Raw genomic sequence first — 288,358 nt, forward strand, 5'->3', positions numbered from 1 at the left:
GGGAGGGAGGGGGATGGCCAGCACTGGGGGCTATAGGGGAGGGAGGGGGGGGGGCGGATGGCCAGCACTGGGGGCTATAGGGGAGGGAGGGGGATGGCCAGCACTGGGGGCTATAGGGGAGGGAGGGGGATGGCCAGCACTGGGGGCTATAGGGGGGATGGCCAGCACTGGGGGCTATAGGGGAGGGAGAGGGGGTGGATGGCCAGCACTAGGGGCTATAGGGGAGGGAGGGGGATGGCCAGCACTGGGGGCTATAGGGGAGGGAGGGGGATGGCCAGCACTGGGGGCTATAGGGGAGGGAGGGGGGGGGGGGCGGATGGCCAGCACTGGGGGCTATAGGGGAGGGAGGGGGGGTGGATGGCCAGCACTGGGGGCTATAGGGGAGGGAGGGGGGGGTGGATGGCCAGCACTGGGGGCTATAGGGGAGGGAGGGGGGGTGGATGGCCAGCACTGGGGGCTATAGGGGGATGGCCAGCACTGGGGGCTATAGGGGAGGGAGGGGGGGTGGATGGCCAGAACTGGGGGCTATAGGGGAGGGAGGGGGATGGCCAGCACTGGGGACTATAGGGGAGGGAGGGGAGGGGGATGGCCAGCACTGGGGGCTATAGGGGAGGGAGGGGGGGTGGCCAGCACTGGGGGCTATAGGGGAGGGAGGGGGATGGCCAGCACTGGGGGCTATAGGGGGGATGGCCAGCACTGGGGGCTATAGGGGAGGGAGGGGGATGGCCAGCACTGGGGGCTATAGGGGGGATGGCCAGCACTGGGGGCTATAGGGGCGGGAGAGGGGGTGGATGGCCAGCACTAGGGGCTATAGGGGAGGGAGGGGGATGGCCAGCACTGGGGGCTATAGGGGAGGGAGGGGGATGGCCAGCACTGGGGGCTATAGGGGAGGGAGGGGGGGTGGATGGCCAGCACTGGGGGCTATAGGGGGGATGGCCAGCACTGGGGGCTATAGGGGAGGGAGGGGGGGTGGATGGCCAGAACTGGGGGCTATAGGGGAGGGAGGGGGATGGCCAGCACTGGGGACTATAGGGGAGGGAGGGGAGGGGGATGGCCAGCACTGGGGGCTATAGGGGAGGGAGGGGAGGTGGATGGCCAGCACTGGGGGCTATAGGGGAGGGAGGGGAGGTGGATGGCCAGCACTGGGAGCTATAGGGGAGGGAGGAGGGGTGGATGGCCAGCACTGGGGGCTATAGGGGAGGGAGGGGGATGGCCAGCACTGGGGTCTATAGGGGGGATGGCCTGCACTGGGGGCTATAGGGGGGAAGGACAACATAAGGGGGGCTATAGGGGGGGATGGACAACATAAGGGGGGCTATAGGGGGGGATGGACAACATAAGGGGGGCTATAGGGGGGGGATGGAAAACATAAGGGGGGCTATGGGGGGGATGGGCAACATAAGGGGGCTATGGGGGGATGGAAAACATAAGGGGGGCTATGGGGGGGATGGGCAACATAAGGGGGCTATGGGGGGGATAGACAACATAAGGGGGGGCTATAGGGGGGATGGACAACATAAGGGGGGGCTATAGGGGGGATGGACAACATAAGGGGGCTATGGGGGGGATAGACAACATAAGGGGGGCTTTAGGGGGGATGGACAACATGAGGGGGGCTATATGGGGGAATGGACAACATGAGGGGGCTATATGGGGGAATGGACTACATAAGGGGGGTATCTATATTGAAGAAGGACAACATGGAGGGGCTATATATATGGGGATGGACAACATAAGGGGTCTACCTATATGGGGCATGGACAACACTGTAAGTTGTCTATATGGGGGACTGAACAAAGGACCATCTATAAGGTGCCTACACAGAGGGGACCATATACTATAAGGGAGATATATACACATAGTGTCAGGGCTACCCACTAAATGAGGGCATAAAGGGGCCAATACAGATGTGCAGTGTGTATAGAGATGAGGATGGTGACAGAGTGAGGAACCTAATATATTTCTCTGGCAGATTCTGTGGATTCGTGGCTCATAGAAGTTCTCATAACGGCCCAGGACAGATGGAGAAGAAGAAGAAGAGGGAAGAACTCTGATTAGAGAAGACGTCCCCTGTGAGTCACCTGCTATAACTGCACTGTAATGTATATGGTGTGCAGAACCTGTGTAGAGCTGCGTCTACCTCTATATGACTGGATGAGGTGATGGTGATCTGTGTACAGAGGATTATTCAGTAGCAGCGGTGGTGTTAGTCAGTAGCAGTGGTGTTAGTCAGTAGCAGTGGTGATGTGAGTCAGTATGTGGTGGTGTTAGTCAGTAGCAGCGGTGGGGTTAGTCAGTATGTGGTGGTGTTAGTCAGTATGTGATGGTATTAGTCAGTATGTGATGGTATTAGTCAGTACGTGGTGGTGTTAGTCAGTATGTGGTGGTGTTAGTCAGTATGTGATGGTATTAGTCAGTATGTGGTGGTGTTAGTCAGTATGTGGTGGTGTTAGTCAGTATGTGGTGGTGTTAGTCAGTATGTGGTGGTATTTGTTACTTGTAATCTGGTGCAGTGTTCATTGGTCTTAGTATACTGGTTCTGGTCAGTAACAATATGGTGGAGATGGTATTGGTTGTGGTGTGACGGTAATATTTCCCCCTTGTATACTGTTATTATTGGTAATATTGGTATACAGGATCTGGTCAGTAATAGTATGGCAGTAATATGTATGGTGATAATATTTCCCTCCTATATACTGGTGGTATTGGTAATATTGGTATACAGGATCTGGTCAGTAATAGTATGGCAGTAATATGTGTGGGGATGTTTGCTCTTTATATACTGGTGTTATTGGTAGCATACAGTAGTATACAGTGTTATCATGCAAAGAAAATTGTCTTATAGCCCAATTACATCGGCCAATTATCGGTAACAAGCGCTCCTAGGAAGCCCCATGTAACAGTGCCAGAGATCAGCTGACAAATGCCCCATAGTCGGCTGATTAGATCTTTTGTGCGGGTGTAATAATCATTGCTGTCGGCCGCACATCTCTATATACTGCCCCCTATCACGCCGTGTAACTGGACCCTTATTAATGTTACCATAGATAAGTATAGTGGTTGAAGGGTGGGCCCCAAGAAGGATTTCCCCTGGTGGGCCCAAGGACTCCAGTCCGACACTGGCTGTATCCATGTTTTCCAGACAACCTTAGAGCTTTATCCAAGTTCAGCAGCCCCAGCTAATCAAATGCCGATCGTTCGGGTTCGGATCAACTCGAACCCAGTTCACTCATCTCTATTTACTATGGGTTTTATCAGCTCTGAATGATCAAGTGCCGGATGCATAGATCAATGCAGTACATGTGTGCTGCACTGATCTTTATGAGCAATCAGTGTGCTTTTCATAGGACTAAAAAAAGGTTTTTATTTAAATTTCACTGCACAAATAATATTTTCCGTTTTTCATCATATGTTATAGAAAAAGTCTGCAAAGTCTAATTGGTGTTGCAAAAAAAAAAGGGCTCATGTGGGTCCGTAGGTGAAAAAAATGCTATGACCTTTTAACCCCCTCCCCCAATATGACGTCTAGGGACATCATGAAAAGCAATGCCTAACTGCATCATGACGTCCCTGGAGGTCATGCTTTCCCTGCCTCCCCCCGCTGTCCCTAGCTGAGATCGGGCGGCAGGCGGAGGCTGTGACACACAGCCTCCTACCGCCGCCACTGCACAGAGGTGAGCCGTGCTCCTCTCTGGGCAGTGAACCCCATAGACGCCGCAGTCATTGCGACCGCAGCGTCTATAGGGAGATTCGCTGCGTCTGGCGATCGGGCGGCGGGAGAAGGCAGAGGCACATTGCCTCCTCCCGCCGCCACTGCCTGATGCTCCCACAGGCCCCCCTTTCGGCTCCTCCACGGCCCGTTCCCCCCCAATGGCTCCGGCCCCGACTCCCTCCCTCCCTGTCCTCCCCATCCCGTGCTCCCCCCCCCCCCGGAGCCGCACAAGCGATCGTGCGATTCCGGGGGTTTACCATAGTAACACAGACACTTCCCGGTGCGTCTGTGTTACTACGATATATAACGATCATGTCCCTGCAGGGACCTGATCGTTAGAATGAGCTGTCAGCTCTATTGCTGACAGCTCATTCGCTATACAATGCATTACAGCACACATCATGTGCTGTAATGCATTATATATATACCTGAAAAATTTAAATAAAAAAAACACACAAATATATAAATTATTAATTAAAACAAATAAATTAAATAAACAAATAATTAAAATAAATACATAAATATACACATTCCCTATCCCCCTTTATAAATGATCCCCTATAAATAAAGTACACATATTTGGTATTGCTGCCTCCGTAATGACCCTGTCTATTAACCCTTTACATTAATTATACCGCCCGATTAAACGAACCAAAATGACAATTTTTTTTTGTTAATCCTGCCCCTTAAAAAATATAGAAAAAGCTATCAAAATGTCACATGTACCTAAAAGTTGTACCACAGAAAACCCCAGTGTATGCTGCAAAGAAAAGCCCTCACATATCTCCATTGGCAAAAAAATTTAAATATTGCTGCTCTTACAACATGCAAGACACAAACAGTTTTTATAGTATAAATGCCATAAACTATAAGAAAAGCTATATAAAATGGATATCGCTGTAATCGTACCGACCTGACGAATAATGATAACATGTCATATGTAACGTATAGTAAACAGCGTACAAAAAAAACAATGAAAAACAGATGCTAAATTGTATTTTTTATTCGTACCACCTCATAAAAAATTAGATATATATTGATCAGGGTGTCACATGTCCCTCAGAGTGGTATCGGGAATGTCAACGCGTCTTACACAAATATTTTGGCACCTCAAGCCCTCTGTTACATGATATATCGGTTATAAAAAACCTTAAATAAAAAATACCCCAAAAATACACAGGGATTCTGTCATGTCTGCGGCCTATGGTTGCGTCAGGTGACGCCCTGCGGCCGCATGTGGGGGATTTCTAAAAACATTGAAATAAGGGGAATAAACAGTGAGTTTCACTTCTCAGTTAATATTTGCTGTGTTAGAGGAAAAAAATGGATTAAAATGGAATATCTCCAAAAAAAAGTATAGTGAGTGAGTATAGAAGTGAAAAAAACAAAAGCGCAAAAAACAAAAATTGGAAGTTCAGGTTTGGGGCTATGAACATGCCATGAGACTCCAATGCATGTGATTCTGTTCCAATGGGGGGCATTCCTATTATGGTCTCAGTTTGGTGATGTTACCTCTCTGACTGTGATGGGTATAGAAAAGGTTCACTTACCAAAGCAAGGGGGTTGCTGCAAGAGACTACTTATAAATAGAGAATCCCTATGGATATTCAGACTAGCCACCAGACAACCAGCGGGGTTAAATTCCCGACATGATTTAATTCTTACATGCTGAATTAATTCAGATTTAAGCATTTGATGAATATACGTAATACGTCTTGTACATTTGTATTTTTGTATTTTTTTACTTTGCGCTTTTTTTACCCTTGGTTTACCCCATGGATCAATCACATTGTGTTGTTTTAAATTGTGGATCACATGACAAATTGTACCACCCTATAAATTGTATAGAGGCCCCTATTGTAAGGCTATATTCAGTTGTGAACAAGGTGTGTGGCATGCTGAAATGCGTCAACTGCTTTACCTGTTCCCGTTTTTATGCTGGTTTTGCAACATAGCATGGTTGGTCTAATGGTGTGTTTGTAGTCTTAGATGCCCAAACCTCAGGATTAAGATAGAAAACCCCAGCTAATCTGGCAGCGGGCTGTCATTACAGGTACATTTTCAAAGTTTTATATATAGCAATAGAAAGACATTTTTCTTCTGGAGGAGAGCTAGTTAGCACATAGATGTGTATCATGTGCAAATGTGTGTAATGGACCTGATGATATGGGAAGTGCATGTGTGTTCTGCAGCACTTATGGCTGATGCATATTTTTGATTCCGATGTAAGCTTTATGATCTATGTTGGTGCTGGCAAAGGTTACCTCCTTAGTTGCTGTGGTGCTTTGCATGCAGTGAGTGCATTTACAGCTGGCAGGCTGGCTGGCAGGGACCGGGTGCTCACTTGCATTTTTATGAAGTATTATTTTTTTTTTTTTTTGTTCTGCAACTGATCTAAACCGATTATTGATTGATGACAAATTGACCTTCGTTTCAATCAGTTTTTCAATCTGTCAACCAGTGACCTAAATGCGAAAAAACAGATCACAGTCAAAGGCTCTGCTCACACTCAATTCTTTTTATATTGGAGCCTTCACATCTATGCTGGATCAACTTTTTTTTATTCTTTTTATATATTATACCTTATTGACGTTAATGGGGCCAGTGAGAATTCTTTGTATTTTTGTCCAATCTATCATAAGGCTATAGCAAATCAGAATAGAAACATAACAATTCCTATTAATGCCTAATGGTGTCCATCGGATTTCTGTATTTTCTTCCTCAATAGAAAAGCATAGCAATGTACACTATTCTATCCATCATATAAAGGAAAACTTGACATTAGAGAATCTAACTGATGTAAACTAAAGAACCAAATGTGTGATTTTTATCATTTGTAAAGGCTAAAGATAATTATTAAATTATATTGGCTTCCAAATAGGTGCTATTTTAAGCCAAAATATTAGACTTGGAGGTTTATTTTTTGAGGGAAATGATCCAATATCACATATCTGTGAGTGGCATAATGAACATTTTTACCACTTGCTGAAAATTTGAAGATTAAATCAAGTGTTTTTAAGTTTTTTTTTTTAATCAACAGGATGACAATTGGAGTAAAGATGAGCGAACCGGGTTCGGGTTCGAGTCCATCCGAACCCGAACGATTGGCATTTGATTAGTGGCGGCTGCTGAACTTGGATAAAGCTCTAAGGTTGTCTGGAAAACATGGATACAGCCAATGACTATATCCATGATTTTCACATAGCCTTAGGGCTTTATCCAATTTCAGCAGCCACCGCTAATCAAATGCCGAAAGTTCGGGTTCAAATGGACTCCAGCATGCTCGAGGTTCGCTCATCTCTAAATTGGAGCGTCGGACTCACTATTCATTCTCTATGGGCATCGGACTCATCTCAGGAGTGCACGCGCCAGGCTTCAGGTGCTGAAATCTCTGTCACTGGACCGGATCAAGAAGCGGGACCCGGCGCGATCAGGTAAGGGGGGCTCTAGCGAGGGGTCGGGAGCCTGTCACCCCCCGCACGAGGGGTGACAGGTTCTCTTTAAACATGTTTAAAGGGGGTTTCAGATTTAACCTTACTTGCCCCCTATCCACAGGATCTTTAGATCAGAGCCCCGGCTCCTTTGTTATGAATGTAGCTGTGGGTTGTTGTGGGACCTGCAGCTCTATTAATTTGCTGTGGATCTGCTAGAAAGAGCCGAGAGCTGAGCTTGGCTCTCTCCTGCTGCCTCACAGAGAATGATTGGAACTGCAAGTCACAAGCCGACCTGCAGCTCCATTCATAACAAAGGAGTCGGGGCACCAATCCAGAGATCCCCGGAGGGCACGGAGGTCGGAATCTCATACTTGTCCCCTATACTGTGGATAGAGGACAAGTGAGTTTAAACAGGAAGACCCCTTTAGGGTGTGTTCACACTTCAAGTTTTGGTGCTGCGAGTTTCATCAGTAGCACTGTGGTATAATGAAAATCTGCTGCGAGAATGTACTAACAAATATGTTTAACTATGTAGCTGCTGTGCCGGTACAAATAATAAACAGCCAATGCTTACCCCTGGCACGCTCCTGCTTAAGTCTCTTGGTCCCCACTTGCTGACGGGCCGCTCAACCAATCAGAGGCTGCTGCGGGACAGTGCACAGTCGCAGGTAAGCATTGGCTGTTTATTATTGTTACAGGCAAGTAAGCTAAATGTATTACATGGCAGCTAAATGTTGCTGCATATTTTCATTCTGTTGTGAGATTGTAGTAAGAATGTAGAGCCATAGACTATAATGATACTGAGTATTGCATTGGATTTCACAGTGAAATTCACTACGTGTGAATTTTTTTACAAGTTTTTTTTTGTGTTTTACACAATTTTTAATGGGGTGTTTCTGTCAAAATAGACTGATAAGCAATCCACAGGATGAGTCATCAATCACTGATCAGCTCCTGTTCACTTAAATGGGACATGAGCTGAGGTTACAGGTCACTACTAGAGATCAATCCCCTGTGTAGAGGCAATCGCTTGGCATTTGAATACTGGTGAATGACAAAGTTGGATGCAGCCCTACCTACGGTGTCCTGGAAAACATGGATACAATCTATGGCCTACTCTACCGATCAGGCACTGATGGGACTATACTGTGGACGGCTCATCAGTCCATAGGCCTAAAAATAGTAAATGAACACTATTAATATATCTTATACCTACAACATGTTGCATTGTGAAAAATCTAAAAAAATCCATTGCAAAATGTGATAGCATATCGCTGGGAAATATATATATATTATATATATATGCCTTTATACAGGGCCAAGACACAGGGACCTCCTTACCCTGATGTTACTAGGCTGCTGCTGATTTTTTTTGTCATGGTGACATAGCTTTCTCTCACACAATAAATCACACCCCTCATAGGAAGAAAGAGGATGACCTTTGAAGGGCGCCAGGAGGGTCGCATTAGGGGGCTGGGGTAGGCCTGGAAAGAAGAGGAGAAGAAGAGGAGAAGTAGAAGAGGAGGAAGAGGAAGAAGAAGAAGAAAGAAGAAGACTGGGCAGGCTGGGGCTGGGAAGGGCGCCAGGAGGGTCCATATTAAGGTGCTGGGACGTTCCTAGGCTGGGAAAGGCGCCGGGATGGTCCGTGTTAGCAAAGGACAGGTAAATTAAGGGTTGGAATGGGTAATCGGTCTAGGGTGGAGGGGCTCTCTCATGGTGCCTTCACTTTGAATTGGTGAGGGAGCTTGCGTCCAATGAACTAAGCTGGCGGGAGTAATGCTCCTGGTGGGGTCACCCATGCCAGACAGGTTAATGGGGATAGGCCGGACTAAGCAAGGCACCAGGAAGAAAGGCTGGTATTCTAGAAATTGTAAAACCTTTTAAATACAATGGACATATACTATTGACAATACATCTAGCACTTTCATTACACATATCAGTCGGCAGGACACACCACACACATTGCTATTTTCATTTGCTTTTGTTGTTGTTGACTGATGAACCTTGTAATAGGCAAGCAGGAGATGGCAAGACCCCTGCACCTAAGATTCCTGTCCATCAATAAGCCAGATACAGGACTCCAATCTGAATGATTCCTTACTATATCAGAAGTGCAGGGAGGGTGCAGTGCTGGGGAAAACCAAGCATCAATCTGTTCATAGACTGCCCCACTTAGCACATCGGCTCATATGGCATTTGCGTGACTTGCCAGATGGGCAGTTAGACCCTTCTGTAGTGTCATGCAGTGCACAAACTACAACAACATAAAGTGCCATAGCAGGGCCAGACTGGGACCAAAAAGCAGCCCTGGCAAACAAATCTGGCAAACAAATCCCACCAGCCCACAAACTCCAGTAATCCAGGGGTTGGTTTATACATGGTCAATAGTCTAAGACCTTATTCTCCTGCTTCGGGATCTATGGACCCTACAGAGCATGTAGCTTCACAGTGGACTCATAGCTCTCCCGACATCTCCAGCCTGCTACTGCACTATATATTATATATATATGCAAAAAAACAAAAGAATGGATGGCACTGTGCTGGCTTTAAGTCAAGATAGCTTCAAGCTAGTGGGTGCATGTCCCAACAGAAGTCGATCCCCAGCTTCACTGGGTATAGACAGGGCCGTCTTCTGTTTAGTTAGTGCTGGACAAGCAGAGTTTATTTTGTGTTATGCCTAAAGCCAAGGCTGTTTATTTGTTTTCTTGTATTGGATAATAAACGCAGGCAAAGCCTGTACTTGGACTTCATTAGTTTGAGCCTGTTGACTGTAGCACACCTTACTGTATAGGGAAGGTGTGGGCTGACTGCATGCGGCACTCTCCCTCCCCTCCCCTCCTGAGAAGCACTGGGGGCCGCCTGCGAGGGGTTAATAGAGATATCCTCCTCCTTACTCTCCCTCTCCTCCCCCTGCTACCACGCAGCCTATGGCAAGATTTCCCGGGCTTTACAGCCTATGCAGGAGCCGGGGAGGCGTAACCAGCCTTACCTTTACTGAGCGGGCTTCCTGGTTCCCGGTCAGTCCACACAAGCCCTTGGTGCAGTTTTGTGGTCCCCATGGCTTCCGCCGATGAGAATTTGCGGGCCGCGCTCCGGGCGCGCGCCCAGTCGGTGGGTGAGGGTTGGCTCCGCGACTTCTTGGCGGAGTTCGGCCCCCCTCCGGTTGCTGGTACCTCCCGGCCTCAGCGTTCTGAGGGTCGCAGACCCGTGCGCGTCACCCGCCCCCCCAAGCGGCTTAGTCCCAGCCCGGCACTTCCGGCTTCCGGTCGGGCGCGCGGCAGATCGAGGAGGCTCCCTCACCAGGCGGCTGCCGTATCTCTGCCTCAGGTAACCTACCCAACCAGCGGGAGCTGCCGACCGTCGGTAAACCGGCCCTCCAGTACAGTGACTGCCTCCCAAGTGCCCATAGACTCTGCCCCTGCGGTAGCTCCATTAGGCCCCTCGTCGGTCCCAGCAGGTGCCGCAGTAGTTATAGGAACCCCTGCCCAGCTAGTCAGGGCCACCCCTTGGACCATCATGGGAGGGACTGGTAGTGTGTCCTCAGGGTCTGGGGGCTCCCCAATACCGACACGGCAGCCGGAGGCGGCACAGGACACTGCAATCCCCGCTCCGCTGGAGGTTCCCCCTAGTGGGTTGGACGCCTCACAGGAGCTTTTTGATACAGACCCTGGCAGGCCCTCCGCCCCCCCACAGAGCGTGGATGCGGCCCACACGGCTGTGATAGCTTCAGCTCCCCCAGTGGAGGTTGGAGGGGTACCATCGGTATCAGGTGCCCTGTCTGTAGATAGTTGTTCCCGGGGAAGCAGATCTAGGTCTCGTAGACACCGCAGTCGGGCTGGCAGCAGGTCCCGATCTTCTGATTCTTCCCAGGGCCCACGGCGCCGCCGCCGTGGTGCTGCGTCTGATTACCATTACCGGCGCTCCGGACATCGTTCCAGGGAATCTCGGAGCTGCCGGCGTTCCAGGTCATCCCGGTGGCGCTCTCCCTCTTCCTCCGAGGGGTTCACGAGCGCTTCTGAGGTGGCCGGACGGCCGTCTGAAGATCGTGGCAGAAGAGGTGCCTCCTTGCGTTACTCCAGGAGGGGGAGCCTGGTTCCAGATGCGCCGAGTCCCCCAGCGGTGGTTCCTGCGGCGACATCAGTGCAACATTCTGTTCCACAGGTCGTTCCTCTGGCGTCTTCGTCTCCATCTCCGGCTGGTGAGTTTGGTTTTACTGAGGCATGGGGGTCGGGGGGTTCGAGCCAGGCAGACGTAGTATCCGCGCTGAAGTCTATATTGGGTAAGCTTGATGCGTCTGTTTCAGGGTCCCCCTCCCCCTCCAAAAAACCTCCCACGCCTACACTTGCGGGCATACATAAGGATGCCTTGTTCTGTGGCATCAGCCCCTTAGGGGCGCATTTGGACAACGACACGAGGGAGAAAATCTGGTCAAATCAGTATATTGACATCTGGTCCCTGGTGTCCGTTGATCAGCACACGGTCGACAGGGAGAGGCGTCAGATTACAGAAGCTAACAGGGTTCTGGGCAAGCCGAAGGTAGCCAGGACCATGAATAATTGGTTACAGGCATTCGCAGTTCTTGGTTTCGTGATGGGTCAGAAGCACCCGGAACGGTGCTCAGAACTGTTTGGTTATATGGACAGCATTTACGGAGCCTACAAATCGCATGGCGGCACCGCTTGGTGGCGCTATGATGAGGATTTCCGCCGGAGCTTGGCCCTTCAGCCGGAGATTGGCTGGGCAGTCAAGGCCACGGACGTGTGGCTACGGTTAATGCTCGCCCCGAAGGCGCCCTTTCCCAGCGGGGCCACTGGTCCAGGGCAGGTTGCAGCCTCAGGGTCAGTGGCCGTGCGGCGTCCAGGAACTTGCTGGCTCTTTAACGAGGGCCACTGCAGGTTCGCCGGACTCTGTAAGTTTAAACACGAATGCTCCTCCTGTGGAGGGGCTCACGCGGCAGCGAGATGTTCCAGACCCTCTGTCAAGCAAGTGCCAAAAGCCGCTTCTTCCGAGATCAAGGACGCCGGTGAGCGTAGCCGCGATGGCCCCTTGGCTCGATCAGTACCCCAATAAGCCGGAGGCAGAAGTACTGCGCTCTGGTTTTCAAGTCGGGTTTTTCATCCAGTTCAATTACTCTAGTTCCCCCACGTTTGCGGATAATTTGAAGTCGGCACGGGACCACCCCGAGGTGTTGCTCGAGAAGGTGTGGCGGGAGGTTGAGCTGGGTAGGATGGCGGGTCCGTTTAGTCCCCCCCCTTCCGTAACCTGCGAGTGTCACCCCTGGGGGTGGTCCCCAAAAAAGAACCGGGCAAGTTTAGGCTCATACATCACCTGTCCTACCCCCGGGGCTCCTCCGTTAATGATGGAATAACGTCTGATGACGCATCTGTGTCTTATGTTTCTTTTGACAGGGCTGTCATGCTGGTGAGACGTGCAGGTAGGGGAGCACTGCTGGCTAAGTCGGACATAGAATCCGCCTTTCGTTTGCTGCCGGTGCATCCGGAATGTTACCACTTGCTCGGTTGTGTTCTGGAAGGTGAATTCTTTTACGACATGTGTCTGCCGATGGGCTGCTCTATTTCGTGCCATTACTTTGAGGTTTTCAGCTCCTTTTTGGAGTGGGTGGTACGTTATGAGACCGGCCACAGTTCGGCCATTCACTACCTCGACGACTTCCTATTCGTGGGTCCAGCGGGGGAGGGTGTGTGTAATTTTTTACTGTCCACTTTCCAATTTTTCATGTCCAGGTTCGGGGTCCCCTTGTCGGTGGAAAAGACGGAGGGCCCTACTACGAGGCTCTCGTTTTTAGGTATAGAGATCGATACTGAGGAAATGGTTTTCCGTCTTCCCATCGACAAGTTATCCCGAGTGTTGGACTTGATCGAAGGGTTTTTGAGCGTGGACAAGGTCACCCTGCGGCAATTGCAATCGCTATTAGTTGAAAATTTGGTCGCTGACGCATTGTCTCGATTCCGTTGGCAGGAATTTCGATCCCTACTGCCTGGGGCCGTGGAAGTGGGCAGGCGGTGCCCAGCTCACCTATGGGGCCTGGTCAGCAACAACTGATGTCGTTGGTATCGTCCTCAGTTACGCCAGCCACATGGCGACATCACGGTAAGGCCTGGGCCGAATGGTGCGCGTTGGTAGGTACGCGCAATGTAGGAGGGAACTCATCCGAGAGGTTGGAAGTGACAACGGAGTATTTTCTGGGTTTAAGGTCTCAAGGGGCCTCGGGCTCACTTGCGCAGTGCAGATTGTCGGGGGTGGCTTTCTTTTTTTTTTCAACTCATGGGCTGGGAGGACGTGACGAAGGCGTTCATTTTAAGGCAGGCGCTCAAGGGGTGGCTGAAGGAGAAGAAGCGAGTCGACTTGCGCCGTCCGGTATCATTCCAGCTGCTGGCGCGAGTAATAGAGTACTGCCCCACGGCTTGCGGGTCCTCCTATGAGGCGAAGCTGTTTGCTGCTGCTTTTTGCATTGCGTTCTTCGGTGCGCTAAGGATCAGCGAGCTGCTTCCCTCGTCTAAATTGAAGCCCGGGGGGGTTGCAATTGTCGGATGTGGTGCGAGGCGACGGGGCTGTGCGGATACGCATACGACGGTCGAAGACGGATTGTTATGGGCGGGGGGCTTGGTTGCCGCTGCGCGCCATCACGGGCTCCGCGTGCCCGGTGGCCCTGCTTGACGACTACCTGGGCTGTAGGGCCCAAGGCGTGCAATTTTTTGTGCACGAGGACGGGTCCCCCTTGACGGTTTTTCAGTTCCGGTCTCTTTTTCGGAAAATTATAACCGCCCTGGGTTACTCCCCCCGGGAGTTTGGTACCCACTCTTTTAGAATTGGAGCTGCCACCGAGGCGGCTAGGGTGGGCCTACCAGAGGCGGATGTGATGAGAATTGGCCGGTGGCGGTCTGCTTGCTTCGCGCGCTATGTCCGTCCAGACTTGTTGTTTTCTTTCAGATCCGGTTCTCCCGTCAGTTTTTATTGTTGGGCACTCCTACATCTTTCGTGCTGGTCAGAGGGATGACATCCGTCCTGGAGGGAAAAGGTTGGGTTTCCGTAACATCGAGGTGTCGTGGAGGGGGATACGAGGCCTGCGGTGGCCTCAGATTCTATCCGAGGTGATGTCGTATGCGGGCCTGGTGTCGGGCCCGGTGATTCTGGTGGTCCACGCAGGGGGCAATGACCTGTGTCATATGAAGATCGGAGAGTTGATGACCCTTATGAGAGCGGATGTGGAGAGATTTGGGTTGCTTTTCTCCGAAATGGTACTGGTATGGTCGGAGATAGTACCCCGAGTTTTGTGGCAGCATGCCAGGGACCCGGATGCGGTAGAGCGGGCGAGAAGGTCGCTTAACGCCAGGATGTCTCGTTTTGTTCGATCTCGCTCCGGGGAGGTGGTTCGTCATAGATTGTTAGAGGGTGATAATAGGAGCCTGATGTCCTCGGATGGTGTTCACTTGAACGACATCGGGACGGACATTTTCTTGTCGGGGTTGCAGGACGGGATCGAACAAGCCCTCTATTTGCTGGGTGGAGGTCGGAGCCCCGTGTAGGGGTACACGGGCTCCTGTATGGCGGAAAGTTACCCGGTGGTGATAGCTGAACGGACGCGCACGGTGGGAGTCCGCCGTCGGTGCACCGTATGCTACGGTTATGGTTCGGCACATAGTGCCCGTTGGTTGGAAAGTTTGAAGAATGTTATTTAATAAACAAATGCTGTGGCCGATCTCCACCCAGCAAAAGTGTTGGAAATACAGTATCCCGTGTTTTTTATTCCAGGCGGCGGTTTTAGTTATGTTTGATGTGTGTTGTGTGTCTGTATGCAGTCTGTAGCACACCTTACTGTATAGGGAAGGTGTGGGCTGACTGCATGCGACACTCTCTCCCCTCCCCTCCTGAGAAGCACTGGGGGCCACCTGCGAGGGGTTAATAGAGATATCCTCCTCCTTACTCTCCCTCTCCTCCCCCTGCTACCACGCAGCCTATGGCAAGATTTCCCGGGCTTTACAGCCTATGCAGGAGCCGGGGAGGCGTAACCAGCCTTACCTTTACTGAGCGGGCTTCCTGGTTCCCGGTCAGTCCACACAAGCCCTTGGTGCAGTTTTCCCTCCCTCCCTCCCTTAAAAAAAATAAAATAAATAATAATAATAAAAATATATATATGATACATGGTACAAATAAGGAAAGATATAAAATATGGCAGGTTAAGCACTACTGTGGAAAGTGGGTAATTGCTGACTGTTTGAGAAGAGACACTGAAGTGTTGTGTTTTTCAGATATGGGTTGATGGTGAAGTCACAGCAGCGGAAAGTTACCCGGTGGTGATAGCTGAACGGACGCGCACGGTGGGAGTCCGCCGTTGGTGCACCGTATGCTACGGTTATGGTTCGGCACATAGTGCCCGTTGGTTGGAAAGTTTGAAGAATGTTATTTAATAAACAAATGCTGTGGCCGATCTCCACCCAGCAAAAGTGTTGGAAATACAGTATCCCGTGTTTTTTATTCCAGGCAGCGGTTTTAGTTATGTTTGATGTGTGTTGTGTGTCTGTATGCAGTCTGCTGTTCACACTGCAATCCTGCACTCTACTGAGCAAATCCTCCCAATATATATATATATATATATATATATATATATATATATATATATATATTATACACACACACAGTTGTACCTTGGTTTAAGAGCGTTTTGGTTTAAGAGCTCACAGTTTTTCAAAATTGTGACTTTGTTTAAGAGCTCCCTGTACTGGATGGAAGGTGGGAGTGGGGGAGGGGCATGGTCTGCATAGCAGGGTCTACAGCCCTGTACTCTGACCCAGGAAGTCTCCCTCACCTTCCAAATCATAGCAGATCCACTTCAGGCTGGGGTTGCATCAGGAGACAGGACTGTGGAGGTAATCTCTCCAATGCTGTAACCCCTCTCTCCCCAGACAGAGAGTGCTGCATGTCTGTGCCCACATCTGCCCTGCTCATTCCTTCATGCTCCCTGCAGTCTCTGTCAGTCCTAATTGGTCCATGCTGAACACACACCCCTTCCCCATTGCTGTCATATGACAACACAGACCTCTGACAGCAGCCCTGCTTTTCTATCCTAGCCTGTTGTACTACGCTACTGCATTATGGGGATCTGCAGTTCCATCCTGTATCTACAAACTGCTGCTGTGTTTTCAGGTTTATGCACTTACTGTACATTATACACCACATGCTGATTACTACACTGTACAGTAAGTTATTCAGCTGTTTATAAATTTGTTTTATTTGTCTTACATGCTATTCAGAACATAAAATCGATATTAAGGTGTGGAACCAATTGTCTGCATATCAATGATTTCTTGTGGAAAAATTTGCTTTGGTTTGAGAGTGGATTTGGATTACAAGCCCAGTCCCAGAACAAATTATGCTCGTAATCCAAGGCACCACTGTATGTGTGTGTGTGTGTGTGTGTGTGTGTGTGTATATATATATATATATATACACACACACACACACATATATATATATATATATATATATACATTCATACAGTCGGGGGCTCGATTCACACGTTGTAAGAGTGCGGCTGTATTTGCGGCTGTAATTGTGCGGCGGTATTTTTGGTGGTTCGTGTGTATGCTTGGAAGTATAGGATATGCGGCTGCACAGTGCACACTATGTATGAATCTACGGCCCTATCGTAAACGGACCCGTAAAAAATGAACAAGACCATTGTTTGCGGCTGAATATGCGGCCGTGGATTGACAGGCGGTCCGTACGGAGTACTTCAAAAATAGCCGGCAATGATGCCGAATGCCGATGCCTCTAATAGTTAATATATTAAATTAATCAAACACATTTTCTTTGTAATCAAGACACTTTCGTTGATCAATAATTTATTTCTAACGAATCCATCATTTTGCAATTAAATATACTGTCAAAAAATAAATATATATATAAATATACATTTATTTATATATCTATTTATTTTAACAGTATATTTAATTGCAAAATGATGGAATCGTTTACATTTAATTATTGAACAATAAAAGGGACTTTATTAGACAGAAAATGTGTTTTATTAATTCAATATATTAACCATGAGAGACATCGGCTATAGTGCAGAGGATCGCAAACCCCGGTAATAGCGATTCATGTAAACTGTTTCCCTGCTTTCCCAGATGCATCCAGAGGTGTTTGCATCACTTTCTTAACATTTTATTTGTTATTTTTAGTTGAACCAGATTTCCAAGTAAATGACCGTATGTTTTGAGCCGCATGTCTATTTTTTCCCACGGCCGGAGTTTCACCCGCACATTTACAGCCGCATAAAAAATATAGCCGCACAGTTACATAGTGTGAATCCAGCCTGACACTGCATATATGTATATTTATATATTCAAGTCTGGCACTGCAAAGTAAAATGGGACAAATGGTAATAATTCTATGACTGTATGAAGGGTGACTATTTTGCATAAGGAGAAGTTTTTTCAGTCCTACAGGAGCTGCAGTCACAGGGTACCTTTACTACATAGACAGTGTGGGACTACAACTCCCAGTGTGATCTGCCTGTGTCTTTGGGGGGGGGGGGGGCACAGGCTGCAGACAGACCACATTGGGAGTTGTAGTCCTATAATGTCACAGCTCCTGCAGGAATAAAACTCCACACTTATGCTTCCCCTAAGCTAGCAGCCAGCAACTCCCCCCCCCCCACACACACACACACCTTATCAGTGCCACTCAAGGCCCTATTACACCAAAAGATATCTGACATTATTGTACAGATTTTTGCAGCCAAAGCCAGGAACGGATTTGAAAAGAGGAGAAATCTTAGTCTTATTTTTATGATCTGTTCTCTGTTTGTAGTCCGTTCCTGATTTTGGCTGAAAAAATCTGTCGGATATCTTTTGGTGTAATAGGGCCCTTACAGAAGGAGGAAGTAGCTGTTGCTGTCTCCGTGCAAGGTCCCAGCAGGAGAGGGCTAGGGATCAGAGGTCATCCAACCTCACAGGATGCTCCTCCGTGCAGGCAGCCTCTAACTGCTGCACGAGGAGAGGAGTCTCCAGTCAGGACGGAGGGGAAGGCTGCAGCCATGCTCTATCTCCCTATCTATCTCTGTGATGTCGGGCCCCCTGCTGGTGGGTGTTGCCGGCATTTCTACAATCACCTTTCTCTCCTTGTTAGCTAGTGTCAGGACAAAGGTCCTGAACGGCTAACCGGAGCACATCACGCATGCAGTCCCCTCTGCCGGGCTCCTTGATGAGGTGGGCCCCATAGCAGCGGCTACTGCTGCTACCGTGGTAGTTCCGCCACTGAAATCCACTATATAAATACAAATATTACCAATATAACCAGTATATATAGGACAAATAATCCTGTCGTACCATGAACACTACCATTATCACATACAGTGACTGGATAATACAGCTGTGCTACCCAGAGGCGTAGCTAGACTTTCCTGCACCCGGGGCAAAGATTCAGTTTGGCGCCCCCCCACCCCCCAGCTATGGAGTGTGAAGCTGCCGGGTGGAATAACAGACTTCCCAGTATCATGATGCTAAAAGTGTTTATTTCTTTGTGGGATGCTGCCCTAGGAATACCAGGAAACATGGATACAATCCCCCATAGTTCTCTGAATCAACAGATAATACTTATGTCACCATGCAGGTATGGTGATGTCACTTAAAGGGGTTATTCCCATTGGATAGCCATATGTACTGGGCTCTGGATTTATACATTAGCCTGAGGGGAAAGTTCCTCCAAAATATCAGCTGGAAACAAAGTGATCCATTGCTGAACCCAGTAATGTCAGCTATATATAGGGGTCCCTGTAGTGGATTCTCAGGTGATTATCATGTTGAAAAAGCATTGTCTAAACTTGGACCACCTAAATGGTCCACTACTTAACCTTAAAGGGGTACTCCAGCAAAAAAATCAAATCAAATCAACTGCTGTCAGAAAGTTTCATGAATTACTTCTATTTAAAAAGATTACAAATTACTTAAATGATTATAAATTACTTCTATTTACTAATCTCCAGTTTTAGCATACTTATGAGCTGCTGTATGTCCTGCAGGAAGTGGTGTATGTGAGTATGTCCTCTCATTCAAACGAATGACAAGGGATCCATTGCGGATTTCACGGCGAATTTGCAGAGTAAAATCTGTTGCGGATCAGTTGTCTGTGAAGCTACCCTAAATGTTGTTGTGGCAGGACTCTGCAGTTCCAAACATGAGCATTGGTGGCAGCAGGGGGCACATGTCATGTCGTCCCTTACTGCTGGTATTTAAAAAGTATACATACATTGCTTTTTTTGAAGTTATATTACAAAGTAATATAACTTCATAAAAATAAATGTATTGACAACATAAATCTCTAGAGTGTCCGATTTCCCTCTAGTTTACAGTTACAAAGTAGGGTTTATGGAGACCAGGGATGGGCCAGGAACAAGAGACTGCAGACTGTACAGCAGTGGGAAGTGAGCTGGCAGGACCTCATGACCTCCTCACCTCAGGCTAGCACCACCTATCTGGGACTTGGGGGAGGACTAGAGGGGAGAGACCCGAAGTGCCTAGAAGGCGGAGCCGGACTATTACTGGATGGACTGAAACCTAACATTCATGTCACCTCACTAGCAGTGACTGACAATGTGTGCTCTCTGTACTCCCACTGTATCCCCCCCCCCCCCAAGAGATGAATGCTGCTCCTGACTTATTCCCCTGGCATTCTCTCTCACTGGCAGCTGCTGCTGTGAAAAAGCAAAGGGTTCTACTCTGCAGCAGCCATCAGTGAGGAGAACAGCTGAGCAATGTGGCTGGCTGCTGTGTATAACCACCAGGCACTGGTCACAGCCCCAGTGATCAGCAGGAAATCCTCTCACTGTTAGAGAGGTTCGGACAGTTTCTAAGCCACCTCCTGACAGTTTCCAGGCTGCCCCCCAGCCCCTGCGATCCTGCTCTGTCTGTGCTGAGTCCGGCAGGGGCGGCAACTGCTGGGAGCAGCCTGATGGCGGATTGTACTTCAGACAGCTCAGCAGCCGCCCAATCTCTCTCCCTCCAACATCAAGCCTGTCAGCAGCAGCGATGGACAGTGCGTGCTGCTTGATTTCCAGAGCAGTCACTGTGACAAGGTGAGAAGATGATTGCCCTGTGTAACTGCAGCACTGACTGCTCTGCTCTCTGGCGGCCCCCTGGTCCCTGCGCTCGGGGCAGCTGCCCCCCTTGCCCCCCCCCCCCCCCCCCCCCCCTAGTTACGGCCCTGGTGCTACCACTGAATAAAATGCTATATAAGGCCCCCTTCACACGTCCGGAAAATCTGTCCGGATTTCCTATCAGGAACTCACCACCGGGCCGCCCGCCGGATGCTCCACACCTCCGACCGCCGCCGCTGCCCGGACCTCAGCACTGCACTCTGACCCGGACCCCAACCTCGCGGCCCCGACAGAGCAGGATCCGGGACAGGTGAGATTACCCCTTAGGACTACTACTCCCACCATGCTCTGCTGGCAGGCCATGATGGGAGTTGTAGTTCTGCAGCCTGTGGCCATCCAGGTTGCAGAAGTACAACTCCCATCATGGCTCTGCTGGCAGGCCATGATGTGAGTTGTAGTTCTGCAGCCTGTGGCCATCCAGGTTGCAGAAGTACAACTCCCATCATGGCTCTGCTGGCAGGCCATGATGGGAGTTGTAGTTCTGCAGTCTGTGGCCATCCAGGTTGCAGACGTACAACTCCCATCATGCCTTGCTGACAGGCCATGATGGGAATTGTAGTTCTGCAGTCTGTGGCCATCCAGGTTGCAGACGTACAACTCCCATCATGCCTTGCTGACAGGCCATGATGGGAGTTGTAGTTCTGCAGTCTGTGGCCATCCAGGTTGCAGACGTACAACTCCCATCATGCCTTGCTGACAGGCCATGATGGGAATTGTAGTTCTGCAGTCTGTGGCCATCCAGGTTGCAGACGTACAACTCCCATCATGCCTTGCTGACAGGCCATGATGGGAGTTGTAGTTCTGCAGCCTGTGGCCATCCAGGTACACGGGTACCTGTGATTTATGTTGGCATACTAGACAATATTATCTCATCAGGAAATCCTGAAGGTTTTTCCTGATGGTTTCCTGATGGTAAAAACGGATTACTGTCAGGAAATCCTGATACTATCCTGATGACATTTGAGGTCTCCTGATCAGGATTTCCTGACAGTAAAAACTGACACGGACGTGTGAATGGGGCCTAAAGACTAGAAGTCAGCAAAGTTACAGTAAGGTCACTCATCTTTAATAAAGACAATATTCTCCCTAAAAAGCGACCATATAGAGGTAAAGTATATCCAGCTGTATACTGGTACAGAGGTTCTGCAGGTTTATAAGTGACTATAGTGCAGTCTTTTCTGCATGAATCACAAGTGAGCTTTTGCTAGTTGAAGTTGCTTTTTCTTTTCTTCTCCATCTGGCTGTGGCAATCATAAGATTTCCCTGGCCTGACTTGCTGTATCAGTCAGGGACGCAAATCAAGTTAAAGCACCGGACGCAGCAGCAGGCGGCCCAGTGAGCCCACCTGCATATTGTTGATGCCGGCCCTAGCCCTGAAGTCGGGCCTTTTTTGTGAAAAACATCAAAATATCATGAAAAAGTTCACTTTATGAACTTTGAAATTCTCTGCTTCTAAAAAAAAGTCATCACATAAATTAGTTACTAAGTCACATGACCAATATGTCTTTATTCTGGCTTCATTTCATAAACATATTTTACTTTTTTAGGGTGTTACAGGACTTAGAAATTTATCAGCAAATTACCACATTTTAGTGAAAGTTTCCAAAACTGATTTTTTTTTTTTTTTTTTAGGGATCAGTATTTTTTTTAAGTTGATTTAGGAGGCTTATGTACTGGAAACCCCCATAAGTGACCCCATTTTGGAAACTACACACCTTAAAGAATTAATCTAGGGGTACAATGAGCATTTTAACCCTACAGGGGCTGGAGCAAAGTATTTACCATTAGGCCGTAAAAAAAATGGAAAATTTAAATTTTCCAATGATATATACATTTAGATTAAAGTTTCTTATTTTCAAAAGGAACATGAGAGAAAAAGCACCCCAAAATTTGTAATGCAGGTTCTCATGTGTACAATGGTACTCCACATGTGGGTGTAAACCACTGCATGGGCACACAGCGGGGCTCAGAAGGTAAGGAGCGCCAATTAGCTTTTCCAATGCAGATTTTGCTGAAGAAGTTTCTGAGCGCCAGGTGCGTTTGCAGAGCCCCTGTAGTGTCAGCAGAATAGAACCCCCCCAAAAGTCACACTATTTTGGAAAGTACACCCCTCAAAGAATTCATCTTGGGGTAGGATGAGCATTTTGACCCCACAGGTATTAGAGGAAAGTATTCAAAATTAGACAGTAAAATGAAAAACTTGAATTTTTCCAATAATATGTTCATTTAGTTTGAAATTTCTCAAATTCACGAGGAACAAGAGAAAAAAAGTACCCCAAAATTTGTAACACAGGTTCTCCTGAGTAAAAAAGTACCCCATATGTGGGCATAAACCACTGTATGGGCACACAGCAGGGCTCAGAACGGAAGGAGCTACAATTAGCTTTTTCAATGCAGATTTTGCTGAAGTTTCTTTCTTGTGCAGCTGAAAACTTTTTTTTTTTTTTTTTTTTTTTTTACATTTTGACCCCACAGGTATTAGAGGAAAGTATTCAAAATTGGCCAGTAAAAATGAAAAACTCGAATTTTTCCAATAATATGTTGGTTTAGTTTGAAATTTCAAAAGGAACAGGAGAAAAAATGTACAACGGTACCCCATATGTGGGCATTAACCACTGTATGGGCACACAGCAGGGCTCAGAAGAAAAGGAGTGCCAATTTGCTGGAGCTAAACCGCAGCTAGTAATAGTTATTAGAATAGCGTAGTTACTAAAACAAAATAAAAAAAATGAGATTACAGGTAATGCGGGGTGGTTACAGGTAATCTGGGGTGGATACGGACAACCTTGGGTGATTACAGGCAAACTGCTGTGGTTACAGACAACCTGGGGTGGTTACGGGCAACGTGGGGTGGATATGGACAACCTGCTGTGGTTACAGACAACCTGGGGTGGTTACAGGCAATCTAAGGTGGTTACAGGCAACCTGCTGTGGTTACGGACAATCTGGGGTGGTTACGGATAAACTGAAGTGCTTATAGGTAATCTGAGGTGGGTACCTGTAATCTGGCGTGGTTGCGTGCAATCTGGGGGGTTAAATGTAATCTGGGGGAGGGAGCGGGTTAGTTACCAGCCCACTAGGGGGGCTGATCTGGGGTCTGATGGACACATTTCATCTCCCCCCGCCGTGGATTCACGGTGGGGAGAGATGAAAGGCACTGCGGCGCTGGCCCATTAGTGACAGCTGTATCGGCGGAAACTAAGGGGTTAACTGCCGAGATCTGGGCACGGTCTGGATCTCGGCAAGTGCCCGGCTATCACTGACAGCCGGGCCCTGCCGGGGATGACAGGAGCGCAGCTCCTGCGCCCCTGTCATCCCGAGGACGTACCAACACGTCCATCTGCAAGAACTGCATGCAGATTTGGACGTGTCGGTACGTCCTAATGCGGGAAGGGGTTAAAGGGCCAAGGCCCTCTCTGACCCACATTTAGGCAAAATCTGCGCACGGCCATGTAAATCCAAGTACTTTTATTAATCATAAAGCTCAACCACAACACTTTTCAAGAAGTTGTACAAAAGTGTCCATATATAAAGACAAAGGGGGAGATTTATCAAACATGGTGTAAAGTGAAGCTGGCTCAGTTGCCCCTAGCAACCTATCAGATTCCACCTTTCAGTTTCCAAAGAGTCTGTGAGGAATGAAAATCTCCCCCCAAACTGTCCAGAAATACTATATACTATTGACACACATGCAAGTGTAAGTGTATGAGGAAAAACATAACCCACCAAGCATTACATTCATAAGTATGATGCATTCATATGATTCCGAATCAGATGTATCATAAACTGTGAACAAAAAGAACAAACAGAATAGTCCAACTTAAAGTGTGTGCAAGGTAGTTGGCACGTCTCCAAATCAGAGTGGGTGTAGGACCTTTGTGCATGCACGTCATGGTAAAAACCTGATGCTGCAGGTCCTTCCCCACTTGTTCACTGGAGAAGATTGACAAAAACAAAAAAAAGATTGTAATTATGCTATAACATTACCGAATCTTAAGATTCAGATGAATTATGCTGTTGAGCTTCAAAGTAGCGAATATGTAGATTAGCATGAATAGGCATAAGTGACATGTATAGTGATATGGATATGCATCGGCCGACAGGGAAGCACACGACTCAGTTAGTGACCAGGCATAAACGGCAAGTGTGAACATGCTGTTGTGGCTGTTTTTCTCTAATACACTTACTATACACTCACAAGTGTATTTCCGGGCAGTTTGTCTTTATATATGGACATGTTTGTACAACTTTATTTATGTCCCGGCAATTTGATTAAGAGCCTAGGGACTTGAAACGTGTTATAGTTGGACTTTACGATTAATAAAAGTCCTTGAATTTATATGACCTGCACAGAGAGTTACTTGCTTATTGGATTTTGAATTCCACTGGTTCCTATGGATATGGATCTGTAACTGTGGAGTATCTCAGAATTTACAACTTTATATTTCATGTTACCTGTTTGGTTTCAATAAAAGCCAAATAATTTTAAGCTGCAGAAAGCCAAATTCATCCTTTAAATTATCCTCAACAGGCACATCACAGGAGGAGGAGGGCAGACTTTGCCAAATTTACTTTAGCCTACTTTTTTTTTTTTTTTAATATTATTAATAGTTCATTTGAAATATGGTTATGCCTCAGCCATTATTTACAAATAAACAAAGCAGTGTAAGGGCCAGTTCACACTGAGTAAAAACGGCGTAATTCCATGGCGGAGCTTTCCGCCGCGCTCAGTGTGCTGCTTTGAGTGAATGAGAGGGCGCACGCTTGTCCGCTGCGGCCGCTCTCCGCTCAAAGAACTAACATGCTAGTTCTTTGAGTGGAGAGAAAGTTGACAGCTGCATCTGATTACTTGTATTCAGCCATCCCTGGTGTCTAGTGGGGTGGATCGCCCCCCGGGACGTTGTGATCCACACATCCTCTACCGGCCGGGGTCAGCGCCGTAATGGCGCTGATCCCAGCTTGGCACTTGATTGGCAATCCAGTGCCTCTCTCATTGATCTATGCTGTATAACTATACAGCATAGATCCAGTGAGAGATCAGTGTGCTTATACTAGAAGTCACCAGGGAGGAACCCTAACCTCAGAGGGAACAACCCTAACCCCAGGGGGGCTTCTAGTATGTGTAAGAAACAACAACCAAGTGGTGGTGTTAATAAAAAAAAAAAAAAACCTCCCCTAATAAAAGTTTGAATCACCCCCCTTTCCCCATGTGATAAATAAAAATAAATAAATAAACATGTTTGTTATCGCCGCGTGCGTAATCGCCCACACTATTAATTTATCATATTTCTGATCTCGCACGGTAAATGGCATAAGGGCAAAAAAATCCCAGAGTGCAAAATTGCGCATTTTTGGTCCCATCAAATCGAGAAAAATTGTAATGAAAAGCGATCAAAAAGTCACATATGCGCAATCATGGTACCGATAGAAAGAACACATCATGGCGCAAAAAATTACACGTCACACAGCCCCATAGACCAAAGGATAAAAGCGCTATAAGCCTGGGAATGGAGCGATTTTAAGGAACGTATATTTGTTAACAATGGGTTGAATTTTTTACAAGCCATCAAAAAAAATACAATTACAACGATATGTAACATGTAGAATTTTTAACGACTTGAGGAACATTTATAACTAGTCAGTTTTACCCCAGGGCGAGCGGCGTAAAAATGAAAAAAACCCAAATAAAAGAAATGCTTTTTTTTCAATTTTACCACACATTGAATTTTTTTCTGGTTTCGCAGTGTAGTTTATGAAAAAAATCAGCCTGTCATTGCAAAGTACAATTAGTGGCGCAAAAAATAAGGGCTCATGTGGGTTTCTAGGTGAAAAATGCAACTGCTATGGCCTTTTAAGCACAAGGAGAAAAAAACGAAAATGCAAAAATTTAAATTGGCGCGGTCCTCTAAGGGTTAAAAAAGTGTTTTTAGTGCACACTGAAAACATATGTTGGGAGTTAGAGGGCTAAAAAATGTTTATATTGTATATTGTTGGGAATTGTATGAAAATAAAAAAAGGCATATTTATCTGTTTTGGTTCCCTACGGCTACTAGTATGATGTCATCCATTTCCCCACTCTGCTTCCTACCTTGTAAATGAACTCATGACGTGAAAGATGCTCATCCAGTCATCAACGAAGATGGGATGCATGCCAATCTTAGCCATATATAAACTTTTTTTTTTAGCTGAATTACCCCTTAATGGTGCGTTCACACCTACAGGATCTGCAGCTGATTTTCTGCAGCAGATTTCATTTAAATAACTGAACACAGCATCAAATCTGCTGCAGATCTGCTGCAGATCCTGTAGGTGTGAACGCACCCTATAGAGGTATTTCTATCTTAACTAATATAGTAAACGTTAAGTTGTAAGGCCCCGTTCCCACTGAGCAAAGGTAGCGGAATTCCGCAACGGAATCGTCCGTCACGGAATGCCTTTAGCCTCCCGCTCATAATGGGAGTCTATGGGAGGCGCGCGCTCCTGCTCTGTACGCGCTGAAGAATGAACATGTTCATTCTTCAGCGTGTACAGAGCAAAATGTCACATATACACAATCAAGGTACCGATCAAGGTACCGATAGAAAGTAAATATCATGGCGTAAAAAATGATACCTCACACAGCTCCATAGACCAAAGGATAAAAGCGCTATAAGCCTGGGAATAGAGCGATTTTAAGGAACATATATTTGTTAACAATGGTTTGAATTTTTTAAAAGCCATAAAGTAAAAGTTATACATGTTACATTTAGTTGTAATTGTAACGACTTGAGGAACATATATAACAAGTCAGTTTTACCCCAGGGTGAACGGCGTAAACACAAAACTCCCTGAAATGAAAACAAATTCTTTTTTTTTTTTCAATTTGACAGCGCAAATGATTTTTTTCCGGTTTCGCAGCATATTTTTTAGGAAAATAAAGTCTGTCATTGCAAAGTACAATTGGTGTCACAAAAAATAAGGGCTCACATGGGTCTCTAGGTGAAAAAATGCAAACGCTATGGCCTTTTAAACATAAAGTGGAAAAACAAAAAGCACAAAAATGAAAATATCTTTGACCTTAAAGGGGTAGTGCGGCGCTAAGAAATTATTTACAAAATAACACACAAAATAACACACATTACAAAGTTATACAACTTTGTAATGTATGTTATGTATGTGAATGGCCCCCTTCCCTGTGTTTCCCGACCCCCGTCCGCCGTCTTCGGACAGTGATGTAATCTTCGGGAGGCCGTCCGACCCGCTCCTGCCGTCCCTCCTCTGCCACTTCATAACTATGCTCAGCCGCGATTGGCTGAGCACAGTTTTATGCTTAGCAAATCGCGGCTGAGCAGCTGATGACGCGGCACACGTCATCAGCTGCTCAGCTGCGATTGGCTGAGCAGAGGGGGGGGGGGCGGCATGAGCGACAGCAGGAGCGGATCGGCCGGCCTCCCGAGGATGACATCACTGTCAGAAGACGGCGGACGGGGGTCGACACGTATCAGGTATGTATAAAGCACTACGGGCGGGGGTCAGGGAACACGGGGAAGGGGGCCATTCACATACATAACATACATTACAAAGTTGTATAACTTTGTAATGTGTGTTATTTTGTGAATAATTATTTAACGCCGCACTACCCCTTTAAGTAATGTAGACAACTCTACTTATTTAGAAGGTCAGTACCATATTGTAATGGCTTCACTAAATATACAAAATATGACATCCTTAACTCCATGTTCTGGTTGGAAATGACCCCTGTTGTAAAGGTTTAAGCTTCCATTGTAATTGAAGGACCTTTTTTTTTCTCTATCCCTACAAAGCATGACAGTACACGCCTGCTGCCCCTAGATAGACCATTGGTGAGATTTATCAAAGGGTGTAAAATATACACTGGGGTAAACAGTAGCGTTCTTTGGCACCAAGCACCCCAAGCAATCGCTCCCATTCCTGTCAGTCACTCTTGTCACTCAAGTGGCCGCTCTGTCCTTGTGGTGTCGATGCTCCAGTGACATCACTGGAGCATCGGCACCAGGACAAGGGGAGCGTGGCCTCTTGTGACCGCAGGGAAAACCCTTGTGGCCACAAGAGTGAAGAGGAGACGCCCGGACCCAGGTGAGTATAAGTGTTTGTTTTATTGTGTTATATACTATATGGGAGGGGGGAGCACACAGGGGCCTGTGTAACTGGGGGAGCACAAAGCAGGGGTCTATATAAATGGGGGGAGCACACAGTGAGGCTATATAACAGGGAAGACACAGGGGGGCTATATATAACTGGGGGAACACACAGGGGGGCTATAGACTACTGGGGCTTCACAGAGGGGTCTATATACTACTTGGGTCAGCACACAGGGGGCCTATATACTACTTGGGGCAGCAGAATGGGGTCTATATACAACTGGGGGAGCACACAGGAGGTCTATATCCAAGTGGTAGAGCACACAGGGGGGCTATATACTACTGGGGGAGCACACATGGGGTCTATATACTACTGGGGTAGCACACAGGGGTCTATATACTACTGGTGGGGCACACAGGGGGTCTATATACTACTGGGGGAACACACAGGGGTCTATATACTACTGGTGGGGCACACAAGGGGTCTATATACTACTGAAGGAACACACAGAGGGTCTATATACTACTGGTGGGGCACACAGGGGGTCGATATACTACTGGGGGCAGCACACAGGGGGTCTATATATAATGGGGAGCAAACAGTGGGTCTATATATAACTGGGGGAGCACACAGGGGGTCTATATATAACTAGGGGCAGCACACAAGGGGTCTATATACTGCTGGAGGAGCACACAGTGGTCTATATACTACTTGGGGAGCACACAGGGGTCTATATAATACTGGTGGAGCACACAGGGGGTCTATATACTACTGGGGGAACCACACAGGGGGTTTATTTACTACTGGAGGAGCACACAGGAGTTCCATATCAAAGTGGGGGAGCACACAGGGGGGGCTATATACCGCTGAGGGATCATACAGGGGAGCTATATACAAGTGGGGGAGCACACAGGGGGTCTATATACTAGTGGGGGAGCACACAGGGGTATATGTAACTGGGGGCAGCACACGGGGTATATATACTTTTGTGGGAGCACACGGGGGCTATATATAACTAGGGGAACACACAGGCGTCTATACACTACTGGGGGAAGCACACAAGGGGTATATACTACTGAGGGGAAGCACACAAGGGGTATATACTACTGGCGGCTGCGCACAAGGGGTATATACTACTGGGGGCAGCACACAGCAGTCTATTGTTGTACAGTGCGTGTCAAGGGGGGGGGGGGCAGACATAATTTCGCTTGGGGCCCCAGAAATGCCAAGACCGCCCCTGGGTGTAAACTGCCCACAGCAGCCAATCACCGCTTAGCTTTCAGCTCTGGTAAAATTAGATCTCTATATTTTACACACTTTGATAAATCTGGGCCATGGCATATGTATTATGTGCTGCAGTTAATTGCAGCATCTGCCGTCCCAGACAGAAATTAAGCCGACTACCATTGGTTTTCTTAAAGAATTCTACCCTAACCCCCATCAGTTCCCTTCTGCAGCATATATCAGATCCCAGAAGAGGCAGCACTCCAATATTCAGTGAAGAAAAAAATGATTTATTCACCCATCAATGCACAACGATTCTATCTCCCAATGAGATCTTTTTCAAGCAGCACCTTGAATAAGATCTTATTGCAAGATCGAAACGTTGCACATTGATGGGTGAATAAATCATCTTTTTCTTCACTGAATATTGGAGTGCTGCCTCTTCCTGGATCTGTTGTACTACTTCGGTGGTCAGGAGTCCAACTGCCATAGGTTGTAGCACCCATCTGAGCCACAGTGCCACACAGTGCCGTCCAGCCCACTATTGCTATAACTATATTATACCCAACCAGCTCCATCAACTCTGTAGTGCCATTGCTTGAGCGCTGGGGAAAAGAATGGCCTCTTGTGACCGCAGACATGTTGCTTTCTGTCAACCTTCTCACTCTGTCAATTAGGGCAAAGCATAATATAACTGTAAACACTCAATACAAATGCTTACCGGGCTAGACACAGCACATTGTGGCCAACTGGGCCCCCCAGGAACAGGAAGCCCAGCACTTGCCTGGGTTTGCTAAGCACTGACTTTATCTTGCCTCTTCCTCTGCATGACCTGTGTGCTGTGTGGGATCAATCTAGCTCAGGGCCCATTGGTGGGCCAGACCAAGCCTGGTTGCTATGTATTCCATAATCAAACACCGAATTGAAATAATATTTGTTGTTATATTTATTATTACAACCTACAATCAGTTAGTTTCCAGTCTTCCTCCATATTTAAGTCAAATGGTACTATTAGCCCAGGCCCTCCTAGGGCAGCATATGGCATAAATATGTTTTGGGAAGTAGTCTTTGATTCTCATATTCAGGTTAGGACACAGGAAGACTATTAATGAGACTATTTTGTAATAATGGAATAAAATACTTCCATTTGCCGTACATAATCTCATGTTGTTTAAATGGAGCTGCATGCCGCATGCAGTATTATGCACAAGCTCATCTACATATTCTTGCTGTGTATGTAGTTTTACACCGCAGAGATGTGTCTTCGGGAAGAATTAAATACACATAATGCCTTGCTGTCTAGGCTGACTTGTGATGCCCTGTTGTGCTACCATATGCTCCGATTTCAAGTCTTATGCCACATTATACTACTTTGATACTGTGTGCTGCCCCTATGCAGTCAAAATATGTCTTTAGAGCAGTAATGTTATGTACTTGTTTTATTTATTTTCATGCCATTGTAGCAATTCATTTTAGTCTCTTCTCTTAAAATCATCATCTAGCACTATTCATCCTTGTTTGGTTCTCCTGTAGCCCCACCTAGTCCAACTAATTTTAAATTTCTTGCACTCCATGGAGCCCAATCCAGTAGCCTCATTATCTCATAATCCTTTTTCTGGGATTATCACAAATGACAGTCACTTTCCAAAGTATTATGGTCCAGCTTTTAATTGTTCTACAAAATATTTAAAAGTTTACATTCTTTGAGGAACCTTGCATTTTTGTCTCCATGGTATAGCTCTCTAAGTCAAATTCGCTTTCTATTGTACTAATATTGGTACCCTATTATACTGAACAATTATCCTCCTTACTTGGCCGATTAGCGACTATTCAGGCCAATAATCATTTAGTATAATGGGTGTGGCTTCAGTAAAATAGAGGCATGGCCAACATTTTGTTGTATAACTATAGAGTAACATTAATAGACTAGACCAAGGGTGTGAAACTCCAGCCCGCGGGCCCCATTTGGTAGCTGTGATCTTCTGATGTGGTCGATCTTCTAATGTGGGTGTGTACAGAATAGCATATAATGCAGCGGTCCCTAGAAGGAAGAGGGTGGCCTCAGTGCTGGAGTGAGGAAAGGTGAGTGGGATTTTTCTTTTTCAGTTTGGTATGGAATAGGACAGGGGCGTAGCTAAAGGCTGATGCCCCCCCCCCCCCAATTCCACCCGATCAGGCACAGTCAGAGGCCAAAAAAATGTTATATCCAATTACTCTAAGGCGAGACCCCCTAATGTGCCACGGTCTCCTAATGGACTGTCACTATTTCCTCATGTACTGTGCCACTGCCTCTGCCTCTTGTTTTGTGCCACCGTGTCTCCTAATGTACCGTGCAACTGCCTCCCACTCATGTATTGTGCCACTGTCCCCTATAAATAAGGTACTGTACTGTTACATTCTGTAATCATTGTTTCACAATCTTTGACAGCTAAAAAACTATAACTCCCATCATGAACTGCTGACAGGACATGATGGATGTTGTAGTGCTGCATCAAGGTGAGACAGGCTGAAAACTACAACTTCCATCATGACCTGTCAGCAGGGCATGATGGGTGGTGTAGTTCTACAACTTAGAGAGCCACATGCTGCAAACCTACAACTCCTATCATGACTGTAAGCAGGGCATGATGGGGGTTGTAGTTCTAGGGAAAATCTCACCTGTCCAGGTTCCTGCTCTTCTCCGGGTGTTCTGGGCACCTCTGCATAGGTCTTACTGCTGTGTATTGGGGCAGAGCTAATCACTCTGCTCCTCATTACACAGAGAAGTAGTGCAGAGAGGTAGGAGAGGAAGCACAGGGCTATTGCCAGCAGTATATTCAGCTGTTTCAGCAATTGCTGATACAAATGAATAAGGAGGGAGACAGGGCCGGACTGGGATTAAAAAGCAGCCCTGGCAAACAAAGCACCCTTCCAGCCCCCACAAAATATCAAAATTCTCCCCCACCACGTAAATGTGCACTGCAGTGAATTTTGTTGTTTTGGCTCACATTGCTCAACATTCTCTTATTAAATAGTAACATAAGGCTTGATGATCAGCAATGTGGCTGGATATGTATGTATGTATGTATCTATCTATCTATCTATCTATTGCCTGTTCACACAGAGAAAAAGATGCAGAATTTCAAGCGGAGCCCGAGCCATGGATGCCTCTTGAAATTTTGCCTGTCCCATTGATTCAATGGGATTTCTCATGCGGCACTCCACTCAAAGAATTGACATTCAGGCACATACTTATACACATATGCTAAACATACAAGCACATACATACATACATACATACAGTCACATATACACATACAGTCAGACACATACAAACATAGAGACATACAGTTACATGTACACACATGGTCAAGCACATATATACCCATACAGAGAAACACCCACATGCTGTACACGCAAGCACATACATACAGTCATATGCACACATACAGACAAGCACAAACATACCCTTACACACATGCTGTACACAAAGGTACATACACACAGTCCCATATACACATACGGACAAGAACATACATACAGAAAGACACATACAATTACATGTACACAAGCACATATAGTCAAGCACATATATAAGCATACTGAGACACACACATGGTGTACACAGAAGCACATGCATACAGTCTCATGTACAAATACATTCAGGCACATATATACTCATACAGGGACACACACACATGCATGCTGTACACAGAGATGCAAACATACAGTCAGCCACATATATACTCAGACAAAATGACACACAGACATACAAACACACAGTTCTGTACACTGAGACAGTGTCGGACTGGGGTACCTGGGGCCCACCAGAGAAAATGATCCTTGGGGCCCACCAATATAGAACCAGTAAGACACAACATGCTGACCTGCTCCTTTCCTGGATTCATCTGTATCTGTGACAAATCCCTTGTAAATAACATTTTCAGTTGAACTAAAACTCCCTACATTTATACAGCTCTCAAGCTATGCTGAGAGTTGTAGTCTCTCAGAGGACAACCCTTTAATAAATCACTGTGTGCAGAGGCTCCTGGTGGCTGCAATCTGTGGGTCACAACCATCAGCCCTGAAGGTCCAGCAATACATCTGTCTACAGCGGCAGTTATCAGAGGATTGTACTACTGTACTACAACTCCCAGCATATCCTGAGGGCTGCAGACTGTCAGCACATGCTGGGAGTTGTAGTACCTGCAGCTGTTGTAGTTGGGTCCTAGGGGCATTATACACTGGATGCTTTATGGCATATAAGAATACATAGATCTGTGGGGGCTCAGTGCAGGAAAGTGACCCCAAAACATCACTAATAGGGGATAGGGGTAGATGTTTTTGTTCTATCCCCTATTAGTGATGTTTTGGGGTCACTTCCCTACACTAAGCCCCCACAGATCTATGTATTCTGATCTCCCACAAAGCATCCAGTGTATAATGCACCTAGGACCAAACTACAACAGCTGCAGGTACTACAACTCCCAGCATGTGCTGACAGTCTGCAGCCCTCAGGATATGCTGGGAGTTGTAGTATAGTAGTACAATCATCTGATAACTGACGAGAAGCTGGGGGTGACTGGGGAAGGGTTGCAGCTAGGGGTGCCAGGTGGAGCAGCTGGGGGTGACTGGGGAAAGGAAGCATCTGGGGCGCAGGGGGAGCAGCTGGGGGTGACTGTGATAGGGAGGCAGCTACGGGTGACAGTGGGAACAGCTGGGGTGACGGGAGCAGCTGAAGTGACAGGGAGAGAAGATGGGGGCAGGGAAGCAGCTGGGGGCAGCTTGGGTGACAGGGTCAGCGAGAGTAGCTGGGGTAAAGGGGTCAGGGAGAGATGATGGGGCAGGGGGAACAGCTGGTGGGGCAGGGACAGCAGCTGGGGTGACAAGGGGAGCAGCTAGGGGGCAGGGGGAGCAGCTGTGGGGGGCAGGGGGAGCAGCTGGGGGGGCAGGGGAGAAGCTGGGGGCAGTGGCAGCAGCTAGGGGGAAGTTGGAGCAGCTGCGAGGGGCAGGGGAGAAGCTGAGGGGCAGGGGCAGGGGTAGCACCTGGGTGGCAGGGGCAGCAGCTGGGGGCAGGTGGAGCAACTGGGGTTGCGGGGCAGGTGGAGCAGCTGGGGTTGCAGTGGCAGGGGGAGCAACTGGGGGGGCAGGGGAGAAGCTAGGGGGCAGGGGGAGCAGCTGTGGGGGGCAGGGGGAGCAGCTGTGGGGGGCAGGGGGAGCAGCTGGGGGCAGGAGGAGCAGCTGTGGGGGGCAGGGGGAGCAGCTGGGGGCAGGAGGAGCAGCTGGGGGCAGGGGGAGCAGCTGGGGGGGCAGGGGAGAAGCTGGGGGCAGTGGCAGCAGCTAGGGGGAAGGGGGAAGGTGGAGCAGCTGCGAGGGGCAGGGGAGAAGCTGAGGGGCAGGGGCAGGGGTAGCACCTGGGTGGCAGGGGCAGCAGCTGGGGGCAGGTGGAGCAACTGGGGTTGCGGGGCAGGTGGAGCAGCTGGGGTTGCAGTGGCAGGGGGAGCAACTGGGGGGGCAGGGGAGAAGCTAGGGGGCAGGGGGAGCAGCTGTGGGGGGCAGGGGGAGCAGCTGGGGGCAGGAGGAGCAGCTGTGGGGGGCAGGGGGAGCAGCTGGGGGCAGGGGGAGCAGCTGTGGGGGGCAGGAGGAGCAGCTGTGGGGGGCAGGGGGAGCAGCTGGGGGCAGGAGGAGCAGCTGGGGGGGGCAAATGAAAAGCTGGGGGCAGGGGGAGCAGCTGGGGGGGCAGGGGAGAAGCTGGGGGCAGTGGCAGCAGCTAGGGGGAAGGTGGAGCAGCTGCGGGGGGCAGGGGAGAAGCTGGTGGGCAGGGGCAGCAGCTGGGGGCAGGTGGAGCAGCTGGGGGCAAGGGAGAAGCTGGGGGACAGGGGCAGCAGCTCGGGGCAGGTGGAGCAGCTGGGGTTGCAGTGGCAGGGGGAACAGCTGAGGGGGGCAGGGGGAGAAACTGGGGGCAGGGAGAGCAGCAGGGGGAGAATAAAGGGGGCAGGGGAAGATGGCAGGGGAGCAGTGGGAGAAGCCTGGGGGGCAGGGGGAGCAGACAGGGGGCAGATGGAGAAGACGAGGGGCAGAAGGAGCAGACGGCTGCCCGAGGGGGCAGACGGGCGCCCGAGGGGGCAGATGGAGAGACAGGGGTAGAGGCAGGCTTGGCATTGCAGTTACAGGGCCGGGGTGAGCTTCCGACACAGGCCAGAAGCTCACAGCTGCACCCCCGCGGTGCCCGAACTTCTCTCATGCTCTGCCGCGCACAAGATCTGACGTTACCGGCGCCGCCGAGCATGAGAGAAGTTCGGGCACCGCGGGGCTGCAGCTGTGAGCTTCCGGCCTGGCCTGCCGCTGCATCCGACGCTGGGGCCCATCACTGTCTGGGGGCCCAAGCTGCTGGACGGTAAGTATGTGGGGGTGGGCCCCACAGAGGATCCTTTGGTGGCCCAGTCCCACACTGCACTGAGACACTTACCTAGTCCTCATCTCCTGTATTATCCTGATAGTTTGTGGACAAAGCTTCCTCTGCAGTAGGATAGGACTGCCCCGTAACCTCCTTTATGCTGTCTTCTTTCCTTTCCCCACAGCATCAGGCCTTGTGCAGCAGATCTTGTTGTTCCTCCTCCTCCTAGAGCAGGGGTGTCAAACTCAAATACACAATGGGTCAAAATTGAAAAATTGGATAAAGTCGCGGGCCAACCTTGATAATTATTTAAGCGCAAATTTGACGGTCCTGGCACTGTCAGAGTAGCGTGCGTTGTTCCTGGCACTGTCAGTGGTGTGCGTCTCCCAGCGCTGTGCATGATAAATAACATGATAAATTGCTATGATATTATAAACCCAAACCCAAGTAATAGCCAACCCCCCCAATATTGCCCCATGTTGTAGCCAACCCAACCAAAATTGCGCCACATATTAGCCAGCCCTCCCAATAGTGCCTTAATAGTAGCCAGCCATTCCCATAGTCTCTTTTATAGTAGCCAGCCCTCCCCCATAGTGTCTTTATAGTAGCCAGTCCTCCCCCATAGTCTCTTTTATTTCAGCCAGCCCACCCTGTAGTCTCATATAGTAGCCAGCCCACCCCCATAGTTTCTTATATAGTAGGCAGCCCTTCCAACAGTGCCCAAATAGTAACCAGCTCCCCAAATGTTCCATATAGTAGCCAGCCCTCCCCTGTAGTCTCACATAGTAGCCATCCCCCCTAGCATAGTCTCTTATATAGTAGGCAGCCCTCCTCTGTAGTCTCATATAGTAGCCAGCACTCCCCCATAGTCTCATATAGTAGCCAGCCCTCCCCTGTAGTCTCATATAGTAGCCATCCTTCCCCCCTATAGTCTCTTATATAGTAGGCAGCGCTCCCAAATAGTCTCATATAGTAGCCATCCCTCCCTAGTAGTCTTATATAGTAGCCAGCCCTCCCCATATTGTCTTATATAGTAGCCAGCCCTCCCCCCATAGTCTCTTATATAGTAGCCAGCCCTCCCCCATAGTCTCTTATATAGTAGCCAGCCCTCCCCCATAGTCTCTTATATAGTTACCAGCCCTCCCCAGTAGTCTCATATAGTAGCCATCCTTCCCCCCCTATAGTCTCTTATATAGTAGGCAGCCCTCCCCAATAGTCTCATATAGTAGCCATCCCTCCCTAGTAGTCTCATATAGTAGCCAGCCCTCCCCATATTGTCTTATATAGTAGCCAGCCCTCCCCCCATAGTCTCTTATATAGTAGCTAGCTCTCCCCCATAGTCTCTTATATAGTTACCAGCCCTCCCCAGTAGTCTCATATAATAGCAGTGTTGGACTGGAATACTTGGGGCCCACCAAAGAAGAATCGGTAAAAAGCGACATACTAACCTGGCCCTATCCTGGATTCATCTGGATCTGCGACAACTCCCTTGTGAATGACATGTTTTCAGTCGAACTATAACTCTCAGAATACCCTACACTTATGAAGCTTTAATGAAGGGTATGTTGGGAGTTGTAGCTTCAGACAGAACAAACCTTTAATAATTGTTGTGCAGAAGCTTCTGGTGGCTGTAATCTGTTACAAGCATCAGCCCTCAAGGTCCAGCACTATATGTCTCTACAGTGGCAGCTCATATATACTACAACTCCTAACATATCCTGAGGGATGCAGACTATCAGTAAATGCTGGGAGTTGTAGTGCTTGCAGCTGTTGTACCTGGAGGATTCTTGGTGTATTGTACACTGAATGCTTTGTGGGAGATCAAAATACATAGTTATATGGGGCTCAGTGTGTGGAAGTGACCCCAGAACAGCACTAATATATATATCTATATCATAAAAATCAAAGTCTGTCTGTCTGTCTGTCTGTCCTTCTGTCTGTCTGTCTGTCCTCTATAGACTTCCAAACGCCTGAACCGTTTGACCCCAAATTTGGCACACAGATACATTGGGTGCCCGGGAAGGTTATTGCGAAGGTCCCGTCCCCGCCAGATGTACAGGAGGGGAGGGGGAGGGGAAAGAGCGCTCCATAGAGATGAATGGGAAAATCTCACTGCAAACACAGGTGATATAATTAGCTGCAGCAGACACGGCAGTTGGAGCCTTAGCAACCAATAGGATTACTGCTTTCATTTTCACAGGGAGCAATGGTTGCTAGGGAAGCTGCCTCACAACATCCACAGTAATAACTGGTAGACCCCCTACTCCATCTATACAGTACATGTATATACAGGACCCCCTACTCCATCTATACAGTACATGTATATACAGGACCCCCTACTCCATCTATACAGTACATGTATATATAGGGCCCCCTACTCCATCTATACAGTACAGGTATATACAGGGCCCCCTACTCCATCTATACAGTACAGGTATATACAGGGCCCCCTACTCCATCTATACAGTACATGTATATACAGGGCCCCCTACTCCATCTATACAGTACAGGTATATACAGGGCCCCCTACTCCATCTATACAGTACATGTATATACAGGGCCCCCTACTCCATCTATACAGTACATGTATATACAGGACCCCCTACTCCATCTATACAGTACATGTATATACAGGACCCCCTACTCCATCTATACAGTACATGTATATACAGGGCAACCTACTCCATCTATACAGTACATGTATATACAGGGCTCCCTACTCCATCTATACAGTACATGTATATACAGGACCCCCTACTTCATCTATACAGTACATGTATATACAGGACCCCCTACTCCATCTATACAGTACATGTATATACAGGACCCCCTACTCCATCTATACAGAACATGTATACAGGACCCCCTACTCCATCTATACATTACATGTATATACAGGACCCCCTACTCCATCTATACAGGGCCCCCTACTCCATCTATACATTACATGTATATACAGGACCCCCTACTCCAACTAAACATTACATGTATATACAGGGCCCCCTACTCCATCTATACAGTACATGTATATACAGGGCCCCCTACTCCATCTATACAGTACATGTATACACAGGGCCCCCTACTCCATCTATACAGTACATTTTATACAGGACCCCCTACTTCATCTATACAGTATATGTATATACAGGACCCCCTACTCCATCTATACAGTACAGGTATATACAGGGCCCCCTACTCCATCCATACAGTACAGGTATATACAGGGCCCCCTACTCCATCCATACAGTACAGGTATATACAGGGCCTCTTACTCCATCCATACAGTACATGTATATACAGGGCCCCCTACTCCATCCATACAGTACATGTATATACAGGGCCCCCTACTCCATCCATAAAGTAAATGTATACACACAACAGGTATACCAAACTGTGACTGGATTACACTGCCACACCAGACCTGACCAACACCGCCATACTGTGACTGGATAACACCTCCAGACCTGACCAATACCGCCATACTGTGACTGGATAACACTGCCACACCAGACCTGACCAATACCGCCATACTGTGACTGGATAACACTGTCATACCAGACCTGACCAATACCGCCATACTGTGACTGGATAACACTGTCATATAAGACCTGACCAATACCGCCATACTGTGAATGGATAACACCGCCACACCAGACCTGACCAATACCGCTATACTGTGCTGGATAACACTGTCATACCAGACCTGACCAATACCGCCATACTGTGACTGGATAACACTGTCATACCAGACCTGACCAATACCGCCATACTGTGACTGGATAACACTGCCATAACAGACCTGACCAATACCGGCAAACTGACTGGGTAACACCGCCACACCAGACCTGACCAATACTGCCATACTGTGACTGGATAACACCGCTATACCAGACCTGACCAATACCACCATACCGTGACTGAATAACACCGCCACACCAGACCTGACCAATACCACCATACTGTGACTGGATAACACCGCCATATTAGACATGACCAATACCGACACACTGTGACTGAATAACACTGCCATACGGGCAAATACAACCCTGCAGGTATACAGGACACTACAGGTATACAGGACCCCAAAACTATACACTACAGGTGCACGGGACCTCCACAAAACTATATACTACAGGTATACAGGACCCCAAACTTTACACTACAGGTATACAGGACCCCAAAACTATATACTACAGGTATACAGAACCTCCACCAACTATATACTTCAGGTATACAGAACCTCCACCAACTATATACTACAAGTATACAGGACCTCAAACTATACACTACAGGTATACAGGACCCCAAAACTATACACTACAGGTATACAAGAACTCCACCAACTATATACTACAGGTATATAGGACCCCAAGCTATACACTACAGGTATACAGGACCTCAAAACTATACACTACAGGTATACAGGACCTACACCAACTCTATAATACAGGTATACAGCACCCTCACCAACTCTTTACTACAAGTATACAGGACCCCAAATAAACTACAGGTATACAGGAACTCCACCAGCTATATACTAAAGGTATATAGGACCCCAAACCATACACTACAGGTATACAGGACCTCCACCAACTCTATACTATAGTTATACAGGACCCTCAAACTATTTACTACAGGTATACAGGACCCCCGAACTATATACTACAGGTATACAAGACCTCCACCAATTATACACTACAGGTATCCAGGACCCTCAAACTATAAACTACAGGTATACAAGACCTCCACCAACTATACATCACAGGTATACAGCACCAACTATATACTACAGGTATACAGGACCCCCGAACTATACAGTACAGGTATACAGGACCTTCACCAACTGTACACTGCAGGTATACAGGACCTCCCTCAACTATACACTACAGGTATACAGCCCCCCCAAATACACACTACAGGTATACAGGACCCCCCCCAACTATACACTATAGGTATACAGCCCCACCAACTATGCACTACAGATATGCGAGACCCCTAAAAACTATACATTGTGGGTATACAGAACCCCTCCAACTATGCACTACAGGTATACACTAATTCCACTGATTAACTCAGATGAAACAATACCTTTAGCTTGGCCTCCTGGGCACCTTAGAACAAATCTAATTAACACACTGACACTTTATACCCGGGCAGCGCCGGGTACATTTTCTAGTTATATATATATATATTATCACCATACTGTACCTCTCAACATACCATCACACAGTTACTGACCATATCATCCATCATCATACTACTACTACTCCTTCATCCTCCTGCACCTCCATCATCATACTACTACTACCTCCTTCATCCTCCTGCTCCTCCATCATCATACTACTACCCCTCTCATCCTCCTGCTCCTCCATCATCATACTACTACCCCTTCATCCTGCTGCACCTCCATCATCATACTACTACCCCTCTCATCCTCCTGCTCCTCCATCATCATACTACTACCTCCTTCAGCATCCTCCTGCACCTCCATCATCATACTACTACCCCTTCATCCTCCTGCTCCTCCATCATCATACTACTACCCCTCATCCTCCTGCTCCTCCATCATATTACTACCCATCCATCATCCTCCTACCCCATCATACTACTACCCCCTTCATCCTCCTGCCCCTCCATCATATTACTACCCATCCGTCATCCTCCTACCCCATCATACTACTACCCCCTTCATCCTCCTGCCCCTCCATCATATTACTACCCGATCCATCATCCTCCATCCCCCTTTATCCTCCTGCCTTTCCATCATCATATTAGTACCCCTCTCGTCCTTTTGCCCCTCATCAGCATACCAGTACCTCCCTTATCATTTTCCTGCCCCTCCATCTGTATTTAAAACTAAAAACAGCTATACTTACCTCACCTGTAAGATTCCCCTAGTGCCCCAGCGACTCCTCTCCCTGCTTTGCTTGAGTGAGATCGCAAGCGGCGGAAGGGACGGGGCTTAACTCGGAGGGGGCGGAGCTTCCCAGGGCATACCCAGGACATGGTTTTGCCGGGGCTGGCTTTTCAGAGTCGGTCCTCCGGTGGCCCAGTCCGACACTGTATAGTAGCTAGGCCTCCACAGAGTCTCATATAGTAGCCAGCCCTCCCCTATAGTCTCTCATATAGTAGCCCCCCCTAGTAGTCTCATAAAGTAGCTAGGCCCCCCATAGTCTCATATAGTAGGCAGCCCTCCCCCATAGTATCTCATATAGTAGACAGCCCTCTCCAATAGTCTTTTATATAGTAGACAGCCCTCCCCCATAGTTTCTTATATAGTAGCTATGGCGGGCCAGATATAATTAAAACTCTGAATTGTCTGGTGCGCCAAAAATAAATGGCACCACGGGCCAGAGTTTGACATGACTGTCCTAGAGTGATGTAATAAGGTCAGGCCGTCAGCACTCAGTGAGGCCTGCTGCTGCTGCACACGCTCAGTGCAAGTGTCTGGCAGGGCCCTCAAATCTGCTTAGGAAGAGCGAAGGCCTGGGAGGGAGGGTATCTGCTGCGCTGCCTGTGACTTTTTTAATATGCAACATTTACTTTTACAACCCTGGCGGCCCCCCATGGACTGGCAATTGTCAGTCTGGGCATGGAGGGAGAGCAGGCAATTGGGGAGAACTGCGAAGTGAAAGAAAGTGTATGTATGTGTGTGGGGGGGCAGTGGTCCCCTATAGCATCGGGCCCAGTCACCATGGTGACCACTGTGACCCCTATAGCTACACTACAGGACAAGGCCATCATTTGGGGATTTGTAATTGTGTAGTCTAAGGTTCATATTAGACAAAGTGATCTACAGGAGAAAGTAAGTGAGTGCTGACCTATCAGGTCAGTGCTCACTTTCTCCTTGATCCTCACTCGCTGTCTGTGCGATTACACGTACAGACATCAAGTGGAGAGGAGCAGGGGGCCATGGGAGGGGCTGCCCAAACAATCTTTAGATCGTTCAGGTGCCCCATAGAAGAGAGCAATGGTCTTCTGCTGCCACATTACATAGGCGGTGGGCAGTAGACTGTGGCTATCGTTGTTGGAATTATAGAACATGCTAAAACACAACGATCAGCCAACATTATGCATGTCGGCTGATCATTGCATTTCAGCATTAGCTATTACATGAAATAATTATCAGCCAAGTACTAGCGATATCTGTTTCTTGTAATAGGACCCTAAGCTTAAAAGGAGAACTACAGTACATGGTGTGGTACTAATAAAACAGAGTATGAGAGCTTAAATCTTAAGCAAAAAATGATGGCCCACACTGTGGATTGTACTGTAACGATGAAGACAGGAATCAATAAATAAAGCCTAATGATCGATCAATGAGTCTTAATAAAGTTAAGCTCTGTTAAAATTGATTTATAATTTAAATAAAATGTTAAGTGAGAGTTTAAGGAAAAGGAATGAAAAAGAGACTAATGAAAGAATTTTCTTTAATAGTTCTGTAAGATTTACTCCAACTCTCTATATTCACTAACCAATGTTGTATCATTACTACACTATGGGGGACATGTATGAAAATGCGTAAATGCCTTTTATAGGCGCAGATGGGGCAAATCGGCATAAAAATATTCGCAAACGGTATTTTTGCGTATACTTTTTTTCTTCGCCAGTGGGGCGGAGAGGGGGCGTTAAGGGGGGGGGGGGTATGGCTGCATGCAGAGGGGGCACGGCCTCTGCGTGCGCCTCTTTTTTTTTTTCGTGAAAAATCTACACTGAAACCTACGCCAGCTCTGAGCCGGCGTAGGTCTCAAAATTTTCGCACGGACTGGCTCCGTGCAATCGGGATTTATGTAGAGGCAATGCGCCTCTACATAAATCTCCTGAGCTCCAGAGCTGCGGGGACATTTGTAAGCCCGGCGTAAAAATTGCCAGACTTCATAAATTTCCCCCTATATGGTCAAAAAGAGGACAAACCGTGCACTGCAATAAATTAGGATGCCACCATTCCGTTTCTAAAATTTGTTCCATCTGTCCTGCCCAAGTGCTATTCTTATACAAGGAGTCTGTGGGTTGTGGGCTGAGGGCCCACTGGAGGCTCCTCCAGTTCTCTGAATCCCAGCACTGGATCCCAGCACAATTCTGTCCATAACACAAATAAAAAAAATTACCAAGTAAAAAGACTGCATACCACTTTCATAGATAAATAATATCACACAAGGGTGTAGATAAAATGTAGCTTACTATCTAAAAAGCTCTTTGATCACAATAGTGAAGAAACCAGTAAGATAACAACGCAAAGCATCTTCTTTGAGTATACTTTGTGAAGGTGTTAGAATGATTTGAACCTGTTTATTAGCTTTTGAACTAGGGCCTTATATTCAAGTGAAATGTTAATGTTACAGACAGGGCCGTTTCTACAACCGGGCCCCCGCGCATTCATGGAATCCCTCCGGTTAGTCGCCGGAGGGATCCCCCAGCAGTTGCAGCGATGTCATCACTGCCCCTGCCGGAGGATCCCTCAGAGTTCATTTCCAGATTACATCCGGGGGGTTGGTGGTCCATGTGACACCGAGGAGGCAGGTGGCAGGGTCAACATCTCACACTGCTCCGGAGTCTGCGGTCCATTAAACCCTCCCCGCAGGGGGTGTGTGTGCAACGGACCGCAAACCCCAGAGCAGTGTGAGATGTCGGCCCTGCCACCTGCCTCCTCGGCGCCACACTATAACTATATTACTATATGCGGGACATTGCAGGGGGACAATATAACTATATGGGGGACATTGCAGGGGGACAATATAACTATATGGGGGACATTGCAGGGGGACATTACTATTAGTATATGGGGGACAATGCATGGGGACAATATTACTATATGGGGGACATTGCAGGGGGGATATTACTATTAGTATATGGGACATTGCAGGGGAACATTAGTATTATATGGTAGACATTGCCGGGGAACATTATTACTATATGGGGACAATGCAGGGGGACATTACTATTATTATATGGGGGACAATATTACTATGTGGGGACAATTCAGGGGAACATTAATATTAGTATATAGGACATTGCAGGGGGACATTATTACTATATGGGGGCATTGCAAGGGACATTACTGTATGGGGGCACAGCAGGGGACATTATTACTATATGGGGACTATGCAGGGGGACATTATTACTATATGGCGACACATACCTACTTAGTTTACTGGCCTTTTACATGGGCCAATTATTGGCGAGTAGAATTGCAAAAAACGCTCTTGCAGCCGATAATCATTCTGTGTAACAGTGACAGTGATCAGCTGAGAATGGGCAAAATGCCTGATCCTTGACTTATTATGTGTAAAAAGGGTTATGTGTGGCCAATAACCATAAAGGGAAACTGACAGCACAGATATCTATCTATCGGTACTGTCAGTTTCCAGATCACAGCAGCAGCACACTAGATAAGTATGAACTGCTTGTATCCTGTTCTTCACCTTTCCCATCCAGCCACTGTGTCTTCCGGCCCAGCTTCTCCAGAATGATTGACAGCCAGAGGAGGCGGTTCCCGAGGACACAGCCGTTGGACGGGAGAGCAGGAAAACAGGATTCCGGATTACAACAGCAGCACACCTAGTATGTAGGCACTGTGTACTGGTATGTACTGCTGTGTAATCTGGAAACTCACAGCACGGCATTATAGATCGTTGTTGCAGCCTGGCCACTCAATTTCTCGTGCTATGTAAAGACACTGCAAACGTGCAAAAAGCAAAAAGGTGTACTAGGTCCCTAAAACTCTTGCAATATAAAACAATTTGATAAATGCTAAGTCAGTATCCATATCACTTAATATTGGACAGCTGCAGGGCCCTTTCAGTAAGCTTAAGGGTGCATTCACACATACAGGATCCGCAGCTGATCTGCAGCAGATTTGATGGTGCAGATTTGATGCTGTGTTCAGTTATTTAGATGAAATCTGCTGCAGATCTGCTGCGGATCTGGTACGTATGAACATACCCTAATAGTATCAAAATAAAGTTTAAAGCAAGAATGTTTGTATATAATCAATAAAACACACACTGTAGTGCATGAGCGTCCGTGAATAGACCACTTGATAAAATCTCACTGCATAGTCAGTCCACTTACTGATAGTAATCTGTTTACTGTGTTATGTGAGATCTTGTCACGCTGTTAAAAATTTCCACAAAGATTCGCAAGGGAGTAGCAATAGTGCTGGAAAGTGTTAGTAGATGATAGTAACATATATAGCAAGTTTAACTCCTTCACGTCCACAATACATATATATACGTTCCTGCTGCAGATGCCTCATGCAGCAGGAGCGTATATATACGTTCCTGACTTCAGAGGCTTTTGATGTGTGCGGGACATCAGTGTGTCCGAGGCCGACGATAATGACAGTGCACCTGTCACTGACTGATCGGGACCCCCGTAGCCATGCTGCGGGGGTCCCGATCACTTGTACCGAGGGGGGTACCGAGGCGGGGGTAAGCCACTTACCTCCGTTCTGTCGGATCGGCCATCTATGTGTAGAGTCTGCTCTGCTTTGCTCTGCTCTGTGCAGGCTCTATGCACAGATCGCCAATAACAATTGTCTATGCTATGCTATGCTATGGCATAGCATAGATCAGTATATGCAATCTAATGATTGCATGTTTTACAGTAAAATAGAAGTTTAAAAAAAAAAAGTTTTTAAAAGTAATAAAAAAAACCTTATAACCCCCAATAAAAGTTTAAAATACCTCTGTGCCCATTATAAAAATAAAAATATGTAAAACACAAAACAATACAAAAAAGAAAATTAAACATGTTACATATTGTAGTGTGCGGAAGTGTCCGATCTAACATTATTGTTCCCGCACAGTGATTGACGCAATTAAAAAAAAAAAAAAAAAACAAAACACCAGTATTGCTGATTTTTTAAAATTATATATCAGAAAAAAAATAATAAAAAGCTATCAACATTTTTCTCTTACACCAATATGATACTAATAAATAAAGAACTAATAAAGATAATGCCGCAATAAATGACACCCCAACCAGCCATGTAGGTGGAAAAATAAAAGTGCTATGGCTCTTGAAAGGCGGGGAAGAACATTTCATTAATTTGGCCCGGACATCCTGGCACCAATGACCTTATCATGAAGGGGTTAAAATAGATAAAATGATGATGATGATGATGATGATGATTTTTAGCATAGTGTGGATTGCACTGATGATCCAACTTTTTGCTAGGGAACACAGATAGATAGGTGCTCCAAGCACCTCACACCCTTCTAGGAGTCTCGGTAAGGCATGGAGTCTTGTGGTCAATATCTTCTCCCGTGCACGTTGATCTAGAGAAGTCCGCCATGAGAGCCCACTGGGTACCAAGAAGGCCCGGGTATAGCACATCAGGGAGCGAGAACCCTCTCCCTACAGAAGTGATAGATATCACAGCCAGGAAGCTTTTTCAACTTACATTGTATATAAAACACTTCTCTTCCTTGTTTTTATGCTGTGCTCTGAATGTCTGATAAGTATTGTTTGACTTCTCCAAGGTATTTTCAGCACTTTGTCCAAAGTTTGGCATCTGGGCTATTAAGCAATTGTATACAAAAGAGATGAACTTTCTCTCCCCGATTATTATGTGAATGCCACTGGCAGGAAGTCTTATCGAAGTAATTAGAACACCTCTCTTGGGTTGAATGGCCTTTATGAATGTCTTATGATTTCTGTAGTCTAAAATGTCAAACATATGTTCTATCCTACTTATTACTGGCCATGGTATGAGAACAGTACATCATGTCCATATGGCAGGAGATATGTGGAAGACACAAGTGGTAAACTGATCAGTTTATAGATCCCTGTGTAATTTCCCAGACTTCTAAAATACTTAAAATGTTTTAATTTTTTTTCTTCTCTATTGATCAACAAAAGCAATATCAAATGCTCTCCTACTCTTCTAGTTACATTGTGCATTCCTTGTGCACATTCCTGCTCCAGAACAGTGATTATAGTATCCAACACCCAGACAAGACTGCAGCATTGTGTTCATCGTTGCTCCTCAGTCCCCTTTACCAGTTCTAAACTAGATTAAAGAGCTGAGCTAATAAATGGTCCCAGGGATGCAGCTCTGTGGATGCAATAAACTAAAGGCCAAATTACACAAAGCGATTATCGCCCGACGCCCGTTACGGCCGATAATCGTCTCATGTAACATGCTTGATATTGACTGATCGTTGTCTTTCAGTGTCTTTCAACATGTTGAAAGACCAACGACCTAAATAGCAGTGATATGCTGCCGCCACTCTGTGTAATAGGAGCAGTGGCAGCAGACCGCCGCCAACTTCTATGGACTGCCCGGACAAACCAGAAATCACTCGTGCAGTCCCCCAAAGCTCCCCCCCCCCCGCCCTGCACTTACCCACTCGCTGTCAGCGCATGTAATAGCGATGGCAGCAAGCGGGGACTGAGGAGCAAGCAAGCGCTGACCCGACAGGTCGGCACTGGCTTGCTCCCCTGTATTGGCCCGTGTAATGGGGGCTTAATTCCCACTGGGACCCCTCTCTCAGAGTAATTATTGGGACCAGTGTTGCATTAAGTGTACCATAGGCTGTTTGAAAAATGTAGGCATTTATGTACCTGTAAAATTTTATGAACTACTGAGCTGCATTGTACACAATGGTCATGTTTTTAATCTACTTCAATTTAAAAATTTTATTTAGACGCCAATTGTGCATAGTACTGCCCCATTGTCATTGTTTATGAAACTATACAGCTACACTTTCATTTTTTTTTTCAGGGGATGGAGTTATCACAGGGTTAAGTATAAAATAATGTCCCCCCCCCTCCCCTAAATCAAACCGCAACATCACTACCAGATCCCTAAATGCAGACACTGGACCCCAAAGTTTATTCAGATCCCAAATTAGGCTAAAAGATAACCACACACACACTGACATACTTCTCCCCCGGTCTTCTTTCTCATTGATCGCTCTTTTGGGTCTCTCCGTGTACCTCACACTGGTCATCTTGTCCCTGACCCCAGACTAGTCACACTGTACTCCCCCAGATTGGTCATTTTGTGCCCAACTGACTGGGCACCCTGCCCCCCTTGATTGGCCTGCCTGCTCTCTTCTCTACATACCTACAGCTCTTCTCCTCTATAGTGCTCTGCATACTTTGTATGACCTGCATGACATCATAGTCACATAGTAAATGTTGCATTGCTTCATTATCAAGACAGTTATGCAGCAAGAAGGCCATACAGCACAGAAAGCATGTACTTTTTGGGCGACCGTGGGCCGCAGGAGTCCTTAACCCCAGGCAGCCACCCAAAATAGACATATTATTAATCTGCCACTGGTGGGACACTTTATATCACCCTAGAGCAACTGCGCCCCCCCCCTCCGCCTTATAACAAGCCAATTACCCATTATTTGTGCTCGTTCTTAGGTGGTAAACTTGGTTGTTTAGTTTTATGTATGATCCATTCTCTTACACCACATAAATGTTGGTTTAGGCTATGTTCAATCAACATAAGTATCATATTAATCACAGCTGTTGTTGCCGATTTGCAACAAAGGTTGTGATTAATATGACACTTACTATGTGTTGCCCTCTATGGTATCTTGGCTGGAGTGTATACACATAGGGGGAAAGTAATCAAGCAAAAAAGTTGTATTTGTTGGCGTAAAACAGCCAGATGCGACTTAATTTATTTGCAAATGGCCGTTTTGAGAATAAAATATTTGCATCTGGCCATTTTACGCCACCTTCGCCAGTGGGGTGGGGAGGGGGCGGGACGGAGGCGCGGACTCTTGGTCCACTGCATTTATCACTTTTCGCAATGAAAAATGATACTGATACCTACGCCAGCTCTGAGTAGGTTTCAAAATTTTCGCATGGAGAGGCTCTGTGAAATCGGGATTTATGTAGAGGCAATGCGCCTCTACATAAATCCCCTGAGCTCCGGAGCTGCGGGCACATTTTTACGCCTGGCATAAAAAACGCTGAACTTAATAAATGTCCCCCACTGTATACACTCTGGGCAGGATCATTAGCGGCGCCGCAAAAAAATGACCTGTCAGTTCACACAATGGAGCGTGCGACTCTGGTCGCACGCTCCATTGTGTGCAACGGTGAATTGGGATGCAGGAATGCACGGATTAGCCCGCATCTGGCCAGTACTGCAGTACCGGGATGTACTGGGATGATCTTCTTTGATACTGGCCGTCACAGAACGGCCGATGTCTTACGCAGTAGAAATAATGAAATGATGTCTCATGAATCACATGCAATAAAACTTCAGGATGAGGACAATACATGTTTCATTTATACAAAATAGAGAAAAAGTTAAGTACAAAGTCAGTATTACATAAAATAAATGACAGTAAATATGAAAATGGATTTCACAGTAGTGCAGAGAGAATCATCTCTCTTGTGCTCTCTATCTATGCCATGTGTCATCAGTTCTGAGTCATGACCGCTGACCAGATGCTACAGAGGTAACTTCTTCTACTTAGACATAATCTGGCAACCCCCCAAAAAAGTCCTGCCAATAGTATCCTAAAGTGCATTAATATCCAGAACAACCAAAGAAATTGCACAAATAGATAGAGAATATATAATAATAATCTTAATTTCAGTAATCAATTCATAAAAGCACATAAAATAAGATATGGGATAAAACAGGTCAAAACCAGAGGGGGAGGAAGATATCAGTGTGGTATATTAAGAAACACAATTAACATGGAATGACATGCTATGGTGGTATATAATCCGATATCACAGTGGGACAGCTAAATCATATTAGCTTTAAGAGTAATGACTGAACCTGACATTGGGCATTTACGCCTGACATGAGTCAACTTACATTTCCTTATGTCAAATGACACCTGACTAGATGTAACCTAATACTGCCACTTGCCCAGGTCATCACATACAGAATTTTAAAATCCAAATGATATCAGACACAGATGTCTGGTGATCCTGGTATTTTGTCAAAGTTATTAATGTTTTCTATTGTTTTACAAAAATATTTAAAATTGAGTTTTTGGTAAATTAAATATACAGCTTGGCAGCAGGGAAAAACAAATACAAAAACACACTGTGCATTATATGGATAGAGTGCTTTATATTTTCTCCTTCTATACAATTGAATTTACAATTGCATGCTGATTGTCTGACATGCTGACTATATTGTGAAAAATTAATTTTTGTATCATTTACTTTTCTGGTGCCTGATGGTAAAACTCTGTCCAGATGTGAAATGCTACTATTTTATACCTGTAACTTGCACCACAAATCGCACCAGAAATTTGTCTCTCCCATTAGTAGACATATGTTTTCTGGAGCCCCTAAACACATGTGCAGTTTTGCTGCTATTCTGGGGTTATTTTTGTAGATTTTTTTTTAAACTACAGAAAACTATTGCTGTCACTGTTAAGCCATGTTCACACACTGTCTTTTTTTTAGTAAAATAATGGGCTTTATTTACAGACTTCAGTGATTTCCAGTCTATGCAAACAATGTCCATTAATGTACACAATGCATAGAATAACGGCCGCTGTTTGCAAATGCCGTCAAAAAAATGTTCAAGATATTTATAGACAGACGTTATTTAGCGAACAATGGACGTTACATTGTTGGCACACATTTTCTTTTTTGACTGTCCTTTCACCGTATTTAGGTTTTACATGGGGAGACAAGCCAATATTATCCTATTTAATAGACCCAGAAATCCGCTCATAAAAAAGTGAACATTCATTTGTCAGCTCATCATATCTTTTAGGCTGGTTAAAAACCATCATTTATCCATCGGTCATCTTCTTGCTTATTTGTAAAACAAAGTAAAGGGCAGCATGATCCAGATATTGTTCATGCAACCCTGCTCATGTGATAATGAAGAGGCAACAGGAAAGCCAGCTAATAGAGGGCTTAAACTTTGACTAAGCAGTGCAAAGATAGATTACACATTGCATAGATACATAAGATTTATCAAACAGCACGTGCCACTGGGATAAATGAAGTACATTTGTAGATTCTCCATCTAAGTTTGCATTGACAAGATTCATTTTCCCATTTCCATCTTTTAGTAGAAATAGAAATTTGAGAAAAATTCATAGAAAGTTGGCAAAATCAAGTATACCATTTCGTGGCAAAGTACTTTTTATAATTAAGTAATAGACATAACATTATCCCTTTTACCATAGTTTATTTTGGTAGGTGGACCCCAGTAATAAGCTGATTACAAGTGTCCCACTGATAGGACTCCCAGGAGTTAGCAATCCTCACACCCAAGTGAAAAATGAACAAAGAATATACTAATTGGTTACAGTACAAGCAAGTACGAAGCTATCTGTTTAACTGAAATCTTTACCTAGCCAAATTATTTAAAACATACAATCATCACAGTTTAAAAATACAAGAGAATTTCACATGAATGACAGTAGGAATAATTACACAAAACACAGACTGGCAGGAACAGATGTTAAAAACATTATGTTCTTGCAAGAGGTTTATTATACCACGCTATGCAAATATGCATCTGCGCTCCATGGGAATATGGTCACCTGAATGAACAGGAATGAAATGTTTAGAAATAGACTCATATTCTCTACAAGGCATGAATAAAAACACTTATGCCATTTCAATTGGTCTAGTTAATGATGATATTGATATGAAATCCACAATATTTTTAGTCACACTACACAAATAGCTAAATCACTTAATATATTATAAATCAAATGGCTTCTAACAGAAGCATAGTCAATGTCTGGTGTTTTCTTTTGTTTTTTTTTACATTTTTTACAAGGACTTTAATAAGAGAAAAATGCATACGACATTACAAAGTACAGTTGGTACTGCTAAAAAACTTTTGTGTTATAGGTGTGTGTGTGTGTGTGTGTGTGTAGGGGACGGGCAGTGCCTATGGTATATTTAATCCACCATTGCATCTTTTTACTGAAAATTTAAAGAAAATTTTGTGTAGTGGTACACTGCTCGACTACTTTAATCATCTAATATTCTATTAAAAAGGAGGAAGGAATGTTTACGACTGCAGAATTATAAGTAATACATGTTGATTACTATGTGATTAAATATTTACCTGTTAACTATACCAATATTTTTCATAGTAAATGGCACAGCATGAGTAGAGTTAGCATTGCCTTAAAGGGATTTTGTTAGGTGATGGGAAATGCCAAAGAAAGCAATTTTGCAAGTGCATTGCATTAGCAAAATTGCTTTCTTTTTAGAGGGGTACTCCGGCCTATTTTTAAGCTATGGCCGGAAGCTGGTGGTTATAGATGGCAGCAGTCACTTTCCTCCCCGGTTCCAGCGCCGGGCCCCGGATCGCGCAGCCCATACACCTCTCAAGGCAGCTCAGCCATTCAGCGCCCGTAGCGGAGTCCTGCCTCGGCTGCTGAATGGCTGAGCTGCTTTGAGACGTCGCGTCTCATGCCACAGCTCACACCAGGAAGCGGCCGCGGGACAGGTGTACGGGGCGGCGTGATCCGGGACCTGCCACTGGAATCGGGGAGGTAAGTTACCGCCACCGTCTATAACCACTCCCTCCCCGGCCATAGCTTAAAAATACCCCCGGGCCGGAGTACCCCTTTAAGCTTAGCCCCTTTCTCTTACTGTCATATTGTCAGCAGTTGCCATGGATCCCGACCACTGCTATCAACTATGAGAGCGGAGGCTGGGCAGTGACAGGACCGGTGGTTGGAAGCTGGTATGTTTTACCTTTGTTTTGTCTCCCTCCCTCCCGTAAGTTTTACCTTTGTTATTTCTCCCTCCGACATCCCACGTCTTCATTGTCCCTGGAGGCATGTGTAATACCAAGAGAATTTTTACAGCAGCAATCTGCTGGGATTTAGGTGGTGCACGTGGAAAAACGCAAAAACACAATGCAATAGTAAATCCCGGCACTCACCGATAGCTTGTTCTTCAAAGCCGAAACACCTCCTGCTATATGTTCACACCTGTACGTTTACGTTTAAAAAAACAAGCTAATGGTGAGTAACAGGATTTACTATTGCATAATACCAAGAGAAGACACACCTCTGCATCTTGTTATCACTACCACCCCCCCCACCCCCAAACCTGGAAGTGAGAGTGGGATGAGGTAAGAAGGGGTAGATGAAACAACCTCTTTAAAATATGGGTTTTACCAAAATTATAATGTACAGTAGATGATTGTGTCACTTAGGTCAAATTCTTCTGTAAAAATTGTCATTGTGTTCTGCCAAGGGGTAAGAAGTATAATACCATAATAAATGTAGTAACAATACTAGCGTCCTATGCAAAGGATATTTTTTTCCCTATAAACAAGCTAACGCTCTGTAAATTAAACAGCCTGGACTCAAAATGATATACTGAAGCAAGATGTCCGAAACATAGCTTACACAGAGCATTGCCTCGACTAGATACAGCTGAGAGCAGAACTTTCTTTTTACTAGGGATGGTCCGAAACTGCCAAGGTTCGGGTTCGTATGAACCCAAACGCTCGGCATCAGATTCCCGCTGTCTGCCCGCTACGTGCAGCGGGTGGATACAGCGGGAGGACCGCCTGGAAAACTGGGATACAGCCTATGGCTGTGGCTGTATCTTAGTTTTCCAGGCGGTCCTCCCGCTGTATCCACCCTCTCCATGGAGGCTGCAGACAGCGAGAATCATTGCTGAGCGTTCGGGTTCGTACGAACCCGAACCGAACTCTGTTCGGACCATCCCTACTTTTTACTGTTTGCTGCTCTCCAGTGTAAGCAAAGTATAGTTAAAAGTTATAGAATTTATTATATATATATATATATATATATATATATATATAATTTGTATACTGATTATTGGTGTTAAGCCAACCTTTTAATGTTTGCCAGAACGCTAACACACAGCTTTTGACTCCCGGCATCTAGGGCTGCAGCTTATGCAGCCTAGTGCTGCCAGGAAAACATAAGCTGTATCCATGTTTTCTAGGAGTTCCTAGGGCTGCATCTACCATCAAACTTCCAACACTTTCATCAAGTTCTCTCAACACTACTAATATGGTTTTATAATCATAAAAAACAACATCACTTTCATCTCTGATTTTTAAAAGCATTGTCAATCTTCAATTGCACATGTTGGGGAGATGTTTGGGAGAGTCAGAATACAAGGAAATGGTCAAATAGGTATTGGTGAATTTGAATGCATTGTTTAGGGAACATGGAAGAGAAGAGAGAGTGACTTTTTTGAATTTTGACTTCATGATACCCTTATATTAAGAATATTGGAAGATTGGAAAAGTCAGTTCGCTGTTGAAGCTTCTTCTCATCATCATATTACTGATGTACATGGCTCATGTAAGGTGTAGGATATTGTACAAAGAGACATGGGTAGCACATAGGTGAAGACATTAAATATTTAGGGTTGAGGATATGAAGCCAGGAGGAAAATAATTGTTTAGAAGTTGTTAGGTTATCTATGAAGCCATGCACACAGTCTAATGGGATGGACTTACTAAAAGTGGCAATTCTTCATGTTGTATAAATTGTAGTAAACTGTTTTATTTTAAACAAATAAGCATTTCTGAAACATGGTGGTTATTAAATCGCTTGTATTTAATGAATTTGTCCCTTTATAATAATATAACAAGTAAGGTGTAAAGCATTGTTGGTTTATAATGTACTGGGTCTGGTACAGAGGATGGGGCAAAGATTTCCTGGGTCTTATACAAAAAGTCTGGCCTAGGAAATTCAAAGGTATCCCTGCATCTCTATCCACAGCTCCCTGGCTCCCATAGAGTGTCATAGAATAAGGTTAGGTTCACACTTCATTTTTAGAACCAGTTTTTTTCATCAGTTTTTATGAAAAAACTGATGCATTTGTGTGCATCCATTCGTTCCCTTTCGCCATTGACTTCCATTATAAAAAGAGGATCAAAACCAAACAGTTTTTTTAATGTACACAAAAATATGTTAGACAACGCATTTTGATCCTTTTTTTTTTTTTTTTTTATAATAGAAGTCGACGGGAAAACGGATCAAAATAAATGCACACAAATGCATCAGTTTTTCCATTTGTTTTTCCTCCGTTTTTTGTTAAAAAAAAAAGTACTGTAAACCCAGCTTTAGTCAAATGATTTTAAACTGTGTAAAGTGGTTGATACAATAGAGGACAGTGCACTGTTACCAATTGATCTGGTTAGGTTGGAGACTGGGGCTGAGACATGGCAGATGAGGTTCAATGATGATATATGTAATATCTTATAAGGAGAAAAAATGTTTAACTCCTATTATGGGATGGATTTATGTACTAAAAAACATTTATTTTTTAACACACTTTTGTGTACACTCCACTCTCCTGTGTGCTCTGCAGGTCCTAGCACCAGGAAGCCGACCCATCAGGATGAGCCTGCCCACCATGTATGTGCGTCGGCCTCCAGCAATCCTGTCCCTGCGCAGCACTCAGCAGATGAGACTGCCCAAAAGGTAGATTACTACAGCCTGATATAGATTACAACCGCCACTATGCAAAATGTATGCAGCATTGAGGGGGTTGTTATCCGTGTGACACTGTCCAATCAGCTGACAATGTGATCGCTGGTCCATTACACAGGGTGATATTTGCCAGATATGACAGTTAATTGGCCTAGGTAATGGTGCGTTTACACAGGCAGATTTATCTGACAGATTTTCGAAGCCAAAGCCAGGAATGGATTTGAAAAGAGGAGAAATCTCACTCTTTCCTTTATGACCTGTTCCCTGTTTGTGGTCTGTTCCTGGCTTTGGCTTCAAAAATCTGTCAGATAAATCTGCCTTTGTAAACGCACCATAATAGGGTCTTATTTAATGCAAAGAAATACTAAATTTGTCTTAAAGTTAATGGCAAGACACGGTAAGAAAGGATTGAGAAGAGACAATTTGCTGTGATTAACTGTGGCATCATGAAGGCGTCATTCTTATTAGCATGTATGATCCATAGGATGATTCTAGCCAGAGCAATGTTAACGTTTTATCCATGTATAATGTGGTAAACCTATTTAGTTTCTATTTAATAAAAAGGAATACTTTTTATAAGTGAAAACAAACATATAGACATTGTGCTTGCACATTAAGCCCTGCACACAGTTTCCCTTTAAGCATTTATTATTTCCGCACAGTCTGCTTGTCATTTAATCTTATGTTCTAATGAAAATTTCAAATTAGTTTCATTTGTGGTGCATGGTTTCCAGTGCAACACGACGAAGGTTATATGCAGTAAATAAAATATGACTGCCAGACAGCTCTGGTGCTGAACTACCATAGCAAAATATATCACATTTTCTAATTTATAACATGCTAAACTGTAAAACTTATTAGAAGTACAGTAAAAATGTAAATGTGTAATAGCAAAATGATAAAAAAGACAGACTTAAATTTTCTATTAGCACATTTAAGCACAGGCAGTAGGCTTAAGGAGGAAATATTGATGGTCTTATTTGCATAGAGGCAATGGATTTCTTAGAACTGCAATATACTACGAACTTTGGTAGTGATTAACTAGCTATAGGATTCTCAACCGATGTCCAAGTGGTATATTTTTATTTTAATATTAGCCTTATTTTCACATTTTTGTTAGCCTTTAATAGCTTAAAGGACCCTGTACCCACAATCTGACCTTCAGATAGCTGCTTTTAATCCAAGATCTGTTCTGGGGTCCGTTCAGCAGGTGATGCAGTTATTGTCCTAAGAAAAAACTTTTAAACTTGCAGCCCCGTGCCAAACTGGTGTGGCCTAGAAAGTCTGTGTATTAGACTGGCACAACCTCTCTGTCTCTCCTCCCCACCCTCCTCATCATTAGGAATGCCCCAGGCAGGTATTCTCCTATTTGAAGAAGAGACAAAACTGGACTCCTTCAGGCACTACCAGCGTCTCTCCTGCTGTTATGGGTCTGTAGAGTTTTCCTGCTCTCCAGTGACCTTTGTTATGGGAGGAATTATCTCTTTCCCCATTGATTGCACACACCTAAGATGCCATGATTAAGAGCCAAGTTGGCTCGAAACGCGTCAGCTGTTTTTTAATGAATTGCAGAAATAAAGTTTTATGATTTTATGAGAGCTGAAGGAGTCCAGTTTTCTCTCTTTTTCGTACACACCCCGGGATCCAGGGGTTACACCTTCGTGCTCCGAAATCCATATTTGATGCAAGGAAGTATCATTCATTCTACTGGGCGCTGACCACCCTTACTACGTTTATTCTCCTATTCATCTGCTGTGTGAATACTGCACATGGGCTGGATGGTTAAGGCACCTGTGCAGTTTTCACTGCAGAGGAATAGGAAAAATCCTGCCAATGGCGTTCTTAATGATGAAGAGGGTGGGGAGGAGGGATGGTGCAAAGTTAGGGCACAGACACTCTAGGCCACGCCAGTTTGGCCCAGGGCTGCAAGTTTAAAAGTTGTTTTTTAGGACAACAACTGCATCACCTGCCGAACGGACCCCAGGACAGATCTTGGATTAAAATCAGCTATCCAAAAGGTACAAGTGGTTGGGGGGGGGGCAGATTGTGGGTACAGAGTCGCTTTAAAGGGATTCTTAGGGTTCTTCAAATCCTCGAGATATGCCAACAATGTTAAGCCCCTATTACACAGGGCGATCTCAGGCCAATAATCGATTTGTGTAATAGGGCCTGTAGATTAGTGGGGTCTGACTCTTTACACCCGTGCTCAGCTGTTTGAAATGTCCTTAGCTCTAAAGCTGAGCACTGCAGCATCTTTGTGTTCCAAACCTTACCTAGTGGCTGTGTACGGTACTGAAGCTGTGTCCTTTTCAATGTGCAAAATGTATATTAAAAAGGAATAAAAACAGTAAACATTGTGTGACTGTTTGTAATAATAATAATAATAATAATAATAATACTACGGTTGAATGGGCTAAAATTGGAAATAGAACATTAAGTTCTGAAAACCTGCATTAGGTTCACATTCTGGTAATGTTTCAGAAATTTCATATTTCAGCAGTCCTATTCATTTCTGTTTCAGATTATTTTATTATTGTCTTTGTGTAAGAATTGTCAGATGAACTCTAACTGAAGGCATCAGGCTGGGGCCCAGTATGAAAATACATCACAATCTGTGCCACCTGCTCGCAGACCTGTCACTGCAACAAGGTTAAATGATATTGACATTTAGTTAAAGCTGTCAGAACATTGAAAATATTGCGCTCAGAGTAGATTGCATGGTAATAGTTTTTTCTTTTATCTTTGAAATGAAAGAATGAAAGTAGTTTATGTTCTGAAATCTCTGCTCTATAAACTAAAATAATGTACAAATGTTGATGCAGAGGTGCATACAGTATATCCAACCAGTCAGCAAACTAGTTAAGTAGACTGTTGGTGAAATGGTCCTGTACACTGAGTATATTCATATGTATGAAGAGCAACCCTCCCAAAAAACAAACAAGCTAGTAAACATAGGTCCTTGATTTGTGCCAGCTGCATTGTCCAATAAGTAACAGCTACTTTGTTCCTATATATGCCACCAGCACGGACTGCAGTGTGGCATCAGTATACATCTTATTTAGTAATACAAAACCATGTGCCTAATCGCACTGTGTGTGCACAGTCCTGTACCAAGTCGCTTCACCTTGGTTAGTTCAACATACAAAAATAGAATAATCAGGACACCTTTTTATCTTCAAGAATTCTCTTATTTTTACTTTTTCTTATGCAATGTACAAATTCTTCTTATACAAAAAATGTAACAAAACACATCACCACAGTGCGCAGGAATCAAGCATGCTTGAGAAAGGGGGCGGACCCTGAAACGTAGCAGCACGTTTGGTCGTCATCATACCATCTGAAGAGAGTGAGAGTCTCAGGGAAGGAATGGTGGAGCCGGCCAGCGCCTTGGCTTCAACATCTTATACTCTTGATTCCTGCGCACTGTGGTGATGGGTTTTGTTACATTTTTTTTTTTTTTATGAGAAGAATTTTTACATTGCATAAGAAAAAGTAAAAATAAGAGAATTCTTGAAGATAAAAAGGTGTCCTGATTATTCTATTTTTGCATCAGTATACATCAGCTGTATGCCTATTTGAGCCAATGTTAATTCTGTATGTTCAGTACATGTCCTTTTGGCTTTTGCCCTCTAGACTGTTTCCATTAATTCCTCTGCTAAATTTGTCCTTTGATCCTTTCTTGTACTGACTTAGCTAGTTGATCAAGCTATCCCCTTTCTGGAGCACCTATCAAAGTTTACAGCCTTCTGACCAGCACCATTACCCCATCTCTGTGCTCAACAAGCACAACCTGGGTCTATGACAGCCAAGGATATGCGTTCTTGTAAAAGGCCCGGCTGCAGTCACAGGGGTAGCCTTAGACTCTGCCAACTAGAGTAAAGTGGAATATTGGTTGCTTGTTTGGTCTTTGGGTTGTCTTTCATGATCAGACCACTAACTGTCATTACAATATGACTCTAGATTAAATTTCACCTCTGGTGTCATACACTATGGATGTTTCATGTTGGTTAGAAATGATTTTTTTTATGTGACCTTAGCCATGAAGCCACAGGGCTGCTTGTTCATGCAGCGTGCTATAATACGCTACGAGTCCAGCTAATGACATTACATAACATATGAGGCAGTGTGTTTGTTCTGCGTTTTATGTTACTTTAAATAAATGTCTACAGTGAATCCAATGGCTGTAAATAGTGGCCTGCCGAGGTAGTTTAATTAGGGAATGTCGTTAAGAGAACCATTCTTGAATTAGAGGCTTTACACGAACTGTACATTTATTAGTTATACTGCCAGCACATTGCAGGCCTGTTTTATTATGCGGCTTAGATCCTCATAGTTGGTGTGTAATTTACCAATCTGACTTCCTTAGGGGGTGATTAGAAAATTACTATGCTGTAGCATATCTCGGTTGCAAAATGAAGAAGACCTCCCTAATCCTTATTTGCACATAAACGTATCAATTCCATTAGTAAACCAAAGAAAGACTAAACACTAATCTAGAACGTGACATTGATTGTAAAAAATAATAATGTTTAAAGAAAGAAAGTGAATTTTCCTGTGACATTATGATATCCCATACAAACACAAGATTAAGAAAGATTTATTCAAGTTGTGTAACACCTCTTGCCGCTGCAAAATACTGTCAGGCTTTTAAATTGAAAATATATGGGGATAGTGTAGAGATCTGCATTGTGATCTGCAGGGAATATTTCTCCATTCTTTCATTCAACCTTGTCCTATCTTGTGTCTGTCCTCACTTTTGTAGTTTTATCTGGTGTATTCTATCGCTATTAAACAAATACCCTGGCCTGTTTTCCATTTGTAGCTTTGTTTGCTCTGAGCCATTCATTTTCTTTTTATCTCCCAGTTTTCCTTCATTGCATCGTTCTGTTTTCTTATGTCTCGTACATCTTTGCAGCCACCTTAGAATGCAAAATCTTGCATATTCCTTTCTTTTACTCTCTCACCTTCATCATTCAGCTCGGGCATTTGTGTGCCTATTTCCAAATTACTTTCTCATGTCATTTAATTTCTCTCTACAGCTCCTCTCTTGAATAAAATGTCTGATTTTTAATAAAGTCAAGCTACCTAAAAAATGCATTAGCAATGTAATGAGGGCATTATAAAAATGATACATTGCTTCACATTACACCACTGTGTACTACCAGAGTTCTTTGTTTATAAGGCAAGTATACTGTTTATTGTAATTTGGCACTACTCAGCTGTTTGAAACTACTGTTTTAGTGTTTACTACACAACATTAAAAACCAATCAAGTGACTTATAAAAATCACAAGTCATTTAGCATGAGGTTTGATCTAGCTTTAGTTCCTTGATACAAAACTTGGATGACCATTAGAGATGAGCGAACCTAAAGCATGCTCAAGTCTATCCGAACCCGATTGTTCGGCATTTGATTAGCAGTGGCTGCTGAACTTGGATAAAGCCCTAAGGCTATGTGGAAAACATGGATATAGTCATTGGCTGTATCCATGTTTTCCAGACAACCTTAGAGCTTTATCCAAGTTCAGCAGCCCCCGCTAATCAAATGCCGAACGTTTGGGTTCGGATGGACTTGAACCCAAACCCGGTTTGCTCATCTCTAATGACCATCTTTGTTAAAGTGAACCTTTCACACTGTACATGTAGTCTGATCTACCAGCATTGTGTTATAGAACAGGTGGAGCCAAGCAGAGTGATATATATCTTTGTGAGAAGAGATTCTGTATAATTTGTAACTTTTTTTAAAATTGAAATCCCATACTTAGACTCCTATCATTTAGTGACACTGCTCAGAGGTCAATGTCTAACTTTAATGATCTAGGGTTCAAACAGGGGTTAAGTCAGCTCCTGTTAACTTTGCGTATTTCCATTTAGCCAAGTTAGGCTGGTTTTACGCAAGCAAATTTGTGAGGCCTTTTTTGAGTCTTTATTCCAGCCTTAGATCCAGTCTGGCTGAACTGCAGGTGTAACAGCTCAAGCTGACAGCATCATCATCAGATCCCTATAATTGATCATTATGATAGATCATTATGATGCAGTCAGTTTGGGTCATTAGACCCACGATTAGGTAAGGATTTGCAGCCAGGGGGGTAACTAAAGGCTCATGGGCCCTGGTGCAAAATTTTACCTTTTCATTTTTTTTAAACATCACCTTTAGCTTTCCACTGTAAATATTGTACGTATTCTAAATTTTAATTCCAGGTTGTATTGCAACCCAGAAGGACACAAAGCAGGGTTTATATTTTTACAAGACAGTGTAATAGGGAATACAGCTAAGTATAACTATATTTATACAATGCTTAGTATAAATAAGTTGCAACTAAATACATCTCACCATAATACCAAAGAAAAATTAAACACTAATCTATCCCTCAATATACTGTACAATGTTCTCAACTTACAGCTTTCGGCATACAATAATCCTTTCTGGGCCACTGTAATTCACTCAACATAAAATGCTACAAACAGTCTAATTCCACCATTTGCATTATTGGCTGGAAGATTTAACCAATGTGTTACTGAATTGCATGCACTGATTGGGCTGTCCTCAAGAACCTCTTTACAGTACAGTGCAGTCATTCAAGGGAGACTACCTATATGGGAGTCCCTGTCTGGTTTTGGGGTTGTGACAATTATGTTCTTTTATAGGAAATGAGCCTGTAGGCAAATTGTAAGTTAGTACACTCACTGAGAAAATAAATGCACCCAATTAGATATTTTGGATTGCTGCAAAACTTGCCATGCAGTTATGTCTCAGGCAGATGTGTATGTGGTTAGACACTGGGTCTTGCCAAAAGGTGGCCATAAAAGTGCTTCCCCTTATGCCATATACAAAAGTCTCTCAGGGGCACCTTTTGGGTAGTGTACTTCTTGGTGAGATATTGACTGTTAATCATTTCTATAAGACACACTTGACGACTTTTTGCTTAGTTGACAGACCTTGGGCAGGTGATCTGCTGAAAAACACAAGTAGCTCCCACAGTTTTCTTGTCCACGATCCAGACACAGGTGGTAGCTTAATTTAATACACATCTCTGCCCGAACCATTTTCAGCTACTTAGCAGAAGGAAACTCAATGTCTCTGCACAGAGGAGGTGCACTTCCATTTAAAGCCAGCCACTGCCACCTTAGTTTGCAGTGATGTTGTGAATGAGAAACCTGTCTTTAGTGACAAATCCAAGTTCTGTTTGGGATTTCAAGTTTAAGCACGGAGGCCTTATGATGACTGTTTCAAACCTGCCATTGCTGTGTAGTGTCACACTGCCCTACCTTCTTGTGTGGTGATCTAAGGAGCCATTGCATATGACAGTCATTTATCACTAGTAGTGATACTAACAGCTTACTAATGTGTGCAGGACATTTTGTGGCAGTGGCAGTTTTCAGAGGAATCTCTTCACTAGGTTGCAATGCCTCCTTGGCCAACAGCCCTGCAGTTCGAACACAAAGGTTGGTGGCAGCAGTTGGGCCTGTGAAAATCGTGTGCGGCAAGGTTTCGCCAGCATGCAATGATCAGGATATGCAACTGCCCCCTCCTTGTTTTGACAACCTTACTTCTGAGACATGCTTCCGCCGTTTTCGGTCCCCTGGACAACCCCTTTAAGTTTTTTCTTCTCTTCAAGGTAAGAACAGATGCGTGGGTTATTATTTCTGGCGTGTTTGCTTCACAAATGTGTCTAAAACATAATGCAACATTTGACAGGTTAAAAGCAACAAATTTTGTTTCAGTTTACAATAAAATCTAGATACAAACACAGTAGTAAATTTCCCTGCTTATTGGATGGAGATTTTACCTATGGAAACTCAAAAAAGGGGCTTTATTATTGCAAACAATGTTACCTGAACTAGGTAAACTTATAATGCCAAGGAAAAAGCTAAATGACAACTTGGCATTTCGACATTGACATTTAGAACAACCCTGTTTTCCCTTCATTCTTTTATATCTTACAAACAGAAGTGTATTTTTTAGAAATATTTTTAAAATGAAGTATTGGAAAAAGATGTATTTATGAGAGTATTTCATGTATTTTAGGTGGACTCCTAGATTTTTACACTACAGAAAGAATATTAATGTGTCCCTGGAGGTAGCCGAAAGTAGTTCTTGCCTTACACTTTCAACTGGCTGATTTATGAACCCAGAGGTGCACTCAATACAGGAATGTGCATTTCTGGGTAATAAAAATGCAATAATACATAAATTATTCAATTGTATGATGAACAGTAGTTTAGAATAAATGTACATTTCCAGCCATTTCCACAAACTTACAAAAAGTTCCACATCAAGAAAGTTCACTGCTTACAAATTCCTTATTTAATTCTAGATGAGCTACACAATTCAATGTATCAATTGTTACTCACATTTTGCATTCTGCTGTATTGCTATTAATGTCTGCTTTGTATGGTAGTTGATATAATGGGGGATCAATTCTTATGTAGATTTTTCAAAGAAGGATTTCCTAAACATACAAATTCAATTAGTCTTTTGCAGTCACTGATGTGGTAGGGTTAGGATATTCCGACAAAGTAAAACCTTATATTTTTTTATGCTTGAAGACCTAATTATTGTTGTATATGGACTGTGATATCAGGAAACTCCTGTCCATATTCAAGGAAAGAAGATGCAATCGCCAAACAGCGAGATTCACCCTTGTTTGCAGTACCTTAACACTGAACATTCACTGCATCATTTTTACGGCCATTGGCATTTATTGTTATAGGCCGCACCTCTCCTGTTTACACAGAGAGATGTTTGGCCAATGATGATAAGTTTTACCACCAGTCAAAAGAAGCCACTTTGACAGGGGAAAATTATTGGCCTCATGAGCATTTCTCGAAACACTTGTTGTTGATAACTGGCTCATATAAACGCGCCTTTACAAATAAAGGGGCAACTGTAAAACAGCCTGTCTCCTTATACTGAGACCAATAGCATTGGTCCAAATTTTGCTGCCTAAAGTGCAATTAACCAAAAAATTAGCACAAAGCTTGTCAAAAAGCACTGGGAAGAGTTTTATTAAAGGAAAAGTGTGATGTTGTAAAATAAGGTTTTTGAAACAGTGGGGGGATTTAACCATCACTACTTATGTCTCCCCAGCACTGGATCCCCACAAATCGTGTCTGCCAATATCGCAACCCAGTTCATGGACAGCCCGCACAGCCAGTGACCCTTCCGGTTGTCAATTATTTAAAATCCCTTAAACTCTCCTTCAATTTCCCCTATTATCTTTATCAGATCTCTTTCTGACAAGCAGCCTCACCATGTTGTCGTTTGGCCAGCTGCCAAAGGTAGCAAGCAAGATCATTATGGCCAGTGAACTGTCTGCAGTTGCGCTTCGTACTTTTATTCTATATATTAGGTTTAGCTACAATAATCTTGTTAAACATTTTATATTGAAAATATGTCACATATTTTATTGCTTAGTCATTGTATTCTCTTCATTTAAAGGGAATCTGTCAGCACCTGGGCCCTACCACTGGTGATGGAAGTGTGCTTTAGCTGGCAGTCCCCTTGTGAGCATGGTACCTTTTGGTAACTTTTCTGTACAGTGGATTATGCATAATCTTGTTTTTCCTAATGTAATGAAGAGTCAAAGTGCAACATTTGTGCCGCACTCTGGCACACCTCACCACTACTTCCTCTCCTTCATGAGTAATCAATGCTGCCCAGCCTCCTGCTCCCTCAGCTGTCAGTAAGTATTTGCCTACAGAGGAATGATCTTCAATTGGATATAGTTGAATCTCCTAGCCTGTGTTGAAGCTGTGGTCTAGGAGTAAATCACCTGTCTAGAGACCACCAGCAGTTCTTTCTTTGGTTCAAATCTTTAGATGGAAATTAAATATAATTATTTAATTTTTTTAATTTATGAATCATTTTTAAAGTGCAAAGAATTCCTAATCAGGTTCAAATTAGTTTAGTTTTTTAATACAATGATGAGAAAAATTTATAACAATTTATTTTTCATTTTTTTGCATTACTGTATTAAAAAACTAATTTTAAAACTACTTTGGACCCGAATGGGAGTTCTTTGCACTTTTGATAATAATGATATAAAGAAATAAAATGATGACCTATATTTCTTTTCCATTAGAGGATTTGAACCAAAGAACTGCTGGTGGTCTCTAGACTACAGCTTTACCCCTGATTTACCCCTAGACTACAGCTCCAATACGTTTTGTCTCAGAGATATATCTAAATGTTTCTTTCAGACATAAAGGGGGAGATTTATCAAAGGGTGTAAAATTTGGACTGGTGCAAACTGCCCACAGCAACCAATCACAGCTCCGCTTTAGGCAGTGCTGAAAGGAAAGAGGAACTGTCATTGGTTGCTGTGGGCAGTTTGCACCAGTCTAAATTTTACACCCTTTGATAAATCTCCCCCAAAGAGCCTACAGAGGACTGATATGCAATCAGAGACACTGGCTGACAGCTGAGTGAGCAGGGAAGCATTGGTTATTTATGAAGGAGAAGGAAGGAGGAATTAGGTGTGCTAGAGTGTAGAACAAACGCTGAGCCACAACTCCTCTTTGACTCTTCATTACAGTAGGAGACCCGAATACACTGCACAGGCAAATTATCAAAAGGTACCATGCTCACTAGGGGACTGCCAACTATAGCACACTGCCAGCACCTCAGGTGTGCTTGGACAGATTCCCTTTAATTCAGAATTTAGTGGCACAGCAGGTGAGGTTGCAGTGTTGCATAGAATTTGCGGTTTTCCGTACTCTGTCCAATATAATAGCAGGTTGATAGGCACGCTATGGAAATGGCTTCTTGTATATTTTATCGCACATATCAGGTATACAAACTTGTTACTGAGCTCCAACGGGATATTACAAATGTGAATACATAACATGTACTTATTATATAATATGAAGACTATTTCAGCAGAATCTTGTTGATAAGGATACATTTATACGTTATGTTTGCATATTTATTCATAGTGAATATTTAAACAATTCACAATGTTTTAGAAACATATTCATGGACTATTTCTATGCTTCCTGCTGTGGCACTGACTCATCTGAAAACACCAACAAACAATTTGCTGGCAATACTATAATGCCAGCTCTAAATCTTTTTTTTCCAGGACTTAGACATTGTATATTTAGATTCAATAGCAACATGGTAAATTATTAAATTGTATTCATTGTGCTACAGTATTAAAATGATATAGTAACTGTTACTATAGAAAAAGGAGAGAACATCATACTTTTGGACAATGTATATATTTGCTAGCTTTTAAATGTGCGTCAAATTTTGTTTCTACCTATGCTTCTGGTTAAGTACAGTTTTGTAATACCACATTGGATGGAGCAGGACCTTTTTTTTTTTGTTGGATTCCATATACAGAACACGATAGTATAAACTCCAGAAAAACTATGTGGGTGCCCCATTACAGGTTTGCACAATACAGTAATACAGCAAAGTGAATGATGCTAACCAGTGAATAAAGGACTTGCAATGTACAGGTTAGGCATGGTGTTCTTTAACCCCTTAAGGTCAAAGCCAATTTTCGTTTTTGCGCTTATGCTTTTTTACATTTTATGTTTAAAAGTCCATAGCGCTTGCATTTTTTCACCTAGAGACTTATATGAGCGCTTATTTTTTGCGAAACCAATTGTACTTTGCAATGACAGGCATTATTTTTCTATAAAATATGCTGCCAAACCGGAAAAAAAATAATTTGCGCTGTCAAATTGAAAAAAAAAACCGAATTTGTTTTGATTTCAGGGAGTTTTGCATTTACGCCGTTTGCCCTATGGTAAAACTGACTTGTTATGCATGTTCCTCAAGTTGTTACGATTACAACGATATGTAACATGTATAACTTTTGTATTATGTGAATTTAAAAAATTCAAACCATTGTTACCAAATATATGTTCCTTAAAATCGCTCTATTCCCAGGCTTATAGCACTTTTATCCTTTGGTCTATGGGGCTGTGTGTGGTGTCATTTTTTGCGCCATGATGTATTCTTTCTATTGGTACCTTGTTTGCGCATATGCGACTTTTTGATCACTTTTTATTACATTTTTTCTGGATTTGATGCGACCAAAAATGCACAATTTTGCACTTTGGGATATTTTTGCGCTTACGCCGTGTACCGTGCGAGATCAGTAATGTGATTAATTAATAGTTCAGGCGATTACGTGCGCGGCAATACCAAATATGTTTATTTATTTGTTTATTTATTTATTAACTAATTTATATTTTTAAAATGGGAAAAGGGGGGTTTTGGACTTTTATAAGGGGAGGGGATTTTTTATTAATAAAACACTTTTTACTTTTCTTTTTACATAAAATAGAAGCCCCCCTGGGGGACTTGTATATGCACAGCACTGATCTCTCATAGAGATCAATGCTATGTATATACACAGCAAAGATCGATTACATCGGTTATAGATTGCTTTGGCCTGCTGCAGGCCACAGCAATCTATTGCCGAGACGGGATCAGCGTCATTGCGACGCTGAGGCCCGGCAAGGGCAGAAGAACTGATCTCCCCCCCCCCCCCCGCGATCGCATCGCGGGGGGGAGATCCGACCCACTAGACACCAGGGATGTTGCGCATAAAGCACTTCAATGCAGCTGTCAGGTTTGACAGCTGCATTGAAGTGCTTAATTAGCCGGCGCGGCGACGGCACCCGCACCAGCTAATAGAGGCACTGCTCGGGATTGGTGCCGTTCTGGACACCCCCCCGCAGCACCATGACGTGCCAGGTACGTCATGGGTCGCTAATGGGCTAAAGCAGCTCTGTACCCACCATCCTCCCCCCCCCCCAAACTGCTTGTATTGTCAGACAGCTGCTTTGAAAATAGCTGTCTTGAGGTCCGTTTGGCAGGTGATGCAGTTATGTGTCAAATTGGCGTGGCCTAGAGTGTCTGAGCCCTAGGATTAAGACTCCTTTCCATCCCTCCTCCCCGCCCTCCTTATCATTAGGAACGGCCCAGGCAGGATTTCTCCGAATCATCACTTGTCTGAACACTGCACATATGCCTTAATGATCCAGCACATGTGTAGTGTTCAGACAGGTGGTGAATAGGAGAAGTCCTGCCATAGGTTATCCCTAATGAGAGGATGGGGAGGAGGGACAGAGAGGTGTCGCAGTCCTAGGGCATACACACTCTAGGCCACACCAATTTGACACAGGGATGCAAGTTTAAAAGTTGTTTTTTTAGGACAATAACTGCATCACCTGCCAAATGGACCCCAGCACAGATCTGGGATTAAAAGCAGCTATCCGACAGTATAAGCGGTTTGAAGGTTTTTTTTGGATACAGAGTCATTTTAAGGATAGTGCTCCCAGGCACCATCACATGATATGCAATTCTGCACAGTAACTTTGTAGGATTGTACAACAAATCTACCACAAAGGCACAGCAGCACATCCTCATGTTATAGATTGAGCTACTGCTTCTCAGCAAAATTCAAACAACCTACATCAGGTAGTTAGTATATATTTTGATCAGACTGTACAAGCTTACTTGCCACCTGATTAAAATGGGTTACTAACCTACGTGGTCAAAGACTAGGTCTGATCGCCATCACTGGAACACCAGTGCCCATAGGAGGAGATCTGTAGTCCAGAAATCCAACTATTACCCTGGCTTTGGGGCATCCCAACCCCACAGACATGGCACCACACCAACAATGGCTGCCACACAGTACCACAACACCCACAAATGTCAAACGTTTTGATCGATTGGATTCTTATGGCTAATACCAGCGGCAGATTTTATATGTTTATTTGGGGCACATACTGTCTGGGGAATGCCTTCCCTGCTGCTGTTCTGTTATGATTTGCCCCAAATCCCATCTAATTTTTCATATCTCCAGGGATGGCCACCAGGGGGAGCTCAAGCAGGTAAACTGCTGGTAAAAGTAACCTTAAATACGGCTGCTGAGAAAAGAGGCAGTCTCTGCTCAACTGCTGTGACCTCATCACCTACCTCCTCTTTTCACAGAACAAAAGAGGGGAAAGGAGCAGCGCCATTTTGTTGTTGTCTGCATACCAGTACAGATACAACAAGCATGTCCCTAGCTAACTTCATAATACACCGCAGTTCTGCTTCAGATATCGTGCAGGGAGACATACACAGATACTATTGCAAATGGCAAGCCCCAGTGCAGCACATTATTGTTAGTTTTACAAAACACAAAAACAGAAAACAAAGTATATTACTATTTTTAAAGATATTAATTAAATGAAACAAAAATAATAAAAAGAAAAAAAAGTGACACATTCCCTTCAAGGTGTCTGCAAAGCACTATGGAGAAAGAGGAGGAGCAGAAGAAGAACTGTAATTATGTGGCAAAGGGGGCAGGGTGGCCAATTAAATTTGGGTGGAAGGGGGAAAGGTCAATTTAATTGGTGTCCCTGCATATGGAAATGTCCAAAGTGTTTAAAGTTTTATGACTATGGCTATCATGTAGCACTGTGCACATGGATTATTTTTCAGAATTACATCCATTTTAAATTTGGTGCCCAGATAACAATTCAAAATGGAAGTAATGGAGGAAAATGTCCAATGTGAACAGTGTTGCAAAGTCATCATTGTTCATAAAAATTTACTTGTACAGTTTAATGTACAAGTTATCACATACTGTAAATGCTACTTTAGTACTGCTGTAGTTACAGTATGGCATGGGTTCAAGTTTTGTGAGCAGCCTGGGGCCTATGATAGTTAATTTGTCACTAGCTGAGACCCCCAAATTGCATGTATAGGATGGGATACACTATTTTACCAAATGGTATGCTAAGAACCTTATATTTTTCCATTGCATTGTACAGCTGCATAGTTATAGCCATAGATATTACTACATTTCACAGGGAATTTTATTTTGATTACATAGTCTTATGTACCTTATTTTTTATCTTTGTAAGACTCACGTGATAATAAGGTGATAAGAGGGGGAATGAAAAAAGCTGTTTGGTGCCGCACTACACAGTGAAGGAGGTCTTTTCACCATTCATTCTGTAATGGTTGTGATATTTAGCTGCAGCCCAGCTTCCATTTAGGTTTATTGGAGCAGAGTTGTAGTTACATCTGTGTGGTGCTATAAGCTAAATGTATTTAGTTATCCTGGACACAGTGGTGCCAGGGAGTTAACCCTCAATGAGCTGTAGATTGCAAGAGGGTGAGGGTACAGGTGCAAGAGGGTGAGGGTACAGGTGGGAGAGAAGAAGGGACTCCACAGTGCTGTGCCACCATGGGCACACATATTCAGTAAAAAATGAATAGCTACACCTTGGCAGCAAACAGATATGGGAGAACACAAGTGTCAGCTAAAGCAGCAGCTGCTGTTAGGTCACAGCAGCTGCAGGACATCAACTCACCCCTTGTGATAATATGTCAGTGGCTGCTGCTTCAGCTGGGGCAGTAGCGGGTGAATCTTGGCACCAGCAGCTTCTAAGTCAGCATGTGATGACGGCAGCAGGCTAGAGGAGGTTTCCCTGGGGCTGGGGTAGGCTGGCAATCATTTCCCATGCAGCCTGGAGGGGTAGAAGAGGCGGCTTTTTGAACTTGGACCTGGGGAAGGGTCCCGGAGCTCAGGCAGGCCATTGGTAATGTCCCTTATGGAGAGCGGGGGCAAGAGTGACATGACGTTGTTTGGCTCCGGCATGTTTGCTTTATAAGATGCATAAGATAAGTGTCCTTTTACAGTAAAAAAATTCTCACCTGTTGGCACAACAAATCAAACGGCTGGGCTGCACGAATAATTCTCATATTGTTTGTGCAGCCATGGAAACTGACAGCACAGATATGCATATGTCCGTACTGTCAATTTCCAGATCACAAGCAGTGCATACTTACCTTCTGCGCTGCTTGTGATCTGGCTTCCTGCTCTTCCTGCTGTCTCATCCTTTGTCTTCATCCATATGCTGGATCACAAGCAACGCTGATGGTAAGTGTGCACTGCTGCTTGTGATATGGAAAATGACAGTACAGATATATGCATATCTGTGCTGTCAGTTTCCATGGCTGCACAAACAATATGAGGATGTGTCTGTGTCATCAGTTTCCCTTTATTGTTATTGGCCACACATTCCCTCTCTACACAGGAAGATACAGGCAATAAAAATAAATTTTGAAGTCTGCTCTAAAGAAAGGATTAGCAGATGAGAGGATGTTTGCTAGGTCCTCAGCTGATCGCTGTCACTTTTACACGTGCTAATTACCGAAGAAGCGTTTCTAGTAGGTAGAGATTAGTGAATTTACCATTATATCAAAGCAAATCACTTTGTTATCTTGGGAATCATCCTGCTGCCTTTTAATGACGCTCCTCCCCGAGTGCTGGATCTAATCCCGGGAAAGTGGGAGAAGTTTCCCAGGACTGGATTCAGCTTTTCCAGGCACAGAGCAGGAGTGAGTTAAAAGGCAGCAGGATGATAAGCAGATTACCAAGATAACAAAGTGATTTGCTTCGTTATTACAGTAAATTTGCTCATCTCCCTAGTTACTAGTAACGCTCCTGGCCGATAATTAGCTGTGTAAAAGGCCCGTAAGTTACAGTAATTCACTGCATTTTTGGATTACTTCCTATCTTAACCTACTTGTATTTGCGTTACAATAGACTGCAGTCAGATTTCTGTGTCCTGTATCCCATTGCTTTGGACACAGTGCTGCTTTCTTCTGGGTTTTCACTTACAATCTATAAACTTTTTAAGAGGAAATTGATAACATCAACAATACTTAAGGTTATCGGGAATGCTACCTGAAGCCTCCTGTTATTGTTAGTCTCCTGTTTCCTAACAATCACATCAAAAATGTACACACTCTAGTTTTAACTCTAAAAGTCTTGTAATCCTTGGGTTCTGACACACTAGACGCCTAGAAATCACAGCCTCGCATACATGCATTGTATTTAGGATGAAAGGCAGGAACTAACTGAACCAATTACGTGCAGCCTGTCTGTCCAGTGCGTTTCGTAGTCAAGCAGCAGAGAATACAGCTAAAATCTTCTCTGACAATTTACCAGCTCTTAATTCTGGACAGAGGATAAAGCTAACTCAAGTAGAAAAGCTTCAGGGATCTAGTGAGACACATCCACGAAGATAATCTCTACATCCTTCTTTTAAAATGTAATGCAGCAGATAATCTGTTTTGACGTACAAATGCTGTGTGAGAAAGGAACCTCTATAAATCTACCTTTCAGCTATTATGAATCTTCTAGCTCTTCTACTCAACACGGAAAGATGTATGGGTTCTAATGCTGTCTATCAGGGGATATTCATGACCGGAGACATTTGTATCAACTCAAAGATGTGTTCGTTCCTTTAAAGAATGGTCCTGTCATAGTGGAACATTTACCATTGCTACTGGGGATTTCACCTTGTCATCCCTTGTATGCATACACAAGATTTATTTTAAACCAGTGTAACATTTTTGATGCCGTGAGGCCGGATTACCAAGTGGAACAATATCTCCTTCCGTATTTTATGGTTAACAAATCCAACATCTATTTGACATTTCTCATTACATCTTCTCCACAGATACTGGGCTACTTTCAAAGCTAAACTAGGTTTCAGTACATATTATGGTAATGTTTAACAATTTCTTAATATAATCCTGTAAAAAGAACCATTACTGTAAGAGAGGGACCTAAAACAGACTGCATAGTCTTGGGGTATGGTGTGCTTATCAGTTTTACAATATTTCCTATACTGTGTGTCCATAGAACCTATCATAGAGCTCTAGCTTTGGCCTGATACTGAAGGAATCTTTCTCAGAAATGTAACCATGCACAGAAGCATTGTCCCTTAAAAGGGACAATGTGGGTGTTTTTGCAACTCAGTTCCATTGAAGTTAATAAGGGTCCAGGAGTGTCGCTAGAAATGCTCCTGCAGATGATAATCGGCCCCTGTAAAAGGGGCAGTGATTAGCCACAAACTGGGCAAATCCTTGATTATGAACTAATTGTTACTTTTGTGCCTGCTTAAAAAACATTATCGGCCACACATCTTCCTGTGTAAACAGGGGTTTGTGCGGTCGAGAAAATTATAGACAAACTGGCAGCACATATATGTATATATCTTTGCTGTCACTTTCCAGATCATAAGCAGTCCATACTTAACAGCCATGCTGCTTGTGATCTGGCATCTGGTTCTTCAGTCTTCCATAACTTCTGGAATAATAGACAGCAGAAGGAGGCGGAGCCTGAAGATACAGCCAACACGAGGACCAGAGAGCCAGATACCGGGTCACAAGAAGCATAGCTGCTTTATATACACTGCTGCTTGTGATCTGGAAACCGACAGCAAAGATATATACATACCTGTGCTGTCAGTTTCCAGGTCATTTCTCATATCCTGAAAGGGGAGCCCCTAGCAGGAGATTGGACTCTATGATATCCATAGGTCCTAGTAGAGTATATGAATGTGTAATCTCTTTAACAACAAAGGAAATAAAACCCCATCTGAGGCTATGTTTCTACTTTGGGAACATATTGGGCAAAGGCAGCCATCTCTTTATATAGATGGCCTCTAATAAAGATCATGATCATCTTTAATGGTCATCTTATAACACCTTTACCCGTTATGTTCCTGAAGTGGGAACATATCCTTAATCTTATCTTTTATTTTAAACATTACAAAAAAAAAAAGTCTGGCATTCTACTGCCAGTTCTGCAGGATCATGTGTTTCCTGAAAAATGGGAATGGTTCACGGATCAGACACATCTTATAATAAACTAGACACAATTGTGAGCCCAAAATATAAAAAACATAATGCATTTCATTTATTAATACAAGATCTTTAAATGGGTTATAAGTGGTGGAAGGAGGCCAAGTATAAAAGTATTTCCCATTTACTGCATCACATTAATATACATTTTAGCTTTGTGCCAGAGGTCTTCATTATGAAGTAAAATTAGATAACTTTTATTTCCAATCCCTTTGTGTATATGGGAGACATTTTGTTCAGATATATCAATATATGTAAAGAATATTCCCTAAAAAACAAAAACACAGTTATAGATCCTTACATGTCAAGGCTAGGTTCACATGCTGTCAAAGCAATGACTGTTTTTATTGGACAGCCTTTATTAAAGGAGAAGTACAGCGAAAATTTTTAAAGTATTGTATTGTCCCCCAAAAGTTATACAAATCACCAATATACCCTTATTATGGGAAATGCTTATAAAGTGCTTTTTCCCCTGCACTTACTACTGCATCAAGGCTTCACTTCCTGGATAAAATGGTGATGTTACGACCCGACTCCCTGTGCTGTGCGGGCTGTGGCTGCTGGAGAGGATGATGGCAGGGGGACACTGAGGGACACAGGGCACTGGAGGGACACTGAGCATCCCTCTGCCATCATCCTCTCCAGCAGCCACAGCCCGCACAGCTTTGGGAGTCGGGTCGTGACATCACCATGTTATCCAGAAAGTGAAGCCTTGATGCAGTAGTAAGTTCAGGGAAAAAAAGCACTTTATAAGCATTTCCCATAATAAGTGTATAACTTTTGGGGGACAATACAATACTTTATTAAAAATTTTCCCTGGACTTCTCCTTTAATAATTAGCAACTGTTATTTTATAACAACTTTGTTACTATATGAGTAGCGGCTGTTATGATAAAATATAAAGCTCAAGAAATCTATGGCTCAATTAAGGGCTGTTTTTTTGTGACTGAAATCATGAAATTAAAATGATATTTTCAGTTGTTATTTCTGCTTTTTGACATTTTTATTCTTTCTCAACAGTTTTGCAGTAGTTTTTAGTATAACAACACAGCAAACATGCAGTCATTTTTAGTATAATAATTTTGGGGCAGTAGCAAAGTCTATAGCTTAAAACAAGTCTATTTTCATTTGGAACATATTCAGGACTGTTTATGGTCCAAAATATGACCCAAATCACATGCCAAAATATGGCCATAAAATTAATGTGTGTTTAAAGGGAACCAATCACTTCAAAAATGCATATAAAGCTTAGGAAATGTGCTGTTAGACCACACAGCACACTTCCCACACATGTTTTCATAGCCTCCTTGCTTCCCCTGTGTAAGCCACAAAGTCACTTTATAAAACTGGCGCCCTGTATGCAAATTACCTGAGGTAGTCATTGGGGCGGTGTGCGGATAGCAGGTAGTCACGGTCTGCTGGGTGTCTCCTATCGTCCTGGCAAAACAAAGGGCGACAGCGCTCCATAGCGAGGATCAGAAGGACAAGATGTGAAGGGGTATGGGGTGCACGGCAACCCTCACCTGGTGTAGTTGTGCAAATATGGAGGCACAACACTCTTAAACATATAGATCACGGACCGCAGCCACTCCCGATATCCAAAGGAACAAACGACAGAAACACCTCCAACACCAAAATACATGGATCATGGGGCGCAGGTCCAACTTGGGATCGAGGCAGAGTGAAGGATAAAATAGTTTTATTACAGAGACTCAACGCGTTTCATAACCGCACCGGTTCCTTTCTTAAGAGTCATAATGCTATACTGACAAAACAGCACACTATAACACAAAACAAAGGACCAATGACGTCAGAGGGGAGGAACTGAGAACCTCCCACTTCAATCAACATAGACACCTGTAACAGCAATAGTAAAAGGCATACAAACATATACAATTCATTAGAATAAAAAATGTATATAAAAAAGTATATAAAAAAATTTGGTTAGACCTTAGTATTTTCTAATGTCTCATTTAAGCCATCCAGTGACAGAGAGCAAAGTTTAAAAATCCAATACGATTCCCTGTTAATGAGTTGCTTGTATCTATTGGGAACATTTTCTCCTATTTGTTCCAAGATAGTGAGTCTCAAACTGCTAGGATCAGAGTTATGTTTAAGAAGATAGTGTCGAGAGATACTATGCAATAGAAAAGGATTTCTAATGTTAGCTCGATGCTTATTCATGCGGCACCGCACCGTCTGGACGGTGCGGCCCACATATTGTAAGCGACATGTCCATTCCAGGAGATAAATGACATATTGTGATGAACACGAGTACATATCACGGACATAGAATGTTTCATTAGTAACTATAGAGGTAAAAGTTGGTACCAGGGTGTCCATTATCCAATTGCAACATAAGCACCTCGCTATATTGCAACGTACAGTGCCCACAGACCTGTTTTTTTTATTTTTATTACTATTGTTCATATCTGAAGTAATTTTATGGAGTTTACTAGGTGCTAGATGGCTACGTAAGGTTTTAGTTCTACAGAAGATAACATTGGGTTATTTAGGAAGAACAGATTTTAGGATGGGGTCACTGAGCATAATACCCCAATGTTTTATTAGAACCCTTTTAATTTCCTGTATACCACAGTTATATTCTGTAATCAAGGAGGTACCAAATTTACTATAATTTTCAGAAGTGGTATCATGTTTATGGTTATTAGTCATCTTATCTAAAATCTTTTTTTGTGTAGTACATTTATTCTTACTGTAGGCGCTAGATAATAATCGTTTAGGATAACCTTTATTTGTGAAGCGATCATATCAAATTTTTGATTGTTCCTGATAATCAGTATCCAAAGTGCAATTTTTTTCTTATACGCTGGTACTGACCGTATGGTACATATTTCAACCAATTCGGGAGATGACAACTCTTATAATCCAGGAAGCTGTTAACATCTACCTTTTTAAAAAAAGTGGAAGTAATAATACTGTTAGATTGACTGTCAGGAACCGGTGACACCAGACACACAGAGACAGTGAGCCCTAAGCTCAGCCCCGCCCACTGTCCTCTACCTACTTGCCACAATCCGCCCTAAGATGGCGGCGAGTAACTGGGCGGCGGTCCCTGCACTTGCTAGGTGAGACACAAAGACAAGACAGACAGACAAAACACAATACAGAATGGTCGACAGTCCGGGTCACAACAATCGGGCAGCGCAGTACAAAAACAATCCAAAAAGCAAGGTCAATAAACAGGCAATATGGTCAGGGGCAGGCAGCAAGCAGGGATAGTCAGAATACAAGGCAAAATAGTCAGAATAAACACAGAGCTAAACAGAGGCAGAAGCAGGCAGAGACAAGCTCGAAAACCGGCACCAGAATGAGCCTCAGCCAAACATTTATAGGGAATAAGGAGAAACTCCCAGCCCCTATTGGACAAGGCTCCTGGTATCAACTAAATCACCTGTGCACAGAACTGGAGCAGTGTAACTCCTACATGGCCAGAGCACACAGCAAACGGGTGGGGCTGAACATCCTGATAGAAACAGGCCAGTGTTCAGACAGGGTTCAGGTTACAGCACAACACATACAAAACACTGAGTATCAGTGCCATCTCAGTCGCACAGCACGAGCCGAGGGGCGCACGGAACTCAGCACAGGCACATTCATGACACTATCTTTCCTAATTAGGAGATCCAAAAATTCTAAACTGGTGTCACTATAGTTGAGGGAAAATTTAATGCCCCATTTATTCTGATTTAAAAGATGCACAAATAAAGATGCATCTTCACTGGTCCCTGTCCACACCATGAATAAATCGTCTATGTACCGACGATAAAAAAACACAAATTTATTATACATTTCAGAAACTTGGGATTGTGCGATGAGCTCCGCCTCAAAGCGACCCATAAAGAGATTAGCAAAACTTGGGGAGAAACGAGAGCCCATCGCACAGCCCTTTATTTGACGAAAAATATTGTCTTCAAAAGAAAAAACATTGTGTTCGAGAATAAAACGCATACCCTGTAAAATAAAAGTGGATTGAGCTGAGGGTAAAGAACTATCACTAGTTAGATAATAATGTGCCGAATTTAAACCCAACTCAATATCAATATTAGAATAAAGTGCTCCTACATCTAAAGAAATAAAAGAAAAATTAGGAGGTAAAGAAGAGGTAAAGAGGTAAAGAGATTGCAGTTCCGTAATCAATTGTGAAGAATCTTTAAGGAACGACTGTAATTCCCAAACATATTTTTGAAGAAATAAATCAATGTAATGAGAAAGTTTAGATGTAAGAGATCCCACCCCCGAGATAATCGGTCTCCCTGGTGGTTTCTTTTCACATTTGTGCACTTTTGGTAGATAATAAAAATAAGGAAAATTTGTGTTAATAACAGACAAAAAATCTTTTTAATTTCTATTCAAAATGCCTTCATTAATCGCTTCCTGTATCAAAGTGTTATAAGCAATAGTGTATTCATGATTAGGATTAGTATCAAGTTTAATATAATATTCAGTGTCAGCATTCTACGTGCCTCTTCAAGATAATCAATCCTGTTCAGGCGGACAGTACCCCCTCCCTTATCTGCCGGGCGTATTATTAGTTTCTGTTGTTTGTTCCTATCGTCCTGGGCGTTCTTCCGCTTTAATCACGCCTCTGTGGGCGTGATTCAACTTGCACAGTAGCTGTGACGTTACTCGGGAGCGCGCCGTGCCTGGCGTCGGCGCGCCTACGTTGTGATGCCGCCGCGCATGCGCAGTACCGCCACTTCCATTCCGGCGGTACTGCGCCTGTGCAGAATAGCCTCGAACTCCGGCTCACACTGAGTTCGAGGCTATTCTGCACAGGCGCAGTACTGCCAGAATGGAAGCGGCTGTACTGCGCATGCGCGGCGGCGTCACAACGTAGGCGCGACGACGTCGGGCACGGCGCGCTCTCGATTGACGTCACAGCTACTGGGCAATTTGAATCACGCCCATAGGGGCGTAATTAAGGCGGAAGAACGCCCAGGACGATAGGAGACGCCCAGCAGACCGTGACTACCTGCTATCCGCACACCGCCCCAATGACTACCTCAGGTAATTTGCATACAGGGCGCCAGTTTTATAAAGTGACTTTGTGACTTAGACGGGGGAAGCAAGGAGGCTATGAAAACATGGGTGGGAAGTGTGCTGTGTGGTCTAACAGCACATTTCCTAAGCTTTATATGCATTTTTGAGGTGATTGGTTCCCTTTAAGGCTAAAGGACATTGTGCTATCAAGTTCAATAACAATGCAACGTTTCTTGAACCATAATGTGACCAATTTACAGTTTTAGAAATATGTCCACATATTGTGTATGAATACAGGAATATGAATCTGATCTGGGAGACTGGAGACTATAACAGCTTTCATATGGGTTGTCACTTGATCTGTCTAGATTTTGCAATAATACAATACAATACAATACATCTCTAAGTTATGTTCCTCCGCAGCTGATAAAACTGAGAAACTCAGAAATGGACAATAAATGTCAGTTTTGTAAAAACTATTAATAGTAAACTCAATAGTATAAGAGCCATAAGTGTACACACAGTAAAGGGAACCAATAAGCCCTGCAGCACTGTATAACGTTTCTGTGTAGCTCACGGCAAGTATCATGTACAGTGAGAAAATTACATGTACTACCACAGCGCGGCAGAGAGAGGTGTGGCAGGAAGTCATCTGGGCGGCTCCCCAGTCTAGTCACCGCACTGCCGCTTAGTGCGCTCGTCGGGGAGGAGTAACAGGCAGACAGGCCTGTTACTGGCGCCTCTCCCTGTCAATCATCCTGCCAAGTACACTGACAGGGAGAGAGCGGTGACTAGATATGGCTGGGGAGTCACCCAGATGACTACCTGCCGCGCATCGGGGGATTAAACTTTATTTTTTTCCAGTATTAAGCTGCTGCAGCTGTGGCTTTCAAGTGCCGCATGCTGCACAGTTCATACAGTGCTCCAAAGAACCAAATCAGCCCAATTGGGCAAATTGGTTCCCTTTAATTTTATGCCACTAACTCTTATGGCTTTAACATTGACTGCTTTTTTTCCCCACCAATTTTTGCAGTGTTTTCGGTAAGAAAAAGACCATTTTTTTTAGGTTCGAATACTAGCCCAAAAATGTGTGTGAACATAGCCTCAAAGCTAGGTAACAACTTTTGGGGAACTTGTAAGGGCAATTTCACAGAAATGTTAACGGTTTTGTGTGACAGCAGGTTACAGTAGCAGGCAAGTGGATAAGATTTTACAAATATCATTCACATGCTATGGATATTTTTGGAGATTTCCCTCACCTTTATGATGAGGTCCTTAATGATGAGCGTTGATTCCTGAGCTGGGTAGGGACATTGCAGGAATGGGAGCTGCAGCAGGCTGTACATTTTTAGTGTTCACTGGAGTTCTCCTTTAATTATACAGCTATGATTAAAAACCTATGTGAGGTTAAAAAGGCATTGGTGGTAGTATGGTCAACATTTTGGACTTTTATGATTCCCCTTGCTATTTTTTTTTAATAAACTTTTAGAAATTTTAAATATATGTCTCTGTTAATGCCAAAATTCATTCCTGGAAAGTTTGCTTTCCTCTTCATGTGTACTTACCTGTGAGTAGAATTGATGGAACCTCGCGAAATCCTATGTTCGATCGAACTCGAACATTCACAAACCTGCCGCATTTGGTTGCTGAAGCCTTCCCGGTCCGTGGGGAAGGAGGAGAGTGCCCGAGCACCGCCTGGAATTCCGGGATTCAGCCTATTACCTAGGCTGAATCCCAGAATTCGATCAACCTTACCCGTGAGCCAGCCACAGCTGAGTTCTGCTGTTCCTGAACCACAAAGATAAGCTTATCACCTCTTCATTGGGAGATCTATCAAAGGGTGTAAAATAAACACAAATGCTCATAGCAGCCAATCACAGCTCTGGTAAAATGAAAGAGGAGCTGTGATTGGTTGCTGTGTGCAGTTTACATCAGTGTATATTTTACACCTTCTGATAAATGTGGGCCTAAGATAGTTTTTTTTTTCTCCAGGAAGTTTATTCAGCCTGATCAACATGGATGGATGGATCAACAAATTATGGTTTATTCTGAATTTCTGCGTTTCAGAGAAGTCATAGATAGAAGACAATCTCAGATGCATTTGAACTATGCCTTTGTTTCATGCTGCTCCTGAATAGGGAGAAAAGGAAGACCCACAAGGTATATAAGAAGCAAGCAATAAGAGAACTGCCTTGGCTGACTTTGAAACTTTATAAAGGGGGTTAAGTTATTAATTAGAATTGGCATCAAATTTTGGGATCTAATTTACCACAGACGACTTCTCTTAGCAGTAGACACAGTTATAAAACCTTTTCAGTGGGGCTGCTGACCTTAGTCTCCATTTGTCACATTAAGCAGGACTGTCTTTAACAGCAGTATAATGTCATCATCCAGTATCATTCAATCAAACAATCAATCCAATAGAAAATGTATGGCAGGTAGTTGCATAAATAGGGTAATGGCAGAAAAGAGAACATCTAGAACACTTAGACAAGAATCTGCTATAAAACTCATTCACTACAAGTTCTATAACACATATAAACTAGGAAGTGCTGCAAAGTTCACCACTTACATATTAATATTGACAAAGACAATGAGCCACTTACGGCAGCAACTTTCACTTAAATCATTAACTCTGATTTACTGCAGGCAAGGAAATCTTTTTTGCAAGATCTGTAGTGTCCTCACATTCTCATTTAATAGCAAGTGTTTGTAATGCAATATTTCACTGTAATAGACAAATTGCAGCAAAAAGTAGCTAGTGCACACAGAAAATGTATTAAAAAGAGAGATGCATGCCAACTCAATTTAAAATATATATAATGCCTATATTTTCTAAGCTCATCTCTAAGTAACTAATAAAACAGGCTTTGGATCACAAATAGAAAGGGCTGCTTTTTATGGATAGTTTAATTCAGGACATCACCATTAAGGAATTCATTACATCACTCAATCCGTAATTCCCAATGTAAACTTCACATAGAGCTATAAAATATTGGAAGAAAGCTAAAAAGTCAGAATTTACTTTCATGTATCAGTAGTAAAACGCAAAGAGATTTGGGGATTTTGGTGTCAAAAAATCAGTTGCAAACACATTTAACCCCTTAAGGACAGAGCCAATTTCGATTTTTGCACTTTCATTTTTTTCCTCCTTGTGCTTAAAAGGCCATAGCAGTTGCATTTTTTTCACCTAGAACCCCACATGAGCCCTTATTTCTTGCGCCACTAATTGTACTTCGCAATGACAGGCTGTATTTTTTCATAAAATACACTGCAAAACCAGAAAAAAATTAAATGTGTGGTGAAATTGAAAAAAAACCCCTGCATTTTGATTATTTGGGGGGTATTTGTTTTTACGTCGTTCGCCCTGGGGTAAAACCGACTTCTTATATATGTTCCTCAAGTTATTACGATTACAACAATATATTACTTTTATATTATGTGAAGGCTTGTAAAAAATTCAAACCATTGTTAACGTAAATATATTCCTTAAATTCCTTTGGTTTATGGGGCTGTGTCAGGTGTCATTTTTTGCACCATGATGTGTACTTTTTATCGATACCATGATTGCGCATAATGTGACTTTTTGATCGCTTTTTATTACAATTTTTCTTAGTTTGATGCAACCAAAAATGCACAGTTTTCCACTTTAGGATTTTTTTACGCTTACGCCGTTTACCGTATGAGATCAGGAATGTGATACAGTAATAGTTCGGGTGATTACGCATGCGGCGATACAAAGCAGGTTTATTTATTTATTTTTATTTAGAACATGGTGATTCAAACTTTTATTAGGGGAGGTTTTTTTTATCTATAACACTTTTTTTTTTTTTTTTTTTACACATATACTAGAAGCCCCCCTGAGGGACTTCTAGTATATGTACACTGATCTCTCATTGAGATCTATGCTGTAAAGTTATACAACATAGATCAATGAGATAGGCACTGGATTGCTTTCGGCTGCTGCAGCCGGAAGCAATCAAGTGCCGAGCTGGGATCAGCGCCATTACGGCGCTGACCCCGGCCGGTAAAGGTATGAGGGACAGCAAGCAATCAGATGCAGCTGTCAACTTTGACAGCTGCATCTGGTTACTTGATTAGCGGGCACGGTGATCGGATCGTGCCTGCTAATAGCCGAGGTCCTGGGCTACCTGGCGCACCTGGGACCCCTCTGAAGTCCTCGAGGTGACCACATGCCATAAATATACGCCCTGCGTCATTAAGGGGTATTCATGTGTTTTGTAAAATAAATATTATGCTGCTAGGGAAGAGGAAAAATAGAATAAAAACCCATACTTACCTGTCATGAAAATTTTTTTGGCCTGTCAGACAGACATATCAAAAGTTTTGATCAGTCGGGGTCTGAGTGTTCAGACAAATGGAACAAGCTGGAAGAGAAGAACTCAAACCCCAATCAAAATATTTGACTCCTCAACATGTTAAATGTTTCTTCCATGATAGTGTCCATTTAACGATCACTGGTGCCTGCCGTTACCTGCAACTTCTGTTCTTCTTCTACCAGTCTGCAGATCTTCTGTTGTCTTCCTGCTTCGCAGGACTCGCCCACTCAGCCAGTCACTGACTGATACGGGACACCTCTCTGTACTACCAGATTTTTCTCTATTTTGTTCTTTAATTTAATAGCAATTTATTGGTAATCACATGCTTTACACAGGAAAATTCTTTACTATTATGCCAATGATACTTGAGATGACATAGCCTTGCCATATGTACCATTTGACACCAGATGTAAGATTGATATCATTAGTTTGCAAACAAAGGTCAGGGCGTCATATATTAAACCTAAAACTGTATGTAAAATGTAAAAATGTATGTGTCCCAGTAAATTAGTCATGCCATTCTCCTCCTGACAATGCTTAAAGGTCCCCATAAACTTTAGTAAAAAATTGTACAACCCTTCTAATTTTAATGGGGCTTTCTGACTGTGTAATATATAAAGGGGGCTCCCTGCTCTTCATCAACAGATGATGTCAGGGGAGAGGAGGATCTGAGATGTTGGTCCCCCGATGAAGAAGCACTGACAAACACAAGTAACACACAGGTTAAAGGACAGAAAAGTCATAAAGCAAGATAAGAACTGAGTGTTAACCCCTTCTTTTCAATATGCTATCTGCCAATTTTGTTCATGCTTTATTTTATATGTTAAAATCATTGCAAGGGCCAGATTATCATTACAGTTTCAGGCCCATATAACAGGTACATAAGTCTGAGCCCCACAACTTGTGGTCGTTTATCTCATCATGAATAGAGATGAGCGAACCGGGTTCGGGTTCGAGTCAATCCGAACCCGAACGATCGGCATTTGATTAGCTGGGGCTGCTGAACTTGGATAAAGCTCTAAGGTTGTCTGGAAAACATGGATACAGCCAATGACTATATCCATGTTTCCCACATAGCCTTAGGGCTTTATCCAACTTCAGCAGCCACCGCTAAACAAATGCCGAAAGTTCGGGTTCGGATGGACTCGAGCATGCTCAAGGTTCGCTCATCTCTAATCATGAACAAAATGATTCATATATATGCACTGTAATATATATATATATATATATATATATATATATATATATAATGCCTATGAATTGTAATATGTAATGATGAGAAGACAGGAAAAAAGTCTTGAACAAATGAACAAAGAGAGGTGCATAAAGCCATGGAAAACCTTGACACCAGCTGAAATCTATCAGTAATTATAATCCTCCCATAGTGACAAATATGAGCTGGATCAACTGATGATCTATATGTCTCATTGCCATTGCCAAGGTGCCACAGAAGAAACATCTTATGATGGTAAAACAAGTGACCTATCTGAAGACCTTCATAACCCTATTTCTGCTAAAAATACTGATGGCATTGGTTATAGAAGAATTTATTTTTCACTTGACTTGACATAAGATGAATTTATTAGGTGAATTAATTCTCAAAAATAAGGTGACTTTTGTCATTTTGTGTATATAGAAAAACTCACTAGATACCTGTTTAAATAAGGCTCTTATTCCTTCGTATTTGTGGTTCATAAACCATTGGCAATGGCTTATTCCACTCTCATCACAGAATGTGTATAGTTGCTTTATCATTTCCATATTCCCAGGCGAGTAATCAACCTTTGACTGAGATGACCAAGTATAGAAAAGTAAGTGTTATTTTATCATTGCTTACAACACATGACTAAATTTCTTGTATGTGAAAATGGTATAGCGCTTGTTGTACTAACACTAACAACTATAAAGCATTTGACCTGAAGATCAAATGCTTTTTTCCCCTGAGACACCTTTAGATGCAGACATCCTGTGCCTGATGGGAAATGCAACCACGATAAGCACCCTAACAGTAGTGCCAAAAAGTAGTACTGACATTAAATATCTACAGCCAGTATCATAGTTGTTGCATATGAATAAAATGGACAACATTGCTATACACTTTATAAATTTGTCATCATTTTATTTAAAATAGCACACTATAGAGTTTGAAGGGCAAAGAAGTTTATGAGAAGGGTGCATGAGTAAAGTTCAATTCCATGTTGGGTATTCCATAGCTGTAAATAAGGTACAGACAGTTCATACTGGCATTTGAAAGAGTCTTTAAGCAGATAATGATTCAGAAGGTAAAGGGTAATGTTTTCTAAGGGATGCCTAAGGGTCAAAAAGGACAGCGATATGACACACTCTGGGGCAGATGAACAGCCTGTGAAATACAACTATCTGTTCAAAATTTTATGTTACTTAGCAGGACAATACCTATCCATTTCTCATATAGCAAGAGAGAATAAATGTGTCCTTATAATGGCTTTTTTGGCATGATATAGAGTTTGAGCAAGAAAGGGATGAGTATAACATGAGTCATAATTGTCATTCCCCATTTCATCATTGAGGAATGGAATAATGTGTTCCCAGAATCCCTGCACCAAAGAGCAAGGCCAGATCAGGTGAAAGAATACACTAGTCACTCTTTAGAATTAAAAGTGTTTGTATATTTTGAGCTGAAACTATACATTGTAATTTGGGGGAAATAATTTAAGAGAATTATATATATGATCCCAGTACTCCTCAATAAGCTTGAAAACTATACATGTACGATAAAATTAATACTGGAAACACTCGGCTTGGTTTGAATCATTAGCTGCTGGACTATGGCTCAGGTCTTGTCTGCCTAAAACTATGAACCGAATGTGCCCTGCTGTGTCACCAGCTGATTCTCTAACAGCCCCAAAGGGAATGCATCATGTACTCAATTTTCAATTAGAATTTAAGTGCTCATCATTCTCTGCAGTAATTGGTACACTTGCTTTATCTAATAAAAGATTTTGAATCTAATTAACTTCAGATTTATCATACAAATGTCAAAGCCAAACTTTTCTATAATAACCTATTATCCTTATTGTTCTAGTTCAGTGCAGCTACAGGAACACATTGATAATAATCTTCACAGTAATAAAGGACACAAAGCTAATCACAAGGCTGCTGAATGCCCACTTTGACATTTCCTTAGCAATAGTTGTGTCATTACGTTATTTCAGCTTAATACTTTCTATAAAGCATTGTTTTTCTAACCTTATGTTATAGATAATCTTCATAAAAACAGCTGAAATTCAAAACTTTCTGAACTGTAAAGTTTAAAGTCATAATTATAATGTCATGGATTTGCGCCTAGGGTGGACTGTAGGGAAGCCTTCCCGTCCTATGCAGCATTAAATCTTTTTAGGTACATTCAGACTAGAGACTGCATTAGACTTTATAGTGACCCTGGCAGGTGATTTGTGCTGCAATAGCAGAGTATGATAGAGGAAGAGAAGCTGAGCTCTGCAATGCATTCACAAAGTCTTTACATCCTTTCACTTTTTTTCATAAAATAAAAAAAGAAATACTTCCCTCATCATACTTCTCTCAATAGCACATAATGACAATGTGAAGACAAAATGTTAGAAATTATTGCTAATTTATTGAAAAGGAAAACTAAAAATATTACTATTAAGTATTCAGATCATTTGCTCAGTACTTGAAGCACCTTTGGCAGTGATTCCAGCCTCCAGTGTTCCTGTGTATGATGCTACATGGTTTGCACACCTAGATTTGCAGATGTTCGGAGATTCTTCTCAACAGATCATCTAAGGGCCCTTTTCCACGGGGCGATTATCATTCAGATTATCATTAAATCATTCTAATCTAAACGATAATCGTTCGTTTGAATAGCAGTTAACGATTCACGACCGAACAAGAAATCGTTGATCGTTTAGTAAGACCTGAACCTATTTTTATTGTTGCTCATTCGCAAATCGTTCACATTGAATAAGATGTCGTTCGCAGTAGTCACGAACGCAATAGCATCGACAAGACGACCGCAAGAACAAACATAAGTAACGATTATCGTTCGTGTAAATGGGTGAACTATTTCAGGTCTTTCGCAATAGCGGTCATTTGGATCGTTCATCGTTAACGATTATGCGAACGATAATCGTCCCGTGGAATAGGGCCCTAAGGCTTTGTCAGGTTGGATGGGGACCATCGGTTGTCAGCCATCTTCAGGTCTTTTTTTAAATTTGTTGATATGTCAATTTGTCAAGGCTCTGCCTGGGCCACTCACTAACATTCACTGAGTTATTTAGGGTCATTGGAAGGTAAACCCTCAGCCAATGTGAGCTTCAAAGTTTTTCATTAAACATTTCTCTGTGTTTTGCTCTATTCAGCTTTTACTCAACTTTAACCAGTCTTCCTGTCTCAGCTGCTGAAAAGACCCCCACAATGTCATGCTGCTACCACCACCATGTTTCATGGTAAGGATGGTATTGGGCAGGGGATGAGCAGAGCTTGGTTTCCTCCAGATAAGAAGTCAAAAGTTCAATCTTGGTTTCTTCAGACCAGGCAATCTTCTTTTTACATCTTCTTTCTGACGACTCTTCCAAAAAACCCAGATTGGTGCTGCAGTAATGGTTGATCTTCTGAAAGTTTCTCCCATTGGCACACAGGATCTTTGGAGCATAGTCAAAATGTCTATTTGGTGCTAGGTCACCTCTCTTACCAAGGTTTTTCTTTCCTCTGATATGCATTGTCCGCTGAGAGATCTTATACAGAGACGGGTGTATCTTTCCAAACCATGTAAAATCATCAGAATTTACCACCAAGTAATCAAAGTGCAAAACCTCCCAAAGATAGTTAAAGGGGGAATCCAGTAATTTTTTTCTTTTCTTTTCAATTTAACTGGTATTTGAAATTTTTATTCATTTGTAATTTACTTATCAGGTGCTGCATGTCCTGCAGGAAGTTTATGTCTTTTTTTCCCATCTGACATGGTGCTCTTTGCTGCCACCTGTGTCCATGTCAGGAACTGTGCAGAGCAGGAGAGGCTTTCTGTGGGAATTTGCTACTGCTCTGGACTATTCCTGACATGGACAGATGTGGCAGCAGAGAGGTGACAATTTTGCATACAGCACCCGAGAACGGCGGGGTTCAGAGTGGGGTCGCAGCGCTCTGAATCCCCATAGCGGACAGGTACGTCATGTATCCTTAAGGGGTTAAGAAAAAAAAACCTCTTTGTGCTGCAGCTAGTTTGGACCTTAAAGGGGTTGTCCAGCAAAAATATTTTTCTTTCAAAAACGGTTTCAGAACGTTATAAAGATTTGAAATTTACTTCTATTAAAAATTCTCAAGTCTTCCCATACTTATCAGCTGCTGTATGTCCTACAGGAAGTGGTGTTTTCTTTTCAGTCTGACACAGTGCTCTGTGCTTACATCTCTGTCCGAGACAGGAACTATCCGGAGCAGGAAAGGATTTCTAAGGGAATTTGCTACTGCTCTGGACAGTTCCTGTCTTGGACAGGTGATTGTTGTAAATCAAGTTGTATCCGGCTTGATTAAGGAATTTTCCGTAATTCCCCTTTTTTAGTAGATTATGCTAAATCTTTATTGTTTAGATATTTGAAAACCAAAAGAAATCTCTAGTATTCTGGTTAAAGAAAGTCATAGTATTTCTTTGTTTGAAAAGAAGAGATTGATTTCAGCAGAATACACCTGCATTGCTGTCTATGTGTACTATATACAAAATTGTTAACTTTTTCCAGCTATATTCCACATTCCTTTTAATTATGAAAACCCAGGAAAAATACAGCACCAAAAGATTTATTTGAAGCTGTGTTGTAGCAATGATAGTATAATTTATGAGAAACATATAAGTAAACACGTTCTAAGGATGTTGTGTCCTTATTTCTAGGTCATGTATGACTAAAATATACTGTATCCTAAAGTTTATCATCAAATAACAGTCCTTGCATTTATAGTGTTTTTTTTTAATTGCATATTCTACTTGTTAAACTGTTTAAGGAGGGAATATTACAATTAAAATCCCATTTTCTTGTTGATGAAAAGTAACAAATGTGGTTAAATCTCAGTCTGGATAACAAGAAAACTTGTAATTTTACATGCTGTGAATAGTTATTATAAAGGAAGCTGTCATTATATGTACTCTAAACACATGTAAGAATTGCCTACATTTATACCATTACAAATCACCTTTTTGCTTTAGAGTAGGTGTTTAATTTCACTGAAAGTGTCAGCTTGGAAACTGCAAGATAGCAACATGTATTATACTTAAAAGTAGTACATTAAGTTCATTGTTTACAAAGTTGTAGATGTTACTTTTCTTAAACAATAAATTCTTTTTACATAAAAAAGGTTAAGAGGATCTCCATCTCCACTCTTTTTTTTCTTAAATCTCATTATTTACTAGTTTAACAAAAATATGCGCTCAAGATGCACCCGTTTGAGCTTATGTATATGGTTATAACAGAGTCACTAGACATACTGTACTGTCAGATGAGGTTTTACTGGAAGGAAAAAAACCTTCAGCACTAATTTTCTCATATAACATCAGAGAGCAGAAGTGAGGGGGGTAAACTTTAAAAAAGTTGCACATTTTTTCACATTGAAGTGATGGTGGAAATTGTGACTTCTTTACATCAAAATACATACATACTGTCTCTGTATGACATGTTATCTGCTGATCAGGTGACCCATGAACATTTGGGCAGTAATCACCCCATATAACACCATCACTTCCTTATATGATGATCAGTCAGGTTTTTCTGGTTGCAGTAATAAAAGTCATTGGGGGAATTTATCATCTGCACAATTTTTGAGAAGGAAGTTCTTTCTATGGACTGCGCAAAATTTTAAGGTTGTTACCTAAAAATCATCATTAGGTGCAAGTGCCTTGATAACGCTTGCACATGTTTTTGCACAATTTTTGCATAAAACAGCTTGGCTAAAAACTATGCTAGGGTAGGAGTGGAATACTGCTGCAAATCTTTTTAATATGGCTTAAAGGATATGAATTGGCCTAGGCTAATTGACACTCTGGGATATAATCTAGCCTAGACTAAAATATACCCGGCCCAGGCCACTTTGACCCCGGGTATAGTCTGAACTGAGGGTATGTCCTGGGCCTGTTACATCGGAACTGTAAGCTCTCTGTTTTGTTAAATGTTACTTCATTTTGAACATGGAAATTGTTTGTCATTTAGCTGATAATTTATAGTCCATATACAGATGGTCTCTCTGACACTAGTAAAATAATAAAAAGATCAAGTAAAATATAGTAAATGGGTGCTACCAGTATATTCCGGAGTCACAGCCATCAGCTGTTCCTTGGTATTGTCCATGTGTGAGTTACTGGATGATGAGGTTTGCTGAGTAATTGGACAATCTGTTAAAGAGGGAAAGCCTAGAATAATTGGATTGTCTGTTCAGAACAGTGAAGACATGAATAACTGGACAATCTGTTAGAAGGAGAACTTCAGAATAAGTAACAATCTGTTAGAAGTAGGATGAGGAACTGTGGGACATGCCCTATATAATAAAATTGCCATTAAACAATTAAACATTAAACAACATATAAAAATTACTACACTGTACTTCACAAAATTGCCAATTCAAACACATTAATTCTATGTGTGAAAATGTAAGATTTATCCCTTAAATTGTAAATCTAAATTAAAATTCTTTTAACTTCAACATTCATTGTAAGAGCACAGCCTACATTATATGTGCTTACAGTAGTGCAGTTTGCGTAACAAGATATTTGGTATAAAAGGAGCATTAGGTATATAAAAGATACTGGGGATCATTTATCAAATCAGTCAAAAAGAGAAAGGTACCAAAAAAAGGCAGTTTTTTTTCTTCTTCTTCTTCCTGCTAGGCAGTAGTTTGGTACATAAAGTCATAAATATGTTAAAGTGCTAATACATCTGTGTACAGTATATTATATTCATATTATTCATAGTATTGGTTCTAAAAGGTGTTCTCCTAATAGGTATGCGTTTATAGGTAAGATTTTGGGCAGAAAAAATCTGCTCTTTTAGTATTTCCGTTCCTATTATTTTAACATAGTGTGGGGGGAGTCGCTCAGGTATAGCAATGTAGCGGTCGCAGACAGGAGGAAAACAGACAGTTTACTGTTCAAATCTCAATGTTTATTCACACCACAAAAACAAAAATGGAACAAAAATCCAGCATTACCTTCATGCTGCCATAGCACATAAGTGTACAGTCCCAGCTTGGCCTTTTAGGCAGTAACGGAAGTCCCGCACAAAGTTCAAGGTGTTTGTTCACACCTCAGGGCAGCAGCTGCATTGTACATAGTCCATGTGTATGAACACAGTCCATCCAGTCCTCCTAGACAGGTCACATTTGTGTAATCCACACTCTCAGACACACTCTCAGAGCACACACCAAAAATATCCTTGCCTTCCCTCCCAGCTGAGCTTTGTATGCTGGGCAACAACTAAAAACCAGGAATGGCCTATTAACACCAGTCCAGCCCTTTGATTTAGCTCTCTGCATTACTAAGAGCAAGACAAGCTGAGAGGAAAATACCTCCCATCCAGCAACAAACCCCTGACTGTGTCACAATAGATATGTTTATCCCAGAAATAATTACATTTAGTTATTGTAGTTTTTCCAACCACATCTGCTGGACGTTTGTTCCAAGCATTTACTACTCTCTCAGCAAAGTCATATTTTCTCATGTTGTTTCTGACCTTTCCCTAATTAATCTTACTGTGTCCCCTTGTTCTTGCATTCATTTTTTTTTAAACTTTAAAAGATTTTGCCTACCAACCATACGAAACAAACATAACAAGCCTATAAACATGGGCTACAATAAAATATTACATGCAATATTATCAGCAAAACACCTTAATAACAAAGGTTTCAATTAACAGAAGTATAAAAAAAAAGTAAATATCATTTACTTGAAGACAAAAATAGCTTAAAGCGAATGTACCACTGGGTACATTGCTTTGTGTCTTTTACAAGAACCTTTTTTTGAACTGCAGCCTGGTTCCCACGCATGGCATTGGTCTATTCCCGAGCATCAGCCCGGCATGAAGCACTGGGGGCAGGCCCACCGGCCCCCAGTGTGACGATCTCCCCTCTGTCACGCAGCTCCATTGATTGTAATGGAGCCTCGTCAGAGAGGGAGGTTTTTTTCCCCAGTGCTTCATGCCCGGCCAGTACTCAGGAATAGACCGGGTAGCAGTTCAAAAAAAGGACCACGGCAGCAGCTTCTCCAACCCGGATGAACCTAGTGGTACTTTCGCTTTAAAGTATTTGGACACTATCCACGCGGACCATTGTTTGTGCAAACGTGGAACAATTAAAGCGTTAGGAGAAAGAGTAGTTTCAATATAGCATTGTTGGTTTTCTCTGCAAATCACTTTATCGATGGATGGAGGAATACTTGATTTCCATTTTTGGGCTATATCACGTCTAGCCGCTGATAGAATATGATGAACTACTGTTTTATGACAGGGAGGGATATCAGACAAACGTAGATCTAGAATTGCAAAGGCGGGAGTATTAAGTGAGCTGGGAGTTTCAAAGTGAGCAAGTAATGTAAAGATTAATTCCCAAAAAACAGTGAGGTTTGAACAAGATCACACATATGTAACTGAGGAGTAGTAACAAAAATTGTAGTAATTTTGAGTCCTATGCTAGTCTACTTGGGGTGAGGCACCACCTCATCTTTATATTTCTCATAAACCATGAGTGGTTTTTGCTAGTGATGAGCAAACGTCCTGATGTTCGAATCGGATCCCGAACACGAACATAACAAAAAATTACCGTGATTGGTTCGTGTTTGCTGAACATTTACAAACAAATAACGAACAGTAGAAAATTATGTTTCAGTTTAGAGTTATGCACATGCATACAGATTATCAGGTGCAAAGCGAAATAGTGGATCAATTACGCAGTTCTTAGCACTACAACCAAAAAAGATGCTGGACTATATTCTTAAATTATTAAATCAAATCAAAGCTTTATTGTTACATACAAAAAAACATGTTTTAAAACCATACTAAAAAAGGGGGAAGCATAAAATGATACAGTACATACATTGTATGGCTTACAGGGCAAAAAATAGATGAATAATGTATGCTCTATATACTAAATTAAGTTGATGGTATATCACTCAGTCCCAGGAGGTATAAAAGTGCACAACTGCAAGTAAACAAGGAACTCCAACAGTGCTTAAATAAGTTAAATGTCTAGATATATATACTGCAAGTGCAGTACAAAGTAATATAAACAAAGTCCTTGGCCCTTGACAAAGCTTGTATAGCGCATCCTGTATTTGGTGATGGGCTGTTTCCTTATTAGAACAAGCCCTCACTGTGCGAATAAACTCACCCACAGGTATAGACTGAATAGTGTGTTTGGGGTGTTGGCTAGTAGCGTGTAAGACCGTATTACCTGCTGTAGGTTTCCTAAAGATGGCAGTCTCTACTTTACCTGTGTTTATATTGCCTGTCAACTCTAGGTCAAGGAAGGAAATTCTATTTGCAGATGTCTCATGTGTAAACCGTAAATTGAATTTATTGTCGTTAATGGTGGCAATGAAGGATGGTATGGACGACACATCGCCCGACCACACGATAAGTATGTCGTCGATGTATCGCCCATACCACCCGATACTGCCACCAAATGCGTTCTTCTCTGAAAAAATGGCCACCTCTTCCCACCATGCCATTACCAGATTCGCCAATGACGGTGAGAATTTGGCGCCCATTGGTGCGCCCACCAATTGAATGTAGAAAGCTCCATCAAAGGAGAAAAAATTATTGGCCAGCAGGTATTTAATGCAGTCCAATATAAACTCACATAACTCCTCGGTATAGGGGCTATACCTATATAAATGATGTGCCACAGCTGTAATAGCTACATCATGAGGGATCGAGGAGTATAATGCGGTGACGTCACAAGTTAACCATGAGAAGTCCTCCTCCCATTTAAATCTGTCAAAAATACGGAGGACCTCCTTACTATCCCGTATATAGCCTGGGGTTCTGAGAACCAGAGGCTGAAGAAGTGAATCGATCCATGAGCACAGGTTCTCATTAAGGGAACCTATGCCTGCTATGATAGGTCTCAGTGGGGGTGGGGAAATCCCCTTGTGAATCTTTGGTAGACCATGAAAGATGGGCATTACAGGATTGTCTGGTATTAGGAATTTTGCTTCCCTATCAGTGAGCAAGCCTTCATTAACTCCATGACTGATTAGAGACATCAGCAATTCTTTGCATTTATGTGTCGGGTCAGAGGTGAGAGACTTGTAGGTCAGGTGGTCGTCAAGGACAGCAAGGACAGAGTCCCTGTACATAGAGCTGTCCAGGATGACCACCTTCCCCCCTTTATCTGCATTCCTTATGACCACATTCTCCAGTTCCATTAATTCACCAAGGGCTTTCCTTTGTATCTTCGTAAGATTAAAGCCCTTGGAGTTTGTTTTGGTGTTATCATGGAGTTTAATTAACTCCCTTTCAACAACATGTTGGAAGATATCTATAGATTTAGATCTTGCTCCTGTGGGATAAAAGTACGGATTACTGGTATTGACACTAATACTGGCCACATTTTTGCTAACCCTATTGCTCTCAAGATGTAAATTGGTGAGCGATATTAGGGCGCACTGTTCTGTGAACCCAAGATCAGCATAATCATTGCTGACACTGGGTGTAAGGATATCATCTTGAGCAGTGAATTTTTACTACCTATGAACCTCCAGGCTCTTATGCTATTTCTTTCCGGCGGTGGAACGCATTTTGCGTTCCACCGGCCGGATATGACATGGTAAACAGGCTGTGGGAGGATGTACTGACGGTGGAACGCATTTTGCGTTCCACCGGGCGGATATGACGCGGGAGGTCACTTCCGGGTCGCCTGCCTTATAAGCCAGCTCCATGGATCCTCATCTCAGACGCTGGCCAAGTTAGTGCCAGCGTTGAGCAATCTCTCCTGCCAGCACAGTCATGGAGGTAAGCAGGAGGGATACATCTGCCCTCAACTCCCTTTTCATCTGCATGGAATCTAGCTGTAGTTGCATTTTCTCTCCGTATTATGTCATCCAAACCACCTTAATGGAGCATTGTTCTTATACCTATTCACATTATTTCAGAGCTCTGACTCCGCCTGGTGACCTCTCTTTTCCTCTCTGTCCGCCCTCAGGATGTATTTGTTCCCCTAGATTTTGCGGTCAAAGGTACTTTGCTGTTTTTTCTACTCGCATTTATTTTCCATTCATGTTATGCATATACATATACATGGCATTCTATATAAGAGTCCAAGGTGGCATACAGCTACGAGCATTCATTTAGTTAAGCTGTTCTAGTTAGTTTTCCTGGAGTACGGTACCCTTCATGTTTTGAGGCTATTGCACTGTACACGGGAGAGTCATGTGGATCAGCACACTAATTTCAGAAAAGGTAGCCGTATTTGAATTTACCTCCAGTACCTATTATATAGACTTTTGGTCCTGTGTATTCCTAATGTGTGTGCGCTTACATACATATATGTGTGTTTTTTAACCATGTCTGTTTCTCTGTATTTTAACACTTAGTCTGTTTGTTTAACTGTATAGATGCCATGACTAAGAGCCATGTAGGCTCGAAACGCGTCGGCTATCAATTTTAGACGTTTGGAATTAATAAAGTGGAATTTTATAAGAGCTGGAGGAATCAAGTTTTTTTCTTGCATTGTACATAGTCCATGTGTATGAACACAGTCCAACCAGTCCTCCTAGACAGGTCACACTCTCAGACACACTCTCAGAGCACACACCAAAAATATCCTTGCCTTCCCTCCCAGCTGAGCTTTGTATGCTGGACAACAACTAAAAACCAGGAATGGCCTATTAACACCAGTCCAGCCCTTTGATTTAGCTCTCTGCATTACTAAGAGCAAGACAAGCTGAGAGGAAAATACCTCCCATCCAGCAACAAACCCCTGACTGTGTCACAATAGATATGTTTATCCCAGAAATAATTACATTTAGTTATTGTAGTTTTTCCAACCACATCTGCTGGACGTTTGTTCCAAGCATTTACTACTCTCTCAGCAAAGTCATATTTTCTCATGTTGTTTCTGTCCTTTCCCTAATTAATCTTACTGTGTCCCCTTGTTCTTGCATTCATTTTTTTTTAAACTTTAAAAGATTTTGCCTACCAACCATACGAAACAAACATAACAAGCCTATAAACATGGGCTACAATAAAATATTACATGCAATATTATCAGCAAAACACCTTAATAACAAAGGTTTCAATTAACAGAAGTATAAAAAAAAAGTAAATATCATTTACTTGAAGACAAAAATAGCTTAAAGCGAATGTACCACTGGGTACATTGCTTTGTGTCTTTTACAAGAACCTTTTTTTGAACTGCAGCCTGGTTCCCACGCATGGCATTGGTCTATTCCCGAGCATCAGCCCGGCATGAAGCACTGGGGGCAGGCCCACCGGCCCCCAGTGTGACGATCTCCCCTCTGTCACGCAGCTCCATTGATTGTAATGGAGCCTCGTCAGAGAGGGAGGTTTTTTTCCCCAGTGCTTCATGCCCGGCCAGTACTCAGGAATAGACCGGGTAGCAGTTCAAAAAAAGGACCACGGCAGCAGCTTCTCCAACCCGGATGAACCTAGTGGTACTTTCGCTTTAAAGTATTTGGACACTATCCACGCGGACCATTGTTTGTGCAAACGTGGAACAATTAAAGCGTTAGGAGAAAGAGTAGTTTCAATATAGCATTGTTGGTTTTCTCTGCAAATCACTTTATCGATGGATGGAGGAATACTTGATTTCCATTTTTGGGCTATATCACGTCTAGCCGCTGATAGAATATGATGAACTACTGTTTTATGACAGGGAGGGATATCAGACAAACGTAGATCTAGAATTGCAAAGGCGGGAGTATTAAGTGAGCTGGGAGTTTCAAAGTGAGCAAGTAATGTAAAGATTAATTCCCAAAAAACAGTGAGGTTTGAACAAGATCACACATATGTAACTGAGGAGTAGTAACAAAAATTGTAGTAATTTTGAGTCCTATGCTAGTCTACTTGGGGTGAGGCACCACCTCATCTTTATATTTCTCATAAACCATGAGTGGTTTTTGCTAGTGATGAGCAAACGTCCTGATGTTCGAATCGGATCCCGAACACGAACATAACAAAAAATTACCGTGATTGGTTCGTGTTTGCTGAACATTTACAAACAAATAACGAACAGTAGAAAATTATGTTTCAGTTTAGAGTTATGCACATGCATACAGATTATCAGGTGCAAAGCGAAATAGTGGATCAATTACGCAGTTCTTAGCACTACAACCAAAAAAGATGCTGGACTATATTCTTAAATTATTAAATCAAATCAAAGCTTTATTGTTACATACAAAAAAACATGTTTTAAAACCATACTAAAAAAGGGGGAAGCATAAAATGATACAGTACATACATTGTATGGCTTACAGGGCAAAAAATAGATGAATAATGTATGCTCTATATACTAAATTAAGTTGATGGTATATCACTCAGTCCCAGGAGGTATAAAAGTGCACAACTGCAAGTAAACAAGGAACTCCAACAGTGCTTAAATAAGTTAAATGTCTAGATATATATACTGCAAGTGCAGTACAAAGTAATATAAACAAAGTCCTTGGCCCTTGACAAAGCTTGTATAGCGCATCCTGTATTTGGTGATGGGCTGTTTCCTTATTAGAACAAGCCCTCACTGTGCGAATAAACTCACCCACAGGTATAGACTGAATAGTGTGTTTGGGGTGTTGGCTAGTAGCGTGTAAGACCGTATTACCTGCTGTAGGTTTCCTAAAGATGGCAGTCTCTACTTTACCTGTGTTTATATTGCCTGTCAACTCTAGGTCAAGGAAGGAAATTCTATTTGCAGATGTCTCATGTGTAAACCGTAAATTGAATTTATTGTCGTTAATGGTGGCAATGAAGGATGGTATGGACGACACATCGCCCGACCACACGATAAGTATGTCGTCGATGTATCGCCCATACCACCCGATACTGCCACCAAATGCGTTCTTCTCTGAAAAAATGGCCACCTCTTCCCACCATGCCATTACCAGATTCGCCAATGACGGTGAGAATTTGGCGCCCATTGGTGCGCCCACCAATTGAATGTAGAAAGCTCCATCAAAGGAGAAAAAATTATTGGCCAGCAGGTATTTAATGCAGTCCAATATAAACTCACATAACTCCTCGGTATAGGGGCTATACCTATATAAATGATGTGCCACAGCTGTAATAGCTACATCATGAGGGATCGAGGAGTATAATGCGGTGACGTCACAAGTTAACCATGAGAAGTCCTCCTCCCATTTAAATCTGTCAAAAATACGGAGGACCTCCTTACTATCCCGTATATAGCCTGGGGTTCTGAGAACCAGAGGCTGAAGAAGTGAATCGATCCATGAGCACAGGTTCTCATTAAGGGAACCTATGCCTGCTATGATAGGTCTCAGTGGGGGTGGGGAAATCCCCTTGTGAATCTTTGGTAGACCATGAAAGATGGGCATTACAGGATTGTCTGGTATTAGGAATTTTGCTTCCCTATCAGTGAGCAAGCCTTCATTAACTCCATGACTGATTAGAGACATCAGCAATTCTTTGCATTTATGTGTCGGGTCAGAGGTGAGAGACTTGTAGGTCAGGTGGTCGTCAAGGACAGCAAGGACAGAGTCCCTGTACATAGAGCTGTCCAGGATGACCACCTTCCCCCCTTTATCTGCATTCCTTATGACCACATTCTCCAGTTCCATTAATTCACCAAGGGCTTTCCTTTGTATCTTCGTAAGATTAAAGCCCTTGGAGTTTGTTTTGGTGTTATCATGGAGTTTAATTAACTCCCTTTCAACAACATGTTGGAAGATATCTATAGATTTAGATCTTGCTCCTGTGGGATAAAAGTACGGATTACTGGTATTGACACTAATACTGGCCACATTTTTGCTAACCCTATTGCTCTCAAGATGTAAATTGGTGAGCGATATTAGGGCGCACTGTTCTGTGAACCCAAGATCAGCATAATCATTGCTGACACTGGGTGTAAGGATATCATCTTGAGCAGTGAATTTTTACTACCTATGAACCTCCAGGCTCTTATGCTATTTCTTTCCGGCGGTGGAACGCATTTTGCGTTCCACCGGCCGGATATGACATGGTAAACAGGCTGTGGGAGGATGTACTGACGGTGGAACGCATTTTGCGTTCCACCGGGCGGATATGACGCGGGAGGTCACTTCCGGGTCGCCTGCCTTATAAGCCAGCTCCATGGATCCTCATCTCAGACGCTGGCCAAGTTAGTGCCAGCGTTGAGCAATCTCTCCTGCCAGCACAGTCATGGAGGTAAGCAGGAGGGATACATCTGCCCTCAACTCCCTTTTCATCTGCATGGAATCTAGCTGTAGTTGCATTTTCTCTCCGTATTATGTCATCCAAACCACCTTAATGGAGCATTGTTCTTATACCTATTCACATTATTTCAGAGCTCTGACTCCGCCTGGTGACCTCTCTTTTCCTCTCTGTCCGCCCTCAGGATGTATTTGTTCCCCTAGATTTTGCGGTCAAAGGTACTTTGCTGTTTTTTCTACTCGCATTTATTTTCCATTCATGTTATGCATATACATATACATGGCATTCTATATAAGAGTCCAAGGTGGCATACAGCTACGAGCATTCATTTAGTTAAGCTGTTCTAGTTAGTTTTCCTGGAGTACGGTACCCTTCATGTTTTGAGGCTATTGCACTGTACACGGGAGAGTCATGTGGATCAGCACACTAATTTCAGAAAAGGTAGCCGTATTTGAATTTACCTCCAGTACCTATTATATAGACTTTTGGTCCTGTGTATTCCTAATGTGTGTGCGCTTACATACATATATGTGTGTTTTTTAACCATGTCTGTTTCTCTGTATTTTAACACTTAGTCTGTTTGTTTAACTGTATAGATGCCATGACTAAGAGCCATGTAGGCTCGAAACGCGTCGGCTATCAATTTTAGACGTTTGGAATTAATAAAGTGGAATTTTATAAGAGCTGGAGGAATCAAGTTTTTTTCTTGCATTGTACATAGTCCATGTGTATGAACACAGTCCAACCAGTCCTCCTAGACAGGTCACACTCTCAGACACACTCTCAGAGCACACACCAAAAATATCCTTGCCTTCCCTCCCAGCTGAGCTTTGTATGCTGGACAACAACTAAAAACCAGGAATGGCCTATTAACACCAGTCCAGCCCTTTGATTTAGCTCTCTGCATTACTAAGAGCAAGACAAGCTGAGAGGAAAATACCTCCCATCCAGCAACAAACCCCTGACTGTGTCACAATAGATATGTTTATCCCAGAAATAATTACATTTAGTTATTGTAGTTTTTCCAACCACATCTGCTGGACGTTTGTTCCAAGCATTTACTACTCTCTCAGCAAAGTCATATTTTCTCATGTTGTTTCTGACCTTTCCCTAATTAATCTTACTGTGTCCCCTTGTTCTTGCATTCATTTTTTTTTAAACTTTAAAAGATTTTGCCTACCAACCATACGAAACAAACATAACAAGCCTATAAACATGGGCTACAATAAAATATTACATGCAATATTATCAGCAAAACACCTTAATAACAAAGGTTTCAATTAACAGAAGTATAAAAAAAAAGTAAATATCATTTACTTGAAGACAAAAATAGCTTAAAGCGAATGTACCACTGGGTACATTGCTTTGTGTCTTTTACAAGAACCTTTTTTTGAACTGCAGCCTGGTTCCCACGCATGGCATTGGTCTATTCCCGAGCATCAGCCCGGCATGAAGCACTGGGGGCAGGCCCACCGGCCCCCAGTGTGACGATCTCCCCTCTGTCACGCAGCTCCATTGATTGTAATGGAGCCTCGTCAGAGAGGGAGGTTTTTTTCCCCAGTGCTTCATGCCCGGCCAGTACTCAGGAATAGACCGGGTAGCAGTTCAAAAAAAGGACCACGGCAGCAGCTTCTCCAACCCGGATGAACCTAGTGGTACTTTCGCTTTAAAGTATTTGGACACTATCCACGCGGACCATTGTTTGTGCAAACGTGGAACAATTAAAGCGTTAGGAGAAAGAGTAGTTTCAATATAGCATTGTTGGTTTTCTCTGCAAATCACTTTATCGATGGATGGAGGAATACTTGATTTCCATTTTTGGGCTATATCACGTCTAGCCGCTGATAGAATATGATGAACTACTGTTTTATGACAGGGAGGGATATCAGACAAACGTAGATCTAGAATTGCAAAGGCGGGAGTATTAAGTGAGCTGGGAGTTTCAAAGTGAGCAAGTAATGTAAAGATTAATTCCCAAAAAACAGTGCGGTTTGAACAAGATCACACATATGTAACTGAGGAGTAGTAACAAAAATTGTAGTAATTTTGAGTCCTATGCTAGTCTACTTGGGGTGAGGCACCACCTCATCTTTATATTTCTCATAAACCATGAGTGGTTTTTGCTAGTGATGAGCAAACGTCCTGATGTTCGAATCGGATCCCGAACACGAACATAACAAAAAATTACCGTGATTGGTTCGTGTTTGCTGAACATTTACAAACAAATAACGAACAGTAGAAAATTATGTTTCAGTTTAGAGTTATGCACATGCATGCAGATTATCAGGTGCAAAGCGAAATAGTGGATCAATTACGCAGTTCTTAGCACTACAACCAAAAAAGATGCTGGACTATATTCTTAAATTATTAAATCAAATCAAAGCTTTATTGTTACATACAAAAAAACATGTTTTAAAACCATACTAAAAAAGGGGGAAGCATAAAATGATACAGTACATACATTGTATGGCTTACAGGGCAAAAAATAGATGAATAATGTATGCTCTATATACTAAATTAAGTTGATGGTATATCACTCAGTCCCAGGAGGTATAAAAGTGCACAACTGCAAGTAAACAAGGAACTCCAACAGTGCTTAAATAAGTTAAATGTCTAGATATATATACTGCAAGTGCAGTACAAAGTAATATAAACAAAGTCCTTGGCCCTTGACAAAGCTTGTATAGCGAAACGCAGTGTTGGGTGAGTGGTCTTACCAGGCAGAATACATTCATACCCGGAGGTTCAAGTGTACTCCTCTTTGTATATATTTTTTTACACATTTTTTCATTACCTTACATTGTATATATTACTTTGTTCTAAATTTGCACTTGCAGTATATATATGTCTAGACATTTAACTTACACAGGTGTAAAGGGTAAATTTAGCGGTTTTCATACTTTATTTTATATCATACGTCATGGTGCTTGTTCAAGTAAAAAGTCATCTTTTATCAACTGCAGATTGTGTTAAGTGGGCAGGGCCTCGCGGCATTAGCGCCACTTACCCCGCCCACAATGCCACAGTTGGCCCCACCCCCTCGCCAGCCATTGGAACAGGCTGGCTGAAAGACCCCACCCCCTTTACGTCGGCCAACCAATGGGCGTCAAGGGGGCGGGGTCAACGGTGCCGTTGTGGACAGAGCTAAGTGGCGCTAATGCCGCGAGGCCACGCCCACTTAATACAATCTGCAGTTGATAAAAGTACACTTTTTACTTGAACAAACACCATGACGTATGATATGAAATAAGGTATGAAAAACGCTAAATCGACCCTTTACACCTGTGTAGAGATGCACAAAGGGGGTGACAGTGTCACTTTAAGCACTGTTGGAGTTCCTTCTTTACTTGCAGTTGTGCACTTTTATACCTCCTGGGACTGAGTGATATACCATCAACTTAATTTAGTATATAGAGCATACATTCATCTATTTTTTGCCCTGTAAGCCATCCAATGTATGTACTGTATCATTTTATGCTTCCCCATTTTTTAGTATGGTTTTAAAACATGTTTTTTGTATGTAACTATAAAGCTTTGATTTGATTTAATAATTTAGGAATATTGTCCAGCATCTTTTTTGGTTGTAGGATTTATATATTGTTTGATGTATATGGACATCAGTTACTAGTAGTCCTATTTAGGTTACTTAATTGGTTCTTAGTACTAGTATATCTTTTATTCGCCTGTGTGTATATAATGGCAATCACTTACGCACAACAGAACCAGACAAAAAGATTACTCAAAAAATATATAAATTGGCCCTAAAAAGGACTGTTGGGTTCTTAAGTTTTTTTTCACAGAGGATGCCTGGTCACTAGGGATGAACCTGAACTATCGGCTTCTGATTCCCACTGTCTGCTTGCTCCGTGGAGAGGGTGTATACAACCTTAAGGACCGCCTGGAAAACTGGGATACAGCCATAGCCATAGGCTGTATCCCAGTTTTCTAGGCGGTCCTCAGGCTGTACCCACCCTCTCCACAGAGTAGGCAGACAGCGAGAATCAGAAGCTGATAGTTTAGGTTCATACGAAGCCGAACCTCAGCCGATTCGCTCATCCCCACTGGTTACCACAGGGGTAAGAAATGAATCCTTATAGTGCTAAAATGCTGGACTCTGTTACCCTCTCTACACTGACAATTTGACAACGTTCTAAGCCCTACTCGGTCAGTCTTATCTCCCTACACTGACTAACTTGAAGGAGTAAAGAGAACTCTTCAGCTCACCCTTATGCAGTTTTCTTTGTATTTTCGGCGTGCAGTTCTCCTGTTTGTTGGAGCACGTGGAGGGGATGCGGGCTCCAACATGTGAAGATTTTAAATGTACCAAGAAAAAAGCATATATATTTTAAGGAGGTGGAATCCATATCTATTTTCTACTGACTAACTTGCACTGTAAATATTGCTGCCTAACTAAATTCAGATGCTGTCCCTGCTCGTTTCACTTTCCCTACTGAACGGTACAAGAATCAGGATCAGCCTCAGCGTCACATTTTTATAGCATGTACACAATGTTCGTTATGACGCTAATCATACAGCCAATTACAGTAATGTCAGTAGTAAACACGGTTATTACATTACCTGATGTGCTCCCCCCCCCCCCCCCCCCCCGCACATTCATTGGCACTTTCAAATTGGTGGGAGAAAACTTGCCAATTGCGTACATCGTGAGATAAATATTCGCATGTTTGAATATGTTTGAAATTGATCGTTATAACCATTCCGATCATCAAACAAATTGTTTGTGATCGGGGAACACAAAGAATTTGTGTTATGTTTGTATGAATATACAAACATTTACAAACATGTTTGCTCATCACTAGTTATTCCACCTAAAGGTTTTCTAGAGGTCCAATTAAAGGCTTGGTGCCATTGTTCTTGCTCAAAGGTTTTTTCCCAACTCCTCCCACTTACATATAAAGGACAGTTTAGTATATGTTATGTTCAGAATATCTATTTGTCAACAAGTTGTAAGCTGACATTAAACCTATAGTGTGAACTTTCCATCTAAAAAAGCACCTAGAAAATATGTAAGCTTAGGATCAGGAGGGGATCAGTTTAAGGAATCTGGGAAATGTCTAGCTTTGAGGTATTGGAAGAAATTAGTAGGTTGGACAAATGAACCAGACAATAAGTCAGAGAAATACTTAACGGACTCCGAATCATATAAGTCCTGCAAAGTCTGGCAGTTCGAGGAGATCCATAAAGGGGAGTATAGATTTAAGAATAGAAATAGGAATGTCTCTTTTAACCCCTTAGCATCCTATGACGTATCTGATACGTCATGGTGACGCGGGGGGAGTTTAGAGAGGGGTCCCGCCGGGACCCTGTTCTGAACGGCGCCGCTCCCGGCTGTTATGTACAGCCGGGGAGCCCCTCTATTAGCCGGCATGAGTCCCGTTACTGCGCTGGCTAATTAAATGGCGCAAAAAATGACACCTCATACAGCCCCAAAGGATAAAAGCGCTGTAAGCATGGTAATAGAGCGATTTTAAGGAACATATATTTGTTAACAATGGTTTGAATTTTTTAAAAGCCATCAAATAAAATAAAAGTTATACAAGTTACATATCATTATAATCGTAACAACTTGAGGAACATATATAACAAGACAGTTTTACCCCAGGGCAAACGGTGTAAACACGAAACTCCCTGAACTAAAAACAAATTCCTTTTTTTTTTTTAAATTTGACAGCACAAATGATTTTTTTCCGGTTTTACAGCATATTTTATGGGAAAATAAAGTTTGTCATTGCAAAGTGAAATTGGCGTTGCAAAAAATAAGGGCTCATATGGGTCTCTAGGTGAAAAAATGCAAGTGCTATGGCCTTTTAAACATAAAGTGGAAAAAGCAAAAGCGCAAAAAAAGAAAATTGGCTTTGCCCTTAAGGGGTTAATGGATAAACCCAATGCCTTTCTACAACAAATTTCCATAAGAATAATGAGTCTTTCAATGATTGCAAGGGTAAAGTGGGAAGCTTCAAGCGCTGGTAGGAGGCTGTTAAAAAATGTTTTACACAATAATTAGAAACAAATATGAGATGGGGATGAGGTCCAAAAATAATTGTATGGTCTAAAATTCCCTCTGTTATAAGATAGTAATTCAGGAACTCCTAGGCCAGTAGTACTTAGTTTTCTAAATAGGAGCTGCTTTGCAACACATGCTCTTTTTCCATTCCTTATAAATTTTAAAAATAATGCTTGGAGCTGACATAAAATTGAGGTTGGGATAATCTATCGTTTTGTTCTACAAAAGTAAATTTAGGTGACAATACCATCTTCACCACATTTACTGTTGTCTGTTAGGAGAGTTAAGTAGTTTTTTGGCAATATTTGTGAATGAGTGGGATATAGATGGATACTCAGATAGGAAATACCAGTTGGGGAGTCTTCAAAAAATTTAATTTAGAAAAGGTGTTGGTAAGTGATGATGGGATATGAAGTGGCATCAGGGAGGATTTTGTAATATTCAGTTTATAGTAAGAAACTTCAGAACATTCCTGTATAATACTTATAACTGCAGGGATAGACATAATGGGATTATGACATATTAAGAGCACATAATCAGCGTATAGACTTATTCTATGTTCTCTATCCATAAGCTTAATACCCGTAATATCATTTGAGGTGCTGATCATTTCAGCAAAAGGCTCTATACAAAATGTAAAAATTAAAGGGGAGAGGGGACACCCTTGTTTTGTACCGTTTGTTATTTTAAAGGGTTTAGAGAGGTATTCTGAAGTGTAGACAAGTGCAGAAGAGTTAGAAATAAGTGCTAATATTGCATTTTTTATACCACCAGTAAAGCCAAATTCATCTAAAGTTGCCTCGAAGAATTTCCAATTCACCCTATTGAACACTTTCTCAGCGTCAAGGGATAAAAATACAGTTGGGGTTTTGGAGAAATCAGATAACTTAATTAAATCCAGAAAAAAATGCTTTACAGCAGCTCCGGCCCTGATCTAGATGAGGTGGGTGCCCGTCTCACCACCCTCACCCAGGGCGGCAGAAAATCTAGCAATAAACGAAGAGACAGCACGTCCAGAAGATAAAGATGAATAGTGTTTAATGACACACCAGTGCGCGACGTTTTGGCTGAATAAGCCTTTCTCTGCTGTCTCAGCTGTCTCTTCCTTCATTGCTTAACCCCTTGCCGCATATGGACGTACCGGCACGTCCAAATCTGCGTACAGTTCCTGCAGATGGACGTGCCGGTACGTTCACGGGATGACAGGGGCGCAGGAGCTGCACTCCTGTCATCCCCGGCGGGGCCCGGCTGTCAGTGATAGCTGGGCACCCGCCGCAACTGCCGAGATCCGCGCCGAGCCCGGATCCCGGCAGTTAACCCCTTAGTGACCGCCGATAAGGCGGTCACTAATGGGCCGGCGCTGCAGTGCTTTTCATCTCCCCCCACCGTGAATCCACGGTGGGGGGAGATGAAATAAGTGAATCAGACCCCAGATCAGCCCCCCCCTCCTAGTAGCCAGTCACTAACCCCCCTCCCCCGGCGGCCATCCAAGATGGCCGCCGCCATCGCTGTGAACAGAGTATATCTGTTCACAGCGATGGAAATGTAAAAATGAATTAAAACCCCATGCTCTCCGCCACCGGAGGTAGCGGAGAGCATGGGGCAGTGATCGGGGACCCCCCTGTGGGGTCCCAGAACAGGCGATTGGCGGTATATACTATATACCGCCGATCGCCTGTTCACAGTGCAGGGATGCACTTTTTATCCCCTGTCACCATCAATGATTGGTGACAGGGGATAAAAAGTGTCAGGGTCCGTCCCCCAAGTCGCCCCCCCCGTCACCCCCGTCCCCCAGTCACCCCCTACCCCTTATACGTTACCTGATCCTGGAGCTCCTTCCTCCTGGCTGGTTATGAAGTGCGCATGCGCTACATAACCAGCAAACTCTGAAAATTTAAAGTGACAGAGACCAATTTGGTCTCTGTCACTGAACTATGATTACTGTGATAGAAAATATCACAGTAATTATAGTAATACAGTGAAAATGAATGTGTAAAGTACAAAAAGTGACAAACACACAAAAAAATAAAACACACACTTTTTATTATAGTAATATTTGCAGTTTACTCCTAAATTACCCCTAACCCCCCCAGATTACCCTTAACTACCGCAGGTTGCCCGTAACCCCCCCAGGTTGTCCGTAATCACGTCAGATTGCACGTAACCCCCCAGATTACACGTAACCACCGCATGTTGCCCATAACCACCGCATGTTGCCCGTAACCACCGCACGTTGCCCGTAACCACCGCACGTTGCCCGTGACCCCCTCCAGATTGTCCGTAATCACCCCAAATTACATGTACCCACCCCAGATTACCTATAAGCACTTCAGTTTATCCGTAACAAATCTAGATTTTCTGTAACCCCCCCCCCCCCCCCCCGGGGTGCCCAAACCACCGCTGGTTGCCGTAATTATGCCAGATTACATGTAACCCCCCCAGATTGCACGCAACCACCGCAGGTCGCCTCTGGCAACGCACCTTGCCTCTGACCACCGCACCTTGCCTCTGACCACCGCAACTTGCCACTGACCACCCCAAATTGCCAATGACCCCCTCCAGATTGCCCGTAACCACGCCAGATTACAGGTACCCACCTCAGATTACCTATTAGCACTTCAGTTTATCCGTAACCACCCCAGATTGCCCGTAACCACCCCACGTTGCCCATAACCACCTCATGTTTACCGTAACCACAGCAGGTTGCCTGTAACCACCCTAGATTGCCTGTAACCACCCCAGGTTGCCTGTAACCACCCCAGGTTGTCCGTATCCACGTCAGGTTGCCTGTAACCACCCCAGGTTGTCTGTAACCACAGCAGGTTGTCCGTATCCACGCCACGTTGCCTGTAACCACCCCAGGTTGCCTGTAACCACCCCAGGTTGCCTGTAACCACCCCAGGTTGTCTGTAACCACATCAGGTTGTCCGTATCCACCCCACGTTGCCCGTAACCACCCCAGGATGTCTGTAACCACAGCAGGTTGTCCGTATCCACCCCACGTTGCCCGTAACCACCCCAGGTTACCTGTGACCACCCCATGTTGACCATATCCACCCAAGATTGTCTGTAACCACAGCAGGTTGTCTGTAACCACAGCAGGTTGTCTGTAACCACAGCAGATTGTCCGTATGCACCCCACGTTGCCCGTAACCACCCCAGGTTGCCTGTGACCACCCCATGTTCACCGTAACCACCCCAGGTTGTCCGTATCCACCCCAGATTACCCGTAGCCACCCCAGGTTGCCCGTAACCACCTCCAGATTACCTGGAACCACCCCAGACTATCCGTAACCACCCCACGTTACCTGTAATCTCATTTTCTTTATTGTATTTTAGTAACTGCGCTATTCTAATAACTATTACTAGCTGCGGTTTTGCTCCAGCAAATTGGCGCTCCTTCCCTTCTGAGCCCTGCTGTGTGCCCATACAGTGGTTTATGCCCACATATGGGGTACTGTTCTACTCAGGAGAACCTGCGTTACAGATTTCGGGGTACATTTTTTCTCCTGTTCCTTGTGAAATTTTGAAATTTCAAACTAAATGAACATATTATTGGAAAAATTCGAGTTTTTCATTTTTACTGGCCAATTTTGAATACTTTCCTCCAATACCTGTGGGGTCAAAATGCTCATCCTACCCCAAGATGAATTCTTTGAGGGGTGCACTTTCCAAAATGGGGTGTCTTATGGGGGGGGGGGGTTCACTCCGCTGGCACTACAGGGGCTCTGCAAACGCACCTGGCTCTCAGAAACTTCTTCAGAAAAATCTGCACTGAAAATGCTAGTTGGCGCTCCCTTCCTTCTGACCCCGGCTGTGTGCCCATACAGGGTTTTATGCCCACATATGGGGTACCGTTGTACTCAGGAGAACCTGTGTTACAGATTTTGGGTGAACTTTCTCTCCTGCTCCTCAATAAATTGAGAAATTTCAAACTAAAGGAATATATTATTGGAAAAATTTGTGTTTTTTATTTTTACTGTCTACTTTTGAATACTTTCCTCTAATAGCTGTGGCGTCAAAATGGTCACCACACCCCAAAATGAATTCTCTGAGGGGTGCACTTTCCAAAATGGGGTGACTTATGGGGCGATTTTACTCCGCTGGCACTACAGGGGCTCTGCAAACGCACCTGGCGCTCAGAAACTTCTACAGCAAAATCTGCATTGAAAAAGCTAATCGGCGCTCCTTCCCTTCTGAGCCCCGCTGTGTGCCCATACAGTGGTTTATACCCACATATGATGTACCGTTCTACTCAGGAGAACCTGCGTTATAAATTGTGGGGTAATTTTTTTCTCTTGTTTCTCGTGAAATTGAGAAATTTCAAACTAAACGAACATATTATTGGAAAAATTCGAGTTTTTCATTTTTACTGTCTACTTTTGAATACTTTCCTCTAATACCTATGGGGTCAAAATGGTCATTACACCCCAAGATGAATTCTCTGAGGGGTGCACTTTCCAAAATGGGGTGACTTATGGGGAGATTTTACTCCGCTGGCACTACAGGGGCTCTGCAAACGCACCTGGCGCTCAGAAACTTCTTTAGCAAAATCTGCATTGAAAAGGCTAGTTGGCGCTCCCTTCCTTCTGAGCCCCGGTGTGTGCCCATGCAGTGGTTTATGCCCACATATGGGGTACCATTGTACTCAGGAGAACCTGCGTTATAAATTGTGTGGTAATTTTTTTCTCTTGTTCCTCGTGAAATTGAGAAATTTCAAACTAAGCGAACATATTATTGGAAAAATTCGAGTTTTTAATTTTTACTGTCTAATTTTGAATACTTTCCTCTAATACCTGTGGGGTCAAAATGCTCATCCTACCCCAAGATTAATTCTTTAAGGGCTGTACTTTCCAAAATGGGGTGACGTTTGGGCGGGTTCTATTCTGCTGACACTACAGGGGCTCTGCAAATGCACCTGGTGCTCAGAAACTTCTTCAGCAAAATCTGCATTGGAAAAGCTAATTGGCGCTCCCTTCCTTCTGAGCCCCGCTGTGTGCCCATACAGTGGTTTACGCCCACATATGGGATACCGTTGTACTCATGAGAACCTGTGTTACAAATTTTTGGTGCTTTTTCTATCATGTTCCTTTTTAAAATGAGAAACTTTAATCTAAACGTATATATTATTGGAAAATTTTAATTTTCCATTTTTTTACGGCCTAATGGTGAATACTTTGCTCCAGCCCCTGTAGGGTTAAAATGCTCATTATACCCCTAGATTAATTCTTTAAGGTGTGTAGTTTCCAAAATGGGGTCACTTATGGGGGTTTCCAGTATACAAGCCTCCTAAATCAACTTAAAAAAAGAACTTGTCCCTAAAAAAATCTGCTGATAAATTTCTAAGCCCCTTAACACCCTAATAAAGTAAAATATGTTTATGAAATGAAGCCATAATAAAGAGGACATATTGGTAATGTGACTTAGTAACTAATTTATGTGCTACGACTTTCTTTTTTTAGAAGCAGAGAATTTCAAAGTTCATAAAATGCTAATTTTGAAAATTTTTCATGATATTTTAATGTTTTTCACAAAAAACACACAAAGTAGTGACCAAATTTTGCCACTAATATAAAGTGCCATATGTGACGAAAAAACACTCTCAGAATCGCTAGCATACGTTAAAGCATCACTGAACTATAAGTGCATAAAGTGAGACAGGTCAGATTTTGAAAAATGAGCCTGGTCATTAAGGCCCAAATAGGCTTAGTCTTGAAGGGGTTAATTAAATCCAGGATCTGTGTAGAACTTCCCACTTCACACAATGGAGCGTGTGGCCAGAGCAACACGCTCAATTGTGAACTGACAGGGTTTTCTGCGGCCGCTATTCATTTCTCACAGTGCCGCTAGGGATCCCGGCCGGAGTATACTATACTATGTGTATACACTCCGGCCGGGATTCCCTAAGCCTTCAGCACAACGTAAGTTAATGCAGGACTTACATTGTATGAACATGGCCTAAGGGTGCGTTCACATGTACAGGTTGCAGCAGAGTTGTTGACGCAGATTTGAAGTTGTAGCTTCAAAGCAAATCTACAGCTTCAAATCTGGGCCATCAAATCTTCTGCGGATCCTCTGTGAATGCGCCCTAACAGAAAGTTTATGATTGCACCCCAGATAAAAGATGCAACAATGGTATAGTAATATGCGCACAAAAAATGCAGGGCCCTTGCGAGAGAAATATATTTACTTGCACATGCTTTGTCGTATTAATGCAGTAGAGCTGTCAGGACTAGGTCTTTGTGGAACTCTGTTCGCTCCTTGGTTCGTGCTGTACGACTGTGAGACACTGATTTCCTTTACTTGGGGTTTACTGTGCAATGTCCTTAAGGGCCCTATTCCACCGGACGATTATCGTTCACATTATCGTTAAATCGTTCGAATCTAAACGATAATCGTTCGGTTGAAATGCAGTTAACGATTAACGACCGAACGAGAAATCGTTGATCGCTTTATAAGACCTGGACCTATTTTTATCGTTGCTCGTTCGAAAACGTTCGCAATTCGTTCGCATTGAATAAGACATTGTTCGGTCTTTTGCAATAGATACGAACGCAATAGCGACTAAATCGCAATTACGATCATAAGTAACGATTATCATTCCATGGAAATGAGTGAACATTTTCAGGTCTTTCGCAATAGCGGTCGTTTGAGATCGTTAATCGTTATCGATTATACAAACGATAATCGTCCGGTGGAATAGGGCCCTAACTCTGCTGCTGGATTCTCTGTGGTTTTCAGAGTGTTGTTAGTCAGCTGCACTGTGTAGTGTTTCCCCTGACTGATAGGTGCTTCTGCCAGTCAGGGTTTACACAGCTCAGCTGGGTGATGTGTTTATTGTGAGGTCCGGTCCAATCATATCTGGACTGGGCTTTTGATCTTATATAAATGCCACCTATAGTTCTCCATTTTACCACTGGCTATTGAGTTTTATCTTTGCTCCAGCTTCTACCTCTGCAATTTGTCTATGAATCTCTGACCTTTGGCTTTGTTCTTTGACTTCCCTGTCTGCTGCCTGCCTAGACGCTTCTGCCTTACCTATTAACTACCCGACTGCCTCCGATTTTGTACTTTTGCTGCCCGCTGTTGCTGACCTGGACTGTCCACTTGGAATTATTGTGTTTGTTTGTCTGTGTTGCGTGTACCACCTATATCAGTGCAGGGACCATCTTTGTGGTTGTATGCTTCTGCCTAGGGCTGTCAGTGGCCAGTAGGCAGGGACACTGGGCGGGAACAGAGCAGGGTTAACTGTCCGTGTCCTTGTCTTTCCCACTGGCTGTCACTGACCGAGCTAACAGAATAGCCAGCCCCTCACCGCCTTACCCTTTCCATGGATATAGACATTATTCAGGATCTCAAGAATCATCTAGAGGAGGTGGCTGGTTTGGTTTACGAGCTAGCACAGCAAGTTCATCAGGATTCTCGGGCAGCACCAGGGAGCTCAGGGTGCTCCAGGGCTGTCCCTATGCCAGAGGTAACAGAAGTGCTGCCGGGGAATCCTGGGGACACCCTCAGGTCGGGGTTGGTCGGGGGCCAGTCCAACACAGCCCCTTGTGACCAGAAGCAAAAGACTGCTTGCGGTCACAAGATTGATTGTTTGGATGGGAAGTGTGTGTGTGTGTGTGTGTTTGGGGGGGGGAGGCTCAAAAAACCTTTATATCTTTCACCATTATATTCTGTGCCACAAATGAGCATAGCTTATAACAGCTACGTTTATGTGTATTATAAAAGGTATTACTGATGGTTGAATTGCACTGGTACTGATAATAAAATAGAATATACCATATAATGTACCATCTATACCTCTTTGTAAATATATATCTATTCTAAATTGGTTGAAGAAACAATCCCAGAAAAAGTCACTTATGTGCAGCACCAGAATCCAAACTCCAGTTTCTTAACATTAGTGGTAGTAAGATTCAGAGCTCTGTGGACATTTCCAATGTCCTGTGGCAAAGCTTTGCAATCATGAACTTGTGCTTTACCTGTGTCTGAGTATGGTTAGTCTAGGCAATTCACCAACGCTCAGTGACAAATAAAGTAAAGGTAAAACTTACTGCATGTCTGAGTTATTACCTAGATTTTTTAAAATAAACACTGACGCACAAGGCCGTATGATGGTCCACATATCTCTATGTTGTAAAAGTCTGTAATATAGTAGCCACAGACTTCAATTGTGTAGGGAAGCAACTAAAAAAAAAAACTTCTGGGAAAAAAAATATGTGGCATAGTCAATTACATGCAGTATTACTATGGAAGTCTTCTCTAGATGAAATGCTTGCAAATCCATTAGTGTACAAATCACCAGACAGTTACTTTGTGCCTTTGGCTATGTTATAAAGAGCCACGTGGACTCAATATATGTGCATGAAGCTTAATGCAGGATTACTTTTATGTTTTATCACCATATGTGAAGACATAACAGCCATGAAATGTCGCAATATGAGATCACAGCAGTCAATAACCACAATGTGATAAAATACCAAAGCAACTAAACTATTTATTAAACTTTAACTGAAAAATAAAAGCAGTTGTTCTCAGGTAAAGAAGTTTTGTTAACTTTGTACCTCGTCAGTAAAGAAATCCTTTTGTGTTACATGTTTCAAACCTATTTTGAGAGTGGAGCTCAGATATAAGAAAATCAATCTGCACTGCCATCCGCATCAATTTGTATTTTGTGCTTGTGTTATCATAAATAGAACTGATGTTGCACTTATGCCAAATGCAGTATTTCATGTCTGGCAACCTCAGGGCTTATTTGCAGAAAAAATAATCATCAATACAAAATAACGTTTAATTCTTATTTTCGTCTTATTCTTTTAAATTTGAAATACAATATGTCTACAAGCAATTTCCCCTGCTTCCCAGAAATGTCTGTAACTCTGTTGTATCTGGAAACAAATAAACACAGTTTTATGGCAACATAAATCACTGTAGATAGAGACATTTATCACTGTAACGTTCTGGTGTCTATGTACTATGTTTGTTGCAATATGGTCAGGGGTACAGGCAATCTCTTTTCCTCTGGGAATTTATGTATTCCTCTATTATAATTCTCCAGTGCTGTCTGATTATACAAGATACCTGCTTTTGCACGTACGATGAATGCAGGGCAAGGTGGCAAATAGGAGACCAAATTTAGGATGGGGTAGAGAGAATGTCATTGAAATTTCAAGGTACGCTCACATGCAGACACAGTCAGCTAAAGGTGTCCTAGGGGTATATTCTGTTCCCTGTCACTGTTTGCAATGGTATATCAAGCCCCTAGCTAATGGTGATTGGAGCTACATATAGTCTTAGTTTTAAATTCTAACCAATGTGCAAAACGTCCTTTGAAGCTCTACAAGTAAAGACGTGAAAGGATCATAGCATAAAATAGTTGGGGGTGGCATGGATGATCACTGCAGCTTTCAATGCTTTCCTGTGCCTCAAGTGTGTACTTTATGCTGCATGCTCATTGTTGCAAAAGTTAGAGGGGTTGTCTTGGCAAAACATACTGATGAGCTAACCACAGGACAGCTTCTCAGTCACGGATCAGCCCCCACACAACATAGTGAAAAGGGCTGGAAGCATTTTGTCTCTATTCACTGTGTAGTGGGAAGAGCTAGTTACTGCAGCTCAGCTGGTGTTCTCTTATACAGGAGCTAAGCTGCAGGAACACCTTACCACAGCTTCACAGAGAACAGCGCCAACTGCCTCCAGCTCAATTCACTGTTTAGTATGCTTTAGTAGAAAAAATGTAGCTGGCACTAAAATGATACATTTTATGACTGTGTTTTGTTTAATGGGCCAGTACTGGTATGTCACATAGCACCAGTGTGAACGGTGAATAAACATCTTGATGGCCAGGTAACCCTCACTGAGGTGGCACACTTTCTCACCATCTATGTTAGTGAAGAAGAGAGTTTATTTAAGGTCTGCATGTGTGAGAGACTTTTAGAGAAATTTGGAGCACTGAAAGTACCCTTAGAAGTGCCTGACAATGTGACTAAGGGGCCATAACCAGTCACTTGTCCCTGTTTTGCCCAAAGGCCTGTCTAGCTGCAGACGCTATACAGTGAAGGATGGGGGGGACGCTATACAGTAAAGGATGGGTGAGGAGTTGGTGACTACTGTACTATAATTGCTGGTTCTGATGCACATTTCTTATGTTTAATGTCCTGTACAGTATAGTGCTGTTCTGTACTGTACTGTAGTGATTATACTGAGCACTTATCAGTGTAATAAATGAGTATTGTAGGTAATTATTGGTGGCTGCTGGAACCAATTAATCACATTTACATTATTTCCTATGGGAAGACACTGCTCGGTTTTCAAACTGCTTGGTTCTCAAACTGCCTTCCGGAACCAATTAAGTTTGAGAACCGATGTACCACTGTATTTTAAAACAACAGCTGTTGTATTGAAATAATGGCAGTTATTTACCGTTATATGACGGCCATCCACTCAATTTCAACATTGTGTGAACAGATCCTTTCTGTGTTTTCAATCCACTCCTGGTTGAGGTTGCATAAATGAGGACCACAATACTGACTGAAATATACTGTGTGTGAACCCAGCCTAAATCAGCAATGAATAGAGTTTTCTATACATCATCACGTAATGGGGGAAATAATGGGGTGGTAATCTTTGTTTCCATACTCTATTGCTGCATTTACTATTTGATGCATGTTTATTGATAAACTTGGGCCATTGTCATTTGTTCTGCTGTTTTAGCGAGTTTCTTTACACCATGATGGAATAAAAAATTGGCACAAGCCCCTAAGTAAATCTGGGCCAGTGTTTGTTTTATTTTACTTCATGACAGATATGTATGTGACTGAAAATAATTGGACATATTATGTCTGTCATAAACCAATTAGATAACTCACAGTCAAGATATCTTGCTAACAGTCATATTGGAGGTGATGTGTTGTATAGGGGATGCTTTACAATTTTAGGATCTGTCACCTAAACACTAGTATGTATTCACGGAATCATGAATTTTACACCGTATTAAACAAATGCTGGTGTAAAAAAGTTATACAGATTTTTAAATTACATCTATTAAAAAAGCTCAAGCGTTCCACTACTTATAAGCTGCTGTATGTCCTGCAGGAAATGGTATATTATTTCCTGTCGGACACAACGCTGTCTGCTGCCACCTCTGTCCACAACAGGACAGTTTTTCTATGGGAATTTGCTTCTGGTCTGGACAGTTCATTCAGCAGCAGAGAGCACTGTGTCAGACTGGAGCACCATTTTAAAGTAACTGTATGACCGTTTTTTGTTTTTTTTTTACTTACTGAAACCAGATTCTTATACATATTCTTTTTTACTAATTAGCTTTTATTTGTTTACATTTTCTGCACACAATTGCAGAAGCAGCCATTCTAGCAGAACTGTTGTTTACTGCTTTTAGAAATATGCTTTACAGCAGCTAGATTTCTTTGATTTCATTGATTTCTTTGGAATTGGGTTCTAGACATGCACTGTAACCAGTTCAGATGTCAGTGTTCATTAATGGGTAGGCAATAGAGATAAGCAAGCATGCTCTATCAGATATATTATTTGCTTGGGTATGGGGCTACTCGAAATTACTCAATACTGAAGCAAGCACTGCATACTGCTCAGGTGCTCATTAGAAACAGCTTATTGAAAGGCTGCCCTTCAACAAGCTTTAAGGCTTTGGAAATTCATAATGAATTTTCACAGCCTTAGGCTATGGTCACACGGCCGGTCTCAGCCCGGATCATCCCAGACGGTACTTAAGTACCGGCCGGGTGATCTTTCCGGCCGCGGAGCTCTGATGTGGTGCATCAGCGCGCGTCTGCATCAGAGCTTCCAATAGCCCACAGTGAAGCAAGCGGCCGGAGCCAATTCGGCCGATTATCATTCCGTGTAATAGTACCCTTACTTACAGTCAGGAAAGGGTCAATTACAGTGCAGTCTGCACACAAGATGGGGGAGGGACACAGATCCAGGGAGGCAGGGAAGTAATCCCAACTAGGGATAGAGGGCGGAGAGTGGGCGGTGACTGAGGTGGGAGGGAGACAGACAGTGCAGTGAGGCATGCTGGGAGTTGTAGGGACTGAAAAGAATTCATACAGGATGTAGAAGCAGCAATCAGCTAGAAGATATCAGGGTGCAGGGAGCACTGACAGCAACCAGAGCAGGAATTAACAGGACAGAATGGAAGCCACTACTGATTCCTCACTGTGTGAATAGTTTTTATTTTTCAGGCGGGTGGGAGGAATTCTTCTTTAAGGCATACCTGTCACAGTCGGCCCTTCCGGATCAGTGGCAAGATCCTCTGCTAATCCAGAAGGTCGGGTCTCCATGGATACTGAGATGCAACCAGATGACTGCATTCTCATCTGATTGCGTCTCCGTAACTACAGAGAACGAACCTTCCAGATTAGCAGAGGATCTCGCACCTGATCTGAAAGGTCCGATCGTGACAGATACAATTTAAACCGGTTAGCTTAGCCCCAGGGATCGTAGTGTTAATTTTAAGATTAACCAGGTACCCTCCACTCTGCCGAGTGGGGGACACCTGGTTAAATTCTTGAGTCTGTCATTGCTATTAATGGGGCTTGAGCACTCAAGCATTGGAAAATACTTGACTTGAGTAACAAGGGCATTTTTTTTGGGGGGGGGGGGGGGTCAAGCATTTATGTATAAAATCCTTGCAATTTAGTAGTTTGTGAAAGAGGGATGTATTAGAGACATTCTGAGTTACAGATAAAACACCACAATAAAATACATGCTTAACAGTTTTCCCCTTTGTATGCTTGGATTGCAGGAATTCCTGCTGTGGCTGTATATGGATATTATTTTACTGTAGCTAATTAAGGAGTCAGAATGTGGAAAATGTATCTAGAGATTTCAAGCTGCTATAAAAAAAAAAGAAAAAGAAAAAAGTCCATGGTGGCTCTGTCAGATAGCCTATTGGGTATTGTAGTTCAGCTACTCTGAATGAAGTCTTTCAAATGCTCATATTCTTAGATGTTTGATGTATTCTGCATGGAGAATATATAGATCAGACATATAGAAATATTCATCCCCGTGAACGTTATAAATAAATAAATGGACCACAAGCCCTTATCGAGAACAATCTTCTTTTTTATTTGAAAGAATTCAGAAACATAGTCTTTTATTACTGTTGACTGCTGTGTGCCTGTGGCATGCAGATGGCACATACACTACTCATATTGGACCAGTGACCATAATAGTCAGGAGCAAGAGGTTGTACTTTTCAATGGAATATCCGGTTTACCTTTATCCATTATATTACAAAATATTGGATGTATAAAATCTCCTAATTATACTCTGTCTATGAAAACTTATCTTTGCAAAACAGTCTATTAAATATGTATTTTTTTTATATTATATTTAGATATGTCACATAAAATGTGGCTTAGCTAGCTGCATTTTCTTTTCCTCTTATTGGTTCAAGCTTTCAATTTGTTTCTTCATTTTACAGTGCAGCTCCAATCGGTAGGTTATTGTTGATCAGAAATATCATTTTAAATATGTGCCAGGACTGTAGTGTATTGTAGAGGTTTGTGTCATATGTGTGGGTGTTATTCTGCTATTGGAGGGTCTGGTTATGTGAATAGGGACTGTTGTATGTTATTATAGCATTTCTAGGCTGCATGTTTACAAACAAAAAAAGGAATAGATATTTGATGTTTTAGATGCTGAATTGTTTTATGGTAAATCGTTTTTATTAAAGCAAAAAAAAGTATCATGGAATACAACAGGACAAGAAAGTGTCCAGAGCATGAACATGTACATGTAATCAGATGAGCATTAGTTTCACAATAGGCAAACATACAAAACTGAACGCTCCATGGTCGAAACTCCAGTTGCTTACGAGGGAAGTCCCCTGAAAAGGACCCAACGGGATAGTCCATCGCATGTCACAGAGGGGAAGAAAAAGAAATCTTCCACATGGATTCGGATATGGTAAGACAGTGAAGTGTAAAGTCCAACTGACGGACCACAGAGTTAAATAATCAAGGAACTGTCCATGTACCGGAACACAAATAAATGTAATGTCACCTTAAATCCAGTGAACCAGAATGAAAAAGTATGTTTAAAGAGATCGGACACAGTGCTCGAGGAAGAGGTAGAGTAGATAGAAGAAACAAGAAAAAACAGAAAAGCAGGAACAAGAGCAGATGGGAGAAAAGAAAAGGAAGAAGAAGGAAGGGAAGGAGGGAGGGGGGAGGGGATAGGGAGGGGTGTAATATGCCATACTTTCCATGAATCAACCTATCCAAGCCTGAAAGTCCAGGGTAACCCTGAATGCATCCCAGACATAACAGGTTTTATCAAAGAGAGCTGGTTTATCTGAGTCAGCCGCCACTAGTTCCTCCATACGTCTGATCTTATTAAGAGTTTCCACTAATTCTACTTTGGAAGGAGGGCAAGACTGCTTCCAAAGCCGTGGAATGACCGCTCTGGCCATACCCAGGAAATACCTCAGGAGGCCTTTCTTACCAAAGGCAGGGAACCCGGGATAAGGGACAAGGGCAATTTCCGGCGTAGCCAGCACAGATGCAATGCACACCGTATTATAGAGTTGGAAAACCGATGTCCAGAAAGTCTGGATAACCGGGCAGCTCCACCAGATGTTAAGATGCGTGCCATGGGCTCAGCCACATCTCCAGCACATAGGGGAGGCAGAGGGAAACACAGCATGCAGCCAATCTGGTCACTGGTACCATCGACTATTAATTTTAAATTTCGCTCCTGTATCCTGCTGGAGATAGGTGCCTTGTGAGTAAGAAGTAAAATCTTAGAAAGACCGTCTTCTGAGAAGGATTTATATAAGTCAGCCTCCCATTGCAGGATAAAGGAGGGTTTTAAATCAGACTCTAGGTTACTCCTAAGCGCTCCGTAGAACAAGGATATTGTGTGGGTAGGTGCTCGGGGGGGGGGGGGGGGGGGGGGGAGGGGTGAAGTCCCTATGGACTTGGAATACTGGGATCAGTGAATTATAGTAGTGTTGTAGCCTCCCATAGAGAAGCCAGGCCCCAGGGGAGGGTGTCAGACCCATAGCAAGAGAGTGCAACCGGGTGCCAGCAAGGACCTGTTGGAGACGGGGCTTGTCATGCAGGGGAATCCCCATAATGGAGCGAGTGTCCTGATCCCATGCTAGTTGGGGGTTACTGAATTAAGGAGTCAGTAGTCCAGGCCTAGACAACAGCCCCTGTTTTTTGGAACATCCGGTCCCAGATGGGCAACAACACCCTAGTCACGTATGGGATTAATGTGTCAGTGGGCAACCACGGTAAGGCAGATGGACACATGGGGGACAAAGCTGATTCAAATGAGACCCAGTGCTTCGTAGTCCGGTGATGGCAGAGATCTAGTATCCGCGGGGCAGCTGTTGCGTAATAGTAGAACAGGATGTTTGGAAGGCCAGTGCTTCCCTTGTCCTTAGCCCTAGTCAGAGTCTGGTATTTAATGCGAGGTCCCCCTGGATCCCAGACGAAGCAAATAATTAAAGATCTGATCTTTTTCAAAAAGACTCAAGGAGCGCAGTTGGGAGGGCCTGCATTAGATACAAGAGTCTAGGCAATATATCCATCTTGAGCGCTGCCATCTCACTCAATCATGAGAGCGATAGGCCCATCCAGGCCTACAGATCCTTTTCTATAATCCATAGCAGCGGGGGAAAGTTTGCCTCAAATAGGTTATTAAGGTCAGGGGTCACATTAACCCCAAGGTAACGCAGACTTTGGGTTTGAACTTTAAAGGGGAATTAAGTGGCAATCCAGTGAAAGTCATCGCAGACATAGAGACATTCAGGAGCTCAGATTTTTGGGTATTAACTTTATAGTTACTAAGCGAACTGAACTCCTCAAATTCCGCCAATATCGCGAGTAAAGAGATACGTGGAGAGGTGATATATAACAACAAGTCATCCGCTTATAGGGAGAACTTGTAGGAATAGAGTTGTTTCCCCTCAAAGCCACCACCAAATGCTCCATCACAAGGACATATAGGAGGGGCGAGAGAGGACTACCCTGTCTTGTCCCGTTGCAAATGGCAAAAGGAGAAGAGGGTGCCGTTTACCCGTACCTGCACCGAAGCGCCATTGTAAAGGGCCAATATGTAAGAGAGCATAGTTGGTCCCATCCCCAGGTCCTCAAGAGCCAACCTCAGAAAGTCCCATCCAATCCTATCGAATGCCTTCTCGGCATCTATCGAGAGAAGGCAAATGGGGATCTTGTGCTGCTTGGTGGGAAAAAGTCATGAGGGTGTTGTCCCTGGCCTCCCTCCCGGGCACAAAACCGACTTGGTCATAATGCAACAGGGAGGGAGGCAAAGGATCCAGACGCATGGCAAGAATCTTAGAACATATCTTGATGTCCAAGTTCATCAAAGATATCGGGCGATAATTGCCACAGAACTCTTTATCCTTTCCTGGCTTGGGAATTACTGATATGTGTGCCATTAGGGCCTGGGGAGGGAAGCTTGCTCTCTGGGAGATGAAGTTGAAAGAGGACTACAATGAGGGCACCAGGGCTCCACCAAATGTTTTATAAAAGCAGGCAGTATAGCTGTCTGGGCCCGGGCATTTGCCGTTTTTGAAATTTTTGATGACAAAGTCCAACTTTTCTCTAAAGATCGGCTCCTCTAATGCAGACCAGCGATCTTCTGGGAGGGTAGGGAGTTTATGTTTAGTGAGGTACAGTTTAATTTTATCTACCAATTACGGAGTTGGGAGGTCCGCATATTTACTTTTGAGATGGTATAGGGTTTCATAGTAAGAGTGGAACTCCTCTACTATATGGCTGGTAGTATGTATTTTCCCTTTGGTAGGAGAGTGTAAGGAGAGTATGTATGTAGAGGGTTTACGCCTAAGGAGGGCCCTTGCTACTCATGCATACTCATAGTAACCCCTATGCAACTTATAACGTAGGCAGGTATATTTTTTATCTAAGTATGACAAAATTTGTTGACGTGTCGTAGAAATTTGGTCCTGCGTTTCAGTCTTGTAGGACTGTTTATTCAGAACTTTAAAAGCAGCAAGCTCCTGAAAGAGTTTCTTAAGCTTCCGGGTATTCGCTTTTTTTAAGGTGTGCTCCATGCGCCATAAAGACCCCCCTAACGGAGCATTTTAATGGTTCCCACTTCATGGGAGCAGCAATATCATCTGACCGATGTACTTCAATGAATGTGGAAATTGTGCTATTGATCTCATTTAGACATAATATGTCCTTCAAAAGATTGTCATTGAGTCGCCAGGAAAAGGGTCTGGAAACAGGATGACTAAATTGTAGGCTGGAGAAAACAGGAGCGTGGTCAGACCACACAATTGAGTCAATAGAGGCCCTGGGAGCATATGACAAAAGCGGGTGACTAACAAAAATCATGTCGGGGCGACTATAGGAGGAGTCAGTAGTGATAAAGTATGTGTAATCTTTAACGCCTTGGTGTAAGACCCGCCAGAGATCTACCAGGTGTCTGGAGTGAAACTCGTTAACCTACGGAGCGCTGAGGAGAGGGAGGACCTACCCTGGAAGAATCATTGTTCGGGTCCCAGATCCAGTTCAAATCACCGCCTAATATCACTTGAGACGTCCCAGTGAACTCATCAAGTTGTTGAAGGAAGTCAATGGCAAAAGACACCTGCCCCTGGTTAGGAAAGTAAACAGATGCAAGGGTAAGTTGCTGACCAGCGTACATGAATTGGAGAAACAGGTAGCGACCGGACTGGTCTCTCTTAATTTTAAGGATCTCAGGTTGAAAGGACCTATGGAAGGCTATGGATACTCCTTTGCTTTTGACCTCATCAGTGGTAGAGTGATACCAGGTCAGGTACCACTTATTTGATAACTTACGGCATGAAGAGGTCTGAAAGTGTGTCTCCTGAAAGAGTGCAATAGAGACTCTGCGCTTTTGATGGTAATAGAGTATTTGATTACGCTTCTGGGGCACATTCAAGCCCTTTACATTAAAAGTGCATACAGAAAGGGTATCCATAGTCTTTCACTTTGTGTGTGTGTGTGTGTGGGGGGGGGGGATGGATGGGACAGGGGAGGAGGGAAGGGGAGGGGAAAGGATAGAAAAGAAAAAGAGGGCCAGTGGAGGCAAAGAGAAAGAGGTAGAAGCAGAGGAAAGAGAGAGAGAGAGAGAAAAGAGAGACGGAGCAAATAAGGTGTGCACCGTGCAATACACAGCAAACAGAAGGTACATCTGTAGGGCGGTACCCAACACTTGTGACAGAAGGCCATAGAGAACAGGTGATACATGGTCAGCCAGCTGGCCACTAACCCTATGAGGGGCAATGAGAGCCAACACAGTCAGAAGAACTACAGTAGGAACCCAATCCCCCCCCCCCCCAAAAAAATGACACTAACGTAGAACACATACCATACTCAACCAGCAAATAGATAATAGTGGCAGGAACGGTAACCATGTGAAGCAGAAATAAGAAAAAAACTGAGAACATATGGCATGAGGTGTAGGAACCTTAGTAAGTTAACAGTAGTGTCCAGGCAGGACTGAAAAAGACAAAGTAGAACTAAGCATAACGCAGCAGACTCAGCTGGAACTCAAATGAGAAGCAAACAGCAGGCAGTCCCACATGTTCAGGTGGCCGGGCTCCTGGATGAGGACGAACCTGGGGAACGGTTCTTGCGGGCGACCGTCTGCCATCTTTTCCGTCTCCGGGGATCCACAGGGCATAAGGCCGGGAGATCATTGATAAGTCCAATGCTCCAAGGAAGGCTGGGAGGTCCCCGAGGTGTTGGAACACAGCGGATTTGCCTTTAAATCTCATGATTAGCTGAAAAGGATATCCCCAGCGATAAGGGATCTCTTTCTCCCGTAATACAGTGAGCAGAGGTTTTAGAGCCTATATGGCGTATTTCTCCTCTAATAGCATCCACTCCCTTCTTGTAACTGCTCTCGAGGCGTGTGAAGCATTTTTCAAAGTCTGCCTTTGTAGGCAATGCTTTAATGCAAGCTTTAAGGTCCCACTCATTATCCGATTCTTCCAGCTTAGAGTGGCGGGAAAGGCTTGAGGGGACCTGGGACCGATCGGATGTCGGGGGCCATCTTGCCGGGGCAGCTCTCTTCTGTCCGCCAAAAAAGTGCAGAATCGAGCCCTGAACCGAGTCAGAAGAAGCTGTAGCGCAGGTTGAGCTGAAAGGGGGTGCAGGGAGGCGGTCGGGCCCGGAGCTAAGTCTCAGTGCGTCCCCACTCCTCTATTAGCAAGCCACCCCTCCCCCCTGAATTGTTTTAATGGGTTATAATTAGCAAATAAAAAATATATATATATATTTCAGCAACATGACTGATCAAAAATGTTCAAATATTTCATGTGTTCCAAACCCTTAAACAGTTCTATGGTGCTCTCAGCTCAGATTATTAAACCTCTGATTAGGTCAGGGCATTTAGGGGAAGATTTATCAAACTGGTGTGAAGTAGAATTGTCTTAGTTGCCCCTAGCAACCAATCGGATTCCACTTTCATTCCTCACAGATTCTTTGAAAAATTAAAAGGTAGAATCTGGTTGGTTGCTAGGGGCAACTAAGACAATTCTACTTCACACCAGTTTGATAAATCTCTCCCTTAATGTAATTATGCTTGTGTGTAACTAGGTATAGGCTATGACCATACAAAAAGGCTGTTGGATGGCCATAATTACACGCTGTTTAGGTGCAAAATTATGGCTCGCCAAAAAAAAAAAAAAAAAAAGCCAGTCAAGCTGACATAAAATGTGTGGTGGTAGCCATAGAGAAACAGCAATCAAGCCAAGCAGGAAGAAGCCAGGGAGAGCCACCCAGCAGACATTTTCTGCAGTGTTTCAGGGTAACATGTAGCTCACTGCCAGTATTTCATGCTGCCTGAATCTGTTAACAGATTTTCTTTAAAATCCTAGGAACCCCCTTTCAAAGTGTTTTCTGTAATAAATAAGAAAACAAATAGCATTTTAGGAGTGTAAAATAATAAAATAAAGCATACTCGCTTTGATGACTTTCTAGCTCTTCTGGCTCCCTCTGTTTACTTTATACGATGCCGTTTCAAACACACTGCAGCCCGTCTCTGAGATTGATTATATATAATTGATACAGAAAAATAGCTGTTTACCAAGACACTAGTATAGTGTGAGGTGGTTGTTTTAAAACAACATGGCTGCTTTCTTCCAGAAACAGCAACAATCTTGTTCTCAGTTGAGATGTGGTTTTGCATCTCCATTTCCATATTCCATGTTCCATTGAAGTGAATGGATCTGAATTGTAATACCACACATAACTTGGGGACAGGGCTAGTGCTGGGCATTTTCTAACCGTAAATAACACTTTTATCCCTGAGCTGGCCATGACAATAGAGCTGTGCTGTCATGAGCTACTCTAGAGTCAGCCTTGAAAATACTGCAACTGTCGGCTATAGCATGGTCAATGACATACTGATACGAGAAGGTGGAAGGAGGGGCAATTTTATATTTTTTAGAGTATAGAAAGATGGTTGTACAGGTAAATGAATCTGCTATGAGCATATTCATGAGCTAGTTACCCTCCCTTTTGCAACATTGCATGCAGGAATGCATTGCTGGCTCCTGAATATACGTGCTGTAAGTACAGGAAGGACAATTAGTAAAATGTTCTTTTTGAGATGACATTGAGCTGCTCTTTCGACCTGTCTTCTTTCCACTGACGAACAAAGACAAGAGCTGCTACTTTGTGTTTGTTGCAATCTCAGATATGTTGTCAAGATCTGTTCCCCTACATAACTTTCCTCTGCAATAGACTTAAGGTATTCAAGTGATTTAAATGTTGTGCTGAATATTATTTGATTTCATGCACTGCCCACAACTACGTCACATTAAGTTTAATGAGGCAACGTTCCCATCAAACTTTGTAGCAGGAATTATTATTTCTAAAGCAACTTGCTACCGATTCAGAATTTTAAATACGTGTTGAGATCATTGAGACAGCTACTTTGCTATTTTATTGCTACCAAGGCAGTCTGTTTTAATGGAAACTTTTCACTTTGTGTGCTTCATGACATAACCCTTTATGAAACCTCTGAAAATCTTGTGATGAAATTTTAATGCGGATAGTTTTCAGGATCCAAGATGATGTGAGAGAGCCCTTGACAGGACGATGGTACAGAATCCAGACAGAATAGATTTATGCACACTTTCGGAGAAAATGTTAAAATGGATGCATTTGATAACTGACCTGAGATGAGTCACTCTTTTTATTTTGTGTCTAAAAGGACTTTAATGATTTTAACATTTATCTATTACAGTTTCCCTGTTTGATCTATTATTAACAACAGAAATCCTCGGAGAGGAGAACATTAGTTATATTTTATACAGAAGATGGTTTTCTGGTTTTCTCCCTTTTTCCTCAGTCTTATTTTTATATGCATTAAGATAAGATATCCAACTGGGAGCTATCACGAGGAAGTAATATATTTCATGTGGTATCCTTACCATTTGTTTTAATAAAACTTTTATCTTGTTTTCGCCTATGAAGATAACCTAATCGTAATGAATAAGCTGGAAGTGGCGATATAGCAGTACAATGGTGTTTTATCACACCTAGGTATTATTGCTAAGAAAGAGTTAAAGCATGAGCGCTTTATAAAAATTCTATTCTGCAAGTTGCATTGAGCGGTAGATGAGAGATAATGAAATGAGGCCACACTTATATCTTAAATAGCCGGAAACCAGGGGAGATGCTTACAGTCAAACACAGCGCACAGTATCACAATCAAAGATTCCCAGAGCTGCACAATTTAAAACATGCAGAAATCTGTCTTTTTTTTCTTAAAGGATATATAATCTTTCTAATAAAAAAACTTTCAACAGAGATAGACTTCTGTATGCTGTAAAAAAATCACAGCTAATTACAGTGTGGGCTTTTTCAAAGCTCAATACTTCTCAATTGGTGCAGACTTCTATAAAAGAGAACACATTTGGGGTTGGATCTAAAAGAGGATATATACTGTAGGCTACTCGGCAAAGTCTAATCTATGTGGGTTATAGTATGATAGTCACTCCCTGCTCTGCTCGCACCACAGGAGACAGACTTCAATAGAAAGTCTATGAGTCAGTCTCCTTTCTCCGTGCAGAGAAGCGGAGCTGCTAAATGATCATTTTGGATCTGAACACCCAGTTTCGACCCAGTTTATTGTATATGACAGGTACTTTTTACTAGGGTGGGCCAGGACATGGAGTTGGCAAGAAGCAAATGGGCTGTTGCGTCTTAGATTGTAATGCTGTCCTTGAAAAGTGCAGTTTTATAACTTAATAAATGGCCATTGCAGGAAACTCGCCCCGCATGACCTAACTGCTGGTATCTACAGCTCCATGTGGGGTACATAGCTAACATATTTCTTTTGAAGTGTACCTGTCATTTGTAAAAACCATTGACATGTCATAAAGGCTTGTCAAAAGTTTTGATTGGTCTGGGTTCAGACCTGTACCAGGCAGGAGTCTGAGCGGGAGAGGACGCGCAGAAGTGTGGTCCACTTTCGCTCTGTGTTAGAAAAAAATGAGTCGGCCCATAAGATAAGTCTTTGGTGCCCGACTTTTTTTCCCCCACAGAGAAGTGGGGAGTGGAGAAATGTCATTGTGGTCCTCTCCCCACTCGTTCTCAGACACTCAGACACGAGCCAATAAAAAACTGAAAAAAAAAGAAATAAAAAAACAAAAACAGAAAAAAATGCTGCAGCAACCTGCAAATGTCAGGACTCATATACTCCATTGTGCAGACACAAAAATGTTCTAAAATGTATTATTTGTTTTTTTTTAAATGCGGTTCCACTTTAAACAACTTGTAAACTTTACTTGAAAAAAGATATTTTAGTGCAAACAGTTACAGTGTTCAGGTACAAAAATATCAATAACAATGCTTCAACAAGTTGACAGGTGAGTTGATAGAAGAGACCAATGTACTTTGTACTCAGCCAGGATGGGGTGTTGAGAAGTGTTTGAAGAAATCCTCTTACTCCTGCATGGATGAGTCTAGTTATCTCACCTAACTGCCTTCTGCCCCACAGTATCAGGTGACCTTTCCTATGGGGTACTACAAGTCTCATGTTTCTGCTCTGGGTAGAGCTGGCTTGTAGTGTCTGACATACAAAGCTGAGCACTTATCAGTAGAGAGTGGCTGAACTTGCACTATGCTCTACTGTAGCATCAGTCTTTAGCTTGTCCAACCCTTTTTTTAAGGTGGTTGACTGTCCTATTTTGTTAGTCTGTCCTCAGCGTAGGCAAGGGTGAAGTCTCCCTTGGTTCTGGTGACCCTTGGAGTCTTTTCTAGCAGTCCATAGAGGTTGGACAGCTAGTGGCAGGAAAAAACATACATCCTGCCTGGCACTAAATGAGCTAAAGACTAAAGGAAGAAGTTACTATAAAGGGAAGTTGTTACTAGAGAAAAGAAGTTTAAGTGTAGTTAGACCTAAGTGTTACAGTATCTGCAGATGTTCTGTGTGAGAGCGACATCTAGTGGTTGGAGTAAGGAATAGTGGCCAACCTGTCCTAACCTGTGTCACTAGACTGAAACAGTTTTACCAAGGTTTAAGAAGAGACAGAAAACATGTGGTGGGACACTACATATGTAGTTAGTCCTAACCCTTGCAGGTTGCATCAGAATTTTTTCGGTTTTTGTTTTTATGTTAGCCACAGCAATGTGCAAACTGCACAGTGTGAACAAATGTTAGTGGGGTGCTGGCAATTTTTTCTTTTTGTGTTACATGTAGAGGAGTGTGGCTACCATCTGTTAGCTTGCCCTCCCCCCATCTCATGTGGGTGTTTTAAACAGAGTTTACATGGATCCTGTATGCCCAGTTTTGTAGACTTATATTCCGAAAGAGGCAATTGCTAGGATAGGGACCTTTTCTCTGGGGTTCACCTTAACATGGTAAAATGGTACATTCTATTTGACCTATTAGAACATGTTTTACTCATGTGTATGACGGAGGAAGTATATGCAGCGATGCAGCAGCTTTTTTTCTGTTTTTGTCTTTATGTTAGCCATGATAGTGTACAAACTGCACAGTGTGAACAATTGATAGTGGTGTGCTGGCAATTTTTTTTACTTTTCATGTCTCTATGACAAGTCAAATGTTTTTAAAGATGACAGGTACGCTTTAAAGGTTCATTGTTAATAAATAATATTATGGGGTATATTTTTATTGCTGTGCCAAAAAGAAGCACAGGGTTCAGGGTAATGATCAGTACTGTTATACCTTGAGTCAGTCAGTTCCTAGACACAAACACATACACTATATTGTACCATACTACTACAGCCCCTGCAACCGTGTGAACAGTAACAGCTGGGGTTTGGGAAATTACTTGGGCTCTGTATGGCACTGTCATTTGGACAGCGTAGGGGGCATTTTATGCGAAATGTATTTTAACATGTATAGTAGTTTGTAAAGAATTTTGCACTAAAAGTAATCTTTGTAATCATTTAATACATTATAGCTATGACACGTTTCGTTGCGGTAAGGTTTGTCTAAGTTCTTTTAAACAAGGAGAGGAAAATCCGCACAATGGTTTGGCCTATGGCAAGCATAGATCTTGATTCATTCCTGTAGGTTTTCATGTTTCATGGAGAAACCAAGATCATGGAAAGTCTAAAGAAGAATGAGCACTAGTTAAACACTTTAGTACTCTATTAATATTCGTGTGATTCCACTTGCTTTACTATTATTGTGCCAACTAGCTCATGCCTTTATTATCCACCCTTTGGCCATTTTAGATTAATTGAAAGATAGACATCCACAAATATAGTGGTTTCTTCCTAAGGAGACTTTTATATAATCACATATAATTGCTTGTTACGCTTAATTGCCCCTTAAGCTTAATTATTTACAATTTAATTACAGGTGATATTCGCTGCTCCCTGAAGCATTGACTATTAACACCATTAACTAATCCATTAACCGCCTGCTACAAATAGGACCATATTTCCACCAGACCTATTGTTTAAGTTACTGAAAAAAATCCCTTTCTGCCTTTTACCTTGCATGTTGTATCTACTGTATGCATATACTGTGGTGCTATAGCATTCATTGTAAAATATTACAGACACCTGAAGTTAGAATACATTTTCATAAGTCAAAAACACCTGCAAAGTTAAGGTTAATGTAATCAATGCTCTTGTGTTCTCCAGGTACCATACTAGAAAAATGTAAGCTATTTTCATATGCTCCTATAACCTTAAAGAGGACCTGATCTAACTGGGGGTCGGGAGCCTGTCACCCCGGCACGGGGGGTGACAGGTCTCCTTTAAAACTGACTTTATGGGCATTGATCTAGGATCTGAAATGGGTGCATAGTGCTTCAAGTGCTCTAAATCTAGAATCGGCAAAAGTTTTATTACAAACTATGACAATAAGTAATACAGACTTATTGTGAACAATATTTTTAATTTTGTAATTAACTTCAGCTACTGAAATATGATGTATCTATTCAAAATTCTTCATGACAATAGTAGTAAAGTAAAAGTAATGCAAAAGTCACTACCCATACATCTATAAACCCAGATTATCTGGATTTTTATTCATTTATTTTTTGCTGCAATTAACACTAAGGGGGGAATTTATCAAGGGCTTTGTGCCTTTTTTTAGGTGAATAATTCAATTTTTCCATCCATTTTTGGTTTAAAGTGTCACTGTTGTTAAAACTTTCAAAGTCTAAATCAACAGTAGATGTGATATAAACAAATCACTGCCAACACCGATACTCGTAATTTCCTCAACTTCGATAAGAAATATAAAACGTAACTTTTAATAAATAAATCCACCGTTAAAAATCACCAATGTCATTATGAAATTGCCAACAATAAACATGGTACAAATAAATCATAAATCTCACAACAAACCAAACTAAGGATCAGAATGGTTGTCAATAGCCGTTATGCCTATGCTAAAGGGAGGGGTCCTAGTGATGAATGCCCCGATAGTCTGAGGGATAGACTCAGGTATGATATCTTGGGCATGTACCTGCTGTACCCTACACTCCCCTCTCTCTATCTGAGCCTATCCTAGGTGGAGTAATTGCCCTAGTAAGGGCGGCCCCGTTTGGGAACCTCTCCCTGACTCCTATCACACCCTACAGTAACAAGATGAGCTGTACTGTCTCACTAGTAATAGCTAACTGAGCTCATGTGTACTAGTGAGATACGCTATCACTAAAGGGCAGCAGCCAGGATGAAAGAAAACAAACAATATCACTAAAAAGTGTATTATGCCACTAAGTCTCAACTCAATTCAATCTGAACCGTCAGTTGTGAATATACCCCTATGTGTTGTTAAAATGGATATACATATCGCCATAGGTCGATTGTATCATATGTACACACATCAATATATACAGCTGATAAACCAAATGCCAGATAGTATAGGTAAATACTATGCAGCTAATCTAAGTGTGAATGTGCCCCTATGTGCTCAGCATCTACCTATAGATCGAGTGTCGGATAATACAGGCAAAGACTCTACAGCTAATATAGCCAGTTATTGATGTACTACATGCTGGGTAATACAGAAACACAATCCTGTAGCCAGCTGCCTACAAAGTGGACGTCAGTACATACCACAGGACTCTCAACAGCTACCAATATACCTAATGTCAGATAGATACAAAGTAGGCGTCAATATCTACCACAGAACACTCAACAGCTACAAATATATCAGATGCCAGATAGCGTAGGTAGATCCTATCAAAACAATATAACCAGCTATCGATGTAACAGATGCCAGGTAATACAAATAAATGCAAATAAAATAGCCAGCTACCTATAAACCAGATGCTTGGCAATGCAAGTGGATGAAATGCAGGCGATATGACCAGCTACTATTATGTAGATACAAGGGGTATAACCAGCATCCTTATGAAAATTGTATCACACATTGGTCAATGTATGTTAGGTATAGCTGGGAGGAAAGGGTGTAGAAGTCGGCACTCCAGGACGTAGAAACTTAAAATTTAACTTTTATTCGTGCATTTTAAAATTCTGTGGTGGGCATAGCAGGACCTACGCGTTTCGCGCTACTGCGCTTAATCATGGTATGTTACTTTATTATGTCTAAAAATGATACTAGGTCAGAATTTAGCATCACAATGAACTCCAAGTTCAACCACAATACAAACATCACACAAAGGGTAGGTGATGGAAATATAGTCTTAGGGCCCTATTCCACCGGACGATTATCGTTCAGATTATCGTTAAATCGTTCGAATCTAAACGATAATCGTTCGGTTGAAATGCAGTTAACGATTAACGACCGAACGAGAAATCGTTGATCGCTTTATAAGACCTGGACCTATTTTTATCGTTGCTCGTTCGCAAAACGTTCGCATTGAATAAGACATCGTTCGGTAGTTCGTAGTACGCAATAGCGAATAAATAGCGAAGAAAAAACTCGCAATTACGATCATAAGTAACGATTATCGTTCCATGGAAATGAGTGAACGTTTTCAGGTCTTTGGCAATAGCGGTCGTTTGAGATCGTTAATCGGTAACGATTATGCCAACGATAATCGTCCGGTGGAATAGGGCCCATAGTCACTGAAAATACAAAAGTGAGTAAACCCATGGTATAGACATATATGTACCAATGTACCAGTTACCCGTGAGACGGTTTGGCTACAGCAAGTAAATACAGACATAACCGGAAAAAAAAAGATAAAATTCACTGATAAACAAGGGTGGAATCCAATGAACAAATATAGCAATATACTCCGCCGCCATCAGATAGCGTCTATCATGTCTTTGCGGTGATGTATGACTGCAGACTACCATAATCTTCCTTTCATCGGGTCTCTTGCCTATTTAGGATATGAAACGCGTTGAGACCATTACCTGGGGGAATCGATGAGTAATTTGCTATATTTGTTAATTGGATTCCATCTTTGTTTATCAGTGAATTTTATCATTTTTTGTACAGTTATGTTCATATTTACTTGCTGTAGCCACACTGTCTCACGGGTAACTGGTACATATATGTCTGTAGTGTGGTACATCGATAACTGGCTATATTAGCTGTAGAGTCTTTGCCTGCATTATCCGACACTCGATCTATAGGTAGCTGCTGAGCACTTAGGGGCACATTCACACTTAGATTAGCTGCATAGTATTTACCTATACTATCTGGCGTTTGGTTCATCAGCTGTATATACTGATGTGTGTGCATATGCAACCTATGGCAATATGCATATCCATTGTCACAACACATAGGGCAGGGCCGGCTCCAGGTTTTTGTGGGCCCTTGGTCGAGAGAGCCTCGGCGAGCCCCTTTGAATAGCAAATTATATGGCATCATTGTTAGAGGGTCTCTAGCTCTTGATTCTGTGTAGGGGATCAGCTGTGTTATATACTTATTATCCCCCCTCCTGTTTGAGTGTGTATATATCTATCTCTCGAGCACATATATACACACACTCATACAGTAGGAGGATAATAAGTATATAATACAATGCTGTATACCTACACAGAATGGAGAGATATATACACACTCATACAGAAGGATAAAAAGTATATACTACACTGCTGATTACCTTTTTCACCTCGGGGCACACCTACCAAATAAAGTTTGACAAAATAACAAAAAAAACAACAAACATAATTCGGTAACTCACAGGTGACGTCTTCTTTGATCTGATGCGATCGCTCTCCGTTTCCTCGCCATCCGGCCCAGACCACCATGATGATTTCTTCCAGCTACAATTCTTCTCTTCAGAACCTGTGAGACAAACATCTTAGGCTCCGCACATTTCCAGCAACTTCCTTCCCTTTTCCCCACCCATAGGCTCCTATACATTAGTAACTCCGCTGCTTGGTGTCATGTGCAGTAAAGTAAGAAGGTTTGTGTCCCCATGCTGTGCCCCCATATAGTAATAATGCCCTCTGTCCCCATAGTAATGCCCCCTGCTCTGCCCCATAGTAAATGACCCCTGCCCTGTCCCATAGTAGATGTCCCCTGCCCTGTCCCATAGTAGATTACCCCTGCCCTGTCCCATAGTAATGCCCCCTGCTCTGCCCCATAGTAAATGACCCCTGCCCTGTCCCATAGTAGATGTCCCCTGCCCTGTCCCATAGTAGATTCCCCCTGCCCTTTCCCATAGTAGATGACTCCTACCCTGTCCCATAGTAGATGACCCCTACCCTGTCCCATAGTAGATGACTCCTACCCTGTCCCATAGTAGATGACCCCTACCCTGTCCCATAGTAGATGGCCCCTGTCCCATAGTAGATGCCCCCTCCTCTGTCCCATAGTAGATGACCCCTACCCTGTCCCATAGTAGATGGCCCCTGCTCTGCCTTAACACAAAACAAAAAATCATACTCACCTAATCCAAGGGACGGTCCTCTTCTTCCTGGCTTCTCCCTTCTGTGCGCCGCAGGGACGGATCCGCTAGCAGGCGCAATGACGTCATCGCTCTGCGCCTGCTGAGGGGATCACGTCCTGAAGCGCTGCGGAGGAAGGCCCAGGACGTCATTGAGGACGTCGCATCCGCCCAGCAACGCCACCCCCCCCGGATGTCGCCAGCAATGCGGCCCGCCACATCCCCCGTACTCACTGTCGGCACGACAGTGAGTACGGGGGATGCGGCGGGCCCCATTGCTGGCGATATCCAGTGGCTCATTGCTCGGGCAAGTGCCGGGGGGCCCCTTGAGCGGCTGTGGGCCCCGGCACTTGCCCGAGTACGCCACGTGCTGACGCCGGCCCTGACATAGGGGTATATTCACAACTGATGATTCAGATGGAGTTGAATTGAGACTTTGTGGCATAATACACTTGTTTGGGATATTGTTTGTTTTCTTTCATCCTGGCTACCGCCCTTTAAAGATAGCTTATCTCACTAGTACACAACAGCTCAGTTAGCTATTACTAGTGAGACAGTGCAGCTCATGTTGTTACTGTAGGGTGTGATAGGAGTCAGGGAGAGGTTCCCATACTAGGGCGATCCCTCCACCCAGGATAGGCTCAGATAGAGAGACAGAAGTGCAGGGTAATAGCAGGCCCCGCTATTATACCTGAGTCCATCCCTGTTACCAGGACCCACAGACTATTGGGGCATACATCACTAGGCATTGGTCATTTTTAACGGAGGATTTATTTATTAAAAGTTATGTTTTATTCTTCCTTAATTTGGTCTTATAGATGTGATATAAAGCAAGTCTGCAATTTACATTCATTATTTTTTGTTCTTATCACGCTGTAAAACAAAGCTGAACTTATCAGAAATCCAGGTCCAGTCTCCTGAAGGCAGATTTTCTGTGCTGGTTGAAAAAAAACAGACTAAACACAGGAATTCCGGCCAGTACAGAGAGTCACAGCTCAATGTGTCCATCAGTCACATGACTGTCTTCTCTCTGTGAGCGCTCAGATGGCCTGGGATACACAGGACTTCCTGTTTTCTGACTGTTTTCAGTTTTTTCAGACTAGAACAGGACTTCAGCATGCCTGCACACATTAGACAGTTGTCTGGTCCAGCTGATTTGGTCTGGATGCTCCAGACTAGTAAAGGGCTTCACCATCCCCATACATATTAGACAGTCAATCACTTCTGTTCCAATAGAGATAATATGGTAACTTTATTTGGGTACTTGTGGCAGTGTTAATACAGTATACCATAGTTAATTTTCATAGTCTGTGGTTTTGGGACGTGAGGCTGCATGCACTTGTGAAGCTACAAGAGCGCCATTTATGTTCTGTGGTGTCACAAGACATGAATATGCAAAATAAGAGCCTGTGGAGCCTCATCAAAGAGTCTCGAAACACAGAACTAGCCAGATATCCCTGCGGGAAGGACCCAGCCAAGGGGTGGCTCCTGTAAGGAAACCACCAAAACCACCATATTAAGTGACCCTATAAGTCAATGTAATGACAAGGGAAAAACCAAGGCCAGGTAACCATCCACATTCAGCTGTTTCGGGGTGTTGCCCCTCATCAGTGTGGAACAGGATTCTGGCTACGTGGGAGCAATGCCTAGTAGAGCCACAAGAGAAACATATCACTGATCTCAGGGAGACCAGTTAAACAACAACACTGCCAGCTGCTAGTGAAAGCGCTTAAAGCAGTGAAGTCCTAGGTGCATTGCCCCCTGGGAAACATGAATATGCAAAAGAAGCGCCCGTAGAGCCTCATCAAAGACTCTCAAAATATAGGACTAGCCAGATATCCCTCCGGGAAGGACTAGTCCTGTGTTTTGAGACTCTTTGATGAGGCTCCATGGGCTCTTCTTTTGCATATTCATGTTTCCCAGGGGGCAATGCACCTAGGATTTCACTGCTTTGAGCGCTTTCACTAGCAGCCGGAAGTGTTGTCATTTGTCTGGTCTCCCTGAGATCAGCGATCTGTTTCTCTTGTATCACAAGACAGGTTCACAGTCACTGTGACTCCCATTATACCACACTTCTTGGAGGGGACTTATAAAGACTGGCATACCCTTTTCCATGGCCAAATTACCCATAGAGGTGCAAACCACTCAGTGAATCCGGCTGGCAGGCCGACCTAACCTGCGCTCCAGAATATCCCTGTAAACAATGGAATGTGGGTTGGTACCAAGGGGGAGAGTGGGCTGTGACAGCACATGGTGCCTAGAGAGCCTGTTATTTGCCTATATAATTGTTAGGCGGCCTGGACTAGTCTACTGTGTGAATTTCAGTGAACTGGTGTTCAGTACTGATAACTTTCCTGAGATGCTGCTGGGTCGGAATGGATCTGTGTAGCATGGCTAAAGTATTGTCACCATAGTGCAGACAGACATCTTTCATACTCACAGCACGAGAGAAAGGGAAATATGCAATTGTCCCCCTGACTCCTTTTTCCTTGTTGTTTTATGAAGAATTTTGTCAGTCATAGTACCAAATGCTCATTATAACCTTGTGAAGTGTTTTTATATTTTTTTTCAATCAAAGAGTATAATATAGGCAGCTTTTTCTATTCAGGCAGCAGCTATTGTCCTGTAACCTTGTTTTTTCTTTCAGAAAAGCTGAGCAGACTTTTATATACTGTCAGTTCTAGAGAACAGCATACAATGTTTTTATTTACACAGAAATGATCATCTTCTCCTTTGCTACTCAGCATGCTGGATTCAGTCTTAAGTCTAGACCTAAGCTCTGTCAATAATAAACATTTCCTGGCATCTATCGTGCGAGGATAAAAGCAGTGTTGTCAGTAATCACATTTTACAGATATAAATCTAAGAATTGGACACATTGTTCCCTGCACACAGTACAACCTGTGCTGCTTAATTCAAAAGTCCTGCGGCTGATGGAAACAGCCCATATTTTAAATTAACATGATGATTACTAAATCCTGCTCACAACTACTGCCCATATCTACCAAATGGTCTTTATGAATACTATCTTAAAAACAATATAGTATGATGATTATCTGCATATTACAACTTTTAGACTTACCTTTAAAGCTTAACCATCATTTCAAGTAACTTTTGACACATTCCCAGATATGTCAAAAGCTACTGATCGCACTGGGTTTTACTTTTGAGACCCACTTTGATTCTGAGATACAATTGGGATAAAGTGCTTTACTCCCCGGGTGTCAATCAATTCTGACTTGTTCCCTCGATTAAAGTGAATGGAGGGAAATATTTGGATGTCCCTGCCCGCCAGGGAGTGCAGTGCTCTGCCACACACATCCGTGGCAGTATCTTGGAATCACAGCAGGTCTCAGGAGGGAGACTTAGTGAAATTGGTAACTTTTGTCAGATATATCTCCTGTCTGCCACCCGTCCTCCCCACACCCAGGAACTTTCAGCACGTCTGAGCGTTCCTGTATTCTCTATGGGTAGGGGAAAACTGCACCCACGGCAATCTGACTGCAGCTTATGTCACCCAGAACAAAGGGATCATGCTGTGATTTTTCATTTTTGTTAAGGAGAGCACCATACACCTTATACCGATGAAAGTCTTAAAGCTTCAAGGGGTTAATGCAAGCTTTGTACTGATCCACCTTTGAGACTTGGGCTTACCACATGTCAGAGCTATTTACACAGAGGTAGTATCCAGAATTCCTGCAGCTTTATACAATATTACAGAGATATTCTCTTTTAAAAATATTGCTTCTACTATTGCATCTAACAGAACATTATGCAATCTTTCCATGAACTTGGAGTTTGTATGTAATATAGTCCTCCCAAAGTCCAAACTGCTTTGGACAGATCACTGTGTCAGGCTGGAATGAATACATACTGGAAAGAATACCACTTCCTGCAGGACATCCAGCATCTGATAAGTACTGGAAGATTGGACTGGAGGTTTTTAAATAACAATACAAATCTATATAACTTTCTGAAAACAGTTGATTTGAAAGGAAAAAGAAAAGAAATAAGCATAACTAAAAATGTTCCTTATTTCATTTTATATTCAGGTATTTTTTTGAAAATGAGTCATATGAATGCTTATGTAAATGCTTATGTAAACACAGGGGGCATCTATAAGGGGGCTAACAAGGAGTATCTATAAGGGGGGACTATAAAGGGGGCATCTATAAGTGGGGACTACACAGGGGTCATCTATAAGGGGGGACTACACAGGGGGCATCTATAAGGGGGCTAACAAGGAGTATCTATAAGGGGGGACTATAAAGGGGGCACCTATAAGTGGGGACTACACAGGGGTCATCTATAAGGGGGGACTACACAGGGGGTATCTATAAGGTGGGACTACACAGGGGCATTTTAAGGGGGGACTACACAGAGGGCATCTATAAGGGGGATAATAGAGGGGAATCTATAAGGGGACTACACAGGGGGCATCTATAAGGGGAATAATGGGGACATTTATAAGGGGGGACTACACAGGGGGCATCTATAAGGGGGATACTACAGGGGACCATCTATAAGGGGTGTAACAGGGGAGCCATGTATAAGAAGGGACTACACAGGGAGCATCTATAAGGAGGCTAACAGGGGGCATCTATAAGGGGGATAACAGGGGGGCATCTATAAGGGGGGAACAGGGGCCATCTATAAGAGGGAATACACAGAGGGGCCATCTATAAAGAGCCTACACAGAGGGGCCATAAACTATAAGGGGGATAATACATAGGGCCATTTATAAGGGGGATAATACAGGGGGCCATCTATAAGAGGGATAATACAGGGGGGCATCTATAAGGGGGGTAATACAGGGGGGCATCTATAAGGGGCATAATAGAGGGCGCATCTATAACGGGAAATATAGGGGGGCTATACAGGGGACATCTATAAGGGGGATAATACAGGGGGCCATCTATAAGGGGATAATACAGGGGGGCATCTATAAGGGGGATAATACAGGGAGACATCTATAAGGGGGATCACATAGTCAGGGCTACCCACTAAATCAGGGTGTAAAGAGGGCCAATACAGATGTGCAGTTTGTAGAGAGAGATGAAGATGGTGACAGAGTGAGGAGCCTAATATGTCTGGAGAAGAAAGTGAAAAGGGAAGAATTCTAATCAGAGAAGACGTCCCCTGTAAGTCACCTGATGTAACTGCACTGTACTGTATATGGTGTATAGAACCTGTGCAGAGCTGGTTTTGACTGTATGAGGTGATATTGATCTTTGTACAGAGTATTTTATTCAGTAGCAGTGGTGGTATTGGTCAGTATGTGGTGGTATTATTCAGTAGCAGTGGTGGTGTTAGTCACTATATGGTGGTTTTATTTGTTATGTATGGTGTATATGTATGGTGATAATATTTCCTTCCTATATTCTGGTATTATTGGTAATATCGGTCTTGAGATATATATATATATATATATATATATATATATATATATAACAATAGCATTGCTTGCTCATTAGTAACTGCACTGTAATCACTTATATAGCATGCAGAGCCTGTGTACTATTGGTGTCTAAATGGGTCAGTGTGTGGTTGGCGCTAGTGTACTGACACAGCCCCGCAGTCACTACAGTACAATAGTGCCATCATAATTAATTCTGATGCTGGGAGCTCCCTGGTACAGCCCACAGAACAGTGTAACAGTATGGTGATAATATGGTAACAGTGTGACAGTATGGTGATAATATGGTAGGGGTAGATGTTTTTATTCTATCCCCTATTAGTGCTGTTCTGGGGTCACTTCCCTACACTCAGCCCCCACAGATCTATGTATTCTTATATGCCACAAAGTATCCAGTGTATGATGCACCTAGGATGCAACTACAACAGTTGCAGGCACTACAACTCCCAGCATTTACTGACAGTCTGCAGCCCTCCGCATATGCTGGGACTTGTAGTACAGTGTAGAGAGATTTATTGCTGGACCTTCAGGGTTGATGGTTGTGACCCACAGTTTGCAGCCACTAGGAGCCTCTGCACACAGTGATTTATTTAAGGTTTGTCCTCTCAGAAATTACGAATACCAGCATACCCTGAGGGCTTTATACATGTAGGGGGTTCATAGATTTGTCACAGATACAGATGAATCCAGGAAAGGAGTGGCTCAGCATGTTGTGTCTCACTGGTTCTATATTGGTGGGCCCCAAGGATCATTTTCTGGTGGGCCCCAGGCAGGGGCGGTCTTGGCATTACTGGGGCCCCAAGCGAAGTTATGTCTGGGGCCCCCCCTCGACACGCGTTCCAAAACAATAGACCACTGTGTGTTGCTCCCAGTAGTATATACCCCTTGTGCGTTACCGCCAGTAATATATACTCCTTGTGTGCTGCCCCCAATAGTATATACCCCTTGTGTCCTGCCCCCAGTAGTATATAGACCCCTGTGTGTTCCCCCAGTTATATATAGCCCCCCGTGTGCTCCCCCAGAAGTATATAGACCTCCTGTGTGCTGCCCCAGTTGTATATAGACCCCCTGTGTGCTGCCCCCAGTTGTATATACCCCTTGTGTGCTCCCCCACTAGTATATTGGCCCCCTGTGTGCTCCCTCAGGGGTATTTAGCCCCCCTGTGTGCTCCCCCACTTGGATATAGACCTCCTGTGTGCTCCCCCACTTGGATATAGATCCCTGTGTGCTCCTCCAGTAGTATATAAACCCCCTGTGTGGTTCCCCCAGTAGTATATAGACCCCCTGTGTGCCCCACCAGTATTATATAGACCCCTTGTGTGCTGCCCCAGTAGTATACAGACCCCTGTGTGCTCCCCCAGTTATATATAGACCACCTGTGTGCCTCACAAGTAGTATATAGACCCCCTGTATGTTCCCCCAGTAGTATATAGACCCCCTGTGTGCCCCACCAGTAGTACATAGACCCCTGTGTGCTCCCCCAGTAGTATATAGCCCCCCTGTGTGCTCCCCCACTTGGATTTAGACCTTCTGTGTGCTCTCCAATTTGTATATAGACCTCATTCTGCTGCCCCAAGTAGTATATAGACCCCCTGTGTGCTGCCCCCAGTAGTATATAGACCCCTCTGTGAAGCCACAGTAGTCTATAGCCCCCTTGTGTGCTCCCCCTGTTGTATAGCCCCCCTGTGTGCTTCCCCCATTTATATAGACCCCAGATGTGCGCTCCCCCAGTTACACAGGCCCCTGTGTGCTCCCCCTCCCATATAGTATATAACACAATAAAACAAACACTTATACTCACCTGGGTACGGGCGTCTAATCTTCTCTTCACTCTTGTGGCCGCAGGAAGGGTTTTCCCTGCGATCACAAGAGGCCACACTCCCCTTGTCCTGGCGCCGATGCTCCAGTGATGTCACTGGAGCGCCAGCACCACAAGGACAAAGCTGCCACTTGTGACCGCAGGGAAAACCCTTCCTGCGGCCACAAGAGTGACTGACAGGAAGGGGGCCAATGTCTCCCGCCCTGTCAGTGCTGCTGCATGTAACCATGACCGCTCATTACGAGTGCTTATAGTTACAGTTCAGATGGCAGCAGCGAGCGGGGCAGCGGCCATGTCCAGCGGTCTTGAGCACAAGAGCGGGCGTGGGGGCCCCCCTGGATGTTGGGGGCCCCAAGCGATCGCTTGGTGTGCTTGGTGCCAAAGACCGCCACTGGCCCCAGGTAAACCAGTCCGACACTGGATAGAGGGGCTGACTGCCACTGATTCTTAGAATGAAGGAACAGCAACGCTAGTGGCCACCTACCATCTGCTGTCACTTGGATGGTGCAGTAATGCAATTTTCTGCACAACATGAAGCTCAGGAGCATGATTAAGGTGGTCCCATTGTAACAGTGGGGTTTCAGAGGCTGGGTCACTGCAAACATGATATTACTATATATCACAAAAGTATAAAATGCGAGTACCTTTCTGGTGTGCTCTCGGATGATGTAGCGGTAGGAAGGCCAGTCACTTGCTAGGTGGAAGTGTGACACCACTCCTTGTAGTGGATGGCCAAGGCACAGCCAGACCTTAAGGGTTTTGTCATGTAATGCCAGTGCCTGGTGGGCACACAGGTGTGATTGCACCCCTGTTTTTTAGGTAGTAAGGCCGGTTGTACCCTTCTCCCCTGTGGTCGGTGTCCTGTCGGGTTGCTGCAGGGTCCCTTGGGATTATGCCACACGTGGTCAGAGTGGTATGGTAACCCTCCCAAGTATTGGTAGGACGCCCCACAAATAGAGGAAATGTCCCAAGGTTACAGTGTAGTGCTGTGCAAGTGGTAGTCAGTAATCACAGACTCAGTAATAGCGTTGACTTGGTTTACTTGTAAATGTGCAGCAGGTAATACAACGAATCTTCAGGTATACTTGATACAGTTCCAATAAATACACATACATAAAACCACCAAATCTGTAGAGTAAGTGCTTAGTAGGATTTAGTACAGTTGATAAGTTGTACTGAGGTAGTAGAGAGGAGGATGCAGTGAGAGTCCAATTAGTAATGTGCTCTGTCGGGAGGTTAGAGTGAGAAGAAGAAACCTGTGCCTGTGGCTTGACCTTTCTTATAGTCTTCAAACCACCTTCTGCCCACTAGCTTTGGCTGAACCGTACTGATGGGTGACACAGGCCAGACCCTGTTACTTGGGTTGAACAGAATGGATAGGATTTCCTAAGTACGCCCATGTTGCGAGATGGAATTCATGGATTTTACGTAACCTTGCTCTACCCAGACCAGTTCCTAGCTCTTTGGCTTTTTTGCGGAGACTGTCCTGCACTGTACTAACTCTTATTCCTTGGTGTGGGTTGAGGTTATCTGTAGGCTAGTCCTCTCCTGAAGGGCTTATCAGCGCATCATACATCCAGGGCAATATTTACCACTAGGCACCCGTTGTCCGGTGCCTAGAGCAGCACCTTGCATGGGGAGCAGCACCAGGGAGCAGGGGGAAAAACACCTTTTTTTTTAGTCTCCCACCTCCCTCACCTCAGACTTGCTAGTAAATCTGTTTACTTTTTGGGGGTGGGCGTGGGGGGGGGGATGTTCAGGTCTGGTATGGCTTTGACATCTGGAGCTATTACCTACCAATCTACCAATCCTGTGGTGAGAATTCCTTTAGACAATATGCAGACGGCTCTAATCATTGCTGCAATGTAAAATTTATAAGCAGTTAAAAAACCATGAAAATGTGATTCAGACAATGTTTCTTCATGTAAAGAAATGCATGAGGCCCAAACTACGCTCCCCCACAATGGGGCGTCTTCAGGTTTTGTGCCTAGGGCAGCAGCTGTTAATATGGCCCTGCATACAGCGTGTCTGATGGTTCAAGGAAAAGGGTAGTGAGAGCTGGGTGTTCTGCGTCAGAGAGCTGGGTGTTCTGGGCTGGATGTTCTGGGCAGAAGAAAGAAGAAATCCTACTAGACAACAGAATCTAGTACATACACAAACAATAACCTTTTAGTGTACTTCAGCTGTGCAGCTTCTGAACCTTAGCTACACACTATAGTGACATCTAGTGGACATCTTTAGTAACGCAACAGCTATAGTAAAATCACAGACAAGTACAGACTTTTACGAGGGGTGTAAAGAATAGCAACACCCACAGTGGAACACCACATTCTTGTTCTTGTTTTCTTGACACAGAAAATATATGGGCTTCACCTTTAATAAATGTAACAAATTAAAAATAATTAAATTAAATAAATAAAAAGAATAAATGTGTCAGTCATTTATTTTGTTTAGTTTATATCTGCAGTAAATGGTGAAGGCACACACTAAGCGAGAGAAACAGAAGCCACTCATCACTAAGAGAATATGTTAATCTGACAGAAAACAAATATAAAAGTAGCCCAAGACTTCCCACATGCTTCCATATAGCCATGTTATGATGCCTAATCTCACAACAAATCATGTTAATGTTTCTGCATGTATAGCAAGCAATCCCCACAAGTATTAATCTAAAAGATATGCCAATTGTAAGGCTCAAGCACTCATTTAGATTTCATTACGATTAGAAGAATGTTTTCTTGCCTTATAATTAGTACTTTCCATGCCTAAATTTAATGTTCTTGTCCTTCTAATTTCACTAATTTCTATGTTTAAATTCTCAGTTGTCATCACATGGGCCATGCACATCACAACACTCACAAATATAAAATAATTGACATAATATTTATGATGACTGGAGATGATATCTATGTAAGATGTACCGATCTTCAGTCTGTTGTGCTTGAAGTAATGGAAAAAATCCCTGTTATTGGCCCCTAGATGGCAATATTTCATAAACAAGTTACACTGTTTCAACGGATATCTTTGCCAATCCAATACCATACACTGTGTGAATACAAACCAACAAATGCCGTTATGTAATATTTGTCAAATGAATGCAAATGACATATTTTAAGATGAGCAGCTTCTGTATTTAACAGTAGAGATGAGCAAATAGTATTCAATCGAATAGCTATTTGATCGAATACTGCAGTATTCGAAAGATTCAAGTTTGATCGAATATGTGATCGAATATTTGAATTTAAATTAACTTTACTAAAACAGCTAAACAATTATTTAGCTGTTTTAATAAAGTTTACTTCTCCCTCGGAAAGCAGGGAATCAGTATTACAGGGCACGGTATTACCGGGGTTAACGATCCCCGGCAATAATGCCGATTCCTATAATAGTTAATATTTAATTAATAAAACAAAGTTTCGTTCTAAAAAAGTTATTTTTGTTGTACAATAGCTTAATTAAAACAAATCCATGCTTTTGCAATTAAATATACTGTTAATAATAAAATAAATATATAAATAAATGTATATATTTATTTATTTACAGTATATTTAAACCCTTAAGGACCGGGCCAATTTAGTTTTTTGCATTTTCGTTTTTTGCGTCACTAATTGTACTTTGCAGTGACAGGCTGAATTTTTTCATAAAAAAACACTGCAAAGCCCCCCAAAAAAAATAAATGTGTGGTGAAATTGAAAAAAAAAAAAACACCACATTTTGTTTATTCGGCGGGTATTTGTTTTTACGCTGTTCGCCCTGGGGTAAAACTGACTTGCTATGTATGTTCCTAAAGTCGTTATGATTACAACGATGTGTAACATGTATAATTTTTCTTTTATGTGATGGCTTGTAAAAAATTCAAACCATTGTTAACAAAAATATGTTCCTTAAAATTGCTACATTCCTATGCTTTCAGCGCTTTTATCCTTTGGTCTATGGGGCTGTGTGAGGTGTCATTTTTTTGCGCCATTTATGTACTATCTATCGGTACCTTAATTACGCATATGCAACTTTTTGATCGCTTTTTATTACAATTTTTCTGGATTTGATGCAACCAAAAATGCGCAATTTTGTACTTTGGGATTTTTTTTGGCACTTACACCATTTACCATGCAAGATCAGGAATGTGATAAATTAATAGTTCGGGCGATTATGCACGCGGCGATACCAAACACGTTTATTTATTTATTTTTATTTATAACATGGGAAGAGGGGGTGATTCGAACTTTTATTAGGGGAGGGGATTTTTATTAATAACAACACTTTTTTTCTTTTACACATATACTAGAAGCCCCCCTGAGGGACTTCTAGTATATGCACACTGATCTCTCATTGAGATCTATGCTGTACATTGTACGGCATACATTGCAAAAGTATGTACATTCAACTGTATTTTTTCATTTCAATAAGTTTTTATTGACACGATTTTTCAAATTTTACATCGCAGTAAAGAAAAAGCAGGTATAGAATGCAGGTTATAGTTTAACTAACATTATGCATTTGACAAGTACAGTTACTATGGCAGGTAAATTGCAGGGTAAACACGCAATAATTAACATCGAAACAGAAAGAACATACACTCAATAACAAAGTATATAGCTTACAATGCAGGAAAGGTGATCATATACAGTAAGTAAACAAGTTAAACGATGCTGACTTAAAGACGCGCAGTCATTGCCATAGTGAAGATAGGAAGTGCTGTATAGGAACATGAAAACCGATCATATATGACCAACATATGAGTAATAAGACATGTGGTGGACAGACACAGACTGCGGGAACAGTCTTACACTCAATATAAACGATACTGGAACACGTAGCAGGAAAAAGCATATTATCCGCATGTCGTATTGCTTTATGAGCAGACACGCTATAGGGGTGAGGGGCACAGAGTTCGGCCTATCAGGGACGTATATAGTAACTAGTATAATCCAGAGCTCACGCAGGGAACCAAGAGTTCAGCAATTGTAGTCCTTCCTCCAGGTTTGTGATATGGTGCTTTGCGTTCTGATAGGTGATCAACAAGTGCGCTGAATTAAACCATCTATAGGAAATGCACTTGTCTCTTAGAGTCCTGGTTATACATGCAAACGATTTACTTTTCAGGAGGGTCTCTGAGGAAAGGTCAGTGAATACTACAATATCTCAATGCTCCTCCCATATCTTTCCTCCCCTCCTCGTCGCTGCCAGAAATGCCGATTTTATATGTAAGAAATGGACCCGGGCTATTACATCTCTAGGTGCGGTAGGAGGAAGGTGCTGGGGTCTGGAGATTCTTCGTACCCATTCAATGGCTAGTTCGCTGGTCGGACAGGTAGGCAAGACACTTTTAAGGACATTCTGTATGTAGAATGGCAGTTCCGTGAGGGTAATAGATTCCGGCACATTTCGAAACTTCAGGTTGTTACGCCTGCTATTGTCATCCAACGCCATGATTTTATTCCTTAATAAGTCTGCAAGCTTCAGACAAGGAGTTATGGGTGTTAATCCCCTCACTTAGTTTTCTTAATTTTCATCGCTCTCACCGATGAGGAGAAGGATGAGAAAATTTGGTCAATTCCAGCTAGGAGTAAATCTCTTGGAGTCGTAAACATATCTTTGACAAGGGAGGGAGATAGCTGGGGAGAGCAAGACAGTAAGGAATCAAGGTGTCTGTCAGAGTGTCTTTTCATATCTGCAAATGGTAAAGAAAGTGAGGCATATGTAGTATCCGAAGTCAGCAAGGGAGGCTGTGTGTCCGGCAAAGATGCTGGAGGTATTGCGCGGGACTGAGGGGGATGACAAGTGCAGGCAGTATCACTTTTTAAAATGCTGGTGTAGGAGCTGCTGAAGAACTCCAGAGCCGCAGAAGATAGAATGGTAGTCTCCTTACCAGTCTGAGTAGTGGGAGATGCGTATAGCGTGGGAGGAGATTCCATTGTGGGAAACAGCACAGAGTCGTTGGAAGTAGGGGTGGGTGCTCCCTTTGAGAAAGCTCCATCTGCGAATAACTCGGGGAGGCAGAGGTTGGAGAGTGAGCGTGTGCTCAAATCATCTGCAGAGGGGGAGGGAGGGGGAGTCGGGGAGGATGCTGCGGCAGGAGAGAGATCATGTTGCTGTTTACTAATGGCCACTGTGTGTTGCCGGCGGGAGCGTGTGCCGGCTGTCTTGCCTCTCCGGTTCCTCTGTCTGGATGCTTTAGAAGGCAGCTGGCCACCTACCAAGTCCTTCCGGTGCTGTGCTGGTGGGTTGGGTGCCGGAGGGGCCTGCCACGCCGCTCCGGAATCAAATAACAGAGCGCTGAAAAAATTGTCCAAGAAGGAACCGGCGCCATCTTGTGCTGCTGCGGCTGGGAGGAGAGGACTGTACCTTTCTCCGTGCAGCTGCGGAAGCCCGCTTAGAGGTTGTTCGCATGTCGGGCAAGATAATAAAAGTGCCAGTGGTCTTCAATAATGTGAAGGTAAGTGGAAATAAGCTGTAAACGCGTTTACTTGTCGCTGTAGTAGCGGAGCTCGATGGAAACACGTCTGGTCCCTTCAGACGCAGGCCATGCCCCCATTCAGCTGTATTACCGGCAATAGGTATTGCCGGCAATACAGCTTCCTGTAGTAGTTAATATTTATTTAATTAAACACATTTTCGTTCTAATAGTTATTTTTGTTGTTCAATAGCTTAATTAAAACAATTTAAAATTTGCAATTAAATATACTGTAAATAAATAAATAAATATACATATTTATTTATATATTTATCTTTTTATTAACAGTATATTTAATTGCAAAAGTATGGATTTGTTTTAATTAAGCTATTAACCCCTTAGCGACCCATGACGTATCTGATACGCATGGTGCCGCTCGGGGTGTTCAGAGCGGGGTCCCGCCGGGACCCCGCTCTGAACGGCGCTGATCCCGGCTGACACGTGCAGCCGGGCAGTGCCTCTATTAGCCGGCGCGGGTCCCGTTGCCGCGCCGGCTAATTAAGCCTCTAAGTGCAGCTGTCAAACCTGACAGCTGCACTTAGAGGCTTAGGTAAACACATCCCTGGTGTCTAGTGGGACGGATCTCCCCCCGGGGATCGCGGGGGGAGATCCGTTCTTCTGCCCGTGCCGGGCCTCAGCGTCGGAATGACGCTGATCCCGGCTCGGCAATAGATTGCTATGGCCTGCAGCAGGCCATAGTAATCTATGACCGATCTAATCGATCTTTGCTGTGTAAATACAGGGGGGCTTCTAGTTACAGTAAAAAAAAAAGTAAAAAAGTGTTTTTATTAATAAAAAATCCCCTCCCCTAATAAAAGTCCAAATCACCCCCCCTTTTCCCACTTTATAAATATAAATTAATAAATAAATAAATAAATAAACATATTTAGTATCGCCGTGCGCGTAATCGCCTGAACTATTAATTAATCACATTCCTGATCTCGCACGGTAAACGGCGTCAGCGCAAAAAAATTCCAAAGTGCAAAATTGCGCATTTTTGGTCGCATCAAATCCAGAAAAAATGTAATAAAAAACTATCAAAAAGTCGTATATGCGCAATCAAGGTACCGATAGAAAGAACACATCATGGCGCAAAAACTGACACCTCACACAGCCCAATAGACCAAAGGATAAAAGCGCTATAAGCCTGGGAATGGAGCGATTTTAAGGAACGTATATTTGTTAACAATGGTTTGAATTTTTTACAGGCCATCCGATACAATATAAGTTATACATGTTATATATCATAGTAATCGTAACGACTTGAGGAACATGCATAACAAGTCAGTTTTACCATGGGACGAACGGCGTAAATGCAAAACTCCCCGAAATCAAAACAAATTCGTTTCTTTTTCAATTTGACAGCGCAAATGATTTTTTTCCGGTTTCGCAGCATATGTTATGGAAAAATAATGCCTGTCATTGCAAAGTACAATTGGTTTCGCAAAAAATAAGCGCTCATATACGTCTCTAGGTGAAAAAATGGAAGCGCTATGGACTTTTAAACTTAAAATGGAATAAGCAAAAGCGCAAAAACGAAAATAGGCTTTGACCTTAAGGGGTTAAACAACGAAAATAATTTTTTAACAAAACTTTGTTTTATTAATTAAATATTAACTATTACAGGAATCGGCATTATTGCCGGGGATCGGTAACCCCGGTTAAACCGTGTCCTGTAATACTGCTTCCCTGCTTTCCCAGATGCATTCCAGAGGTCTAAAGATGTCTTGGACTTAGTGACCTCCAATTCGTCGAATCTTGATTTCCAGGTGTCAAGGATTTTTCTCCCATAGACTATAATGGGATTTGATATTCGATCGAATATTTCACTATTCGCTCATCTCTATTTAACAGTTTTTCTTTTCTTTTAAATTGCATTGTGAAAGATAACGGAGCAGTGATCTGCATAAATGCCTCACCTACTTATTATATTGCTTTAGTTCTGCTTTTTTTTCTATTGTAGTTGTGTGTTGAGTTGCCTATGTAAGTAAACTAAAGTTTAAAGCTCTCCAAAGCTTTACATCTCTGAGAAGACCAGGTTTTTCTGTTACTGATTTTCAAGTACATTTTAATCTTTGTACAGTGTTCTATCCTGAAAGGGCCATCTCTCATTATGAGTAATAGCCAGGCATATATCCTTACTTTGTACTTTCTTTAGAGAAAACTAGTTTCAGATGATCTCATTACAAGTGATGAGCGGACCGGAACCGCCGAATGCAGAACGTATGTGAGGAAGAGGAGGGGGAAAAAATGTCAGTACATTAAGAGCCATGTGCAGAGTAGGGAGAGGTTGATGCTGCAGACAGGGACAGATAGTCCAGGAAACCTTAAAGCGTAACTGTCATGGTTTTTTTTATTGCAGAAATCAGTAGTATAAGCGATTTTAAGAAACTCTGTAATAGGTTTCATCAGCCAAAAAAGCCTCCTTCTGTACTCAAGAAGCAATCTCCCAGCCTCCCCCCTGACTTCTTATCTGTGCATTATCAGGCAAACACGTCTTCATTACAGAGAAGCCAGTGAAGACGGGCTCTGCTCTCTCCATTGTAAGCCTATGAAGGGGGGAGGGGCCGAGGGAGATGAGGGAGCAGGAAGAGGTGACATGAAGGTCAGCTGTTTGTAGACTGTCTGGGCATTTAAAACGCTAAATTCAGGTGTCAGAAAGGTCAGTGCTTATCTATGAACTTACTGAGAGAAGATTGCAGGGTGTTGTGCTTTGCAGAAATCCTCAGTGCTCAGTCACTCCTAACAGCCCCTCCCCTCTCCATAGACACATAATGGAGACAGAAATCCTGCTTCATTTGATGTGAGGGGGGAGGCTGGGAGATTGCTTTTTCAGTACAGAAGGAAACTCTTTTAGTACATAAAACCTATTACAGAGTTTCTTAAAATTGCTTGTACTGTTGATATTTAATGTTTTCAGAAAAATGACCCTGAAATGACAGTTACGCTTTAAGTAACTGTCCTTTTCAGGGCACAACAGTGCAATTGTCTGTGCTGAGGAGCTGGGGGTGCCTGAAAGTCTCTGAAACAAGAAGAGGGGGGCAAAAAAGTAACTACATTAAGAGCACTGTGGGCACCACCTCGTCTGTAATTTACCACCTGGGGTCCCAGGACGTCCATCGATTAGGGATTAGGGGCAAGTAGCCTGTGAGTTATTCACTAAGCGCTGTGGCTGCAGTGCCGTCTTGCGGTACACACACACACACACACACATATATATATATATATATATATATATATATATATATATATATATATATATACCAGTTGCATCACTTGGTTGTGAAGGAGGGGGGGGCAAGTTGACTTCTCGCACCAGGGCCCAGGAGACATTAGCTACACCACTGATAGGTGGTTTGCACATTGTGCCACCAGTCCCTCAACTAAGGTGTTAATTTAAATAACCTTAGCTCCACATGCATGATAAGGCACCTAAATGCCAAACTTGAGCTGCAATGGGTCAGACACCAGAGAAGCCAGCAAACATCTGAGGCTCCCTGTGCTCTCTCTTTTGCTGCTTCGGGTCCACTGTCCGTTTGTCCGTTTCTCTCCTGCATCTCTCTGTGACCTGAGTTGTGACATGTTCCTAACACAAGTGTCAAAGAGGAAGCAGTGGTAAATTTTGCAAAAGTGTAGCACAAAGGCCTCACCACTACTCCTCTTTGACACTTGTGTTAGGAACATGTCACGACTCAGGTCACAGAGAGATGCAGGAGAGAAACGGACAGTGGACCCGAAGCTCAGTCCTGCCCACTGTCCTTGAATACTTGCCACTATTTGTGATGGCAGCGGAAAACTGGGTGCAGTCCCTGCCCTGTATATGTGAAACAAAAGACAAGACAAACAAACACAGTAAGAATAGTAAGCAAACCGGGTCACAACCGCCAGGCAGCAAAAGTATAAAATCAGGATCCAATAGGCGTAGTCAAAAAACAGGCAATATGGTCAGGGGCAGGCAGCAAGCAGGGGAGATCAAAGATACAAAGCAGGAATCAGGAGATACCAGGAAACAGAATCAACAAGCAGGCAGAGACTAACTCAATGACCGCTATTGTGAAATACCTGAAAACGTTCACTCATTTCCATGGAATGATAATAGTTACTTATGATCGTATTTGCGATTTTTTAGTTTTTTCTTCGCTATTTATTCTCTATTGCGTTCGTATCTACTGCGAACGACCGAAGGACGTCTTATTCAATGCGAACGATTTGCAAACGTTTTGCGAATGAGCAACGATAAAAATAGGTCCAGGTCTTAGAAAGCGATCAACAATTTCTCGTTCGGTCGTTAATCGTTAACTGCATTTTAACCGAACGATTATCTTTTAGATTCGAACGATTTAACGATAATCTGAACGATAATTGTCTGGTGGAATAGGGCCCTTACTCTGCTGCATCCATGATGTGTGGAGTACTGAGGTGTAGTTATTACATGCAGGGAGGGAATAGGTGGTCCCAGAGGAAGATTGGACCAGCCCATCTAACATTTGCCCAAAATGCCAGATGGCCAGTCCGGCCCTGCTGGTTGGTGTATATTAATTTAAAGAAGTTTTCAAGGCATATAAACATTTAATTATATCAGTTGAATTCACGTCAATATAATCACTATACTCATTTCATTCTCAAAATAATGATCTCTGTTAATGCCTACGTTTTTTTTTTTTACAATGTGTCATCCATACCAATGACACACCACTAACTACTACAGCCAACTGTGACCTTCTACAATGGTTCTAGTTATTTTGATGATGACATCAGTACAAGCATCACACATTGCATAATTTATCTTTACAAAGTCATATAACTTTGTCCTTGATTCAAGAAAAATCTTAGACATTCATAAAACTGACCCCGTGGACAGAGTTTATTCCACTGAGGAATACAGCCTTTGAAATATGAACAGTATCTCCTTGAATATCATTACTACAGTCTAAAATATATACATGTGGAAATCAACAAAAATTAACCCGAAAGGTATTTTGCAAGTACAAAATGTCACTCTATGGTCTACTTAACTTAAGAAACCTCGAAACTGCGTGAATCAAGTTTATTTTATTATACAAGCATCTAGGACAGCAAAACTAATTTATTATAAGTCTTGTAATAAAAAAAAAAAATCGGGTATACAGTTGTAGTCAACATTTTTTTGGTAGTCACGTTCATATATTTAGATATACATATATTTGATAAAAAATAGTCACAAGACACAAAAACAACAGTGTATTAATTTGATAGGATTAAAAAAAAGAGACAAAATCTAAAACAATGTCAGATCAGGGGCTGCTGGGTTGCGTTTTAAATAAATGACTAAATCAGACTAACCTGTGATTAATTAGAAATAAGGCTCACCTGTCTATAAGGTTTTGTTCCTTGATCCTTGTTCACAAAGAGCAAAAGCAACTAAACTTGCCAAAACTATTATTCTTCTAGGAAAATGTTTTATGGACTATTAATACTGTTAATTTATATAGCAACAATAAATTCTGCAGCGTCTTATAATTCTAAGGGTAAATAAACATTACAGAATCCATACCATCAATATGTTTATCCACCATTAAATTAATAGGCTTGTCTGCCCATTTATTGTCTTTGCCCGGAGAGGGGGTGGGTGAAAACAATTACATTCACTTACCTCCCTGGCTCCAGCGCTGCCTCCTACATTCCACTTTCTGGTCCCCGGTGTCTGGCCACTTTTAGGGTTTTGAAACTTTTTTCTTTTTATACCTAATCAAGTGTGCCAACAATGTAGACCATACTTGAATCTTTGTACAACTACTTGAAGGATTTGCTAAAGATTCTGATAAATAATTTTTAGTGAGATAATCTTTCTAAATAGTAAAGCCCACAATCTGTCAGATCTGTAAATGATACAAAAGATTTTTAGCCTGTCTCTATAGAGCCCTTTTATTTTGCAGATCAGAAGTGATCTTCCACATTTCAATCGCATATCCCATGATATGTCAGAACTCTATAAACTATAAACTAAACTGCACTAAAATGCACAATTAGGGCCCTGTCCCACATCCTTTGAAACATTGTTTTCATCATATATGAACTGAAATGGAGGGCAGTGATTTAAAACAGAGAGCCACTAAACTATAATTAACTGCCTCAGAAGATCATAACCAAACCTTCTTCATCAGTTTCTCTCAAATGACATTCACAATTCATTTTCATGACTTCATCAATGAATATGACATGTAATTTGAAGTCTAATGTTATGGGTAACGATTCTGGTTTCAGAGGCCTCTAATCAAAATTTCTGAGCATGAACATATTGTACGTTGCCTTGAACGTCATAATCTAATAACATATTAATATATGTATGATATATTTGCAAATTTTTGAAATATCAAGTACTGCTGCACTATGGGTATAACAATATTTTGGAAAATTCTTGTAAATTTTTGTATTAGGGTTGTTAAAGTGGTAGCCCGCTTTTTATTTATTTATTTTTTTTAGTTTAAGCTATGATATCTATATGCACAGTAAGAATTAAACAGCTTTTAAATTCCCTGGAGGCCATGGAACACATTATTACTGTAGTAATAGTGTAGACAAAATCAGCATTTTGTGTTTAATTTTTTTTTTTTTAATAATTACCATATATAATATGTATTTTGTCTATATATGACATTCTTCATATTATAAATCTAAGAAATAATATATATAATTTTCATATTTTAGAATTATAGTAAGGTCATGAAAAACAATAGGGCACTTGGAATTATACTATGGATATTTAGAAAAAACAACAAATTGTTGACAAATAGAACCTAAAGCTATAATTAAGTATATTTAAAACAGGCATTGACCCTTTTGGCCCAGAAGATGCTATTGTGTTGTAACAAAACATGTTGGGGGAGGGGTTTTGGTTGATATTTAAAATGATAGCTTTAGGGGCTATTTAGCAATAAGGTGTGTTCTGCAGGTGCACTCTGCTTTGCAATATTTCTTGCTTGAAAACATATTGCTGCAGCAGGCTGTCTGACATAAAGTGTCAGTGCATGTGTTACTGTCACTAGGCGGGAGCAAGGGATTATCCATAATCCCTTGCGCCACGTCCAATCACTTGCAAGCCCTACTGTGATGTCAGCACCTCCACTTCACCCTCTCTATATAGGGTAATTCATTTCCTGGAGGCGGCCAGTCGGCTGTGTCTGTAGTAGAGAGTAGGTTGCAGCAGGCAGGGAGAGAAATACAAAGAAATAGGATTGGATTGAGAGTAGATTGTGGATGATTTTCTGTGGCAGCTGGGAAGCCAGTGTCTAGTATACCAAGTAACTGGGTGCTGGCTGGGCATTATACCAAGTCACTGGGTGCTGGCTGGGCATTATACCAAGTCACTGGGTGCTGGCTGGGCATTGTACCAAGTCACTGGGTGTGCATTATACCAAGTCACTGGGTGCTGGCGTGGCATTATACCAATTCTCTGGGTGTACATTATACCAAGTCACTGGGTGCTGGCTTGGCATTATACAAAGTCACTGTGTGCATGTGGGGCATTATACAAATTCTCTGGGTGTGCATTATACCAAGTCACTGGCAGGGCAATATACCAATTCTCTGTGTGTCGATTATACAAAGTCACTGGGTGCTGGCTGGGCATTATACCAAGTCATTGGGTGCTGGCTGAGCATTATACCAAGTCACTAGGTGCTGGTGTGGCATTATACCAATTCTCTGGGTGAGCATTATACCAAATCAATAGGTGCTGCTGTGGAATTATACAAATTCTCTGGGTGAGCATTATACCAAATCAATAGGTGCTGCTGTGAAAACAATTGCTATTATCAATCCATGGGTGCTTTTAATTCAGTGTCCATTCAAAAAAGTCTGCGGGTGTGGGGCTTGGAAGTTAACCCAGTGTACCTGCTCAGTGGAGTTCCTGCTTGGTTAGAAACTGGGCCTATTTGTATCCTTTTCTATACATTGAACACATGCAACAAGTAACAAGTGATGTGCACACAGTGGAATAAGCATATTTTGAATCACCACCACTTTATCCCTCCTGCCCTCTGCTACTCTACTTGATGCAGTAGGTGAACGTTGGGGGTTATACTCGCTTGTGGATAACCTATTGTCAGGAGGATGTATTTGGTTCTTTATATATTTTACATGACTTTATATGTTTTCATAATCCGTTTATGTTTTTTGTGATCTATAAAAGTTCTATAAAATTTATCTTTTAGCATAAAAAAGACCCCAAGGGCCCTGTGCCACATATAGCCTGCATTTTCATATCTACACTTAAAGGCTAACAAATTTATTGTGTTACAAGTATACTGCTATACTTCTTTTAGAACTCATACCTAGAGGACAGACCCCTTTTTTGGCTTACAAAGCTTGCACTCTTTTTGACTAGAGATGAGCGAACCAGGTTCGGGTTCGAGTCGATCGGAACCCGAAAGTTCGGTATTTGATTAGCTGGGGCTGCTGACCTTGGATAAAGCTCTAAGGTTGTCTGGAAAACGTGGATACAGCCAATGATTATATCCATGTTTTCCACATAACCTCAGGGCTTTATCAAAGTTCAGCAGCCCCAGCTAATCCAATGCCAAAAGTTCGGGTTCGGATCAACTCGAACCCGAACCTGATTCGCTCATCTCTATTTTTGACACATTGAGTATTGTGTCTCCATCTATATGCCTTGGTTTGAGATTTATAGGTGAGCTGCAGCAGACCTGTTATTGTTTTTACAACTTCTATGTGGCAGAACCTGGAACACCACCACCTGACTGCCCGTAAGAAAGAACCCCATTCCACTTCTTGCCTCTAACCACCAACAGCTGCATTTACCATTGCGCAGCCCCATCTTTGCAAGTCAGGGGTCAGCAGCCTCACTTGGAAGCAGGAGGTCAAGAACATCTAACTCTGCCTCTTCTATGGGAGCCAGTGGGAAAACACTGTCACTGCTGAGACAACAGTCCATGTTGTCCATGATGTCTGAAGCCATCACAATAAGACAGCACTTTGCTAACACCCACTCTACGGAAAAGATGATAAATGGACAAGTGGCTAAGTTGATTGCCATGTATTTCTAATATTGCCGTAAAACAAACAATAAAAAGGAGGAACTCAATGGCACTCCAACGGGTACCCCAAGGCAGCGGTGGCAATCCACAACAGCCTAGCAGTGTGCCTGCTCCAAAGAACTGGATACTGAGATCAGCAGTCTGTCAGTTCTTCCGTTTTGGAGGTGTCAAGGACCATGCAGCCATCTGTAGCATCTGTAAAGTGGGTTGAGTTTGGGTTCAAACCCAGGTACTTCATCTATGTCAACACATGGAATGCCACCTCCTTATTGCCTGGAAGAATCTAGACCCCCAGGTCACATCCTGCAGTTGCAGTTACCATCATGCATCAACAGCCCCATCTCTGTAAGACACCAGGGTTAATGAATTATACACACTACTAAATACAAAACACTACAATATACTAATAATAACCAATATAACTAATTAAATGTGAACTCCCTAGGTAATTTTAATTGTGCATAATAACTACAATGTGAATGATGTCATCACCCTTCTTAACGTCATGGAGACATCATCACTTAAGGGGAGCAGTGCTACAGTCTACCATGTGAACCTGAGCCCAGAGAGGGACGAAATGGTGGCGGTAGAGGGGTTAGGGCTCAAAATCATGTGTCCATTTAAGAAAAGTCCCCATAAAAATATTTGCTCACCATAAGTATTTTACATTAAAAAAATAAAATAAAAAAAATTCAGGTAATGTTCCCCCTTTACACCGTCAATGATATTATAATCCACTAGGAAATACACATTGTTAATATGCATACTTTTAAAGAACCGCATCTTCTGATTTACTGCCCATGGGGAAGACCAGTTAAATCATTTGCAACACAGGCATGTAATGACCACAGCAGTTTCCACAAAGTGCACCATGCAATCCATACCCCCAAAACAGTGTTATCCAGGAACAGATCTCCATGGCTAGGTTTCTCAAAGACGATATTTCTTTTCTTGTTACCATAGCTGTGGGTATAATGTCCAACCAGCACTTAATGATCTGGTATAATGCACACACAGTGACTTGGCATAATGCCCAGCCAGCACCTAGTTACTTGGTGTAATGCCAGGCCAACACCCAATAACTTGGTATAATGCCCAGCTATTGTCTTGGTATAATGCCCAGCCAGCACCCATTGACTTGGTATAATGCCCAGTTACTTGGTGTCACGGCCGCGGCGGCGTCCCGTGTTCCGGGCCACCGCCGCGACCTTCTCCTGCCCCATGCAGCCGCCGGGGTCCTTGTGCGGGGACCCGGCGCTGCTGCTAGTTCGGCCCCTGGGGGCGCCTCACCTCTCCTCCGCTCCTGTCTCCGTCTGTGCCGGCCGGCGCGCGCGTCCCCGCCTCCTAGGGCGCGCGCACGCCGGCTGTCTCAGATTTAAAGGGCCAGTCCGCCCTTAATTGGTTAATTGCACCTATCACTCCCTATAAATCCCAGCATGCCCTGTCCCTTGTGTTGGAGCCTCTACATGCTTCCCATAGCGTTTGGCCCAGCTCCCTGTTGTTCCTGATTCCTGTCCGCTACCTGGTCCCTAGTCCTTGTTCCTGATTCCTGTCCGCTACCTGGTCCCCACTCCTTGTTCCTGGTTCCTGCTTCCCCGTTACACTTTAGTTCCTGTGTTCAGCCTGTCACGTGCGGTCTCACCTACAGACCATTGCCAGTACCATCTCCTGCCTACTGTCCTGCCACGCCTCGCCTGCCGTCACCAGCAACCAAGCCAGGGGTAGCGACCTGGGGGTCGCCTGCCGCAGCAAGTCCATCCCGCCTTGCGGCGGGCTCTGGTGAAAACCAGCGGCCCCTTAGACTCCGCTCCCTGGTGAGGTTAGTGCCATCGCTGGTGACGGTCCAGTGGATCCACTAGTCCAGGCGTTACAGTAGGCTCCAACCATGGATCCCGGCGAGGTGCCTGATCTCCGTGACGTCGCCAGAGTGGTCGCTCAACAGGCTCAACAGATCCAGCAACAGTCGCAAATCCAGCAATTGACTGCCGCCCTACAGCAGCATACTACAGCCCAGAGCCCACCACCACCTGCAGCCACCTCGAGACTTCGATTGGCCCTCCCGAGTAAATATGGAGGCGATCCCAAGTTGTGCAGGGGATTCCTGACTCAATGCACAATGCATATTGAACTTTTAAGTAGTCAGTTTCCCACCGAGCGCTCTAAAGTGGCTTTCATCATCAGCCTATTGGAGGGTAGAGCTCTGGCCTGGGCCACGCCACTGTGGGACCGTGATGATCCTGTTGCTGCCAATCTCCGGGCCTTCCTGGCCGAGTTTCGCTCCGTCTTTGAGGAACCTGCCCGTGCTACTTCAGCTGAGACTGCTCTTCTCAACCTCTCTCAAGGGAGCTCCTCTGTTGGTGACTATGCCATCCAGTTCCGCACCCTGGCAGCTGAATTGGACTGGAACGAGGCCGCCCTATTAGCCACCTTCAAGAAGGGCCTATCCAGTCGAGTGAAAGACGTGCTCTCCGCCCACGTCCCCACTCCTTGTTCCTGGTTCCTGCTTCCTCGTTACACTTTAGTTCCTGTGTTCAGCCTGTCACGTGCGGTCTCACCTACAGACCATTGCCAGTACCATCTCCTGCCTACTGCTCCTGCCACGCCTCGCCTGCCGTCACCAGCAACCAAGCCAGGGGTAGCGACCTGGGGGTCGCCTGCCGCAGCAAGTCCATCCCGCCTTGCGGCGGGCTCTGATGAAAACCAGCGGCCCCTTAGACTCCGCTCCCTGGTGAGGTTAGTGCCATCGCTGGTGACGGTCCAGTGGATTCACTAGTCCAGGCGTTACACTTGGTATACTGGACACTGGCTTAAATGCTGCCACAGAAAAACACCCACAATCTACCCAGAATCTACTTACAATTCAGCCTCCTATCCAATCCTCTCTGTTCCTATCTATCTATATTTCTCTCCCTGCACTAACTGCCTGCTGCAACCTGCTCTCCACTATACACAGCTGACTGCCCGTCTCCAGGAAATGAATCGCCTTATAAAGGGGGAGAATCACCTTATATAGAGGGGGAGGTGCTGACATCACAGTAGGACTTGCAGATGATTGGATGGGGAGCAAGGGATTCTGGATAATCCCTTTTTTCAACTAAAAGACAGTTCTGTAAGCTAACGTTTAGCAAATTTTGTTACCGAATTGCTGTGAATTTGCTATGTAAGACGAGGTGATTTGACAGAACGATTTGCAGCGAATCTTGTTTCTCTGGATTCGCTTCGCTCACCTCTAACACAGTGGTCAGAGTTCATGGATGTTTTGTAAAAAAATGATAAATATACTACTTATTGTTATGTGACGACCATTACATACATTAAAGTGTTTGGATATGATTTAATTAGGAGTGTGATCTTTATAAAGCAGAAACGCTATGTTACCTGATATACTAGCTCCACGCAGAGTACTACAGAATAGTACTATCACTGCGATGGCTATAAAAACATAATTGCAAAGTAAAGAACTAATGATGGAAGTTTGTTGCCTTCAGATAACACTTAGCTGTGGTATAAATCTAGAATAGGTGATCCTGTACTGTGTTCATTGACAGTGACAGTAATGTGTGGAAAACAAATTAGTTTAATTGCATTTTTGAGATTTTACACCATTTCTCTGGTCATTGTTTATAACACTTCCTTTGGTTTGTCAATGCAGCATGTATAATTAACAAGGAATATAGAAAAACAATACAGGTAATCATTTCTCACTTCCTTAGGGTGAATAATTGGTTAATGATTGTCTTAAAATTGACATGCAAAGCTTAAATTACATTCTTCTAGAAGTGATATTATTTTAGAGTTTCCTCGGCATCACAACCCTTGTATATTTACTGTACACTAGCAGATCCACATAGACATTTACATATTTTATTATGTTACCGGATTAAAAATGGAGGAAAATATTTATCTTAAATGAGATACATTTACAGTTATTTATCTCCTATAGGATCTAGTTCCATGATTCCAGTTCCATAACGAGAACATACCCAGCAGAGCTGAACACACATAAGTAGACCTTCTTGCTACCTTATTTAGTTAAATAGAAATAAAATAGGTAGGAACCGCAATTTCCAGTACTACTATATGTAAACCACAATAAGCTTATTGGAGCAGGTTCATTATTCCTGCCTTAGCTTCAAGGAGAAGTCAGGCGATTTCTAAAATGCGAAAGCTGCCAGGGGAAGGGGGGACATTGATTTCAAGTAAGAACTTACCTCTCCCTGTGCCTACAGTGAGCGGTGGGACAGGCCTTGGGACCCCCACTGGAAGGTATTTTCTACTGTGTTGTGATGACTTGGGGGAAACGGTCTGTCCCAGCTGATCAGCCTATAAGTGACTGGAGCTGCATCCCACCCCAGTTACTGAGTAGCTGAGCAGCCAGATCATTAGCTGGGTTGTGACTTGTCAGAGATCCTGGAGCCAAGCGGGGGTCCCGAGACACACAGCCGTGACGACGAGCAGGTAATGTATGCTCGGGTGCGGGCGGCGTGCTGCAGGGGGGTCAAAAGGGACGGTCACATACTGGCAGCAGAATGAAAATTCTGCTGCATGGATGTGACCCATTCACCTTCACTGTACCAGGATTTGCAGCAGATTTCACTGCAAACTCGCAGCGTGAAATCCGCTGCCAATCCGGTACGTGTAAAGCTACCCTACAAGAGTTATCTGGAAAGCAGAAAAGAACTTATCTCTTCTCTCTAGCGCTACACTTTCTCCTTCTGACCATCTTCAGTGATAATTATTAAGACGAGAGGGGGCCGTTCCCCTCTCATCTTGAAAGTTTTTACCAGAGAGATGGTCAGTGCTCTTAATATAACCCCTTTAAAACCAGGCAGGAAGAAGATCAGTGGTGCATTCTGTGATTTAGCTCATCTTGCTAGACATCTTAGACATTCTTCCACACTCTCTTTTCAGCCACTTGTCAAAACTGTCTAGTGAAACATAAAATGCATATTAACTTTTTGTGCTAAATCCTCCTGCAATATGCATAGTAAATCTCCCCCATTGTGTCCATGACATTGTTATGTTAACATACTTGCAGAAGATAGCTAGTTGAAATTGCTCAAGCTAGCAGAAACTTGTGGTTATTTGCTTTAACCCTGCTGTTCAGTTCTACTATACACATATAATGTTCTGGTCATTTTTGACCGGGCCTATTAAAGTCTGGATTTTTAACTAATTTAAGTGTTTTATTTGAATTTCTTTTGCATTATTATACTGTGTGTAAACATGATTGTTCATAAACAAATTAACCCCTTCCCGCATGAGGGCGTAACTGTACATCCTCGCGCAGGTGGGGGAGTTCAGAGCAGGGCCACGCGGCGACCCCGCTCTTAACCGATGTGGTCCTGGGTGCAGCATGTAGCCTGGGACCGCGGCTATTAGCGGGCACGGTCCAATCATCATGCCCGCTAATTAAGTCTTCAGATGCAGCTGTCAAAGTTGACAGCCGCATCTGAAGACTTACTGCAGCCGTTCCCTGGTGGTCTAGTGGGGAGATTGCCCCCCTTTACGTTGTCACAGAGGTGCGATCTCCACGTGTGGTGCCAGTCGGGGTCTGCGCCTTAATGGCGCTGATCACGGCTTGGCACTTTTAATGCTTTTGGCTGCAGCAGCCAAAAGCAATAGAACACTGATCTCATCGATCTATGCTGCATAACTATTCAGCATATATCTCAATGAGAGATCCGTGTGCATATACTAGAAGTCCCCCAGGGGGGCTTCTAGTATATGTGTAAAAAAAGTTTAAAAAAAAGGTGTATAATAAATAAATAATTCCCTCCCCTAATAAAAGTTTGAATCACCCCCTTTTCACATGTTATAAATAAAAATAAATAAATAAATAAACATGTTTGGTATAGCCGCGTGCATAATCGCCCAAAATATTAATTTATTACATTCCTAATCTCGTACGGTAAATGGTGTAAGCGCAAAAAAAATCTAAAAGTGCAAAATTGTGCATTTTTTGTGGCATCAAATCCAGAAAAATTGTAATAAAACGTGATAAAAAAGTTGCATATGCTCAATCAAGGTACCAATCGAAAGAACACCTCATGGCGCAAAAAAGACTCAGCCCCATAGACCAAAGGATAAAAGCGTTATAGGCCTGGGAATAGAGCGATTTTAAGGAACATATATTTGTTAACAATGGTTTGAATCTTTTACAAGCCGTCAAATAAAATAAAAGTCATGCAAGTTGCATATCCTTTTAATTGTACCGCCTTATATATAACAAGTCAGTTTTACCCCAGGGCGAACGGCGTAAAAACGAAAAACCCCAAATAAAAGAAATGTGTTCTTTTATTTTTTTTTTTCAATTTCACCACACTTTGAATTTTTTTCTGGTTTCGCGGTGTACTTTATGAAAAAATTCTGCCTCTCATTGCAAAGTACAATTAGTGGCGCAAAAAATAAGGGCTCATGTGGGTTTTTAGGTGAAAAAATGCAAGTGCTATGGTCTTTTAAGCACAAGGAGGAAGAAACGAAAACGCAAAAATTTAAATTGGCCGGGTCCTCTAAGGGTTAAATGATGGCTATCCACTCAATTTCAACAGTATGTGAACCTAGCCTTTCTGTGTTTTCAATCCATTCCTGGTTTTTGGTTGCAAAATACTGACCAAAATACTGAGCAAAAATACTGTGTGTGAACATAGCCTAAAGCCTTAGGCTAAGCTGTAACAAAATGAGTGATCTAATTAGATGTATACCCTCCTCTCTTAGCTGGACAAAAATAATAACCATCATAAATAAATATATAAATAAGTAAATAAAGTAAATCAATAACCCTTACATATCCTGTAATGTGTATCCTCTTTTTCATTACAATATGCAAATGACTGTATCAAGAACATTTTCAGTAGGTCAGGCAATTTGGATCCAAATGATTTGGTCAATCATTCTTGTTTAATATTGCTACAAAATTACATTCTTGCATAAAGGAATGATAGAATTAAGTTCTATGTTTAAACCAAACATAAGGTAAAATGTAATATTTAGGAAACTACTGTAGGATTTTCAGATCAAGAGCATCCAAGAAAATGATTTAAGGGTTTTACAAGAAAATAATAAGCAATCATAGAAACTGAGATAAATAAGATAACCTGCTCATTCAGGCTGGCATGATGCCAATGTTTCAGAAAACAACTTCCAAGCATCCTGGTCACAAGAGAACTTTATGGTTTCCCCTGTGGGATTTTATTATAGTGCTTAAAAAAGCACTATATTGTAATCCATATTCTTTTTCTTCCGCTTGCTTTTCTTCCAGCTATTTTTTTTGTAATACATCCCGAACCGCATGGACTCCATTCAAACTGCGTTCCAAAGCTCTCAGCGGAGACAGGTGTGCTAAGTATTTTTTGTTTTGATCAGATTTGTGGTTTTTAAGAAATTTACATTTAAAGATCCCTAATTTCTTATAGGAAATAATGGTTCATAGGAATTAATGGCCACAGTAAAGCATTACCAGCCAATCACAGCAAATATCTGAAATATAGCAGCCAATAGTAATTCCCGCATGACACAGCAAAGCTGAATTGGTAATGTAGCTGGGCTGATACACGCATGATACAGCAGAGATGAGTCGGTGATATAACAGAGCTGATACCCGCATGACACAGCAGAGCTGAGTCGGTGTTGTAGCAGAGCTGATACCCACATGACACAATAGAGGTGAGTCAGTGTTTTAACAGAGCTGATACCTGCATGACACATCAAAGGTGAATCAGTGTTGTAGCAAAGCTGATACCTGCATGACACAGCAGAGCTGAGTTCGTGATGTAACAGAGCTGACAACCGCATGACACAGCAGAGCTGAGTCAGTGATGTAGTAACATACCAAGCACCAGTGATGGCGGTGGCATCTCACTAGCCTCCACACTGCTTGGCACCTAGCATATGCTAGCACAAGTGCAGATAAATTGGTCCTGTTTCTTTGATCATAAATTATGGAGATACCCACAATAACAGAGTTAGGCTATGTTCACACAATGTATCTTTTCATAAAATTATTACAAAAATATACGTTACCTCTCACTCTATGGGATCCTGGACGGAGAGTATACACAAAGTATACGATCCGTCCGGGATCTCTTGCGGTGCCACAAAGAACTGACATGTCAGTTTTCTGCGGCTGCTATTCAGTGAATAATGGCCACAGAAAACCATGTCAGTGCACACTATGGAGCGAGCGGCTCCAGCTGCTTGCTCCATAGTGTGCTGTGTGGAGTTCTGATGAGGGCGCATCAGTGCAGTACCGGCCGGATGATCTTTTCGGCAGCAGGGTTTGCAGGGATAATATTTTTTTAGAGACCGACCGTTCCGTTCCGGTCTCTTACGCAGTGTGCACATATCCTTAGGATTTTCTAAAACACATCTATAGCCCTTCTACAATAAATACAAAAATTACAATTTATTAATGTTTATTTACCAAATTTTCACAGTTCACCGTGCGGGAATAATATTGTTTTATTTTAATAGATTGGACGATTACGCATGCTACAGTATATTATATGTTAATTAGCTTTAATATTATTATGTGTTTTATGTATAAAATGGGAAGGGGGGATGATTTTTTTGAGGGACGGGCTTTGAGACAGTTTTAAAAACTGTGCTGCAGCACAATCGCGGTGTTTAAGGGGTTAATGGCGGATGGCAGCAGGATCGCAGCAGCCCGCCATTGAGGGTGAAGGCCTGGCTGCAGATAGTAGCTGTCCACACCCGCTATGGGGCGAGCTCAGCTTGATATGTTCATCAAGTTCAACCAAGTAGGGGATGGATACAGGGAAGGGGGTTATACAAGGAGGGGATGGATACAGGGAAGGGGACAGATGAGGATAGGTTCTATACATATGCATTTATATTATTTTGCTCTAAGAACTTGTCTAAGCCTGTTTTGAAGCCCTCCACTGTTTTTGCTATGACCAGATCCTGGGGTAGACTGTTCCACAGATTCACTATTCTCATTGTAAAGAAGGCTTGTCGCCTCCTTGTCTTCTGGGGGGGGGGGGGGGGGGGGGTTACTTGAAAAATCTTTTCCCCATATTTCTTGTAGGGGCCATTTATATATTTAAATAAATTAATCATATCTCCCTTTAAAAGTCTCTTCTCCAGACTATAATCTCTCCTCATAACTAAGATGCTCCATTTCCCTTATTAGTTTAGTTGCCTGTCTTTGTACCCTCTCCAGCTCTAGGATGTCCTTTTTATGAGTCGGATTCCAAAACTGGACGGCATACTCCAGATGAGGCCACATTAAAGCTTTATAAAGCGGTAATATTATATACCTGTCCCAAGAGTCCATGCCTGTTTTAATGCATGACAATATCCTGCTGGCCTTAGAAGCAGCTGACTGTCATTGTGTACCATTCTGTAGTCTATTATCTACAAGTACACCCAGATCCTTCTCTATCAGTGACTCTCCCAGAGTAACTCCCCCTAGGACATATGATGCATGTGGGTTATTAGTACCCAGGTGCATAACATTACATTTATCACATTGAACCTCATTTGCCAAGTGGACGCCCAAACACTCAGTGTGTCTAAGTCATCCTGTAACATCTGCACATCTTCCATAGACTGTACAGTACTACAAAGCTTGGTGTCATGTGCAAAAATAGAAACATTACTGTTATTCCATTCTCAATATCATTATTAAACAAGTTAAACAGAAGGGCCCAGTACTGACCCTTGGGGTACACCACTTATTACCGGGGACCATTCAGAGTAGAAATCATTGACCACCATTCTCTGGGTACGATTATTAAGCCAATTTTCAATCCAGTTACAGACTAAACTTTCCAAACCCATAGACCTTAACTTACCCATCAGACGCCCATGAGGAACTGTGTCAAACGCTTTTGCAAAATCCAGACACTGATGCCCTTGCTTGGAACTTGGCAATTTTGCAATTGTGCAGAAAAAATTATATAAAAAAACTCATATTAACCTAACATGCCACCTGCGGGTGCCCCCTCCCCCTCCCATGAGTTCAGTGGTCACTTCTTTCAAGATGGATTCATCTAGGCAGTAACAGCTTGCTCCACCAATTACTGGCCTGCCGCTGTCTGCTGAATCAAGTCTGTTCAGTGGAGGAGCCAAATACGTGACAATAGGACCCACGGGCGAGCATGTTAAGTGAGTATTGGTTATTGGTTATTTGTTGTTATGTCCACACTCTGTTGAAGTTTAGTGGATGGCCATCATTTAATGATAAATAACTACCATTATTTTAAAACAATGGTTGTTATTTGTCATTGAATGGCGGCCATCCTCTAAATTTGAACAGTGTGAACATAGCCTTTTTGTTTTCAATCTACTTCTGGTTTTGGTGGAAAAATATTGACCAAAACACTGAGCAATAATACCGTGTGGGAATATATCCTACAAAAATGAAATCCACCCAAAAATATATACTCAAATATTAAACAATGATTACTTCATTGAGAAAAAAAAATTGACCAAAAAAAATCACATTAGTATAATCACAGACACAGTATGCAGAAATGGTGTAGATAGACCACGGAAATCACAGAAAACTTAGAAAGCAAATAGACCTCAATAGGGAGCAATAAATAAAGTGCAAGTGCTAGGATAAAGTGTTCAACTTATATCTCCTATGACATAGCAATGATTTACACTGTGTTATGCAAATAATATTTTCTCATTTTCCAAAATTACCTATATGAATTGCAGTCCTTGTAATTTTTCAGTCATCAACTATTCTAGTATAATTGAAAGGTTTTTGAACAATCTGCCTATGATAATAGTATATTAAGAGAAAAAAAAAATTAACACGGCCCTCCCGATATATATATGCTCACAATCCTCCCCTCATCTCTGGACGCCTCCTTCATGGGTCCCTACGTCACCACCCCGATGATGCTGCGCGGTGCCATGGGCTCAGGGACGTAGCCAGCACTGAGTTCGACGTCCAATGAGGGTGTTTATGGTAAGCCATGATTAACAAAGGAAGCTGAGCACCCACTGTGGGAATAAATTTAGTACGTTACTATCATATTTAGATTACTTATGCACAAATATGCGTCTTCCAATCATAGTGTATGCAACTCGGCATTTGCATTGCATATTTATATAAAACATAATACATAATAAAGTGCCAGTGTATACAAAAATATTAAATAATGTATATAATGTATATAGATCCATGTGTATTCAGTGTACAAAGAAGAAATATGATGTATAAAAATAGAACATGAAAAAGTATGTGTGGGAATATAGCCTAAGGCTATGTTCACTCAACATATTATTTGAATTAATCACAGCCATTGTTGTATTTGTGTGCTATGGTAAATTGGGATGCATGCACACTTGGATGCGCCCACATTCCAATTTGGATGGCTGTTGTCTTCCGTTGTGTGAACCCGGCCTCAAGGTATATTTCTGTACCCTCAGAATTGTGAATTTTTTACCCTTGTATGACATAGTCAGTGATTGTTTTCTGACTGGTTTTGTGCCGAGTGACTGGGGTAAGGCAAATGTAATGGCAATCTTAAAAAAGGGCTGCATGACTTCCCCAGGTAACTATTGACAGGTAGACTTAACGTCCATTGTGTGGAAACTACTTGAGGGGCTTATAAGGGACTACATCCAGGAATATGTAGTGGGTAATAGTATTATAAGTGATAACCCGCATGGCTTTACTAAGGACAGAAGCTGTCAAACCAACCTAATATGTTTTAATGTAGAGAGATATGGTGATAAGGATTCGCTGCACCTCACTGATGCATATGGAGAACCACCTACTTCGAGTGCACTACTGTCTCAGCGCTAGGAGAGTAATAATGAATAGGAAGAAGTAGTAGGCTCATATTGATACTTTATATTTTTATATTTTTACTTTTTAATCAATATTTTCATCTATATTAAATCCATTTCATTTATATTTTTTAATTTTTTTATATTTCATCAAATATTGCTAGATTTTTGATATATCAAGTATATTTTAGCTGCATTCGATTATTGTGGTATTGAACTATCTTGATTTGATTCTTATAAATTTATGTCTCTTATAGAAGTGTATCCATAGACACTGATTAACCAGTTTATGCACTTTTTGTGTTATATTAAATGTTTAATGATTATCTAGATCTTTTTTATATACATGGTCTATATCATCACAATTTAGATTCATCAAGTATACATTCTATACCATTTTGTATAGATTATTTCACCCTCTTCTAGAGAGCCTACTACTTCTTCCTATTAATATGTTTTAATGAAGAGGTGAGTAGAAGCCTGGATAATGGGGCTGCTGTGGATGTAATAAACCTGGATTTAGCAAAAGCGTTTGACACAGTCCCTCATGGGTGTCTGATAGGTAAGTTAAGGTCTATGGGTTTAGAAAGTTTAGTCTGTAACTGGATTAAAAAATGGCTTAATAATCGTACCCAATGATTCATTAATGGCCCCCCTTATGTCCAACTTGTTCATTATTCATACTGAGGATGGGATTTACAGTAATGTTTCTATCTTTACAGTACAGTCTATGGGAGATGTGCAGATGTTACAAGATGACTTAGACTCACTGAGTGTTTGGGTGTCCACTTGGCAAATGAGGTTCAATGTGGATAAATGTAAAGTTATGCACCTGGGTACTAATAACCCACATGCATCATATGTCCTGGGGGGAGTTACTCTGGGAGAGTCACTGATGGAGAAGGATCTGGGTGTACTTGTAGATAATAGACTACAGAACAGCACACAATGTCAGTCAGCTGCTTCTAAGGCCAGCAGGATATTGTCATGTATATAACAGGCATGGACTCTCGGGACAGGGATATAATATTATCACTCTATAAAGCTTTACTGCGCCCTCATCTGGAGTATGCTGTTCAGTTCTGGGCACCGATTCATAGTAATGACTTCCTAGTGCTGGAAAGGTACAAAGACGGACAACTAAACTAATAAGGGGAATGGAGCATCTTAGTTATGAGGATATATTAGAGGAATTAAATTTTGTTTAGTCTTGAGGAGAGACGTTTATTGGGGATATGATCAATTTATTTAATTATATAAATGGCCCCTACAAGTAATATGGGAACATATAGAAGACTAGGATTTCTGAACATATCCTCCCAAGGCAGTGGCGTAGCGACCGTGGTCGCAGGGGTCGCCGCCGCGACCGGGCCGCTACCAAGGGGGGCCCCGCGAGGCCTCCCCTTACCACTGCACTGCCTGCCTCCCACTCCCTCTTGTGACCGCAAGCAATGTTTTGCTTGCGATCACAAGAGGCAGGGGCCCCCAGTTGTCTTGCGGCCCCCAGGGAGCTCTGTGTGCGGCTGGGGGGGGGGAAGTACTTCCAGCGCAGGGAGCATCGCCTTAAGAAAAAAAACAGGTCCCGCGAAGCTCCGCCCCCTCCGCGCTAAGCCGGGGAAGCCTGCCAGCGCGTGTGACCTGGGGGCTACAGAAATCATGCAGGTGAGTATAGATTTTTTTGTTTTTAAGGGGATGATGGGGGTGTAGTGGTATGATGATGGAACAAGAGGATGATGAGGGGTGTAGTGGTATGATGATGATGGAACAAGAGGATGATGGGGTGTAGTGGTATGATGATGATGGAACAAGAGGATGATGGGGGTGTAGTGGTATTATGATGATGATGATGATGAAGGAACAAGAGGATGATGGGGTGTAGTGGTATGATGATGATGGAACAAGAGGATGATGGGGGTGTAGTAGTATGATGATGATGATGGAACAAGAGGAAGATGAGGGGTGTAGTGGTATGATGATGGATGATGAAGGAACAAGAGGATGATGGGGTGTAGTGGTATGATGATGATGGAACAAGAGGATGATGGGGATGTAGTGGTATGATGATGGAACAAGAGGATGATGAGGGGTGTAGTGGTATGATGATGATGGAACAAGAGGATGATGGGGTGTAGTGGTATGATAATAGAACAAGAGGAGGATGAGGGGTGTAGTGGTATGATGATGGAACAAGAGGATGATGGGGATGTAGTGGTATGATGGAACAAAAGGATGATGAGGGGTGTAGTGGTATGATGATGATGGAACAAGAGGATGATGGGAATGTAGTGGTATGATGATGATGGAACAAGAGGATGATGGGGGTGTAGTGGTATGATGATGGAACAAGAGGATGATGAGGGGTGTAGTGGTATGATGATGATGGAACGAGGATGATGGGGATGTAGTGGTATGATGATGATGGAACGAGGATGATGAGGGGTGTAGTGGTATGATGATGATGGAACAAGAGGAAGATGAGGGGTGTAGTGGTATGATGATGGAACAAGAGGATGATGAGGGGTGTAGTGGTATGATGATGATGAAGGAACAAGAGGATGATGGGGTGTAGTGGGATGATGATGATGATGGAACAAGAGGATGATGAGGGGTGTAGTGGTATGATGATGATGGAACAAGAGGATGATGGGGGTGTAGTGGTATGATGATGGAACAAGAGGATGATGAGGGGTGTAGTGGTATGATGATGATGGAACGAGGATGATGGGGATGTAGTGGTATGAAGATGATGGAACAAGAGGATGATGGGAATGTAGTGGTATGATGATGATGGAACAAGAGGAGGATGAGGGGTGTAGTGGTATGATGATGGAACAAGAGGATGATGGGGGTGTAGTGGTATGATGATGATGGAACAAGAGGATGATGAGGGGTGTAGTGGTATGATGGAACAAGAGGATGATGAGGGGTGTAGTGGTATGATGATGATGGAACGAGGATGATGGGGATGTAGTGGTATGATGATGGAACAAGAGGATGATGAGGGGTGTAGTGGTATGATGATGGAACAAGAGGATGATGAGGGGTGTAGTGGTATGAAGATGATGGAACAAGAGGATGATGGGAATGTAGTGGTATGATGATGATGGAACAAGAGGAGGATGAGGGGTGTAGTGGTATGATGATGGAACAAGAGGATGATGGGGGTGTAGTGGTATGATGATGATGGAACAAGAGGATGATGAGGGGTGTAGTGGTATGATGGAACAAGAAGATGATGAGGGGTGTAGTGGTATGATGATGGAACAAGAAGATGATGAGGATGTAGTGGTATGATGATGATGATGATGATGGAACAAGATGATGATGGGGGGTGTAGTGGCATGATGATGGAACAAGAGGATGATGAGGGGTGTAGTGGTATGATGATGAAGGAACAAGAGGATGATGAGGATGTAGTGGTATGATGATGATGGAACAAGAGGATGATGGGGGGTGTAGTGGTATGATGATGAAGGAACAAGAGGATTATGAAGGAACAAGAGGATGATGAGGGGTGTAGTGGTATGATGATGGAACAAGAAGATGATGAGGATGTAGTGGTATGATGATGATGATGATGGAACAAGAGGATGATGGGGGTGTAGTGGTATGATGATGAAACAAGAGGATGATGAGGGGTGTAGTGGTATGATGATGAAGGAACAAGAGGATGATGAGGATGTAGTGGTATGATGATGATGGAACAAGAGGATGATGAGGATGTAGTGGTATGATGATGATGGAACAAGAGGATGATGGGGGGTGTAGTGGTATGATGATGAAGGAACAAGAGGATTATGAAGGAACAAGAGGATGATGAGGGGTGTAGTGGTATGATGATGGAACAAGAAGATGATGAGGATGTAGTGGTATGATGATGATGATGATGATGATGATGATGATGATGATGGAACAAGAGGATGATGGGGGGTGTAGTGGTATGATGATGAAACAAGAGGATGATGAGGGGTGTAGTGGTATGATGATGAAGGAACAAGAGGATGTTGAGGATGTAGTGGAATGATGATGATGGAACAAGAGGATGATGAGGATGTAGTGGTATGATGATGATGGAACAAGAGGATGATGAGGGGTGAAGTGGTATGATGATGAAAGGGCAGGAGGATGAAGGGGTAGTAGTATAATGGTGGAGGTGGTTGTAGTATGATGATGGAGGGGCAGGAGGATGAAAGGGGTAGTAGTATGATGATGGAGGGGCAGGAGGAGGGGACAACATGGGGGGCATCTGTAAGGGGGATAAAATGGGGGGTATCTATATGGTTGATAACATGGGGGCAATCTATATGGGGGATAACATGGGGGGCATCTATAATAGGGACAACCAATGGCGGATTATAATGTAGGCGGTTTGGGCGGCCGCCCGGGGCCCGAGGCTCCGGGGGGGCCCATGCCTTGCCGCCCACATTATAATGCCGCCCGGGAGGCCCCCCCCCCCGCCACTGCACTCTTGTGACCGCAAGCATTGTTTCGCTTGCGGTCACAAGAGTCTCCGGCTGCCTACGTCTGATGTGCGGCTGCGGGGGGTGTCCGGTCCTCTCCCCGGCAGCGCGCGCATCACACAGCTCCTAGTGCCGCCTGGGGCCCTGACTTCCGGTACTGGGAGCGCACGTACCGGAAGTCAGGGCCCAGGTGGCACTAGGAGCTGTGTGATGCGCGCGCTGCCGGGGAGAGGACCGGACACCCCCGGCAGCCGCGCATCAGAAGGAGAGAGGATCGACGGGGGAACGCAGGGTAGGTGAGTTGTATTTTGTTATTTTTGTGTTATTTACTCACTGGGGGGCTTCTATAAGGGGGGAAAGAGGGGGACCATCTATAAGGGGGGAAAGGGGGACCATCTATAAGGGGGGAAAGGGGGACCATCTATAAGGGAGGGGGGAAAGAGGGACCATCTATAAGGGAGGGGGACCATCTATAAGGGAGGGGGGGAAAGGAGGACCAGCTATAAGGGGGGGAAAGAGGGGGACCATCTATAAGGGAGGGGGGAGAGGGGGACCATCTATAAGGGAGGGGGGGAGAGGGGGACCATCTATAAGGGAGGGGGGAGAGGGGGACCATCTATAAGGGAGGGGGGAGAGGGGGACCATCTATAAGGGGGGGGGGGAGAGGGGGACCATCTATAAGGGAGGGGGGAGAGGGGGACCATCTATAAGGGGGGGGGAGAGGGGGACCATCTATAAGGGAGGGGGGGAGAGGGAAGAGGGGGACCATCTATAAGGGAGAGGGAAGAGGGGGACCATCTATAAGGGGGAAAAGGTGGACCATCTATAATGGGGGGGAGAAGGGGACCATCTATAAGGGAGGGGGGAGAGGGGGACTATCTATAAGGGAGGGGGGAGAGGGGGACTATCTATAAGGGAGAGGGGGACCATCTATAGGGGGGGAAAGAGGGGGACCATCTATAAGGGGGGGAAAGGAGGACAAGCTATAAGGGGGGGAAAGAGGGGGACCATCTATAAAGGGAGGGGGAGAGGGGGACCATCTATAAAGGGAGGGGGGAGAGAGGGACCATCTATAAAGGGAGGGGGGAGAGAGGGACCATCTATAAGCAAGGGGGGAGAGGGGACCATCTATAAGGGAGGGCGGAGAGGGGGACCATCTATAAGGGGGGGAAAGAGGGGGACCATCTATAAAGGGGGGGGAGAGGGGGACCATCTATAAGGGAGGGGGGAGAGGGGGACCATCTATAAGGGAGGGGGGAGAGGGGGACCATCTATGAGGGAGGGGGGAGAGGGGGACCATCTATAAGGGGGAAAAGGAGGACCAGCTATAAGGGGGAGAGGGAAGAGGGGGACCAGCTATAAGGGGGGAAAGGAGGACCAGCTATAAGGGGGGAAAGAGGGGGACCAGCTATAGAGGGGGAAAGAGGGGGACCAGCTATAAAGAGGGAAAGAGGGGGACCATCTATAAGGGGGGAAGAGGGGGACCATCTATAAGGGGGGAAAGAGGGGGACCATCTATAAAGGGGGACTATCTCCTATAGGATTAGCACCCTCCTCTCCTGACATCCTCTTTGCTGCTCGGACCTCTCCTATAAGATCAGCACCCTCTTCTCCTGACATCCTCTGTGCTGCTTGGACCTCTCCTATAAGATCAGCACCCTCCTCTCCTGACATCCTCTGTGCTGCTGTGACCTTGGGGGGGGGGCAACATCAGGGGACCAGGTGAGGTGGCGATATGTTTATTGGGGGAAGTGGAGGTGGGGTGGGCAATGCTTACTGGGGGTAGCAGCAAGGGACCAAACATTATGTTTATTGGGGCCAGCAGGGAGGGGAGGCAGGCAGACAGTGTTTATTGGGGACAGTGGGGGGGGGGGGGGACGCAGTAGCAGATTATAATGTGGGCGAATTGACTGGGGGGGGGCAGGTTGGGTGGACAGCCCGGGGCCCAGGGTACTTTTAATCCGCCACTGGGGACAACACAGGGGGCCATCTATAAGGGGGAAACATTGGGGGGCCATCTATAAGGTGGACTACACAGGGGGTGTATACAATAGGGGGATATGTACTATAAGGGAGTCACATAGAGTCAGGCTACCCACTAAATGAGGGTGTAAAGGGGCCAATACAGATGTGCAGTTTGTAGAGAGATGAGGATGGTGTCAGTGTGAGGAGCCTAATATGTTTGTCTGGCAGATTCTGTGGATTCGTGGCTCCAAAAAGTTCTCATAATGGCCCTGGGCAGATGGAGAAGATGAAAAGGGAAGAACTCCGATCAGAGAAGACGTCCCCTGTGAGTCACCTGATATAACTGCACTGTAATGTATATGGTGTATAGAGCCTGTGTAGAGCTGGGGCCACCTCTATATGACTGGATGAGGTGATATTGATCTATGTACAGAGGATTTTATTCAGTAGCAGCGGTTGTGTTAGTCAGTATGTGGTAAGGGGGGGGGGGGGCCAAGTTGACCTCTTGCACCAGGGCCCAAGAGACATTAGCTACTCCCCTATGCCATCACCGTAGTTGCAGAGAGGAAGCCGCACACAGCACACGAAGAGCAGCCGCTGCCACCAGGATACATGATACACATGTATCCTGGTACACTATTTAAAATACTCATTCGCGTATTCATTAAAAACCGCAGTAAAAATTTAACATTCTCCCCCCCCCCCCAATAAGTATGCAGGGGGGGGGGGGTCAAGCACTAGGAGCACACAGGCAGTGAAAAAAAAAACTTCAGAGTATAAGAATAGGAAATTTTGGATTTGTTTTCGGATGCTGCTTGGAGCTAGACAGCGAGATGGTGTATAGCAGGGACAGTTAGGTGTTAGGTGATTTTAGGCAGTAGAGACCCCGAAAAAGCCCTTGTTAGATAGATAGCAGAGATTGATCACACATATATACAGCTATTAAATGGCTAGCAGCAAATCACTGTGTCAGGAATAGGCTGCAGTGTATCTACTTGATGAAAACCTTAGATATAGGGTATACAGCTGTATACTGAGAGTGTGCTAAATAAAAAAATTTGGTACAACTGTTTTGCGTTCTCTGGGCAACATTAACATCATATATACGGGTATACAGCTGTAAACTGAGAGTGTGCGATCTGTGGTTGTCATAGGTAACGTGATTTAAAGAGGTGCATGAAAATGTTTATTTTGCTTACATTTTGGCTTTCTGTCTGTGCTACTGTGAAGGAAAGAAAGTTTCCTGGTGTTTTTTCCACTTTACATAGAGGTCATATTGTGTTTGCAGTGTATTGTTGAGAGGCTAAGTTAGTGGCGAAATAGTGCGGGTGTGTTAGATGCACCCAGGCATGCTTCCCCTGCTTCCAAGCTATTATTCTGCAATTAATACAGCCCTAACCGCTTTAGCTCACAGACTCCGTTCAAACTCTGTTTCAAAGTATTTTTTTTTGTTTTGATCGCATTTGTTGTTTTTAAGAAATTTACAATTAAAGAAGCCTAATTTCCTATAGGAAATAATGGCCCATAGGAAATAATGGCCACACAGTAAGCATTAACAGGCAATTAGAGCTCATATGCAAATAGCTGAAATATAGCAGCCAATAGAAAGTCTAAAATCTTTTCAGTCAATGGCTGACAACATCCACTCAGTCACATGTCCACTATTGGCCATTAGAACATGTAAAAGATGGAAGGTCCTTATCGATTTTGTTTCATTGATATGAGTAAAATTGTCATGGTAACCGAGCAATGTTCTTAACCATTATAAGGCGGTGAGTCGCTGAAGTAGCAGAGCAGTGATGTAGAAGATGTCATGCAGTAATGTAGCAAATGGCAGTCAGTGAAGTAGCAGAGGTCAGTCAGTGAAGTAGCAGAGGTCAGTCAGTGATGTAGCAGAGCTAATATCCGCATGACACAGCAGAGCTGAGTCAGTGTTGTAGCGCAGCTGATACCTGCATGACACAGCAGAGCTGAGTCGGTGTTGTAGCAGAGCTGATACCTGCATGACACAGCAGAACTGAGATGGTGACAGCAGAGGTGAGTCAGTTATGTAGCAGAAATGAGTCAGTGATGTAGCAGAGGTGGGTCAAATAAGGTCTTAACGAGATGGTGCCAAAGTCGCTTTTAAAGGCTTGGTACCAAAGTCACTCTTAAAGGGAAGGTACCAATGTCGCTCTTAAAAAGACATTACATAAGTCGCTCTTAAAAGCACGATAGCAAAGTAGCTTTAAAAAGGACAGTACATAAGTCACTCTTAAAGGAATGGTACATAAGTCTCTCTTAAAGGGACGGTACATAAGTCCCTCTTAAAGGGACAGTAGGGGGCTGGGTTCACACTATGTATATTTCAGGCAGTATTTGGTCCTCATGTCAGGTCCTCATAGCAACCAAAACCAGGAGTGGATTAAAAACACAGAAAGGATCTGTTCACACAATGTTGAAATTGAGTGGATGGCCGCCATATAACAGTAAATAACGGCCATTATTTCAATACCACAGCCGTTGTTTTAAAATAACAGCAAATATTTGCCATTAAATGATGGCCATCCACTCAATTACAACATTATGTGAACAGAGCCTTTCTGTGTTTTCAATCCACTCCTGGTTTTGGTTGCTATACAGCCTCACAAATACAGCCTCAAATATACATAGTGTGAACCCAGCCTTAAAGTTGTTCTTAAAGGGCTGAGGCCAAAGTCACTCTTAAAGGGACAGCACTAAAGTTGCTCTTCAAAGGGTGGTTTCTGAGTCGCTTTTAAATGGAAAGTACATAAGCTACTCTTAAAGGGACAGTATATAGGTCACTCTTAGAGGGTTGGACCAAAGTTGCTCCTTAAGGGACTGTACTAGAGTGGCTTTTAAAGGAACAGTACCAAAGTTGCTCTTAAAGGGAGGTATGAGAGGTTAAAGTTTCTCTTAAAGGGAAGTCACTGTTAAAGAGGTACTCTTTTCAAGCACTATGTATTTCCCTGGAAATGCGAATCTAGTTACGATTATTATTATTAACACAGTACACTGTTTTAATTGTACTTTTGTAAAAAAAAAAAAAAAAAAGGTACTGTTTGGATACATTTTAGTATACCATTGTAAATCCTTAAAATATGTGTGCACCAAAAACTCACTTGAGCATTGGTCAGCATTAGAGATGAGTGAACATGCTTGTCCGATCTTGGTACTTGTTTTGAGTATTAAGGTACTCAAAGGTGCTTGGTACTAGGGCGAGTATCTTGCGATACTCAAGGAAATGGCATCTTCCTCTTCCTTCATGTTTGGCGGCTTTTTCTCAGCCAATCAACATGCAGGGGAGGCTTTGGGAGCTGGTAGCATCACGTGGGAACCCTACATGTCGAGAGCAGTTATTGGCTGGCCAGATCAGATGACCTGGGCATATAAGAATCAGGTCCTGCGATGCTTGCTTCAGATGCAGGCTGGGTGAGTTTAGGGAGAGAGCTGCTGTCTTTCAGGGAGAGTGTTAGAGTGGGGAAAATAGTGTCTGTTAGGCAGGAATCATCTACAAAGAACCCAACAGTCCTTCTAAGGGCCACAACTACATTTTTTGGCCTCCTCTTGGCTGCTGTCCGGGACTTGTAGTGCAGCTACCGCCATCTTGGCTGCACACTGTGCAGAGCAACTGGTGCCAGAAAGGGGACAGCACGTGGTTCATATAGACCCCAAAATAATTGCCCAAAGTCCTCTCAGTACTCATTTTTGTTGCTGCTGTACCTTGACTTGCTGGGATCTTTAGTGCAGCTACACCTATCCTGGCTGTGCAGTGTTTATTTTAACAGGTGCCCTAAACATACAGCACCTGGTACCTGGTACACAAAGACTCCATAGACTACACCAAAAGTCCTCCCAGTACTCCTTTTTGCTGCAGCATCTTGGTTTGTTGGGACCTGTAGTGCAGCTACACCTATCCTGACCACTATTTAAAAAAAAAAAAACACCTTAGTGGTATATTCTTGGCTTTCCTAATACTGATGGGTGCTGTCTTTTAGTTATCAAAGCATTTTAGCGGTTTAGTTATCAAAGCATTTTAGGCTCGCCAAATACTGGTGTGTGCTCTTCCGTACTATTCACAACAGTCTAGTGAATAAGTTTTTGATATCTGTTTGATTCACTGCACTGGAGAGAATGTGTGTGTCCTCTCAGTTACATTCATTCCAGTCCAGTGACTCTGTGTGTCCTCTCAGTTACATTTATTCCAGTCTTCCATGCAGTCCACCCACGCTAGCCAAGGGAGTGGAACTGTGGCTCCTCCAGTTTAACCTCCAGCCTGGCCCCTCCATGGAAATTAGGGATTCAGATCCGGTATTCTCCCAGGAACTCTTTTTAGGACCCTTCTCAGAGTCACAAACCACTGCTCAGCCGCAACCTGAGCAGTTGCTCTGTCCCGATGCCCAAAATATCAAACTTTCACAGTCTGTGGGTGATGAGAGTGGGGACTTGCAAGTAGTGTGTGAAGAGGTGTTGGATGATGAGACACGGTTGTCAGACAGTGACGTTGTTGTCAGGGCAGTAAGTCAGAGGGGGCAGCAGTGTGAGGAATTGGAGGAAGAGCTGGTGGATGATGAGGAAACCGACCCAAGCTGGGTTGTTAATCCTAGTCAAGATAGTGCTTCTGAGGGGGGGGACAAATGCAGCACCAGAACAGGTTGGAAGAGGGGGGAAGAAGATACGTTGCTTGATAGCCACTCTCAGGTCTGTTCATCAATGCGTATTGGAGGAGGGGGAGGATGAGGGGGAAGAGGAGGAGACTGTTTGCGAGACTGAAAAAAGTACCTATACTCATTTCATCTTATCTGTTGAGCATGTATGGGCTGAAGAGTAGGAGTTGGACGAGGAGGAAATGGAGAATCAGCCTATTGAGGAGAGGAAATTCTTGCGCGTTGGGACTCTGGCGCACATGGCTGACTTCATGTTAGGCTGCCTTTCCCGTGACCCTCGCGTTAGAAACATTTTTGACAGTGCAGCTGGTGGCGTCATCACTGATAAGTGTTCAATGGGGTTTGTTATTCGAAACGAGCATCCGAACAGCTGGAAAAATTGAACTTGAATAACGAGCACCCAAGCATTTTAGTACTCTCCCATCTCTAGTCAGCATACATAGATTTAGGAATAGTTAGGTTAATGGAATAGAAAGTTTAACTTTGACTCTTCACCAAGGTGTCAAAAGACTTATCTAAAGACAGGAAAAAAAATACAAATATTATGCAGCCATGGTTCTTAGTGGACAGGACTGGCAAGCAATGACACATGTAAAGAGACACACAACTGCTTGTTTGTGCAGAGCACTATTTCTGCTCAAATACAATTCAACATCCTATCCAGCTGAAACCTTGGAAAAAAAAGAAACTGAAAAGGTCATGGTTGGCCCTACAGAGGTTGGAAGGCTTACCTTTGAAAATAATGCTTTAAACATGCCAAAAGGTTCAACAACAGATCTGTCATATTATTATTATTATTATTTATTATTATTATTATTATTATTATTATTGTTGTTGTTATCCAATTTATGTTAAAAGGAAGCTGACGTATATATATATCTGTGCTGTCAGTTTCTAGATACCTGTCACAGCAGTATTGCATACATACCTTTAATGTTGTTGTGTAATCAGGCATCTTCTGTAAATTTTTCAGGATGACAGTGTCACAGACCCACCTCTGTGACAAGATCCTGTATCACACAGCATTGCTAAAGGTATGTATGCAGTGCTGCTATGACAGGTATCTGGACATTGGCAGCATGGATACATGCAAATTTGTGCTGTCAATTTCCAAGTTTCCCTTTAAACATAGAAGATACAGCGGGTGTTTTCTTCTTCATTTTAATTAAACAAAATCCTTGTTTTTACAGTGTAAAATCATATAAAGGCAGATGAATGTGCCTGATATGGTAGGATACATTATCATTTACTCTAAAGAAAACGTGTTTTTTTCCCCCTCAAAATGTTCCACTCTCTCAGGCCAAGTCACTAAATAGCATACAACAACCATTACTTATAGACTGCCAGATGAAGGCTCTGCATTGGCTTCCATAAGCTACAGTTTGTCGTCGATTTGAGCTATCATTAATCAGAACTCTAAGGCAGGAAGCAGTTGGGAATTAAGATATTTACTTTAAGTATGAACTTCAGTATATTTCACTGCAATATTTTACCGTACCTCCCAGCAATAGAAGAGGAGAACAACTCTTCATTTTTCATTTAAAAGGATGCATGAATCGTACATAAGCTTCAGTAATGCAAGAAGTCAATTATATCTATTCTGAATAGGCCTCATAACTGTATAAAATACCACCTGCAGCAAAACATATATGGTAAGAGTAAATTCTTAATGGGGTGAAAGCAAGATCAGCCAGTATGCGTCTTTCATTTGAATTATTTTATCTGCCACAATAGAAACATTAAATCACTGTCTAAATATAAAAATGAGAAAATGTTCTATTCCTTTTGTATGCCTCAAGCTTCAACTTCTTTAAATGTTCTTTTTTCTTAGCATCTTTTGTTACTGGCAAATTCATCATGCATGTGGAAACTGTAGAGGAGAACTCTAAGATATTCAAAAACATAATTGTTTAGCCCACATAATGATTGGTGGTACTATTTTAACTAATCTGAGACCTCAGTTTAAAAGCAGTGTCAGATTCTTATGCTGTGTTAAAGGAGACATGACATAGAAAACGAGTTAGAGGCAGCATATGGGTACGTTCATACTATGGAATCTGCCTGGATAAGTTCCGGCGGTACCCATTCACGCATATCCGACGGCTCCATAGACACCATTCTATGGCCGGCCCGATTCCGCTGTCTGCCGAAAGAATAGACATGTCAATTCTTTCAGCGGAATGTCAAATCTGCCCGGCCATAGAATGGTGTCTATGGCACGGGCAGATAAAGGAGCCGCCATGAACAGATATCTGGGCCGATTTTGTAGTGTGAACCTACCCTGTATCTGTAATCAATCAGATGCTTACAGATGGCTAACTAAACCGGGTAGAATACTGTACATGCACCTGTAGTGTCCCAGCACAGGTGGGCCACTAAGTTCTTTATGCACCTGGGCAAACTCACTCAGGTTTTTACAGTGGGATGAAGGAGGAGTGTACTGTTAGTTTTTCCCACTAGATGTCGCTGTATCTTTTTTATGTATCTGATACCATGTACAGCTGAAGGAAGCATTGGGTTAAATGTTTTGTGTCACATGTCTTCTTTCCTTCTTTTTCTGCCCAATCTCGTTTATTTTTCTCTCTCACACACACAACCCCACCAATCACCAGTAGGCTTAGTTCCTGGTGGGAGGGTCTTTTTCAGTCGGTTCAGTGGTGAGTGATACATGGACAGGGACAGTTCCTGCTGCAGTAAAGCCAGAGCCTTGCTCAGGCCAGGGCCCTTGTCAGGGACCATATTCTTCTTTTGCAAGTAATCTCAACAAGCATGCAGTGCTATACCCCCTCAGGAGAAAGGACATTTTCTGAGTACCACCTTGGCCCCACTAGGGATACAGTATACACAACACAGGGAAGCATACCTGAACTAGATATTGACTTATACTACTCTTCAGAGTAGCCTGCAAAGTACATGGCTACATTATGCAGTGCCCTCACCAGTACACCAGCGTCCATTTGTCTGGGGGTGGGTCTTCGCACCACTACTGTGACAAGCGCCCAAGTCAACCTACATCCACAGATCTGCTACAACAGCGCATAAGCAACCCCGACATACGCGGCCCAGCCTTTCGCACACCACCTAAATTAGAAAATGCTCAGGAAGCTATTTCTCGCTAAACAATTTTATTTTATGATAACTAATCAAGAAAACTGTTAGCCCATTTAGTGCATCAGAACTCTGCAGCACCCCCTATTTTGAGGATCTAGTTTGCTAAGGGGACCCTTTTATTTACCTCTTACTATTAGAGATGAGCGAACCCGCCAGATTTCTTGTTCGTATGAACCAGAACTTAAGGTGTCTGATTCCCGCTGTCTGCAGGTTTCGTGCAGCGGGCGGATACTGCCGGAGGACCGCCTGGAAAACTGGGATACAGCCTCTGCTGTTCACATTGGCGATTGAACCCCTGGCAATCCTTCTCTGTCAGAACTCCTAGATTAAGGGAATGGCTCTTGGTGACAGAGAGAATAGAATGTATGCTGATGACCTGTTCCTATTTCTGACTTTGTGGCAGACTACCCTACCATTCTACATTGCTCAGACCAACCTATTCAGGCAATTTTCGGGCTCAGAATTAGCTGGGACAAGTCTGACTTTCATACAGCAGTTCTGGCCCCATATTTTTGTGGACTTAAGGTAGTAGACCATTTCAAATACCTAGCGGTCAACATTTACAGACGTGTCCCGGGATTTGCCTGGAAATGCTCTGCCTTTAATACCTGAGATCAGTTTTCTAGCGAGCTAGGAAATACCCGGTTCCCCAGTGGCTTTGAAACTTAACTTTTATTTTAGCAATTAAAATTGCTATTTTTCACCCAGTGAGTAGTGCAAAAATAAAATACTTATGAGGCTTTCACTTGGAAAAAGTCAGCATAACGCTGACGAAACATGTCAGGGAAGGCATGGAACTTTTAAATTACTTATGACTTGCTGTACGGTTTGAAAACTTGGGAGCTTAAAATGAGCGTATATACCAAATCGCTCAAAGACAAAAGGCTCTAATATAGCCAGTCCAAAACCTCGCTACCCAATTTAGGTTATCACTTGGCAAAGACACTAGCGGGACCACGTCTGTGTCTCTCAACGATGCTAGCCGGTGTATTCCAACACCAGACCATACCATACTGTTAGCTATAGCTCCAACCAGAACCTATGTCCTTTTTCCACACTGTTACTTCTCTTCTTCCCTCTTTTGTTTGGGGATGTACAAAATCAGCCATGTGTGGGAGATATTTTATACTTCCTCCCACAGGACTTTCTTGTCTGATACATTTGTACGTTGATACAGTGGCTATGGATAGGGCCTGATTGTAGCATAGGGACATATGTTTACCTAGTGAGTGGGGCAGACTCCTAATACAGGGGAGCTTGCCTTGTGTTACGGCTAATGCAAGTTTGAAGTGTTTTAAGCTGTTTTGTATGGTCCTTGATATCTAAATGTATTTGTAACTGTTTCTATTATCACTTTGCTTCCACAATAAAAATTAGTTTTTATTAAAATTATTTAAGGTCTGCAGCTTTTTATGACACACAGCTTGTTTTTTTAATTGTGTAACATTTTCTCTTTTTGGCAAGATGTAGTAGCCTTATTAAAAGAGGTAATTACTAGAGATGAGCGAATAGTATTCGAAAGATTCGAGTTCCATCGAATATTCGAATCTAAATGAACTTTACTAAAACAGCAAAGTTTATGCTGCCTGGGAAAGCAGGGAAGCAGTATTACAGGGAACGGTATTACCGGCAATTAGCAATCGCCGGCAATAATACCACGTCCTGCAATAGTTAATATTTTATTAATAAAACAAAGTTTCTTTCTAAAAAAGCTATTTTCGTTGTACAATAGCATCATTAAAACGAATCAATGCTTTTGCAATTAAGTAATTAATTAAGTAATTAAGGCCCCCTGCGCCTCCTCCCCTCCCGTCCAGTTTGCCCAGCCAGCTTCCTCCTGTCCCGCCCAGCCGCTCCGCCCACTCTTCATATTCATATATGCATAGTGGGTCTTGTAACTGTGCCTGCGAATCAGCTGTACTAAGAAGCACTCTATCCCCAGCCCTGTGTGCCTGTCATCTGCCAACCTTACCTCCGGGGATCTGTGCTGCTGCAGAGGTCTGATGATGCCTGTAATCCCGACCGAGCACGGAAGCATCCCCACGCCTCCTGCAATCACTATGGCAACCGGAGACGCTTCTGTGCTCGGTCGGGATTATAGGCCTCATCAGACCCCTCTGTGGCAGCACAGAGCCCGGGTGTCCTTACAAGCACTCTATCCCCAGCCCAGCGTGCCTGTCATATGGCACCTCACCTCCAGGGATCTGTGCTGCTGCAGAGGGGTCTGATGAGGCCTATAATCCCGACAAAGCACAGAAGCGTCTTCGGTTGCCATGGTGATCGCAGGAGGCGCGTGTGGATGCTTCCATGTTCGGTCGAGATTACAGGCATTATCAGACCCCTCTGCAGCAGCACAAATCCCCAGAGGTGAGGCGCAGATGACAGGCACGCAGGGCTGGGGATAGAGTGCTTCTAAGTACAGCCGATTCACAGGCGCAGTTACAAGACGCAGTTACAAGATGAATATGCATAGTGGGCGGAGCGGCTGAGCGGGACAGGAGGAGACTGGCTGGGCAAGCTGGATGGGAGAAGAGGGGACGCAGGGGGCTGACTGGGTGGGACGGAGTGGTGCTCCCGGACCCAGGAGACGCCCCAAATGCTTTTCAGCCCCTAATTTGCATAGGGGCAATTAGTAAATTTAAGAACATTGCAGCGACACAGAGGAGCGGTTTTGGCATCAATCTACTCCTAAGGTATTTGGCTTCTGGGGCATATCAGCAGGTTCTCTCGGCAGAACTGAACTGCCACGATCCCGGGTGCCGCATGTAGCCTGGGACCACGGCTATTAGTGGGCACGGTCTGATCGCCGTGCCCACTAATTCAGTAATCGGATGCAGCTGTCAAAGTTGACAGCTGCATCCGAATACTGTATGCAGCACTTCCCTGGTGTCTAATGGGGTGGATCGCTCCTTCGGGACGTTGTCCGAGAGGAGCGATTCACACATCCTACTCTTGCCGGGGTCTTCACCAAAATGGTGCTGATCCCGGCTCGGCACTCTAATGTTTTCAGCTGCAGCAGCCGAAAGCAAAATGACTGCCGATCTCATTGATCTTTGCTGTATAAGTATACAGCAAAGATCTCAATGAGAGATCAGTGCACTTATACTAGAAGTCCCCCAGGGGGGCTTTTAGTACAAGTGTAAAAAAAAAAAAAAAAGTGTTAGTAAAAAGTAAAAGTTATTAGTAAAAAGCCCCCTACCCTAATAAAAGTTTGAATCACCCCCCTTTTCCCATGTTTTAAATAAAAGTAAATAAATAAACATGTTTGGTATTGCCGTGTGTGTAATTGCCCGAACTATTAATTAATCACATTACTGATCTCGCACGGTAATCGGCGTAAGCACAAAAAATCCCAAAGTGCAAAATTGCGCATTTTTGGTTGCAACAAATCCAGAAAAAAATTTAATAAAAAGCGATCAAAAAGTCGTATATGCGCAATCAAGGTACAGATAGAAAGTAAACATCATGGCGCAAAGAATGACACCTGACACAGCCCCATAGACCAAAGGATAAAAGTGTTATAAGGGTACAAACCAACTTGCCGGATCCGCAGCGAGTCCCCTTGCTGCGTATTTGCAGCGAGACTCGCTGCGGATCCGGCCCCTATTCTTTCAATGGAAGACAAAATCGCTGCAGGGATGTACATCCCTGCTGCGATTTTGTCTGCAGCCCGCCTCATTAACCCCCCGGCCGCCGGACATTATACATGACCGGGTCCCCGTTCCTGCTTGCTTCGGGGCTCCCGGTGTCTTCACGGCCCACCCGGCCAATCAGTGCGCTGCGGCGGGGCAGAGCACTGATTGGCCGGGTGGATTGTGGCGGGAGCCGCTGAAGCAAGCAGGAGCGGGGACCTGGTAATGTATACTGTATCCTGCCCGCCCCCCTGCAGCCCCGATTGCCCGTAGCCCCCGGCCGCACCATTGCCCCAGCCCCCGGCCACACGATCGCCCCCAGCCCCTGGCCGCACGATCGCCCCCGGCCGCACGATCGCCCGCAGCCCCCGGCCGCACCATTGCCCTCAGCCCCCCGCCGCACGATCGCCCGCAGCCCCCAGCTGCACGATCGCCCCCAGCCCCGCAGCCCCCAGCGGCTTGGGGCTGCGGGGCTGGGGGCGATCGTGCAGCCGGGGGCTGAGGGCGATCGTGCGGCTGGGGGCTGCGGGACAATGGGGCGGCCGGGGGCTGGGGGCGATCGTAAAGATACCATCCTGACAGGCTCATGTGGGTTTCTAGGTAGAAAAATACAAGTGCTATGGCCTTTTAAACGCAAGGAGGAAAAAACAAAAATGTAAAAACGAAAATTGGCTCCGTCCTTAAGAGGTTAAAAATAGAGGGCATCCCAAGAAATTTAATAATGTTTTGGGCCCCTAGTGTATAAATCCATTGACATTATATGGGGGGCACAACTACAGAATGACTAGAGACTCTAGGTTAGCGACCATGACTAAGATACAGTGATTGTTTGGATTGAACCATTCTGGCCTGTTCAGAGCAATAGTAACCTCAATGATCCTACGAATATACTATAGCGAATATATTATATTCACTAATGATAGCGAATATGCACCCATGTTTTTTCTGTATATGTGTATTGTTCTCTGTACAATTGTCAATAAAACTAATTTATATAGATATAAAAAAGGGGTATTCCTGTCATTTGGTGTCAGAAAGTGCCAGAGATTTGTAATTTACTACAATATTTCTATTGAAAAATCTTCAGTGTTCCAGTACTTATTAGCTGCTGTATGTGCTGCAGGAAGTAGTTTATTCTTTCCAGTCTGATACAGTGCTCTCTGATGCCACCACTGTCTGTGACAGGAACTGTCCAGAACAGTAAGAAACTGTCGTAAAAATCCTTTCCTGCTTTTCCAGGTGAGGTAAGCAACAAAGAGAGGAGCAGAAAGGGGAATGACATCTTCTGTACAATAACATGCAACCATTTTGTTAGACCTGATGAGTTTCTACAGAACTTAGCTCTTAAAGGACCCAAGTGGAATAATTTACAGCCCTGGTGTGTCATGTCACCTTAATCTGTATTTGTTAGTAGTTTTGTAAGTAAAAAAAAAAATGCAAGTGTATTCCAACTTATTTGACAGCCAAAAAAGTGCACTGTTTTTAGGTAATTGTTCTTTTTATCTATATGCTAGTTATAGTGTTCGGTGCATTGGAGGCAGTACTTTACCCCCTCATCACACCAATCGTCATAAGCCTAAAAATAAACGTGTATAAAAGTATATATATATATATATATATATATATATATATATATATATATATATATGTGTGTGTATATATAAATATATATATATATATATATATATATATATACATATATATATATATATATATATGGCTTGAAATTGTCTTTTTAAAATACTTGAATATAAACGTTACAACTATTACTGATTTTGCTCTTAGTGAACTAATGTTACTTCCAAAATAATCATCTTTTGCCTATAAATTGCTTTAAAAGGTTTTGCAATTCATCATAATTTTGAAATGACATCTGTATTTTGTTACATCGCATGCCTATCTGCTGGTTTGACTCTCTCCACCCCCCCACCCCCCTCAATTACCACTAATGGATTTTTTTGCTGTGCTGAATAACACAAAGAAGAGACACTTGATAATTCTGAGACATCTACTTTTCCATGTTTGCTGAATAAACCTCAATAAACTACATTTTTTTGCCTGTAGCTTTATTTCTCTTCTATTCTTTTAAATATTCATTTTAGATAAGTTTTATGTTCTTTCAACCTTTTTCTTTTAATCACATTTCTTGCAATGACATGTCACACATTATGTACTCTGACATTTAATGGGAAACATTTTGATTGCTATTTTGTTGAATTATGCTCATAGTTTGTTTTGTATATGTAAGCCTTAACTACGTTTGTTTTTCGAGTTTCTTTCAGATTGAAGCTTTTGTCATGTTTAAATTAAAGAGGATTTCAGAACCCAAAGTATATATAATTAAACTTATACAATGACAACTAGTCTTATGACAGAGATTTATTGTTTTGCTTGGAAAAATATATAAAATTTTTCACAAATAGGTACAAATATTTTTTAACTCTTTCACATCTGCTAAACATAAATTAACTGTGTGTGACAAGTTTGGGGTCAAATAATTCATGGGAATTGCCATTTCCTGGGTTGTAATGGTTGGTACATTAATATCTAGTAACAATAATCAGAGCTGTACACCTAGATAACTAATGCTGAGTAGAGATCAGCAAAGCAGCTGAAAATCCGTTTCAGAAGGTTCGCAAATTTGGGGTAAAACTAACAAATTTCAATAAAACAGACAAACTATAGAAGCTGCAATACTGGGATTATTACAGAATAATGAATATGTTAACACATGTTCTTGTAAAGTGTCAGAATTTGGAAAATCACAATTTAAATAAAAATATCAGTCAATCATTCATTTTAAGCCATCAACAACAGTGGACCTTGGTGGTACAGCGGCATAAAATAAATTAACTTTCTAATAAACCATTTAACACATTCCAATCCCCTTTGAAGTATCCTTATAACTCTCCTTGTGTTGCACCCTTTGTATCCCCATTCCCAAGATGCCTATTTTATTTCATTTCAATTGATTGTTTATTTTATTTTAATGTAGATGTAGATTGACCCATCATGAGCTATAGTTTGGTAACAATTCAACTGCCAGGCCGTCATTGCCAACAGTCTTCAGCAGGGGCGTAACTAGAAATGGCTGGGCCCCATAGCAAACTTTTGATTGGGGCCCCCCCGCCCCCCCCCCCTCTCGATCGACCACTATGCCATCAACACACTCAGCTCTACACAGGTCCTGTACACCATATAAATTACAGTACAGTTACATCAGGTGACTTACAGGAGACGTCTTCTCTGATCGGAGTTCTTCCCTTTTCATTTTCTTTTCCATCTGTCCTGGGCCGTTATGAGATCTTCTCCGGGCCACGAATCCACAGAATCTGCCAGACAGACATATTAGGCTCCACACTCTGTCACCATCCTCATCTCTAACAACTGCACATCTGTATTGGCCCCTTTACACCCACATTTAGTGGGTAGGCTGACTCTATGTGATCCCATTTTAGTATATGGCCCTCCTCTCTGTCGCCCCTCCTTATAGATAGCTTCCTTATGTTGCCCCCCTCCGCTGTCCCCCTTATAGATGCCCCCCCATGTTGTCTCCTTATAGATGGTCCCCTATGTTGCCCCCCCTATAGATGGCCCCCTCTTCCCCTATATTGTCCCCTTATAGATGGCCCCCTTTCCCCCTTTATTGTCCTCTTATAGATGTTCCCCTCTCCCCCAATGTTGTACGTTTATATCCCCCTCTCCCCCTATGTTGTCCCCCTCTCCCCCTATGTTCTCCCCTTATAGATGGCCTGCTCTCCCCCTATGGTGTCCCCCCTTATAGATGGCCCTCTCCCCCCCCTTCCTTATAGCCCCCCCCCCCCCCCTTCCTTACAGATGTCCCCCTCCCCCCTTCCTTATAGATGGTCTCTCTCTCCCCCCTCCCTTATAGATGCCCCCCTCTCCCCCCCTTCCTTATAGATGCCCCCCTCTCCCCCCCTTCCTTATAGATGCCCCCCTCTCCCCCCTTCCTTATAGATGCCCCCTTCTCCTCTCCCCCCCTTCCTTATAGATGCCCCCTTCTCTTCTCCCCCCTTCCTTATAGTTGCCCCCTCCTCTTCTCCCCCCCCTTCCTTATAGATTCCCCCTTCTCTTCTCCCCCCTTCCTTATAGATGCCCCCTCCTCTTCTCCCCCCCTTCCTTATAGATGCCCCCTTCTCTTCTCCCCCCTTCCTTATAGATTCCCCCTCCTCTTCTCCCCCCTTCCTTATAGATGCCCCCTCCTCTTCTCCCCCCCTTCCTTATAGATGCCCCCTCCTCTTCTCCCCCCCTTCCTTATAGATGCCCCCTTCTCTCCTCCCCCCTTCCTTATAGATGCCCATGCCCCCTTCTCTTCTCCCCTCCCCCCTTCCTTATAGATGCCCCCTCCTCTTCTCCCCCCCTTCCTTATAGATGCCCCCTTCTCCCCCCCCCCTTATAGATGCCCCCTTCTCTTCTCCCCCCTTCCTTATAGATGCCCCCTCCTCTTCTCCCCCCTTCCTTATAGATGCCCCCTCCTCTTCTCCCCCCCTTCCTTATAGATGCCCATGCCCCCTTCTCTTCTCCCCTCCCCCCTTCCTTATAGATGCCCCCTTCTCCCCTCCTTATAGATGCCCCCTCCTCTTCTCCCCCCTTCCTTATAGATGCCCCCTCCTCTTCTCCCCCCTTCCTTATAGATGCCCCCTCCTCATAGATGCCCATGCCCCCTTCTCTTCTCCCCTCCCCCCTTCCTTATAGATGCCCCCTTCTCCCCCCCCCCTTATAGATGCCCCTTCTCTTCTCCCCCCTTCCTTATAGATGCCCCCTCCTCTTCTCCCCCCTTCCTTATAGATGCCCCCTCCACTTCTCCCCCCCTTCCTTATAGATGCCCATGCCCCCTTCTCTTCTCCCCTCCCCCCTTCCTTATAGATGCCCCCTCCTCTTCTCCCCCCCCCTTCCTTATAGATGCCCCCTTTTCTCCTCCCCCCTTCCTTATAGATGCCCCCTTCTCCCCCCCTTATAGATGCCCCCTTCTCTTCTCCCCCCTTCCTTATAGATGCCCCCTCCTCTTCTCCCCCCCTTCCTTATAGATGCCCATGCCCCCTTCTCTTCTCCCCTCCCCCCTTCCTTATAGATGCCCCTTCCTCTCCCCCCCCTTCCTTATAGATGCCCCCTTCTCTCCTCCCCCCTTCCTTATAGATGCCCCCTTCTCTCCTCCCCCCTTCCTTATAGATGCCCCCTTCTCCCCCTTCCTTATAGATGCCCCCTTCTCCCCCCCTTATAGATGCCCCCTTCTCTTCTCCCCTCCCCCCTTCCTTATAGATGCCCCCTCCTCTTCTCCCCCCCCTTCCTTATAGATGCCCCCTTCTCCCCCCCCTTATAGATGCCCCCTTCTCTTCTCCCCCCTTCTCCCCCCTTCCTTATAGATGCCCCCTCCTCTTTTCCCCCCCTTCCTTATAGATGCCCATGCCCCCTTCTCTTCTCCCCTCCCCCCTTCCTTATAGATGCCCCCTCCTCTTCTCCCCCCCTTCCTTATAGATGCCCCTTCTCTCCTCCCCCCTTCCTTATAGATGCCCCCTTCTCCCCCTTCCTTATAGATGCCCCCTTCTCCCCCCCCCTTATAGATGCCCCCTTCTCCCCCCCCCTTATAGATGCCCCCTTCTCCCCCCCCCTTATAGATGCCCCCTTCTCTTCTCCCCTCCCCCCTTCCTTATAGATGCCCCCTCCTCTTCTCCCCCCCCTTCCTTATAGATGCCCCCTTCTCTTCTCCCCTCCCCCCTTCCTTATAGATGCCCCCTCCTCTTCTCCCCCCTTCCTTATAGATGCCCCCTTCTCTCCTCCCCCCTTCCTTATAGATGCCCCCTTCTCTCCTCCCCCCTTCCTTATAGATGCCCCCTTCTCTCCTCCCCCCTTCCTTATAGATGCCCCCTTCTCCCCCCCCCCCCTTATAGATGCCCCCTTCTCCCCCCCCCCCGAGAAAAGCAAGTTTAAAAAAAAGAAAAAAACTCACCTAACAACACGCTCCCCCGTCGAGCCTTCTTCCTGACGCGTCCTAGCCCCGGCAGCGCGCGTATCATAGAGTTCTGTGTGGGCCTGTAGCCGTGACTTCCGGCACACGTCTCTGTGCCGGAAGTCGGGGCCGCAGCACAAGCCCACACAGAACTCTATGATACGCGCGCTGCCGGGGCTAGGACGCGGCATCAGACGGCAGCCGCGTATCAGACAGGGGGTGACAGGAGCGCTGTGGACCGGTCCCGTGCTCCTCCTGGCCCAGTGACTCCTTTTCCCTATGGTTGGGGAAAGGAGTCTCCGGGTCGGGAGGAGCACGGGACCGGCCCCCGGCTACAGCACCCAGGAGGCATGCTCAGCCGCCGGGTGCTGCAGGATATGTCAGCTCCAGGGGCCCGCGTCACGGGCCCCTGGTGCGGCGGGGCCCCGTAGCAGCCGCTACGGCTGCTACGGCGGTAGTTCCGCCAGTGGTCTTCAGGAACAACTCAGGGTGGTCACAACATACTAGGATAACGGTTGCAGGTCCAAGTAAGACCCAGTGGTCAGGCAATTACTAGCCAGGCTGGTATTGTGGAACCGATCCCTCAAAGTTCCAGCTCCACGACAGTCAGTAGTCAATCCCAGAGCCAGAAATCATCAGAAGGGTCAGCACGAAGCAGTGCCAACACCAATTCATGGCAAGGGTAGGACATTTCCTAGGCCCTGTAGAAAAAAGGATTCCCCACAGCATCCAAAGTACTAATGGTGTGTTTATTCACACATCAGGGTACAAAAATGCAACGTTTCGGCCTCCTGGCCTTTGTCAAGCATACAGATACAGTGTTCACAGAGAGTATATATACATGTGCAGTGGTTAGTGACACCCACCCAAGGGGAGGGGGGAGGAAAATCATGAGAAAGAGAAAACACGGGATGGAACCGCCAGTTATAGACAACATGTTGAAACATAATGCAAAATTATGCATAATGGTCAGCTATCCCAGAAGGGTATAATGCAGAAGTGGACAGTCTGCCCTTACAAGATATAACATATATGTTGGGTGTATCAAACATAGCAGAGCAAACACTGTAATAGTTATCTCAGGCATATCAGCAGTGTATCCTATACTTGGTTTTGCAAGTGGCCGGCAGGAGAGACGACACCGCACGCTATTGTGCTAGCAGCTTCCGGACGGCGTTGGCCGACTCGTGCTGCTCCGCGCGTGTGTGGTCACGTGACCGGCAAGGTGACGTGGACCAATAGAGAAGGGGAGGGCGGTCCGGTAGTCATGGTGCACTAGTAAACATAAACAAGCGGCTGTCAGGCACCGCCGCGTGTCCAGGTCTACGTATGATAGAGGCACCGCAGCAACAGATGTGTGGAAGTAAAAGAGACAAACATAGTCAAGAGCAAAACCGTAAGTGAGGATGGTAGAAAGGGGTAAGGAAGTGACCTAGCATCGTAGGTCTGCACTGGTAGGTCTATTGGGCATATACGGGGTGACAAATGTGACCAAGGGAGATATGACCTGACATTGCAGATCTGCGCTAATGATGGTAGCGCTGTGGGTCTACAGAGGCATATAGCTTCTCAGATGGTGGCCCATGATAAATCATGGAAGGTCTATATACTGGTCATTGATGTCAGAAGCATCACAGGGTCCTAAACTATCGGACATATACTAATACACAGTATTAAGTTGTAATAGAGGGCTGGTATACAACCCATCAGATGTCTCTGAAAACAGACCTAAGTGTGTAATGCCCTGTGCGTGGGAATGATCGCGGCCAACTAGAGCGTCCGTGAATCCATGTGCAAGCACACAGGTCAACCGAAGCCCCCATGTAGGCCACAACCCCACCCTCGGTGGCACCAGATATGAGCACTCAGTAGATAAGGAAAATAAAACTGCATCAGATACTGAGACCAAGACCTTCAAAGGACACTATATAAAGGGCATCACTGTAAGGTATACTAGGTCACCATGTCACCACACCGTTGAAAATAAAATACCATAACACTCAGGTATAATGCTCAAAGATTTATTGGAGAACAGGTAGTACGTTTGTGTAGAAAAATGAAAAGAAAGAAAACAGAGAAAAAAAAGGGGGAGGGATCACAGCATCCATAATTTCAGTGAGGCACCAGATGTCTCTCTCCTGTCAGCCAACTCCAAAACAGCTTGATGGTACTGTGAATAAAGGGAGAAACAGATAAGATTAACAAACAAGCAATAATGTGGGATACAGGACACAACAATAAAAGCGTGTGTCTAACCTACTGGAATCATCACTTACCAAAGATTCACAAACGGAGGGGAAGAAAGAGGAACACCCTAGGTGCAATTAACCTATAAAATAAACCAACTATACAGAGAAGATGTAATAGGAGACGTACAAGACTACGATGGTGGTGCTGTAGTCCCCACGGGAATCTGGTTCCCCAGATGTCGTCATCATGATGATGTATTTGTTTCACCGAGCCAGTGTCAGGTCCCATCCACAGCTTGTGGTTTCAAAAGTGAAAGGGGGAAAGGTGCAGCATTAGCTAGTCACCAGACTGGTGTTCAGGAAGGCACATGCACTTAAGGCACCAGTAGGTTTCAAAAATAGTCTAGCCTGCTACAAAGATCTGGCCACTTCCAATTCACTTCGTTTCACAGCGAATCTCGGTTTGCTCATCTCTAAAGTAGAGTCCTATGTAAATGGAATGATTGCTTCAAGGTCACTGAAGATTAATTGCATAAGAAATTGGTTGGACCAGAATACGTCTGAAAAGCTTCCAATCAAGTAGTATAAGGGAAGTACAAAAATCTTCAGTTCTATAGAAGGTCCGATGTCATAGATCATCCCGGCTGGTACTGCAGTATCGGCCGGATGATCTTCATTTTTGTTGAATAGTAAAACGGGTGCATCCGTTTGCGCTTGCATCCCAATTCACTGCTGCACACAATAAAGCCTGAGGCTGGAGCCGCACTCATGTCAGTTTTTCGTGTGGCCGGTTGGAATCCCAGCCGGAGCATTTACTATGTGCAAACTGCAACAACGGCAGTGATTTATGCAAAAGATACGTTGTGTGAACATGGCCTTAGACTGGGTTCACACTACGGTTCTTTTGGATGGATGGAAAAATTAATGCATTTGTGTGCATCCGTTTTGGTCCATTTCTCCATTGATTTCCGTTATAGAAAAATAGATCAAAATGCATCAGGCAACCACATTTTTATGTATGTTTAAAAAAAACTGATGCATTTTGATCCTTTTTTTTTTTCTAATGGAAGTCAATGAAAAAATGGATCAAGACAGATGCACACAAATGCATACATTTTTCCATTTGTTCTTTCATCCATTTTGTTGGGGATTAAAAATATGGTTCTGACCCTTTTTCTTGTCACTGTTTACTTGTTTAAGTTAAATATTCGCATTGTTTGCAGTTTCTGTTTTAACCTAGCACATCTTATTTGTTGCAGTCATCTGCATAAAATGGTAAAAGATGTAAGAAGCATAAACGTCCTGTAAAGCGTTTCTGATTGTACTGGGTCCTGTGTGTCCCAAGTACATGTTAGATTGCTCATTGTTAGTTTTATTATGCAACTTTCTAAAAAAAAAAACTGATTCAAAAACAAAAACAAAATAGTAAACTTGTTCTGCAAAAGCCAAGCCCAAGACAACTCTTTCAACTGAGAAATAAAAAAGTTATGGCTATCAGAATATGGTGATGCAAAAACAGGGATTTTTTTCAGGGTTATCTCCAGATTAAAATGTATGGCTATGTTCTCACACAGTATTTTTGCTCAGTATTTTCGTCAGTATTTTGCAACCAAAACTAGGGGTGAATCGAAAACACATAAAAGGATATGTTCTCACACTTTTGAATTTTAGTGGATGGCTGCCACTTAACGGCATATAACAACAGTCAAGCTCCCCCCCCCCCCTTCTTATCACCTATCCTGTGTCTTTTTTAGTCTTCCCACTAATCAAGCTCCGCCGTATTCCCATGTCTTATACTTAACCATCTGAACAGCTTCCCACATCTCAGAGGGTCCCCCACTTATTAGAGAACCACACAGCAGCTTAATTTTTCAATAGAAGCTGACAAAGAATAATGTTTTCCTCTGAAACCTTATTTAATACTGCGTAGAATGCTCAACTCTGCCCCTCTTTCTGCTTGAGGTCAGGGAAGTGTCCTGATTTCTCCAACCATCCAGAAAAAGGTCAGCAGCTTCTGGTGTGTGAAAGGTCTCAGTCATGTCAGAACATCTTGAGTAAGGCTTGATACTGCAAAGAAAATTGGATCTGCTACTTCACCATAGCTGTGTATATTGGTGCAAATACTCCGCCACATTTAGCAACATCCACTGAATAGTCTCATCAAAATTAAGAAATTTAGTGATCACTTGCCCAGGTTTGGCAATCTCGCCCTTTTTATTCGTTTGTCCCTGTCCTTGGGGTGGCGGTCTGATTCGGTGTGCCCTTTCTATGATCACAGTGGAGTTAATGCCAAGCGTCTGTGGAAAACCTGTGGCACATATCTGGATAAGTTTTGCTAGAATAGTCTCCGGCAGGCGGACTAACCAAAAGTTGCTTTGGCGGGTCCTATTTTCAAAGTCTTCCAATTTATCTTGCATTTGGTCATGAGCTTGTTGAAGCTGTCTGGCTTTATTCTGTGTACTATAAAGTTCGTCTTCGAGAATGGTATAGTGCTTGTCCAGATCACTGATCTGAGCTGCATGCGTTGTGGTGGATGCTACTGTGGCCTCAAGCAAGGACTTGGTGTCAGGGCCCCTGTCGGAATCTCTGGGGGTGCTGTGTAGCCGGTAGTGTACCTTCTGGTTGCTTTTGCAGCGGTGTTGGGGGGGTCACTGTATCCATACCATGGGGCGCTGCAAATGGAAATTGGCATCCTAAAGCCATTCCAACTAAATCTGTACTACTATGGCACTTCTTACCTTCTGAGCCAGACACAGTATATGGTCACATACAGGGTACCACCATACTCAGGAGAAATTGCATAATGAATTTTGGGGTGCATATACCCCATATGTTACTTGTAGAAAATGTAATTTTGAACTAAATGTACATATTATTAGAATGAAGTAGGTCTATGGTGCTTGGTATCTCACTACATAGTAACATTGTTAATATGGTTGAAAGAAGACAAGTCCATCAGGTTCAACCTAGGAAAACCCTACTATGTTAATCCAGGGGAAGGCAAAAACCCCTATGAGGCAGATGACAATTGCTCCATCACAGGGAGAAGATTCCTTCCCGACTTCAATGGCAATCAGAATAATCCCTGGATCAACATATCACTGGAAATCTAATGCCCATAACTTGTAATATTATATTTTTCAAGAAAAACATCCAGGCCTCCCTTGTACTAATTTAATGAATTGGCTATGACAACATCATGTGGAAGAGTTCCACAGTCTCACTGCTCGTACAGTTAAGAATCTTCATTGATGCTGATGAAGAAATCTTCTTTCCTCTAGACATAGAGGATGCTCCCTTGTCATGGTTACAGACCTAGGAGTAAAAAGATCGCTACAAAGATCCTGTCAGTAACTTACCTGACCGCGCTCCAGCGTCGTCTGGTCCGGCTGGAGCGCAGCGCCGTCCTCCTCGGCCGAGCCGGGTGACGTCACGGAGACCCGACGGCGTCCCTAGTAACCAGGGAAGCCGCGGGTCTCGCGTTAGTGTACGTCGCCCGGCCAAGCAGCTGAGTGCTGTTGAGCTCAGGCTGAGTGACGGATCGCTCTGCCACTCAGCCTGCAGCGCACCAGCTGCTATGTGTCTGGATTCAGGAGGCCGGACCAATCAGTCTTTGGTCCGGGCTCCTGATCCAGTATAAAGTGTTTGCAGTGTCAGCCTCTAATCGCTGGCTATTAGTTGTTTCTGATCCCAGCTCCCCAGTCCCTTGTATTCTGTCCTATCCTTTTCCATTTTGTCTTGCCTGGATTCTGACCTTTTGCCTGTCCCCTGACTCTCCGCTCGGTTCTGATTTTGTACTGCGTTGCTCGTTTGGTTCCTGACTCGGCTAGTTGACTTTCCGCATTTTGTTTGTCTGTCTGTCTGCGTTTTATGTTCTGCACGTATACAGTATAGGGATTGTCTTCGTGGTTGTCCGCGACCGCCTAGGGTCGACTGAGGCAAGTAGGCAGGTGACAGTGGGTGGGGTCAGATTTAGGGCCCACTGTCGAGTGTGTTGTCTTCACCTGCCGATCGTGACAGAATAGCCAGCCTGTACAGTTTCGTGACGTGCACCAGGATTTCTATTATGGATCCTATGAAAGCATTGTTGGAGCAAATGCAGAACCTAAATACTATGGTACAGAGCCTTGCTGAGCGGGTTCAGGAGCAGGAGGCTGCTCCCCGACAAGTTACTATGACCACCCCTTCCCCCCCTGAACCACCGGTACAACTCCCAGAAAAATTTAAGGGTGATAGAAGGAATTTCCGGACCTTCAGAGAGGGGTGCAGACTGTTCTTTCGACTACGTCCCCGCTCCTCAGGGGACGAGTCTCAAAGAGTGGGGATTATCATGTCACTGTTGCAGGGGCCACCACAGGAGTGGGCATTTTCTCTTCCTCCCAACGCCATAGAGTTAACCTCGGTTGATTATTTCTTTTCAGCTTTGGGGTTATTGTATGACGACCCTGACAGGACTGCTGTAGCCGAGCGACAGTTGACATCCTTAAAACAAGGTAAAAGGCCAGTTGAGGACTATTGCGCAGAGTTCCGCCAGTGGTGTATCCCATCCGGTTGGAACGACTCTGCTCTGCGCTTTCAGTTTCGGGTGGGCCTATCTGAGCAGCTAAAGGACTGGTTGGTAGCTTATCCTCCCCCTGAAACGTTAGAAGAGACCATGACGTTAGCCATCAGGGTGGACCGTCGTACGCGGGACAGACGTAGGGAGAAAGGAATCGTTGAACTCTGTAAAACCCCTACCTCTTTTCTGTCTCCTTCTAAACCTCCTCCTTCCCCGTTACCACCTCCGGAGGAGCCCATGCAGATCGGGGCTACCGATGCGAAAACTAGACGGGCCCATCGTATGCAACATAATCTGTGTCTGTACTGTGGCAAAGCTGGACATCGAGTTCGGGAATGTACTTCCAAGCCTGGATCATCGCCGGAAAACTCCAGCGCCTGAGTGACTATCGAGGGGGTCACTCAGGCGCACAGGTACCACTCGATAAGAATAAATTAATGGTCCCCATCTCACTATGTTTGGGTGAGAAGTGTATTTCGGGAATGGCCCATGTGGACTCAGGGGCATCCGCTAATTTTATTAATTCCGGGTTTTGGTCCAGTTTGGAGGTATGTCCACTTCAGCTTAAATGCCCGCTGAGTATTACTGGGGCGGACTTTACACCACTGGCTCAAGGTAGAGTGAAATATATCACTCCTCCTCTAGAAGTAAAAGTGGGGTCGATCCATTCGGAGTGTCTTGATTTTTTGGTTATGGACAATTTGTCTTCCAATGTTATTTTAGGTTTGCCCTGGTTGACCCAGCATAACCCTGTTTTTGATTGGGCAAGCAGAGAGCTCGTCCAATGGGGGCCCGGGTGTGCTGCTCACTGTATTTCTTTAAATCTAACAGGATGTTCTTCATTAGAAGGGGAGATCCCCGAGTTTCTGTCTGATTTTGGTGATGTTTTTGATGAAAAATCGGTGGATGAACTACCCCCTCATCGTCCATACGATTGTGCTATCGATTTGGTTCCTGAATCTAAATACCCGAAAGGGCGTATCTTTAATTTGTCTAGACCAGAAAGGGAAGCTATGCGGGATTATATTAAGGAAAGTTTACATAAGGGTCACATCCGTCCCTCCTGTTCTCCCCTTGGGGCCGGATTTTTCTTCGTAGGTAAAAAAGATGGTGGATTACGTCCCTGCATTGATTATCGGGAGCTAAATAAAATCACCATTAAGAATCAACACCCGCTCCCTTTGATTCCAGATTTGTTTGATCAGATTGGGGGGGCCCGGTGGTTTTCTAAGATCGACCTCCGGGGGGCCTATAATTTGATTCGAATAAGGGAGGGTGACGAGTGGAAAACTGCATTCAATACCCCCGAGGGACACTTTGAATACCTAGTCATGCCCTTCGGGTTGTGTAATGCGCCTGCAGTTTTCCAACGCTTCGTCAATGATGTGTTTCGTGAGTACCTGGGTCGTTTTGTGGTGGTGTACTTGGACGATATCTTGGTTTTTTCTCCAGATTGGTCTTCACATGTCAATCATGTTCGCAGAGTTATGGAACTGTTAAGACACAATCAGTTATTTGCGAAGTTGTCGAAGTGCCAGTTTGGTGTTCAGGAGGTCTCTTTCCTGGGATATAAAATCACCCCTAGTTCTTTTGGTATGGATCCCCTTAAGGTGGCAGCCATTGAAAAGTGGGAACGCCCCAGGAATCTTAAAGCTCTTCAAAGATTTCTGGGTTTCGCCAACTACTACAGAAAATTTATTAAAGGCTTCTCAGTAATTGCTAAACCCTTAACTGATCTCACCAGAAGGGGTTCCGATATGGATAACTGGACTCCTGAAGCCATTCTGGCCTTCGACAAACTCAAAACATGTTTTTCTGTCGCTCCAGTGTTGATTCAACCTAACTTTGAATTACCTTTTATTGTCGAGGTAGACGCATCAGAGGTGGGTGTAGGGGCTGTCCTCTCTCAAGGTCCCGTAACACTCACTAACCTCCGACCCGTTGCCTACTTCTCTAGAAAGTTCTCCAAGACCGAATGCAACTATGATATTGGCAATAGAGAGCTCCTTGCCATTAAGTGGGCATTTGATGAGTGGAGACATTTTTTAGAAGGGGCTAAACACAAAATTAAAGTTCTTACCGATCATAAAAACCTCGTTTATTTAGATAAAGCCAAGCGCCTTACTCCACGGCAAGCCAGATGGGCATTGTTTTTTGCACGGTTTGATTTTGAAATCACCTTCAGACCAGGGTCCAAGAATGTAAAGGCAGATGCGTTATCTCGTAGTTTCAGTGTTAAAGAGGTCCCTGTAAGAGAATCCGAAACCATCTTATCTCCTGGGGTGGTGGTGGCAATTCTGCAGCCCGATCTGGCTGCTCAGGTGGTTCAGTCTCAGTCCATGGCACCTAGAAACACCCCGGAAAATAAACTATTTGTTCCCCCTAATCTTCGGTTGAAAGTGTTGGAAGAAACACATTGTTCAGTACTGGCAGGTCATCCAGGTATTGCTGGTACCAAGTACCTACTGTCTCGTCATTACTGGTGGCCATCCTGGGCTACGGATACTAAACTGTTTGTAGAAGCTTGTGAGATTTGCGCCAGGTCCAAGGTTCCTCGCAGGTTACCGGAGGGACTTCTTCAACCCCTGCCCCTGCCTGCTAGACCTTGGACCCACATCTCCATGGATTTTATAACTGATTTACCACCCTCTAAGGGTAAAACGGTGATTTGGGTGGTTGTTGACAGGTTCTCGAAGATGTGTCATTTAATTCCTCTCAGCAAACTGCCCAATGCGCGTACTTTGGCCTCTCTTTTTATTAGTCATGTCTTACGGTTGCATGGGGTACCAGAGAATATCGTGTCGGACCAGGGGGTACAGTTTGTATCTAGATTCTGGAAAGAGTTTTGTGGTCGTCTAGGTATATCTTTGTCATTTTCTTCAGCCTTTCATCCACAATCCAATGGACAAACGGAGAGGGTAAATCAGTCACTGGAGCAATTCTTAAGGTGTTTCGTTGCAGGCTCACAGGAGAAATGGAGAGAATACTTACCATTGGCTGAATTTGCCCTGAACAATCGTGAAAGTCAGTCTCTCAAAATGTCGCCGTTCTTTTGTAATTTTGGGTTTAATCCTCGTTGTTCTTCTGTACATGCGTCCGAATCCACTAATCCATCCGCCGAAAAAATTTACAGAAAACTGTGCACAGTTTGGGCCCAGGCTCTGCAGAACCTGGTTAAAGCTCAAGAGAATTGTAAAAAACAATCTAATAAAAGACGCATATCTGGCCCTGAGTACAGGGTGGGTGACAAGGTGTGGCTCTCCACTAGAAATTTGAAATTAAAGACACCATCTGGTAAATTGTCTCCAAAATACATTGGTCCTTATCCTATAGTAGAAATCATAAATCCAGTTTCATTTAAGCTGCTGTTGCCTAGGAGTCTTAGAATTCACAATGTTTTTCATAAATCTCTATTGAAAAAATTTGTTAATCCAGTGATTCCGTCTGCTCCTCCCGCTCCGTTAATCATTCAAGGTGAACTGGAATATGAGGTGGAGAGAATTCTGGATTCTCGTCGGGTTCAGAGTTCTTTACAATATTTAGTTAATTGGAAAGGATTTGGACCAGAGGAGCGCACTTGGGTAGCTAGTAGAGATTTGCATGCTTCACGTCTAGTTAGACAGTTTCATCTGCAAAATCCATCTAAGCCTGGTCCCTTAGGTAGAGGTCCGGAGGCCCCTCCTGAAGGGGGGGGTAATGTCAGTAACTTACCTGACCGCGCTCCAGCGTCGTCTGGTCCGGCTGGAGCGCAGCGCCGTCCTCCTCGGCCGAGCCGGGTGACGTCACGGAGACCCGACGGCGTCCCTAGTAACCAGGGAAGCCGCGGGTCTCGCGTTAGTGTACGTCGCCCGGCCAAGCAGCTGAGTGCTGTTGAGCTCAGGCTGAGTGACGGATCGCTCTGCCACTCAGCCTGCAGCGCACCAGCTGCTATGTGTCTGGATTCAGGAGGCCGGACCAATCAGTCTTTGGTCCGGGCTCCTGATCCAGTATAAAGTGTTTGCAGTGTCAGCCTCTAATCGCTGGCTATTAGTTGTTTCTGATCCCAGCTCCCCAGTCCCTTGTATTCTGTCCTATCCTTTTCCATTTTGTCTTGCCTGGATTCTGACCTTTTGCCTGTCCCCTGACTCTCCGCTCGGTTCTGATTTTGTACTGCGTTGCTCGTTTGGTTCCTGACTCGGCTAGTTGACTTTCCGCATTTTGTTTGTCTGTCTGTCTGCGTTTTATGTTCTGCACGTATACAGTATAGGGATTGTCTTCGTGGTTGTCCGCGACCGCCTAGGGTCGACTGAGGCAAGTAGGCAGGTGACAGTGGGTGGGGTCAGATTTAGGGCCCACTGTCGAGTGTGTTGTCTTCACCTGCCGATCGTGACAGATCCCTGTACTGTCTATTCATACATTTTTACATTGTAATCAGATCGCCCCTAAGACGTCTTTTTTTCTAGCGTAAATAACCCCAAGCTTGATAACCTGTCTGGGTACTCTAACCCACCCATTCCTTTAATGACCTTTGTTGCCCTCCTCTGCAGCCGTTCCAGTTCAGCTGTGTACATTTGTCTGCATTAAATTCATTTGCCATTTAACCGCCCAAGCCTCCCGCTTCTCCAAATCCCTCTGTAATATGATATTATCATCCTCTGTGGTTATCACTTTAGGCTATGTTCACACTACGTTAAACTACGGCCGTAATTCTCGCCGCAGAACTACGGCCGTAGTTTTGGGGGGCGGGACATAGCCTTGTGTGCAATTGAATTCCGGCCGCAGAAAGACCTGTCAGTTCACACAGTGAAGCGAGCGGCTCCGGCCGCTCGCTTCACTGTGGGCTATGGTAAGCTCTGATGCGGGCGCGCGCTGATGTGCCCGCATCAGAGCCCTGCAGCCGGAAAGACCATCCACCCCTGGTACTTAAGTACCGGCCGAGATGATCCGGCCAGAGACCGGCCGTTCCGTGACCCGGCCAGGGTCACGGAACGACCCGTCTCATACGTAGTGTGAACATAGCCTTACCCAGTTTAGTATCATCTGAAAAAATGGAGATTCTACTCTTTAGTCCCTCTACAAGGTCATTAATAAAAATATTAAAAAGAAGTAGACCCAACACTGAACCCTGTGATACCCCACTAGTAACTAAGGCTGGGTTCACACACAGTATATTTCATGCAGTATTTACTCCTCATGTCAGGTCCTCATAGCAACCAAAACCAGGAGTGGATTGAAAGCACAGAAAGGCTATGTTCACATAATGTTGTAATTGAGTGGATGGCCATCATTTAATTGCAAATATTTGCTGTTATCTTAAAACAACAGCCGTTGTATTGTAATAATGGCAGTTATTTACCGTTATATGGCGTCTATCCACTCAATTTCAACATTGTGTGAACAGAGCCTTTCTGTGCTTTCAATCCACTCCTGGTTTTGGTTGCTATGAGGACCTGACATGAGGACCAAATACTGCCTGAAATATACTGTGTGTGAACCCAGCCTAAAACCCAATCTGAATATGTTCCATCAATGACCACTCTGTTTTCTATAACACAACCAGTTACTTACCCATTTGCATATGTTTTCCCCTAGTCTCAACATCCTCATTTTATAGACCAACTCTTTATGCGACACAGTATCAAATACCTTTGAAAAGTCCAGATACACAACATCCACAGCCTCCCCCAGGTCCAGTCTATAACTTACCTCTTCATAGAAGCTGATCAGATTAGTTTAGCAGGATCGATCCCTCATAAATCCACGCTGGTGCTGCGTCATAAGATGATTTTCATTAAGATACTCCAGTACAGCATCTCTTACAAACCCCTCAAATACTTTACCTACTATAGATGTTAGACTTACGGGCCTGTAGTTTCCAGGATCACTCTTTAACCCCTTCTTAAATATTTGGTAACACATTAGCTATGCGCCAGTCCTGTGAAACAGTCCCTGTCATTAAAGAATCTTTAAATATTAATAATAAGGGTTTGTCTAACACAGTACTTAATTCTTTCAAAACTCAAGGATGGATACCTTTTGGGCTGGGTGACTTATGGATTTTAATGTTATTAAGGCCTCTCCCCACTTCTTGTTGTTTTAGGCAGGTGAGATTTATGGGAGGATTTACATTATCCCTAGTCATGTCGTCTGTTATGGGATTCTCCTCTGTAAATACAGTAGAGAAGAATGTATTTAGTAGATTGGCCTTTTCCTCTCCCCCCTCCACCATTACACCCAGATTATTTTTGAGGGGACCAACATTTTTAGTTTTAAGTCTTTTGTTATTTATATAGTTGAAGAACATTTTGGGATTTGTTTTACTTTCTGTGGCAATCCTTCATTCTGTTGCAATTTTTGCTTCTTTTATTTGTTTTTTTTTACACATTCTATTCTTCTGTCTATAGTTGCTCAATGCTTCCCCACTACCTTCTTGTTTAAGTAGTGTGAATGCTTGTTTCTTATCATTTATTGCACCCCTAACAGCTGTAGTAAACCACATTGGTTTTCTTCTATTTCTACTACTTTTTGGGGCCAAATTTCATGACTATACCTATCATATACTCTTAAAGTCACTCTAGTGGAAAAATAGCAACTGCCTTATCAAACTTTTACCATCTAAGGCTATGTTCACACTAAGTAAAACTACGGCCGTAGTTCTCGCTGCAGAACTACGGCCGTAGTTTTAGGTTGTGTGACATTGCCTTATGTCGAATGGGATCCCGTAACACATCGTACACGCTCTGGCCGGGAGCCCATGCGGCGCTGGAAAAAAACTGACAGGTCAGTTTTCTGCGGCCGGAATTCAGTGAATTCCGGCCGCAGAAAGATCTGTCAGTGCACACAGTGAAGCAAGCGGCTCCGGCTGATGCACCCATATCAGAGCTCCGCAGCCGGAAAGATCACTCGGCCAGTACTTAAGTAGCGGCCGAGATGATCCGGCCATAGACCGGCAGTTCCGTGACCCATGTTCACATGTTGTATCTGTCTGATACAACATGTGAACATAGCCTAAAACTGTATATTTTAAAAAACTGGGCAATTGCTATATTGGAATAACAACAGTATACTCTTTGATGTAGAAACCATAATAATATTTTCCAATAAAACATCATTGACTTGGATCTGTATTTTGGTTCACTTGCTGGTTATGTCTGATTTAAACAAATTTAGGGAAAAAATATACAGTACAGTGGTGCCTTGGATTACGTGCATAATTTGTTCCGGTACTGTGCGTGTAATGCAAATCCACTCTTAAACCAAAGCAAATTTTCCCATAAGAAATCTTAGAAATGCAGAAAATTTGTTCCACACCCCAAAAATAATGGTTTATTATTCTGAATAACACGTAAAACAGATGAAACAAACATTCAGAAACAGCAGAATATGTGATATTATAAGTTACTGTACAGTAATGGAGAGAATGGGAAACACAAGGGCTGAAAGAGACTGCAGGGAGCATGGAGGAATGAGCAGGGCAGATGTGGGCACATACATGCAGTGCTCTTTGTCCGGGGAGAGAGGGGTTACAGATATGAAGAGATTACCCCCACAGTACTTTCCCCTGATGTAAGACACAGCCTATGGTGGATCTGCTATGATTTAGAAGATGAGGAAGACTTCCTGGGTCAGAGTACAGTGCTATAGACCCTGCTATGCAGACCATGCCCCTCCCTCAACCCCCCTTCCACCCAGTACAGGGAGCTCTTAAACCAAAGCAATGCTATTAAACCAAGTCACAATTTTGAAAAACTGTGAGCTCTTAAACCAAAACGCTCTTTAACCAAGTTACTCTCAAACCAAGGTACCACTGTATGTGGAAATTTGAGACAATTATTATCTTTATCTTGGGGCAAGATACAATCCTTATTTTGAAAATAAAAGACATACTGTACAGTGGAATAAATATATAAAACATGATGTGTAGATCCCAAAACTAATTTTCAAAGATTAGGTATTTAATTGTATACCACTCATTCCACTTTCACTATGGTATTAAGTCCTCCTCAGCTCCGTACATAACCAAATTAGGCTTGTATTTGTGATTCTGCTTCAACTAAGGGAAATGCTAATTAAATTCCTGCTTATTTGTCAGTTTCTACAACGAATGATTAGCTTGTTTTAGCAAGATCGAGCGTACCAAACCTGCTACTATCAATAGATAAACCACATTCTTAGCCAGACCAATTGTAATTCAGGTTTTCTTTATAAGATAAATAGTTAATGTTAAAAGAACACATTGCTATTTCACATATCTAAAAGGGAAAAAGAAAAGTCATTAGTAGGTGACAATAGCATTTTGTAGGTGAGAAGTGTCCATGTTTTTGTAAAGGCAGGTTGTCACATTTTAAGCACTTCATTAAATGAGAGAAAACCTAGTGAATAGTGAAATATATTTCTTATGTGTGGGAGTATTTTTGTATAATTGTGTATAATTTTATTTTCTTTTTCCCGCTGTCATCTTGGACGAAAATAGCATTATTGCAGAACAGCAGAAACCAAAATTAATTAACACTTAGTAGAGAACCTTGGATTCCTGGAGATTATGCAAAGAATGCATTTGCAACTATTATTTGTGTTAGGCATGTTTGGACATTATGCAGTATCTCGTGATTGTTTCAAAGTGACAGATGAGAAAAATACATATATATGGAAACTGCAAGGAATATTGACCGAGTTGCTTTACAAGAGTCTTACAAATCTTACAACAATTCCCATACAGAAATCGAGCCAATTATGATTAATCGTGTAGAGTTGAGATAACACATCATATGACAAAAGATCATTGCAATGACAAAATAAAACAACAGCATCAGATTTACATCACAAGACTGTAGGAAATAAATCCCTACTGATAATCATAATACTACTACTTTTTTCAGACAAGAGAATTAAGACATATACGCCCTTCCTTTATACACTCACTGACTGTCAGGAACCGGTGACACCAAACACACAGAGACAGTGAGCCCTGAGCTCAGCCCACTGACTCTACCTACTTGCCCCCCTAGGCTAAACCCTAGGGCAGCAACTGGGCGGCGGTCCCTGTACTGGCTTGGTGGGACAAAAAGACAAGACAGACAGACAAAACACAATAAAGAATGGTCAGCAATCCGGGTCACAACAGTCTGGCAGCAAAGGTACAAAATCAGGATCCAAAAGAGTATTCAAATAACGGGCAATATGGTCGGGGGCAGGCAGCAAGCAAGCGAGGTCAAAAGATACTAAGCAGGAGTCAGGAGAAGCAAAGAAACAGAACCACAAGCAGGCAGAGACTAAGTCAATAACCGGCAAGGCACAGGCAGAAGCTGAAATCTTAAATAGGACACCAGGAACCAAGTCCAGAAGATGATTGGAGGGACCAGCTGTCAATCACTGAGGCAAGGCAGGTTAACTGTTACATGACCAGAGGAAACTTAGCAGCACAGACACGGGTGGGGCAGGGAAAACAATTAGCAGACCAGAAGGAAAAAGACACAGTTCAGACTGGCAAAAACAAAGGCAAACAAAACACAGAATAAATGGAAGATTATGGCCAAAAGCGCAGTCTTTGGCGCAGAGGTCTAATCTTCGCAGCAGAGGGTGGCACTGATGCCTTTTCAGGCGCGATCATGACACTGACAATAACAACAAAAAATAATGCACCCAGATAGAAATGTGGGATTCCCTGCAATATTTCCTTTATGTAGTTATGTCTCCAAAAGATGGATAAATGATTACAGCTATGGTCTTATTAGACACTGGGTCTTGCCACAAGAGGAAATGAAAAGTCTTCCTCAACTGCCCTATAAAAAGACTCTTGGAGGATACTTTTGCACAGCATACCTCTTGGTCACTAACAGCTATGTTGAAAGATGCAGATCATGTCAGCTGCTTGTCTCTCCGTGTAATAGGAGCAGCTGCAGAAGATCGCCACTGACTTCAATGGATAGCCCGAGCAATCTAAAGATCGTCCGGGCAGCCCCTCCTGCGGCTCCCTGTAACCCATCCCGCTGTTGCCCACTTGCGGTCTGTGTGTGTAATAGCACAGGCAGTCAGTGGGGAACGAGGGGGAAGAGAGCAATGACCTGAATATCGTGTTGTGTAAAATGGCTTTTAGAGATGCAGGATTTGGACAAATCCTGTGCAAATATATTTAGATTTAATTTTAGCTTATATTTACCTTTTAGGGTTTACAGAATGTTTATTGAGGGCATATTTTTGGACAGGCGACATTTTCAGGTGAAAATACGGCCATATTTTACAAAATTATTCCTGTAAATAAAGGGCATATTTATTACTTTACAGCTGTTATTCCACTCTCTTCCATTCTCTTCTGCTTTATTGTCTTCCATTCCCTTCCGCCTAATGAAAGATCCAGCTCTGCAAAACACATCGGGATATACTATGTTTTTGGTATAACTATATTATAAGAATCTACCTGATAGCTTTATTTTTAAGACCCCTGTAACCTTCGTCCTAACACAAATGTGTATTGTTTTCATCATTGTTAAATATTTTTTGGCTCTATTTTTATTGGCTTATTTTGTATAAAAAACTATTTGTATATTGATGTACTTGAAAAATATAAATAGTAAATTTGTTAAAAACATCAGAGACATTCAATCACAGCAAAACCATGTTCACATGTAGGATTTCGTCATAGCTTATTTCCATGGACACAGCACTGAAAAGATGATATGCCAATTAAAATAACAATGGCACTTTTTTTAGTACCTTTTGTGATAGTTGTAGCACCACCATGAATGTATATTTCCACATGTTACAATGACTGGATATTTCTTGACAACAGAAATATAAGAATGTTACAGTATCATTAAACACATTATCATTCAACTCATTAGAACACTTTTCTTTTGTGAAGGAAAATGAAGCACAAGCACATTGTAAACTACAAGCCTGTCACACATACCAAATCTTTATAGTAAAGACTCTGGAGCAACACAAGAGTGTTCACAATAAAATAGCATCTATCCTAGGTGCAGCCAAGCAGAGGACAACTCTGGATTCAATTAACATTTTAAAACTACATATGAATTTGATACAAACTAACAGAGTCTTAGAAACATTGACTTACACATATTGCTTTTTCCAAATAACATTAAAAAATAAGTTATACAGATTAACCCTAAAGTCTTTCATTAAACAACTGCCTTTTTTTTAAATGAATTAACAAAAGTTCATGTAACTACCACACGTGGGGAAAATTCTCTGCTGTGAATTTTACAGAATTCATAGTTATTCTTCAGAACATTCTGCATGTGTCCTGATTTTGTCTGGATTGTGACACTAATGGTGCTGCAAATCACAGGGCAGATATCACAACTTTTTGTTAAATGAGGCTCAACAGAAAGGAAAGGTCAACTCATCTCCTCTTCATCTAGAAGCTGTCAGTCAAATGGAGTAGGTAGATGCCTATCTGGGCCTATCTGGGCTTTTAACATGCTGGAAAATACCCCTTGGGTTTTGAGACTCATTTGCATCTTAACTAAAAGTCTCAACATTAAAAACTATGGAGATAAAAAAAAGGTATGCTCACAATCCTGGGTATGCTAACAAGTGATTGGCTTATTCACACCCAAGTTTTCCTGCTGATATATCCACTTTAACTGCTTAAGGACCCATGACGTACTAATGTGTCATGGCATTGTTAAGGGGTTACAGAGAGTGATCCCTTTGTTTACCGTGCCGCTCCCGGCTTTGGCTGTCCAGGCATGATAGGTATTGGAGCTTTGCAACAGCTGGAGGGCCGAAGAGCTGGTTCCAAATGTTTTGGTACAATTTCTTTTTCTTTTAAAAGCAGAATTTTTTCCACACCTGCCAACATTTGCACCGTACTGGATATGATTTTCAGTGTATTTCTATGAAGGACATATACTCTAGTATAGTAACAAAATGAAATCAGGCTAAATCAGGGCATCCCCTGGTACAAAACTGCATTTTTTTTGTACTGATCACACGTCCTATGCAAGACTGGCATTATATATAATTTAGCGCACACAAGAATATATACTTCCAGCTGGTAGTTTCTTAAAACACCGCTACCTGCATAAAAAAAAAAGGGTAGATTGCTGGATGTCATATGTCTTGACTTTTTTTTTATCAATTTTTTATTTTTTATTTAAAATCTGTTTACTTACAAGTACAGACATTTTTTTTATATCAAACGTGCTTAAAACATGGTAGGGATTACGAAGGCTCAGTATCAGTATGTAAAACAAATGAACCACATGGACATCATAAACATTGAATACAGTGAACAGTCAGATCCTTGGTAAGATGAATACAATGTGGCACAAAGTTTGGTTCAAAGAAGCGTCTTTACATTCAATCCAGAGCCATTTCTTTGAAATGATCAATATCTACTGGTGGCCAATGTGGGTTACCAGGACCATGTAACTTCATAATATAAACAATAATACTACAAACTACTAGAGCTAACATGTAAAACGAACTTGAAAGGTAGAGAAACGGAAGTGGGGAGGGGGTAAGGGTAGGGACTACAAAGGGTAAAACACTAAGGTGGGTCATCACCTGTACAGTTGTCGAGTGTCAAAGTAGCTATATGAGAGAGCCATGGTGTCCATGGTTTTTGGAAAAAGGGATAGGAGTGGTTGAAAATATTGGTTATCTCCTCCAACCTGGAGATTTGGTTACCCTTCTCATTCCACTGTGCCAGAGTAGGAACTGTCTCACTCACCCAGTAGAGAGGAACAAGCAATTTATCTACTGTTAGCAGATGCCTTATCAAAGAGTTTTTATGGAATGGAGTCGCTTTCAGACAAAACCCTAGGGCTACAATTTCTATGAAGAGCGTGGTAGGTATAAGGCAAATTTGGTTAATGGTGCATTTCACGTCTGTCCAAAGGTTTTAATTTAATTAGTTGAATTAGTGGAAATGTCCACCAAATATGTGTCAGTGTGCCTATCTCCTGTTGGCATCTTCAGCATAATATAGAGTCAGACAGTCCCATGCGGCGCATATGTTCTCGTGTTTAATAGTACCAGCAGGTTAATCGTTTATAATGATACTCTCTAACCCTTATACATTTGGAGAATTAGCAAATGTTCAGAATTTGTTAACTTTACTTTTAAGTCCATTTCCCAAGATAAGAGAAACATAGGTATTGTTATGAACATACCTGCTGATGCCTCCACTGCTGTGTGCTGAGATATCTGGCTATCCCGTGTTTTGAGACTCAAAACCGAGACTCCACGGACTCTTGTTTTGCATATTTAAATTTTTGGGGGCATCAGTGGAGACTCTTGATTGAGTACTTCACTTGAGTGTTTTTCACTGTTCTCCTTGAGTTCAGTGATTACTGTGTTTTGTTGGTTGATCTCTCAGCACACCAGCTGGAAAGTGGGGAGGCGTCTGGACTGTCTGACAGGCATGCTGTTTAGCGGGTCAGAGTACAGAGATGCCGGTCCAATCAGAGCTGATGCTGCCTCCTTACTTCCTCCCTGCTCTGATTTAAACAGGTGGAGGCTTCCTTGCCTTGCCCTTGATCAAGTCTTTTGGCTGGCTCGTGCGTTTATTGTGTGCTCCTATCTGTGTTTGACCTCTTTATCAATATTGTGGACTTTGTCTTTTGGATTCTGATTTGGATTTGCCGTGACCTCCTGGTTCTCTGCTTGTTTGATTTGTTCTTTGTTTCCCTGGACTGCTTTCTCTGTTTGACTTCTGGCTTGGACTTGTGGTACTTCTGGATTGTGATTCTGTGTATGACGTGACTTCCTGGTTTGACCTGGCTTGTTGGTATTTGGTTTCTTTCTCCTCTGTCTAGCCTTAACGGTTAGGTCTGATGGGACTTGTAGTTCTCCTGTTTTCCTGTTTTTGTTGTTGCCCTTGCTTCCTCCAGACTTGTAACTGTTTCATCTCCCCTCCTGCACTTAGCCAGTGTAGGGAGCGCTGCCCAGTTGGGGACTGCTGTTTAGGGCAGGTCGTCCAAGCAGGTAGGGACAGGGGTCTGGGTTTAGAATAGGGCTCACTCTTCCCTGCCCTGGACGTGACAGGTATTTTGCTTGCACAAGCTTTAAGAAAAGGAGTAAAATATCTTGAGAGCTTATGTTTTTGTATGACTCTGGAGGTCTCTGGAGGTGTTAGGTCTCTCTCTCTCTCTATTTTGTGTGTGTAAGTAGAAACTACTCACATTTGCATTGTATAGTATGGATATGCAGAAAGTAAAGGATGTGTATAAGGAGAAGAAAGAGAGCAGTGTCTGGCGGTTTCATGGTGGGCATTAGTGTGGCCAGGGGAATTGTGGAAAGTGAGTCACATACTGATTCATGTGAGGTAGCTGAGGGGTTTGTCAAGTATGTAAAAACTAAGCTAGGGGCAATTGGTGCTGGTGTACCAGGATTCTCTTTGTGTTGTTTTCTTAACCATTTAATTGTGTTGCATAAAAGGTTGGTACAATGAGAATGCTTGGGGTGGGAAGAAATGTCCAAGTGGGTAATTACCGGCTCAGTGACAGGAATCAGTGTGGTTAATAATGCTACATAATCAGGATCACCCTTAGTAGTTTAATATCACAGAGATGTTTTAACACATAAAATTCAACTAATTCAATTCAAAGCAGGGTGCTACTCTGCTACAAATAATAATGGATACGTTGAAGGCTTGATTTGAGAAATGGCCGATGACTGGATGACTTTCTGGAGTGCAAAAACGTTACAACATATAAATACTATACTGTGAAGGAGGGTCATTAATCCAGGGATTTATTCTGGTTGCCAGATTTGTAGTCAGAAAGGCAATGTTCAACCTGCATGCACAATGTCGGCTGATTGTTGTCTTTCAGTACGTTCTAAAATCTCAATCACGATAGTGATGATCTGCTGCCTGCCGCTCCGTGTAATAGATATGCAAAAGAACACTGCAGAGACACCATCACGTGTCTCAACGTCAGTAAACTAGCCAGACCTTCCTCCGGGAAGGAACAACATAGACAAGGAATATCTCCAATTAAGGAAACCACCTAAGCAAGGTTTCCATCCACGGACAGCTGTTTCGGGGGTTTTGCCCCTCATCAGTGTGGAGTAGGTTTCTGGCTAGTGGGAGCAATGACTAGTAAGTGCATGCAAAAGGACGCTGGTTGACCTCAGGGAGATCAACCAAAACACCGCAGAGACACCATCACATGTCTCAATGTCAGTGAACTAGCCAGACCTTCCTCCAGGAAGGAACAACCAAGCCAAGGAATGTCCCCAATTAAGGAAACCACCGAAGCAAGGTATCCATCCACAGACAGCTGTTTTGGGGGTTTTGCCCATCATCAGTGTGGAGTAGGTTTCTGGCTAGTGGGAGCAATGACTAGTAAGTGCATGCAAAAGTGCATGCTCCGTGTAATAGAAGCTACTGAAGCAGATCTAAAGATCATCCAGCCAGCCCCTCCTGCAGCTCCCTGTGGCCCCTGTTCCTTTTTCTCAATGTCTGTGTGTGTAATTAGCACATCCAGTGAATGAGGAATGAGAAGGAAGCAGGCCCTGACCTGACAGGTTGGCACTCGCTTCCTTAATATTGGGCTGTGTAGCAGGGCCCTTAGACTAAGCAGTCCATTTTAAATATGGCAATATTCTCAACGTGTTCCTAGTAAAGAGTTGACTGAGCTGTTCTTTGCTTAACCTCCAAACTAAAGACCCCTGGGACCCCCACTGACAACATCTTTGTGGTATTAGTAACTGGAGTACCATAAGAGAAGGGGTAAATATTAACCATGCCCTATATTTTCTATAATAAAAATGCTTATATATTTTCTGTGCATTATTAGTGGGGCAAAACCTAAATCATCAGTTTGTCCTTTTTATGGTGAATTATTATTATTATTATTATTATTATTATTATTATTATTATTATTATTATTATTTATTTTTACCTAGACTTTCCTTTTCGATTGTTTAGCTAACATGGGGCCAATGACAAATAACCAGTGGGTCATAATAATAACTATATGTCTGGTTTGTTTGTAAGGTACTAGTTTAATGGAATAGTGGAACCTAGGATCTCTTCTATATCAGTAGCATGCAATGACATTTCAGACTAAAATGTGCAAAGCTCTTATTTTTCTGTTCAGTACTTGACATATTTCATACTTTAAACAGCTTCAAAAATTGTATGGTCATTAGCCACAAAATGTATATATTCTGCAATATGATGAAATATTAAGTGCGAAATGTGGCTAGAAATTACATATTTTACATGTAACATATTTTCACTTATCTTAAAATTATTATCTTTCAGAGAAGCCTACTTTTGTTAAAATGATGGAATGCAGCAGGCTTGAAGAAAACTTGACACTATCTTTTTCAATGATACAAAGTGTCAGTAAATCTACAGTTAGTTTAAGAACATTATTCACATTTTTCACAAAAGCTAGCTGTCATGAACTCTTTAAGTTAAAGCCAGCAACAAACATTCTCGCTTTTATCAATGTTTTGAAGAGTTTCAACTAAAATGATGTGTACTGCAGATGTTACCATTTGTCCTTTGTAAAGTAGCCTTCTAGAACATTCCAAATAACTCTACAATAAACCTCCTACTATAATGTTATTTACTTAAATGTTAAATTTAAATTCTTATAGAAAACACTGCTGCTATATGGCAGTCCCACAAATTATAATTACATATTCTACTGTATTTCCCAGCGTATAAGACGACTTTTTGAAAATCATTTCGAAAGTCAGGGGTTGTCTTATATGCTAAATATCGTCGTTGCATATGGTGGGGAGCTCAAAAACATCTGCGGCCGCATCCCCCCTGTGTGCAGCAACTGCGGTTACCGCTGCTGACAGCCCCACAACCCCCTCTTCCCGCTGGACGCACACAGCCTGCACTACCTCGGCTGCCTCTTGCCTTGGACATTGCAGGCAGCCTTCCAGGACTTGGAACAGCTCTCCCGGACCGCCAGCACTTCAATGCCAGACTAGCAAGAGGAGGTAGTTGCTGAGTGAGCAGCAGTGGTAATCTAACACACAGCACAGTGTTAGCTTTGTTAGTTACATTGCACTCTTTTCCCCAGTTGTGCTGCTCTTCTCCCAACAGCTCTCTGCTCTGCCCCCCTGATCTCAGTACCCAACCTCTGTATAGAAGTATATGCTACATTCTGATAGTGTCGGACCTGTCATAGTGTCCTTTGGTGAGTCTCCTGCAATGATTAGACTGCACTTGTTAATTCTTCTGAACCTTTACCTGTCCCTTGCCCAGGACTATGCCCCTTCTCGATATAACTTGAGCCTGGATTTGCCACCAGAGCAGTACTGGGGACCTGTGCTGGAGCATTACAGTTTCATTGCTGAAACTGAAGGCAGTCATGGCCTCTGTGTTCAGATGTGTAGCCATTATTATATACAGTATGGTTTACATTCTCCCTTAGCTGTTTCGGGTTGGGGGACATGGTCGCCTATGGAACACAGAAAAAAAGACAAGTTTGGTCAGCTCTCCTAGAACACCATTCACACTAGGCAGAAGCACGTTGCTATGGCTGAAATTGCAAACACAAATACACAGAAAAATGCAACAGCTCACCACAATGGCAAGATACAGACCCACTACAGACATGAAAATTGTTAAAAGCAGCCCCCCATCTGCTAAAAAAAAGCTTCCACAAAAATAATTGCACCACCTGGGTGGGATGGGGGTTGTGCACTCCACCCATCCCACCCAGGTGGTGCAATTATTTTTGCAGGTATAAGACGGATCTTGCATGCCCAGAGCATAGGCGTATTATACGCCATGGAGAGGCCATATTACAGTGTAGGGTCTGCCCCGATATGAGGATACCTTAACGTGGTGGGGTGGTTTACACTGTTTGCAAATGGTAACCAAGAACCTCAATATTTTTGTGAAAGTTTTTTTTTTAGCAGTTTTTTAGCAGCTGCTTTTAGCTATTTTCATGTCTGTAGTGGGTCTGTATCCTGCCATTGCGGTGAGCTATTGCATTTTTCTGTGTCACCTATGTACATTTAGTGCACCTATTTATCACCTACAGTATGAATCACACCTACCGGTCTGAAGTCTGGGAAAGCTGGGTGAAATCTCTTAGAAATAATATTTTTATTTCCCAGGACTTATAGAAACAAAAATATAATGTATCCTGCATTTTTGTTGGATGTTTTTGGGAAAGTTGGGTAACAAGCAGCTTCTCTCGGCTCGACTCAGCTCTCCCAGATTTCCAGCACCACCACCTCCTGCTTGGATTAACCCCTGAATGACAGTGACAGGGCCCCCCAAGCTGCAGTTACCCACATTTCTAAATTATAGTCAATATAATGGCTGCAGTTGGTAAGCCCTGGCTGCAGTTGGTAAGCCCTGCATATTTTTTGCCATATAAGACGACTTTCTAACCCCTAAAAATCTTTTACTTTCTACATTTTTTTTTGTCAAATAAGAAATATTTATATCTGAATTTTACATTGTTTTGGAGTAATAATAGTAGTAGTAGTAGTAGTAGTAGTAGTAGTAATAATAATAATAATAATTATTATTATTATTATTATAAAAACAAATTTGAAAAGGTCAGATGGTACACAACAGATTGATACATAGTTTTGTGATATCAAATTTTGTCCAGTTATAGTCATTTATAGCTTTCTCTATAGGCTATGCTCATATGACATTTTTTTCTTTCCATTTTTTATTTTCTAAAATGACATCCATCTTTTTAAGTTCCAAATAAGATGAGTCATTTCGCATTTTGAGCGCCCGTCATTACAATGACGGCTGTTGGTACATTATTGTAGTTCAGGGTTTGGTTATTTTTTGAAGGTCCATTGAATTTATTAGTAATTTGGGGAGTTAGAATTCTTTATCTGAGTATCATATCAGCAGTTCTGTGTTGGCAAAGACTTCAAAAGAGAAGGATTTAGGGGTAGTGATTTTTGGCAGCCTTAATATGAGTCACCAGTGTAACCAGGAAGTAGGGAAAGCAAATCATATGCTGGGCTGTATAACTAGAGGTATAACTAGTAGGAAAAAAAAAGAGATTGTGAACCCACTGTATAGAGCTTTATTGACACCACATCTGGATTACTTTGTCTTGTTCTGGAGACCTCACCTAAAAAAGATATTGTTAAAGTAGAATGGGTCCAAAGATGGGCTAAAAAATGGGGCATATAAACACAGGCATAAAACACATCAGGATAGAATTAAGGATTTGAAACTGTATAGTCTGGAAAAAAGAAGGTATATGGGGGACATTATTGAAACCTTAAAGTGTCACTGTTTTGAAACCTTTTTTTGCAGAAATCAATAGTCCAGGCGATTTTAAGAAACTTTGTAATCGGGTTTATTAGCCAAAACATGCATTTTTATCATGAAAAAGCAGTTTGAAGCTCTCCCCCCTGTCTTCATTGTTCTCCTATGGAGAGAGCTAAATAAAAGACCAAAACAGGACAACAAAGAGTTAATCTACAAATATCTCCCCCTTTATCTCCTCTGACAGTCAGCACTGACCTTTCTGAGCTCTGATTACAGCTGTCACCCAGCTCTGTGCCTGTAATCCTCTGTTATCTGCTTTCTGCTGTCGGCTAACAGCAATTCTGGGGTCTTTTTTTTTATTTCATTTTTTTTAGCCAGTATACCATGTCACTTAGGCCTTGTGGTGTCAAAATATTTGTGTAAGACAAGTAGACGTTCCCATCTGTACCATTCTGGGGGACATGTGACACCCTAATCATTTTTTATTACATTTTTTATGAGGTGATATGAATAAAAAACACAAGCAGCTGTTTTTCATAATTTTTTTGCAAGCTGTTTACTATTCGTTTCATATGACATCTTATCTTTATTCGTCAGGTCGGTGTGATTGTAGTGATGTCCATTTTATATAGCTTTTAATATAGTTTATGGCATTTATACTATAAAAACTGTTTGTGTCTTGCATATTGTAAGAGCAGTAATATTTTTATTTTTTCGCCAATGGAGTTATGTGAGGGCTTTTTTTGGGGGCATAAGCTGACATTTTTAGTGGTACACCTTTTGGGTACATGTGTCATTTTGACTGGGTCATTACGGACATTATTTTTAGGGGATCATTTATAAAGGGGGATGGGGAATATGTACACTACTGTTCAAAAGTTTGGGGTCACCCAAACAATTTTGTTTTTTCCATGAAAAGTCACACTTCTTCGCCACCATATGTTGTGAAATGAATAGAAAATAGAGTCAAGACATTGACAAGGTTATAAATAATGATTTGTATTTGAAATAACATTGTTTTTACATCAAACTTTACATCAAGCTTTCGTCAAAGAATCCTTATTTGCAGCAATTACAGCATTGCACACCTTTGGCATTCTAGCTGTTAATCTGTTGAGGTAAGCTGGAGAAATTGCACCCCACGCTTCTAGAAGCAGCTCCCACAAGTTGGATTGGTTGGATGGGCACTTCTGCCGTACCATACGGTCAAGCTGCTCCCACAACAGCTCAATGGGGTTCAGATCTGGTGACTGCGCTGGCCACTCCATTACCTATGATAGAATACCAGCTGCCTGCTTCTGCTGTAAATCGTTCTTGCACAATTTGGAGGTGTGTTTAGGGTCATTGTCCTGTTGTAGGATGAAATTGGCTCCAATCAAGCGCTGTCCACTGGGTATGGCATGGCGTTGCAAAATTGAGTGATAGCCTTCTTTATTCAGAATCCCTTTTACCCTGTACAAATCTCCCACCTTACCAGCACCAAAGCAACCCCAGACCATCACATTACCTCCACCATGCTTAACAGATAGCGTCATGCATTATTCCAGCATCTTTTCATTTGTTCTGCGTTTCACAAACGTTCTTCTTTGTGATCCAAACACCTCAAACTTGGATTCATCCGTCCACAACACTTTTTTCCAGTCTTCCTCTGCCCAATGTCTGTGTTCTTTTGCCCATCTTAATCTTTTTCTTTTATTGGCCAGTCTCAGATATGGATTTTTCTTTGCCACTCTGCCCTGAAGACCAAGATCCCGCAGCCGCCTCTTCACTGTAGATGTTGACACTGGTGTTTTGCGGGTACTATTTAATGAAGATGCCAGTTGGGGACCTGTGAGGCATCTGTTTCTCAAACTAGAGACTCTAATGTGCTTATCTTCTTGCTTAGTTGTGCAACGCGGCCTCCCACTTCTTTTTCTACTCTGGTTAGAGCCTGTTTGTGCTGTCCTCTGAAGGGAGTAGTACACACCGTTGTAGGAAATCTTCAATTTCTTAGCAATTTCTCGCATGGAATAGCCTTCATTTCTAAGAAAAAGAATAGACTGTCGAGTTTCAGATGAAAGTTTTCTGACCATTTTGAGTGTTTAATTGACCCCACAAATGTGATGCTCCAGAAACACAATCTGCTCAAAGGAAGGTCAGTTTTGTAGTTTCTGTAACGAGCTAGACTGTTTTCAGATGTGTGAACATAATTGCACAAGGGTTTTCTAATCATCAATTAGCCTTCTGAGCCAATGAGCAAACACATTGTACCATTAGAACACTGGAGTGATAGTTGCTGGAAATGGGCCTCTATACACCTATGTAGATATTGCACCAAAAACCAGACATTTGCAGCTAGAATAGTCATTTACCACATTAGCAATGTATAGAGTCTATTTGTTTAAAGTTAGGACTAGTTTAAAGTTATCTTCATTGAAAAGTACAGTGCTTTTACTTCAAAAATAAGGACATTTCAATGTGACCCCAAACTTTTGAACGGTAGTGTATATTTATTTAATTAATTCATTTTACTTATTTATTTTGTGTTTTTTTACTTAAAATGTTTCATTTATATAATGCATTACAGCACATGATCAGTGCTGTAATGCAATATCTAGTGAATAAGCTTTCAGCATTACAGCTGACAACTCATTCAAACGATCAGACCCCTTACGCAGTGGGCAGTTGTTATAACAGTTATAACAGACACTGTTGTGAAAAGAAAAAGCAGACACCCTTTCTCCTTTTTTTTTTTAAGATAATGTGAACATAGTCTAGGAGTGCAGAGATAGCCATTAGCGGGCAAGTCCCCTTTGAACAAGTGGGCCTCCCTTGTGGGACCATATTAGATGGCCTTACTCAACCTATAAACAAGCGCTGATATAAGTGATCTGCACTCATTTACAAAAGGCTATATCACAAAGGCTAGATTGTTCATGCAACCCTTTTCATCAACCAGCCCTTTTCATCAACCAGCTTTTGGCTACACATCCCCTATTACACAAGGAGATATTCAGCCAATGTCCAGTACTCAATTGGTTAACAAATACATAAACGAGTTTGTGGATCCAAGTCTACTCCCTCCCAACAAAACTGATAGGCTTAACTGACATCTCTGACACATTTGTGTGTGCCTTTTATTTTTGGTCAGCGTTCAGGCAATTGTATCTCAGGACAGGTAGTGTAAAGATTTCACTGCATTGTTCTGCTTTTATTTTTTGGTCTGCTTGCGATGTAATTTCTTTGCATCATGATCTATACTTTCTATCGGTATCTCGCTTGTGTATATGTGAGTTTTTGATCATTTTTTTTATTCAAACTTTTCTGAATGTCATGTGACCAAAAATCAGCACTTTTGCACTTTTTGGTTATTCGTGTTTACGCCGTTTACTGTTCGAGATCAAGAATGTGATAATTTTATAGTTTGGGCGATTTCACACTTGGCAATAGCAAATATGGTAATTTATTTATTTTTATTAATAATAATATAGCAAAAGGGTGATAATTTTATTGTTGATTATGGGATGAGATTTTTTTTTTTAACAATGCAAAAACTTTTTTTTTTTTAATACTTATTTGTAGTCCCTCAAGGGGACTCTCATGAGCAATACCATGATTGCTCATAGGGATCAATAAAGTTCATGTGTACTGCATTAATTTATCTTATTATTTACCTAAAACAGCCTAAAACAATCATTGAGCCAGGGACAGTGCTCAATGCAGACAAGGGATGGTTCGGCTTGCTGCAATCACATTGCAGCCTCAAAGAAAGTGGTGGCCTATTCTAAGGATAATAGGGTTCTCTAGGGTTATGTACCTATGATAAGGTAGTCACAACATCAGCTTGTATGTCACAGATATCAACTTTGCCTCTTTCATTTACGATCAAAATAAATATAGTGGTAATCCACAGATGCCGAGTCCTCACTCTCAGACACCTCTATTTTGCCTCAATGTTTTTGGGGTCATGCTTCTTTCCTCCTTGCCTCCAAAATGTCATGCCAATATAGAGGTGCTTGAGATTGAGTACCCATGTATGGATCACCTTTACAATTTTTGTGGGCCCACAGAATATAATGATTACGGATGTACTTTTGGCAGATTATAGACGTCGATAGACATAATACACAGTCTTAAAAAAAAACAACTACTGAACGTGTAAATGGAACCTAAAACTAATTTTTAGGGTTTTTTATGCATATTTTCTGATATTTTCTCTATTGTGTTGTAGAACTATTTCTGAACAAGTTAATTGATTCCTTGGTCTCTGAACCTTCATATTTCTATTATTAAACCCACACACCAAGAAGTGAGCAGCAAATTATTATGATTATTTTGTACTCATTTCCAGAGCCTTAGGACTGTACCAAAAAGTTAATGTAATCTGTAGGGAAATATCTTGTACACATATAACTTGTAGCTGTGGAACTTTTGTTATCATAAATCTAAATATGTTCTGTCATTTACAGGCATTGTAATTCCTTAACTAATACAAGAAGGAAAGTAAGATTTTTTATATCCCATTCTTTGTAACGCCTTTATAATTGGATACTTTAAACATTTCCTATAATGTCATTTTGCTATTTGATTGCTTGGTTTGTGAGAAATGATGTGCCTTTAAATTGTAAAAAGTTTTTGCTGAAAATTTGAAGAATAGATGAGATTCATGAAAAAAAACAATATTTCATATGAAATTATGGTTTATAGATCTTTTGTTCTGAACAGAAAAAGGCTACGCTGAGAATTAAACTGCTGTGAGATAAAGGGAACATTCCTTGGAGATTTTAATTATATTTTACTGTAACATTAAAAATCAAAGACATTTGATTGTTCTTTGAAAATAGTCTAGAACTAAGGGCCATTAGATGACAATGAGAAGATTGTTCTAAAATGACTCCATTCTCCACAGTTTTCATTCCTGAAAGGACTTTTATGAATAATTTTGATTTAAGTGGACTGTGTATATATTGCATTTAGACCACAATGATTTACAACTGTGTGACATTTTACATCACTGTTTGTAGTGTATAATATATTTACATTATAGTATATAGCTATGTGTCAAACAATGATTTTCAATGGCCATTATTTGATACTCAAAATAAAGTTGTCACGATTGTGTCTGAAAAGGCATTAGTGCCACCCTCTTTGGCGAAGATTTGACCTCTGCGCCAAAGACTGCGCTTTTGGCCTTAAGTCCGTTCCTGGTTTTATTATGTTCTGTGCTGTTGTCTTTGGTGATCCGTTCCATGTTTCTTAGTTCTCCCTGTACTTACCTTGCTGTGGCTTTCTCACTAATTGTCTCTGCTGTGTTCTGATTGACAGATCTTTTCACCTCTGGCTTTCTGTGATTCTCTTGTGTGTTTCTCCTTCTCTATCTACCAGCTTGGAGTCCGGGACTTCTGCTCCCTCATAAGCTTCTCTCTCCCTTCAGTCTGAGCTCTTGATAGTCTTGTGCAGCTTGTCTGTCAGCTAAATCCAGCCTTTTGTCATATTGTCTGTAGTCCTGGTTTCCTGACCCCTTTGCTTGTCTCTTGCCTTTCTTTGTCTTTTGGTTTAGTGTTCCTCGCTTAGTCCTCTGTGTTCTCGCTTAGTCCTCAGTGTTCCTTGCCTTGTCTACTAGTTACCTTGTTACTGTCTCTAGCTTCTGTTTCACCGTTTACCTTGTCTACTGTCTGTTATTGAGCCTAGTTCCTAGTGTCTTGTTCTTGTTTCTCCTTACCATCTGTATTAGTGATTCTGACCTTTGGATTTCGTGACCTTGACCTTGCTTGTGGATTCTGACTTTGTACTTCTGCTGCCCGTTTGTTGCCAACCTTGCCCGCCCACCATTCTTTTGTTGTGTGAGTTTCGTCTTGTCTTGTGTTTGCACTTATTCGAGTGCAGGGACTGACGCCCAGTTGCGGACGATCATTTAGGACCTGCACTGCAAGTAGGTATGGACAGTGTGGGGGTGTTAGCCATAGGGCCCACTTGTCCTGTCTCTTTGTTCACCGGGGCCCTGACAAACGTCTGTTGTTTTGAGTACCGAATAACGTATGTTGTTTAAAATACTTAGTTTTTTTTTGTTAAGGTTGGTATGTTATTCTGGTTTAGGTTGAATGATGCCCACTTTCTATACCCTTTTGGTTGTGGCTATCAATAAAGGTCCATTGAATTTGAGAGCCACTCTGCCCATCTTACACACACTGTAAGAGACCGGCCGTTCCGTGACCTGGCTGGGTAACAGAACAGCCGGTCTCTGATAAGATCATCACGGTCGGTACTGCAGTACCGGCCGGATGATCTTTAGTGCCGCAGAGTTCTGATGCGGGCGCATCCATGCCCACCCGCATCAGAACTCCCTACTGCACACTATGGAACGAATGGCCGGAGCCGCTCGCTCCATAGTGTGCACTGACAGGGTTTTCTGCGGCCACTACAGCATAGCAATGACCAGTGTAAAAGTCCCCCAAGTACAGCCCAGTAGGTGAAAAACTAAAACCGTTATAAGAGTCACCATAGGGCCATTTTATTATTACTTAACTACAAAAAAAAAGAAAGAAAAGATTTCCTAAAAATAAAATGCCCAACCCCCCCCCCCTACAGCTCTGTAGGTGAAAGACTAAAACCCTTAAAAGAGTCACCATAGGGCCATTTTTTTAATACCCTATTAATTCATTAAAAAAAATAAAAAAAATAGAGAATCTGTGTAAACCTGCATAATGTTGTGTTCGGACTGACCTATAGAATAATGGTATCATGTCACTTTTACCATATAGTGCATTACGTAGACACAGGAACCCCCCAATAGTTACCATATTGCATTCTTTTTTCCAATTTCACTAATTTTTATTTTTAGAAATGATATTTTTGGGCTTCCATCATAAATGTTATGGTAAAATGAAAGGTGCGATTACAAAGAATCCCTATTCCTGAAAAAAACAAGCCCTTACATGGCCCTGTAAATAGAAAAATGAAAGTGCTAGAGCTCTTAGAAGGGGAGGATGAAAAAAGGAGAGGTTTTCTATGCGGTTCTGCCACTCTTCCGGACAGTTCCTGTCACAAACAGGGGTGGCTGCAGAGAGCCCCATGTTAGACTGGAAGGAAAACTCCACTTCCTGTAGGGCACCTTTGGTCAGAGGCGCACACAGTCCAGCACCACTACAACACATCAGGTTTGCAGATTTAGAGAGAGAGAGAGAGAGAGAGAGAGATCAAACAACAGTGTCTCTTTAGCCCTATGCTGCTAAGAAGAGGGTGTTATTGCCCTGCTCTTGGTCAGGTGATCATGGTGTGATATCAGCGGGGGATGGGGTTACAGATGAGGTGTTACAGCTTCTCTGAAAACAGAAGAGATCATGTGGTTTCTGTCTCAAAAAGGAGGGGAAGTACAAAGGAGTGGAAACAGTGGACTAGGAAGTGATAATTTTCAGCAGCTTCACGGTGGGAGTCAGGATGTGCTGCAGACAAATGGTTCAATTCATGTGATCAGGGGCATAGCTAGGATTCACGGGGCCCCATAGCAAAAATTTTTAAGGGGCCCCCCTCCTCTACGCACAACGCTAAGCAATGCGTATGTATATATATATATATATATATATATATATATATATATATATATATATCCATCTGCTTTACTGCTCATGCACTGATAACCTCTGACCTCTGCAAGAAGCTCTGCACATTTTCCTTTCCTACTTGATTGCAACAGCTGGAGAACAGAGATCAGAGGTTATCAGAGGAGATCTATGTCTTCTGCTTGTTAACCCTTTTTTTGTGTTGCAGCATGTAAGTAAACATTAGGTCACTTACACACTGCAGGGGTTAAGCAGAAGGACACATGCACCCCCTCCTGCATGGGCCCTATAGAAACCTCCTACCCTGCCTCTATGGTAGCTACTAGAGATGAGCGAATTTGCTAAAGATCGGGTTCGTATGAACCTGAACTATAGGCTTCTGATTCCCGCTGTCTGCAGCCTCCGTGAACAGGGTGAATACAGCCTTACAGACCGCCCGGAAAACTGGGATACAGACATTGCCCTAGGCTGTATCCCAGTTTTCCAGGCGGTCCTTACGCTGTATCCACCCTGTTTACGGAGGCTTCAGACAGCGGGAATCAGAAGCCGATAGTTCAGGTTCATACGAACCCGCACTTCGGCAAATTCGCTAGTAGCTACGCCATTGCATGTGATAGAAACCTATTAAAAACAAGCTAAGATTGTTGATAGGGATTGAGCAGAGTTAAATCTTTCTTAACAAGAGTCCCCTTTAAGATTTTGAAATAGCAGTAATTTACCAATCTGTATATCTTTCTTATACCAGTTCATTTAAAGTCTTGTTGTAAAGGTGGGCATCACTTGATGACTTGTGTTAGATTGGCTATGAAATGTAAGGCAGTCAATTGCATTTCACACTAATTAGTATCTAACGAATAACTGGTTATCATGTTCATCAAATGTAAGAAGAAAGGGATTCATATCAGAGATAGAAAGGAACCAAAGCTATGTCAAATTTGTAGGGTATATTATATATTAATAATAGATAGATAGATAGATAGATAGATAGATAGATAGATAGATAGATAGATAGATAGAGAAAAATAGGATCAGAGATTAAAGGATTAGAGTCTGAGACTTCTCTGCTATTGTTAGAGAACAGCAGGAAGTATTACTGTATATGCCAATCTCAGTTAATAGACAAGAAGAGAGAAAATTGAGCTCATACAGCATATTGTAAAAGTTTAAGAAGTATGCAATGAATGTATGTAATTTTTTTTTTTTAAATAAAGACCTATGAAGAAACTGATTTTTACACTATAATAAGTACAAAGAAAGAATAAATGAAATTGTTTACAAAGGTGTCTATAGCTTTTAAACTGATCTGTAAAGTTGTGAAGCACAATCTTCCTTAGTGAAATATCTTAAATTAACATATTCTTTCTTTCTGCATTATTGTGTTACCCATATTTACATTATGATAAGTACAGCTATTGCTTTCTCTTAGAAAACGTATACAGTGGTGCCTTGGATTACGAGCATAATTTTTTCCAGGTCCGTGCTTGTAATCCAAATGACTTTTAAACTAGAGCAAATTTTTCCATAAGAAATCATTGAAGTTCAGATAATTGGTTCCACAACCCAAAAATAATGATTATTTTTGTCTGAATAACAGGTAAAACAAATGAAACAAACATTTAGAAACAGCAGAATATGTGATATTATAAGTAACTGTACAGTAATGGAGAGAATGGGTATCACAAGGTCTGACAGAGACTTCAGGGAGCATGAAGGAATGAGCAGGGAAGATGTGGGCAGTATAGCAGCACTCTTTGTGCGGGGAGAGAGGGGTTACAGATATAAAGAGATTACCTCCACAGTCCTGTCCCCTGATGCAAGCCCCAGCCTGAAGTGGATCTACTATAATTTGGAAGGTGAGGAAGACTTCCTGGGGTAAAGTACAGAGCTGTAGACCCCGCTATGGAGGCCATGTCCATCCCCCACTCCACCTTTCACCCAGTACAGGGACCTCTTAAACCAAAGTAATGCTCTTATACCAAGTCACAATTTTTAAAAACTGTGAGCTCTTCTTGCAAAACGCTCTCAATCCAGGTTACTCTTAAAGCAAGGTACTACTGTAGTTACATATACATAGGTATTGATATAATTAATGGTAAGGAAGAAGAAAGGTAATATGATCAAGGTCATTCCTTCAGGTACTCTTCTGGATTAAAAAAAAAAAAAAACTTTATTTCTCACCTATCATGGCAAGAGAGCCCCAGTCAAAGAGGTGACCCTATATTGCTTTGCTTTGGACCACATTATACTTAATAAACATTTCAATGTTGTCCAAAAGCCTGCCCTTTTTTTTATTGAAGCATGGATCACGGTCCCAAGAAAGATCTGAATTCCGTGGGATTCGTTAACAAATTCACTAAACATGGGGGATGCATATGTTAAGGTACCATACAGTCACTTGGCAGGAGCAAGGGATTATCCATAATCCCTTGTGGCCACCCAGGCACCTGAAAGCCCCAGTGTCATGTCAGCACCTCACCTGTATATAGTGTGAGCAACTCAGTAGTGGATTATAATAGGGACGTTTTGGGCGGCAGCCCGGGGCCCTGAGCTCCTGGGGGGCCCATGACCACCCAAAAAGACATACTTTCAATGGTGTACTGTCTCCTGGCTACACTTCTGCCATGATTTGCAAAAAATCACAGTTTTTTTATGGCAATTTTGCACAAATCAGGACATCATGACATTATCTATCCTGTACTATGAACGCCAGGCTAGAGCTTCCATAGTTACAGTGGGGTGTGGGGGGCCCAGGCTTGGTGAACAGCCCGGGGCCTATGGTAAAGTTAATCTGCCCCTGGAGCAACTTCCTGGAGGCTGGCAGTCAGCTGTGTGTACAATAGAGAGAGGGATCACAGTAGGCATTTAGTGAAAAGCAGGGAGAGAATAGGGACAAAAGGGAGAGCATAGGGAGATACATTGTGGGTGGTTGTCTGTGGGTGCTGTGAAGCCAGTGTCTACTCAAACCAGTCTGTTGGTTCTGGTAAGACAGTGATACGGGCGGGGCTGATTCTAGATTTCCTGGTGCCTGAAGTGAAATGCCACCCACATCACACAGTCACATCACCCCCCCCCCAGCCTATTGAAAATAATTATATATTAGCGAGCAGTACTCGATCGAGTAGCTATTCTATGGAATACTACACTATTCAAAATACTCATTTTTGATTAAGCAGACGACCGAAAATGCAGTAAAAATTTGTTCAGATCATCCCTAGACATAATGGACGTCAACTCACAGGTCTTGTTCCCTAAGCTGCGAACATTTGTACACATTGCGCAAAGATTACTACTAGAGACGAGCGAATCTCGAGCATGCTCGAGTCGATCCGAACCCGAACTTTCGGCATTTGATTAGCAGTGGCTGCTGAACTTGGATAAAGCCCTAAGGCTATGTGGAAAACATGGATATAGTCATTGGCTGTATCCATGTTTTCCAGACAACCTTAGAGCTTTATCCAAGTTCAGCAGCCCCAGCTAATCAAATTCCGATTGTTCGGGTTCAGATCGACTTGAACCCGAAACCGGTTCGCTCATCTCTAATTGCTACGCTTTGTAATACCTTTATAATAACTTTGTTGCCAGCTGCATTTACTGCACCCACTTCATCTACCTTACCTAACCGCAATAACTACACCAACCACTGCATCTACAGCACCTACCACTGCGTCTACTGCACCTACCACAACCGTATTAACTGCACAACCACGGCACTTTCGCAAATTCCAATACACTGGTCTTAACTAGTCATGGACAGAAATCCTCATTAAACTCTAAGACACGACAAGCCTTGTTACTCTGATGACAAACCAGCAAAACCTCTAAGAATGTCACTTAATCTGTTATCTTGCCCAGCTCCAGGCTAAAAGTTTGGAATTCCTTTGTTACCAAATCCACATCTTTCTGGGACAAGTCATTTGTTTCTAGATGAACCACTAGATAAACTTCACAATCCCTACATAGCCGCATAGCGAGAACATGCGGCTGTGTCAGTAGTGGGAAGATTTAAACAGGTTTTGAGCTCCCTGAATCATAATAATACATGATGCCTGGAGTGCCGGATTCCAGGCCACTGTTTCACAGTCCATAGCTTCCGTGTTCCACTGAACGTGTGAATGTGGCCTTACTGTAAAAGAGGCCCACACCAACTTCAGTCTGACCTGACATGTTGGCAAAATAAATGTTCCTGTCCAGACATTGGTGAGAATGATTGCAGAAATTTTTTGTTGCATTGATAAGAGTCATAGAAGATGTGAAATATTATTTTTTCTTCATTTAGACAACAACATTACTTCCAAAGTATTTTCCGTCCATGTAATGTAGGGCTGGAATATTGTAATTTAATTATTCAGCAACAATGGGATTATAGAATGTTTATCTGCCATGCACAATCTTGAGGTTTTATGGATGAAGAATTATCAATCTGTTATAAACTCCTTCTGTTTCCAGTAGATCTTCTCCCATAAATATCACTGCATGTGCTTAAATCTCAAGAACTGAGAATGTTTTGTCTTTGCTTAATATAGCTAGTGACAAACACAGATCAGCAGGAAAGTTACACTTCTAAGCAGCTGGTGTAACACATGTGGGCTTGGAAGGAATAACTGCAAATGTCAGCGATAGTCTAGAAAACATAGTCTTTTACTGTTTGTGTCTGTAATGAACTGTGCAAAGTAATATTGGAAACAAGATGTAGGGAATTCGGAAAAAAAGCATATTTGGATTTTCCTTGGGCACCGACATGCTGTGGAATTTATGTTGTTGATTGGATTTCAGCTCCTACATTGACCATCTGTTTAATGAGAAGGCATTGTGATCAGGATGAATCTTCGGTAAGAATGATTCATTAATGCATAAGTCCTCATATAAACAGCAGAGTGCAGCTGACTTTTGGCTTGTCACAAAATCATACCAGCTGTCCATTTATTTATGTTGTGTTTACTTCATTTTTATTTAGTCACAAAAGTCTTTTAAGTTCTACATCAGCTGACCCTAGTTCAACCGTTTATTTATTTATTTATTTTATTGTAATGAAAGAAAAAAAAAGAAAAAAAAATCCTACCATATCATGCCTTTAGTTCCTGTGTAAATCTTAATGTTTCCATGGCAACAGACTTCAAACAAACTCTTTGTAGTCTAACCCTGCATTTTTCTCCTTTACTTCTGTCCCATGCCCCTATTTATGGAGTAGGAGAGTAAGGTCTGCCAAGCAACTGTATGCAATGTGAAATAGTATTCTATTTTCAATCAAAGAAATTATTATATATATATTGTTTTTATTAATAATATTTTATAAAAATATGTGTGATTTACATTCTTTAAGTATAGCTATGTAAAGGGATTTACATGACACCGAAAAGCAAAGATAATTTTCACGGAATCAGCCAACAATACTGGTCAGTTTAAATGCATTTTTATTGGCATCTACAATGGATGTTTCTACATTTGAAGTTCTATACAAAGCTATTTATTCTTATACCTACACAAAGAGTCCTATGCACTAGGCATAATAAAGCAGTTTACCTCTATAAAGAAAGAAAAAAGGGTTTTCAGCTCATAGCAACTACTAAGAAAACCCTAGTGGAACAATTCTACAGGATAATTTTTATTTATTTTTTTTAACATTTTTTATTTTCATTTTTTGGAAAAATTTTGTAGCAATAATACAGTTTAGGGTTAAGGGTTAGGGGTACCACATTGTTGGCTGCAGTTCCTTAAAGCATGCAATGGAAATGACAAACATCAGCAAAGTAATGAAGTGATTTTGGCACTCGCATGAGTGCTGTTGCCTCTCCAAACAGTTGATTGATAAGGAAGCTGTTAGACAGACCCCCACTTGTCTAATATTAATGGCCACCAATTTAAAAAAAATATAGAAAACCCTTTCAAAGCAAAGCTGTGGTAGATATCAATAAAAGCATTGAGACTATAACATTGTTGCGTGTGTCTGTGTTTTTACTTTCATAACAAGGAGGTAGGGCCTATTGTTCCCTGGGTCCTAGCACTGCTATACCTCAATGTGCAACAAAGACTTGTTTTGAATGCTTTAAATGATATTGAACCAGTTGATATCGGGCAAGCACAGTAGGTAGTCAGGGGTTGAAAGATTCACTCCAATGTATTTTGTAGGTTGATGAAATATAGCAATAATAGTATTTGTTCTCAAATTCAAATATTCAAATATCAAAGTCTGGTCTGTTGGTTCAAATTTTCAACATTTATAAATTTGTACTTTAACACGTGGTTGAGGTGCTAGGTAGGTAAGTATATATAATTTTTATTAAGCTATGTCATAGGGAGTTCTAAACTACAGAGGAGGCACACAGAGTTACTGCAGCGCCTTAGATTACACTACATTGTATTGGTCTAATTTTTATTTTTTTTTTTAAAGAAAAACATATCATTTTTATTACCTTTTTTTGCGTTAAAAACACTGCAGCTAGAGGTTACCAAAAAGTCAATAAAGATATATAAAAAAACATGCTTTTTTGGGATATTTTTTTCTCCCAAAAAGTAACATAGTATAGTTGCTGCATTTTTTAGGTTGTAGCATTTTTTTTTTTTTTTTTTTTTTTTGTGGGGGGGGGGGGGCAGGGGGGGCGGCGCAGATTTTCACTTTTCCCTTGCATCATGGGCCCCTATCATTAAAGTTATGCTGTCTGAACCACAAGCCCTTAGGGCCGTCCTCAGTGGCTTCTGTCTGCCCACTGGCCTTGCTTAATGGATTTTGACATAAACCCAGTGAACCCCAACATCAGTGAAGGCAAACAGAACCCACCAGGGACCACCCCAGTGACTTTTGGTTCTTACAGCATGAAAGGTTTCCTTAAAAAGCATATGTGTAAATGAGCATGTTTTTTGTGGGAGAAAAAAACACAATCAAAACACAAGTCATGAATACGATTTTCAATAATTGACCAAACATTGAATAAAAAAGTTGCATGAAACACAGAAATGGTAACATTTCAGAGATATTGTGCAAAAGATACCTCATAGAAGTATTAACCCTCCATATACATGTGTGGGTACTCCGACTGGGACACCACATTCACAATAGTCAGGGAAGGCGTGGGTGAAAACAATTACATCCACTTACCTCCCCTGCTCCAGCGTTGCCACTTGTATCCAGCTGCTCTGGACCCAGGCCTCTGATGTGATGAGGAAATCTCTGAGTAGGACTACACAAACACACTAACTGAAGTTAAATCAACAATATTAAGGGCATCTGTTCTGCCAGTGCAAAATCCTTTTTTTTTTTTTTGTGGTACACTAATTGTTGTGAAAAAGCAGGGCCAATCCTGTTCCTAAAATAGGATAAATTTTGACTGCTTGTGAATAGCTTTTGCTTCTTTACTTTCCAGATGCAAAACCTGTTTCTACTTTCACTTGGAAATTGCTATTCCTTTTCCAATAGTTTTTTTTAAGCTGTTATTTATCATCTAAATTACAATGCCAAAACAGTGCCTTTTGCCAAATATAGCTAAAATAATTTAGTCTATGAGTCTATGGATCCCTTTACACAAAGAGATTTATCTGACAGATTTTTAAAGCCAAAGCCAGGAACAGACTATAAACAGAGAACATATCAAATTCATCCCCAGCTTTGGCTTTAAAAATCAGTCAGATAAATTCCTCTATGTAAAGGCACTCTAAGTTGCAGTGCAACACAATGGAAATATCATCCCCATAGACTTGTATTGCTTGTAATTTGATCTGTAAGCTAGCCACAAGTCATAACCAGTAAATAATGTCATTGCTCAGCTCATTTTAGAGTGAATGACATATTAGCAGAGAAAGGGAGCTGGCTTAATAACAGGAAAAGGTAGCATTTTTGTCTGATAGGATATTTTTTTTAAAGTGTCATATCTGCTTGTACTATTGATTTATGTAAACTTTGTTGGAACAACGGTGCCTATTTAGCCATTATACCACTCCTATTTCAGTCTTAGTGCTGTCTCTGAAACACCTGGATATGCTAGATCCTCAAGAGCTCTGTATGCTCTATGTAGCCACTATCTTCTCTGGCTAGGGGCATGTTCATACATTAAGGTTTCTAATTGCAATAATTGAATACAAAGCAAGGAATGGATTTTTTTTTTAAAGTCTCAGTTTTTCCCCCATGGATATCCTTTATTTATTAACTTTCCCTGGCTTTGTATTCAGTAATTGCAATTAAAAACCTGAACACACTTTAATGTGAACACACCTTAATACATAAGGGTCTTCAAACGGAAAACCCCTCCTTTATTACAGGAGAAGTCCCACTAAACTAAAAAAAATCTTAGACAGGCAGGGAAGGTGTGCCCCATAGCGCCATTGCCGGGTCCTGCTCACAGCTGCTGGTGTCTTGCAGCTCTTTTAGCTGCAGCATCACGTACCCTGCTGAGAGATTGCCTGCTTAGCCAATCAGTGACTTATCCAGGCCTTAATGTTTCAGCTAAAGAGCCGCGTCTGTGATGTACCCAGTTTCCAGCCGAAGATGACAGCCGGTGGCGGTGAATAGGATGCAAGATTGTCGCAATGGAGGCACAAGGAGGGGTGTACAATAGCCGCTCTATCCACCAGCTGGATAGAGGATGGACTGGTCACGCAAGTGATTGGCATAGCGGGCATCCAATGGCTCTGCGCTAGGTCAGTCACATTAACTGTATACTTGCATCAGAAGGGCATACATTTAAAACATTAGACACAGCGACTTCAGCCCTGGGGGCATGGTTGGGGGAGTGTGGGCCCACACTCCACTGTATCATTGACTACTGGGGCCTGGGACAGATGGGCTGCAGTCTGACACTGGTGCAGACTTTACTGCCGTCAATAAGAAGCGGACTAAAGCATGCCCAGAATGCCACATGAGCTGGTACTCTGAAAATCAGGAAAGTTTCAAGACCACCCTGGAGACTCCAGGTGCACAATCTGCACATAGCACAACTGTAATAAAAAATGAGGAAAACAGAAATAGTCACTTTTATGAAGTTTAGTTTAGACACAAAAAATGGTGACAGTTTCAATTAAATAATTTATTCATAAAATGTGTTGCAACTAAAGATAAGCAAATCTGTTAAAAATTCAGTTCTCAAAATTTGCTAATTTTTACTGCAAAATTAGCGAACTTTGCGAACTAAAGCTGAACAAATCTATATTTTCCTGTCTGCACTCTCCCGGTGTCCGCCTCTATGTCTTCAGCCACCTCAGGCCTGCTCAGTCAATCACTGACTTAGGGCCAGTGATTTGCTAACCAGACTGCTACTTTCGAGACACAACTGCAGTTCTGTCTCTTTTCAGTCAGGGATTGGCTCAGTGGGCTGTTACTCTTGTGTCTACAGAGTGAAAGCTTGGTCAGATAATAATAATAATAATAATAATAATAATAATAATAATAATAATAATAATATTTAATTATTTGTATTGGGGCAACAGATTCTGTAGCACAATCACTGTCTGCAGCACTGTCCCTCAGTCTGTGATTGCCTGAGCAGACTGGAGGTAGCTGAAGAAGAGTGCGGAAAGAATAATCCTTTTTGTTTTCTTACAAATTTTGTTAATAATATTAGCAAAAATTTGCTTAGTCAACAAAACAAATCTAAATTCGCTGGATTCACTTAGCTAATCTTTAGTTGTAACATCAATGGGGGCATTTAAACATCTGCAAACAGGCGTGAATCTTGGCAGAAGTCTACACCTGATCCAGGGCAGATATAAATTTCTGTGTCCACCGTACGACAGGCACAGGTTTCCGCGGGTTTACTGAGAGGCATGCATCTCTTATTAAATCCGACAGGGTAAATGGAGGTGGGGGGTTTATTTATAGGGGAACTAGCAGCAGGTTAGACAAATCTAACTTGCTAATGGCCCCATATTGCGCATGGGGCACAGAGAAGGAAGGTCTGTCTCTTACCTTCCTCCTCTGTGCCATTTCAGTGCAGGTAGTCATGTGTACCACAGTCCATTGAGACCCTTAGGAGCACTGCTCTTATCGGTCTCACCAAACCGAAGTACTAAATGCACCGGAACAGCATTGAGGAGGAAGGTAAGAGACATACCTTCCTTCTCTGCATCTCCTGTGCAATAGGGGGCTATCAGCAGGTTAGATTTGTTCCCTTTAGGACAGTCTTAATAAATATCACCCATTGTGTTTTTTGTTTTCATTTTTTATCCATTTGATTAAAAATTAGAATATGGGTCCAGTATTTTATATGTATTTTTTTACATTACCAATAAAACATCATAAAACATTTATGGGGGGGCGTGTCTAGCCATGCTGCTGTGAGGACGTGTCCTGCAGAGCTCCTCCGGACCCATCCTCAATCCACAGGCATCCTGCACCTTAATCATGGGGAAAACCTCCAGAAAACCCAGGGGAGGCTCCTCCACCCGTGCCTGCTCACCCCAGGGGGAAATTGGCCACTATTTCCTCCGGCCGGAGGCTTCATCCACACAGCAGATGACGGAGCTGCAGGGGAAGGAAGATGAGGACCGCCATGAGGACCCTGTGCCCATCACTCCCTCACAAGCCCGCCTACGGTCAGTCACCCCATCGACCGCGGCCTGTGCTCCGGAGGATCCGGCTGCCCGCACCCGGCCGCAGCACTGTCACGGGGATCCGACGCAGGCCTCCCGCCCTTCCCCCTCACCTTCTTCTCCATGCTCCGGCGGCCATCTTGCCCGGACGCAGGGCGCGGGAGCCGCGACGCGGGAGCCGCCTGCACCGCCATCAGCCTTGGAGGAGCTGCACCAGGGGCCCCATCAGGTACCTACAAACTGTGCCCAGTGCCCGGCGCTCCCCTCCTCCTGCCCCTCTCCTCACAACAGCCCCCGGCAGGTTAAGGCCCAGGTCCAAGATGGCGCCCCCCTCACTGCCCCAGAAGCGGCTGTCACTCCACCACCTGCTGCAGCACTGAACCCATCGGCACCCTCATGGGTGCAATCAGCCCAGGACTTGGCATGGTTCTCTCCCCCCACCTCTTCCCCCCTCCAGCAGGGAGCCCCCGCACCCCCACTTGCCCTGGCTTCAGTGGGCACACAAGGCGGCCTATCCCCGGCATGGTCTTCAGGATCCTCTTGGGGGGGCTCTCCTGCACGCAGCCAGGCCGCACCTGGTCAAACAGTGGCCCTCGTACATGCCCCGGCATGCTCCTCTCCATCCATGGGACTGTTGCTGGACATTCATTCCTCCATTCCTCCTTCTCTGGCTGGCACACCACCGATATTCAGACAAGCCACACAGCATCCTTCTCTCTGTACCCAGGAATTACCATTGCATTTGTCCTCCTCCTGCACTTCTGGCCTTGATGATAGTAGACCTGCATCCTTGGCGGATCTTAAGATCCTCACTCAATCTTTACCCACTAGGAGTGACATCTCCATTTTAGCTAAACAATTGGTGGACGAATGCAAGCAAGAGTTTGCGCAGTTTCGCACTGAACTAACGGCGGTCTCCACCAGAGTGGATAACTTGGAGGTATCTCAGGAGACCACATCCGCCTCCCTATCTGCCTTACAGTCCACTGTGAATTTGCATGCTGACCAACTGTTTGTCCTCCAGCAACACATGGACGATATAGAGAACCGCAACCGGAGGAACAACTTGCGCATCCGAGGTCTCCCTGAGTCGATTGCTTCATCAGACCTGTTTGCTGTTCTCTCCAATATTTTCAACGATCTCCTAGAGCAGCCACCTAACACACATATTGAACTGGATAGGGCGCACAGGGCGCTACGCCCCCCCAGTCGAGATGATCAGAACCCCAGGGATGTCATCTGTCGGGTTCATTTCTACTCTACTAAGGAAGAAATTCTCCTGAGGGCCCGTAAACGACGTGCTGTGGTGTATAGGGGGGCTCATCTCCTTATTCTGCCTGATCTTTCCTGACACACACTTGCTCAGAGAGCAGCCCTGCGCCCCCTGCTGGACATCCTCAGAGACCGCAATATACCCTTCCGCTGGGGTTATCCTTTTGCACTGATTGTCCGCCTGAATGGCCGCACCCTTACCCTACGGGCCCCTGCTGATGTTCCAGATTTCCTCAGAGACCTCAACATTACTGGCCTCACTCTCCCGGACTGGCCCTCCCTCCTCTCCTCAGCCCGGGGTGCCAAGAGACCCCTCTCACCGAGGGCCCCAGCATCTTCTACTCAGGGACTCCCTCCGAGGCCGCCACGTCACCACGGACCCCGCGGATCTCCGCCTCCTGCACCTCGACCCTCAGAATCATCACGGAATCGAGACGGAACCACCTGAGGTGGAACGCTGCAGAGGCTTCCCTTGGGAGGGCTCTCCGGCGCTCTTATTTCTGACCTAGGGACTGCTGCTGATTGCCATTCTGTTCGTATTGCCCCCTATACATGTCTACATTGCATCCTTCCCCCTCTTCCTTTTTGTTGTTTGGCCTTCCCTGGGCAGGTTCTGCTTCATGCCTGATACATTCCTCATAATTCTATTCATGTTTCATCATTAGCCATAGTTTTGCCTGTTTGCCTTGACATATTTTCCTCAAGGTCTGCGAGGAGCCTTCTGCACCGCGTATACGGTACTTGTCTGCCTCTCTCCCCCCATAGGCGGGACACTGGACCCGAGTTTCCTCTGGTCTGGTAGCCCTTAAGCTGTGTTTTTTGTTGAGAATACGCTGCAGTTTTACTCCTTACTGTTTGTATATTTGTACTTGTGTTGTGTTTCCCTACTCTCTCACCCCATCCCCTGTTTGTCCCTTTACTAATTGTCTCTACTTTTTTCCAGAGCTAGTTGCCCCTGACGGCCTTTTCTTTAGGGACCCTGCGGTCCTCTCAGTAACGCCCTTAGCCCGCGCACCATGGCGGACCTTCATGTTGCCTCTTTTAACACGCAGGGACTGAACACACCCGAGAAGCGGTCGCAGATCCTACATCACTTTCACCGTAGAAAGGTACATGTTCTCTGTCTACAGGAGACACATTTCAAGGTCAACCATGCCCCCACTATCCGTCATAGACATTACACTCAGTGGTTTTTCGCTAACAACCCCGAGGCCAGAACCAAGGGAGTGGCTATTGCCATACATAAGAATTTGCCATGCCAGATCCTTCACTGCATTACCGACCCGGCGGCTAGGTACATTATCATCTCCTTATCCATTAGTGGTCACGTTTTCACTATTATTAATGCCTATGCCCCGAATCACGACCAGGTTTCCTTCCTCACCCGTTTGATTGAGTTGTCATTGCCTGTGGTTAAGGGGACTGTGATCCTATGCGGTGACCTTAACTTAACTTTGGACCCCTCTATGGATAACTCCTCGGGTCGATCATCTATTTCCTATGCAGCCATAAAGAGGGTCAAACGAGCCTTTTTGTTGCTGCAACTTTATGATGCCTGGAGGCTGTCGCACTCGGCTGATCGGGACTATAGTTTCTATTCTAACCCCCATGGGACTTATAGTCGCATTGACCACATTCTCATACAGCATAGTGCCCTGGCGTGGCTCTCCTCCACCTCTATTGGCAACATTTTATGGTCAGACCATGCCCCTGTCTTCTGCTCCCTCACGCTCCCTTTCCTGTCCAAGCCTCATTGGACCTGGCGTTTGAATGAGTCCCTCCTCTTGGACATTGTTTGTGTTGCTGACCTTAAACAATCGGTCACACACTTTTGTTCTGATCATGCTGGGGATACTACCTCCCCTGTTATTCAGTGGGAAGCTCTCAAATGTGTCCTCCGAGGTGTCCTCATTAAACACGGTTCCAGACTTAAGAGAGAAAAGGCGGTTTCACTGACAAAAGCGCTTGCTAAGGTTTCCTCCCTGGAGCTCGCCCACAAACATGCTTTGTCTCTCCCGATTCTGAGGGACTTACAAACTGCACGCTCTGAGGTTAAACGTCTCTTAGAGGCATCGTGGGGCCGTCTACTGCAGTCTTGTCGTAGTAAATTTTACGAAAATGGCAATAAGTGTGGCCGCATGTTGGCAAGGGCTTTAAGGGACAAATTGACGCAATCGCATATCCCCTGTATTCGGACCACTGCGAATGTAACTACCCATGTCACGCCGGAAATAGCATCCACATTTCATTCCTACTACACTACCCTTTATAATCTTCCTAAACCCCCGGCCCCGGTGCCCGAGCCCTTCTCTCCCCCTCCTATTGCTACTCGGATCTCCGGCGACGCGGCGGCGACCATGGAGGAGCCGTTCGCACTGCACGAACTAAACTGTGCCATTGCACAACTCCCGGGAGGGAAGAACCCGGGCCCAGATGGCCTGACGGCCCAATTCTACAAAGTGCTTCAGGAATCCTTAGGCCCCATTATGCTCTCGGCCTTCAACTCCATATCTGACACCGTCCATTTTCCGCAACACACTACTATGGCCCATGTCGCCCTTATTCCTAAACCGGGGAAGGATCCACAGTCCTGTGGGAGCTACAGGCCCATTTCCCTCCTTAATGTGGACCTGAAACTTTATGCCAAGCTACTTGCCAACAGGCTGAACCCACACTTGCCGGTTCTCATCCATGCGGACCAAGTGGGTTTTGTACCAGGGAGGGAAGCCCGCGATAATACTCTCAAAACATTAGACATCATTCATTACGCTCAATCTAACAACATACCCCTGATGGTCCTCTCTTTAGATGCCGAGAAGGCTTTTGATCGAGTCTCGTGGTCCTCCCTGGTACAAACCCTACAACGTGTGGGTATTGGCCCGTTTTTCCTTTAAAAAATTTTAGCCCTTTACAACGCCCCTTCTGCTCAGTTAAAAATCAATGGCACCTTGTCGGCACCCTTTTCTATTTCCAATGGAACGAGACAGGGGTGCCCTCTGTCCCCCCTCCTTTATGTCCTTATCATGGAAACTTTAATGTCCACCATCCGCTCTGACCCAGACATAAGGGGGGTCACCATTGGATCCCACGAGTATAAATGCTCCGCTTTTGCGGATGACCTCTTGCTCTATGTCACAAATCCACGTCTTTCCCTCCCTTCCCTTATGTCTCGGTTGGACCGGTTTGGTGGGTGGTCTAATTTTAAAATTAACCTTACTAAATCTGAAGCCCTTAATGTCTCCTTGGACAGCGCAAGGTGCGCTCTCTTCAGGAGAATTTCCCATTTGCATGGCCCCCAGCAGGCATAACATACTTGGGCATAAGCATCCCTCCTAAATTGTCCCAACTCTTTGATGTTAATTTTCTCCCTCTCTTAGGACGTTTCCGAACGGACCTGACAGCCTGGACCAAGAAAGATTTTTCTTGGTTCGGGAGGATTAATATCCTGAAAATGACCCTTCTTCCTCGATTGCTCTATCTCTTGCAGACCATCCCAGTCCGCATCCCTGTTTCCTTTTGGAAACAAGTGCAGCATTGCTTTTCTTCCTTCCTCTGGTCCCCTGGCCGTCCCAGAGTCAGACGTGAGGTTCTTTCTCGTCCCAAGGATGCGGGGGGGGGTTGGTCTGCCAGACTGTCGCCTTTATTATTTAGCTTGTGTCCACGTGAGGGTTTTGGACATGTGCCATCATTCTACCTCCAAGCTTTGGGTACAGCTGGCACAAGCCCAATGCCCTCGGCCTTTGCCTACGCTCCCATGGACATGGTCCCCTACCTTGGCAGACCGTACACCCCTGTCCTACACCACTCGCCATACCCTTGACTCTTTGCCAGCCGCCGGGTCTCCTTGTGCTCTGTTGGATAGTCGTGGTCCTATGACCCCCGTCACAGATAACCCTGATTTTCAACCAGGTATGTCCCGGACTTTCTTGGGCTTGCCTAGGGACACCCCTCTCCGCTTTTATCACATAGTCAAGCGGGGAGCACTGTTACCCCTTTCCGACATCCTCTCCTCCACACCCCCCTCGTCCAGACACCTGTTTGAGTATGTCCAATTACGGCACTTCTACACAACTACCTCGCGTACCCACGCTCTCCACGCTTCGTTGTCAGATTTTGAGAAGCTGTGTGTGTTGCCTTCCTGCCCCCCACATGCCGTTTCTCTCTCTTATCAATTGTTGCTCTCCTCTAGATTGAATCATCTGCCCTCCTTTTGCTCAGCATGGGAGACAGAGTTGGGGAAAACTTTTACGCCACAACAATGGTCAAAGGCTTTTTATCTTTCTCACAAAGCCACTATGGCATGTAAGACACAGGAGACCAGTTATAAAATTTTGTCCCATTGGTACCGGGTTCCGGCTGCCCTTCATAACTGGTATCCCCTGGTCCCTGATACTTGCTGGCGTTGTGGGGGCATGGGAGGCACCATGACACACATCTGGTGGGGTTGCCCCAAATTGCGGACATTTTGGCACACGGTCTTGTGCCTCATTAAGGAAATTACCGGTATCACTATCCCTAATACCCCTGAAGCGACACTGCTTTTCATGTTCCCCACAGCTCAGTCGCGCTTTAAAAAATCAGTCCTCCCTCGGAAATGGAAATCTGTTGACCCCCCGACCATTGACGAATGGTTTGCGGAAATAGCCCAGACGCATCATATGGAGGACCTCATTGCCATTACCCCGGCGGCGGTGAAGAGGTATACGGCCACTTGGGGTCAATGGCTTGCGTTTATAGATTCTGATTCTTATAGAACCGCTACGGCTTGAACCCCCCTCTTGTATCTAGACTCCTGGAGGGTGCCCCCTCCCCCCCTCTCTCGCCACCAGGGACAACCGCTCTTTTGTGATCCCTCTGTTGTCTTGTTCTATTTTGTCTGGTTTGTCTTGTTTGTTGTTTTCTTACTTCTGTCTCTCTTACTTCTGCAGTGCAATTCACATACAATAGTATACTGTTCTTTGCATTGACTTACACTGAGATCGACCGGAATGCTGCTCCTGTTTTTCTGGTCCGGTTACGGATGTTGATATTTCTACTGTTTTTTGTTACAGTTCACGATTACGATAGCATTCTGTGCATTTACATTATTCTTTGTGTTTACCCCTTTCCCCCCAGAGGGACTTGCCGTCCCGAGTTCCCTTTTGTATTGTAAACCTTCTCTTTTTGTCTTTGAAAATAAAAACCTTAAATTTAAAAAAAAAAACAAAAAAAAAAACATTTATATCTATTGTATGCGATACTCCATTTTTTCTCCCACCTGCTTGGGGTAAAAACTGAAGGATTTCACACACATCTTCATTTAGATGGTATCCCTGCTACTCTAGCAGTTTGTAACTTTTATTCATACTCTAACTTTCAATAACACATAAAAAAGAAAAATGTGATTGGAAATATGTCCACTTTTTTTGGTATGAAGCTACTGTAGTTGTGTTTGTCAATAATTTGTGAAGTGTAACTATCAGTGGATTTCCACTGTCAGAGTGGTTTTAATAGCTTACTGTAAATAAAAATGGATGAAAAAAACAGCGGTTTAGACCTGTCCTACTCTGTAACTAAAGAATTGACTATAGCACAGTAAGGGTGATTGCTGGCAGTGCCATCATGTTCTTACAGTGGCACACAGCCAGAATCCTAATACACTTTGTGCTTTTTATTTCCTAAATGGTAAAATCTTATTTTACAAAGAAAAGCAAAACACCCCCACAAAACAACTACATTAATCTTCCTTTCCGTTCCTGTTGATCTTACTCATACCACACTGTAATAAACTGCTATCCTTAGTGATCAGAGAAGCAATATAGAAGAGACAAGAAGTTTATACTCATTCATTTTTCTAGAAAATCCCAGAAGTTAAAAAGATGGATTACAACTGTCAGCTCTGTTATCCATGTCATCGACTTTATTATGTGTCCAAAAGGTATCAGTCATTCTCTTGGCAGGCTCTGCAAGTGCAACTCTATCTTGTATAGCATTGCAGGATTAGATTACCATTTGGTGTTACAATGAGCAAATCCATCACATCAATTTAATTGAAAACAAAACCCATAACCTGATAGAACTGTATTGACCCTATGCAGCATATAAATAACAGTGCTGAGTTGTTGCTGGAGCTACTTGTATTTCAGATCTTTTTTTTTTTTTCTAAAGGACAGTGAAGTGGTAATAGAATAACGCAGAACCATATATTATTAAATTTAATTAAAAATTGTTTATGCTTCTTTAAACCAATTGACATAAAAGCACTGTATACTTTAGCTATGCCAGAAGATGGCAATGGTGGTCTGCTGTTTAGTCTATGTTCCTGTGTGTTCCAGCACTATGTACACATGCATATTCAGTGTCTTGTCTAATAATCATTAGGCAAACAAACAGTGATAACTAAAACATATAGCACATACCTAACCACCATTGGGTCATACTTTGTACCCAACACAGTAATAGTTTGCACACACAATAGCAGTAATCTTCTTTGTACTACCAAACCGTAACAGCACACTCACAGTGCTCCTCTTAAAGTACACTAAACATCAAACATCATATATCAGAGGTGTAGCTAGGCTCTCCTGCACCCGGGGCAAAGATTTAATTTGCCCCCCCCCCATGTTGTCCCTTCACTGCTGGTATATAACATATATATATATATATATTTTTTTTTAATGAAGTTTAGATGAGCGATTGTTTAGATGTACGATTTGCTCATCTCTACTGGCAGCACCAGTGTGGAGTTCACAAAATGGGATACATAATGTCATATTTACTGTATACCTGGAATGTTTTTATGAAGAATGATTATCAGGCAGCTCTGGGCTCAATCAGCATTTTTTAAAGTACTTCCATTTTTCCCATTTAAAATTTGGTCCCTAAGTACCTTAATGGAGGCGCCGTTGTCTCCGCTCCCTGCTGTCTGTACCTGAGGAGGCGCCATTGTCTCCGCTCCCTGATGTCTGTAGCTGTGAATTAGGAGGCAAAGCTTCCTGATCTTACTCCAGTGTGACACCCAGTGTAATGTGATTCTATGGTGCCGTCTCCTAATGCACAGGTACGCTCAACAGTAGAGTTAATCAAACCTCCAGAAATCCTAGGTTCAATAGAACTAGAACATTCACGAACCTTCCATACTTGATTCCTGATGCCTTCCCGATCCGTGGGCAAGGAGGAGAAATCCCGGGGACCACCTGGAATTCCGGGATTCTGCCTATTACCTAGGCTTAATCCTGGAATTCCAGTCGGTACTCGGGCAGTCTCCTCCTTCCCCACGGACCGGGAAGGCATCAGTAATCTAATGCGGCAGGTTTGAGTTTGATTGAACCTAGGATTTCCTACTCAGCAACGGAGACCACAGCAGCAATGCCTCCGTCACCAAATTCAAAATAGAAATAATTTAGAAAAATGACTCTTGTATCATGGTCTCTATATATACAGATACAGGTGCTTTATAGATCGGCATAGGAAACCTTGGCTCTGTAGCTGTTGCAAAACTACAACTCCCATCATACATGGACAGTCAACGATAAAAATGTGGCTGTCCAGACATGATGGGCATTGTAGTTCTGCAACAGCTGGAGAGCCAAGGTTCCCTACCCCTGCAGATAATAGGTAAGGTTTATATAAATGTGATATATATTTGGAGAGGGCAGTTATTAAGGGGTTAAGTATAGAATAATGTACAACCAGACCCCTAAATAGACACTGGACACTCTCTTGTGTGTCTCCCCCCATCCCAGACTGATGTCACCCTGTACCCCCCCTGTCCCTCTACCCACTCCAGACTAGGCACCCTTCACCCTCCTCCCCAGACTGGGCACCCTTTACCCTCCTCCCAAGACAGGGCACCCTTCACCCCCCCCCCAGACTGGGCACCCTTCACCCACCTCCCCAGACTGGGCACCCTTCACCTCCCCCCCTCCAGACTGGGCACCCCTGATTGTCCTCCCCTTTTCACACACCTGTATTTTCTTTCTTCCTCCTCCATAGTGCAGTGTACAATACAGGACCTGCGGTGACATCATAGTCACATGTCAAGGTCCTTCACCATCTACACAGTAACTTTGCTGTACTGTCTCCTGGCTGCTGTTTAGCTCTGATCCTTCTCTCTCTGCTCCCTGTAATGGAACCCTCTCTGGTCTCTGCGCCCAGGGCAGCTGCCCCTGGTCGCTACGCTCTTGAGCTATATATAGGTTCCTATATGGCCCCAAACACTGTTTCCAAGCATAAAAGTAAACGCTATAAGCGTTAAATGGCCCTAAAACATACTTAAAAATAAAATCCTACCTATGTAGGCAGCAGGGCGGTACCTAGTTAGCTGCTAACTAGTCACGGCTGATGGAAAATATTTTGGGCAACTGTGCCTCCCTGGGAGCTCCCTCAGGGGCGACGTCTCCCCACTGCAGGCTCCAATACAGCAACTATCTAAGGGAGGCATGATTGCCAAAGAGGTTTCCTACCAGCCATGAGGTAGACCATCCGGTCAATGCAGCTACGTGACTTCCTCCACTTCGGGCAGCCTGGCAATCCCGGTAAGCATTCCACTTATTATTACAGACCTTTACATAGATTCATATCACAACACTCTGTTGTCAATAGTTTGTAACCACACACACTGTTTCCTATATTATACTAGTAATACACCAATGGCCACCAATGATGATGGTGATTGGCCCACATTTGGTTTGTACCCCTTATATACCTTGACTATTCACATGTAATATAGGCTTGACAAAGACCGTGCTAGGACGAAACATTGCCCGTGTGAATATTATTTAAATAAAATTTACTGCATTTCATGCTACTGGATGCTGTTGGACTTTTTCTCTTCTGATGTTTCTCTGACATTTCAAAAGCAAATATACAAATAAATATTATTATTATTATTATTATTATTAATAATAATAATATTGCTATTATTTTTATGTGATGCAGTAACGCAGTGAGATAACGCAGCACTGCAATAAAATGATCATTTGCTGCAATTAAATTATACATTCACATTTTTATTGTGTTACTGCATGTGTGAGCACAACCTTACAGGATTAGAAGCCTTAGAGCCTTTTTACACAGCCCGACCTTGCTGTTATGACGAGCACCAATTAGTGCCAGTATGCAGAGTTTAATCGTTGGATCATTTGTGCAGTCAAAATAGCGCTAATTAACACTAATGGAAAGCTTTGTGTGAACATAGCCTTAAATATTCCTCTTTACACAGTAAGATGTGTAGCTACTAAACAATGATTTAACCCCTAGCAGCACCAGGCAGTTATAGTACATCCTGACAGGAGGTTACTTTCCACATCAGGACGTACTATAACTGACCAGCTCCCGATGCTCACTGTTTACACAGTGACCAGGAGCCGAAACTAAACTGTCAGATGATGGCTGACAGTTTAGTGTAACTGCAGGGGTCCAGCACAGCAAATCACCGGCATCAGTGGATCGGCAACGATCCACTGATCCCAGTGAAACAAGCAGTAAACCCCCAGTCCCGGTCTTTGCCGAGTTCTGGGATCCGGTGGAAGCTGCTGCCGCGCCATCCCCGCCCCTTGCTGCTGTGTCCCCCAATTCTCGTCCCCCCTGCTGTGTCCCCCAATCACATGCCCTCCGATCCTTGTCACCCCCGCTGTGTCCCCAATCCTTGTCACCCCCGCTGTGTCCCCCGAACCACATCACCCCGCTGTGTCTCCCAATCTACATCACCCCCACTGTGTCCCCCGATCCACTTTGCCCCCGCTGTGTCCCCCAATCTATGTCCCCTCTGCTTTGTCCTCCGTTTCCCCCTCCCCCGCATCCTCTAATCCTGCTGCCGCCCCCCCCCTCCGGATCCCCCCCTCCTGGTGCCGGCCATACCCATGCTGCTGCCGATCGCCACCGCCGCTGTGCCGGAAGGTCTCTCCTTCCCCCTCCTCCTTGCAGAGGTCTCTCCTTCCCCGAACTGACTCCCCGGATCCCGGAGCTCAGAGTGAGTTCCGGGACCAGAGAGCCAGTGCTGCGAGGAGGAGGGAGAAGGAGAGACCTCTGCTGTGACCCCCTCCTGCTGCAGCAGCATGTACCAGCGTCTGTGTAATGACACTGGTACATGCTATTTACTGTGATTGGCAGCTCTGTGATTAGAGCTGCCAATCACAGTATCTGATCGTGGCAGAGCATGGATACAGGCTCTGGTCCCTCACTTTGTGAGGAGATCAGAGCCTGCATCCATATACTGTAACACACACACACACACACACACACACACACACACACACACATATAATAAAAAGTACCCCCTCCCCTGTGATATCCCAGTAATAAGGGAGATTTTAGTTAGTGTCCGTCAGTCAGCGTCCGTTAGTTAGTGTCAGTCAGCGTCCATTAGTAAGCGTCAGTGTCCGTGTCCATTAGTAAGCGTCAGTGTCAGCGTCCGTTAGTAGGCGTCGATGTCAGCGTCCGTTAGTAAGCGTCAGTGTCAGTCAGCATCCGTTAGTAAGCATCAGTATCAGTCAGTGTGCGTTAGTGAGAGTCAGTCAGCGTCCGTCAGTAAGCGCCGGTGTCAGTCGGCGTCCATTAGTAAGTGTCAGTGTTATTCAACGTCTGTTAGTAAGAGTCAGTCAGCGTTCGTTAGTAAGCATTAGTGTCAGTCAGCGTCCGTTAGTAAGAGTCAATTAGCGTCCCTTAGTAAGGGTCAGTCAGTGTCAGTAAGTGTCGGTGTCCGTCAGTACGTATCAGTCAGCATCCGTTAGTAAGCTTCAGTCAGCGTCCATCAAAAAAATCAGTCAGCATCCATCGGTAAGAGTCATTCACTGTCCGTCAGTCAGCGTCCATTAGCAGGTGTCAGTAAGCGTCAGTAAGTGTCTATTAGCAGGTGTCAGTAAGCGTCAGTCACCTTCCGTAAGTGTCAGCCAGCATCAGTCAGCGTCGGTTAGTAAGAGTCAGTAAGTGTCCGTTACTGAGCATCAGCTTCCGTTTGTAATCATCAGTCAGTATCATTTAGTCAGTCAGCATCCATAAGTAAGCGTCAGTCAGCGTCCATTAGTAAGTGTGAGTAAGCTTCAGTCAGTGTCCGTTAGTAAGTGTCAGTAAACGTCTGTGCACACACACACACACACACACACACACACACACACACACACACACACACAGGTGCTCCTCTTCTGAGCCCTGTTGTGTTCCCATACATTACTTTACATTCACAAATGGGGTATTTCTGTGCTCAGAAGAAATTGCTTTACAAATATTGGGGGGCTTTTTCTCCTCCAAGCTTTTTGAAATTTGAAAAATTTGGGGTTTCACCAATGTATAAGTGTCAAAAATGTGATTTTTAACTTTTACGGCTCACTTTTGCAAAAATCTGTGAAAAACCTGTATGGTCCAAATGCCCACTGTACCCCTTGTTACATTCCTGAAGGGGTGTAGTTTTCAAAATGGGGTCACTTGTGGGGGGTTTCCACTGTCTCGGCACTAGGGAGGCTTTGTAACTGTAACATGGTCTTCTACATTTATTCCAGCCAAATCCACACTACAAAATTTAAAGGGTGTTCCCTCTCTTCTGTGCCGTGTTGTGCGCCCGCACAACACTTTACGTCCACAAATGGGGTATTTGTAAAAATACAGATTCAGAGGAATAAATATTTTATTGCATTTCACTTTTTATAGCTGTGCGGTATGAATGAAATAGAATTGAATTGGAATTTCTGCCAAGAAAATGGAAATTTTTACTTTTCACAGTTACTTTGCAGTTATTCCTGTGAAATGCCTATATGGTTAAAAACTGTTTTAAATTTCAATTTGAATACTTCAAATGGTGAACAGTTCAAAATGGGGGGAATCATGGGGGTTTCTACTATCCAAGCCTCTAGAGTATTCTCCAAAACTGAACTGGTCCCTAAAAAATTCAGAGTTTAAATTTTCACAAAAATTTAGAAAATTGCTACTAAACAATTACGGCCTCTAAAATCCTAAAAAAGTTAAAGTATGTTCACCAAATACTGACAACATAAAGAAGACATGTTATAGATATGAATTAATCAATAATTTATGTTGTAGAACTATCTTCCTTATTGGCAGAGACTTTCAAATTTAGAGAAATGCTATTTTTTTTAATTTTTCTCATCATTTTGCAGTTTTTCACAAAAAAAGTTAAAAGGTATTGGCCCAAATGTACCACTAACATAAAGTAGAATATGTCACGAAAAAATAATCTTGGAACCACAAGGATCGGTAAAAGTAGGGATGGTCCGAACCGAGTTCGGTTCGAGTTCGTACGAACCCGAACTCTCGGTAATGATTCTCGCTGTTTGCCCGCTCCGTGCAGCGGGGGCGGATCCAGCGGGAGGACCTCCTGGAAAACTGGGATACAGCCATAGCCATAGGCTCCACGGAGCGGGCAGACAGCGGGAATCTGATGCCGAGCGTTCGGGTTCATACGAACCCAAACCTCGGAGGGTTCAGACCATCCCTAGGTAAAAGCATTCCAGAGTTATCAATATATAACGTGACACATGTCATATTTGAAAAATTTGGCCGTGTCAAAAACACCAAAACTAGCTGTGTCCCCTAAGGGTTAAATGGCCACACAATAGATGGAATCAGCCAACTAACAAGGGATTTCTCATTCGTCAGCTGATCTATGACTCTATACCATTAGGCGATTATCGACAGCGAGTGTTCCTGCCGGATGATAATAGGCCCATGTAAATGGACCTTTAGGCCTTATTTACACGTTTAGTGATCTTTAAGGTCCGTGCATTAGGTCCACTATCTAGCTCTGTGATCCATGAAAAACCGTCTGTAACTGTACTTGTAGTGCAATCTGCATCTTTTTTTTGCCCAGAGGGGCTTGTGACAAACTGTTGACATCATATCCACGTTTCTCGCAGATTCAGGGATGTTACATCTTTGAAATCCACAAAAAATACGGAGGGTGATTCTGTGCCGCAGTCATTCGTGCTCCACATTGGGAATGTCCTATTTTTTCACAGAACATTTTGTGGATTCACTAAAAAGTAGATTGTGGGAGTTGCCCAATTGAAATTAATGGGCCCTAAAATTGCGGATTCGTAATCACGGGCGAGATGTGTGAATATGGCCTTAACCCACCCAACATTCATCAGATAACCTAGTTGCAAATCAATTAAAAAAAGCTTGCCCCAGAGCAAATGGCTGAGTGGGCCTGCCTTCAACTCGGCACGAGTGTTGCTAGGACATATAAGATGTGTCAGCTTAGAAACAACACCTAGCTATACAATGTCCCTTAATGAATTGTATAATAAAAAACCAATGCTGTGAGGTCTACAAATAAAGTGCCTTTTAAAAAGTGGCAATCTATTTTTGATAATATACCGCTAAATATAACAGTCAGAAGCCATTTGCCTTACTCTGTAAAAGCTTTACATTCTGTTTTGTTTGTATATTGTGTTTTCTTATTCCTAAAATGACAATAAAATAAGAGTAAACATAAATATAACAGTCACAAAATTATCAAATAATACTGCTATGCCTGAAGCATCACCATACATATTACCATATCACTGTTACTGCACATTTCCTGCTACTCCAAAGTGAACACAAAGTGGCTGAATACTAAAACTGAAAAATCTGCTGCATCACTGCTAGCTATAGCGTAAGACCAGGGAGGAGAGTCTAATGAGCCACAGAGTCTAAGGGGTCTCCAAGGCCTTCACCAGCGTCCATCGCAAGGCGGGGTGAGGTGCAGCTAGAGACCTGTAGGCAGGCAGGCTGGGACACAACAGCACTCACGTCTGGAACCGGAACAGCAGTCATGGACTAGAACCACCAAATGGCAGCAGGAACCACAGGCACAAACCACGGGCAATAACCATGAGCAGAAATTGCGGGAGAGCTGAGGCCACATGCTAGGAAGCAGGGCCAGATCCAAGTTTTTGTGGGCCCTTGGGCGACAGATCCTCAGCGAGCCCCTCATCCATCCACTATGCACAATCACTTGAGACGCCACTTACATACACAAACACACATTACTGACTGACACACATTCACATTGATAACTGACACACATGCATTACTAAATGACACACACATTACTGACTGACACAACACACAAACACACACACTACTGACTGACATACACATTACTGACTGAGACATACACACACTACTAAATGACACACATATTACTGACTGACGCACGCACACACACAGATTCCTAACTGACACACACAGACTTACTGACTGACTGACACACATACTCACACACATACAGCACTTACAGCTTCTCCCTCTTCCTCTCTGTCGGGTGGTACAGAGCATGGGACGCCGCTGAAGCACTAACAGTACCGCTCTTTGGCCTCCCCCTCTTTATTGCCTCACAGAATTTCTTAATGAGATTCCGGTCCAGGATGTTGGCTTCAGGCTCCCAGGACCTCTCTTCTGGATCGAAACTCCTCCAATCGACTAAGAAGAACCATCTCCCTACCGTCTTCATAGCCAGGATGTCCTTGAACCCTTGACGTCCTAGTCAGATGATACTGCTTGTGGAGGAGGAGAGATGATCTTCCTAGAAAAATTGTTGAGGACCACTGGGTTCAGAAGGAATATGTGGAAGGAGTTCAGGACTGGATTGACTGGATTGATGCGCCTTAGCACTGTAAATAGTCTAAGGAACCATGGGCCCAACTTAAAACTTAGAATTTTGAGTCGCACATAGCAAAGGTTATGGCAGGTCTCCTCTTCTTGTCTGGCTGGGCCTTCATCCGACCGGTTGCATGTTGGATGGACTTGAAGTCTCTGACTAATTCATCCACAGCTAGAACCTCAGAAGATGTAAACAGAGGCAGCGGAGGATAAGGGTGTTGCCCCCAGACTTAAAAAAATGGAGATGTGCCAGTTGAACTTTAATCCAGATGATTATAGGAAAACTCTGCCCTTGGAAGCTGACTTGACTAGTCATCCTGGAGGGCAGAGAAATAGTGCCTGAGATAGCTTCACAGGATCTGATTGACTCTCTCAACTTGCCTGTTGGTCTCAGAGTGATAGGCTGAGGAAAAGTCTAGTTTCATCCACAGTTGGGAACAGAGGGCACGCGAAAACAGTAAAACAAATTAAGGTCCTCTATCCAAAACGATATATTGCGGAAGCCCAAGATGTGCTGGAAGAACAAGCTGGGCAGACGAGACGCAGAGGGCAGCCCGGGTAGGGCCACAAAGTAGGACATCTTGAAAAAATGGTCAGTAACCACACAGGTGACAGTGTTGCCGGCAAAAGGTGAAGGATCGATTAAAAAATCCATGCTTATATGGGCCCAAGGGTCATCTGGAATGGGCAAAGGCTGAAGCAGACTGGCAGGTGCAGGTCTCAGGTCTTGTTCTGGGCACAGATGGTGCAAGAAGCCACACAGTCCTTAACGTCCTTGGATAGACTTAGTCACCATTTAATGGGAGATTAGCTGCCTCGTTTTATGGGCCTTAGGATAAGCAGGATCAAAGAAGAATGACTCCACTTCAGAACTCTCCTTCTTTTTGTCCCAGGACATCAGATGCCAATGAGAGTGCGTTGGCATTGTTATGTTGATCTCAGCATTTCTTAGACTTGGCATAGAGGTGATTGGCCCTTAAACGTTGCAGTACCTGATGCACATGAGCCACATGGGTCTGCAGATTGTGGAAAGTACAACAAAATGCTATCTAGCTAGGCAATGACACAGGAGATCCCAGAAGAAGTCATTTACAAATTCTTGGACTGGCATTCTTGGACTGGTCTGGCAAGTTGGACCACTGGGAATTGCCACTTCTGGACCAAGGATGCAGCGATGAATCTGCCTGTATAGCCAGAATTCAAAAAGGCAGTGGACTTAAATCGCTGCCCAGATGGGGTTAAAACCATGACCGGAAGGAACAATCATGGAGATGAAACGTTCATACCTATGGAGGCCTCTCCTATCTGGCTTAGGTGCAGGAGTTTTGTGGACACTGTGGGCATTGAGGGCAGCTCTGATGGAAGTGGTCAGACCTGGCACAATAGAGGCACAGGTTCTGCTCCCGACGGTGAGTTCTCTACTCAGATATAAGACAAACTCTTTCCACATGCAAGAGTTTCTCAGACAGTGGCAGGGACACAGGAGAGGCCATCTTCTGGAAAGCTGGTGCTAGCTGGATGGTGCTGCTTTTGTTCCTGTCAGATCTCCTCCTCTCTCTCTGAGAATCCTAGTGGCCAGGTGTATCAGGTCATTGAAGGAGGACAGGAGGTCCCGATTGGAAAGGCCCTTCTTAAACATGGTAACTAGACAAGCATTATTCCAGTCCAGTGCGGCTGCCAGCATGTGGAATTGTACTGCATAGTCACCAACAGAAGACTTCCCCTGACACAAATTGAGGAGAGCGATCTCAGTAAAAGGCCCTCGAGCAGGCTCCTCGAGCATTTACTGGAAATCTGATGGGAAAGCCTTGAGGTTAGTGGTGACCGGATCATCCCGATTCCACAACGGTGTAGCCCAGACCAAGGCCTTTCGCTCAAGGAGCATTATGACAAATGCCACCTTGGAGTGCTCCGTGGTTAATTGATTGAGCTAAGAGATCGATGTGAATTGAGCACTGGGACACGAACCCTCTGCACATTTTCAGGTCACCACCATACTTGGATGTCAACTCCATGCAAAGATTCAACCCAAGAGATGTTTCTGGCACTGGAGGTGATGGCAGAGCCTATGGAGCAGAGACGAGCTGCTGTAACATGGTGGACAATTGCTGTTGCTGCTGTGACTGCTTGGTGATCTGCTTGATCTGCTGTGCCGTGTGACCACTCTGACGATCCTACGGATTTCTGGAGTTGTGGATCCGCTGTACCACTGCTAGCTATGGTGTAAGCTGCAACACGAAGCAAAGTCCAAAGGGTCACAAGGCATGATGGACTAGCTGCAGCAGGCGACCTCCAGGTCGCTACTCCTGGCTTGACGTGCTAACGGCAACGGTCAAGATGCCACTTGAGAAACGTAGGCAGGCAGGCTGGGACACAATCACAGCTGGAACCGGAACAGCAGTCACAGGCTGAAACCACAGACAGGCAGCAGAAACCATGGGCAGGAACCGTGGAAAGGAACCACGGGTAGGAACACCCGGTAATGGCAGGGCAGGAATTTATAGGGAGATGTAGTGCATGTTCACCAATCAGGTACGTACTGTCCCTTTAAATCTGTGAGACGATAGAGAGCCGGACCATGTAGCGGTGAGACAAACCAGGAAGGAGGGAGCGGTGCCAGGCAGTTGCCTGGGGCATGGGACGCCATTGCAGCCCTAACAATAAGTAAGACTAGCAAGGGACTGGGAGTGGCAGTGTGATGGGTAAGCTGGACTGGGACAGATGAGTGTCACTTGTTTATTATAGTTTATTTTTTGACTACCCCTTTAACCACTTCCCGCATTTGCTTTGACAGTTTTCTAGTACATATAAGTAATAATCAAATAAAAGTTCTAGGATACTAGTGATCTAAGTCACAGAGGTGTGTTGAAATTAGAATATTTAGTTAGATCTTTTTACACTGAAATCAGCAGCAGCACTGTCACTGACAAGCTTAAAGTAGTCTTGCATCATATCTCCGTCCCTGCCTCTTAAACCCCACTGCGTAGGTAGATAATCTGCTTTTATTCTCTTCTATTACCCAAATGTATTAGACGGATCTGTCAATAGTTACCATAACAACCACTTTCCGCACTGGTAAATAAATACATCTAAATCACCCCGAGCTGATGAGGAAGAGAAGGAAGTGAGAACAAGCAACTCACAGTACAGAAATATGATTTCATATATATGAGAGATGAAAGAAACAAGGTCTTATTACCTTGCTTGGAATTCTACCAGGTAACTCGTCCGCTAGAATATCGATTCACTAGGAGAAAATGATACAGTGCCAACTTCCAGTGTCACTTTACAGAGCACATGCCGCTTTGGATCACAGCTCCTTGTAGAGATCCCTCTTGAATATGTACAGAAATAAAAAGCTTAGCGATCTGATCTTTTAGGTTACAGTGTTTGAATGTTTTATACCAGTATATATTTAGCTAGATGATGCAAAATACTAGTTCTACAATAATCTGCCTGTTATGCCTAGTGCTTATCTAAACAGAGATAAAAACTATCACCGTAGTCGCTGCTATGGTGCCTGGTCTGGTACTATAATGGCCTAGGCCCCCTGAGCTGACATCATTAACAGGACACAGTGGCAAATGGCCTCCAAAATGACCTTTTTATTAGCGCTCGCAGTTAAATGCGTGGCTCTAATGGACAAATTGAGGAGTCATTGGATCTCGGCACTGCCAACCACTTTTGTGGTCACAAGCAGCATTCTTCCTCCGGCCGCGAGAAACCATTCCTACCACAGTGCTCTGGCACATGAGTATGGTGTGAGCCCGCGTGATGTTGTGTCGGAGGATTGGCCGGTCATTTGCTATTTGGTGAATTGTGACGCTACTCCGGTGGTGGTTGGCCGACATACAGCCGGACCTTAAGATGTTACTTTGTGATGCCAGTGCCGTTTGGGCACACATGTGTGCTGACACGCCTGCTTTTATTTTATAAGGCCGGTTGTAGCTTCTTTCCCAGTGGTCAGTGTCCTTCTGGGTTGCTACGGGGTCCCTTGGGATGGTGTAGTCACGCATGGCCAGACTGATGTAGTGACCCTCCTGGACTATTGGAACTGCCACCCACAGAAAGAGGAAGTGTCCCAAGGTTGTGGTGTATACTGTGACGGTGTGGGGTGAAGAATCACAAAGCCTCTTTAGCATAAATAAACTCATTTTTACTTGAAAGGTACTTGTGTTCAGCAAGTTATGCAGCTTTGCTTTGACAAGATAGGTTACACTTGATAGTTTCCTTGATAAAGCACTTGATAATACTAGTAGACAAATACTTGACAATACAGCAACCAGATCTGTGATAGGAATGCAGTAGAGGATACAGTCGTGTGAACTGAGTACCGTGTTAAGAGACAGAAAGAAGCAGAGTAGCAGAGAGGAGGATGTCGTGAGAGTCTCAATCCAAGTAGTACTGTGCTCTGCTGGGATGTGTGAGGATGAGGAAGAACAATACTTAGAAGAAGAAGAGAATACCTGTGCCAGTGTATTGACCTTTGGGTCTTCGCACACCTTATGCCCGCTAGATTTGGGGGACCCGTCCTAGAGGGTGACACAGGCGCCAGACCTTGTTACCTGGGATGAGCGGAATGCTGAGGGTTCCCTGCTGACAACCGCACTGCGTTCATAGGCCTTAGCAACTTTGCTCTATCTGGATCAGTTCCTAGCGTACTGTTGTCTGTGGAATCTGCTCTGCTTTGTGACTCTCCTAGTTTATGGCGTGGGTTGCGGTTGTCTCTTAATTGTCCTCTCCTGAAAGGGGTTTAACACTGCATGGCGTTGTGTAGCGTTACTGAGAAGAAAACCGTTAGCTGTGTCTTGTCTTGCGTCCTACCCATACAGGATTCTGACTAAGACTGAACTCGAGTAAGGGACCTGGCAGAGGGCCAGGGCCCAGAGAGGACCACTGTAGAGAGCTGTCTACCTTGCGTCCTTCCTCTACAATGTCCAACACGAAAGACCTATGCACCTTCTCCACCCATGTGACTTCCTTGCTCAGCGTATCTAAAGTGTGAGTGGGTGAAGAGTGCAATAGAAGTAGTAAAGAGGAAGATGATAGGAGAGAAGAAGAACAGACACCCATAGGTTCACAGATCCATGTGACATGCAAACAAACAATAACCCTTTACATAATTTAGCAGTGCAGCATCTGAATACACACATCTATAATAGCGACATCTAGTGGCAAAACTTTATCACTACCTTCATCACCACATTTATCCTACAAGAAAGGGCACAAATATAATCCAACGCAGTGTTATAGGTAATATTGCAGCTTTTATTATTTGATCCCTATTATGTATGTTTGATTATTGTGGCACTTGAACTTTAGGAGGAGTATGGAGGCTTGAGAGCACTTTGGCAGGGGTAGTGCATTTAACACTTGTGTCGGCATGTTAATTTACCCACTTTGGGTTTGTACTAAGAGCTTGTTGCGTATACTTGTCCTCTGTAATACAATCATGTTGCTGTGATATTCCGTCCTGTGTGAGGGATTTTTTTTACTCTGTTCTGCATATTATTTATTTTTTATTATTAAATGAATCACTGAATAAAGATTTTTATTTTTTGGATTATATTTGTGTTTAGCCCTTTCTTGTAGGATATATATGTTTAGCCTGGGCAGGCTGGTGGTAGTATAGGATTATACTTAATCACCACATGTATACAATAATTACAGACTTTTGGGTGCGGTGTAACCAATATCAATACCCGTGATGGGACATATCACGAGTGATGTCAATCCTGTGCTTATAGGAGGGAGAGGAAGGAAATAAAAGATGTCTGCTTCACTGCAGCTAGGTGAGCATTGTGTGTTTTATTTTATTTTTACACAGGGATGACTACATATGGGTGGGATATGCTACCTAACAGGAAGATAACTACAAGGTGGGAGAGAGTTAAAGCGTAACTGTAATGTTTTTTTTTATTGCAGAAATCAGTAGTATAAGCGATTTTAAGAAACTCTGTAATAGGTTTCATCAGCCAAAAAAGCCTCCTTCTGTACTCAAGAAGCAATCTCCCAGCCTCCCCCCCTGACTTCTTATCTGTGCATTATCAGGCAAACACGTCTTCATTACAGAGAAGCCAGTGAAGACGGGTTCTGCGCTCTCCATTGTAAGCCTATGAAGGGGGTAGGGGCTGAGGGAGATGAGGGAGCAGGAAGAGGTGACATGAAGGTCAGCTGTTTCTAGACTGTCTGGGCACCTAAAACACTAAATTCAGGTGTCAGAAAGGTCAGTGCTTATCTATGAACTTACTGAGAGAAGATTGCAGGGTGTTGTGCTGTGCAGGGCTGCTCCGTGCTCAGTCACTCCTAACAGCCCCTCCCCTCTCCATAGCCACATAATAGACACAGAAATCCTGGGAGATTGCTATTTCAGTAAAGAAGGAAACTCTTTTAGTACATAAAACCTATTACAGAGTTTCTTAAAATCGCTTGTACTGTTGATATTTAATGTTTTCAGAAAAATGACCCTGGAATGACAGTTACGCTTTAAATTACAGAAAATTGTAACCTAATCCCCTACCCACTTGTAGTCTGTCCTCTGTAACTTAATCCCTTCCACCTCACAGAGGAGTGCCTACATGGGGGAGGGAGTTAACTTACAGGGGATTGTAAACTACCCCTCTCATATGCATGTAGGCAATCCTCAGTAGGTTAACCCCTTCCACCATGTAGGAAGAGGATTGCTTACATGGGGGAGAGGGGGTCTTCTTTCAGGGGAATGGCTACAAGAAGAATAAGTTAACTTACAGTAGGATACCTATGTACCTACATGGGGAGGAGGTGGTTCATTTATAGGGGATTGACAAAATGGGGGTGAGGGAGGTAATTTACAGAGGAATGCCTACATGCAGGAGGGGGTTAATTTATAGGGAGGGGCTAACCACCAGGTGAGAAAGCTACATAGGAGGGACAGGGGCTAACTACTGGGAAGATGCCTGGGTGAGGGGGGCTAACTACTAGAGGTGATTACCTACAGGGGGATGCCTCCACAGTGAATACTACATACTGGCGAGCTTACTTCCAGGGGTGGGTGGGAGGGTTATCTACAAGACGATGGCTATCAACCAGGGAGACTACCTGTGGGGGAATTAGCTACATGCACAAAGAGTTGCCTACCTATTATATAGGTGGCACAGAGAAGCCTAACTGTTATACAGGGGCACAGAAGGGTCTTAATACTATATGGGGACACAGAAGGAACTAACTACTATGCGGAGAATAATGATGGTGCATGTGTGAGGAGCCTAAAAAAAAATTTCTGGCGGATCCAATGGGGATGACTCATGGCTGAGAGAAATCCTCACAGTGGCTCAGACTGGAAGGGGAAGAAAAGGAAAAGTTAGCAACCCCGATGGAAGAAGCTCCCTGTGAGTCATTGAACTTTAATCTAACTGAACAGTAATCATTTATGGTCTACAGAGCCTGTGTAGAGCTAATATCTACTGCTATTTGGTCACTGTATACTGGTCTTTGTACAGTGGATTTTAAGTAGTAGTAATGGCATTAGTCAGTATTATTAATAACCATGTAACATGGGTTTAGGACTAAACATGACGGCTTAGTGGTCAGTTGGTGACGGGCAATAAAAATTTGCTATGGGGCCCAGTTCTAGTTACACCCCTTTTACTGTATTTAAAGCATGTCTGCCATTGAACCCTATTCTAGTTTTCACATAGACAGTGTTGTCAGTTACTTTTTGCAGTAGTTTTTCCCAGATGTGTGCATGCTCTATGGTCTGGTATTCATTAGAACGGTAGCCTGCATGAATATAAACTGTGAGATAACTAATACTAGATAACATGCTGATAAACAAAACTATTATCAGAACTGTGGCACCTAAAAAGAAAATTTAAATTGTGTTTTACTTAGCATCCTTTTTCCTAGGCTTATGTTACCCTCAGATTGCTATAAAAGGGGAATTACACTCTAAGGCTCTCTCTCTTTGGCAGCTTTGAATAAAAGGTTATTTTTGGTGCCTCTAAATCAGCTTGGCATCTCTGTGTCTCCCCCTAATAGGGGAGCTCTGGGGACGAGTGTGAACTCAGGAGAAGTAATTGAGAGGGGAAAAAAAGTACATACATTCCTGAGTAGAGATGAGCCGAATCGCTCATCTAAGCAAAGCGAATCGCTTCATTTGATCGGTGCTCTGCTGTCAGGTCCACTTCCTGACACTCCTCCCAGGATGCGGGGAAAAAGCTGGATTCAATCGGGAAACTTCTCCCAGAATTCCAGGATTGGATTCAGCTTTTCCCTGGCACCCAGAGTGCAGTAGGGAGCGGAACATCGCTGGATCACATTGCCAATCAAACAAAGCAATTTGCTTCGCTTAGATGAGCGTTTCGCTCCTCTCTATTCCTGTGGTCCCGGCCACCTCATCACGTCAGAGCTGGTTCACTGCTTTCAGAATGAAGAGCGATGCTTGGGAACCTAGGTAACAAGCTGTGAACTGTATGGAGGGAGAAAGGGAAAAAAAGCAGAACTAAGCAATTTTGCTAATCATGCAAATCTAATAAAGCTTAGGTGATACAAATACTCCTTTAACACTAGTCAAATGGATAGGAGTAGACACAGTCAGAAGTATTATTATTATTATTATTATTATTATTATTATTATTATTTCATTTGGCTGTGTATGGTGCCCGTAGAAAGAACACCTCTGAATTACACATGTGTAATGACAGCACCTGGTTGATTAATATGACAAATACTACATGTTGTAGTAACATGCCTGCTTCTTATGACATACAGTACAGTGGTGCCTTGGATTACGAGCATAAATCGTTCCAGGACTGTGCTTGTAACCCAAATCTACTCTTATACCAAAGCAAATTTTCCCATAAGAAATCATTGAAATGCAGACAATTGGTTCCACACCCCAAAAATAATGATTTTATATTCTGAATAACATGTAGAACAGATGAAATAAACAATGAGAAACAGCTGAATATGTGATATTATAAGTTACTGTACAGTATAGCCATCAGCATGTGGAGTATAATGTATAGTAATAGCATAAACCTGAAAAAACAGCAGCAGTTTGTAGATACAGGATGGAGCTGCAGATCCCCATAATGCAGTAGTGTAGTACAATAGGCTAGTATCGAGAAGCAGGGCTGCTGTCAGAGGTCTGTGTTGTCACATGACAGCAATGGGGAAGAGGTGTGTTCAGCATAGACCAATCAGGACTGACAGAGACTGCAGGGAGCATGAAGGAATGAGTCGGGCATATGTGTGCACAGTATAGCAGCGCTCTCTGTCTGAGGAGAGAGGGGTTATAGCTATGGTGAGATTACCTCCACATCCTGTCCCCTGATGCAAGCCCCAGCCTGAAGTGGATCTGCTATAATTTGGAAGGTGAGAGAGACTTCCTGGGTCAGAGTATAGGGCTGTAGATCACGCTATGCAGACCATGACCCTCCCCCGCTCCCCTCCCACCCAGTACAGGGAGCTCTAAAACCAAAGCAATGCTCTTAAACCAAGCCACAATTTAGAAAAACTGTGAGCTCTTAAACCAAAACGCTCTTAAACCAAGTTACTCTTAAACCAAGGTACCACTGTATTTATGTTGCATCTTGAAAAAGATTTACAATTGGATCTTGGTGTGACAGAGTTCATAAATAGTAATCTCTTTTAGCATCTCTGCATACAATAATAACATCTACTGAGGATTAGTGATGAGCGAGTACTAAAATGCTCGGGTGCTCGGTACTCGAGACAAATATTTCCCGATGTTCGGGAGCTCGTTTCGAGTAGCGAACCCCATTAAAGTCTTTGGGAAACTTGAGCATTTTTGCAGGGGACCCAAGCTCGGCCCAGGGAAGGTTGAGTGAAAACCTGTCAACCTTTAAAAAATGATGGAAACACCACGGAAATGGACAGAAAACAGCAGGGGCAGCATGCATGGATGCCATTGATGCTGCCTAATTGCACCATTACGCCAAACTCAGGGAAACAGCATGGTGGTCAACCTGGAGCAGTGAGGTTGGATATGGCTGCACTAAAAAAAAAAGCAACCCTGCAGACTTGCTGCAGATGACAACAGATACTGGTCAGACTGTTTTTTGGAGGTAGTCGTATAGGGTATGTATGAAAGTGGTGCTTTATGGTGTATGCCACCTCTTAAACAGGACAATGTGCAGTGAGGTTCTATGCAGCTGTACTACAAATCAAAGCAATACTATGTACAACAGCAGCAGCAGCACCAGCCACAAAAAAAAAAAAAAAGAAAGAAAAAAAGGACTTTTTTGGGGTACGTATGCAGTAGCAGATTATAATAAGTCCTTTTCGGGCGGTAGCCTGGGGCCCTGAACTCCTGGGGGGCCCATGGCCAACCAAAAAGACTTATACTTTCAGAGGTGTATTGTCTCCTGGCTACACTTCTGCCATGAAGTGGCATTTCACTTCTGCCATTTTTTACCACAATTTTGCACAAATCAGGGCATCATGACATTATCTATGGTGTACTATGAACACTTTGGTAGTGCTGCCATAGGTACAGTGGGGGGCCCAAGCTTGGGCAACAGCCAGGGGCCTATGGTAAAGTTAATCCGACCCTGTCTGTATGCACCACCTGCTGTCCCCTTTCTGCCAGCAGTCGACCACCATAGTGTGCAGCTAAGATCGTGGTAGCTGCACTGCAAGTCCCAGTCAGCAGCCTGGAGTACTCCAAACAAAATTTTAAGCCCTTACAATGGCTGTTGTGTTCTTTGCCTAGTATCCCTTCCTAACACTTTGTCTAGTATTCCCTTCCTAACACTCTCTGCCAACAGTCAATCACCACAGTGTGCAGCTAAGATCATGGTAGCTGCACTGCAAGTCCCAGCAAACAGTCTGGAATACTAAAAAAAAAAAAAAAAATAAAGCCCTTACAATGGCTGTTGGGTTCTTTGTCTAGTATCCCTGCCCACAGGAATACTAATTCCCCCCCTAACGCTCTCTCTGACAATCAGCAGCACTGTCCATAATCTCTTCCAGCATGCATGTGAGGTGAGCAGCGCCGGCCTAGATTCTTATATGCCCGTGTCATCTGATCTGGCCAACCAATTGTTGCTATCGACATGCATGGGTCCCACGTCATCGCAAGATGTACCAAAGAGTCTCCTGCATGTTTATTGGCTGAGAAATTGTACCCAAACTTGCAGGAAAAGGATGATGCCATTTTCTCGAGTATCGCGCGATGCTCGTCCGAGCATTGAGCATCTTTGAGTACCTTAATACTCGAACAAATACCAAGCTCGCATGCTCGCTCATCACTACTTAGCATTCAATAAAGTGCTGAGGATTGTAACTTGAGCCCGCAATAAGGTTGCTAGTGGAGTGGTGGTGCACACAACTACTTCTTCTACAGGGACTTCAGATTAAGGTTTTCATTGCAGTTGGGAGTGTTCCAACGCATTTATTGGATTAAAAATGTAGTGCAACCAGAAAAAAATTACCAGTGATAAGGAATTCTTAAATACTACAGCTTTTTCATTCGGATCTTTACTGTGCCATTTCAATACAATCTCTAAAAATCCTAATAATTTTAAGTCTTTATAGAGGAAGAAATTAAAAATCATCATTAACAAAGGTAAAGAATGAAAACTATCCTCCATGTAACGCACCTAATGATAAGTAAAATAAAATAAAAAATAATGCACAAAGATGGAGTTTAAACTGAACTAAACTTTACTTTATATGTGTCAAGATAATGATATAGCCATACGGTAAATAAATCACTGATCTCAGTGGTTAAAGCGTTTAATACAGTGAAATCCTAAGTGCACTGCCCCCTGGGAAATAAAAAATATGTAAAAAAGAGTCTGTGCAGCCTCATTTAGGAGTTTTCAAACAAAGGACTAACCAGATAGCCCTCCAGGGAATTGCCCAGCCAAGCGGTGGCTCTTGAAAGGAAACCATCAAAACCACCATATTAATTGGGCCTTTCAGTCAATGTTTAACTTAATTTATGGGCATAAGGGAAAAAACAGCCAGGTATCCATCCAAAGGCAGCTGTTTCAGGGTATTGTCACACATTAGTGTGGAGTAGGGAATATAAGATGATATGATATGTAAGTGATCACAATATTCGTGTGAGCAGCGACCATGCTGCTCACCTCTGTCCCTCCAGCTGCTGCTCCTCTCCGTGATGCACACCGGCAGCATGGGAGGGCTGGAGTTGCGGGGATGCGAACCATGGTTATCTGGTGACGTCCTTCATTAAGGCAATGCAGCTGGGATGATTCGGTATATTTCTAGAGTAAACATAGGTTGATTCTTCCCTGACCTAGTTGATTGAATTCTGGTTAATGCCTGTGCATTTTCTGAAGTGAATTCTACCAGCATCTAAATACCTTATCTGTGACATACAATTCTAGCCTCTCGTCTGTCTGCCCCTATCACCTCTGAAACCGGGACTTTGTTTCTTTTAAAACTCAGTCATTGATTATGCCTAATGCTTGCTATTGCAAATACTTTGTGTGCCTATACTCGCTTTCTGCCCTGTGATTTGCTATCCTGATCTATTGGTTACCTGACTTAAGCTTGTGTCCCTGACTATGTGTTTGTCTCCTGACTTGGTCTGTATTTTTGTCCTCTGATGGAGTGCCTCATTGACTCATTGTTTATTGCCTAACGACTTTGTACTAGTATTTGCCTATCCTGCTTTAACTTGATAAAATATGTTTGAGCCCCCCATAACCTAATTGGCCAATGCATCTGCCAGCCAGAAATTATCTCCACAGAATCTGCTGATTTAAAGTAGAAGTCCGGTGAAAATTGTTATTAAATTATTGTATTGCCCCCAAAAGTTATACAAATCACCAATATATTGGTACCTTGGTTTAAGAGCATTTTGCAAGAAGAGCTCACAGTTTTTCAAAATTGTAATTTGGTTTAAGAGCATTGCTTTTGTTTAAGAGCTCCCTGTACTGGGTGGGAGCGGGAGTAAGGGAGGGGTATGGCCTTCACAGGGTGGTCTACAGCACTGTACTCTGACCCACGAATTCTCCCTCACCTTCCAAATCATGGCAGATCTATTTTAAGCTGGGGCTTGCATCAGGGGACAGGACTTTGGAGTTAATCTCTTTATAGCTGTAACTCCTATCTCCCTGAACAGAGAGCGTTACATTTATGTGACCACATCTGCCCTGCTCATTCCTTCATGCTCCCTGCAGTCACTGTCAGCCCTTGTGTTTCCCATCCTCTCCATTCCTGCTTTAATGTGCCTGCATTCACACTCAGCTATACACACTGCTACTATAATGTGTTTGCAGTCACACTTAGCTATACACACTGCTGCTATAATGTGCCTGTACTTATACTCAGCCATTCAAACTGCTGTAAATAAAGTTTTTGTCACTGTCCTCCTGCGCAGCTCTGTGATTCTTACTTCCTGATTGGTCAATTCAATAGATTGAAAGCAGTCCTGCTTTTGTATTGTAGCCTGTTGTCCTACACTACTGCATTATGGGGATCTGCATCTCCATTCTGTATCTACAAACTGCTGCTGTTTTTCACGTTTATGCGCATAGTATACATTTTACTCCACATGCTGATTCCTATACTGTACAGTAACTTATAATATGACATATTCAGCTCTTTCTCATTTATTGAATGAGATGAGTTCTACATGTTATTCAGAATTTAAAAAAAAAATCATTATTTTGGGGTGTGGAACCAATTTTCTGCATTTCAGTGATTTCTTAAGAGACAATTTGCTTTGGTTTCAGAGTGGATTTGGATTACAAGCATGGTCCCGGAATGAATTATGCTCGTAATCCAAGGCACCACTGTATACAATTATTATGGCAAATGCTTATAAAGTGCTTTTTCCCTACACTTTCTACTGCATTAAGGCTTCACTTCCTAGATAAAATGGTGATGTCATGACCCGACTCCCAGAACTGTGCGGGCTGTGGCTGCTAGAGCGGACAATGGCAGAGGGACACTGAGGGACACATTTTTTGCACAATCTGCAATAGTAAATATGTCCCAACATCTCAGGTGATTTAATAAATACTGTTGATCTTGATTTTGGAAATTTGCCTAAGGCATAACATAACAAATGTTTTCTCACTTAAAAAGATGTGCATAGGATATATCCATTAGCCAGTTAGGTTAGGGTTGCTATGGAGCCTCTGACTTGCTTAGAACATTAGAGCAATTCATTATTCATTTCTACGGTCAGTTCTGTGATTTCAATGCCACATTATTTGTCTATTTTACATCATTCGTTTTTTTTTAGCCCCTTAGTGACCGCGGATACGGCTTTTTACGGCGGTCACTAAGGGTCCTTATTCTGCTGCCATCAGCTTTTTACAGCGATGGCAGAGAATAAGATTGCGGCTCCGGTAAGGCCCCCACCCCATCCCCCCAGTTACCGGAGGTAGCTGAGGGGTTGGGGCAGTGTCTGGGGTCCCTCCCGGCCGGCCCCCATACCGGCGACCGCCGCTACTAATGTTATAGCGGCGTCCGCCGGTAACGGGCGTTGCTGGAGCCGCCGCCTTTCATCTCCCCCCGCAGTGAATCCACGGCGGGGGGAGATGAAATAAGTGTCCATCAGACCCCAGATCAGACCCCCCTAGTGCCCCGATAACTAATCCCCCTCCCCGCAGCGGCCATCAGATCCAAGATGGCCGCCGCCATCACTGTGAACAGAAAGTCTGTTCACAGTGATTGTAAATAAAAAATGAATGAAAGCCCCATGCTCTTCGCCACCGGAGGTAGCAGAGAGCATGGGGCAGTGATCGGGAACCCCCTGTGGTACAAGCGATCAGCGCTATATACTATATAACGCTGTTCGCTTGTACCATGTGCATCCCGGCACTTTTTATCCCCTGTCACCATAAATGATTGGTGACAGGGGATGAAAAGTGATGTATCAGTCCCCCCCAAGTTGCCCCCCACCCTCCCAGTCACCCCCGTCCCCCAGTCACCCCCCCCTGCCCCATATACTCACCTGATCCTGGGAGGTCCTTCCTCCTCAGCGTCCAGGCTGCTTCTGAAGTGCGCATGCGCTCCAGAACCAGCCAATTTTGAAAGTTTAAAATGACAGAGACCAATTTGGTCTCTGTCACTGAACTATGAGTACTGTGATAGAAAATATCACAGTAATCATAGTAATACAGTGAAAATGAATGTGTAAAAGTACAAAAGGTGAAAAGCACTGAAAAGCTGCTCATGGAGTAAGCTGCGTGTACGCTGAGCTCCTGCCTTGCACGGCCTGAAAGCAGCTCAAACCCGACACCCGAACCTCGCAAATAGCACAGTCTGCAGCATAATCTGTGCTACACCATTGGCAGCAACATGTCGAAGGGCAAAAAAAAGAAGAGAAGCTCTCTGAAGGTGGCTGAGTTTAAAACAGCAGCGGCACCCGTTCAAGATGGCGCCAGGCGCGCGCCGGACATGCTAACTACGCCACAAACACAAGCAGCTCACCACCGGGGGGATCAGACTCCACGGGCTCCTACTTACAGAACCTGATGATGGAGGAGGTAAGCGGACATGCCTCACTACCTGAACCCGTGCTATCCCTACCACCATCCACAGACAGTAGCCCTGCCTCGGCTCTCCCATCACAGAGCAGTGTAGTGGCATACTCTGCTAGTGAAGGCAGCAGTTCCCCACCACGCGATAAATGCCTGGTAGACCTGGACTTTCCCTCTCTGCCTCCTACTCCTATGTCGTGGAAAAACCTACAGAGGAGCCCACAGTATCATGACTCCCCACTATCTACAGCCAGTGCACATAAAGGGACAATGGCGGGGGATGCTCCCCTCACTGTAAATATGATTCGCAACATGTTAGAGGACTTAAAATCCTCCAATCATAAGGATTTCATGACAATGTGTGCTTCCTTACAAAAAGATGTGGATGGTTTTGGTGAACGCACGGCACATGTAGAAAGCAAAATGACGGAGCTCACAGCGGCACATAATACATTGGCAGATGCCACCAACAATATGGAGGAAGAAATAGAGGCCCTAAAACTAAAATTAGCGGACGTTGAAGACCGTCCCCGCAGGAATAACGTGAGCCTGAGCAGTATTCCAGAGACAGTTAGACCGGATGTTTTGCTTGATTTCGCAACTGATTTCTTTACAGCTCTATTGCCCTCCCTGTCTAACACGGATCTCATAATCGATAGGATCCATCGTCTGCCTAAACCAAAAAGTATGCCTGCCGATATCCCACGGGATGTGATTCTGAGAATTCATTTCTTTCATGTCAAAGAAAAAATAATGGAGGCAATGAGACGGCAACCTGTACTTCTGGAACGCATCCATGAGATTGCTATGTTTGCTGACCTCTCTGCGCCCACTATGGCGAGAAGGCGAGCCTTTGCGCACAGCACCAAAGTGCTCAGGGAACATGGAATACTGTATCACTGGGGCTTCCCTGTGAAGCTGATCATAACGAAAGACGGTACCAAACGCATGGTGAGCACACCAGCTGGGGCCTTGCAGCTCTGCAAAGAATGGGACCTTTTGTCTTCAACACCATCCACAGCAGCTGAGAAAAGACCATCGCCACTTCGCTTGGATCCGGAATGGTCTACGGTCGGACTGAGCAGACATCGAGTGCCATGAGTCTACAGCGTTTGATGCCTCATTTCTTTTCATTCCTCTTCTTTCCCCTAACAGTTCTTTTCCCTAACAGCTTTTCTTTCAGGTTGGGTGTCCTTTATTCCCATGAAGGCTGTGAGGACATTGAGTTTTATCTCATATGTCCCCCATGGACAGACCCTTGGTCTCCACAATGGTTCCCCTCAGGTTCCCTGTCTTGTTGAGACAGTCTATGTTTTTGTTTGTTGTTCATACATCTGTCTGTTCTGGTCTCCTCTAGGTATGTCAATGCTCCTTTTCTAGCATATTGGTATTTAACTGATGTACTTCGGTTTCTTTATGCGGCTACAACCCTATTTACTATTGGTCACAATGGTACTTAAATTCTTGTCCCTGAATGTTAAGGGACTAAACTCGCCCTATAAAAGGTCTCTCATATGGAGAGAAGCAACCTCCCAAAACATTGATGTCTTATATATCCAAGAATCTCACCTAAATGATAAGGATATTAGCCGCCTGAAGCATAAAAGGTACCCTACTATAATTTCTGCGCCCGCCACAAGAAAAAAAGGTGGAGTCGTTATAGCTATAAGGGATTCTGTCGCGGTATCCATTACTGAATCACTAATAGACAAAGATGGCAGGTTTGTGATTTTGCAATGTAAGCTTAATAACTCAACAAAACACAGTAATCACTGAACTCAAGGAGAACAGCGAAAAAAATTCTCAATGAAGAGTCTCCACTGATGCCCCCTAAAAATTTAAATATGCAAAACAAGAGTCCGTGGAGCCTCAGTTACAAGTCTCAAAACACGGGATAGCCAGATATCTCTAGCCTGTTGCCAACGGGGTGCCTCCATGATGGGTAGAGCACCACACCACCCTGATAAATAACCCCTTAAGTCCCACTCGGTTGCGAGTATTGGAACATAGACAGGGAAACAACAGGGTGGCCCCTTTTGTCAATGTCTAACTCAAGGTGCGAGTATTGTGATCATGACAAGGGCTTGCAAAGGCAGGCCTCCACCCACAGACAGCCCTTCCGGGGTATTTGCCCCTCGTCAGTGTGGGGTAGGATTCTGGCTAGTTGGGGCAATGACAAATCAACCAACAAAACACAGTAATCACTGAACTCAAGGAGAACAGCAAAAAAAATTCCAATGAAGTACTCAATGAAGAGTCTCCACTGATGCCCCCAAAAATTTAAATATGCAAAACAAGAGTTCGTGGAGCCTCGGTTACGAGTCTCAAAACACGGGATAGCCAGATATCTCTAGCCTGTTGCCAACGGGGTGCCTCCATGATGGGGAGAGCACCACACCACCCTGATAAATAACCCCTTAAGTCCCACTCGGTTGCGAGTATTGGAACATAGACAGGGAAACAACAGGGTGGCCCCTTTTGTCAATGTCTAACTCAAGGTGCGAGTATTGCAATCATGACAAGGGCTTGCAAAGGCAGGCCTCTACCCACAGACAGCCCTTTCGGGGTATTTGCCCCTCGTCAGTGTGGGGTAGGATTCTGGCTAGTTGGGGCAATGACAAATCAACCAACAAAACACAGTAATCACTGAACTCAAGGAGAACAGCAAAAAAAATTCCAATGAAGTACTCAATGAAGAGTCTCCACTGATGCCCCCAAAAATTTAAATATGCAAAACAAGAGTCCGTGGAGCCTCCACGGACTCTTGTTTTGCAAGCTTAATAACTCCCCTTATACTTTGGTGTCAGCTTACGCTCCAAACAAACAACAGCACAAATTTTTGTTGCATCTCTTAGCAAAAGTGGATGTACTCAAACATGGCGCTGGTATCATAGGCGGAGATTTAAACAAATTTTTGTGGCCGTCTATGGACTCTACCAATCCGAGATCAAGGCCTGAGCCGTCATCCCTTACTAACACTTTACATACACATAGATATTACAATGTGTGGCGCATACAGCATGCATCAGAGTGGGACTTTACTTTTTACTCTAACGCTCATAAGTCCTACTCGAGGATAGACTACTTCTTAGTAGACCATATTAACCTCCCTCGTATCCTTTCCTCTGCTGTTGGAACCATCATGTGGTCCGATCACGCACCCATCCTTCTAGAAATAGAAGAACAATTTACTTCTCCTTCAAATTCAGTGTGGAGGTTGAATAATTATATTTTACAACATCCCTCTTACTCCCCTGCTGTGTCTACCTCACTCTCTGAGTATTTCTCTTTTAATGATAACAACACAGTCTCAGACTATACCCTATGGGGCGCCCATTAAGCAGCCATTAGAGGTCAATTTATCAAACAGGCCGCCTATGACAAACTGTAACGCCTGGAGTGGTGGATCCACTGGACCATCACTAGCGATGGCACTAACCTCACCAGGGAGCGGAGTCTAGTGCAGGCAGAGGTCTGTAGGCGTGATCGCAGGTGGCAGACAGTACTCAGGAAACAACGGGTTAAGCAGCGGACAGGAGCTAGGGACAGGGACAGTGGACAGGAACTGGGAACAAGGACTGAGGTCAGGAACAACAGGGAGCTGGGCCAAACGCTATGGGAAGCATGTAGTGGCTCCAGCACCTGGGAGGGGGCAGGGTTGGAACTTATAGGGGAGTGATTGACACTAAAACCAATTAGGAGCGCACTGCCCCTTTAAATCTGAGACAGCCGGCGCGCACGCGCCCTAGGAGGCGGGGACGCGCACGCCGGCCGGCACAGTGACGGGCAGGAACGAGGCAAGGTGAGGCGCCCTAATGGGCCAAAGTAGCCGCAGCGCCAGGTCCCTGCATGTGGACCCCGGCTGCTGCGGAACTGGGTGAGGAGTCACGGCGGCGGTCCGGAGCGTGGATTTGCGGATGAAGCCCTTCTGTAAGTTCTCCCGGATGTAGGAAAACATGGCTTCAGTCTCGGGCACGGAGAGAGGGTACACTCGACCATGTGGAGGAGAAGTTCCAGGAAGAAGGTCTATGGGGCAGTCATAGGGCTGATGAGGTGGTAGAGAGTCCGCCTCCTTGGCCGAGAAGACATCAACGAAGTCTTGATATACTGCCAGTAGGCCGGGTAGAGGCTTGACGGAGTCAGGTGACGTCATAGAGCACTTGGACTGAGGAGGCTTCAGACACCGGTTTGGACAGTCCAGACCCCAACTGAGAATCTCCCCAGTTCTCCAGTCTAGCTTAGTAATTGCAGCCAAGGAAGGCCCAGGAGGATGTCGGAAGAGGAATGGCGCAAGACGTAGAAGGAGATCTTCTCCTGATGTAAAGCGCCTACCTGGAGGACCAGAGGTACAGTCTGGTAGTGTACAGCTTCGGTGAGAGTCTCGCCCGTGACCGAGGAGATAGACAGGGATCGTGCTAGCTGGGTCACGGGTAGCTGCCATCTTTGGACCAATGTGGCTGCAATGAAACTGCCTGCAGACCCAGAGTCTATGAAGGCAGTAGTCTGGTGAGTTTGTCCTGAGGGTGTCTGGATGGACACTGGCAAAGACAACCTTGGAGAGGTGGCATTCACACCTAGGGAGGCCTCTCCCACCGGACCTAGGTGCGAGCGTTTCCCGGACACTTGAGGACGTTGGGGACATCTCTGCCGGAAGTGATCAGGGTCACCGCAGTAGAGGCAGAGATTCAGCTCCAGACGACGAGTTCTCTCATCAGGCGTCAGGCGAGCTCGTTCCACCTGCATAGGAACCTCAGGAGTCGGCTGGGACACCGGAACGACAGGATTCTGGAAGACCGGCACCAGCTGGTGATGGCGACGTGACAGGCTTAGTCGCCGTTCTTGCCGCACCTCCTCCTCTCTCTCCGAAAAACGAGTATCGACCCTGGTGGCCAGTAGGATGAGTTCGTTCAGGGAGGTAGGAAGGTCTTGGGCGGAGAGCACGTCCTTCACCCGACTGGACAGGCTCTTCTTGAAGGTGACTACCAGAGCGGCCTCATTCCAGTCTAGCTCTGCTGCCAGCGTGCGGAATTGGATGGCATAGTTGCCAAAGGAGGAACTCCCTTGTGAGAGATTGAGTAGAGCAGTCTCTGCTGAAGACGCACGGGCAGGTTCCTCAAAGACCGAGCGAAACTCTGCCAGGAAGGTTCTGAGATTGGCAGTAATCGGGTCATCTCGGTCCCACAGTGGCGTGGCCCAGGCCAGGGCCCTACCCTCCAAGAGGCTGATGATGACAGCCACTTTAGAGCGTTCAGAGGAAAACTGGCTGCTTAAAAGTTCAATGTGCATGGTGCATTGAGTCAGGAATCCTCTGCACAACTTGGGGTCACCACCGTATTTGCTCGGGAGAGCCAGTCGAAGTTTCGAAGAGGCAGCAGGAGGTGGTGTGCGCTGGTCTGTAGTACGCTGCTGTAAGGCGGCAGTCAATTGCTGGATGTGCTGCGATTGCTGCTGGATCTGCTGAGCCTGTTGGGCGACCACTCTGGCTACGTCACGGATGTCAGGCACCTCGCCGGGATCCATGGTTGGAGGCTACTGTAACGCCTGGAGTAGTGGATCCACTGGACCGTCACTAGCGATGGCACTAACCTCACCAGGGAGCGGAGTCTAAGGGGCCGCTGGTTTTCACCAGAGCCCGCCGCGAGGCGGGATGGACTTGCTGCGGCAGGCGACCCCCAGGTCGCTACCCCTGGCTCGGTTGCTAGCGACGGCAGGCGAGGCGTGGCAGGAGCAGTAGGCAGGAAATAGTGCAGGCAGAGGTCTGTAGGCGTGATCGCAGGTGGCAGACAGTACTCAGGAAACAACGGGTTAAGCAGCGGACAGGAGCTAGGGACCGGGACAGTGGACAGAAACTGGGAACAAGGACTGAGGTCAGGAACAACAGGGAGCTGGGCCAAACGCTATGGAAAGCATGTAGAGGCTCCAACACCTGGGAGGGGGCAGGGCTTGAACTTATAGGGGAGTGATTTACACTAAAACCAATTAGGAACGCACTGCCCCTTTAAATCTGAGACAGCCGGCGCGCGCGCGCCCCGGCCGGCACAGTGACGGGCAGGAACAAGGCAAGGTGAGGCGCCCTCCTGGGCCGAAGTAGCCGCAGCGCCGGGTCCCTGCATGTGGACCACGGCTGCTGCGGAACTGGGTGAGGAGTCACGGCAGCGGTCCGGAGCGTGGGACGCCGCCGTGGCCCTAACACAAACGCATGAGACAGCAACAACTAATTACAATTCAAGACAGACTAGGCGTTGGTAATAAGACATCTGCCTTACTGGCTAGGTGTTTATCCAATCGGGCAGCTAGAGCCCGTATCCCATACCTGCTCAACAGCAACAAAAGATCATGGACCCCAAGGGTATAGCAGATGTCATGGCAGAATACTATGATTCCCTATACAATCTATCCCGTGATCAGTCTACACCTCAGCCAACCCAGGTCGACATAGATAACTTTCTAAAAAAGATATCCCTTCCCTTCCTTACATTGGAACAGCAACAAACGCTTGCCCAACCCATAACAGCCTCTGAAGTCTTAACTGTTATCCGTATACTTAAGTCCAACAAATCCCCAGGGCCGGATGGACTCACAAATGAGTACTTTAAGCATTATAAAGACATCCTGACCCCGTATTTAGTTAGAATCTTTAACCTTACCATGACCTCGGGTTCCCTCCCACCCGAAATGCTAAAAGCCCTTATCATCACCCTGCCTAAGCCGGGTAAAACACCTGATATGCCCTCTAACTTTCGCCCAATCTCCCTATTGAATTCGGATTTAAAAATATTTTCTAAATTACTTTCCCATAGAATAGTAGACATTATCCCCCAAATAATACACACCAACCAAGTGGGCTTTGTGAAAGGTAGACAAACAGTGGATGGCACCCGTAGAATGATTAATATTATTTCAGCAGCTGAACACCGGCGAACGCCTACTCTGCTCCTAACGTTGGATGCGGAGAAGGCGTTCGACCGGGGTTCATTGGGGCTACCTAAAGTCTGTACTACTCAAGTTTGGTTTCCAGGGCCCTTTCTTGAGAGCAGTTATGGCCTTATACACCTCACCCTCTGCTCAAGTATTTTCCTCTGGCACCCTGTCCTGCCCGTTTAAGATAACTAACGGGACGAGACAGGGCTGCCCTTTGTCACCAGCCCTATTTGTGTTAGCCATTGAACCACTGGCCCAAACTATTAGGTTTGCACATGGGATTAAGGGCATATCTGTAGGTAAGCATGAGCACCGTCTTGGGCTCTTTGCTGATGATATAGTTTTATGTCTCTCCTCACCTGCTGACTCCCTTGCCCATGTTTCTTGTATACTGCGGAATTACAGCGCTATTAGTTACTATAAAGTTATTGCAAATAAATCCCTCATTCTAGACATGGGCATTCCACCAAGTCTATGCTCTCATTTACAATCACTTTACCCTTATGCCTGGTCCAACGGTTCAGTTCCGTATTTAGGTATTACCCTAACCTTTCCATTGTCCAAGCTAGTTATGAAAAATCTTAACAGCCTTATTTCCGATATATCTAAGGATGTGGCGCAATATTCTAAGTTACCGATATCTTGGATAAGCAGGATATCCTCTGCTAAAATGGTTATGCTTCCCAAGATACTTTATTATTTTAGGAACCTTCCGGTTAAAATCCCAGTATTCATGCTGAAGCGTATACAAAAAGTTATGAATAGTTTAGTTTGGCGTGGACAGAGGGCGAAAGTTTTGGAGCGCATTTTATGTTTATCACCGGCAGATGGAGGATTAGGGTGTCCAGATGTGAAAACATACTATTATGCTAATCTGGTGGATCAGCTTAGGTACTGGTGGGCAAATGATAAATCCAGACAATGGGTAGATATTGAATCATATTGCACTCCTGACGGGAATCTGAAAGCTCTTTTGGGATCGGCCAGACTTAGACCGCCTAAAGTACAACAGGAATCCCCTACGATCATAGCGGCATTGCATGTGTGGTCGAACCCCAGGGTTGCGACTTCTCTTCTCCCAACCCACTATTTATCTATGCCCTTGAGCATTTTGCACTCACTAATCCCTAACTCCAACTACAATGCTTGGCTAGCTAAGGGTATAAGCACAATGGGGGATTTGTATGACATTGATATACTTAAGTCATTTCAAATGCTGACATCATCTTATAACATACCCCATAGAGATTTTTACAAATATCTTCAACTAAGACATTGTCTGTGCCAACACCTACCATTAAATGAGAGCAGATCCATCAACCCTGCATATGAACAGTACTTTACTAATCCTTTATTGTTACCTAAAGGGCTGTCACGGGCATACAAAGCCTTACAAGAAAACTCATATACCCTATCATGTTTAGCTAAATGGGAGTGGGATCTAGCATGCGCCATCTCACAAGATCAATGGAAGCATGTTTTTACGTCAGTGCAAAAAGTGTCTAGATGTATTAACCACCTAGAGGCTTCTCACAAGCTGCTATATAGGTGGTATTTAACCCCATATAGGCTATCAAAAATTTACCCTACCTCTTCACCTTTATGTTGGCGTTGCCTTGCTGACACTGGTAATTTAATGCATATTTGGTGGTCTTGCCCAAAGATTAAGCCTCTGTGGACACGGATTCATTCCATTCTTCTGTGTCTTATTAGTACCCCGTTCTTGTGGACCCCAGGTATGGCCCTTTTAGAGTTGGGCACAGAAGACTGGAATATATCTGACCTTACTATCTTTATGCATATATTGTTAGCTACAAGGAATTGTATTGCTAAAAATTGGAAGAGTACTACTATTCCCAATGTACATGAAATCATGAATGTAGTCGACTACAATTTTCAGATGGAATTGTCAATTGCGTCTAGATTGAACTCTGGTACAAAGGTTAGATCCAACTGGGGAAAATGGCTTAGCCTACCCACTAATTTCCTCCTTTCCCTTTCCAGATCCCCCCCCTAATCTCTCTCTTCTTACTCTCCGGGACACCTCCCAACTATATTATCAGCAGATACTAACCCTCATGCACACTCAGAGGCATAACCGTGATCCACTTCACACCTTACGCCATACTCTCGGACTAATGTATATTATTTCGGGTTTAGTTATAAAGTTCTGTGGTGATCCCCTGAAGGTTCCTGGACCTGGACCCTGACAAAAAGGTTATATCTTTTAAGAATAGATACCGTAAGTGATTATTACAATATGATGTACTTTGTATGTTAGTAACTCCTGGAAGAGACAATGGTTTCTTGTTTGTTTTGTTCATATTAGGCATGTTGCCAATGTTACTATTAATGCGCAACATGTTGTTGCCTTGTCTAGTCTTCTTTTGTTAAAAATTCAAAAATCTTTTAATAAAATTATAAAAAAAAAGAAGTGAAAAGCATACAAAAAAATAAAACACACACTTTTTATTATAGTAATAATTGCAGTTTACTCCCAAATTACCCCTAACCACCCCAAATTACCTGTAACCACCCCAGGTTGCCCGTAACCACCCCAGGTTGCCCGTAACCACCCCAGGTTGCCCGTAATCACGCCAGATTACACGTAACCACCAGACGTTGACCGTAACCACCCTAAATTGCCAGTGACCCCCTCAGGTTGCCCATAATCACCCCAGATTACATGCAACCCCCAGATTGCATGCAACCACCGCACGTCGCCTCTGACCACCGCACGTCGCCTCTGACCACCGCACGTCGCCACTGACCACCGCACGTCGCCACTGACCCCCGCACGTTGCCACTGACCACCGCACGTCGATACTGACAACCGCACGTTGCCTCTAACCATCCCAAATTGCTAATGACCCCCTCCAGATTGCGGTAACCATGCCAGATTACAAGTACCCACATTACCTATAAGCACTTCAGTTTATCCGTAACCACCCCAGATTGTCCGTAACCACCACAGATTGTCCGTAACCACCCCATGTTGCCTGTAACAACCCCATGTTGCCCGTAACCACCCCAGATAGCCTGTAACCACCCCAGATATCCTGCAACCACCCCACATAGCCTGTAACCACCCCACATAGCCTGTAACCACCCCATGTTGCCCGTAACCACCCCACGTCTCCCGTAACCACAGCAGGTTGCTTGTAACCACCCTAGATTTTCTGTAATCACAGAAGGTTGTCGGTATCCACCCCTGGTTGCCCGTAACCACCCAACGTTGCCCATAACTACCCCATGTTTCCCGTAACCACAGCAGGTTGCCTGTAACCACCCTAGATTGTCTGTAACCACAGCAGGTTGTCCATATCCACCCCACGTTGCCTGTAACCACCTCACATTGCCCGTAACAACCCCACCTTGCCTGTAACCACCCCAGGTTGCCGTAACCACAGCAGGTTGCCCGTGACCACCCCATGTTGCCCGTAACCACCCCAGGTTGCCCATAACCACCTCCAGATTACTCGTAACCACCCCAGGTTGCCCGTAACCACCTCCAGATTACCCGTAACTACCCTAGGTTGCCCGTAACCACCCCAGGTTGCCCATAACCACCCCACATTACCTGTAATCTCATTTTTTTTATTTTATTTTAGTAATAACTATTACTAGCTGCGGTTTTGCTCCAGAAAATTGGCTCACCCTTTTCTAAAATGGGGTGATGGGTTCACTCCACTGGCACTACAGGGGCGCTGCAAACGCACCTGGCCCTCAGAAACTTCTTTAGCAAAATCTGCACTGAAAATGCTAATTGGCACTCCTTCCCTTCTGAGCCTGGCTGTGTGCCCATACAGTGGTTTATGCCCACATATGGGGTACCGTTCTACTCAGGAGAACCTGCGTTACAGATTCTGGGGTAAATTTTCTCTCTCTCGTTCCTCGTGAAATTGAGAAATTTCAAACTAAACAAACATATTATTGGAAAAATTCGAGTTTTTCATTTTTACGGTCTAGTTTTGAATACTTTCCTCTAATACCTGTGGGGTCAAAATGCTCACCACGAGATTTTACTCTGCTGACACTACAGGGCACTGCAAACACACCTGGCGCTCAGAAGCTTCTTCAGCAAAATCTGCATTGGAAAAGCTAATTGGCGCTCACTTCCTTCTGAGCCTCGCTGTGTGCCCATACAGTGGTTTATGCCCACATATGGGGTACCTTTTTACTCAGGAGAACCTGCGTTACAAATTTTGGGGTGCTTTTTCTCTCATGTTCCTTTTGAAAATGAGAAACTTTAATCTAAACGTATATATTATTGGAAAATTTTCCATTTTTTTACGGCCTGAAGGTGAATACTTTCCTCCAGCCCCTGTAGGGTTAAAATGCTCATTATACCCCAAGATGAATTCTTTAAGGTGTCTAGTTTCCAAAATGGGGTCACTTTTGGGGGTTTTCAGGATACAAGCCTTCTAAATCCATTTTAAAAAATAACTGATCCCTAAAAAAATCAGTTTTGGAAACTTTCATGAAAATGTGATAATTTGCTGATAAATTTCTTAGCCCCGTAACACTCTAAAAAAGTAAAATATGTTTACCAAATTATGCCAGAATAAAGATGACATATTGGTTATGTGACTTAGTAACTAATGTATGTGCTACGACTTTTTTTTTAGAAGCAGGAAATTTCAAAGTTCATAAAATGCTATTTTTTTTTCCATTTTTCATGATATTTTGATGTTTTTTTACAAAAAAAAAAACACAAAACACAAATTTTGCCACTAACATAAAGTGCCATATGTGACGAAAAAACATCTCAGAATCGCTAGCAAACGTTAAAGCATCACTGAGCTGTAAGCGCTTAAAGTGAGACAGGTCAGATTTTGAAAAATTAGCCCGCTCATTAGGGCCCAAACTAGCTGCAGCACGAAGGGGTTAGTTTATTACATCTCATCTAAATTATTTATGTGTCTTTTTTCTATAGAGCAATTACAAGGACGTTATCCCACACCAACGTACCACTAATATATACAGACAGCATGTGATCAATTACATAAGCACACTCAAGAATGCATGCTCATTATTTACATTTATCAAGGGTCTTATGTTGTGTTTGTTTATTTAATGGTATATACATATTTGAGTGTTATTAGGTTCACTTTACTCCCAGATATGACAGAACACTTACAATTCTTTAAGAACCAAACCTGTCATCCATATTAAACCACTATCATCTTTATTGTTTGGAAAATGGAAATATAGCTGAAACAAAGTTGGGAAGGAAAAAAAATCAAAAGTTGGATAAGGCTGCCTTCACACTGCCTCTTTTTCTTAGAAAAACATCATGGCGTCGACCCCGCACCGACCCCCCCCCCCCCCCCCCCCCGCTGAAAAAACGCGGACAAAAGTTTATGACTTCCCTTGCACACATGGCGTTTTCCTCTACCCTCTGTCACTTTGTCACTTTTGTAGCTCTGTGACAGTTTTACAAAAACACAACAGGCTGAGTTTTTTTTTTTGGCAAACTGCAGTGTTTTTCTTTATGGGGTGAGAGTCTGGTCCACAAGGGGTTAAATGAACTTGGGGGGGGGGTCTTCTCCCGATCTTCTTCTGATCAACGGCTGAGCAGGAACACTGCTTCAGCTGCTGACTTGCTAAGCATCGTCAGCTTAACCAATCAGCGGCTGCAGCTCCATATTTGAAGAGGCAGAGCCTGGGACACTTGCATCCCAGTGTGCCAGTCTCTGCTGAAGATAGAAGACATCAGGGTGAGTATAAATAGGGCCCCTCCCCCCCCCCCCATCCCAGCAAGAAAGGGGGGCAATTACCCCTTCCTTGCTGGGTACATTGTGACATCAATGTGGCCCCCATGGTTTTAATTGAGCATGTCATGCATCCTCACTTAACCCCCTGGAGGCCACATTGTTCAGTCTCGCACACGAGGAGTTAAATATGGATGTCATGTCTTATGTGCCATACTGTAAGCAGCATCTGCTATTGTAAGGTGCAAAATATCGGTGACAATAATTGCTGTTCTGCTCCTGGCCTTTTTTTGTTTTGTTTTTCACTTTTGTTTTTCAGATATCTGTATCCTGTGGATTACTTCGGATTTGTTGAGCTACGCCGATAACCAGCGTTGTTGTTTTTTAAAAAATATTTTTAAAATGGTCAATGAGGGATGTGGGGTGTTCTTTTTTTGTTTAAATCTGTGATTCATTCATCTCTTAGTAGGACCCTTTGATGTGAGACGTTAGCCGCATAGTGATATCTTTATGTGTTGAAAAATGACCATGGATCAGCATATCTCTTATGTTTCAATATGTTATTGCCCAATACAGTCCGTTATAGCCCTGCTCTCAGATGAGCTGTTTTATCTGGCAATGCACAATATCAAATGTTCCTATACTTCTGATCTGACTAGCTTCTGTGTTTTTCCTAGGTTTACAACGTTGTTGTCCATATTTTTAGCATTGTAGAATGCGCGATGAAGGACCCTTTTGGGGTATCCCTTTTCTCAAAATTTCAGATACACTGAGTTACATTCCACTATAAATGATTGGTCAACTGAGCAACTGCACTTAGCTCAGTTGACCAATGGCCAATTAGTATTCTTTTCTTTAGTGGAGGGAGATGATGGCTGGACCATTAAAGAAATTAATTTGTAGTTGTTTTTTTTTTAAATAGCTTTGTGTGGAGATGGAGCCCGTGTCTTGTGTCCTGATGTGTGAGATCTATTAAGCTTGTGTTTGTGAATCTTGGAGGTTAATCTTAAGCATAGTCTATTGTCATTGAGTGTTGGGAAGAAATCCTGAAAGAGAGATACACCTCCATCACAAAAGATCAGGACATCATCAATGTATGCCCCTCTGTACAGTATGTAATCGGTGTAGTAAGACAGGGTGTCTGTGAATATAAATTCTGCCTCCCATCACCCGAAACAGGTTAGTATATGTTGGTGCACAGGCTGTGCCCATCGCTGTGCCAGTGCACTGCAGGTAATGTTTGCCCTCAAAGGTAAGAAGGAATTCTACCAGATGTGTCACCACAAGATTGTGTGCTTGAAAAGGGACTCCTGTAGTGCTTAGGAAATAGCTTCGCTCATCAAGTTGTCTGGCTGTCAGCGTTGCTCCACTCCCAACTGCTCCACCTCGGGTCCTGGGGAAAAGCTGAATCCAGTTCTGGAAAACTGGGAGAAGTTTCCCAGGATTGGATCCAGCTTTTCCTGGCATCCTGGGAGGATTGGCGGAGCAACGCTGACAGCCAGATGACTTGATGAGTGCTTCGCTTCATTTAGATGGTAGCGCTTCATTTAGATGGTCCACGAAGGGTGAAAGTATCTCATTCACATTTCCAATTAGTCCTTCTATTAGGTTATAGTTTCTGGAGACAATAGGTCTTCCAGTCATAATAATAATTTAATATTTTTTTATTTTCATAGCACCAACAGATTCTGCAGCACTTTACAATTCTGGGGGTACATACGTAGAGATATGCACATAATTTTCCATACATGAGGAGTGAGGCATGCATGAGCTTCCAGACTATTAGAAGGGGGTTGGAGACAAAAGGCAGAGGGGCAAAAGTGCTTCATTGTTACTATGGTCCAGCCATCTTTATAATTAAGGCAGTGCTGGTAAAGTGGGTGAACCATTTACCAACCAATGGCTGCATGTTACAGTGTCTAAGTGCTTAATGCTTGGCGTGTATATGTGTGTGTGTGTGTGTGTGTGTGTGTATGGGGGGGGTAGATTCGGGAACCTGATAGGCCTTCTTGAAAAGATGTTTTTTTGAGGGTATGTTTGCAGCTTTGGGTATTGGAAGTAAGTCTGACAGTCTTAGGTACTGCATTCCATAGAACTGGTGCAGTTCGGGTAAAATCCTGAAGACGGGAGAAGACAACCGTTGTATAGATCAATACACAGGATTAAAAACAAGTGACACCGCTACATATTGCACTGCTAGTGTGAAGTAACACAGCAGAACCGTTTACACATTCACAACATTGGAGCAATATAAGTGGATAAAGGCTATACATGGAAGCAGCTCCATCACTCCTGTCGGCATCCTTATATTGATAAGAACACTGCTCACCAAACTGACAGGCTTGTTAGTTTCATATAACTCAAGTAACCTATTCACTCTTTGTACCCACCATCTATAGGATCAACAGGGTTAATACCAAGTGAAGTCTAGCACTCTCAATTAGGGATGGTCCGAACCTGCCGAGGTTCAGGTTCGTACGAACACGGACTCTCGGCAATGATTCCCGCTGTCTTAAACCTCCGTGCAGAGGGTGGATACAGCGGGAGGACCGCCTCGAAAACTGGGATACAGCCACAGCCATAGGCTGTATCCCAGTTTTCCAGGAGGTCTTCCCGCTGTATCCACCCTCTGCACGGAGGTTTAAGACAGCGGGAATCATTGCAGAGACTCCGGGTTCATACAAATCCGAACCTCGGCAGGTTCGGACCATCCCTACTCTCAATAACACTAACATTGAAGTAGTGGGTAATTTTTAACAAACCTTTAGTTCATGCATTCTCTCCATGTCTTTTTAGGCTGGGTTCACACTACGTATATTTCAGTCAGTATTGTGGTCCTCATATTGCAACCAAAACCAGGAGTGGATTAAAAACACAGAAAGGATCTGTTCACACAATGATGAAATTGAGTGGATGGCCGCCATATAACAGTAAATAACTGCCATTATTTCAATACAACAGCCGTTGTTTTAAAATAACAGCAAATATTTGCCATTAAATGGTGGCCATCCACTCAATTTCACTGTAATTCCACTGTAAGCACCACCTGTATGCCTAGCTAAAGACATTCACAAAGTAAATTTTTCGGGAGCTATGTTGAAGGCAGACAGATGTCAGTTATATGTTTGGAAACAGTGCTGGGGCTTCATTAAATTCTATGTATAGGTTCATGGATGTTTTTGTTGTAAACTGTACAGTGCTGGCAATCTTAAACTGCTGAAGATGCCTGAAAGAAAAAGTCACATACTGTACTTACACATCTAGAGGTCATGTGACAAAATAAAACTATGTTAGACTAGTATTGTTCAACAGTGCAATTTCATATTTAAAACTAACATTATTCTTTTAACAGGCACAATTCTGCTTTTGTCTTTCTCAACATTGTCATGCCCTGCTTGTGTCCTATTACGAAGACAACTTCTCACTGCAGCAAAACTTCTTATCCTAGTTGTATTGTTGTCTTAAAGCAAAACTGTCATCACTTACATGCTGCCTTAAAGGACAACTCCGGCGCTGATTAAAAAAAAACTTAATTGAAGCTCCAGTTGGTGTCTTCACTTTTTCTTCACTTCCTGGTTTGGGCTTTCCCATGATGCACTTTGCCTCCTGTGATGTCTAACTGACTCTGTACAACTGTTAGATAGCTTACAGCTTGCTAAGTGGATCAGAGCTGTGCAACCTGAGTCATCTGACATAGGGAGGCTGGCCTAACTGGGCTTAGACCTGTTTCCCAAGCTGTTACGATTACATTATATATAACATGTATAACTTTTATATTATGTGATGGCTTGTAAAAAATTCAAACCATTGTTAACAAATATATGTCCCTTAAAATCACTATTCCCAGGCTCATAGCGCTTTTTTCCTTTGGCCTATGGGGCTGTGTGAGGTGTCATTTTTTGATGTGTACTTTCTATCGGTACCTTGATTGTGCATATGTGACTTTTTGATCGCTTTCTATTACAATTTTTCTGGATTTGATGCGACTTTGGAAATTTTTTTGCGCTTGTGCCATTTACTGTGTAAGATCAGGAATGTGATTAATTAATAGTTCCGGCGATTACGCATGCGGCGATACCAAACATGTTTATTTATTTATTCATTTTTATAACATGGGAAAAAGGGGGTGATTAACACTTTTATCAGGGGAGGGGGCTTTTTATTATTAATGATACTTTTTTTTTCTTCTACACTTATACTAGAAGCCCCCCCTGGGGGACTTCTAGTATAAGCACACTGATCTCTCATGGAGATCTATGCTGCATAGATATACAGCATAGATCAATGAGATAGGCACTCCATTGCTTCCGGCTGCTGCAGCCGGAAGCAACCGAATGCTGAGTCGGGATCAGCGCCATTACGGCGCACACCCCGGCCGGGTGAAGACACAGGGATCGCTCCTCCAGGACAATGTCCCGGGGGGGGGGGGGGAGATCTCCGCCACTAGACATCAGGGATTGGCTGCATCAGATAATCGGATGCAGCTGTCATCTTTGACAGCTGCGTCCAATTATCTAATTAGCGGGCATGGTGATTGGACCGTGCCCGCTAATAGCCGCAGACCAGGGCTACATGCGGCACCTGGGACTGCAGTAGTTCAGAGCAGGGTCGCCGCGCGGGTTAAAGTGTCATTGTCGTTAATTTTTTTTTTTGCAAAAATCAATAGTACAGGGGATTTTAAGAAACTTTGTAATTGGGTTTATTAACCGAAAAATAAATTTTATCATGAAAAAGCAGTTTGAAGCTCTCCCCCTTGCCTTAATGGTTTTCCTATGGAGAGAGGGAAATGAGGCACCAAAACAAGACAACAAAGCATTAACTTACAGCAACATCACCGGCTCTGTCCTCTAATAGTCACCACTGACCTATCTGACCTCTGAATAGCACTCTGAATAGCTCCCCTGCTGAGTAATCCTTTGTTCTGCCCACTCTCCCCTCTCCATAGCTCAGACAGGATCATACTGATAAAAAAAAAAAAAACAGTTGAGATTTCCTGATTCTGAGCAGTGGATGACAGAAAGGAGAGGAGCGGGGGGGGGGGGGACCTGGGAAAAGTATTTTTGAATGCAGATAATGGCATATTTGCCTATATTTATATAATTTTTTGTTTTGTTTTGCTTTGCAACATATTTTATGGAAAAATGAAGCATTTCATTACAAAGTACAATCGGTGTCGCAAAAAATAAGATCTCATATGGGTCTGTTAGTGAATAAGTAAAAGCGCTATGGCTTTTTAAATACGAGGAGGAAAAAATGAAAATAAAAATGAAAATTGTCTGTGACATGAAGGGGTTAAGTACATTAGTTTTTTTTAATTATACGATGATGTTACAATGAAGATTCAACCTTTCTTTGAACATGTGTTAACATGTTAGGCAGTGATTCCTAAATGGTTGCTTGCAGGTGCATAGTGGGATAAGGACATTTATATTTAAACTGCTTATACATTTCTGCATGTACAGGTAGCAATACCAACATTGTTAATTTATATACGTTTCTTTTTTTTATCGTTAGGAAAATTATATGTTTAAAAACGGTGCCCCTAGGGATATAAATGACTAATGGTAGGAGTCAGCTGAAGATAATAGCCAGTACCGGCTGTCTATAAAGCAGGCTCCTGATCCTGCTCCATACTTTCTTCCTGACACTATGACATTGCTATTTTCTGATAAAAGTACAATAAAGATTTGGGGGCAAACTATCAGCAGGTTAGAAGAATCTAACTACTGGAAAAGTCCCTATAGCATATCGATTAAACTGCTATTATCAGAAAAATGGTGCCGAGGATTGAGGTAAGTAATTTACCTTCATCCTTAGCGCCCTGTGCACTACAGGGAGAGATTGGCAGGTTAGATTCTTCTAACCTGCTGATAGTTTCCCTTTAAATTTACTTGGTACATTTCTTTTAACATGTAAGGCGGTGTTCGTTAAGAGCCACATGTGGGCCGAGTTATCATCATAAGCACTGCTAC

The sequence above is a fragment of the Dendropsophus ebraccatus genome, chromosome 6 (assembly GCF_027789765.1).
Source record: "Dendropsophus ebraccatus isolate aDenEbr1 chromosome 6, aDenEbr1.pat, whole genome shotgun sequence".
Taxonomy (NCBI): domain Eukaryota; kingdom Metazoa; phylum Chordata; class Amphibia; order Anura; family Hylidae; genus Dendropsophus; species Dendropsophus ebraccatus.